This window comes from Balaenoptera ricei, chromosome X (assembly GCF_028023285.1).
Source record: "Balaenoptera ricei isolate mBalRic1 chromosome X, mBalRic1.hap2, whole genome shotgun sequence".
In the NCBI taxonomy this organism is placed as follows: domain Eukaryota; kingdom Metazoa; phylum Chordata; class Mammalia; order Artiodactyla; family Balaenopteridae; genus Balaenoptera; species Balaenoptera ricei.
Window position 1 is genome coordinate 49002710 of NC_082660.1, and position 288358 is coordinate 49291067.

At 40.9% G+C, this 288358-nt stretch overlaps 6 protein-coding genes and 1 non-coding gene across 11 annotated transcripts; 3 read left to right on the plus strand and 4 right to left on the minus strand.

Annotated features, from left to right (window-relative positions):
* Nucleotides 1-28268: 28268 nt before the first annotated feature.
* ALAS2 (5'-aminolevulinate synthase 2) lies at nucleotides 28269-51384 on the plus strand. The gene is made up of 11 exons (XM_059910179.1): nucleotides 28269-28289; nucleotides 33252-33447; nucleotides 34094-34216; nucleotides 35066-35176; nucleotides 37569-37791; nucleotides 38347-38531; nucleotides 41141-41320; nucleotides 43797-43961; nucleotides 44537-44805; nucleotides 47010-47172; nucleotides 51099-51384. Exons 2-11 carry the CDS (start codon nucleotides 33282-33284, stop codon nucleotides 51260-51262), a joined length of 1749 nt encoding a protein of 582 aa, XP_059766162.1. The 5' UTR covers nucleotides 28269-28289; nucleotides 33252-33281; the 3' UTR covers nucleotides 51263-51384.
* A 980-nt stretch (nucleotides 51385-52364) lies between these two features.
* On the minus strand, nucleotides 52365-59828 carry APEX2 (apurinic/apyrimidinic endodeoxyribonuclease 2). Its single transcript, XM_059911280.1, has 6 exons — nucleotides 59563-59828; nucleotides 58502-58585; nucleotides 57704-57884; nucleotides 57014-57160; nucleotides 56198-56267; nucleotides 52365-53640 (listed from the first exon to the last, which is right to left on the minus strand). The coding sequence occupies exons 1-6, from the start codon at nucleotides 59717-59719 to the stop codon at nucleotides 52732-52734; spliced, it is 1548 nt and encodes a 515-aa protein (XP_059767263.1). The 5' UTR covers nucleotides 59720-59828; the 3' UTR covers nucleotides 52365-52731.
* Nucleotides 59829-62669: 2841 nt separating this feature from the next.
* On the plus strand, nucleotides 62670-126799 carry PFKFB1 (6-phosphofructo-2-kinase/fructose-2,6-biphosphatase 1). 2 transcript variants are annotated; one of them, XM_059911573.1, is made up of 15 exons: nucleotides 62670-62862; nucleotides 66723-67298; nucleotides 99376-99501; nucleotides 103303-103411; nucleotides 104255-104321; nucleotides 105631-105705; nucleotides 106148-106204; nucleotides 108120-108241; nucleotides 111162-111369; nucleotides 114117-114263; nucleotides 117744-117848; nucleotides 122037-122166; nucleotides 124936-124998; nucleotides 126060-126124; nucleotides 126476-126799. In XM_059911573.1, the coding sequence occupies exons 2-15, from the start codon at nucleotides 67202-67204 to the stop codon at nucleotides 126533-126535; spliced, it is 1431 nt and encodes a 476-aa protein (XP_059767556.1). In that variant the 5' UTR covers nucleotides 62670-62862; nucleotides 66723-67201; the 3' UTR covers nucleotides 126536-126799. The 2 variants fall into 2 exon arrangements, with proteins under 2 accessions (XP_059767556.1, XP_059767557.1); XM_059911574.1 differs by having other exon boundaries at nucleotides 62671-62862; nucleotides 103318-103411.
* A 1409-nt stretch (nucleotides 126800-128208) lies between these two features.
* On the minus strand, nucleotides 128209-137941 carry LOC132357805 (trophinin-like). 4 transcript variants are annotated; one of them, XM_059911572.1, is made up of 13 exons: nucleotides 137907-137941; nucleotides 136519-136607; nucleotides 135076-136116; nucleotides 134323-134427; nucleotides 134144-134207; nucleotides 133804-133883; nucleotides 133286-133377; nucleotides 132516-132595; nucleotides 132380-132422; nucleotides 131901-131963; nucleotides 131238-131352; nucleotides 128609-130446; nucleotides 128209-128433 (listed from the first exon to the last, which is right to left on the minus strand). In XM_059911572.1, the coding sequence occupies exons 2-12, from the start codon at nucleotides 136561-136563 to the stop codon at nucleotides 128620-128622; spliced, it is 3555 nt and encodes a 1184-aa protein (XP_059767555.1). In that variant the 5' UTR covers nucleotides 136564-136607; nucleotides 137907-137941; the 3' UTR covers nucleotides 128209-128433; nucleotides 128609-128619. The 4 variants fall into 4 exon arrangements, with proteins under 4 accessions (XP_059767555.1, XP_059767552.1, XP_059767553.1 ...); XM_059911569.1 differs by having other exon boundaries at nucleotides 135076-136230; XM_059911570.1 differs by lacking the exon at nucleotides 137907-137941 and adding an exon at nucleotides 137189-137209 and having other exon boundaries at nucleotides 135076-136230.
* On the minus strand, nucleotides 131587-131715 carry LOC132358069 (small nucleolar RNA SNORA11). The gene has a single exon (XR_009500423.1). It is a non-coding gene; the product is annotated as a small nucleolar RNA SNORA11 (small nucleolar RNA).
* Nucleotides 137942-201144: 63203 nt separating the features above from the next.
* LOC132357072 (G2/mitotic-specific cyclin-B3-like) lies at nucleotides 201145-218701 on the minus strand. The gene is given in 9 exon segments (XM_059910383.1): nucleotides 201145-201255; nucleotides 202170-202575; nucleotides 202681-202907; nucleotides 202909-203757; nucleotides 203760-204885; nucleotides 205042-205356; nucleotides 210956-211053; nucleotides 215885-215968; nucleotides 218606-218701. Coding segments are annotated over 9 exon segments (3312 nt in total).
* Nucleotides 218702-237676: 18975 nt separating this feature from the next.
* On the plus strand, nucleotides 237677-251055 carry LOC132357696 (A-kinase anchor protein 4-like). The gene is made up of 5 exons (XM_059911377.1): nucleotides 237677-237775; nucleotides 238856-238906; nucleotides 239462-239563; nucleotides 247993-250128; nucleotides 250924-251055. Exons 1-5 carry the CDS (start codon nucleotides 237677-237679, stop codon nucleotides 251053-251055), a joined length of 2520 nt encoding a protein of 839 aa, XP_059767360.1.
* The last annotated feature ends 37303 nt before the right edge of the window (nucleotides 251056-288358 follow it).

Consider the following 288358-nt stretch of genomic DNA (forward strand, 5'->3'; position numbering starts at 1 on the left):
TTGCTTGTAGTAGTCTCTTAGGATGCTTTGTATTTCTGTGGTGTCTGTTGTAACTTCTCCTTTTTCATTTCTGATTTTAGTGATTTGAGTCCTCTCCCTCTTTTTCTTGATGAGTCTGGCTAATGGCTTATCAATTTTGTTTATCTTCTCAAAGAACCAGCTTTTAGTTTTATTGATCTTTGCTATTGTTTTCTTTGTTTCTATTTCATTTATTTCTGCTCTGATCTTTATGATTTATTTCCTTCTACTAACTTTGGGTTTTGTTTGTTCTTCTTTCTCTAGTTTCTTTAGGTGTAAGGTTAGATTGTTTACTTGAAATTTTTCTTGTTTATTTAGGTAGGCTTGGATAGCTATAAACTTCCCTCTTAGAACTGCTTTTGCTGCATCCCATAGGTTTTGGGTCATCGTGTTTTCATTGTCATTTGTCTCTAGGTATTTTTTGATTTCCTCTTTGATTTCTTCAGTGATCTCTTCGTTATTTAGTAACGTATTGTTTAGCCTCCATGTGTTTGTCTTTTTTACGTTTTTCTCCCTGTAATTCATTTCTAATCTCATAGCGTTGTGGTCAGAAAAGATGCTTGATATGATTTCAATTTTCTTAAATTTACTGAGGCTTGACTTGTGACCCAAGATGTGATCTATCCTGGAGAATGTTCCGTGTGCACTTGAGAAGAACGTGTAATCTGCTGTTTTTGGATGGAATGTCCTATAAATATCAATTAAATCTATCTGGTCTATTGTGTCATTTAAAGCTTCTGTTTCCTTATTTATTTTCATTTTGGATGATCTGTCCATTGGTGTAAGTGAGGTGTTAAAGTCCCCCACTATTATTGTGTTACTGTCAATTTCCTCTTTTATAGCTGTTAGCAGTTGCCTTATGTATTGAGATGCTCCTATGTTTGTGTATATATATTTATAATTGTTACATCTTCTTCCTGGATTGATCCCTTTATCATTATGTAGTGTCCTTCCTTGTCTCTTGTAACATTCTTTATTTTAAAGGCTATTTTATCTGATATGAGTATAGCTACTCCAGCTTTCTTTTGATTTCCATTTGCATGGAATAATTTTTTCCATCCCCTCACTTTCAGTCTGTATGTGTCCCTATGTCTAAAGTGGGTCTCTTGTAGACAGCATATATATGGGTCTTGTTTTCGTATCCATTCAGCAAGCCTGTGTCTTTTGGTTGGAGCATTTAATCCATTCACGTTTAAGGTAATTATTGATATGTATGTTCCTATGACCATTTTCTTAATTGTTTTGGGTTTCTTTTTGTAGATCCTTTTCTTCTCTTGTGTGTCCCACTTAGAGAAGTTCCTTTACCATTTGTTGTAGAGCTGGTTTGGTGGTGCTGAATTCTCTTAGCTTTTGCTTGTCTGTAAAGCTTTTTATTTCTCCAACAAATCTAAATGAGATCCTTGCTGGGTAGAGTAATCTTGGTTGTAGGTTCTTCCCTTTCATCACTTTAAGTATATCATGCCACTCCCTTCTGGCTTGTAGAGTTTCTGCTGAGAAATCAGCTGTTAACCTTATGGGCATTCCCTTGTATGTTATTTGTCGTTTTTCCCTTGCTGCTTTCAATAATTTTTCTTTGTCTTTAATTTTTGCCACTTTGATTACTATGTGTCTCGGCGTGTTTCTCCTTGGGTTTATCCTGTATGGGACTCTCTGTGCTTCCTGGACTTGGGTGGCTATTTCCTTTCTCATGTTAGGGAAGTTTTCGACTATAATCTCTTCAAATATTTTCTCTGGTCCTTTCTCTCTCTCTTCTCCTTCTGGGACCCCTATAATGTGAATGTTGTTGCGTTTACTGTTGTCCCAGAGGTCTCTTAAGCTGTCTTCATTTCTTTTCATTCTTTTTTCTTTATTCTGTTCTGCAGCAGTGAATTCCACCATTCTGTCTCCGAGGTCACTTATCCGTTCTTCTGCCTCAGTTATTCTGCTATTGATTCATTCTAGTGTAGTTTTCATTTCAGTTATTGTATTGGTCATCTCTGTTTGTTTGTTCTTTAATTCTTCTAGGTCTTTGTTAATCATTTCTTGCATCTTCTCAATTTTGCCTCCATTCTTATTCCGAGGTCCTGGATCATCTTCACTATCATTATTCTGAATTCTTTTTCTGGAAGGTTGCCTATCTCCACTTCATTTAGTTGTTTTTCTGGGGTTTTTTCTTGTTCCTTCATCTGGTATATAGCCCTCTGCCTTTTCATCTTGTGTATCTTTCTGTAACTGTGGTTTTTGGTCCACAGGCTGCAGGATTGTAGTTTTTCTTGCTTCTGCTGTCTGTCCTCTGGTGGTTGAGGCTATCTAAGAGGCTTGATGGGAGGCTCTGGTGGTGGGTAGAGCTGACTGTTGCTGTGGTGGTCAGAGCTCCGTAACACTTTAATCCACTTGACTGTTGATGGGTGGGGCTGGGTTCCCTCCCTGTTGGTTGTTTTGCCTGAGGCAACCCAACACTGGAGTCTACCTGGGCTCTTTGGTGGGGTTAAAGGCAGACTCTGGGAGGGCTCACGCCAAGGAGCACTTCCCAGAACCTCCGCTGCCAGTGTCCTTGTCCCCACGGTGAAACAGAGCCACCCCCCGCCTCTGCAGGAGACCCCCCAACACCAGCAGGTAGGTCTGGTTCAGTCTCCCCCAGGGTCACTGCTCCTTCCCCTGGGTCCCAATGTGCACACTACTTTGTGTGTGCCCTCCAAGAGTGGGGTCTCTGTTTCCTCCAGTCCTTTCGAAGTCCTGCAATCAATTCCCACTAGGCTTCAAAGTCTGATTCTCTAGGAATTCCTCCTCCCGTTGCCGGACCCCCAGGTTGGGAAGCCTGACGTGGGGCTCAGAACCTTCACTCCAGTGGGTGGACTTCTGTGGTATAAGTGTTGCCTGTCTGTGAGTCTCCCACCCAGCAGTTATGGGATTTGATTTTACTCTGATTGTGCCCCTCCTACCGTCTCACTGTGGCTTCTCCTCTGTCCTTGGACGTGGGGTATCCTCCTTGGTGAAGTCCAGTGTCTTCCTGTCGATGATTGTCCAGCAGCCAGTTGTGATTCTGGTGCTCTCGCAAGAGGGAGTGAGAGCACGTCCTTCTACTCCGCCATCTTGGTTAATCCCTGGGCCTGGAAATTTTTTTTGGAAATTTTTTTTAAATTAAAAATTCAAGTTCTTGAATAGTTTTAGTGCTATTCAGATGTCTATTTGTTTAATCTTATTTGAGTTTTGATACTTTTTGGTTTTCGAGGAATTGGTCCTTTTCTTCTAAATTGTTGAGTTTATGAGCGTATTCATAGTATTCCCATATTATACTTTGTAATAGCTGCAGACTCTGGAACCATATCCTCTGTTTAACTCCTGGCACTGGTGATTTGTGTCATCTCTCTGGTATTTTTGTCAGTCTTGCTAGAGGGTTGTCAATTTCAGTGACATTTTTGAAAAAATAACAATTTCTTTGATAGTCTCTGTTGTTTTCTTTTTTCAATTTGATTTCCATTCTGATGTTTATTATTTCCTTTTTTGTGATTTCTTTTGGTTTATTTTTCTCTTTTTTCCTAGTTTCTTGGGATAGAAACCTTTACTTGAGACCTTTTCTCTTTTCTAATATAAGCATTTAGTGCTATAAATTTCCCTGTTGGCACTGTTCCAGCAACTTCATTTTTATTCTGTTCCATGTATATTTTATTTCCTTTGTGATCTCCTTCTTGAGCCATGGACTATTTATAAATATGTTGTTTCATTTCAATGTGTTCAGAGATTTTTCCTGTTGTCTTTCCATTATTGATTTCCCGTTTTGTTCCATTATGGTCAGAGGACACACTCTGTATGAATGATATCATTTCTTTTCAACTTGTTAAGGTTTGTTTCATGGCCCAGGATAAATGTCTATGTTGGTGAATGTTCTGCGGGAACTTGAAAAAAATGTATCCTGCCTGTTATTGACTGGAGTGTTCTATATATGTCAATTAGATCATGTTTTAGTTGACTGTTTTTTCAGATCTACAATATTCCTTTTGATATTCTATTTATCAACAGTTGTTTTATCAGTTGCTCAGAGGACTTTGATTTGTCTAATTCTCCCTTGATGACTCTTCTCTCTTTTCTGCTCTTGGGGAAGCTGTTCAGGTAGACAGCAGGTCTGGATGGTACCAGGGCTGAGGGTCAATTTGCTAGGACAAATTAATTAATACCTACTTAGCTTCAATAGTGTACAAAATACAGCTCCTACACAGCTCTTTCCATTATTTCTTCAAATATTCTTTCTGCCACTTTCTCTCTCTCCTCCTTCTGGGATTTCTGTAATGCATGCATTGGTGCTAACGATGGTGCACCATAGTTCTCTTGGTCTCTTTTCATTTTGCTTCATTATTTTCTCCTTCTGCTAGTCAGAATGGATGATCTCAAGTGCCTGACCTTCAGATTTACTGATTCTTCTGCGATTTTAAATCTGCTATTGAAAACCTCTACTGAATTTTTTAAAAAAATTCTTTCACCTCTTTTTACTTAATGTGGCCACAAGAACATTTAAAATTACCTATGTGGCTCGTGTTATATGTTCCTCTGTGTGTGTGTGTGTGTGGTGTGCATGTTTATTTATTTTTAAGAGCAATTTTGGCTTCACAGCAAAATTAAGTGAAAGGTACAGAAATTTCCCAATTACTCCTTGCCTCTACATATGCATAGCTTCCCGCATTATCAACATCCCTAACCAGAGTGGTACATCTGTTACGGTTGGTGAACTCGCATTGTCACATCCATCATAAGCACCCAAAGTCCATAGTTTGTATGAGGGTTCACTTGGTACTGTGCATTCTATGGGTTTGGAAAAATGTATAAATGACATGTATCCATCATTATAGAACCATATAGAGTGTTTTCACTGCCCTAAAATTCCTCTGTGCTCCACCTATTCATGCCTCTCCACCTGAAACCTTGGCAACCACTGATCTTCTTATTGTCTCCATAGTTTTGCCTTTTCCAAAATATCATGAAGCTGGACTCTTACAGGTGTGTAGCTTTTTCAGATTGGTTTTTTTCACTTAGTAATATGCATTTAAGGTTCCTCATTGTCTTCTCATGGCTTGACAGTTCATTTCTTTTAAGCACTGAATAATATTCCATTGTCTGGATGTACCACAGTTTATGTTTCCATTATACCTACTGAAGGTTGAACTTGAAGGTTGCCTCCAAATTTTGGCAAACATGAATAAAGCTGCTATGAACATACATGATTTTTTTTGTGGACATAAGTTTTAAAATTCTTTGGGTAAATACCAAGGGGTGTGATTCCTGGATAATATGTTAGAGTGTGTTTAGTTTCATAAGAGATTGCCAAACTGTCTTCAAAAGTTGGCTATACAATTTGTATTTCCACCAGCAATGAATGAGAGGTCCCGTTGCTGTACATTCTCACCAGCATTTGTTCTTGTCAGTATTCCAGATTTTGCCCATTCTAATAGGTGTATAGTGGTATTTCATTGTTTTAATTGGAATTTTCCTGATAACATATGATGCGGAGCATCTCTTCCTACCTTTATTTTCCATCTGCATATCTTCTGAGATGAGATGTCTGTGAAGGTCTTTGGCCCATTTTTTTGATTGAGTTTTTTGGTTTTTTATTGTTGGGTTTTAAGTGTTTGTAAATTTTGGATAACAGTCCTTTATCAGATATGCTTTTGTAAATATATTCTCTCAGTCCATGGTTTGTGTTATCATTCTCCTGATAGTGTCTATTGCAGAGAAGATGTTTTAAATTTTAATTAGGTCCAACTTATCAATTGTTTGTAATGGATTGTGCCTTTGCTGTTGTATCTAAAAAGTCACTGCCATATCTAAAATCTTCTAGACTTTTTTTCTTACATTATTTTCTATGAGTTTTACAGTTTTACATTTTACATTTAGGCCTACAATCTATTTTAGTTAATTTCTGTGATGTAGTGAATTTTTCATTTGTTATCTGACATTCCAGCTCCAGAATTTTATTGGTTCCTTTTCACAGTTTCAATCTATTTATTACAATTTTCTATTTTGTGAGACATTGTTCTCCTGATTTCCTTTAATTCTTTATTCATAGTTTCCTTTATCTTTTTGAGCATATTTAAAGCACGTATTTAAATGCCTTTTCTAGTAATTCCAATATCTGTTCTTCCTCAGGGACCGTTTCCACTAATTATTTATTTTGTAAATGGTACTGTAGACAAAGAATGTCACCTGCCATATCAGTAAACAAAGGATGTTGCAGCCATCAAGCCATCAACCACTGCAGATGCCCCCCACCCTGAAGGTGTACCCTGAGGGGATTCAGGATGGAGAAAACAGGATACTGCTCCTAGACAGTTAAGGTGCACATCAAAGGAATGATTTCAATGAGCCCCAACTCTTGCATCTTCCCATACATAGAAAAGTGCCTAATTCATTAACTTGAGATGTCTGGTTTTTCCTTCCAACTACCTAGTGTTTTTTGGCAGAAACTCCTATATATCCTGGCTCCTTCCTTACCTCACTGGAGTAGTCCCTGAGAGCTGAGAGGCTGTCTCCCAGGCTTAAGTCCTCATTATGTCTGCTGAATAAAACATATTTCTCAACTGTTAGCTTGTGCAATTTTTTTCAGTTGACAGTACATAGGTTCTTATCTCTTCTCATGCTTTGAAATTTTTGTTGAAAACCACATTTGGAATGTTATAGAGAGGCAACTCTGGAGATGAGATTCTCCTCCCTTTCTTGAGTTTATTGTTGTTTGTATTTTTAGGAACTTTTAAAATTATTTTTGAGAGACTCTACCCTTTGCCATATGTGGTCATTGAAGACTCTATCTCATTACCTTTGTTCATTAGCTTTTATTAGTTCATTTATTTGTTCATTAGCTTTTATTTCATTAGCCAGTGTTTTCACATAGAACCCCTTAAATGTCTGGATAAAAAAAAAAAACTCAGTCTTTTCAGGTAGGCTATGTGTGTGTATTTGGGCACAACTTCAACATTTACCTAGGCAGATTACAACTCTGCGTTCACCTTCATTTCTTGTTTATACACACACACACACACACACACACACACACACACACACACTGCACATACATAAAAAGAGAGAAAGAGAGAGAGAAGAATTTAGTATAAGGAATTGAAGCATATAACTTGTAAGACAGAACAGCAGGCTGAAAATTCAGGTGAAAGATGATTTTACAGTCTTGAGTCTGAAATGTTCAGGGAAGGCCATCAGGTAGGAAACTCAGGCAGGATTTCTATGCAGCAGACTTGAGGAAGAAAAAAAGCTTGTTCAGGAAACCTTAGACTTTGCCCTTAGAGCTTCACTTTGGATGATACCCACCCAAATAATGAAGAGTAATCTGCTTTACTCCAAGTCTACTAACTGTAAATATTAATCACGTCTAAAAATATCTTCACAGCAACATCCAGACTGGTGTTTGGCCAAACAACTGGGCACCATAGCCAGGCATGTTGACAAAAAATATTAACTATCACAATTTGCATGTAAATGTTTTTGAGGAACACTGTCCCCAAAGTCACTTCTCTGACATGAGAGAGATCAGAATTAGGTGAAAAAAAGGTAAGTCCTTTGCATTAGACCTTCAGGGAGCCACCAGACATTTCCAAATGGACAATCACAATTCTTTGAGAACAAGGATCTGCTGCTTTCACCAGCACCAGGAAACCACACTGGGAACATGGGTTGACATCAAACCCGGGAGGTGGGGTGGGACAAAAGTAAGTTAAAATGTCACAATGCACTCCTACCAGGTTTTAGTCACCTTTTTCTTGTTTAAGCATTTGATTGGTTGCTATAAACCTTTGACTGTTTTCCAGACATCTGAAAAGTTGATTTTGACGTTCATTTTACCAGTGTTTTTGTAGAGGGATGGTCCTTTGGAACTCCCTACTCTGGCATTTTTGTTGATGTCACTACTATCAAGATGCATTTTAAGGAACATTTAAAAAAAAAAGAATGTTTTTAAAAGAAAGTTTATCCTCCATAGAATGCAGTGTATTTTTCACCATCAGTCGACCACAGTCTGGAAATTTTTACAGTAGTGGACTTACTCATAACCATAGTACTGACTAGAATTAATATGATTTGTTGAGCATTTTATTCTGTGCAATTGATGCCCAAATTGCCTCACATGTGTGATCTCCTTTGATCCACACAGACACTGAAGCACTATGTTCTATTTAACCTAAGAACAGAAGAGGCAGATCATATAGGAACGTTCCCTATTTTATTGAATAAGAAACTGAGGATTAGCCACTGACACAATATCAAAAGGAGAAAATCTAGCAAAATTAGGTTTGTCACTCAATTTGGGACAAGTCAACTTCTTGACCCTTCAGTTTCTTCCTTGTAAAATGGGAACAAGAATATCTACATTCTAGGAAAGTTCTGAAGGTATAGTGGTTTGACATATGTTCAATTGCTAGCAGACATGTGCTCAACTAATATTTAGACTAATATTTAAACTAACAATGATAATGAGGATTAGGGCTGCTATGTTCTCAGCCTCCACTATGAAAGTCCAGCACTAAATAGCTAATTTCATTAAATAAACTGCCAAGTTGCACTGACTGTACAGGAGAAATAACAAGTCATTTCATGTTGTCATTCATCAGAATATTGCAATATGGACCTAGCCTCAAAGGAAATTTATGTTTGAAAATTAATATTCAGGCATTGAGATGTAACACAAGGCCCAAAGAGTTGGAATATTGTTGCTTAATTTGGTGAAAAATCTAACCTTTCTAATTCTCAGTTTACAATTTACTGTAAAAAGACATCATAGGGCTTCCCTGGTGGCGCAGTGGTTGAGAGTCTGCCTGCCAATGCAGGAGACACGGGTTCGAGCCCTGGTCTGGGAAGATCCCACATGCCACGGAGCAACTGGGCCCGTGAGCCACAATTACTGAGTCTGCGCGTCTGGAGTCTGTGCTCCGCAACAAGAGATGCCGCGATGGTGAGAGGCCCGCGCACTGCGATGAAGAGTGGTCCCCACTTGCCGCAACTAGAGAAAGCCCTCGCACAGAGATGAAGACTCAACACAGTCATAAATAAATATAAATAAAAGAACGTGAATTTCTTAAAAAAAAAAAAAAGACATCATAAGAAATCATTGGAGAAAATCTGAAAACCAAAAGCAAATACTTTGAAAAGACCAATATAATTGACAAGCCTCTATCCAGGCTAGCTAAGAAAAAAAGAGGATATAAGTTGCTAATATAAGAAATGAAAGAGAGGAGATCACTACAGATCCCATAGGCACTGAAAGGGTAACAGTATATAATGAACAACTCTATGCCCACAAACTTGATAACCCTGACCAATTCCTAAAAAGACACAATTATCCACAAGAAGAAATAGACAATCTGAATAGGCTTCTATTTATTAAAGGAGTTAAATTAATTATTAATACTTTCCAAAGCAGAAAACCACAGGCCAAGATGGGTTGGCCATTGAATTCTAACAAATATTTGAAGAAGGAATTATACCAGTTCTGTAAAAGCTACTCCAGGAGATAGAACAAGGTAGAATACTTCCTAACTCATTCTATGAGGCCAGCCTTGTTCTAATACCAAGCCCAGGCAAAAACATTATAAAAAATATACACATCAATATCTTTCATTAACACAAATGCAAAATCCTCAATAAAATAGTAGTAAATCAAATACTATAATTTATAAGAACAGTGCATATATCATGAACATGTGAGATTTTGAATTTACCAAGAGAAAAGTGACTCATTCCCTACAAGAGAAACTCCATAAGACTGGGTTTCTCAGTAGAAACCTTACAGGTCAGGAGAGAGAATGATGTATGCAAAATGCTGAAAGAAAAAAAAATGTCTACCAAGAATACTTTACTCAGCAAAGCTGTCCTTTGCATATAAAGGAGAGATAAAACTTTGCTAGCCAAACAAAAAACGAGGTAATTAATCACCACTAAACCTGCCTTTACAAGAAATCCTAAAGGGAGTCTTCAAGCTGAACCAAAATGATGCTAATTAGTAACATGTAAACCTGTAAAAGTATAAAACTCACTGGTAAATGTAAGTATATAGTCAAACTCAAAATACTCCAAAACTGTAATGGCAGTGTGTAAATCACATTTAACTCGAGTGTAAAGGTTAAAAGACACACACACAAAAATAAATTAAAAATAACTTTAGCTAAATAATTTGATAATGGATACACTAAGTAAAACAATATAAATCGTGACATCAGAAACATAAACGTGATGGTAAAGTAAAAGTATAGAGTTTTTGTATGCAATCAAAATTAAATTGTTATTGCCACACAGCTCGCAGTGCCATGTTGGCAGGGGTGTCTGGAATGACTCTGTTTCAGAGGAGAGAAGACAAGATGGTGGAGTAGAAGGTCTTGAGCTCACCTCCTCCCACAAGAACATCAAAATCACAACAAACTGCTGAACAATCAACAATAAAGAAGACTGGAACCTACCGAAGACAAAGAAGAAATCACAATGAGATGGTAGGAGGGGTGCACTCACAATATAATCAAATCTCATACCCCCTGGTGGGTGACCCACAAACTGGAGAATAATTATATCACAGAAGTTCTCCCATGGGAGTGTGAGTTCTGAACCCCATGTCATGCTCCCCAGGCTGGAGGTCTGGCTACAGGAGGAGGAGCCCTAAAAGCATTTGGCTTTGAAGGTCACCAGGTCTTGTTCGCAGGAGCTCCAGAAGAGTGGGGGAAACAGAGACTCCAATATTGGAGGATGAACACAAGGTCTCATTTGCACTGGGACCCAGGGCAAAAGCAGTGACTTTGTAGGAGCCTGGACCAGACCTACATGCTGGTCTTGAATTTATTCAGGTATGCAAGAGTGGTTCAAAATTTGAAAATCAATTGATGTAATCTGTCCTATCAACAGTCTGAAGAAGATAATTGCATGAATATATATGAATATATATATATATATATGCAGTAATTGTATTGAACAAAATCCAATGCCCATTCAGCAAAGTAGGAACATGGGAACTTCCTCAATTTGACAAGTTCATCTACAAAAACCTACAGTTAATATCACATTCAGCAAGATGGTGGAATACCATCCTTTCTACCATTCTCTTCCCACAGAGGTATAGATTTTCATAATCACCCCAGCATAAGAGTACCTTTGTGGAAGTCCTGGAGTCCAGAGAAGTTCCAGCACACCAATGGAGCAAAAAAAATTCCAAGAATAGACACACTGAAGAGGGTAAGAAGCACAGTTTCACCTGACCCACATCACCCCTCCCCCAAGGCAACACAGCTCAGTGCCAAGAGAGATCCCGTCAACACAATTTCTCCCACAAGGGAGAGTGAAAACATAGTGAGTGAACTCATGGCTTCCCCAGCAAGAAGTCCACTTCTTTCTTACCCCACCCAGAATACTGAGGTAGGTGGAAGAGTTTGGGTGCAGGGAAAAGAAGTGGGGACTCACAACAACCAGCGCTCAGAATTCAATAATGGGCCATAGATCCTATTGTCAGCTTCACAGACTGCAACAGGAGGCATACCCATGAGTCACTTGGTATGCCTCACCTTCAGAGCACTCCCTCTCCCAACTGGCCCACAGGAATTCCCAAAACACAGCTCTATTCAGCCTCCCCTGTGTCCAGCTCCCATTGCTTGACTCCACAGATGGCAAGTGTGATCCTCTGCAGACAGCTTGAGAAAACATGTCAACGGCCATCTCAACTCTGCAGAATTGGGAGAAGGCACACAAACTTGAACATTTCAGGGCACTGCACTATAGAAAACAAACAGGAGGCTCTCAGCACCTTGCCTGGTATTGTGGGATCAAGAGAGGCATAAAATCTTAGGAATTCCCTCCTCCTAAGAGGGAACAAGAAGTGCAGAGTTGATGCATCCATAGAAATGGTCTGAAAGTGCCTCAAAATCCATAGCTGGGCTGACTGGTGAAGGTGTTTCTCTCCTATAGCCAGTCAGTAAGAACTGTAGGAGGTGACTGCATCTTCAAATGTGAAAACAGCAACACAGGACTTCAAGGTTAATGGAAAATCAAGAAAGCATGATACTACCGAAGGAACATAATAATATTCCAGTAACTGACCCCAAAGAAATGAAGAGCTATGAACTGTCTGACAAAAATTCAAAATAGTTGTTTTAAGGAAGCTGGTGAGCTACAAAAGAACACAGATAGATAACTCAGCAAAATCAGGAAAACCATACATGAACAAAATTAGAATTTCAATAAAGAAATAGAAATAATGAAAAAGAACCAAAGAGAAATTCTAGAGCTGAAGAAAACATCGAATAAAGAAAAATTCCATAGAGAACACCAAAAGCAGACTTCATCATGCAGAAGAAAAATCTGTGAACTCAAAGACAGGTCATTTGAAATTATCATGTCAGAGGACAACAAAGAGTGAAAGGATCAAAGATAGCCTACAGGATTCATCAGACACCACGAGGGAACTAATATACAGATTATGAGAGTCCCAGAAGCAGAAGAGAGCAAGAAAGAGATGTAAAGCTTACTTAAAGGAATAATGGCTGAAAATATTCCAAATCTTGAAAGAGCTATTTATGGATATCCAGGAACATGAAGGTCAAAGGTGCCCAAAGAGGTTCAACTCAAATTGAATTTCACCAAGACACATTACAATCAAACTGTAAATAATCAAAGACAAAGAGAATTTTGAATTCACCAACAGAAAAGTGATTCATTCCATACAAAAGAAACTCCATAAGAGTCTAGATTTCTCAGTAGAAACCTTGCAATCCAGGAGAGAGTGAGATGATACGTTCAAAATGCTGAAAGAAAAAAAAAAAGCCTACCAAGAATACTTTACCCAGTAAAGCTGTCCTGTGGAAATAAAGAAGAGATAAAACTGCCAGCCAAACAAAAAGTGAGGTAATTAATCACAACTAAACCTGCCTTTACAAGAAATTCTACAGGAAGTTCTTCAAGCTGAACCAAAATGATGCTAATTAGTAACATGTAAACCTATAAAAGTATAAAGCTAAAAGTATAAAACTCACTGGTAAATGTAAGTATGTAGTCAAACTCAAAATACTACAAAACTTTAATGGTGGTGTGTAAATCACATTTAACTCGAGTGTAAAGGTTATAAAAACAAAAGAATTAAAAATAACTATGCTGGGAGGACCTTCAAGATGGTGGAGGAGTAAGACGTGGAGATCACCTTCCTCCCCACAAATACATCAAAAGTACATCTACATGTGGAACAACTCCTACAGAACACCTCCTGAACACTGGCAGAAGATCTCAGACTTCCCAAAAGGCAAGAAACTCCTCCCGTACCTGGGTAGTGCAAAAGAAAAAAGAAAACACAGAGACAAAAGAATGCGGACTGGACCTGCCCCTCTAGGAGGGAGCTGTGAAGGAGGAAAAGTTTCCACAAACTAAGAAGCCACTTCACTGGCAGAGACGGGGGGATGGGCGTGGGGGGGAAGCTTCGGAGCCATGGAGGAGAGCACAGCAACAGGGGTGCAGGGGGCAAAGTGGAGAGATTCCTGCACAGAGGATCGGTGCCGAACAGCACTCACCAGCCTGAGAAGCTTGTCTGCTCAGCCACTGGGGTGGGTGGGGGCTGGGAGCTGAGGCTCGGGCTTCTGAGGTCAAATCCCAGGGAGAGGACTGGAGTTGGCTGTGTGAACACAGCCTGGAGGGGGCTAGTGCACCACAGCTAACTGGGAGGGAGTGCAGGAAAACGTTTGGAACTGCCTAAGAGTTAAGAGACCATTGTTTCGGGGTGCACGAGGAGAGGAGATTCAGAACACCACCTAAATGAGCTTCAGAGATGGGCTTGAGCCATGGCTATCAGTGTAAACACCAGAGACAGGCATGAAATGCTAAGGCTGCTGCTGCAGCCACCAAGAAGCCTGTGTGCGAGCACAGGTCACTATCCACACCTCCCTCCCTGGAGCCTGTGCAACCCACCACTGCCAGGGTCCCGTGATCCAGGGACAACTTCTCTGGGAGAACACGTGGCACGCCTCAGACTGTTGCAATGGCACACGGGCCTCTGCCCTCACAGGCTCGCTCCACATTCCGTACCCCTCCCTCCCCCCAGCCTGAGTGAGCCAGAGCCCACTAATCAGCCGCTTCTTTAACCCCTCCATTCTGGGTGAAAAACAGACGCCCTCAGGAGACCTACATGCAGAAGCGGGGCCAAATCCAATGCTGAACCCCAGGAGCTGTGCAAACAAAGAAGAGAAAGGGAACTTTCTCCATGCAGCCTCAGGAGCAGCGGATTAAATCCCCACAAGCAAGTTGATGTATCCTGCATCTGTGGAATAACTGAATAGACAATGAATCATGCCAAAATTGAGGTGGTGGACTTGGGGAGCAACTGTAGACTTGGGGTTTGCTGTATGCAACTGACTAGTTTCTGATTTTTATGTTTATCTTAGCATAGATTTAGCGCTTCTTATCATTGGTGGATTTGTTTATTGGTTTGGTTGCTCTCATTTTTATTTTTTACTTTTTAAAATTTTTAATAATACTTTTTTAGTTTTAATAACTTTATTTTTTTTCTTTCTTTTATTTCTCCCTTTTCTTCTGAGTCATGTGGCTGACAGGGTCTTGGTGCTCCATCTGGGTGTCAGGCCTGAGCCTCATAGGTGGGAGAGCTGAGTTCAGGACATTGGTCCACCAGAGATCTCCTGGCTCCACGTAATATCAAACAGTGAAAATCTCCCAGAGATCTCCATCTCAACGCTAAGACCCAGCTCCACTCAACAACCAGCAAGCTACAGTGCTGGACACCCTATGCCAAACAACTAGCAAGACAGGAACACAACCCCACCCACTAGCAGAAAGGCTGCCTAAAATCATAAGGTCACAGACACCCCAAAACACACTACCAGAAGCGGACCTGCCCACCAGAAAGACAAGATCCAGCCTTATCCACCAGAACACAGGCACTAGTCCCCTCCACCAGAAAGCCTACACAACCCACTGAACCAACCTTAGCCACTGGGGGCAGACACCAAAAACAACAGGAACTACCAACCTGCAGCCTGGGAAAAGGAGACCCCAAACACAGTAAGTTAAGCAAAATGAGAAGACAGACAAACACACAGCAGATGAAGGAGCAACGTAAAAACCCACCAGACCAAACAAATGAAGAGGAAATAGGTAGTCTACTTGAAAAAGAATTCAGAGTAATGATAGTAAAAATGATCCAAAATCTTGGATTTTTCTTTGTATTTATTTTTTGATAGTTTGATTAATATGTGTCTTAGTGTGTTTCTCCCTGAATTTTTCCTGTAGGAATGGGACTCTCTGTGCTTCCTGGACTTGGTTGACTGTTTCCTTTCCCATATTAGGGAAGTTTTCAACTATAATCTCTTCAAATATTTTTCAGTACCTTTCCTTTTCTCTTCTTCTTCTGGGACCCCTATAGTTCGAATATTGGTGCATTTAATGTTGTCCCAGAGGTCTCTGAGACTGTCCTCAATTCTTTTCCTTCTTATTTCTTTATTCTGCTCTGCAGTAGTTATTTCCACCATTCTATCTTCCATGTCACTTATTCGTTCTTCTGCCTCAGTTATTCTCCTATTGATTCCTTCTAGTGTATTTTCCATTTCAGTTTTGTGTTCTCCATCACTGATTGTTCTTTAGTCCTTCTAGGTCTTTGTTAAATATTTCTTGTATCTTCTCAATCTGTGCCTCCATTCTATTTTCGAGGTCTTGGTTCATCTTTACTATGATTACTCTGAATTCTTTTTCAGGTAGATTGCCTATTTCCTCTTCATTTATTTGGTCTTGTGGGGTTTTACCTTGCTCCTTCTTCTGTAATATATTTCTCTGTCATCTCATTTTGTCTAACCTACTGTTATGGTCTCCTTTCCTCAGGCTGCAGTGTCTGTAGTTCCTCTTGCTTTTGTTGTCTGCCCCCAGTCAGTGAGGTTGGTCCAGGGGCTTGTGTAGGCTTCCCAGTGGGAGGGACTGGTGTCTGTGCTTGGGGGTGTGGAGCTGAGTCTTTTCCCTCTGAAAGACAGGGCCACATCAGGTGGTGTGTTTTGGGGTGTCTGTGATCTTAGTATGACTTTAGGCAGCCTCTCTGATGATGGGTGAGGCTGCGTTCCTGTCTTGCTTGTTGCTTGGTGTGAGGTGTCCAGCACTGGAGCCTGCAGGCTGTTGTGTGGGGCTGTGTCTTGGTGTTGATATGGTTACCTCCGGAAGTACGCACACCGATTAATATTCCCTGGGCCCAGGTATTCTCTGGTGGTCCAGTGTCCTGGACTTGGCACTACCACCCCAGAGGCCCAGGCCTGACCCCTGGATGGGGAACCAAGTGCCCACAAGCTGCCCAATGTAGCCAGAGATAAAAGAAAGAACAGAAAAGAAACCCAAGGCAAAGAGCAAAAACAACAGCAAACAAACAGCAGCAACAACAACACAACACACACACACAGAATAAAATAAAATAAAAAAATTAAAAAAAACAAGAGAACAAACAAAATAATTCAAACATGAGAACAGTCAATAAGGCCTTAACCAACAAAAATAAAAAATGAAAAAGAAAACAAAAACAGATAGCAAACAAACATCAAGAAAAGTGAAGAAAACAAAATATACACATATAAACAATCAAAAAAATAAAGAAAAAATAAAATGAAAAAACAAAGAACAAAACAAGTAAAAACAGAAAATATATATATATTTAAAAAATAAAAATAAATGATAAAAAAATAATAAAAGGAACAACACCAACAACTGAACAAAATGAAACAAACAAAAAAAGAATAATAGAATTAAGAATATTTTCCTGGGCCCTCCTCTGTCAGTGTCCTTGCTCCCTCAGTGAGCCACAGCCAATCCCCACCTTCCCATGAGGACCTCCAATACCTCTAGGTAGGTCTCTGGACCTGCTGTGGGCACTGTGGGGCCAGCTCAGACTCTGACCTGGCTTGACTCCCACATGTATGTTCCCTCAAACTCCAGTGCTGTGAAGGCTAGATCAGTCTCAATTGTGGGAACACTCATTGTCTATTCAGGTATTCCACAGAGGCTGGATTTACCAAGCCAATCTTGGGGATTTAATCCATGGCTTGTGCAGCTGCGTGGAAAGATTTCCATTCCTCTTCTTTAGTCGCATGGCCCCTGGGGCTCAGTTCTCGTTTTGACCCCACCTCTGCATGTGTGCCACCCTCAGGCATCTGTTCCTTGCCCAGGTGTGAGTGAGTGAAACAGTAGCTGCTTGGGGCACACTTACTCAGGCCAGGGAGGGGTACGGCAGCCATAACTGGGGTGTTCATGAGTTGCCTGCAGCAGCAGGGACCAGCAGGCAGTTGCAACAGACTGGGGCATGCTCACTCTGGTGGGAGTGCCTGGCAGTGCCTGCAGAGGCAGGAGCTGGCATGTGGGGACAGTGGTGGCCCCGCCCCCCTCACGCCTCTCAGCAATGGTGCCCCACTTTCCAGGCAGTGCATGCTTCCTCTAGGGGCATTCCCAGCTGCACATCCCCTCACTCCTGTCCCCACTGCTATATATGTGCAGCTTACAGCACTCCTCTGCCCGGATCTGTTCTCCCAACCCCACGCTTTAGCACTCAGCCCCAGCCAGCATCGGCAGACTCTCATCCCAGGCAGGGGAGCCCAGGGCTGATTCCCAAGGAGGCTTTGGGATGGGCAGCACTCAGGCCCCTGGAGCCCACATGGGCAGAGGAGACCCTGGCCTGAGGGATGAGTGTGCCCGCTCAGATGGGAGCCCTTCCCAATGCCCATGGAGGCTGAAGAAGCTGGCAGGTGGGGAAAGGGGTTATAATGGCAGTTCTGCCCCTTGTACGCCACTCGAAAATGACGCCTTTCTTTTATGGTGTCCCAGGTTTTTTCTGCAGACTTTCCCGGTTGTGCAGCTCCTTACTCTTGTCCCTTCAGGCTATCTTTTCACAGCCAACAGCTGTCCCCTCCCTGGGTCCGTGCTCCAAACCCCAATTTCCAGCACCCAGCCTCCCTTCGCAACAGGTGACTCATGACTCAGGCTGGAATGTGCAGAGCTGCAGTGTAGACCATGCAGTTCTTACTTTTTCTTGCCTTCCACAGATTGTCCACTGCATTCTCCTTTGATTCCCTGAAGGTCCTTTTCTGTCCCAGCTGATTTCCCCACCATGAGAGAGTTTTTCTGAGTGTGAGGACCTCCCCTCACCTTCAGCTTCCCACCAGGGTTGTTGGTCCCTTTTTTGATTCCTCTTTTCTTTTTTTCTTCTTTCTTTCATCCTAGTCAGTTGTGAGGGGATGTTTCTTGTCCTTTTAGGTGTCCAAAGTCTTCCACTAATGTTCAGCAGGTGCTCTATGAGAACTGTTCCGTTTGTAGATGTATTCTTGATATACTTGAGGAGCGACGAATTCCGCATCCTCCTATTCCACCATCTTGACTCCTCCCGTCTCTTGTTTCTTGATGTAGGCATTTATCAGTATAAATTTCCCTCTTATAACAGTTTTCGTAGAAACACATGGGTTTTGATGTGCTTCAATTTTAGTTTCAAGATATTTCTTGATCTCGCTTTTAATTTCTTCTTTGACCCATCAATTGTTGCTGAGCATGTTGTTGTTTTTGTTGTTGTTTTTAACATCTTTATTAGAGTATAATTGCTTTACAATATTGTGTTTCTGCTGTATAACAAAGTGAATCAGTTATACATATACATATAACCCCATATCCCCTCCCTCTTGCATCTCCCTCCCACCCTCCCTATCCCACCCCTCTAGATGGTCACAAAGCACCGAGCTGATCTCCCTGTGCTATGCAGCTGCTTCCCACTAGCTATCTATTTTACATTTGGTAGTGTATATATGTCCACTGAGCATGTTGTTTAATTCCCAACTATCTGTTAATTTTCCAGTTTTCCTCCTGCCATTGATTTCTAATTTCATACCATTGTAGTCAGAAAATATACTAGCTATAATTTCAATCTTTTTAAAAATTTGGTAAGACTTGTTTTGTGACGTATTATATAATCTATCCTGGAGAATGTTCTGTGTGTGCTTAAGAAGAATATTCTGCTGCTCTTGGATGGAATATTCTGTACATGTCTGTTAGTTCCATTTATTCTGTAGTATGGTTCAAATCCAATGTTTCCTTATTTATTTTCTGTACAGATGTCCTATCTGTTGTTGAAAGTGGGGCATTGATGTCTCTTACTATTATTGTATTGCTCTCTATTTCTCTTTTCAGAACTGTTAGTATTTGCTTAATATATGTAGATGCATATATATTTACAATTGTTATATCTTATTTTTAATTTAATTTATTTTATTTTATTTTTTATTGGAGTATAGTTGCTTTACAATGTTGTGTTAATTTCTACTGTACAGCAAAGTGAATCAGTTATACATATACATATATCCACTCTTTTTAAGATTTCCTTCCCATTTAGGTCACCACAGATCATTGAGTAGAGTTCCTTGTGCTATATAGTAGGTTCTCATTAGTTATCTATTTTATACATAGTAGCATATATATGTCATTCCCAATCTCCCAATTTGTCCCACTCTCCCTTCCCACCTTGGTAACCATAAGCTTGTTCTCTACATCTGTGACTCTATTCCTGCATTGCAAATAAGTTCATCTGTAGTATTTTTCTAGATTCCACATATAAGCTATATTATACAATATTTGTTTTTCTCTTTCTGACTTACTTCATTCTGTATGACAATCTCTAGGTCCATCCACTTCTCTGCAAATGGCACTATTTCATTCCTTTTTATGTCTGAGTAATATTCCCTTGTATATATGTACCACATTTTCTTTATCCATTCCTCTGTCAATGGACATTTAGGTTGCTTCCATGTCCTGGCTATTGTAAATAGTGCTGCAATGAACATCAGGGTTCATGCATCCTTTACAATCGTTATATCTTCTTGATCCCTTTATCATTACATAATTACCATATTTGCCTTCTGTTACTATTTTTTGCTTAAAGACTATTTTGTCTGATATACATATAGCTACCCCTCCTCCCTTTTGGTCTCCACTTGCATGGAATAACTTTTGTCATCCCTTTACTTTGAGCCTATGTGTGTCCTTAAAGTTGAAGTGAGTCTCCATAGGCATCATATAGTTGGGTCCTATTTTTTCATCCATACAACCACACTTTGCCATTTTATTAGAGAATTCAATCCATTTACATTTAGAGTAATTCTTAATAGGTAAACGATAGGTAAAGACTGACTAATGCCATCCTATTAATTGTTTTCTGGCTGTTTTGTAGCTTGATTGTTCTTTTCTTCCTTTCTTGCTGTCTATCATTGAGGATTGATACTTTTCCAAAGTGATATTGTTTGATTCCCCTCTTTCTATCTTTTTTTGTAACTGCTTTGCAGTTAACAAGGAGGCTTACATAAATCTTCTTATATATATAACAGTCTATTTTATACTGATAACAATTTAACTTTGATTGCATGCAAAAACTATATACTTTAATCCCCTTTCCTTTTATACTTTTTATGTCACTATTTTAATCTTTTTTTATTGTGTATCCATTAACAAATTGTTGAAGCTATAGCTATTTTGGGTACTTTTGTTTTTTAACATTTATGCTAGAGTTAACTAGTTAACACATCACCATATTACAGTATCAAGCTGTTTCGAGTCTAATTATATGTTCACTTTTGCCAATGTGTTGCTTATTTTCTTATGTTTTCATGTTAGTAATTAGCATTCTTTTGTTTCAGCTTCAAGAACTCCTTTCAGCATTTCTTGTAAGGTAGCTTTAGTGGTGATGAAATCCCTCAGCTTTTGCCCGGGAAACTCTTTATCTCTCTTTCATTTCTGAAGGACAACTTTGCTGGTTAAAGTATTCTTGGTTGGCAGTTTCTTTTAGCACTTTGAGTATATCATCCCACTCTCTCCTAACCTGTAAGTTCACTGCTGAGAAATCCACTGATAGCCTTATGGGTGTTCCCTCATCGGAGAAATTTTTTTTTCCTGTTGCTTGTAAAATTCTCTCTTTGTCTTTGGTTTTAAACAATTTTATTATTATGTATCTTGGAGAACATTGTTTTGGACTGAAATTTTGAGGTGACCTATTAGCTTCATGAACCTGAATATCTATATCTCTTCCCAGGTTTGTGAAGTTCTCAGCCATTATTTCTTTAAATAAGCTTTCAGCCCTCTCTCCATCTCTTCTTCTGGGACTCCAGTTAAGTATAACATTTCTTTTGATGGTATTTCATAATTTCCATAGGCTTTCTTCATTCCTTTTCATTCATTTTTTTTTCTTCTCTGATTGGATAATTTCAATTGATCTGCCTTCTAGCTCACTGATTCTCTCTTCTGTTTGTTAAAGTGTGCTGTTGGAGTTCTCTATTGGATTCTTCCATTCAGCGATTGTATTTAGCTCCAAAATTTCTGTTTGTTTATTTTTTTATGTTTTCTATCTCTTTATTGAACTTCTCCTTTTTTTCTTGCACTGTTTCCCTGACATCATTAAATTGTTTATCTGTGTTCTCTTGTAGCTTTCTGAGCATCTGTAGAATAATTATTCTGAATTCTTTGTTGAACACTTCCTTGAGCTCTATTTCTCTGGAGGCAGTTGTTGGTGGTTTACTGTATTCCTTTGGTAGAGATGTATTTTCCTGATTCTTTTCATGATTCCTGTAACCTTGACTATGTATCTGCACATTTGAAGGAGTAGTCAACTCTTCTAGACTTTATGGACTGACTTCAGTAACAGAAGCATTTCACCTATGAATAGAGGCACACTGTATCATGCTGTGACTTGGGTCTAGTGGTCCAGGGCGCCAAGTATGGGGGTTTGTGGTGGCACTGCATCTGGGAAGCATGATGTCTCTTCAGTTTAGGCCAATTTGGTCCACAGCACTGACAACTATGTGGTCCTTGGTGAGCACAGAACAGTGTGTGGGGGGGTACACAGTGGATGCAAGGACTATTGGACTCCTTAGTGGCACCTCCAGATCTAGCAGCTAGGGACCAGGGCAGGCAGTGGTGCTGGTCAGAGCCAGTGGTGTGCACACACTCAGCTGCAGAGGCTAGCTGCAGACACCTGTGCCTGCACACTTTTTCCTTAAGCACGTGTGCTTCAGTGGAGGCTGATGGTGGGAGTTGGGCTAGGGACATGCAGGTACACAGCTAGAAGGGCTAGGTATGGGTAGGTGTGATGTTGCCAGCCAGTGATTAATCTAGGCCCACAAACAGCTGCAGGGGCTGTGGCGTTCCATGTGATCACCTGTGGCTCCAACTCTCCCTGCCCCTCTCACCCTGGGCATGTGTACTGCAGTGGAAGCTGATGGCTGATGACAGGATCCAGGCTGGAAGCATGCAGGCGCACAGCTGAAGAGGTTAGCTATGGGTGGGTGTGGTAGTGCTGGACAGTGACAGAAGACAGGGTCTGATCTGGGCTCAGAAGCTGCTCCACAAGCCCTGGTTTTTGGTGTGCCCACTGTGGCTGCACGCTCTTCCTCAGGGTATGAAAGCTACAGTGGAGGCATCAGGCTAGTTCCATGTAGATGCACAGCTGGAGGCCCCAAGCAGAAGCACAGTGGTGAAAGTCACCCAGGGTGCTTAGGCTGGCATTTTGCACTCATGCAGATGCAGAGGCTCAACACGGCTATGGGTGTGGCTCCTGGGCTCTGGCAGTAGCAGGGAGGGACTCAGGCAGCTGGCAACTTATACTTGCATAGCTTCAGGATCCTGGATGGCTGTTGGTATGGTTCCTGGGCTCTGGCAGGGGTGGGAGGAGGAAAGGAGTGGGAAGGAACTCAGATGGCTGGCATCAGCAAATGCAAATACCTGTGGAGTGAAAGCTGGTGAAATATGCAGGCAATCCACAGCAACTGTGCTGGCTGTTGGTTTCCTCAGTGGTGAAATTTGCTGAATTCGTCTGCAGAGTAGGTCTTTGTGAACTATGATTGCTCCTGCTGCATGTCTGCTAATAATAGCCTCTGCTTTTCTTCCTTGTTCTTAGCTGGCTCTATACATTTCAGCTTTTCTGGTCTAGGTGGGGTGAACCAAAGTGGGAACTTTCTGCAATGCCTCAAGAGGCTGGATAAGCTGTTTGCTCACCCCTACTCTTCATTTCCTAGAGAGAGGAACTCTTTCTTGATGGAAGTTCTTTCTTGGTGCTGAACAATGCTGCTTTGGGAGATGGGATGTTGCAGGTGGAATGAAGTTGTCTTCTATCTCTGCTTGTGTGGTTCTCAAAAACTCTCAGTTTTCTGTTCCACTGTGTTGCTAAAATTCCTAGGTGGACTCTAGAGGTTTTCCAGAGCTGTTTTTATTCATGGATAGCTGTTCAATCATTGAACTTTTTGGGGGGTGTGTTGGGGAAGCAGGGTTCTCCTGCATTTCAGTTTTCCCCAGAAACTAATGGCTGATTTTTCATCAAAAACCATGGAGGCCAGAAGGCATACTTAAAGTGTGAAAAGAAAAAAGTCGTCAACTAAGAATTCTGTATCTGCCAAAACTGTTCATCAGAACTGAAGGAGAAATCAAGACAGCCCCAAACAAACAAAATCAGAAGAATTTGTCACCAGTAGACTTGCCCTACAAGAAATGCAAAAGGGAGTCCTTCAGGCTGAAAGGGAAGGATGCTAGATAGCCATACACAGAAATAAAGAACACTGGTAAAGGTAATTAAATAGGTAAATATAAAATTCAGTATTATTTTATTATTGGTTTGTAACTTTTCTTTTTTACTACATGATTTGAAAGACAAATTCATAAAACAATAATTATAAGTCAATGCTAGTGGATACACATTGTATAAAGATGTAAGTTATGACAATAACATCATAAAGGGGAAAGGACAGAGGTCTCTAGGAGTATAAGAGCAGAGTTTTGCATGCTACTGAAGCTGTTAGTATTAATTCAAACTAAAATGTTATGAATTCAATATGTTACTTATAATCCCCAGGATAACCACGAAGAAAATAACTCAAAAATATACAAAAAGGAAAATGAGAAAGGAACCAAAATGGAACACAACAACAAAAAATCAATTAAACACAAATGAAGGCAGTAATGGAGGTAATGAGGAAGGAAAAGCTATAAGACATATAGAAAAAAATAGCAAAATGGCTGAAGCAAATTCTTCCTTATCAGTAATAAGTTTAAATGTAAATAGAGTAAACTCTGTAATCAAAAGGCATAGATTGACAGAATGGATGAAAAAATTATGATCAAACTATATGCTGCCTACAAGAGACTCATTTTAATCAAAAGAAACTGGCAGGTTGAAAGTGAAATTATGGAAAGAATACTCCATGCAAATAGTAACCAAAAGAGAACGGGGTAGTTATACAAATATCATACTAAACAGACTTTAATTCAAAATGTGTTTCAAGGTACAAAGAAGGACATTACATATTGATTAAAAGGTCAATTCACCAAGGAGCTGTAATTATAAACATACACACAACTAACAAGACCATCACAAAATATATGAAGCAAAAACAGGCAAAACAGAAGGGAGAAATAGTTCTACAATAATGGTTCTATACTTCAATACTCCACTGTCAGTAATGGGTAGAACAACAACCCATAAACAGAAGATCAATAATAGAGAACTTGCAAAACAGTATAAACCAACTAGAACAAATAACATATACAGAATGCTCTGCTGGCAATAGCAGAATACATATTTTTCTCAAGTGCACATGGAGCATTCTCCAGGATACACCATAAATTGAGCCTCAAGTCTCAGTTAATTTAAAAAGAATAAAATCATACAAAATATCTTCTGTGGTGACAAAGGAATGAAACTGAAAATCAATAACAAGTGAAACTGGAAAATTCACAAATATGTGGAAATGGAGCAACACACTATTAAACGATCAGTAGGTCTAAGAATACATCACAAGGGAAATTAGAAAATACTTAGAACTGGATTAAAATGAAAATACAACCTATCAAAACATATGGGATGCAGCAAGGCAGTGCTCAAACAGAGATTTATAGTTATAAAAACATATTTTTAAAAAGAAACAATATATCAAACCAATAACCTAACTTTACACCTTAAGGAAATAGGAAATTAAAATAGCAAACTAAATCCAAAGTTAGCAGAGGGAAGGAAATAATAAATATTAGTTATAATATTGTAAATTAAGTATACTTCAGTTAAGTAATTAATTAAATTTTTTAAATGGTGTTGGCAAGTTTATGAGAGAACAGACACACATACTCTTTTTTTTTAGTTTTACAATTTTTATTTAGTTTTATTGAAATACAGTAGATTTACAATGTTGTGTTAATTTCTGCTGTACAGCAAAGTGATTCAGTTATATATATAAGTTTTTTTTCATATTCTTTTCCATTATGGTTTATCATAGAATATTGATTATAGTTCCCTGTGCTGAATAGTAGGACCTAGTGGTTTACTGCATCTGCTAACCCCAAACTCCCACTCCATCTCTCTCCCACCCTCCCCCACTTGGCAGCCACAAGTCTGTTCTCTATGTCTGTATGTTTCTCTTTCAATAAAAGTTCATTTGTGTCATATTTTAGATTGTACATATAAGTGATATCATATGGTTTTGTCTTTCTGTGTCTGACTTACTTCACTTAGTATGATAATCTCTAGTTCCATCCACATGGCTGCAAATGGCATTATTTTGTTCTTTTTTTATGGCTGAGTTGTATGTCATTGTATATATGTACCACATCTTCTTTATCCATTCATCTGTCGATGGACATTTAGGTTGTTTCCATGTCTTGGCCATTGTGAATAGTGCTGCTATGAACACTGGAGTGTATGTATCTTCTTGAATTATATTTTTGTCCAGATGTATGCCCAGGAGTGGGATTGCTGGATCATATGGTAGTTCTATTTTTAGTTTTCTGAAGAACCTCCATACTGTTTTCCATAGTGGCTGTACCAACTTACATTCCCACCAGTAGTGTAGGAGGGTTCCCTTTTCTCCACCCCTCTCCAGCATTTGTAATTTGTAGATTTCTTTTTTTTTTTGAAGAGTTTTTTTTGATGTGGACCATTTTTTTTAAGTCTTTATTGAATTTTTTACAATATTGCTTCTGGTTTTTTTTTATGTTTTGTTTTTTTGGCCAAGAGGCATGTGGAATCCTAGCTCCCCAACCAGGGATTAAACCCATACTCCCTGCATTGGATGCACTGGACCACCAGGGAAGTCCCTGTAGACTTCTTTTTTTTTTTTTTTTAACATCTTTATTGGAGTATAATTGCTTTACAATGGTCTGTTAGTTTCTGCTTTATAACAAAGTGAATCAGTTATACATATACATATGTTCCCATATCTCTTCCCTCTTGCGTCTCCCTCCCTCCCACCCTCCCTATCCCACCCCTCTAGGTGGTCACAAAGCACCGAGCTGATCTCCCTGTGCTATGCGACTGCTTCCCACTAGCTATCTATTTTACATTTGGTAGTGTATATATGTCCATGCCACTCTCTCACCCTGTCACATCTTACCCCTCCCCCTCCCCATATCCTCAAGTCCATTCTCTAGTAGGTCTGTGTCTTTATTCCCATCTTGCCACTAGGTTCTTCATGACCTTTTTTTTTTTCCCTTAGATTCCATATATATGTGTTAGCATACTGTATTTGTTTTTCTCTTTCTGACGTACTTCACTCTGTATGACAGACTCTAACTCCATCCACCTCACTACAAATACCTCCATTTCGTTTCGTTTTATGGCTGAGTAATATTCCATTGTATATATGTGTCACATCTTCTTTATCCATTCATCCAATGATGGACACTTAGGTTGCTTCCATGTCCTGGCTATTGTAAATAGAGCTGCAATGAACATTTTGGTACATGACTCCTTTTGAATGATGGTTTTCTCAGGGTATATGCCCAGTAGTGGGATTGCTGGGTCGTATGGTAGTTCTATTTTTAGTTTTTTAAGGAACCTCCATACTGTTCTCCATAGTGGCTGTATCAATTTACATTCCCACCAACAGTGCAAGAGTGTTCCCTTTTCTCCACACCCTCTCCAGCATTTATTGTTTCTAGATTTTTTGATGATGGCCATTCTGACCGGTGCAGACACACATACTCTTATGCACCATTAATGGGGATGTATAGCAAATGTATAGGGCAAATTAGCAGTATCAAAAATTTTAATGTCTATATATCCTTTGACCCAGGAATTTTTTTTTGATGCTACTATATAAAAAAATCCTCACATAAGCCCAAAGATATTTATTGCAACATTATTCATAATGGAGGGGGGAAATCCCTGGAAGTAACTTAAATTTCCATTAATAAGTGAGTGTTTAAATAAATTATGTTAACATTCAGATTCTTGAATAGTATGACTCCACGAAAAATAAAGAATTTATATGGAAAGACCTACATGGCATATTGCCATGTGGTCAAATGGAAAAAAAGGAAATTGCAGATCATTATAGAGTATGATTCCATTTATGTTAATATACTATTAATGATGATAATCTGCTCCACAGATGAAATTGCCTGGTTACGACATAGTCCTACTGCCTTAGGATTGAGAAGGAAAAGAGAAGATAGTGAGGAGAAGAAAATTACAAAGGGATAAGGAGTTGGTAATAAAAAGAGGAAATAGAGAACTTCAAATTTTTAACTGTATATCCTGAAAGGGAGAATAGTGCTTAAAGAGTATAGGTTCTGGAACCAGACTGCCTGAGTTCATAGTTGGACTCTGAACTTACTATCTGGGTAATTATCAGTTAGTTGTCTCACTTCTCTGAGCCCTAGTTTCTTCATCTGTAACATGGGAATAATAGTACCTTTCTCATAAGGTCCTTATGAGGATGGGCTAAATTAATCCATGTAAAGCACTTAACAAAGGTGCATAGTAAGCACTCAATCAACATTAGCTGTTATTTCTTTGGACCAGGCACTGTGTTGTGTTTTCTGTACATGATGTTATTGAATTGTTACAATGACCTGGATGTCATCTATGGAAGCTAACTGTTACAGAGCCCTTCCCTCTTGTGCTACAGTTGCTTCTGACTTTTACTGCCCTCCTTTTATAGTTGAGGAAAATGAGGGTCAGAGAGATAGATGGTTTTGCTCAAGGTGCCATAGCCATATAGGGATGGTCTAATTCCAAAGCCCAGCAAACTCATTTTACTACTCCAGAGGGAGAAGGGAAAGAAAATAGAGAGGGGAGAGCCGGTGCTGGGTGAGGGGGGAGACAAGAGGGGACTACATTGGGTTTTATCTCTAGCAAGGGCCTGAGATACCATTGGGGCCAATGCAGGGCCAGGCCAGCAGAAGGCGGGGTGGGTGGAGCTAAGCCAAGGGAGAAGGGATAAAAACCAGGTCCTGACCCACAGCACTCAACCCGTCGTTCGTTCGTCCTCAGTGCAGGGCAACAGGTAAGTGTTGCTTTCAGCCTGGTGCCCTCTTTCTTGGTCTGCTTGCCCACCTCAAGGCTGTATACGCTGACTCTCTGGCTTGACTAGATCTGACTTTGTATGTTCCTTAGAATCTGTCACTCTGTCATTTTCTGTTCCCCCCCATGTCTCTTCCTGTCTTTCCCAGTTTTCAGCTTTCCTTTGTCTTTTTTCCTCCTTGTTTCCTCTCCTCTGTTAGTTTTCAAGATCACTCACTTTACTTCATCATTCTCTGACACTCTAGCTTTCTCTTATTTTTCCTTCGTCTGAGGTCTATATGTATCTTTTCCTCTAAATCTCTCTCTCCCTTTCCATCTCTTTCTTCTACTCTGTATCTCTCAGTCTCGCTGTTTTCTATCTCTTCCATTCCTTCTCTGTCTCCCAGGAAGAGGTCTTGGTATTTTTTTTTTTTTGGCAATTCTCCATTCCTCCCTCACTTTGACTCCTTCTCTCTCCTTGGCTGACAGCAGAGCTCAATGGGTCAGACCCCAGAGGGCCAGAGGTAGGGAGAGAAAACAAAGTGAATGTGGGGTGGTGGGAATGATGAATTGGGAAGGGAGAGATTTGAGGGAATTGAGAGATGAATAATTAGCAGAAATAAGGAGAGACGGTGGGAGAAGAATGGGGCCCTATGCTGAAAGTCAATTGATTTGTTTTTCTCATTCTAATTCACTGTGAGGCAAATCATTCACCCTTTGAAAAAAAGGGCTTGGCCTATGATTTCCACAACCTCTTCTAAGTTTGATTTCATGGTCTTCTAAATTTTTGTTTCTAAGAATTTCTGATTCTGATTCCAGGAATCTAAAATTCTTTATGATTCTTCCATGATGGGGAGAGGGTGCTAGGAAGGGAAGTAAATCCTGATGCTTCCAACTCCTGAAGAGAAGTGACCACATCCCCTCCAGACTTAACTGATTCTTTCAAAGCAGGCCACAAAGGGGAGAGAGGGATCGAGGAATGCTGCAATGAGTGGTTTCTGGCTCTCTGCTGGGGTAGAGTTGTGGTTGGCCCCTCTGATCTCTGGGACTGCAGATTGGCTGCTGACACGAGAGAGGATTTTAAGGTGTAGGAAAAATCTTCTAGTAATGTTCTATCACTTGGCTCAAAATTTCACAGTTTTCTCCTTGGGTAAAAGCATTGTTTTAAGAAGACCCTGGCAAAGATTGGTGCATAAGTTGTTAAATAATGGAATGAATGAATGTACGAATGAATGAATGTTCACCAGTGCCTGAAATTCCGCTTCAGTTAGAAATCTGTTCCTGTGGTAAAGGCATTGGTTACAACTCAAAATCAAGTGTCCCAGAAAGGGACCTGTTAGTGTAGGAGAGTAGATTTAGGCCTGGAGTCAGGCTCTCAATCAGGATAATGTGTAGTAATATTAGAATCATAGATCCACAGTGGTTAAGTTAGTAGGCTCTGGAACCAGATTGACTAGGTTCAAATCCTGGTTCTCCTACTTAGTAGCTCTGTGACCTGAACAGGTTACTTAATCTTTTGGGCCCTCAGTTTCCTCATCTTTGAAATAAAGTTGATATTAGTATATAACTCACAGGGTTGTCATGAAGATTAAATAAGTCAATGTATGTGAAGCATTTACAAAGGGGTATGGCACAGTGAGAACTCTGTGAGTGTTTGACTGTTAGAACCAGACGGAATCTATGGAGCTATCTAGTCCAATGTTTTTGGAGAAACTGAAGCCCAGAGAGGGAAAATACAGAGCCCAAGTTCATATAGTAAGTTGTAACAGAATCAGGGCAAGAATCAAGATTGAGACAAGAATCAGCTTTCCAGACCTGGTCTGGTGTATTCATGATGTTACTTCCCTTGGCTATACCTTCACTTTCCCTACATAGAAAATGTAGAATATAAAAAATAACAGATAACACTTTTTCAGCATTTACTCTAGGATAGGCACTCTTCTATATACTTTATATAGATTATCTTACTGAATCTTCACAACATCCCTGTGAAGTAGATTGTCCTTGTTATTATCCACATTTTAAAGATATAAGACATAGAGCAGAGACATGACTTTTCTAATGTCCCAGAGCTAGTGAGTGGTAGAGCCAGGATTCAAATGCAAGTAGTCTGGCTCCAGAAGCTGTGCTCTTAATACCCTAAATTGCCTAAAATACTCCTTTGATTCGATTTTACTCACTCCAGTCTCATGATAGGTAGTAAGATAGAATGGAAACAGAGCCCAAGATGGGCAGGCAGTGAGGCAGGGCAAATTCCAGGAAAGGAGTGTCAGAACAGAGAAACTGGAACTGAAGCTAGAAAGAACTTGATAATTCAACAAATTCCAAGAAGTAGCCTATATTTTCCCAGGTCCCTGAGAATATCATGGCTAAAAGCCCCTTAGAGATGATGTGTGTACTGAACTTCTGTTTTTATACCTGGGGGTGGGATTCACCATCATCCCAAGGCAGGACTGGACTTTGCTTCCAATCTTGGGGGTTTTTCTTCACATTACATACCCCAATGTTGTCATTATTGTTGTTAATGTTGGGGAAAGGAATTTGCAGGAGCCTGGAACCTGGCCATCTGCTTTGCCTCCTCTCCCTGGGCCATCCGCCCCCCTCACCACCAACAGCTAGGGTCAGCCCCAGCCAGATGCACAGACATGATTCTAGAAAGGAACTCCTCTCCTCTTCCACACCCTGGTCTCAGCTTGGGGAGTGGTCAGACCCTAAACGTGATAAACTCTGGGAGCCTTATCTGTGGTCTGCAGGCTCAGTCCCAAGCACTTTAGCTTTTGCAGGAAGGCAGGAGAAGGGAAACTCATATCTCCAGATATAAGGTAGGCATCAAATCCAATTCATTACCTATCATATGAGGTAGACATAAATACCTTACATTTGACAGTTGATGAAAGCTGAGACCCAAAGAGGGGAAGTGACTTTCCAAGAACGTCCAACAAGGAGCTGGGGAGCTGGAATTGAAATAAGAAAAGCTAAGATTTTCTTTTAGGCACTTTCCTAAAGTCTTAACATGAGTTTCATTAGTCCTTTCAACACCCCTTGGCCTTTTCCAATTTCAGGACCCACACACCCTACCCCACATACCAACCTATGCTCTTATGACAGCCTGTGAGAGTTGGAGGGAGGTTGCTCTGGGGTGGAACAAGGGGAAGAGGTTGCTTTGTGAGTTAGGAGGAGGGTGTTTGCTCTATGAGATCTAGAAGGGAGGGGTGTTGCTCTGTAAGAGGTGAAGGAGGTAGTCATATGATGACATGGCCACGAGCTCCTCCTGTTCACTTTTCCCCCCACAACATAAAGCCTTAAATACTAGAGGTGCTGTTAGGTTCTACTAAGTAGTTCTCCTGGTGGTGGGAGGGCCTTAGTCTTGCCACATTCCTCCATCTCTCTCCCATTATCCTGTCCCATATCTTGTCTCACCCTCTGATGCTGGATCTCTAGTTTGTCCTTTTTCTTTTAATCTATTTCTCCCTCTTGCTATCTCTAGCTCTCTTTGTCTTTATATGTCTCAGCCCTCCCTCATCCCAACCCCCAACCCACAATAGCCATCTCTCTGTCTCTATCCTTTGATCTTAGCTCTAACTCAGTCTCACTCTCATCTCCTTCAGTAGGGAGGGCCAAGATCCTCTTCCCCTAACTCTTCTTTGTTGTTCTCCCCCACCCACACAATCTCTGATAGAATTTCTCCTTTACCTTTGTGCCTGACTGACTCTCTGCCTCTGCTGGATTCTCTCCTCTCCTGCTCTCAGTATTCTGAGTCTTTGTATATTCCTCCATGCTCCTTGATTTCGCCTCATATCCCTTTTTTGTCCCTCTGTCTATCTGTCTCTAACTCTACCTCTGCTCTATTTCTCTCTCTCTCTTCTCTCATCTTCTCTCTTTCATTCTTTCTCTCATCTCAGTCTCTTTCCTTACCTTCTGTATTTCCCATAATCCTCTTGTCCTCTGCTTTTCTGGATCAGTCCTCTTCTCCCTGTTCTTATCTCTACCTGTCCCCTTTCCTCTGGCTTTGATCTTTTCTCTCCCGCAATTTCTGTTGTAACTCCACTACTACCATTGCACCTTTGTTCTCTATTACTTTCCTCCTTTTATCTTTCCTAATTTTTCTTTCTTTATGACTCTTCCTCTATTCTCTTTCCTCCATTTGAGTCCCTGCTCATTCATTAATTTACTCCCAAATTCAATAAATATTTATTGAATGCCTACTATGTGTATTTTTTTATTATATTCTCCCCACCCTGATTCTCTCCTCTGTCTTAGCCTCTGCCTCTTTCATTCACCCATAGACTTGTTTCCCAGATTCCTTGGGTCTTGCTTTCACCTACATCTCTATCTGCTTTTCCAAAATCCAGGAGAAAATCCAAAGGCAGTAAAATACCTGTCTGGTGGCACATGGTGCCCTTTTGTCCTATTCCCTGAATCTACTTAAGCTGGTACCTATGGCCTCAAGCTCCTTGTCTCTCTGACTGGGCCTGCTCAGGAAACACTCTGAGTGAAGCCTCATGAGCCCTGGTCAATGGCATCTGTCTGCATTAGCAAGTTGAATCTTCATTTGCCTGAGGCCAATATTCTTAGAGAGAGTCTTAGCCTTAAGTGTTGATCAAAGGGTTGGTGGGTTGTCAACTCTCATCCTGCCACACACAATCACACTTCAATGATCCTTACTATCACAGAGGGGGTCAGTGGCAGAGTCTGAATCAGAATTCAGGCTTTCTGACCTCCAGTGGGAACTCTTTTCTTCACCTCTTTTGTCTAATGATCAGTTTCCTGTTTCTTCCTCTCTGATGCCTTATTAGTACATTTTAATATTTGGAAAGTTCTTACCCTGAAATGACAATAAAGGCATCTCTGGGGAGGGAGGCAAGCTGGGTGAGAAGCTAAAGGCAAAGGATCAAACACAAGAATGACCCTTGGCTTTCAGCCAGGTCTTCATGGTGGAATCTCATCTCTTCCACATCTTATGCAGAACTTCGGGCTCAAGAGGGTGGCAGCAGCCATGTTGCTACAGCGTTGCCCAGTGCTTATCCGGAGCCCCACAGCCCTCCTGGGCAAGATGATTAAGACTCACCAGTTCCTGTTTGGTATTGGACGCTGTCCCATCCTGGCCACCCAAGGAGCAACCTGTTCTCAAATCCACCTTAAGGCAACCAAGGCTGGAGGGGGTAAGAAGTCACTGCTGGCAAATGGGGGAGAATGTCTGGGTCCTAGAGATAAGGTTCCAAGTCATACTGGTCATCATTACCTAATAATTGGAAGGGTTCATGTGAAAAGTATCAAGGAAGAATGAGCTTGCCTAAAAATACACTGGCCTCTGACTTCTGGCAGTATCTCTAAAAGGAGTTTCACTCTCATGCCCCTCACATTCTATATACTCCAGTCATGCTGAAACTACTTAAAGTTGTCTGGATTAACTCTGTTTTCTTAAGTTTCTGTGTCTTTGCACCTGTCAAATGACTCTCTCCCATTATCTTTACTAGAGTATCTCATACTTCTCATGCAACATTTAACTTGGGCATCATCTCCTCTATGAAGTCTAGCTAGACTTCCAGCCTGTCCAAATCCAATTCTGGGTCATGTCCCTTTCCTCTTCTAGCCCATGTCCTCCCTCCCATCCCAGCACTGTTCATAATGTGTCTTCAGTATGTGCCATTCCCAACAACTCAGGAACTCCCCTAGGGGCCAGATACATCCATCTCTGTGTCTCTACCATAGCCTGAGATAGAGCTTTGAGATATAGTACTTCTTAGTGACCACTGTTAAACTTACAGCTAGAAGCTCACTGCCACTTACTCTCTTAACTTTGCATAGACTCTCCATCTTGGGCCAAGAGCCACTGTCCCTTCATGCTGTTGGAACTCCAGGATGGGAAGAGTAAAATTGTGCAGAAGGCAGCCCCAGAAGTCCAGGAGGATGTGAAGACTTTCAAGACAGGTTGGAGTTAAGTTCCACCTCATGTAACCTCTACACCTAATGCTTGATTTCACTTTATTACGATCCTGAGCTAGGCAGCTCAGGGCAGCTAGTATACATTTCATGATGGAAGTCCAGTCTTTTCCAGGGGAACCATGGTACTCAATAGCATAGACTGTGCACTGAAATGCACCCTCCCCAACACACATACATGCTTCTGTAACTTTTAGCTATTAGTCTAAAATGAGCCTTCTAGAGTTCTGCCTCCTCTCTCCCAAGTGGCTAAATGGATTCCAACAGGCTGGGCTCCCACATTTAAGCAATACCACTCTATGACAATCTGGATTTGCATAAAAGAGTGAGTTTTGGAAGAGGTACATTCTTTAGAAGGGTATGGAGCCCAGGTGAACTCAATTGGTGCAGACCACTGAAGGCCACACTTGAGAGTTGGCCACACTTGAGAGTTGGCCATACAGTCAAGATCTTTCATAGACCCTTTTGGGATATAATTAAGAGTAAAAATTTCAAAATTGAATTTTAATGACTTTCAGAAACGAAGAGTAAGGTACACTGTCCTGCATCTACCTTCCATGTGCAAGACTCAGCATTGCTGCTCCAGTTATCTCACCCAAGGGAAAGTCCTAGTGAAGAGAAGTGTAATTCAGCCTATGGATGGTTTTCTGACATATAAGTCTCCACTTGGGGAGATGAGAAAGGGCTCACTTTGCAGAATATTTCTTCTCTCTGCACAAGGCTTCCCTACTTCCTAACCTTGAATTTTTATACGTTGTATTGCGTTTAAAGAAGATATCACATGCTTTCCTTTTCCCCCCTTTTTTCATGGCCAATGAATCCCATACTCCTTCTCAGACCTGCCCATCTTCCTGGCCTCAACCAGCCTGAGGAAGCCATTCTTCAGTCCCCAGGAATCAGAGAAAAATTCAGAGAAGGTCACGCACCTGATTCAGAACAACATGGCTGGTGAGTTTGCTGAGGAGGAAGTAAAAGGGGTAGGAATATGGAAGGAATGCTGAAAGGGCTTCTGACACAGTAGAGGCAATGGCAAGGAAGCACTTTAGAGCCAAAGGGAGTCTGAGTTTAAATTTTAATGCTGGCACTTGTTGTATCTGCATGCTTTAGAAAGTAAGTCACTTACCTCCAGTGAGATTTTAATAACTCAAGTTATTATGAGAAGGAAATAAAATTACACTTATGGAAGTGCTTCTAACTTGTTATGAAGCTTCATTAAATATTAGGTGTATTCCTATTATTTCTTCTCCATGTTTCCCTCAAAAACTCTCATCCTTCGCAGAGAGCCTTTTCCCCCTCTCTTATATGTGTTTATATTCATTTTTCATAATAGAATTTGTTTTATTTTCCCAATATAAAAAGAATATAAAAAGGGAAATTTAAAGCACTCAGAGTTCCACCATCCACCATTAGCTTTTTGTCATACTTTTTCCAGATATTTTCCTATGACTAAACACACACACACACACACACACACACACACACACACACACACAAAACTACACTTCCCTCCACACACATGTTTTTATTAGAAATGTGATCTTATTCCACCTGGAGTTTGTTATTACGCTTTGTTCACTTAACAATATGTCATGGGCATTATTCCATGTCCCTAAACATAGAGCTGCATAATAATTATTAATGGTTGAAATGTGTTCTGTAGCATGAATGCAACATCATTTAGTTAACCAAGCACCTATATTTCAGGTAATTGTTTCCAATTTTTTGTGTGTATTCTTCCACTCTATATTGTATGTTGGTTTTACATACATATAAATGTATCCAAAGATAATATATAGTATTATCTTAGACTTAGTGTGGCTGTACTAGAGAGTATTTAGCTATTCCTCTATTGGGTTGCTTCCAATTTTTCCTATTACAAACAGAGGTGCAACAAACATCCTTGAATGTACCTTTTCATGTACATAGGTAAGTGTTCCTCTAGAATAGACACTAAGAGGTGACAATTCTCAGGACATAGGGTTGTGTACATTTTCAATATTAATAAATATTGCCAATTAGTCCTCCAAAGTGGTGTACCAGTTATCAAAGAGAATCCATATTCTCACACGCTCTCCAGCACTTAGTATTATCACATTTTAAAATCTTTATCAATTTGATGAGTGAAAATTTGTTTTTGCAGTTTGATTTTCCCCGATTAAGCATATTTTTCTACATTTATTGAATTGTCTGTTTATATTCTTTGCCCACTTTTCTATTGGGTTAAAACTTTCCATAGTAATTGTTCAGAGTTTCTAAAAAATAAATTCTGGATATCAATTTTTCTGTTAAACATGCTGCAAATATTCCCCTAGGTATGTCAGCATGTGCATTTTAAAAACTTTTGGTACATATTTCCAAACATCCCCGCAGCAAAGATGTTTCCAATTTACACCCCTACCATATAAGTTGCCATTTGAAACAATCATGATTTTTGTCTCATGGATAGAGTTCTGGAGTTCAACAAGCCCACTGGCATACATTATTTCAATTTATCCTAAAAGTAGGGTTGCTCCATTTTGTAGTGGTAATGGTTAAAGAAGTAGACTCTAGGTCACTTATTTGTAGGCCACTTATGTGCTGTATGACCTTGGTCAAGTTACTTAACCTCCATAAGCCTCTGTTTCCGCACTTGTAAAATGGAGATACTAATAGAACTTTCCATATAGGGTTGTTATGAGGAATAAATAAAATAATATTTATACGTTCCTAAGAGAGGGTATTAGATGTAATAAGCACTTATTAAATGTTGGCTATAATAATATTATTTAAAATTATTATTATTATTATTACTACTACTACTATATTACAATAATCACAATACTACTACTATGTGCCAGACACTAGTTTGGGTGTACTACATTCTGTTTGTCATCAGATGGTCACAATTCTGCATGGAAGATATTATTAATCCCATTCTACAGATGAGGAAATTAAAACTAAGAGGATTCATGACTTGCTCAAGATCACACAACTAGGAAGTGCCAGAGCTATGACTAGAAACTAGACCTATCAATATTCTTCCACTGAAACTAGAAGTAGTGATTCTAGTAAGGAGGGTGCCATACTAACCTTGGGAAAAGAGATGAGGCCATGCCAAGTGTAGGAAGCCTGAGTGAATGTATAAATAAATTACTAAGTGAATGAGCCAATGAGTAAGCAAAGGGATGGTTGAATGAAATAGTAGAGAGTTAATGTGACCCAGTAAGTTAATGACTGATCAAATAAATGAATAAATGGAAAGAGAATTGGAGAACACCAAATCAACAGCATGAATAAAATATGGACTAGCCAGGAAGTCATTTAAAATGAATTCTTCTCATCCTCATTTCTACTCCTGCAGGAAACCATGTCTTTGGTTATGACCAGTTTTTTAGGAACAAGATCATGGAGAAGAAACAGGACCACACCTACCGTGTTTTCAAGACTGTGAACCGCTGGGCTGATGCATACCCCTTTGCTGAACACTTCTTTGAGGCATCTGTGGCTTCAAAGGATGTGTCTGTCTGGTGCAGTAATGACTACCTGGGCATGAGCCGGCACCCTCGGGTCTTGCAAGCCACACAGTGAGTAGTAGGGTCTGAGCCATGAGCTGTGGGGAGACATCCAGAGAAGAGCCAAAGCCACGCATGGAAGGAAAAGGCAGAGCTGACAGTGGAAACCTTGTTTCCACGCAACACCCCTTTTGTCCAAGGTCCTCCAGCAAATCTAATCCTCAGACATGGACTAAGTCAACAAGCCATGTTTTCCAAACTCTTTGGTGTCCAGTGCTACAAAGGAAAGGATGAGAAACCGAGCAAGGCCCACTCTCTATGAGTTCTTACTCTGGCTGCAGAATGAGTATTACCAGAGATGATGTGCGAACTCCTCTAGAAGGTCTTCCAAGCTAATCAAGCTCAACCTGGCTTCTCCCTCCATCCCTGAGTGCTTTCAGCCTGAGAAGGAAGGTCCATTTCTCCCCATTGTCCCCAGCCTCCCCTCTACTTGGTCATATAGGACACAGCTCATAGAGAATCACTAAGTCAATACTGACCCCCTTCAAGGAAGAGAAACCTCCCCAGTTCCTCAGAATCTGACAAGAGTTTCTTCTCCTTGTCCCCCCTGTGCTTTCTCCTGGTCAGAGAGACCCTGCAGCGTCATGGAGCTGGAGCTGGTGGCACCCGCAACATCTCGGGTACCAGCAGGTTTCATGTTGAGCTGGAGCAAGAGCTGGCTGAGCTGCACCAGAAGGACTCAGCCCTGCTCTTCTCTTCATGCTTTGTGGCCAATGACTCTACTCTCTTCACCTTGGCCAAGATCTTGCCAGGTAAGCCTGGGGCCTGAGCTTTGTTCAGTGGGTGGTATCCTGCACTACAGCATCCAGGTTTACTGCTTCCATCACTCCTTCCTTGTCTTCTGAGTTCACTTGCTCCCATTGCCCTTCCTTCTAACCAACCTTGCATCTCCTCAACACTGGATGACTATATCCCAACGTCACAGAAGGGTAACATCATAAATTTATCATTTCCCAACTCAACTGCACTCTTAACACTTATAAACAGTCCTTTTATGTCCCTACATCAACTTTTTCAAACTTTCTTCCCCCTTCTAAAACCTGTAGCTACCTCCTCCTTCACTCTTAGCTAATAACCTCACATCTTACAACACAAAGAAAACAGAAGCCACCAGACAGGAGCTCCTTTAACTTATAGCCATCAAATCCACAAATTCATCTGACTGTTCATGTACCCTTCTTTCATTCTTTCCTTCTACAAATTGAAAGCGCATCTCTCCTTCTGCCTAAAGCCAATCCCTTCACTTATACACTAGATTCCATCTGAATCCCATCTTCCCACTCCCCCATTCTCTAGCCAATAATGTCTTCAACTAATATGCCTGTCATCCTTCCATCATAGCCCAACCCTGGATGAATATAACTCTCTACCTTCTTTATGTCAATCCTGGTCTTATATAATTGCTCAGATGGGAGCCACTAAAAATTCATGATCCCCAACCTCTACCAGGTCCTCTATGCTGCCTGGCAATCCTGTTTTCATAGTCAGCTCTCCAAGTCTCCAAGGTAACTTTGCCAAACCCCGCTCTCCTCAGCCTTCTTACACCTCCACCTCACCTTCAACCACAGCAAATGACTTCACCTCCTACCACACGGAAAATAGAAGACCCCATGCAGTAATGTCCTCAACTTCTTGCCTCAAACTACTTATAGACTCATGAGCATTCCCCCATGTCCTCTCCTCTCTCCTTCTCTCCTGTCACAGTAGAAGAGGTGCCCTTTTTCTTGTTGACTAATTCTTACATTGGTGCTCTGTGTCCTCTACCTCTTCAGGAATCTTGATCTATGAGTTCTCTCTCTCCCTCCTGTATCTTTAGCCTCTCCCTCTCTTTAAAAATGTTGAAGTCTTTTGCATCTCAAAAAAAAAAATTTTCCCTCATCACTCTCTAGATACTGCCCTTCTCTCTCCTCCTTATAACAGGCAAACTGCTTGAGAGAAGTCTCCACACTTGTTATCCACTTCCTCACTTCCTGTCGATTTTTCAGCACACTGTAAACACCTCCACTGCTTCTCAGAAACTTTTTCCGAGATCACACATAAGCCCAGCTAAAGCCAACATCTTTGGGAATGTTTTCAGTGAACCCCCTCTTCAGCCATTAGAATTCAACTTCTTTCCATTTCCTCTGCAACCATCCTCACCTAGACCAACATCATTTTCTTGATTTCACCTTTGCCCTCCTACAATATATTCTTCACAACAATCAGATCATATTTTTAAAATGCAAACCTATCTTTGTTACTCTCCTGCCCCAAACCCTTTAATAGATCCCCACTGCCCTTAGGACCAAATCCAAACTCTTTATAATGCTTTTTAAAGCCCTCAAAATCTGGCCTCTACCTATCTCTTCAGGCTCATTTTTTGACACCCCTCCTCTCACTCTTTCATTCAGTAGTATATTAATTCATATATTCATTCACTCACTTAAAAATCAGGAATTTGGTTTTTTATCCATTCATTCAGGAAAGGTTTGCTTAGCATCTAAAGTACACTTAGCCTTAATCTGGGTACCAGAGACAGAAAGATAAAAAGATGTGGCTCCTGCTCCCTAGAAACTCCCAGTCTACTTATCTTTCACAGCAGGTCCTCCAGGAAGTCATGCCTGATTTCCACAGGTAGAAGTGATCCCTTACTCTAATGACAGGCCACAGTTCCTTGATGTCAGTGCAGTTTTTGGGGCCCAGGAATCAACTCCATCCACCAACGTCCCATCTCTACCTGTTCTCCCAGCATTGTCCAGTAAAAAGCCCTGCATTCCTCAGGTCCTAGAGAAAGGTCTTCCCCTCCCTGGACCTTAGCTTCCTCATTTGTACAGTAAAGGGATTAGATTCCATGGTCACCAATGGCCCTTCCAGCTCTGACTTGTCATGAGCTTATGATTCAAATTGTGAAAGTCTGATGAGTGTCTACCCTGTAACTATAAGCAGAGGGATGATACCTGGAAGAGGTGGGATTTCATCTAGATCAGGAAGAATCTAGCATCAGTCCAAATCAGCAAACATTCCCTGGGATAAACTCCTTTCCAAGGCTTAATCTTGGTGTCTAGGAGAAGGAACATAGGCCCTGTCCTCAGGAAACTCTGGAGCTTCTTGGGAAATTCAAAGTTCCTCCACCTCAAGATAGTCAAAGGCCAGACCAGAGTTAGAAATGCCTGGAGGGAAGAGTGTAGGGGTCAGAATTTCAGGGCAGAGGAGTTCTTCCAAGAGAGGAAGAGGTGTTACAAAGGCTTCCAGAGGATGGAGAAGCAGAGCAGAGTCTTTAAAGGGAGGAAAGGGTTGGCTCTCTGTCCCTGCCAGGTCAATCCTGAGGTTGAAGTGTGAACACTGGGACAGAAGCTTAAGCATTATGCATCTGGTTCTTCAGGGTGCGAGATTTACTCAGATGCAGGCAACCATGCTTCAATGATCCAAGGTATCCGCAATAGTGGAGCAGCGAAGTTTGTCTTCCGGCACAATGACCCTGACCACCTGAAGAAACTTCTAAAGAAGTCCAACCCTGAAACACCCAAAATTGTGGCCTTTGAGACTGTTCACTCCATGGATGGTATGTATATGTGTGAGTGTATGTTTACTAAAGTTGGTCTCACAAAAACTATGATGATAATGATAACAGCTAACATTTATAGAGTGCTTATTATGTGCCAAGCAAAATTATTAGTATTTTACATGTGTTAATTCACTTAATCTTCACCATGATTCTATGAGGTAGGTGCTATCATTATTTCTGTTTATTTATAAGAGGAAACTGAGACATAAACAAGTGAAGTGACTTGCCCTAGGTCACACAGCCAGTAAATGCCAAAGTATGGAGGCAGCTATTACACTGATCTCAAAGGTTAAGAAATTAAAGTGCAGAGACAGTACACAATTTGTCTTGGTTGGCTCAGTAAATTGGTGCCAAAGTGAGTACCTGAACCCTAGGATGTACGATTCCAATTCCTTCACATGACACTCCCTCCATTAGAAGTGCAAATCAGTCATCCCAGTGTCTGGTTTCTGCAACAGAAAATTTCACAAACCATTGCCTGGGAGATTTTTCAGGGTCCAATATCTTCTTACCTCTTTTCTTTCCCCAACTGAAACAATGCTCAAATCATTCTATTGTTGTCCCTTTTAAGCAGAAATCATGGGTTTTAGGCATAACCTTCTGGATTTATTAAAAGGAAGAGATCCTCACTTCATTTCAACTTGTCACTTTTCCAAGTGAAACAAAGGAGAGTCCACTGTATTCTCTGATTTAGCTAATGTAAGTGCCATCACATCAAGCAATGGTGATGCACAGGCTGTTGAACCAAACTATCCATGTTCAAGTCCCAGCATGACAACTTACTAGCTTGGGCAAGTTTCTTAATTGCTCTGTGTCTCAGTTGCCTTACCTTTAAAAATGGAGATGATAATAATAGAGTAGCTGCGAGAATTTAAGTAAGTTAATTTATATAATGAACTTATTGTCATGCCCTCTTTCACAGTTCTACAACTAACAATGATTACATTTCTACCACTGAGACTACTCTAATTCATTCTTTTTTTTTTTTTTTTTTTCGGCCACACTGCACGGCTTGTGGGATCTTAGCTCCCCGACCAGGGATCAAACCTGCGCCCTCAGCAGTGAGAGCACAGAGTCCTAACCACTGGACCAGTAGGGAATTCCCTCTAATTCATTATTTCTGTAGTGAAAGCCATGTTGGAACCATTCTACTTCCTTACATTTGCAAATGAATGGTTCCTTATTCTTTTGGTGGAAACCCTGCCTAAACTGTCAACCATAGGGCTGAATTCCTCCCACTGAAATGATGCTTGAGCCATCACACTGTCCTCTTTGTCTTGGGCTCCAACTCCTGTGGTTTTCTCCCCTCCTGTTGTCCCAGCTCATATACTTTAATCCAGGCCTGGAGTCCCTGTTCCCACCAGAAGAAGTTTCTTCTGTATTCCAACTCCCTGTACCATTAGTTTCCAGGGATGGGGAATGGCAGAAGTGTGGTTCCTGTATATGTAGACTGGCCAAAAAGTCTATACATGAGATTCACAGCCATTTGAAGACCTTATAAACGACTATCAGCATAGAAGATGTCTAGAATAACAGGGAAAAATGGTAAATCTGCATGGAAAATGTACAGGAACATACAGATTACTTCTAATTCACTTTCATTCAGTATACTGAGACTGAGTCTGTGGGTGGGGGCCCTCAGGTAACAACATTGACAGAGATGAGAAAGAAATATATTCCCACAGAGACACAGAAAAGACAGAAACAGAGGCACAAAGAAACTCAGAAAGAGACAAAGATATAGAGAAAAAAAATCTGAAGTCAGAAAGGTAGATAAAAAAGGGACACAAACAGTAAGAAAGAGAGAAGTGAGAGAGGAAGGTGAGGGAGGGAGTGAGAGAGACACTGACAAAGAGACAGAGGGAGGAAGGGGAGATGAGAGAGAAAAACAAAGGCAGAGATAGAAAAATAGAGACACAGAAACAAAGATGGAAATAGCCACAAAAAGAGAGATAGTGACAAAAAGCCAGAAAGACAGAAATAGGGAGGACCAGTGAAGAATAACAATATTGACAGGGCTGCCAACAGTACTTGGCTGAGGGGGTGAGCAGGATCTAAAATCAGGACTACATTAACTTGTAGCAAAAGGTTACTGTTTTTCAATTTATTTAAACAAAGGCATCATATAGGCTAGTGCCAATCCTAGATGGAAATACACAGACTTGTATGGAAAAAAAAAGAAGCAGAGAGAGGCTGGCAAATAGCATAAACAAGATGACAGATATCAGAATGAAGTAAAAATAGAAAGAGAGGCAAGCCTTAATCACAGGCTGGGGAAAACACACACACACACAGCTTGGGTGGGAGTGGGGTGAAATTAGTCAACACATATAAAGAGGTTTGGCATAGCCCCAACTGACAGTGCACACCCACCTCCTTTCCCAACCTAAAGTAGTCATAGGTCACAAATTCCGTGCTGGAGATGGAGTTGGGGAAGGGTTATGATCTACCTCTATTTGTTGGCTTTGCTCAGGTGCCATCTGTCCCCTTGAGGAGTTGTGTGATGTGGCCCACCAGTATGGGGCTCTGACCTTCGTGGATGAGGTTCATGCTGTAGGACTGTATGGGTCCCGGGGTGCTGGAATTGGGGAGCGTGATGGAATTATGCACAAGATTGACATCATCTCTGGAACTCTTGGTGAGTGAGTCCCTTGGGTTGGCCTTATATACAATCCAGAAAGGAAGCCCCTAGAAGACCCTTTTCTTCCTCCTCCCCACAACTGCAGGAGCTATTCAGGTAGAATTTACAGCCCCAGGCTATGGAACTCCTGGATTCTCTCCTCCCACTCCCACCCCACTGCAGAGTTGCTGAGAAAGTCTGGGAGGGTTTTCTGAGAAGACCCCTGAGCCAGGCCAAATAGCCAAGTTCAACTCAGTGAGTGGAGAGTTGTGGTTCTAAACTCCTCCCCCACCCCAGCCCTAAGCTTCATTTTAGCTCCACTTTTGGGCCTAACCAGTTGATGGTCCCCACCCAGCTCCTGCGTATCTAGTCATTGCATATGGCAGGCCTTGAAAGTCCTATCTCAAAGCAGCAGAATTATCAGCTCTGTCTGCCTTGTCATGGACAGGGGAGATGAACAGAGGCCTGTGAAGGGAGTCTGGAGCTCCAGCTTTTGGTATACCTCCTTGTGTTACCTGGTGCATGACTCTGTTCCTTGGGGGATTGATAATGGGGTCTGTGCATATCCTCCTCATTCTCCTCCTTGTCTCCAGGCAAAGCCTTTGGCTGTGTGGGCGGCTACATCGCCAGCACCCGTGACTTGGTGGACATGGTGCGCTCCTATGCTGCTGGCTTCATCTTCACCACTTCACTGCCTCCCATGGTGCTCTCTGGGGCTCTGGAATCCGTGCGGCTGCTCAAGGGAGAGGAGGGCCAAGCCCTGAGGCGGGCCCACCAGCGCAATGTCAAGCACATGCGTCAGCTACTAATGGACAGAGGCCTTCCTGTCATCCCATGCCCCAGTCACATCATCCCCATTCGGGTGAGAGCCCCACACTGCCCATTGCCTTCTTCACCTATCTCTTCTGGGAGCCTTCTCACACCCAGCAAACCGACACCTGTCCCTGTCAATTCTGCTTTCTTGTTAACCATCCTCCTTATTGCCAGTTTTGTTACCCTTTTTGAAAAATTATCAGTCATTCTGGATTAGCCAGTCTTTTTTTGTTTGCATTATCTCATGCTTATTTTGCATTAGCTATTATCTCATGCTTATTAGACTGTCCTGACCCTCAGTTTTTTAAACTGTGGATCAAGACCATTAATGGGTCACAAAGTCAGTTTGGTGGGTTATGATTAGCATTAAAAAATAGAAGAAATAGAATAGGAAATGTTGGAGCACATCACACATAGTAAGGGTATCGTTTTATAAGAAATTTGTTTCAGTTGCGTATATGCACGTTTATGTGTATGTGTGTATAGTACGGTCATGGTGTGAAATGTATTTCTTAACGGAGAACTGAAGTCAGAAAATAGAGAATCAAAAGCCATGGGGCTAGCTGCTACTTTGGATTCCCAACTATGTGTGTGTTTACTGCCTTTAAAAATGAACCACTATTGTATGTATGTGCCACATCTTCTTTATGCATTCATCTGTCGATGGACACTTAGGTTGCTTCCATGTCCTGGCAATTGTAAATACAGCTGCAATGAACATTGTGGTACATGACTCTTTTGATGGACCTAGAGACTGTCATACAGAGTGAAGTAAGTCAGAAAGAGAAAAACAAATGCCGTATGCTAACACATATATATGGAATCTAAAAAAAAAAAAAAAAGAAGGTTCTGAAGAACAGAGGGGCAGGACAGGAATAAAGACGCAGACGTTGAGAATGCACTTGAGGACATGGGGAGGGGGAAGGGTAAGCTGGGATGAAGTGAAAGAGTAGCATAGACATATATACACTACCAAACGTAAAATAGATAGCTAGTGGGAAGCAGCCGCATAGCACAGGGAGATCAGCTCGGTGCTTTGTGACCACCTAGAGGGGTGGGATAGGGAGGGTGGGAGGGAGATGCAAGAGGGAGGAGATATGGGGATGTATGTATATGTATAGCGGATTCACTTTGTTATACAGCAGAAACTAACACACCAGTGTAAAGCAATTATACTCCAATAAAAATGTTAACCAAAAAAATGGACCGCTAATTCTTTCTTAAATGACATCTATTTGTGTGTGTCGGTAAGCTGGGGTATGGTAAGGACAATTTTTTGTGACCTTTATGGATGAGAATGGTCACTGTTCTTGGGCTAACCCAATGTTCCCTTGAAAGACTGCTTTTGTAAATATGTTTCTTTAATTAACCCAGTGACAGCACCCCAGAGGTGGCTAGGGAGGGGGGTTTATCTTCTTACCCAGAACCACCCCAAATTAACATACTAGCTAAGTATGCTTGCTCTGCCAACAGCTTCAAGACAAGGTCCCTAGTGCCACCTCCACGTCCTTTCTTTTTTTTTTTTTAATTGCAGTATAGTTGACTTACAATATTGTGTTAGATTCAGGTGTACAGCAAAGTGATTCAGTTATATATATATATATTTCAGATTATTTTCCATTATAGGTTATTACAAGATAGTAATAGTTCCCTGTGTTATATATTTAATAGTTCCCTGTGACTATAGTTCCTTGTGTTATGTAGTAAATCCTTGTTGCTTATGTATTTTATGTATAGTAGTTTGTATCTGTTAATCCCATACTCCTAATTTATCCCTCCCCTCCTCCCTTTCCCCTTAGGCATCCATAAGTTTGTTTTCTGTGAGTCTGTTTTCTTTATAGATTCATTTGTATTATCTTTTAGACTCCACATATAAGTGATATCATACAATATTTGTCTTTCTCTGTCTTACTTCATTTAGTATAATATTCTCCAGGTCCATACATGTTGCTACAAATGGCAATATTTCACTCTTTTTTATGGCTGAGTAATATTCCACTGTGTGTGTGTGTGTGTGTGTGTGTGTGTGTGTGTGCTGCTATGAACATTGAGGTACATGTATCTCAAATTTGCTGCCTCTGAGCAACTCCTTGATGGAAATTCTAGACCTGCCACTGACTAAGCCTCTTATGAAAAAAATATGTCCCAAAATTCAGTGGTGTTCCTTGATCTGGCTCCCTCCACCTACTTTATGGAGCTAGTGATAGTGATGCCAGGGTGGCAGATACTGACAGCCTTTTCTCCTGAGCCCAGGTGGGTGATGCAGCGCTGAACAGCAGGATCTGTGATCTCCTGCTCTCCAAGCATGGCATCTATGTGCAAGCCATCAACTACCCAACTGTCCCCCGGGGTGAGGAGCTGCTGCGCTTGGCACCCTCCCCCCACCACAGCCCTCAGATGATGGAAGACTTTGTGGGTAAGTCCTCAACATGGGTGCCTACAGTACTCTCCTTCCCTTCAGCCCCAGTATGTGAAGAAGTTGAGAATGGATGCCATTCAGTTTAAAAATATATTCCTGGAACATCTATTATGTGCCAGACCCTATACTAGGGTCATAAATGAATGAGAAACAGTCCTTATACTCATAGGGCTTCAGTTTGGTTGAGGAGATCATAGCAGATCCAAACGATGACTTCAAGGGCTGATCAAAGTTCAACAAAGACAATGTATGGGGGAGTTGTGGGAGCAGAGAGGAGTGGCCTGACCCAACCTGTGGGATTCAAGACAGGCTTCCTAGTGGAGGTGACACCTGAGCTGAGTCTTACAAAGCTGTGTGGTATTGGACCAAGAGAAGAAAGAAGGTGTAGAAGGGGTATTCCTAGCAGAAGGAAGAGCATGAAGAAAGGCAAGGAGGAGGGTGAGAAGTAGCCTGGGACTTATCAAGAACAATAAGCAGGTGTTACTGGAATGTAGGGTAGTAAGAATGGAGTGGTGGAGGGGAGTGTTTATCTATGAACCTGCAAAGACAACACAAGATTTAGAGGCTTGTAGAGCTGAGTAGCTTGGGTTTTATCCTGAAAGATGCCAGTTTAGATGCTCCCTGGTGGTCTAGTGGTTAGGATTCGGTGCTCTCTGAAAGATGTCAGTTTAGTCAATTCACCTAAAGTTTACTGGATTCCTGTTGGGTGCAGGGCCTGGCATAGAGCAGGTTCTCATTCTAGGTCTGTTGGGTGAAAGACACATAGGCAGTTGATGGTATAGCAAAGGAGACAGACATAAACATGGATCGTACTGGTCCAGTGTGATGATTCCAGTACTCTGGGAACTGGAAGGAGAGTGCTCCTTTATGGCTAGAGAGGGTATAGGAAGGGTGAAATTAAAGAGGCTTTTTTGGTAAGGAAGTCCTGCTGCACCTTGAAGTACATGTGGTATGGTGTAAGGACATTCCAGAATAAGGGAATTCCACGAGCATGGACCTAGAGATAGGAAAACAGAGGGCATGCATGGGCAACAGTCATTCTGTTTGTCTGGAGCATAGGCAGAATGAGTCCCGGGAAGACAAGACAGGTAGGCGCCATTCATTCATTCATTTAAAAACATCAAATAATGCTAGCCAACATTTATTAAGTACTTACCATGTGCCAAGAACTGTTCTAAACACTTTACATGTATTAACTCATCTAATCCTCATGGGGTAGAGATGGTATTATTAGTATTTCCATTTTATACATGTAGAAATTGAGGCATAAAAATATATAATAACTGGTCCAAAGTCACACAGCTGTTAGATTTGAACTGGAGAGTCTGTTTCTACATCCATGCTCATACCACTAGATCTATATACTACCTCTGTGAGCTAATGATCTAGACTTCTGGACCTTTTGCTCAGTCCTCTCACTTGCTCCAGGCTTCAATGATAGACCTCTCAGTACTCTCAGTTCTCCAAGTGTCCATTTATGCTGGGCTTTTGCAGAAAAGAAATATGAGAGGCATCCACCATGACTCCACCAGTCAGTCCTTCAATGTCATAGCCAACCCATCATGAAATCTTGCACATGTTCTCTACAATCGCTCTCAAATGTCTTTTCTCCACTGCCACTTCTTTAAGCCATGTCAGTGTGATTTCTTCCTAACTAATTTTCCTGCTTCTCTCTTGCTTCCTTCTAATCCCTTATCCATATTGACCACTAGAGGGATTTTTCTAAAAATCTGACCATATAGCTCTCTTGCCTAAACCTCTTCATTTTTCCCTATTGTCTAGACTAGAGCAGTGGTCTCCAAGGTGAGGTATGCAAGATGATCCATAGGGTAAGGGGATTTATTAGAATTTTATGTTTATTTTTTATCTTAAAAAATAGGAAATTAAGCATGACTGATATTGATCTCTAATATATAGAGTGACAATGATATATGTATATAGTATATAAAAATACATACATTGGAGGTACATACTACAACTTTTATACTAATAGGATGTATAAGCCCCCAAATTGGAGACAACTGGCCTGGAGAACAGTCAAAGCTCCTTGGCATGGTATTCAGTGCCTTCAACATGGTGATCTCTATGCCCTCACTTCTTGCCCACATTCATTTTATTTCTCCAGCTACACTGAATGATTTATAGTTCCCTCATTTTGCTCTAGCCTCTTACCTCTGAGATTTTGCTAATGATGCTCCCTTCTGATTGGAATGCCCTCCCTCACCCTTTACTCTGGTTTACTTCTTTTCATCTTCTAGACTTAATCAGGCATCCTTTCATTCATTCTTTCGACACATATTTATTGAGTATCTACTGTGTGCTAGACACTGTTCTACGTGCTGGGGATCCAGTAGTAAACAAAACAGACACAAATTCCCTATCCTTCTGGAACTTACATTCTAGTGGAAGGAGATAGTCAAAAAACACTTTAAAAAGTAAGTGCAAATTAAATAGCATGGTAGTTCTAAGCACTATGAAAAAAATAGAGCAGGAAAAAGGGGATAGAATGTGCTGGTTGGGGGGGGGGGTACATGGGCTAGCTTGGAGGAGGGTTGTAGCATTAAATGGAGTGTTATGGGTAGAGACCACCAAAGTGACACTTGAGCAAAGATATGAAGGAGGTGAAGGAGTTAGCTGGGCAGAAATCTAAGAGAAGGGCATGCCAGGCAGAGAGAACAGCCTAAGACAAGGAAGACCCTAACACAGCAGTATTCCTTCTGTATTTGAAGAACAATAAGTAGATGAGTGTGGATGGAGTGGTGTGAGCAAGAGGGAAAGAGACAGAAAACTGAGGAGGGGCAATGTGGGCTAGACTGTGTAGGGTTTTATAGGCCACTGGAAGGGTTATGGCTTTAACTCCGAAATGGAGAGCCTTCTGAAGGATTTAAGCAGAGGAGTAACATATCTGATTCAGGTTTTAAAAGAATTTCTCTGACTTCTATGTCGAGAATAGACTGAAAGAAAGACTGGGAGCAGGGAGATCCATTAGGGGGCTACTGTAATATTCTGGGTTAAGAAATGATGGTGGCTCAGATCTGAAAATAGCACTGTAGGTGATGAGACGTGGTCAGATTTTGAAGGTAGAGCCAATGGTATTTGTTGATAGACTGGATGTATGGTAGGAGAGAAAGGGAAAAATAAAGGATGGCTCAAACATTTTTGTACTGAGCAACTGGAATTGCCATCAACTGAGATGGGTAAGGCTGAAAGTAGGGTAGACTTGGTGGAGAGTATGGAGATCAGTAGCTCAGTTGTGCTCATGTTAAGTTACAGATGCCTACTAGATATCCAGGTGGAGATATAGAAAGGCAATTGGATATACAAGTCTAGAATTCAGGATATAGCTTTGGGCTAGAGATGAAAATTTCAGAATCATTCAGCATACAGATGGTATTTAAAGCCATAAAACTAGATGAGATCACACAGGGAGTAGGCATGAAAAAAAGCCAGGGACGGAGACACAACTGAGGTACTTCTGACAGCAAGGTCAGGTTCTGTCCTCTGGGCTCCCACTCCCTCTAGGAAAAACCCTTGCCCCAGGCTCCCAGGTCACAATACTGATGACACTTTTGTGTTGTGGGTAGTGTCAGTGTCATCTTCCTCACCAGGCTAGGAGTTTCCAACTAGATGGATTCACTTCTTGAGCCACAGCATGTCCTGTACTTAGGGCTTGGTTCAGGCCAGGCCAGTATAGCTTCAAATTATGTCACATGAGTGCTTCTCAAACTTTTATACAACACAGAACCCATACACAAATGCTAACATTCATAGCACACAGTGGAGCAAACTGAGGAGGATACTTCTGGTTCCAAGACATCTCAAAGGGTTGAGGGGATCAATATCTTGGCACATCTGTAATGTGACACAGGTATTAAGACCTACTCTAACCAATTATTTCCCTCCCTTCCCCTCACTACCTTCAGAGAAGCTGCTGGCAGCCTGGACTGAGGTGGGGCTGCCCCTCCAGGATGTATCTATAGCTGCCTGCAACTTCTGTCGCCGTCCTGTGCACTTCGAGCTCATGAGTGAGTGGGAACGTTCCTACTTTGGGAACATGGGGCCCCAGTATGTCACCACCTATGCCTGAGAAACAAGCTGCCTTGGATCCCCACCACACCTGCACCTCTCTTGGGGCTGGGCCGCCTCCTGTCCTCTGCTTTGTTGTGTGCCTCTAGCTGACTTGAGCCTGAAAATAAAGAGCAAAGTGTAGCATTTGTAGCCCTTTGTTTGACAGAGAACAGACAACTACATTATACCTGACCCCTTCAGACAAGTGGCAGAGCCATGAGGAAACCACTGATCACCTGTTGGTCTGACCGTCCCATTTTACTGATAGCGAAACTGAGATCCAGAAAGAGGAAGAGGCCAAAAACTACACAGTGAGTTACACAAAGATCCAGGACATTTGGCAGGTTTATATCAAATGGCTCTTTCCCCATGGTTTCAACAAAAATCCAGGGATTGACTCTTCATGCGTAGGCCCAGAAACTCAGGCCCCAGGTAGCCTCTGAAGCCAGGAGGTGGAATCAGCCCAAACCAATCTGCCTGGAGGAAAGGACTGGTTCCCCAAAACTCTGGAGGTATTTTCCAACAGAGAGAATGGATGTCCTCCTCAATCCATTATCCTTTTTGCTTCTTACAGCACCTTACAGAACAAGACTTATCAGTTCTGTTTCCCAAGGTGAGAAAGAGGCTTGGCTATAGCAAGCAACTTGTTCAAGGCAATGCTCCCAAACTTTCTAGGTCATAACACACTGAAAACATTTGCATGGCACGCTTGGGTGAATTAATGGTATTACTTGTCTAGGAGGCAATCTTTCCTGACACTTGTGCAATTCCTGGTCCTGCCTGGCAACTCTAGGGTTGAGGGACCCATTTCTTTCCACCCTGTAACCCATTTGTGGCAGCTGTGAGACACATCAGTTGAGAAACATTGGTTTAAAGCTACACAGCCCACCTGAGCTTTCTGTCCCACCACACCCACCTCCCTTGCTGATCCAACCTCAGCAGTGCGGGGAACCCCAACAACTCAACAGAGCACCTTAATGGTGAGCACCACTCCTCCTTCCTCCCCTCTCCCTGGAAGTTATATAATCAGGTTACAGGCAGCTGGCAAACCCGGGACTGAGATAACGTCTCTGACTCAGCTTTATGGAGCACATCCAAAATGTCCACATAACATGGTGCACTACAACAAAGACACGGACTTTATTTAGGCACAGATACATTTCCCAGCAAGGAAGGAAGGGGTTTAAAATCACAACTTCCTGGGGCAACTGGTTCTTCTGTAATTCTGAGAGGAAGGTGGGAAGTGGGGTGGGGGACTGGGTCACAGCATTAAGGCAAAAGAAGCTCACCAGTGAGGAGGAGCTAGGCAGGAAGAAAAGAGAGGAAGGGAGGCCTTGGAGGAAGAAGAAAAAGAGGAAAGGGAAGGGTCCCTGAGGAGGTGGAGGAGGAAGAGGAGGTCTTGAGGAAGGAGGAGGTAGCTTAGGAGGAAGCTGGCCTCAGACCATGTACAAGGTTAACCATGCCAGACATCCCTAGGCCTGGGTTGGTTCAGTTGGGCCTGCTCCAGAGGAAGAAGCTGCAGCGGGAGGAGGGGTCAGTGGGAGGACCCTGGGGCCTGGCACACATGTAGAAGTGGCGGCCCAGGTTGGGTCCTGGCTTCTTCACAGTTCGCATTACACACGGCTCCCTGTGGCCCCCACACAGGGGCATGGGCAAGGGCCCCCCCAGCAGAGACTTCCAGAACGAGGTCCGTACCTCCTTTTCATTTTTGGCTTCTGAAGCCTTGGCCCGCCCCTCCACCACACTGGCCATCACGTCCTCTTCTGAGGTCTTTGGGGTCACGAGGGTGCCCAGGCTAGGAAGCTCCAAGTTAGGAGAAGCTTGTGGACGACTGGAGGATGGCTGGAAGTAGCTCATCAGGTTTTTTTGGCCTCTACTGGAACCAGCTTGACTTGGCCGAGACCTGGTCGAGCGCACACGGGCTTTGTTTTGGCGCATCTGTACCGGTGTTTGATTGCTGAGCTGCAGCGCTGACTGCCTGAACACAGGATCTTGTTCGAGACGAACTAGGAATCTAAGGATCTTGAGCTGGGTGCCTGCAAACTCAGGGAGGAAGCGGGTGCACAGAGGTGGGCACTGTTTTGCCGGCACAGAGGACACGCTTAAGACTGCACCCACGGGGCAGTGGTCAGAGCCCATCACCTCAGGCAGCAAGAAGGAGGCCTGAAAGGTGTCCATGACCAGGGTCCTGTCCCCCAGCACGTAGTCAAGCCGAGAGCCATAGTTCAGATGGCGGGCGCCACTGACTGTGGACCAGCAGGTGAAGGCCCCCTTCTGCTTTGGGTGGAAGTATCGGTAGCTATCAATGAAGGGTCCCGTATGGGAACCAGCCTGGCACCCCAGGTTACTGAGCAAGTGGTCCATCCACTTGCGACCTGGGTCCTCTTCAAAGCATTCCTGGGGAAAGGGGAAGGAGACAAAGAAAGAGGCAGAACTAGATGCCTAGAACTGGAAGGGACTCAGATTAACTGCTTCATTTTACAGACAAGAAAATGTGGTTGTTTCAAAGAAGAATGCTCAAGGTCATACAGTCCAGAACTGGCTGAGCTGAGATTCACTTTCCACCCTTACTGATTTAAAAGGCCATGCTTCTTTTTCCCCTCTGCATCAGGCTACCTCTACCTTGCACTGGGCCATAAATTCCAGATCTGAAAGCTTGCTGTTAATTAATCAAAGCAATTCTCAGAACTGCTCACCAAGAGAATGGAAAACAGCAAGTTAAAAGTGGTTACCTCCAGGAAGTAGGGCTGAGGTTAGGAGTTAAGAAGCCTGTTGCCTTTTCATGTAAACCCTCTGGTACTATTTGGCTTATCTTGTTGTGTGTGTCAAAGCCTTCACTGACCACCCCCCCTTCCTGAGCTGAGGGACTCCAGGGTTTCAGGTCTGAATACTTCCTTTGGCTCTGATCCCTAATTCATCATCCATGCAATCCACTCACCCACTCATTCAATGCAACAAATGTTCAAAGAACACTGATTATGTGCCAGGCATGATACTAGAGACAAAGTGGGACCATGATCTTATCTTGGGGACCAACAAGGCTTCCTTTCAGGAAGTGATCTGGAGCTGAGAAGTGAAGGCTGAGCAAGAGTAACCCAGGCAGAGGGTGTTACAAATTGAGAGAACTACTTCTGTGATGGGTCTGTGGAGGGAGGGGACAGTATACCCAAAAGACTTGAGGGGCAACCGGACTGACTATCAAGAGATGATGGTCACTTAGACTAGGGTGGTGCCAGAGGAGACAAAATGAAATTAAGAGATGATTTGGAGCTAGAATCAACAGTACTCACTGACCAATTGAATGGGAGAGGTGGGTAGAGAAGGAGAACACTAACACAATTCCCTAGCTTCTGGTTGGAGCAACCAAGAGGACGATGGTACTATTTAGGGAGATGAGACTAGAAGAGCCGGTCTTGTGGGAAGTAGACATATTCTGTTATTTTGGAAAGATTGTGTTTCTCATGTGATCTGGTATTATTAGTTCTCTTTCCTTGGGAAAAAAAGAATGTAGGAAGTGCACTCGAGATATCGAAGATATTTCTAAACTAAGAAGAGAATGCATAAAGGTACATAACACTATCACAGGAAGCAGCAAAAACAGACTAAGTAAACACGGATAAGGAATAAGGTAGGGAGGATTGAAGGCTTGCAGTCTGTAGTGTACACTCCCTTCCCCACCACCACCACCACCACCACCACCACGTCTCTCATTATCCCATTTCTGCTCATTTTCCCAGCTGGGAGACACATCTATGTTCCTGTGGCTCTTCTGCAAACTAATCAAGGAATCTTCCTACAGCCTCTTCTTTGAGCCAAGCCTACTGCTGAGTTGGACTGTGCCAGTATAAGTTACTTATCCCTCCCCTTATGAGGCAAGCTATGATGAGAACTGACTTGGAGATTCTAGGGCAGTGGTCCTCAAGCCTGAATATACAATAAATCAGCCTGGGAGCTTTTAAAACATACTGCTACCCTGGCCCCACACCCAATAGATTCTGATTTAATTGGTCTAGGGTTGTACCAAGGTATTGACATTTTTGTAAAAGCTCCTTGTACTAATGTACTTTCAGGGGTTGAGAACCATTGGCCTAGAGGAACTCAGAGATGAGAGGTTCATACAAGAAAAGAAAACAGAGGGAGGGGATGCCTACCAATTCAGGGGACAGTGAGAAAAGCCAAAATGAGAATAACTTTTGCAATGGGCAGAGGAGACGACCTGGCTGGAGTGGATGGAGTGTGTAGCGGCGCTGAGGATGGAAACAGAGACTGGGCACAGACAAGAAAGAGTTTTGAATGCCAGGCCTGTGTGTTTTCTCTGCATCACAAAGGTAATAGGGAGGTGTTGAAGGTCCATGAGCAGGAAACATAGTATATTAGGGAAATGATCAAGGCAATGTGGAGTTCCAGGCCCTTGAAATCTGACTGAAACTCTCCAGCCCCATCTCCTGCTACTCACCTTCCTTCTCTGTCACCCCCTAACAAGAATGGGACTTGTAGTTCCCAATGCACACCAGCCGAATTCTCACCTTGCAGCCTTTGCTCATCATGCTAGAATTCTTTGCTCCCCACCCCAAAGCTCTGTTCTACTCATCTTTTAAGATTCAGCCATTTTAAGATATCTCCCCCGATGTCCTGGCTGGCCCGAATCCTATTTCCGGGCTCTCCTAACCTCCTGGGCTGCTGTCTCTGCCTCAGCCCTGAAAACACCATTCTATAATTGACTGGTCATGTGTCCATACCCCACCACCATGCTGAAAGCTCTGAGGGGTTGAGCCAGAACTGACTACTAGCTGAGTCCACAGCACAATCCTCAGTGCTTTGAGAATAGAATTTCAAACTAAGCTCTGCTTTTCCATGAAGGAAGCTTACCCCTGGGCCAAAAAACCAGCATTGATTGGCTAGCTAAACAGAACCATAGTCAGGAGTGAGGTCAAAGGCCTAGAGGGAGCCTTACCAGGTTGACTGCATCCCAGTGGTCAATGGGGCGGTGAGCTGTATTCAGGTCCCCCAGAATGATAACATGGCTGAAAAACATAAAATGAATGTCCAGAAAGGGAAGCAGTATTCCTGGCCCATCTACTTTCTCCTGGGCCCAAGATCTCAGATAGGCCACCTGCCATATAGAGGTCAAGGTGGGATCCAACAGCAAGTCATAATAGCCTGCCTCTCCAATTTCAGTATAACCTTGACACCTTTTACAACTGACCAACCCAATTCTGATCTCCAAAGGTAACCCTGTTCCCTGTTTGACATGATTGTCTCACTTATCTCTACCTAATGGCATCTTTCTGGTCCTTCAAAGATGAGCTCAGATACCACTCCCTCTAGGAAGCATCCCTCGATTACGCCAACCTACCCTCACTTTCCTGTCCCTCCCTGGGATAAGACTTTTCATTTGTTCCCAAGTACGTTACCTTCCTCATCTCATTTCATCCTTAAAACTATACTCTGAGGTAGGGATTCATACACTTATTTTACAAAAGAGAAAATAGAGGCAACACTAGCCTTCGGGCTCACAGTGAGTAAAAGGAGGAGCTGGGATAGGTGCTCAGAGGTATCTGAGTACAAAACCCATATTTGTGTTACTTTACCTGGTCCCCACAGCTCTTATAGACAGCAGGGCCTATTCTGGTGGGCATGCTGGTGTCTACAACTAGGCTGTAAATGAACTCAAAAGACAAAGATCCCATATCCCTCTCAGTGGACCTTGACACGGGGCTGGGCACCCGGGACAAGCTCAAGGAAGCCTTGCTGCCCAGGTTTGCAGTACCTGCCAGCTGCCAGGAGGGCTTCTGCTCGGATCTGCAGCAAGCGATAGAAGCGCATCTTAAAGGCGAGTCGCTCAGGCTTCCCAGGGTCCGCATGGGGGCAGTACACGTTGATTAGGGTCAAGGTCTTCTCCTTCCCTTCCCATGTGCTGGGGAGAATAGAACCGGCCCCCAAAAAAGGGGTCACTTTCAAGCCACCCTTCCCCTCCCCACACCATGTGGCTTCCACTTAATGATTGTCTGTGGGATGGAAGTGAAAGAAAGGGATAGAGAGACATGAACAAGCTGGCATACACAGGACTTGAGGACTGACTACATCTAGGATGACACTCAGGTAAATCAGGTGATGGTCCTGCCATTCACAAAGATAGGACACAGAAAGAGAGCAACCTGGGGCAGTAAAGTTGGCTAACTTGCTTCTGAGGCACCTGTGGTAAAAAAGAGAGCTAGTCCTCCCGGCCAGGCTCCCTCTCCCCCCGCCCCGCCATAGAAATAGAGAACTCAAGGCTCAGAAGAGAATATGATTTGTTCAGGGTCACATAGCAGGTTGCCTTGCCAGGACTGAAGTCTAGGAAAGGCAAGTTTGGGAAGTTTTCCATGGTGAATGCATGTTTATAAGGCAAGCCTTAGAATCACCACATTCACAGAGTTGAACCAGCGATGCTTGGTGACAGGCGGATGTGGGCTATTACCAGATCTTGTGTTGTGTGAGGAGGGCCCGGCCCTCACTATCCAGAGCTCGAAGCTCCTCTTGGGTGAAGTCATCCATGTTTCCGTAGCAACCCACGTCCCCATTCTGAGTGGCAAGTAGGCCACTCAGGCCTTCTTCAGCAGCCACTGGGGTAGCACTGTCCTTACAGAAGGTGGCTACACCTGGAGACAGAGAGGGTACTCTGAGCAGGCCTGGCAGCCAACAGCCTATTGCCCCTGCACAGGTCACCCGACTCATCTTCATCAAGTGTGGCTCTCTTGATGACTCCCTCAACTCAAGGGCCATGGATGCCTGAGGCAACTCTACTCAAACCCTGGAGTTTCAGTTCCTTCATCTAGAAAAGCTGCAGATTAATAACAGCTAATATTCTAAGTGCTTTACATGGTAGGTGCTCAGAAAATGTTAGCTATTATTATTATCACATGGATTAATTAGTTTAGTCCTTGTAATAGCCCTAAGAAGTACACATTATCCCCATTTTCCAACTGAGGAATTTGAGGCATAAAGAGGTTAAGTAGCTTGCCAGAGGGTACGCAGCTAGGAAGTGAGTTAGGATCCAAACTCAGGCAGTCTGGCTCCAGAGCTCATACAACTAACCATCACACTACTGTGTTTCTGAGATCCAATATTATACATAAAAACTATCCTTCATATAACCTGATATGGCTTTAGCTCTGTGGATGAAAAGCCTACATTTCTTATTACCTTCTCATTAAATATTGAAAACCCTTTCCCACCTGTCTCCATCACTTTAAAGTCCCCAGAAAGTCCCATTTACCAGAATAGCCACTACGGTTGCGGCTGAAGCTGAAATAGGAGTTACAGCCCTCAATGATAGCCAGGGGCTCTGTCAGCACATCCCCTGGAAAAAAAAACATGTAAGATTACATCAGAGATAAAACTAGGACCCAGGACACAGAAAGGCTTGGAATTACAGCTATAGGCTAATTTCTTGCACACATCAGAGCCAGGGTAGAAGGGAATATCAAGTATCTATGATAAGAAGAGAAGCTAAAAGAGTGGGGACTAGAGAGGGAATTGTTATCAGAATTACGAGAAAGGGGAAGACTACTGAATGGGAGGTGAAGAATTACGTGGGAGGAGGCTAGGTGACTAGGTGGCTGGAGGAAGTTGGGGGTGGGAAATGGACATATGGGAGAGAGAACTGGGAATCTGAGCTGGGAGTAGGAGGTAGGAGAGGGAATTCAAGGATTTGAACTGAGGATGGAGGGAAAGTAGGTAATGGGTCTTAGAGGGAGATGGGTGGGAGAGGGAAGAAATCAGGGGATTGAGCTGTGGGGGAGAGGGAATTAGAGGGTCTAAGTTTGGGGTAGGACATGAGGTAGAAATGATGAGAAGCTCTCAGCTGGGGAGGAGAGATAAGGGGAACTGGGGATCTGAGACAGAAGTTTAAAAAGGAGGAAATTAGGGAGTCTAAACTGGGGGCAAAGATGGTGTGAGAATTAAAGGATATGAACTGGGGTCAGAAAAGGGGAATTGGGGGTGTCTGACTTGGGAGTGGGAGATGGAAAGTGTGTGGCGGGAGGAAATTTGGCGGACTGAGCTGTCAGGAGAATGAGCAGGAAATAGAGGATCTGAAAGAAGATGGAGATTGCAAGGGGGAGGGAATTATGGTTCTGCTGAGGCCAGGAGATGATGTCGGAATTAGGAGATCTAGCTGGAGTGCGAAATACAGAGGGGGGATCGGGATTCCAGACGGGCTCTAAGGGGAGGACTCTAAGGATAGAGAAATGGGAAAGTGAAATGATATGGAGCAGAGAGCAAAAGTTAGCGGAAAAGGGAAAGTGTGGTAGGGATCCTGAATTCTTGAGCGCTCACTGGTTACTTTGGTCTCCTGAAGACAGACGATGTCAGCATCCAGCTTGTCCAAAATGCGCCCCATGGCCATGGCTGTACAATTGCTGGGTTCCTCGTATCCCACCCCTTGCACGGGGCTCCGAATCCCATTGATGTTCCAGCTCACCACGCGCAACATGCTTACAGCTAACTGCAATGCCTTTAAGCCCGCGCCCCACGTAGGCGGGAGCAAAAAACCGAAAACGAAGTCCGCCAGGCCTGGCCTTCCGCGCGCGCACTTGCGCAGGCGTTCTTGTGCGTGCCGCAAAAGCGTCGGACACACATGGGGCGGGGATTCAAGCCCTTCAGTTTTCATTGGCGGGAGAAGCGGAAGCTGCAGTGGGCGGTGTGGTCGCTTAGGGGCAATGAATAGTGGGAGGAAGGCCAGTGGTTGGGTTCCTGTCCCTACCACCCAACAATGGATTACGTGCCTGAGTCTGAGTGCGTTTCTGCTCTGCTGAAAAGTCCCCTTGGTGCTTTCGATTACTTACAAACGAGATTTTACCACTTTTTAAGTGGCGGAACCTTAAGCGGAACCGCGCAGCGACCGAAGCCCCGCCCCCAGTGTTCAGACTGCAACCCTGAGTATGAGGAGGGCTGCGGCACCCAGCGACTAGGGAGTGGCTGGCGTAACCCCGCTTGTAAATGTGGGAGGGGGAATGCGTGAAGGGAACTTTGCGGCCGGAGGAGGGAGCAATAAGAAACGCACTCCATTTTGGAAATTAAGATCTTGCTGGTCGTCGGTCATCGTTTGCAAATACTTTCTCCCAGTCCTTAGGTCATCTTTTCGTTTTGTTTATGGTTTCCTTTGTTGTGCAAAAGCTTTTAAGTTTGATTAGGTCCCATTTGTTTATTTGCTTTATTGCTTTTGCCTTGGGAGACTGATCTAAGACGGTATTACCAGGAGTTATGTCTGAAAGTCTTTAAACCATTTTGAATTTATTTTCATGTATAGTGTGAGTCTTCTAACTTCATTGATTTACATAAGGCTGTCCAGCTTTCCCAGCACCACTTGCTGTAGAGACTGTCTTTTCTCCGTTGTAAGTTCTTGCCTCCTTTGTCCAAGATTAATTGAAAGTAGGTGTGTGGGTTTATATCCAGGCTTTCTATTCTGTTCCATTGATCTATATGCTTTTGTGCCAAAAGAATCTTAATTAAAAATGTTTAAAATGGTAAATTTTTATGTTATGTATATTTTACCATAATTAAAAATAATAATAATAAAAGGAATGAGGAACCATCACCTCTACCTAGTTCCAAAACATCACCCCAAAGGGAAACACATACCCATTACGCATTAAGCAGTTAGTCCCTATGCCCTCCACTGCCAGCACCTTTATGGCATCAATTTGCTTTCTGTTCCTGTGGGTTTACCTATTTTTGATATTTCATATAAATGAAATCTTTGCAAAATGTACTAAATACCACTTAATCGTACACTTTAAAATTGTTAATTTTATGTTCAAATTTACCTCAATTTTTTAATGCATATACACACTACAATATATAAAATAGAGAAACAACAAGGACCTACTATACAACACAGGGAACTTAATACTCTGTAATAACCTATATGGGAAAAATCTGAAAAAGAATAAACAGTATATGATGTATTTTGCTGTACACCTGAAACTAACACAACATTGTAGATCAACTATACTCCAATATAAAATATTTTTTTAAAAAGGGGGGGAATAATGAAATGTTCTATGTGTATTGATATGGAAAGATCCCAAAACATATTGGGCGGTGGCAGGCTGCAGAATAGTGAGTATTGAACCTTTTCAATAAACCACGGGGAAAATGAGGGAAAAAAAGAAGCACTCTAACGGAGTAAGATTTAGAAGAGGGCCTCTGGCTTTATTGGGCTGGGGGAGGGGGATGGGGAAGCTGTATCAAGCCCACCCTGTAGTCATTATTTGTCTTGGGCCTTATAGCATCCCTTAGGATGTGGCCTGACAGGTGCTTTCTCTTTGCTCCATTTCTCAGATGATTAAAGTCAAGGCCAAGAGAGTTTAAGTGGGCTACCCAAGTTCCAGAGCAGCACTGTCTTCCAATATAACCCATGGCTCTTCCATATGCATTATCTCATTTCATTATCAGGGCAACACTGTAAGGGGCATTGAGGCTAAGTAAGAGAGGTTCAGTGAATTCACCCCAGTATCACAGAAGCAGTAGAGCCAGGATTCAACCCCTGTCTTAATCAGCCCAAGGAATACTTTCCTGAGTAAGTTTTTTCTAACCATCCCAGTTAGATCTTTTCCTCTGGGCCCCCACACCACCCTATGGTCCATTCTGTCACAGCACTTACAATGCACAGCTACCACTGATTTCTATTTCTGTCACTAGACTGCTAACAGCTTGAGAGCAATGACCATATCTGATTCATCTTGTTAGCCCCATCCCCTAATATAGCGCATAACACATATTAGGAGTTAATAAATATTTGTTGAATGAATGAACAAATAAAGGGCAATAGCAAGAGCACCAACAGGTTAGTGACTTGTTTTTGATAACATAAAAATAGAAATAATAGACATGCCCAATGTCCAGGGAAAAGCATAACTTCGCATCCTTAGGTTCCTCACCCAGAACTGTGGCATAATTACTTTTCCCCCAGAATTCCATAGCCTTAAAACCATCATTCTCAGTGTCTGCAAAAAAGGCCCAAAGAGACGCTTTTCCTCCTGGAGGACTTAAAGGTTACATTCCAGTTGTTGCCATCAGAAAATAGCCCTGCAATTAAAATTAAGATGTTGGTGCTTTAAGCTTTTCCATGTTTTGGTGGTTATTGGCTTAGGATTGAGTCCCCAGAGTGGAATAATTAGGACAAAGGAAATGAACATTTTTATTGCTCTTGCTTCATATTGCCAAATCACTTTCCAGTAGGGGATCATGCTGATTTACACTGAAGACCAATCTGAACCAGCCCTAAGGAAATCCAGATCTTGCCTGTTTACATTGCTGGTTTTCATTTCCCCATTCTGCAGTAGCTTGTTAATATTAGTTATGACCTTTGGGGCAAGGCGAACACATGGTTGGCCTGAAGAGAAAAGGCTCTGGGTGACTCAGGAACTTCTTTGGCAGCTGATATTTCAACAGCGGGCACACACCCCCTCTTACCAAGGGTACTTCCCCAGCCTTCCCAGGGAAGCAACGAGTGCCTCCAGGCTCCCTGCTTGATGCCACTCTCTGGACCTGCTTTGGGGGTCTAAATGCAAGAGAGCCGTGTGTCGTGTGTTGGATAACTAGCGATGGAAGAAAAAATCTCTAGGAGAACAGGTAGGTGAAACAGAAGGAAAAATAGATAGGAGTTAACACAAGCCCAAATCCATTCTTTAGGCTCTCTGGAAAGTTTTCTTGGAATAGGTGGTCACTCAAACTGTTCACTAAAGTGTATGGGAAGTTGGGGATAACATGATTTCTATATCTCATTATCTATCATCCATTCTGACCTGTCTTTGTGGAACACTGGCCCAAAGGGCAGTTCCCTAGCACTTTAGAAGTCTCTCTAACATGGTCTAGTCCAGTTTTGAATGAACTGGATGATAGAGATTGTATCTCTTACCTCCCAACTGGTGTATAAAGTAGGGCTGGTTTGCTGTGGCACTTTGAACAAGGCTTTTAGCTCCTCTGGGCTTCAATAGCCTCCTCACCAAAATGAAATTGAAGTCCCTCCTATTTCCCTCAGAGGACTGTCACAAGGTGAAGAGGAGTGGGATGACAGGAACTAAAGCTCTTCTGAAATATTTCAGGACTTCCATGCTCTGTCTTAGTGATCCTACTTTTTCTGTAGCCTCCACAGGCAATACCACCCATAACCATCTAGCTGCTCTTCTCCCTGAGTGACTATGGTCTGTGGAGGGCTACTCCTAGGACTAGGATAGAGCAAACCTTCGGCCCCAGGCATGGGGCTGAAAGTAGTGGGGGGATGGTGGGCCAGGGCAGTGGCCAAGAAGGAAGTGGATCCTAGGCTGCTGCCGCAGAAGGCCTGATATTCACATATAGGCACTTGACCTGTAAGCATGCAATCTCCCCTCCTCACCCTAACACAAATGCATTCACACCCACACACTCCAAGAATTACCAATAAGAAGACCCCATTTGTGATTTTGATACCCATCAGTACTGTCTTGATACTGCTTTTAATGAGATTCTCCCATACACTCCATACTTTGGGAGGATGGTCAGGATCTGTGGGCCTCAGGTAGTCACACTTTATGCTTTTCCTCCATAGAGCTAACCCCAAATTAGAATTTGTGACTCAGCTCTTGGTCTTGAGTGAGTCTCTGATACTGAGTGAACAATTTTTTCTGTAACCAGTTAATTGGAACTTTTTATTGGGGGTGGGGACTTCATTCTTTTGTTCTTTCTGTTCTGCCCCGTTCAGGATTGAGAAACTTTCTAGATCCTACTACCACCTTCTACCTTCAGACCAAGTTAGTTCCCCCACCCAGTTCCCTGCATAGCTCTCTTTTATAAAATTTACCTTGTTGAATGGGGATTATTTGTACACATGTTCATCTCATCTAGGGCAGAGAGATGTAGATTGAGCAAGTCTCCTCTGTGCCAGGGCCTGAGCTGGACACCTGGAAACAGATCACAGATAACTGAGATCCAGTCCCCATCCTTAAGGAGCTCACAGTCTAGTAGGAAAGTAGACCGGTAAAAGATGGATACTTGCTCAGATAAGCAGAAGCATATAGGCAATGTGGGAACCAAAGCCAAGGCTTCTCAGAAGAGGTGAGCATTGAGCCTGGCCTTGAAGAGTGAGTCAGATTTCACTGAGAATGGAAGGGAAGAGAAGGCATTCCAGGCTGAGCAAAGGCCCAGAGGCAAAAAAGTACACAGTAAGTTTGGGGGCCTAGTGAGTCAGCTGGCACAATTTAACCACAGGGGTCTAAAGAGAGACATGACTGGAGAGACAGGTTTGATTGAGAAGAGCCAGGGCTGAGGCCTTTCCATAAAGCTTGTTTAGTTTTCCTACTTCTGGGGATCAGAATTGATAACAGTGGTTAAAACACACACATACACACACACACACACACACACACACACACACAGCTAGTTTCAGGTAGTTTTAAGTTGGATTTTCAAGCCTGGACCCCAAGTTTACCCTTTCAGACCTTGTCAAAAACCCGCTAAGCTCCTATCTCAGATTTCCTGCTGCTAAATTTATCTTTCTGCCTCTTGGCAGGGTCATGAGGACAAAACTGTAAACATAGAAGAGGGGTTCACGTGACTGGATTGATTACCTCGGACAAGCCACTTCCCCTCCCTAGACCTCAGTTTCCCTGTGAGTCTAGTGAGAATGTTTGGAAGGAGCAACTATGATAAGGAATATGTTTCTTTGTGGGCCATGGAAAACATACATGTAAAGGGTTATTATTCAGATTATTAGCCTTAGCAGAGTGATACCAGTTAGGAGACTTATTAGGATTAAGAGAGTTGCATCTCTTCCAAACTCTAGTTCTAAGACTCTAAATGTTCTGAGCTAATCTAGAAGACCACATTCTTAAATCAAGCTTGATTGATCAGTTAACCAAAGAAATACCCTGGACTGGAGAAATCAGATCCCCAGTGTTCTATTTCTGACTTGGTGACTTAATTTACTATAGGACCTTAGGAAAATACTTCCCTCTCTAGGCCTCCATCTTCTTACCTGAGAGGGTTGGATGCAATGATTTCTAGGGGACTTCTGTATCACAAAACCAAAAAAGTAAAAGTGAATTCATCTTTCTAATTGATTGGCATGAGCTCTTTATTTACTATAAATGTTAACCCTTTGTCATAATTTTGTAAGTTTCCTTTACTGAGAGTTTCCTGAATGCTCAGTGTTACACCAGAAGTTGCAGATTAGCCAAAGAGCTAACTGACCTTTTACTTCACAAAGGGAATCAGAGTGTTAGGTAATATATAATGAACATTTTCCAGGTTACTTTATATGTGTTAACACATTGAATCTTCAACAACCCTAAGGGAGTAGGTACTCTTATGAGATGAAAACACCACGGCACTGAAAAATAAAGTCTTCTACCCAGGGTCTCATAGCAAGGGGCAGAGGTGGGATTCCACTCCAGTAGTGTGACTCCAGAGCCCATTGCTTTTAACCACTGTGATCCACTGCCTCAGTAGATTCATTTAGAGGGGCAGGCTTTGAAATGTATTGAAAGTTTGGTATGATTTATACACAACAACTGGAGGGAATCTAACTCTTATGTAGACTAGAATTCTGAGAATGTATTTTAGGGAACTTCTTAAAAGGCAAAGTGGAGCTGAGAGCATTGGAGGTCAGGGATTGGAGATTGTTACCCCCATGAGATTGCCCCAGTGTTGCCCAGCTCAGTGGAAGAAATTGAGCTCCCTTGTAGCCAATCACTGGAGGTTCATCAAGGGGTGGGAAGGTTGCAAAAGAATGAAGTAAGAGCACACTTGGACGTCTTCCAGGTAAGCTATGCTGTTAGATGAGCACTACACATAAAAGCTTCAAAACAACCAGGGGGATGGGGGAGGGTAAAGCAGAGACATCTGGGTAGGATGGCTCTGGCCTATGGACTTGTCCTACTTTGAGGCCATTGCTCCCAACTCACCACACTCTGCCTGCTGCAGCCTCCCCCCTAAGCCTCCATCCCCATGACTTGGCATGAAGAACTTTAGTCTGGTTCTGGGTCAGATCACAATGCCTTTCTCCCTAGGGGACCTGATGGCAGTTGGCAGTCATGTGAACAGTGCTTATCATTTCTCCCCCTAGCAATGGCTGCATTCACTTCTCTTCCCAAGGTGTCCGATTTACTCTGATTTATTTAGCTTTGGCTGGAGAGAGCATAAAGATGATCAGATAGTGCCCATCTCTTCAAGAGTGTCCTGGGCAGCACATTTTAGGAGAGAGAGGCCCTTCGGTAGGAAAGGTAGCAGAATTCAGGGAAGACAAGGGTTGCAATGCCATTTGCGGGGGAGGGCATTGAGGCAGTAAACCTTCCACTTCCAGTTCAGACCTAGGATTGCTAGCTCAAAACATTGCGTTTTTCAGTAGGGACTTTGTGTTTGTGTGTTTGTACTTGGGAATCTTGCATTTCTGATGTGGATCTCTGTTTCTGGGTTGGAACTTGACATTCTACTTGGGCCTGTTTTTTATTTCGAAGCTATGAAAGCTGCTGAGATCTGCCTGCATCACCTTTGCCTCCCCATCCCACACAGGATATAAGCACATGATCTTCGGTCTTTTATTTGCATACTCTACTAGTCCTGTCTTCATTGGAGGGAAGTGACTGGCCAGACCTGGGCTGTCTTGCTGGCTGCCTTCCTTGCTGGGCTCCAACTTATCTCCTATGTACACAGCCCTTGGAGTTCAGAGGCCTCTGCTGACCTCTGTCCAACCTCTCCTCTGCACCCAAGCCCCCACTGGTACATACAGGAGCAGAGGCAGACAAGGCAGGCAATGACTAGGAGACAGGAGAGGGGCTGGAGACAGTCTGCTAGAGGGCTCAGAACCCCAGCACACCTCCCTGTCACAACTCTGTCCACCACCTGCTGTGACCACAGCAACAGAAGAGACAGCTAATAAGACAAAGTGAGGCCCGGTACCTTGTGGACAGTGGTGTCATTAGCTGCGACGCCTAAGATGTCTCGAGAGATGGGAGAACTCACCCAAACCAGATTGCAGAAGATCTGGATTCCACACAACGGTGGCAACAGCAGGCTGCAACGCAGGAGGGGCTGTAAGTGGGGTTTGCTTCCGTGGGCTTCAAGGTGGTGGTGGTAGAGTGGATGTAGAAGAGCAAAGGACATGCCCCCCAACCACCCCCTCCCCAACCTGAAAGTTGGAATAGATGAGCAGCTGGATGAAATAGCTGTAGGATAGATAACAAGAGGCTAATGTCAAAAAGGTAGAGAAAGAAAGACAGAAAGAGAGAGATGAAGACAGAGAAAGAATGAGGATTATATAAAGACCATCTTAATCAGAGGGATTTTTGACTAGTAATTTTTTCTTTCTTATCCAGAGCTTGTTTGGAATACTTCTTGTTTGAAATTTGACGTTTCTAGTTCAGTGTTAGCCTAAATGTTTTATTTTGGTGACCTCAGTGAAGTGTCTGAAAATTAGTACTGTCTGATAGTGCTTGGGTGAAATAAGGTGATGGTTCCTGGCATTGTTTCTCAGAGGACAGGTGCTGGGTACACAACAGTACCGTATCATTGGTCGGTTTTGCTCCTCCCCTTTCTCAGGCCTCTTCTAATAAGCCTCTGACTGGGTTGGGAAAGGCTGGGTGTCCTGTCTCCTTCATTGCCTTCTTGGCACATATGAACACTTCTGCTGCTCTGGGGATTTGAGGGAGAAAACATTCAGGGAAAGCCTGCTGGTGTAATGTTCACTTTGAAAATTTAAGAAAGAGCAGGTTCAAAGGGGAAGCAAACAAAACCTGTAAAATATATTTTTTAAGTAGAGTATACCATTTCCCATAGATAACAGGGTACAGTTGCGGATCAAGGTGCTGCCAGCCCAAGAATTTTGGCCTGAGGAGCCATAAGGTGTGCAGAGATAAGACAGCTGTGGAGTGTGGGACCCAGACATCTCAAGGACCAGCTGACCAAGCTTCCACTATGCTAATGCTAGAGGAGGTCCAGGCTCAGGGCTAGTGAGGGGAGGATCCAGGAAGATGTAGGATGTTAAATATACTATGTAGAATGGAGGGTGTGGATAGAGGGAGAGGGGTAAAAACCAACCTCCTGTTCTTCTTCCTCCTCCTCTCCCCCAGCAGTTTCAATCTCTCATCTGGTGATCTAGGAGCCTGGATGAGACTGAGAATTACACCCCACCCTCACTCACCAAGCCACTCTTTATCCTTTCTAAGGGGCTGTTGGGTTTAGCTGGCAAGCAGGCAAGCCACTCTCTGCATACCTGGGTCCTCCATTGTTAGGACCCTTATATTCCTGGGAACTCTGTCTTTCAGGTTGGAGAAATAATAGATATAAATCACCTATTATAGTGTTTGTCATATAGAGGGTGCAAAATAAATATGTGCTCACTTTATTTCTGAGCCCGTCTTTCCTCAGCTGTAAGACAGAATTAATACCTACTTCCCCATATTGTTGAGGTGATTCGGTGATTCAGACTGCCTAGCTTTGAGTCCCAGCTCTGCCACCTCCTGCCTCTGTGACCTTGGACAATTCTCTTAACTTACCTGTCCTTCCATTTCCTCATCTGTCAAAAGAAGTTAGTAATAGTGTTGTTGTGAAGATTAGAGAGCTAAAGCATATAAAATGCTTAGAAGAATGTCCAGTGCATAGTAAATACTCAATAAATATTATTATTATTATTATTATTTAAACAAGAAGGTGGGTGTGTGGTCTTTTTGCCCATCATATCCCCAGCATCAAGCCCGAAGTCTGGCACATAGCAGATACTCAGTAAATGGTCGCTCTGTGCTACTTCCACTCTACCCCTCACCATAGCCAAGCATGGGGCTCTGTGTATACAAGACAGTAACTCATTAGTGATTGACTGAATTATGTCAGACCGCAGATATAATAAACTTAGATAGTGCCCTGGGCAATGTCTGCCTCACCTCCCTTGCTGAGGAGGCCAGGCTATTTACCCCAGAAAGATCTGAATTACCTCCTGCTTGGAGCATCCTCTCTAGAAGACCTGCCCACCCCCACAGTGGGCAGTGGGGGAGGGAAGGCACACAATCACTTAATGAGGGTTTTGAGGATTAAATGCATTAACGTGTGTAAAGTGCTTGAACAGCTGTGTATATTCATCTGTGACTTGGATTTTTGCATTCAGTGTTATGTTTTTTTGTGCCATGTATAATATTGTTGCATGCAGTTGTAGTTTGTTTATTCTCCTTGCTGTGTAATATTACATTTTGTGAATATCCCATGATTTACTTATCCATCTTACTATTGATGTACCTTTAGGTAGTTTTGTTTTGGGTTATGAACAATTATGTAATGAGGATTTTTGTCTCCATAAATTTTGGAATCAGTTTTTCAAGTTACACACACACACGCACACACACACACACAACTTTTGGGATTTTGATTGGAATTACAGTCAATCTGTATATCAATTTAAGGAGAATTAACATTTCGTGATATCGAGTCTTCTGTAAACATGGTGTGCCTCTCTATTTAGACTTTTTTGATGTTATTTGAGTGAAGTTTTATAAGTTAAAAGGGCTTATACATCATTATAAGACTTTTTTTGCTTATTTTTGTTGCTATTGTATACCTTCTTAGAAAATTACATTTTATACCAATTTATTGCTAATGAGTACAAATATAATTGTAGGGTTTTTGTATATTGCATTTGCAACTAGCAAACCTGATAAACTTTCTTATTATTTTTGATAATTTATATGTAAATGACAGTTTTCTTTTTTCCCTTCCAATCCTTATTTTTTTAAATCTCTTTTTCTTATATTACTGCACTGCTGGGACCTCCTACCTTCGATACATGCACACCAACGTCGAATAGAAATGTTAGTACTGTGCATGTTTATGTTGAACCTAATTTTAAAGGTAATGCTTTTAAAGTTTCACCATTGAGTAAGTTTGCTATAATTTTTTTTTGTAGATACCATTAACAGGTTAAGAAAGTTCCAATTTGTTCTTAGTTTGCCAATAGGATTTTTTTTTCTCCTATCTACTTTATTTACTATTATTATTATCCAATAATAATTATTTAACAAAAGATTTACCTTCTTAGCAATTTTTAATGTGTACAATATTATTAACTATAGGCACTATGCTGTACAGTAGATTTCTAAGATGTATTTTTCTTGCATAACCAAAACTTTGTACCATTTGACTAATACCTTCTCATTTCCCCTGCCCCATCCCAGCCCCTAGCAACCACCATTCTATTTTTTGCTTTTATGAGTTTGACATTTTTAGATCCTTCACATATGTGGTATCAAGCAGTATTTGTCATTCTGTTCTTGGTTTATATCACTTAGTATAATATTCTCCAGTTTCATCCATGGTGTTGCAAATGGCAAGATTTCTTTCTTTTTAAGGCCCGAATAATATTCCATTACATATATGCATGTATATGTACATTTTCTTTATCCATTCATTCACCAGTGGGCACTTAGGTTACTTCCATATCTTGACCATTGTGAATAATGCTGCGGTGAATATGAGAGTGTAGGTATCTCTTTGAGATCCTGATTTCAATTTCTTTGGATATATACCCAGAAGGGAGATTGCTGGATCACATAATAGTTCTCTTTTTAACATTTGGAGGATTCACCATACTGCTTTCCATAGCAACACCGATTAACATTCCCACCAACAATGTATGAGGTTTTCCTTTATTTCCACATCCATGTCAACAGTTGTATTTCATTTTTTTAGGATAGCCATCCTAACTAGTGTAAGATGATATCTCACTGTGGTTTTGATTTGCATTTCCTTGATAATTGATGATGTTGAGCATCTTTTCATATACCTGTTGTCCATCTGTATGTCTTCCTTATAGATAGAAGAAATATCTATTCAGGCTCTTGCCCATTTTTAAAGTAGGTATTTGGTTTTTGGCTGTTGGGTTGTAGTAGTTCCCTATATATTTTGGATATTAACTCTTTATCAGATATAAGGTTTGCAAACATTTTCTACCATTCCACAGGTTGGCTTTCATTTTGTTGTTTCCTCTGCTATACAGAAGTTTTTAATTTGATGTAGTCCTACTTATCTATTAGGATTTTTTAAAGATGAGTAGATGTTGAATTTTATAAACATGTTTTCTGTATCCACTGAGATGACAGGTTGATTTTCTATTTTAATCTGTTAATGTGAATTACATTAGAGATTTTTCTTGTTTGGAACTTATCTTGCAATCCTAGGATAAATAAAAACTGCTGGATTTAGTTCATTAATATTTTGTTCAGGAATTTGGCATTTTGTTTATGAATGAGAGTGACCTGTACATTTTCCATTCTCATAGTTCCAGTTCCCTGTTTGACTTTTGTGTCATAAAATGAAGTGGGAATTATTTCCTTTCATTCTATTTTCTCACAGAGTTTATCCAAGGAACTATTTTTTCTTTAAATATTTAGCACAACTTCCAGGTAAAAACATCCGGGCTTGGTGTCTTCTTTGTAAGAAAAATTTTAATGGATACAGCCTTTTAAATAGCTATAGAATCATTCTAGTTTGTTATTTCTTCTTGTCAGTGTTGTTAAATTATGGTTTTCTAGGAATTTTTCTATTTCATGTCATTTTTCAAATTTATTTGCATAAACTTCTTATCTCCGTATTTTAAAAAAACCTCTGTTGCATTTGCCATTATATCCTCTTATCCTTGTTTATTTGTACCTTCTCTTTCTTCCTCTTGATCAATCTTGCCAAAAGTTTGTCACTTTTATAAGTTTTTTAAAATAGTCAACTTTTGGCTTTCTGATTCTTTCTGTGATGTCCTTTGTTTTTTATTTAGCTATTTTCCTTATCATTATTCTTTTCTTTTCACTTTACTTGGATTTATTCTGTTGTTCTTTTTTTAATTTCTGGAGTTGGATGCACAGCTTATTAATTTTCAGACTTTCTTCCTTTTGAATATAAGCATCTGATTCTATTATTGGCCTACTAAACAGGGCTGATATTCCACAGATGCACAATTGTATGGACATATGAATTTTAAAAATATTTCCTGACCATTTGGTAAATAGGCACTGCTCCAGGCTTTCTTAGTTTCTCCATCACTTACCCAGTTACCCTGGCCACCTCAGTCCCTTTCCTAGGACTGCTAAGACCTACAGATTATCATCTAGCAACTAAAGGGTTAATGCCTGACACAGAAGGAGGCCTCTACCAATTGGTGCCAAGCCCTTGGGCCAGCTTCTGTTTTGACAGATCAGTGCCCTTGCCATTTCCAGTTTAATTCCATTCTCCTTAGAGAACAAACTTTGTATGATTTCAATTGTTTGAAATCTATCGAGATTTGCTTTATGGACCAATGTGTGATAATTTTTGGTAAAAATTCCATGAGAACTTGAAAAAATGCACATTTTACAACTGGGTTCAGAGTACTATATACTTCAATTAAGTCATGTTTGTTAATCTGGCTCAAATGCTCTATATTCTTCCAGGATGTTTTCTGCTTGTTGATATGGAAAATTTGTTAATGTCTCCTTGTAACTATGTCAATTTTGAAGCTTTGTAAATAGTTCCAAATTTAGAATTGCTACATATTTCTGGTATATTGAATACTTATCAATGTGTAAGGAAATTATTTCTGGCAATCTAGTATCATTGGCATGTTGTCCTACAATTTTTTCCTGATATTAATATATATGTATATATATTTGCTTTATTTAGCTTTATATTTGCCTGGTATATCTTTCTTACACTTTTTAAAAATGTTTTTAACCATTTTTATTGAAGTAAGTTAATTTACAGTGTTGTGTTAGTTTTAGTTTCAACTGTACAGCAAAGTGATTCAGCATATGTATATATGTATTCTTTTTCAGATTCTTTTCCATTATAGGTTATTACAAGATATTGAATATAGTTCCCTGTGCTATACAGTAGGCCCTTGTTGTTTATCTATTTTATATATGTTTGTATATGTTAATCCCAAACTCCTAATTTATCTCTCCCCCTCACCCCTGCTATCCCCTTTGGTAACCATGTTTGTTTTCTATGTTTGTGAGTCTATTTCTGTTTTGTAAATAAGTTCATTTGTATCATTTTTTTAGATTCCACTTATAAGTGATATCATATGATATTTGTCTTTCTCTGTCTGACTTACTTCACTTAACATGATAATCTCTAAGTTCATCCATGTTGCTGCAAATGGCATTATTTCATTCTTTTTTATGGCAGAGTAATAGTCGATTGTATATATGTACCACATCTTCTTTATTCATTCATCTGCTGATGGACACTTAGGTTGCTTCCATGTCTTGGCTATTGTAAATAGTGTTGCTATGAACGTTGGAATGCATGTATATTTTCAAATTAGATTTTTCTCTGGATATATGCCCAAGAGTGGGATTACAGGATCATATGGTAACTCTATTTTTAACTTTGTAAAGAACCTCCATACTGTTCTCCACAGTAGTTGCACCAATTTACATTCCCACCAACAGTATAGGAGGTTTCCTTTTTCTCCACATCCTCTCCAGCATTTATTATTTGTAGACTCTTTAATGATGGCCATTCTGACTGGTATAAGAAAAATGTTTTTGATAGAGATATAATTCACATACCATAAAACTCACCATTTTAAAGTGTACAACTTAGTGGTTTTTAGTATATTTGCATGGTTGTATACCATCATTACTAATTCCAGAACATTTCATCACCCCCAAAAGAAACTCCATCCCCTTTAGTGTCGTTCCAGATTCCCCTGTCCTCTCAGCCACTGGCAACCACTAAAATCTACTTATTTTTTCCATAGTTTTGCCTATTCTGGACATTTCACATTAATGGAATCATACAATATGTGGCATTTTGTAACTGACTTCTTCCATTGGGCATAACATTTTCAAAGTTAACCTATGTTGTAGCATGTGTAGGTACTTCATTCCTTTTTATAGCTGAATAGTATTCCATTATCTAGATACACCACATTTTGTTTATCCATTCATGAATTGATGGAAATTTGGTTTGTTTCTGCTTTTGGCTATTATGAGTAATGCTGTCATGAACATTCTTGCACAAGTTTTTGTGTGCACATATGTTTTCATTTCTCTTGAATATATACCTAGGAGTGGAAATGTTGAGTCCTCTGGTAATTCTATCTATAATGTTTTGAGGAACTGCTAAACTGGTTTTCAAAGTGGCTTCACATTTTACATTCCCAAAAGCAACATATGAACATTCTAATTTCTCTATATCCTCACTAACATTTTAAAAATTATAGTCATCCTAAGTGTGTATGAAATGATATATCACTGTGAGTCCCATTTGCATTTTATTAATGCCTAATGATGTTGAGCATCTTTTCATGTACTTACTGGCCATTTGTATATCTTCTTTGGAGAAAAGTCTATTCAGATTCTTTGCTCGTTTTTAAACTGGGTTATTAGTCTTTTTATTTGGGTTGATTTTTCCTTTTTATATTCTTGGAACTAGACTCTTGTCAAATATATGGTTTGCAAATATTTATTCCCATTCTGCGAGCTATCTTTTCACTTTCTTGATAGTGTCTTTTGAAGCACAAAAGTTCTTAATTTTAATGAAGTCTAATTTACTTATTTTTTCTTTTGTTGTTTGTGCCTTAGGTGTCATGTCCCTGAAGCCATTGTCTAATCCAAGGTCACAAAAATTTATGCCTAGGTTTTCTTCTTCTAAGACTTTTATAGTTTTAGCTCTTACATTTAGGTCTTTAACCCATTTTGAGTTAATTTTTGCATATGGTGTGAGGTAGGAGTCCAACTGCATTCTCTGCATGTGGATTTTCAGTTGTTCCAGCACCATTTGTTGAAAAGACTTCTTTCTACCACTGACTTGTTTTGGCAGCCTTGATGAAAATCAATTGACCATAAATTAGAGAGTTTATGTCTGAGTTTTCAGTTCTGTTTCAATGGTTTATATATATATATCCTTATGCCAGTACAACACTGTCTTTATTACTATAGTTTTTAAAAATTAAGTTTGGAAATTGGGAAGTGTGAGTCCTCCAACTTTGTTCTTCTTTTTCAGGATGATTTTGGCTCTTCTAGGCCCCTTGAATTTCCATATGAACTTTAGGATCAACTTGTCAATTTCTGCAAAGAAGTCAGCTGAGATTTTGATAGGGCTGTGTTGAATCTGTAGACCAGTTAGAGAATACTGACATCTTAACATTAAGTCTTAGGTCCATGAACATGGGTTGTTGTTCCATTTATTTAGGTCCTCTTTAATTTCAACAGTGTAAGTTTTCAGAGTATAAGTTTTGCATTTCTTTTAAGTATTCCTAAGTATTTTTGATGCTATTGTAAATTGAATTGTTTTTATTAATTTCATTTTGCTTGTTCTTGCTTCTTTATGGAAATATAATTTTTTATATATTGATCATGTATCCTGCAACATCGCTGAACTCATTTATTAGTACTAATAGATTTTTAGTGGATTTCTTGGAATTTTCTACATGTAAAATCATGTCATCTGCAAATAAAGATAGTTTTATTTCTTTTCTTTTTAATTTAATTTATTTATTTATTTAGCATCTTTACATATACATATATCCCAATATCTCCTCCCTCTTGTGTCTCCCTCCGCAATCTGGGGGTCTTTTTTTTCTTTTTCTTGCCTAATTACCCTCACTAGAACTTCTAGTACAATTTTGAAAAGATGAAGTGGTAATAGACATCCTTCTCTTGTTTCTGATTTTAGTGGATTAACATAGAATCTTTCACCATTAAGTGCAATATTAGCCATGAGTTTTTCATAGATGTCCTTTATCTGACTGAGGAAATTCTCTTGTATTCTTAGTTTGTTGTGTGGTTTTATTATGAAGGAGTGTTTAATATTTCAATTGCCTTTTCTATGTGCACTGAGATGATCATGTGGTTTTGGTCCTTTATTCTAGCGATGTGGTGTATTACACTACTTGATTTTCAGAGGTCTAATTAACACTGCATTCCTATAATAAAGCTAACTTGGTGACAGTGTATAATCTTTTATATTTTTCTGGATTCAATTTGCTAATATCTTGTTGAAGATTTTTGCATCTATATTCATAAAATATAGGGCTATAATTTTATTTCTCTCTGATATCTTTGTCTGCCTTTGGTATCACAGAAATACTCAAGGAATGAGTTAGGAAATATTCCCTCCTATTTTATGAAACAGCTTTTGAAGAATTGGTGTTAATTCTTTAAATGTTTGGTAAAATTCTCCAGTAAAACCATCAAATCCTGGACTTTTCCTTGTGGCAAGTTATTTTGGTTACTTAATCAATCTCTTTACTTGCTACAGATCAATTAGATTTCTTCTTGAGTCAGTTTTGGGAGTTTGTTATTACTTTAATAATTTGTCCATTTCGTATAAGTCATCTACTGTGTTGGCATACCGTTGCTCATAGCACTCCATTATAATTATTTTTATTTCCATAAAGTCAGTAGTAATACCCATCTTTCATTCCTGAATTTATTTATTTATTTACTTTAACGTTTTTATTGGAGTATAATTGCTTCACAATGGTGTGTTAGTTTCTGCTTTATAACGAAGCGAATCAGCTATACATATACATGTATCCCCATATCTCTTCCCTCTTGCGTCTCCCTCCCTTCCACCCTCCCTATCCCACCCTTCTAGCTGGTCACAAAGCGCCGAGCTGATCTCCCTGTGCTATGCGACTGCTTCCCACTAGCTATCTATTTTACATTTGGAAATGTATATATGTCCATATATACACTACCACTCTCTCACTTCGTCCCAACTTACCCTTCCCCATCCCCATGTCCTCAAGTCCATTTTCTAGGAGGTCTGCGTCTTTATTCCCATCTTGCCCCTAGGTTCTTCATGACCATTTTTTATTTCTTTTAGATTCCATGTATATGTGTTAGCATACGGTATTTGTTTTTCTCTTTCTGACGTACTTCACTCTGTATGACTTTCTCAACTGTTCCATTGATCTATATTTCTGTTTTTGTGCCAGTACCATACTGTCTTGATTACTGTAGCTTTGTAGTATTGTCTGAAGTCCAGGAGCCTAAATTGTTCAGCTCCGTTTTTCTTTCTGAAGATTGCTTTGGCTATTCGGGGTCTTTTGTGTTTCCATACAAATTGTGAAATTTTTTGTTCTAGTTCTGTGAAAAATGCCAGTGGTAGTTTGATAGGGATTGCATTGAATCTGTAGATTGCTTTGGGTAGTAGAGTCATTTTCACAATGTTGATTCTTCCAATCAAAGAACATGGTATATCTCACCATCTATGTAGCATCTTTAATTTCTTTCACCAGTGTCTTATAGTTTTCTGCATACAGGTCTTTTGTGTCCTTAGGTAGGTTTATTCCTAGATATTTTATTCTCTTTGTTGCAATGGTAAATGGGAGTGTTTTCTTAATTCCACTTTCAGATTTTTCATCATTAGTGTATAGGAATGCAAGAGATTTCTGTACATTAATTTTGTATCCTGCTACTTTACCAGATTCATTGATTAGCTCTAGTAGTTTTCTGGTAATATCTTTAGGATTCTCTATGTATAGTACCATGACATCTGCAAACAGTGACAGCTTTACTTCTTCTTTTCCAATTTGGATTCCTTTTATTTCTTTGTCTTCTCTGATTGCTGTGGCTTAAACTTCCAAAACTATGTTGAATAATAGTGGTGAGAGTGGACAACCTTGTTTTGTTCCTGATCTTAGTGGAAATGGTTTCAGTTTTTCACTATTGAGGACGATGTTGGCCATGGGTTTGTCATATATGGTCTTTATTATGTTGAGGTAAGTCCCCCCTATGCCTACTCTGTGGAGGGTTTTTATCATAAATGGGTGTTGAATTTTGTTGAAAGCTTTCTCTGCATCTATTGAGATGATCATATGGTTTTAATTCTTCAATTTGTTAATATGGTGTATCACATTGATTGATTTGTGGCTATTGAAGAATCCTTGCATTCCTGGGATAAACCCCACTTGATCATGATGTCTGATCCTTTTAATGTGCTGTTGGATTCCGTTTGCTAGTACTTCGTTGAGGATTTTTGCATCTATGTTCATCAGTGATATTGTCCTGTACTTTTCTTTTTTGTGTGATCTTTGTCTGGTTTTGGTATCAGGGTGATGGTGGCCTTGTAGAATCAGTTTGGGAGTGTTCCTTCCTCTGTTATACTTTGGAAGAGTTTGAGAAGGATAGGTGTTAGCTCTTCTCCAAACGTTTGATAGAATTCGACTGTGAAGCCATCTGGTCCTGGGCTTTGTTGTTTGTTGGAAGATTTTTAATCACAGTTTCAATTTCAGTGCTTGTGATTGGTCTGTTCATATTTTCTAATTCTTCCTGGTTCAGTCTCGGAAGGTTGTGCATTTCTAAGAATTTATCCATTTCTTCCAGGTTGTCCATTTTATTGGCATATAGTTGCTTGTAGTAATCTCTCATGATCCTTTGTATTTCTGCAGTGTCAGCTGTTACTTCCACTTTTTCATTTCTAATTCTTTTGATTTGAGTCTCCTCCCTTTTCTTCTTGATGAGTCTGGATAATGGTTTATCAACTTTGTTTATCTTCTCAAAGAACAAGCTTTTGGTTTATTGATCTTTGCTATCGTTTCCTTCATTTCTTTTTCATTTATTTTTTATCTGATCGTTATGATTTGTTTCCTTCTGCTAACTTTGGGGTCTTTTTGTTCTTCTTTCTCTAATTGCTTTAAGTGTAAGGTTAGGTTGTTTATTTGAGATGTTTCTTGTTTCTTAAGGTAAGATTGTATTGCTATAAAATTCCCTCTTAGAACTGCTTTTGCTGCATCCCATAGTTCTTGGGTTGTCGTGTTTTCATTGTCATTTGTTTCTAGGTATTTTTTGATTTTCTCTTTGATTTCTTCAATGACCTCTTGGTTATTAAGCAGTGTATTGTTTAGCCTCCATGTGTTTGCATTTTTTACAGATTTTTTCCTGTAATTGATATCTAGTCTCATAGCATTGTGGTCAGAAAAGATACTTTCAATTTTCTTAAATTTACCAAGGCTTGATGTGTTACCCAAGATATGATCTATCCTGGAGAATGTTCCATGTGCACTTGAGAAGAAAGTGTATTCTGTTGTTTTTGGATGGAATGTCCTATAAATATCAATTAAGTCCATCTTGTTTAATGTGTCATTTAAAGCTTGTGTTTCCTTATTTATTTTCATTTTGGATGATCTGTCCATTGGTGAAAGCAGGGTGTTAAAGTCCCCTACTATGATTGTGTTACTCTCAATTTCCCCTTTTATGGCTGTTAGTATTTGCCTTATGTATTGAGGTACTCTTATTTTGGGTGCATAAATATTTAAAATTGTTATATGTTCTCTTGGATTGATCCCTTGATCATTATGTAGTGTCCTTCTTTCTATGTTGTAATAGTCTTTGTTTTAAAGTCTATTTTGTCTGATATGAGAATTGCTACTCCAGCTTTCTTTTGATTTCCATTTGCATGGAATATCTTTTTCCATCCCCTCTCTTTCAGTCTGTATGTGTCCCTAGGTCTGAAGTGGGTCTCTTGTAGACAGCATATGTACGGGTCTTGTTTTTGTATCCATTCAGCCAGTGTATGTCTTTTGATTGGAGCACTTAATCCATTTACATTTAAGGTAATTATCGATATGTATGTACCTATTACCATTTTCTTAATTGTTTTGGGTTTGTTATTGTAGGTCTTTTCCTTCTCTTCTGCTTCCTGCCTATAGAAGTTCCTTTAGCATTTTTTGTATAGCTGTTTTGGTGGTGTTGAATTCTCTTAGCTTTTGCTTGTCTGTAAATGTTTTAATTTCTCCATCAAATCTGAATGAGATCCTTGCTAGATAGAGTAATCTTGGTTGTAGGTTCTTCCCTTTCATCACTTTAAATATATCCTGCCAGTCCTTTCTGGCATGTAGAATTTCTGCTGAACGATCAGCTGTTAACCTTTTGGGGATTCCCTTGTATGCTATTTGTTGTTTTTCCCTTGTTGCTTTTAATATATTTTTTTTGTATTTAATTTTTGATAGTTTGATTAATATGTGTCTTGGCATGTTTCTCCTAGGATTTATCCTGTATGTGACTCTCTGTGCTTCCTGGACTTGATTAACTATTTCCTTTCCCATATTAGGCAAGTTTACAACTATAATCTCTTCAAATATTTTCTCAGTCCCTTTCTTTTTCACTTCTTCATCTGGGACCCCTATTATTCGCATGTTGGTGCGTTTAATATTGTCCCAGAAGTCTCTGAGACTGTCCTCAATTCTTTTCATTCTTTTTTTAAATTCTGCTCTGCAGTAGTTATTTCCACTATTTTATCTTCCAGGTCACTTACCCATTCTTCTGCCTCAGTTATTCTGCTATTGATCCCTTCTAGAGAATTTTAAATTTCATTTATTGTGTTGTTCATCATTGTTTGTTTGCTCTTTAGTTCTTCTAGGTCCTTTTTAAACGTTTCTTTTATTTTATCTTTTCTATTTCCAAGATTTTGGATCATCGTTACTATCATTATTCTGAATTCTTTTTCAGGTAGACTGCCTATTTCTTCTTCATTTGTTAGGTCTGGTGGGTATTTACCTTGCTCCTTCATCTGCTGTGTATTTCCATGTCTTCTCATTTTGCTTATGTTACTGTGTTTGGCGTCTCCTTTTCCCAGGCTGCAGGTTGGTAGTTCCTGTTGTTTTTGGTGTCTGCCCCCAGTGGCTAAGGTTGGTTCAGTGGGTTGTGTAGGCTTCCTGGTGGAGGGGACTAGTGCCTGTGTTCTGGTGGATGAGGCTGGATCTTGTCTTTCTGCTGGGCAGGTCCACGTCTGGTGGTGTGTTTTGGGGCGTTTGTAACCTTATGATTTCAGGAAGCCTCTCTGCTAATGGGTGGGGTTGTGTTCCTGTCTTGCTAGTTTTTTGGCATGGAGTGTCCAGCATTGTAGCTTGCTGGTCGTTGAGTGGAGCTGGGTCTTGGCATTGAGATGGAGATCTCTGGGAGATTTTCACCATTTGATATTACATGGAGCTGGGATGTCTCTGGTGGACCAATGTCCTGAACTTGGCTTTCCCCCCTGAGACGCACAGCCCTGACCCTTGGCTGGAGCACCAAGAGCTTGTCATCCACATGGCTCAAAATAAAAGGGAGAAAGAAAGAAAGAAAGAAAGAAAGAAAGAAAGAAAGAAAGAAAGAAAAAAAATAAGATAAGATAAAATAAAAGATAAAAAATAATTATTAAAAAAATTTTTAAGTAATTAGAAGAGAAAGAAATAAAGAAGAGAACAAGCAAACCAGAAAACAAATCCACCAATGATATCAACTGCTGAAAACTATACTAAAAAAAAACAAATGAAACAAACAAAAAAAACAAAAACAAACAAAAAAAACGGACAGACAGAACCCTAGGACAAATGGTAAAAGCAAAGCTATACAGACAAAATCACACACAGAAGCATACACATACGCACTCACAAAAAGAGAAAAAGAGAAATATATATATATTTATCGTTGCTCCCAAAGTCCACTTCCTCAATTTGGGATGATTCGTTGTCTATTCACGTATTCCACAGATGCAGGGTAAATCAAGTTGACTGTGGAGATTTAATCCACTTCTCCTGAGGCTGCTGGGAGAGATTTCCCTTTGTCTTCTTTGTTCGTACAGCTCCTGGGATTCAGCTTTGGATTTGGCCCTGCCTCTGCGTGTAGGTCACCTGAGGGCTTCTGTTCTTCGCTCAGACAGGATGCGGTTAAAGGAGCAGGTGATTAGGGGGCTCTGGCTCACTCAGGCCAGGGGGCTGGAGGGGTACGGAGTGCAGGACGAGCCTGTGGCGGCAGAGGCCAGAGTGACGTTGCAACAGCCTGAGGCACACTGTGTGTTCTCCTGGGGAAGTTGTTCCTGGATCATGCAACCCTGGCAGTGGCAGGCTGCACAGGCTCCCGGGAGGGGAGGTGTGGTTAGTGACCTGTGCTTGCACACAGGCTTCTTGGTGGCTGCAGCAGCAGCCTTAGCGTCTCATGCCCATCTCTGTGGTCTGTGCTGATAGCCGCGGCTCACGTCCGTCTCTGGAGCTCCTTTAAGCGGCGCTCTTAATCCCCTCTCCTCGTGCACCAGGAAACAAAGAGGCAAGAAAATGTCTCTTGCCTCTTTGGCAGTTCCAGACCTTTTCCCAGACTCCCTTTTGTCTAGCCGTGGTGCACTAACCCCCTTCAGGCTGTGTTTACGCAGCCAACCCCAGTCTTCTCCCTGGGATCTGACCGAAGCTGGAGCCTCAGCTCCCAGCCCCTGCCTGCCCCGGCGGGTGAGTAGACAAGCCTCTCGGGCTGGTAAGTGCTGTTTGGCACCGATCCTCTGTGCAGGAATCTCTCTGCTTTGCCCTCTGCACCCCTGTTGCTGTGCTCTCCTCCATGGCTCCGAAGCTTCCCCCCTCTGCCACCCGCAATCTCTGCCCGTGAAGTGGCTTCCTAGTGTGTGAAACCTTTCCTCCTTCACAGCTCCCTCCTACTGGTGCAGGTCCCGTCCCTATTCTTTTGTCTCTGTTTTTTCTTTTTTCTTTTGTCCTACCCAGGTACGTGGGGGGTTTCTTGCCTTTTAGGAGGTCTGAGGTTTTCTGCCAGCGTTCAGTAGGTGTTCTGTAGGAGCTGTTCCACATGTAAATGTATTTCTGATATATTTGTGGGAAGAAGGTGATTGCCGCGTCTTACTCTTCTGTCATCTTGCAGCTCCTCCCCATTCCTGAATTTATTCATTTGAGTTTTTTCTCTCTTTTTTTCTTGGTCAATCTAGCTAAAAGTTTGTTGAGTTTGTTAATCTTTTCAAAGAACCAATTTGGGGTTTGTTGATTTTCTTTAATGCTTTTCTATTCTGGATCAAATTATAATATCCCTCCTTATGGTTCACATACTTGTGAATTTCTCAAAGTTCTCTCTGATGTTAATTTCTAATTTCACTCCATTATGACTGGAGAACAAACTTTATATGATTTCAATACTTTTACGTTTACTGTAGCTTATTTTATGACTTAGACTATGATGTATCCTAGAGAATGTTTGATGTGCACTTGGGAAGAATGTATATTCTGCTGTTTTGAGGTGGAGTGTTTTATAGATGTCTGTTAGGACTGGTTTGTGTACAGTGTTGTTCAAGTCTTCTGTTTCTCTGTTCATCTTCTGTGTAGTTGTCCTATTCATTATTGAAAGTTCCGTCTTAATGTCTCCAAATATTGTCATCAAATTGTCTATTGCTTGCTTCAATTGTCAGTTTTTGCTCCACATATTGTGGGGCCCTCTTCTTAGACATAATTATAATATATTCCTTACGGATTGACCCTTTTGTCATTATATAATGTCCTTACATATCTCTAGCAATGTTTTTTAGCATCTGTTCTTAGTATAGCCACTCCAACTTTCTTCTGGTTGGTCTTTGCATGATATATTTTTTACATTCTTTTACTTTTCATCTATCTGCGTCTTTGAATCTAAAGTGTATTTTCTGTAGGCATCATATATTTGGATCTTGTTTTTAATCCAGTTAGACATTTTCCACCTTTTGATTGGATTGCTTGATCCATTAACATTTAATGTTATTATTGATGTAGTTGGATTTAAATGTGCCACTTTTAAATTTTCTATATAGATTATGTCTTTTTCCTTCTATTCCTCCTTTCTTTTGCATTAAGTTAATGTTATCTAGTTTAATATTTAATTCCTTTAATAATTTTTTCACTGTATATTTTTGAGATATTTCCTTAGTGGTTGCTCTAGGGCTTTCCATATACATCTTAACTATTAGAATCTACTTTAGATTTATACTAACTTAATTCCAATAAGATATAGAAATGTTACCACTATGTATCTCTATTCCATTTTCTTTTTTGTGCTATTATTTCATACATATCATATCTTTACATGCTAAAAACCCAACAATATATTTTTGTAATTCTTTATTTTATTTATTTTTATTTTTGGCTGTGTTGGGTCTTCGTTTCTGTGCGAGGGCTTTCTCCAGTTGTGGCAAGCGGGGGCCACTCTTCATCGCGGTGCACGGGCCTCTCACTATCGCGGCCTCTCTTGTTGCGGAGCACAGGCTCCAGATGCGCAGTCTCAGTAGTTGTGGCTCACGGGTCCAGCTGCTCCGTGGCATGTGGGATCTTCCCAGACCAGGGCTCGAACCCATGTTCCCTGCCTTGACAGGCAGATTCTCACCCACTGCGCCACCAGGGAAGCCCCCAACAATATATTTTTATAATTGTTATTTTATATAATTTTATGTTTTAAAGAAGCTGAGAAAATTAAGGAGAGCACATATATATTTATAAAGTTTTTTTTTTTATATTTACTGTCTGATTCTGTTCATTTTTTCTATGGGTTTGAATTAACTTCTTATGTCATTTCCTTACTCTAATATAACTCTTTGCTTTGTGACTTGGTTAGGCTATTTTAGTGAATTCTATTTCTCTGCAGTGTGAAGCCTTTGGTGTTACTTCTTGGAGGGCATAGACTTTGGGCTCACTTTGACTATCTCTTTCCCTGATTACTAAGCTGTCAGTCTCATCTGGTATTACACTCTGGGATCCACTAATTATTAGCTGATTGCTATTATTTTTTATATTGCCCCAAGGCGTACATTGCTCAGCAGTGTTATCTAATTAAACTCTGGCAAAAGTTGTCTTTGAGGTTAGCTCTGACCCGAGGAGGGCTCTTCTTAATTGGCTCTTTCTCTGGTTCTCTCTGGTGAACTAGCTGGTCTATGGTTTAGCTTGTTGCTCTTAATTAAGTGGACCTATTGTTTTCAAGAGCACCCTTAAGCTCTTGTCTTATGGATTGCTTCTCTCCATGGGCAAACCTTCTGATCCACTGCTGTGGGTGCTGGGTGGGGCAGTGGCCTCTGGTCTTCTCTGTTTGCCTATCTTGGTGTAGTACTTCTGGCCTCTGAGCAAGTTGGAGTAAGGGTGATCAGGAACTCAGTATTCTCAGCCTACTGCACCTGGGGTATAACCTTCATCCTCTGGGTAGGGACTGGATGAGGGAAGGGCATCTCCAACCTCTGAGCTACATTTGCTACTGCAACTTGGAGCTGGAAGGGATGTGAGGTGCTGACTATCTGCTCCTCCCACTGAGGTACCATATCATTTGATTGGGTGAACTCTCTGAGGGGGAAGGGAGCCCCATCTTTTTGGTCACACACACACCTGGAGTGGAGGTTCCATTAAACTAAACTTGGGGAGCAGGAGTGAGGATCATGGCAAAAATGCCACAGATTCTTACTGTTCTTACTGAATTTTGGTTGATTTTTTTGAATAAATGCTTCATGTGCTGTATCCCATTAGGATAATTTTCAGAGACTTTAAAAGGTTATTTTTTTAAATAATATTTGACAGTTTTGCTTTTTTCACTGAGGAGTGGGTTCTCAGAACTCCTAATGATAGAAGTAAAAGTCTCACAATTGATTTTTTTGTGTTGATCTTGTTCCTTCATCCTTGCTGAACTCACTTGTTAGTTCTAAGAATTTTTATACTTTTGGGGAATTTCTATATAGATAATCATGACATCTACAAATAGGAAATATTTTATTTATTCTTTTCTAAACCGTATGCCTTTTATTTCCTTTTACTGCCTTATTGCAGTGGTTAACACTTCCAGTACTATGTCAAAAGAGTAGAGAGAGTGAACATCTTTACATTGGTTCTGATCTTAGGGGGAAAGTATTGTCTTTTACTTTTTAAAAATTTATTTATTTTATTTTATTTATTTTTGGCTGCATTGGGTCTTCATTGCTGCATGCAGGCTTTCTCTAGTTGCAGAGAGCAGGGTATACTCTTCGTTGTGGTGCATGGGCTTCTCATTTCAGTGGCTTTTCTTCTTGTGGAGCACAGGCTCTGCACACGGGCTTCAGTAGTTGTGGCTTGTGGGCTCTAGAGTGCAGGCTCAGTAGTTGTGACACACGGGCTTAGTTACTCCGTGGCATGTGGGATCTTCCCAGACCAGGGATCGAACCCATGTCCCCTGAATTGGCAGGTGGATTCTTAACCACTGTGCCACCCGGGAAGTCCAAGTCTTTCACTTTTAAGGGTAATAATGACAATAGATTTTTGTTGTAAAGATTGCTTATCAAGTTTAAGTAATTCATTTCTATTCCTAACTTGCCAATAATTTTTATCACTAATTAGTGTTTAATATATGAAGTGTTTTTTCTACATGCATTGACATATTTTTCTTCTTTAGCTTATCAATATTGTGGGTTGCATTAATTGATTTTTTTGAATGTTCATCTAGCCTTACATACTTGCACTGAATCCCACTTAGTCATTGCATATAATTCTTTTTATGCAATGTTGGATTCTATTTGCCAACATTTTCTTGATGATTTTTATATTTAAGTTCATGAGAGACATTGACCTATAGGGGTTTTCTGGATACTCTATTCGTATTGTTTTGGTATCAGGGTAATTCTGACCTCATAAAATTAGCTGGGAATCCTCCCTTCTCTTTTTGTTTTCTTGAAGTTATTGTGTAAAATTTGTGTTAATTCTTCTTTAAATGGGTGGTAGATTTCTCACATGAATACATCTGAGCCTAGAGATTTCTATTTCTGGAGATTTTAATTTTAATTCAATTACTTTAATGATTATAGGACTATTCAGATTGCCTATTTCATCTTGGTTGAGTTGTGGGAGGTTGTGGTTTTCAAGGAATTGGTCTATATATTCTAAGTAGTCAAATTTATAAGAGTAAAATTGTTTGTAGTATTCCCTTACTGGCTTTTAAATGACTGCAGGATATGTAGTGATATAACCTATTTTATTTCTGATAATGGCCATTTGTGTCTTCTCTCTTTTTATATTTGTCAGTCTTGCTAAAGGTTGATCCATTTCCTTTATCTTTTTTAGGAATCAGCTTTTTATTTTATTCATTCTCTCTATTGTTTTTCTGTTTTCATTGATTTCTGCTCTTATCTAATATTTCTTTCCTTCTGCTTGCTTTTGTTTATTTTGGTCTTATTTTTCTAGTTTTTTTAAAGTGGTAACTTAGTTACTGATTTGAGACTTTTCCTTTTTCCAATGTAAGGATTGTAGTGCTATAAATGCCCCTATCAGTACTGCTTTAGCTGCACCCCTCATATTTTGAGAAGTTGTTTTTTAACTTTAAATCAGTTCTATATGTATTTTCAAAATTTCTTTTGAGACTTCTTTTTTCAGTCATGGATTATTTAGAAGTATGTTCTTTAATTTCCAAGTGTTTAGAGACTTTGCTGTCTTCCTTCTTCTGTGGATTTTTACTTTGATTCAATTAGGATCAGAGAATACACTATGTTTAATGTCAATCACTTTTGAATTACTGTATTGTTTAATGGCCCAGGACATGGAAATGTACCATGGGCACTAGAACAAAATATTTATTCTGTTGTTTCTGGGTGTAGTGCTTTATAAATGTCAATTAGATACTGCTGATTTATTGTGCTGTTTAATTCTTCTATACTGTTGCTGATTTTCTGTCTAATGATCCTATTAATTCCTGAGAGTGTATGTTGGAGTCCTCAGATATACTTGTGCATTTGTCTATTTCTCCTTTTAGTTTTTGCTTCATTTATTTTGAGGCTCTGTTGTCTGGTATGCATACACTTTGGATTATTATCTATTCCTAAGGGATTGATCTTTTATCATTATGTAATTCCCTTTTGTATGTAGTAATTTTCTGTGCACTGAAGTCTAAATAACTGAATAGTAACAGCTACTCTTTTTTTTTTTTTTAAGATTTATTTATTTATTGATTGATTGATTGTTATGTTGGGTCTTCGTTTCTGTGCTAGGGCTTTCTCTAGTTGCGGCAAGCGGGGGCCACTCTTCATCGCGGTGCGCGGGCCTCTCACTATCGTGGCCTCTCTTGTCGTGGAGCACAGGCTCCAGACGCGCAGGCTCAGTAGTTGTGGCTCACGGGCCTAGTTGCTCCGTGGCATGTGGGATCTTCCCAGACCAGGGCTCGAACCCGTGTCCCCTGCATTGGCAGGCAGATTCTCAACCACTGCGCCACCAGGGAAGCCCGTAACAGCTACTCTTGCTTTTTTAAATTTAATGATTTCATGGTATATTCTTTTTTCTTTATAATATATATTTATTAACCCACTTAAACATGAAAATAATAAACCTACTACATGATAACATAAATAGCACATTTTTCATAAAAATAACTTTATTTCCCCTCAAAGAAGGTAAAGAAAAATTGTTTTATGAATTTGCAAATCTCTTTTATGTCTGGCTTAATAGAAGATAGATGTATTTTCATACCTTCTGCATTCAATCTGTTGCAATGTGTTATCTTGGTTGAAATATATGAAGAAAATTTGTCCTCCTATACCATAGCTTGGGAAAACAGCAATATGCTAATAGCCTTTATTTTTAGATAATTGTATTTTTCTTTGATATTACATAAAAATTAGACAATTGGTAGTTGCTTTTTTATATTGTGGCAAGAACACAACATGAGATCTAACCTCTTAACAATGTTTTAAGTGCATAATAAAGTATTATTAATTATAGGCACTATTACAGTAGATCTCTAGAACTATTCACCTTGTATGACTCAAACTCTATACCCATTGAATAGCAACTCCTGATTTCCTGGCAACAACTATTCTACTCTCTGCTTTTGAGTTTGACTATTTTAGATATCTCATATAAGTGTAATCATGCAGTATTTGAACTTCTGGAACTGGCTTATTTCACTTAACCTAATGTACTCCAGGTTCATCCATGTTGTCACATATGACAGGATTTCCTTATTTTTTAAGGATGAATAATATTCAATTATATGTATATACCATATTTTCTTAATGCATTCACCAGTTGATGGATATTTAGGTTATTTCTATATCTTGGCTATTGTGAATAATGCTTCAATGAACATGGTAGTGCAGATAATTTCTTGATGATCCTGATTTCAAGGATAGTCTCTTAAACAAATGGTAGTGGGGAAACTGGATATCCACATGGAAAAGAATGAAATTGGACCCTTATCTTACAACATACACAAAAATCAAGTCAAAATTCATTAAATATTTAAATATAAGACCTGAAACTGTACAACTCTTAGAAGAAAACTTAAGGAGAAAGCTTCATGACATTAGTCTAGGCAGTGATTTCTTGGATATGACACAAAAAGCACTAGCAACAAAAGCAAAAATAGACAAGTGGGACTACATCAAACTAAAAAGCTTCTGCATGGCAAAAAAACTTAACTGTATTTGAGTGGATCTATTTCTGGTTTCTCTATTCCATTCTTTTGATCTATATGTCTATCCTTTGCCCATACTACACTGTACCTTTATAATAAATCTTAAAATCAAGTAGGAAGTTTCCTCCAAAATTGTTCTTATCTTGCAATTATTTTAGTCAATCTAGCTCCTTTTACTCTCCATATTTTCAGAGTACAGGTATTTTTCCTCTTTAGGTAGGTTTATTCCTAGGTATTTTATTATTTTTGATGCAATGGTAAATGGGATTGTTTCCTCAATTTCTCTTTCTGATCTTTTGCTGTTAGTGTACAGAAGCGCAACAGATTTTTGTATATTTATTTCATATCCTGCAACTTTACTGAATTCATTAATGAGCTCTAGTAGTTTTCAGGTAGCATCTTTAGGATTTTCTATGTATAGTATCAAGTCTGCAAACAGTGACAGTTTTACTTCTTGTCCGATTTGGATTCCTTTTATTTCTTTTTCTTCTCTGATAGCCATGGCTAGGACTTCCAAAACTATGTTGAATAAAAGTGGTGAGAGTAGACATCCTTGTCTTGTTCCTGATCTTAAAGGAAATGCTTTCAGCTTTTCACTGTTGAGTATGATGTTAGCTGAAAGTTTGTCATATATGGCCTATATTATGTTGAGGTAGGTTCCCTCTATGCCCAATTTCTGGAGAATTTTTATCATAAATTGTTGTTGAATTTTGTCAAAAGCTTTTTTTGCATCTATTGTGGTGATCATATGGTTTTTATTCTTCAGTTTGCTGATGTCATGTATCCCACTGATTGATTTGCAGATATTGAAAAATCCTTACATCCCTTGGATAAATCTCACTCGATCATGGTGTATGATCCTTTTAATGTGTTGTTGGATTTGGTTTGCTAGTATTTTGTTGAGAATTTTTGTGTCAGTGTTCATCAGTGACATTGGCCTGTAATTTTCTTTCCTGTGGTATTTTTGTCTGGTTTTATTATCAGAGTGATGGTGGCCTCATAGAATGAGTTTGGGAGTGTTCTTTCTTCTGCAATTTTTTGGAATAGTTTCAGAAGGATAGGTATTAATTCTTCTCTAAATGTTTGATAGAATTCGCCTGTGAAGCCATCTGGTCCTGGGCTTTTGTTTGTTGGGAGTTTTAAAATCACAGTTTCAATTTCATTATTTGTGATTGCTCTGTTCATATTTTCTATTTCTTCCTGGTTCAGTCTTGGGAGATTGTACCTTTCTAAGAATTTGTCCATTTCTTCCGGGTTGTCCATTTTACTGGCATATAGTTGCTAGTAGTAGTCTCTTATGATCCTTTGTATTTCTGTGGTGCTAGTTGTACCTTCTCCTTTTTCATTTCTAATTTTATTGATTTGAGCCCTCTCTCTGCTTTTCTTGAGTCTCGCTAAATGTTTATCACTTTGTTTATCTTTTCAAAGAAGCAGCTTTTAGTTTCATTGACTTTTTCTATTGTTTTTTTTGTCCCTATGTCATTTATTTCTACTCTGATCTTTATGATTTCTTTTCTCCTACTGACTATGGGTTTTGTTTGTTCTTCTTTATCTAGTTGCTTTAAGTATAAGATTACATTGTTTATTTGAGATTTTTCATGTTTCCTGAGGGAAGATTGTATTGCCGTAAACTTCCCTTTTAGAACTGCTTTTGCTGTGTCCCATAGGTTTCGGATCTTCTTGATTTCATTTTGATTTGTCTCTAGGTATTTATTGATTTCCTCTTCAATTTCTTCAGTGATCCATCGGTTGTTTAGTAACATATTGTTTAACCTCCATGTGTTTGTGTTTTTTACAGCTTTTTTAAAAATTGTAGTTAATTTCTAATCTCATAGAGTTGTGTCGGAAAAGTTGCTTGATATGATTTCAATTTTCTTAAATTTACCAAGGTTTGCTTTGTGGCCCAGCATGTGATCAATCCTGGAGAATGTTCCATGTGCACTTGAAAAGAATGTGTATTCTGCTGCTTGTGGATGGAATGCTCTATAAATATCAATTAAGCCCATCTGGTCTAATGTGTCATTTAAGACCTCTGTTTCCTTATTGATTTTCTGTCTGGATGATCTGTCCATTGATGAAAGTGGGGTGTTAAATTCCCCCACTATTATTGTGTTACTTTCAATTTCTCCTTTTATGGCTGTTAGTGTTTGCCTTATAAATTGAGGTACTCCTATTTTGGGTGCATATATATTTACAATTGTTATATCGTCTTCTTGGATTGATCCCTTGATCATTATGTAGTTTCCTTCTTTGTCTCTTGTAACAGTCTTTATTTTAAAGTCTATTTTGTCTGGTATGAGTATTGCTACTCCAGCTTTCTTTTGATTTCCATTTGCATGGAATATCTTTTTCCATCCTCTCACTTTCAGTCTGTGTGTCCCCCCAGATCTGAAGTGGGTCTCTTGTAGACAGCATATATAGGGGTCTGTTTTTTTGGTATCCATTCAGCCAGTCTATGTCTTTTGGTTGGAGCATTTAATCTGTTTAAATTCAAGGTAATTATCAATATGTACATTCTTATTACCACTTTGTTAATTGTTTTGGATTTGTTTTATTAGTGTTTTTCTTCCCTTCCTCTTTTGTTCTCTTCTCTCTGGTTTGATAATTATCCTTAGTGTTGTGTTTGTATTCCTTTTTCTTTTTTGTGTATGTATCTATTGTAGACTTTTGTTTTGTGGTTATCATGAGGTTTTGATGTAGCAGTCTCTATATATACTATATACAAGATTGTTTTAAGTTGCTGGTCTCTTATTAATTTCAAATGCATTTCCAATATCCTGCATTTGTAGTCTCCTCACAATTTCTGGTTTTGATATCATTTGTGTGCAGATGATTTCCTACCTTTACTGTATGTTTGCCTTTACTGTTGAGCTTTTCCATTTGTAATTTTCTTGTTTCTAGTTGTGGCCTTTTCTTTTCCACCTAGAGAATTTCATTTAGCATTTGTGTTAAAGCTTGGATTGGTTGTGTTGAATTCTCTTAGCTTTTGCTTTACACTTTTGATTTCTCTGATGAATCTGAATGAGAGCCTTGCTGGGTAGAATATACTTGGTTGTAGGTTTTTCCCTTTTATCACTTTAAATATATCCTGCCACTCCTTTCTGGCCTGCATGATTTCTGCTGAAAAATCAGCTGATAAGTTTATGGAGATTCCCTTGCATATTATTTTTTGCTTTTAATGTTTTTTTATTGTCTTTAATTTTTGTCAGTTTGATTAATATGTGTCTTGGTGTGTTCTTCCTTGGGTTTATCCTGTATGGGACTCTGTGCTTCCTGGACTTCGGTGACTGTTTCCTTTCCCATGTTAGGGAAGTTTTCAGCTATTATCTCTTCCAATATTTTCCCAGGCCTTTCTCTCCCTTCTCCTTCTGGGACTCTTATAATGTGAATGTTGTGCATTTAATGTTATCCCAGAGGTTTCTGTGACTGTCCTCATTTCTTTTCATGCTTTTTTCTTTATTCTGTTCCACAGCAATGATTTCCACCATTCTGTCTTCCAGCTCACTTATGTGTTCTTCTGCCTCATTTATTCTGCTATTGATTCCTTTTAGTGTATTTTTTATTTCAGTTATTGTATTGTTCAACTCTGTTTGTTCTTTATATCTTCTAGTTCTCTGTTAAACATTTCTTCTACTTCTCAGTCTGTGCCTCCATTCTTTTTCCAACATCTTGGATTATCTTTACTATTATTACTCTGAATTCTTGTTTGGGTATTTTGCCTATCTCCACTTCACTTAGTTGTTCTTCTGGGGTTTTATCTTGTTCTTTCGTCAGGAACATATTCCTCTGCTGTCTCATTTTGTCTAACTTTCTGTGTTTGTGATCTCTGTTCTGCAGGCTGCAGGATTGTCATTTCTTTTGCTTCTTGTGTCTGCCTCCTGCTGGGTGAGGCTTGTCTAGAGGCTTGTGCAGGCTTCCTGGTGGGAGGGACTAGTGCCTGACCACTGTTGGTTGGAGCTGGATCTTGTCCCTCAGGTGGGCAGGGCTGTGGCAAGTGGTGTGTTTAGAGGTGGCTGTGGGCTCAGGAAGACTTTAGGCGGCCTGTCTGCTGATGGGTGGAGCTGTGTTACTGCCCTGTTGGTTGTTTGGCCTGGGGCCTCCCAGCTCTGTAGCCTACAGGATGTTGGGTAGAGCCAGGTCTTGCTGCGAAAATGGCAGCTTCCAGGAGAGCTCATGCCAATGAATACTCCCCAGAGTCTCTGCCTCCACTGTCCTTGTTCCCACAGTGAGCCTCAGCCACCCCCTGACTCCCCAGGAGACCTTCAAAGACCAGCATGTATGTCTGAACCAGGCTCCCCTCTGAAGTCACTGCTTTTTCCTGGGTCCTGGGGCACATGAGAACTTGTGTGCACCCTCTAAGAGTAGAGTTTCTGTTTCCACCAGTCCTGTGGAGTTCTTGTGATCAAGCCCCACTGGCCTTCACAGCCAAATGTTCTGGGGGCTCCTCCTCCTAAGGCCAGACCCCCAGACTTGTAAGCTTTATGTAGGGCTCAGAACTCTCACTCCTGTGGGAGAACCTCTGCAATATAATTATTCTCCAGTTTGTGGGTCACCCACCTGGTGGATATGGGGTTTGACTGAATTGCGAATGTGCCTCTCCTACCATCTTTTTGTGGCTTCTTCTTTGTCTTTGGATGTAGAATATCTTTTTTGGTAGGTTCCTATCTTTTTTTTTTAATGGTTGTTCAGCAGTTAGTGGTGATTTTGGTGTTTCTGTGAGAGGTGGTGAGCTCAAGTCCTTCTACTCCACCATCTTGTCTCCAACCCCCATAACCAATCTTCTTTTATGGAGGAACCCTGAAGTATGAACAGGTGGTTTCACGCAATTCTATGGTACAGCTTTCTGGAGGGACAGGAACAGACCAGCAGTTCACTGAGTTCTCATTACCAGGTTCAGTGACACCCCTTGCTCTTCACCACTTCTTTTGGTTCTCCACAGCATACCTTTTCTGGCCCATTTCATGAAAAGGAAAGGTATCATGGAAAATATCCTAGAGGGTAGTTGAAGGCACTAGTGAATGCAGGTCAATGAATACCTGCAGTTGAACCATCCAATTCTGCCTGGCTCATACCTGTTTGGGTTCCCAATGGGCAGTGTTCCCTCTGTTGTCTCTGCACCCTGGAATAATGTGACAAGGTAGCTCCGATACCATCTGTGCAGGTTTCTCTCTGTTCTGGCTGCTGCAAACTAGCTGCTGCACTCTCCTCCAAGGCTCTGAAGCTCTCCCCCTGTCCTGGCTGATCTCCCTGCAGGTGAGGGGACTTTCCAGGGTGTGGGACCTTTTCCTCTTTCACAGCTCCCTCCCAGGTGTGCAGGTCCTGCCCCAATTTCTTTCCCTCTTTCTTTTTTTCTTTTTTCTTTTGTCCTACCCTGTTACATGGAGATTTTCTTGCCCTTTCAGGAGTCTGAGGTCTGAGTCTGCCAGCGTTCGGTAGATATTCTGTGAGAATCATTCCACATGAAGGTGTATTTTTGATGTATTTGTGGGAGGAGGTGAGATTCATATTCTACTGCTCTGCCATCTTGATCTGCTCTCTCATTCAAGAATTTTTATAATAGATAATTTTAGACAATTCCATCGTCTGTGTCATCTCATCGTTCATGTCTTTTGATGGTCTTTTTTCATGTGAGTTGATATTTCATAGTTATTTGTATCTTGATTGATTTTAGTTTGTATTGTGGACATTGTTAATATCATTTGAGAACAAGAGTATTGTTTTTATCCTATGGAGGTTGATATTTTTGTTTTACCCTTCTGTGTATTGGGGTTCCAACATCAGTTAAGTTTTTGAAACTTTCATAGTACTATTTAGACCAGTACGGTGTGTGCACCACCTAGTGGTCAGTGTGGGACTTGGGATGATTCACTTTCCAAATCTTTGGTAGGCTAATTAGGGTCACATCAAAGCACTCACAGATCAAACGTGAACCCAGCGGTTCAAAACCACTTTTTGCAATTTCTTTTCTAAACTGCTCCCTCTCCCATAGTTTTTCAGTACTTTCCATTTCTCTAGGCTCCCATTTTCTGTCCTCTGTTCAGAAACCACCCACTTTCTTGTTAGTATCACTTCCAGAAACAAGTTGCAGGAGAGAGAGAGGAAAAATTAGTATGAAGTTTAGTTTTGTCCCCTTGATGACATGGCTCCACCTAGAGAAAGGACCTTATTCCTGAGATTTTTGATTCCTGGAAGTTCCCTTTATGGACCCCACTCTTGCTTCTGGACTACTTTTGCTGTCACTACTCCCACTGTGGGACCAAAACAGAAGTAGAGTAAATAAAAACCTGAGGAATTTCTCACATTCTCACATTCTCACATTCTCACATTTAGGAGTTCTCTTTTCCACTCCTTAGGCCATAACATCAAGGCTTCTCCTGTATTGCACTCTGTCTGTTAAACAATGCTCACCTCTGGGTTTCATATCATGTCCAATTCAGGCTTAGGATGCTGGAGGGAAAAAAATAATGTTGAACTCATAACTGTTTAGGTGGTATTTCAAACTCTATTTTTTTCCCAATCCATCTACCTATATTTACTTTTCAGTTTTCAAATAGGTGTCCATGAATTCTATCAAGGTTTTATATTCGAGTTAGTTAGTGAGAGATAAAAGAAGGTCCCAGAACTGCACCCAGCTGCATGTGTTTTGTAGATGGCTTTTAGTTGATTCTTGCTTTTTTGTCCACTCTGACAATATCTGTCTTTTAACTGGTGTGTTTAGAAAATTCACATTCAAAGTGATTATTAATACAGTTGGATTAAAATCTACCATCTTGCTGTTTTTCTATTCATTGCATTTGTTCTTTGTTTGTTCTCTCTCTCTCTTTCGACTTTTCTTATTTTATTTGAGTATTTTTATGATCCCACTTTGTCTCCTCTATTTACTTATCATTTATATATCTTTTTTAAAAAAAATTTAGTGGTTCCTTAGGGTTTACAATGTACAGTTTAAAATAGTTGGGTTCATCTTCAAATAACACTATATTGTTTTGCATGTAGTCCAAGTACCTTACAATAGAATATTCCCAATCTTACTCCCTTCCCTTGTGTCACTATTGTAATCATTTAATTTTTACATTTGCTATAAATACCCAATACACTGTTACTATTATTGCTTTAAACAGTCAGGTTGTTTTAATTGGAAATATAGTTGACATACAATATTATGTTTCAGGTTTACTACATAATGACTTAACATTTGCATATATTATGAAATGATCACCATGATAAGTCTAGTAACCATCTGTCCCCATACAAAATTATTATTATTACAATATTATCAACCATATTCCTTATGCTGCATATTACATCCCTGTGGCTTATTTATTTTATAACTGGAGGTTTGTACCTCTCAATCCTCTTTACCTATTCACCCCCCACCTCCCCTCTGACAACCATCCATTTGTTCTCTGCATCTATGGGTCTGTTTTCATTTTGTTTTGTTTGCTTTTTTTATTTTTTGGATTTTGCATATAAGTGAGATCATATGGTATTTGTCTTTCTCTGTCTGACTTATTTCACTTCACATAATACCTTGTAGATCCATCCATGTGGTCGCAAAGGTCAAGATTTCATTTTTTATGGCTGAATAATATTCCATTGTGTGTGTATACATATAATATAAATTATATATATATGTATATATATATATATATATATATATATATATATATATATGACAGACCTTCTTTATCCATTCATCTATTGATGGACACTTAGACTGCTTCCATATCTTGGCTATTTTAAATAATGCTGCAATGAACAGGGGGGTACATATATCTTTTGTGATTAGTGTTTTTTGTTTTCTTCAGATAAATACCAAAAAGTGGAATTGCTGGATCATATGGTAGTTCTAGTTTTAAGTTTTTGAGGAAACCCTCACTGTTTCCATAGTGGCTGAACCAGTTTACAATCCCACCAACAGCACACGAGGGTTCCCTTTTCTCCACATCAGTCAGTTATTTTTAGAACAATTAAAAATATGGAAAATAAAAAGATATATTTTGCCTTCAAGTATTCCTTTTCCAATGCTCTTACTTTAATTATGTAGATCCAATTTCTGACCTATATCATATCCCTTCTGCCTAAATAATGTCCTTTAATATTTCTTATAAGACACGTCTGCTGATGATGAATTTCCCATTTTTGTTTGAAAAAAAGTCTCTATTTTGTCTTTATTTTTGAAGGACATTTTTGCTGAATTTAGAATTGGATTGGCAGGGTTTTTACTTTCAATATTTTAAAGGTTTCATTCCACTATTTTTGGCTTATTGACTCTGATACGAAGTCTCATGTAATTCTTCTTGTTCCTCTGTAAGTAAGGTGTTCCCTCCACCCTTTTTCCCTGACTGCCTTCAATATTTTATTTTGCCTGATTTTCTGCAGTTTGAATTTGATATGTCTGGGTGTGGTGTGGCTCTTTTAAAACTTTTATTTACCCTGCTTTGTGTTCTCTAAGATACTTGGATCTGGGGTTTATATCAATTGCTAATTTTGAAAATTTTCAGCAATTATTTCTTCAAATATTTTTTTCTCCATTCTCTCTCTCTTCTCCTTCTAGTATTCTAACTTGATAGTGTCCCAAAGCTCTTGGATGTTTTGTTCTGTTTTCTTTTTTTACCCTATATTTTTTCTCTGCATTTCAGTTTATGTAATTTCTATTGTTCTAGCTTCAATTTCACTTATTCCTCAGCTGTGTCTAGTTCACTAATAAGCACACTGAAGGCATTCTTCAGATCTGTTAATGTGTGTTTTCTCTTGTATTTACATATGATTCTTTCTTATACATTTTATCCCCTGCTGCTATCTTATCTGATCTTGCATGTTGTCTAACTTTTCCAATATAGAAGAGTATTTAACATATTAATCACAGCTATTTTAAATTGCCTGTCGGAAATTCCAACACGTGTCATAACTGAGTCTTGTCCTTATGATTTTTTTGTCTCTTCAGACTACGTTTTTTTCTTTCCTTGATTCTTCCCTTTGTGCTGCTCTCTGGAGGCAACTTACCTCTTGCATTCTTTAAAAATAAAGTCTGCTATTATTTTACTTGATTTATTTTAGCCTTGTAGTGGAGAATAGGGGACTAGGGACATACTATGTTATTTTGATTAAGGCTCAGTCTTAGGCAGGCTTATCCTGAGTCATAGAGGTGTGACTTTCCCAAATGTTCCTGCCCCTCCTCTAAATATAACTGTGGGCCTAGCACATATTCCTATCCCTCCTGGGTTAGAGCATTTTTTCAAATTTTCTCCTTCACCTGTGGTGAGTTTCCACCTGTGCCCTCAGTTCCTATTGCCATTCCTTCTGCAGAGCAAGGCTTGTTTTCCCTAGGGGAGATAGAGTAGATTGGTCTGGGCAGAGTTTTAGTGGCGTTGGGTATTCCTCTCTGCTAGCTGCAGTGAATTTCCACCAGTGCGCTCAGACTACAGTTTTATTGCCTTTCCCTGTGAAGGTTAAGGCCTTTGTTCCGCAGTGTATGAAGGCAGAATGCTTTGGGCACAATTTCAGCAATGGATGCTGTTCTGTTTCCCTCCCCAAACCAGAGCTATAGGATATCTTTCTGTGGGTTCTTCTCATTCTTCCCTGCCAGCACCTGGTGGAGTTCCTAGGGGGAAAGTCTGCAAGAGGATTCAAAACCACCTATGTCTGCAGCCCACAGGGGTTTCACAATCTCACACTAACACACAACCAACTTTTAGCAATTCATTAACAAATTTTAGCTGTATCTTCTTATGACTTTACATATTATTCAGTAGTGTCTGCAAAAGATAAGCAAGTACCTGGGCCCTGTTGCTCCCTGTAGATGCCTGTGTCTACAGATTTTGGGTTAGCTTTTTGCACTGCAATCTCAGTTTGCTCATGAATTCAAGAGAGGACAATTTGCAATTTTCCAGGTTTTTTTTTTTCCTTGTTATAATGGTGGGCGAGATGCTCATTCCAATTCTACATCTCTGAGTTGATACCAGAATATCATGTGAACCTGGGGATAAGATTTGAGGCTCTGTTTGTCTTCCAGCATCCATACCCCAGTTTACAAATTCCCCCACGATGGTGATAATGGTGGGTTTACCAGCTCGAGGAAAGACCTACATCTCCACGAAGCTCACACGATATCTCAACTGGATAGGAACACCAACTAAAGGTATGTCCCTGAAACCCTTTGTTCTACAGCCCTCTATAGGCCAATGATGGAAAATACAGTAAGGTAGCTGACCTCAAAAGGGCAAAACCACGAGTACAGGAATGTCTCAAACCATTATTACCAGTATTAGGACTAATACTATTACTGCTGCTGCTGCTGCTTTACTACTACTACTACTAGCACCACCATCACCACCACCACCACCACCACCACCACCACCACTAACCTCATACATTTTTACAATTTCTTAAGTACGTAATCTGTGCCCAATACGGTGATAGGTGCTAAGCATAAGAAAACTAAAAAGATTAAATATCTGTTTTCAAGGAGCTCTATTTTTGTAAGACTTCAAAGAAACCCTATGAGTAACATACTACTTTTATTACCTTTATTATTACTTCTACACCAATAATACGATTCTTATTAGCATTACCATTTCTTCACAACGTTAAGGTTTTCTTTAAACTTGAGGGGTGTGTGGAGTCAAGCACGTCAAAGCCCCAGCCTGGAGTCCCCCACAAGGTCTTCAGTAAAGCAGGGCACTTTAGCTCACCTCTCCTGTCCAGAAGGCGTCCGCTCTCTCCAAGCCTCTCCTTAGGTCTGAGCCTATCTGCTCCCCCTCCCCAGCCGGAAGTGATCCTGCCTCTTTCCGCCTCCAGAGGGGTCTCCTTCCCTGCCTGTCAGCCTCCTCCCTCACTCCTTACGTCCAGCTTTCCTTTCTCCCCAATGTGATCTCTTTTCTGCTTACTACCTCTTATTCAGCAATCATTCTTTTCTATTCTCCATTTGATTTCTCTATCCCCCACCCTGTATCCCCATTCCTATTTGATTCCTCTGTTCCCCGTAGGAGGACTGTGTTTCTCTGGGCTCCCACACCAATGCTTCCTACAGACCCCTCTATGCCAACCTTAGTTACGTAGTGTGTTGTGTGTCTGGGTCTCTCTCCCCAGGAGCTGCTCTGGGGTAGGGGACTAAATCATATTAATTTCTATTGCTTAAGTAGGACCAAATTAAGACATTTAGAGTCTCTAAACTCTAAAAGTTAGGGTGCCTCCTGCATCATATGTAATTCAGAATAAAATCAGTAAATGTAAGAAAGTCTACCAAAAGTTCTTATTTATCCCCCAATGACTATATTGATGCTTTTAACGTATATCAACTTAGCTGAAAATTTTTACTGGGACTGTGTTCCTCCTTTACTGGTACACTGGTACACAGGTGCTTAGCCTCTCTCTCTTGTGGAATGGAGCACTGCTCCGCAGTGTGGAAAACAGTTCTTCTTGGGCAGTCACTTACTCACTCAGTCAGTAATTATTTGTTGAGCACACAGTTGTGCCAAGGCCCTTGTTGGATGTTGGATCCCTGCCCTCAAAGAACTCACATCTATTTTTTTTAACTTTATTGGAGTATAATTGCTTTACAATGTTGTGTTAGTTTCTGCTGTAAAACAAAGTGAATCAGCTATAAGTATACATATATCCCCATATCCCCTCCCTCTTGCATCTCCTTCCCACCCTCCCTATCCCACCCCTCTAGGTGGTCACAAAGCACAGAGCTGATCCCCCTGTGCTATGCGGCGGCTTCCCACTAGCTATCTATTTTATATTTGGTAGTGTATATATGTCAATGCCACTCTCTCACTTCGTCCCAGCTTACCCTTCCCCCTCCCCGTGTCCTCAAGTCCATTCTATACGTCTGCGTCTTTATTCCTGTCCTGCCCCTAGGTTCTTCAGAACCTTTTTTTGTTTGTTTTTTAGATTCCATATATATGTGTTAGCATACGGTATTTGTTTTTCTCTTTCTGACTTACTTCACTCTGTATGACAGACTCTATTCTTAAGTTCTAAAACACCCATGTAGGAAGGACTAGTATTATCATCATTCCACAGTTGATGAAATTAATGCCCAAGAGGTGACGTGTCTTGTCTAAAGGCACATGGTCACTAAGTGATGGAACCAGAATAAGAACCCACATCTGGTAGATTCCAAAGCCTGACACTCACTGTGGCAGGTCTGATACTTGGTGCTACTGATGGGAAGAAGAAAGAACCCACATTGGCCCTGTACTCTCCTCCACGCTCTTCCTCTTATTTCCCTTGACCATACCAACACCCTATCTCTCTGCCCCCTTCCTTCCCTCTCTCCAAGTATTCTCCTCCCCTTCTCCCATTTCTTCTTTCTCTTCATGTACTTTCTCTTTCTCTAATTCACTGGTGAAGAGTTCCCCAGTGGTTTTCCATGTGCCAAAACCCTTACTATGTATGCACTGGAGATGCAAAACTGGATGAGATTCACAATGTGTCCTTGAAGATTTCTCCATCTGGCTGGGATGCATAAGAATACAACATGTCACTGAAGAATCCCAGAGCAGGGTACTGAGGGGCCTCACAGAGGAAATCACCTTCTAGAAGGCAGTGAAAGCTTCCAGATAGGGTGTATTTGAGCTGGGTGTGTCCTGTGGGAGGAGTAGAACATTGGCAGAAGAGAAGGGAAGAAGGAGTAGTTCTTGTAGGACTGCAGGCTCTGAGGAGCCTCTGCTGAGCATAGGGGCACATGGGACGGTGGCAGATGGGTCTCTGCTCTAATGCACCTGCTTCCCACCTGCTCCACTTGCACAGAGGCCCTCAGAGCCATGTTTCAAATGCAAAGCTGACCATATCTATAGCCACCAAGGGTTCCCTTGGCCTGCAGGTTTAAATCCAAGCTCCTTAGCCTATCATTCAAGGCCCTCCACAGTCAGCCCCTGACAGCCTCACAGGCCTCAGTCACAGTGGATGACTCATGTTCTGCCTCCTGCCAATGCCATACCTTTGTTCAAACTCTTCCTCTACCTGGAATGTCTTTGTTCCCCTCTCCCACACCCCATGCCTGCTAATAAAAGGCCTGCCTTCCTATAAAGACTGGCACAAATGCTGCTTTTCCCAAGAAACCATCTTAGATCACCCCAAGCTTAGTTAGTCTTTCCTTCCTCCTTGCTCTTTTGCATGGCTCTGTCAGAGCACTTAACAAACTGGGTGAGAGCTCTCTGTTTACTGGCTTACTGTTTACTCTCTTTCCTACATGCTAGATTGTGAGCTCCTTGGGGTCCCATCATGCAGATCTGGTTCATCTCTGACACCCCAGAACTCATGTCCTGATTCACAGAATAGACATGAGAAACTATTTATTGGATGAGTGAAGAAAATATTACATTACCTCTTTGCCTATTATCCCCTCTTTCCCCCTTTCCTTCCTTCCTCTCTGATTTTTCACCATTACAAATGAGAAAGTGTGGCCTAAAGAAGGCAATAAATCTAGATTCTCTGTCTTGATACAGAAAATTAATAACATTGGACTAGGTTTCAGGAGGCCCAGTCTAGTTATGTCCCCAGCTGACTCAATGTTTGCCCCTTGATGACTGATTTTACTCCCTGGGTCCCAATTTTTTTATCTTTCCAATGCAGTAATGTACAGAACACAGTAATTATGTATAGTAATACTATGGGCATTAAAAGTTTTGGAGTTTATGATAAAATTGAATAGTGGAAATATCACCAGCTTTGGAAGCAAACAGTCCTGGGTTTGAATTCCAGCTCTCCACTTATTAACTATGAGAGTTACTCCCTTGATTTCCTCATTTATAAATGGGAATGATGATTCCTACTTTTCAGGGTTGTTGTAAGGAGTAAATGAGCTGGTAGCCATAATATGAAGCTTTGTAAACATATTATATAGCTACAAACTATACCTTCTTTTACCTCTGAGCTACCTCCCAGAAAGGACATTATTTTGCCATTGGGATCTTCCCAACCTCTTCACCAGGGCTCCTGCTTTCAGTGTTTAATTTAGGCCAGTATCGACGAGAGGCAGTGAGCTACAAGAACTACGAATTCTTTCTCCCAGACAACATGGAGGCCCTACTTATCAGGAAGTGAGTACCTAATATTTTAAAGACCTGTGCTGCCCCCTGGCTGAGGGAGGCCTTTGTTCAAATGATGGGGGAGTAAGACAGAGCGACTTGGGTTAACAAAGAGTTCATCTAGACTCTCAAAGGGTGGTTAGGACAGCCCTTCTACTATCTTAACCGAAGCTTATTTCTGGTCATATCCATTCCCTGCTTAAGAACTTTTAACAGTTTCCTACTTCTGACAAGAGAGAGTGGAAACTTAGCCTAGAATTTAAAATAAGAGTCTCAGTAGCTTGGCCCACTCCAGTCTCATCCATTCAACCTCAAGTTGTCTCTCCTCTACAAGACTCTGGGCACTTCCAGAACAGAGCCTGGGTCTCATTTTTTGATCCATATCCTCTTAATAGAATTCAGCAAAGAGTAATCACTAAACAGATTTTTGCCAAAAGCATAAATACATTCCCACATTCTTACCTGTGCTTGCCCTGTTACATATGCCAGGAATGCCTTCTCCTTCACAGACCATATATTCAGGCTCTTCTTGGGTTCAAGAACCAATTCAGCTTGAGAGCTATTAGTTCAAGGTTTGGAGCCCTTAATATTATGGCTCTGTCATTAGTCAACTTTTCCTGGGTATGTTACTTTATACCTGCAGCTATGATGTCTACACAGAGCCATTTTCAACTGTGTGACCTCTCTGTGCTTGTCATAGTACCTACAATATAGGACACCCTTTGTAGATATTCAACAGATGAATAATTTAATGTAGGACATCTGAGAGATAGTGCAAAAGATAATGCAGAAAAATAGAGAGGAACCCATCTTGGGTATAATGGTTGTTTCTGTTCCTTTCTTCATCTTTTTCAGGCAATGTGCCCTAGCAGCCCTGAAAGATGTCCATAACTATCTCAGCTGTGAGGAAGGTCATGTTGCGGTAAAGAAATTTGCACTTTCTCTTAGGTTTCTGCTGGGATGGAGAAGAGCTAATATATATTGAGCATTTACTATGTTCTAAACATTGTTCTAAGCACTGTGCACATATTTATTTAATTCCACCCTCCCCCACGAGATAGGTATTGTTATTATACTCCGTTTTATAGCCCAGAAGAATGTCGTGCAGAGAGATTAAATAATTAAATATTTTACCAAGGCGGCAGGCCAGAACTGGAATACAGGTTGTATAGCTCCAGAATCTACACTCCTTTTTTCTTTCTTTTTTAAAAAAAAAATATTTATTTGTTTGTTTGTTTGTTTGTTTATTGGCTGTGTCAGGTCTTAGTTGCGGCACATGAGATCTTCGTTGAGGCATGCAGGATCTTTTGTTGCAGTACGCGGGATCTTTCATTGCGGTGCATGAACTATTCACTGCGGTGCACAGGCTTCTCTCTCATTGTGGCATGGGGGTTTTCTCTTCTCTAGTTGTGGCACACAGGCTCCAGGGTGCATGGGCTCTGTAGTTGTGGCACGCGGGTTCCAGAGAGTGTGGGCTCTGTAGTTTGTGACACGCAGTCTCTCTAGTTGAGGCACGCGAGCTCAGTAGTTGTGACACATGGGCTTAGTTGCCCCGCGGCATGTGGGATCTTAGTTCCCTGACCAGGGATCGAATCTTCATCCCCTGCATTGGAAGGCTGATTCTTTACCACTGGACCACCAGGGAAGTCCCCAGAATCTACACTCTTAACCAGTATACACTACCACTCCATCCCCAAGAATTCAGCAGGACTACACTAGAATTTGACTGCAATACAAACGTTTTTAAGTTCTAGAGATTTAGCTAAACATTTAATCAATTTAATCTCATAGACCTTTGGGATTTGCAAATTCTAAAAGGGCTTCAAAGAGCTCCAAAGTGATAGGGAAGGAGGAAGCTTCACCTAGGAGTTGAGAGAATCAGTTCCAGCTCTGCTTTGTCAGAGTTTGTGACAGTTTTTCTCTCTGTGACGTTGGTTAAGGCAAACCCTTCCTCTAAGCCTCAGCTACTTTACCTGTAAAATAACCCTAATAAAACCCCACCATTTTCCTCTTGCTTTATTATGTCTACAGAGTCTGCTACATTTCTGGGCAGGCAGTGAGGGCTCAATGAGTGCTTGAGAAATTGATATAAGCCATTTCCAAATCCTTCAAAACCCTGTTCAAGTTTTATCCCCTTCTGGAAGCCCTCCACTTAGCACAGGGATGGTCAAAGAGTAGGCATTCCATCAGAGCCAGATTCAGAGCAAACCAATCTCATCGTATGCCTCTAGGTTTTTGACGCCACCAACACTACCAGAGAACGACGGTCACTGATTCTGCAGTTTGCTAAAGAACATGGTTACAAGGTAGAGTAACTCTCCAACTCTTACCTAGAGCCTACTCATTTAACAAACACCAAAGAAAGGCAAACCAGGGGATGCAGAGATGTCAAATCAGCGATCATAGGGTCAGCATTTTAATTTAGTTGTAGGGCTTTCCAGATCACAGTTAGAAGCAGCAAAACAGAACAGAACAGGAAAGAAGAGGTGCCACATTAGGCAATGGAAGATAATTGCTGACAAGCTGATACTGTGGGGGTGGGTATGAGGAAGGAGGAGAGAGAACCACTACAATTCAGGGCCAATCTGCCTCATAAAACTCAGAATCCTGAAAGCACCACTGTATAAAATTATGTTGTCAGAGATACCTCTAAAGATGACTCAGAGCCATTGAGAAGGGGTCAAGCTATGTTTGACTCCTACCAAACATAATTCCTTGCTGGAAATCTTTCCTCTGTTTCTTTTATAGGTCTTTTTCATCGAGTCCATTTGTAATGACCCTGACGTCATTGCAGAGAACATCAGGGTAAGGAGCACCAGTCACCTTTCCTTCTTATTTTGTCTCAGATTTGGATCATACCTAGAAACACCTCTGTGCAGTTAAAGGAGGTATTCTTCCCTGAGCTTCTCCTCCCACTTCCTATAGGAAGTATTCCCTGACCACCCTGGCATACAATGATTCTGTGAAATTTCTTTAAGTATTGGAGAGGAAACTAAGGTTCCAAGAGGAGAGGTAAGTTGTCAAGGGTTCATACAGCCAGGAAGAGGTGGAACTGGGACTGGACCTCAAGCCTGGATGTCTGCCTTGAAAGCTCTTTTTCCTGCCCCACAATTCATATCAGAGCTATCACTGCTCTTTTCTACAGTTTCTAGGCATATGGTCTAGATTTAGATCACTCACTACATTTTATTGTTCCCTATTTCATTAAATTACTGTATCTTAGGGACAGAGGAGACCTTAAAGGTCACATCCTTCAACACTTCATCAGAAACTTGAAATCTTAGCTAATTGTTTGTGCAGATTTTCTCTTTGTACCTCCAGTGTGGAAGCTCATTCCCTTCATTAAGTGCAGTCCAATCAAGCTGAAATCTGCCTCCCTGTAATTTCCACTCATTGGTCCTAATTTTGCCTCTTGAGGCATAGAATATGTCCAAGTCCTCTCTTTCCTTTTCATCCATCCACCTATCCATCCATTTGTTGATTAAACATAAATTGAATACATACACCTGGGCTGAAACATTCTGGGTACTAGAGACAGAAATAGATAGAGAAGAGCCTGGCCCTTGAGCTCACAATCTAGTGAGGGAGACTGACAATTTTATAGACATAATTCTGTGAGATCAGTGCTGAGATGAAGAAACAAAGGAGGCTGTGGCAGCACAGTGTTGAGGACCTAACCTTGCATGGGAAGGCTTCTCAATGAAGGTAATAGCTGACCTGCATCTTGAAGAATGCATAGGAATTTGGCAAGTAAAGAATGGAAAATAGGGGAATAGCATATACTAATTATGGCATCTATGGGGAACTAGAAATAGCTTAGGTTGTCTAAAGCAAAGTGTGTGGAGGTCTAGAGGAGCAATGGGAGAGGAGGATGAAGAAATCATTTGGGGCCCAATCATAACAAGCCATGAGTCACCTGCTAAAATATTTCATACTTTGTCCTAAAAGATGTGAGGAAATGGTGAAGGGTTTCAAGCAGAGGAATTCCGTATTCAGATGTGCATGTTAGAAATATCCTTCTGGCTGCTAGTATGGGAAAGTAACTAGACTATACACAGAGTAACCAGTCACAAAGCTAGAGTGAGCATCCAGGAAAGAGAGAATGGAGGCCAGTTGGAGAGATATTTAGAAGATACAGTGGGGAAGATTTGGTACCTTCTAAGAGGTAGGGGATGATAGAAAGAGACACATCTAGGATGACTCCCAGATTCATTTTAGGCTCAGGTGACTTGAGTAGATGATAGTGACATTCACTGAGATGGGGAATGTGGGTGGAGAAGGTAGATATATTAAGGGATTAGGAGTTGCCAGCCCCTCAGAAATCTAAAGCCAATATATGCCATGTTATCCCAGTAAACACTCAATACATGTAAGCCATTATGACCCCCGGCCAAGATCCCCTGTTCCTCTTCTTCAACCATTTCTCACACCACAATTTGCAGGCCACTTATAAATGTTTCTCTTAAACAGTGTGTGAACTGAATATAATGTAACAGACCTTGTTTGAGCACACACGGATAAGGAATGAGGAGTTAACACAGTTCAGATTCTCTTCAAATGACTGATTTTGTAAACTTGGGCAAGACCCTTTCTCCAAGTCTCAACTTCCTCATCTTTATGATGAGGAATGTTGTACTCAGTGATCTCTAAGGGCTCTTCCCAAGGGCACTGTCAGAGTCTCTGTCTCCCGTGGTTCTTCTGTCTTTCTCCCTTCTTCCAGCAAGTGAAACTTGGCAGCCCTGATTACATAGACTGTGACCATGAAAAGGTTCTGGAAGACTTTCTAAAGAGAATCGAGTGCTATGAGGTCAACTACCAACCCTTGGATGATGAACTAGACAGGTAAGAACCCAGAACCCCAAAGTAAAGGTCAGGATCCTTAGCCCGGTTTTGATGTCCTGTAGGACCTGGAGGAATTCCTTCCTTCTCTGGGCCTCAACTTTATTTGTAACATCAGGAAACTGTACTTGATTTGTCTTCAAGGGCCCTCCCAGCTCTAATTATCCATGAGGTGGTGATTCCTTGATGTGTAAGCTGTTCATAAGAGGCTTGAAGTAGTGTTTTCCTGAACAATATGGACATATTAGGACCCTGATCTCAGGGGGGGAAATGCCTCTCTCCTGTGGTTGTTGCTATTATGTTTTCAAAAGTATTCTTCACACATGGATGACATTTCAGTTTCCAAACATGTTCACCTTTTTTGTTTCATTGAATCCCCTCAGCATCCCTGTTAAGGAGGCTGAAATAGGTTTTATGATCATAAATTTTCAAGAAGAGGAAATTGCATCTTAGAGAGCTGAAACCGCTTGCTCAAGCTTCCACCACAAGTCAGAGGGTAGAGCTAGGATTCTAACCACATATTCTGTCTCTTAATCATGTCTGTTTTCACAACATGCATGCACCTTCAATCAATAAGTATTTGGATTCTTTGGGCTATGGTGTACATTGGGGGTGTAAATAAGGGAAAGAGAGGTAGGTTCTATCCTCAGGTAGCTTCCATAGTGCTTTGACATATGGGAAGATACATGAAAAATATGAAACTTTCATTCATAATACCAACTAAAGATTGGAGAGGTGTTAGCTGGCAGTACAGGGAAGATGTGAGTTTTAGACGTAGGGTATACCCAGAACCTCACTTTCTTTCAAAATGGATTGTGATGAGAAGAGACCCTGGTCACTCAGACCCTTTGGGCTCCAAGTAACAAGTATAAGGAAGCTGCTAACAGTCATCACCACCCTAAGACGTTTAAAGAGCATCATTCCAACTTTGTCCAACCAAAGTCCCCAGAGGTGAGCATTGTTACTGCCTCACTTCTTAGATGGGGAAACAGACCCAGGGCAGGGCAAGGGCTTACCTGAGGCCACACAATGAGTGAGTAGCAGAATATATACTCAAATTCTTGTCTTCAAACTTCCATCATGGTTATCCTCCTCCCACATCCCTATATCATAAAAAGTGTCACATGAGGCTTAGACACTCAGGGCAAGGGGCAGGACCTTGTGTACAATTGTGAATATTGTTCACCGTGCCAGGTCATGGGTACACTTACTTTTCTCACCAAGACACGTGTACTGGAGTGGGGGAAACTTTTTCAAATTTCCACAAAGATACTGTATGAATAGTAGCATATGGTGGAAGAAGTTTGAAGGAGGGGAGCTAAAATGAAAGAACAACATTGAGAAAGCCCCTAGCCTTTGGCCTAGACTGCTGCAGGTACTCGGTGTTTGATGAATCAGTTTGGGTCTGAAGACAACTGATTCTGAAAGTTGGTTTTATCTAATCGTTTTTCCATCAACAGACATTTACAATCCATGCATCAAGGCCCACCCCTAAGCTGTGCCCTAGGAACCCAAAGAGGGAAGGGCTATCTATCTCTGTTCTGATAGAATGCCCACTTGGTTGAGGAAGACAATGAGTATGCAGTTGACCAGAATTGTGGGGATGGTAAAGCAAGTGGGGTGGGGGAACACAGAAGAGGGGACCGAGTCCAACTTGGAGGAAAAGGTCTGGAAGAGCATGTTTACCCAGTAGGTAGACTAGACATGCATTTAGGGCACCAGCAAGGTAGAGTCCACCAAAAATAAGAAAAAATATTCTTGAAAGCTTTTAATAGTTTGTATTTCAAAAACAGCATCAAGGTAGTCAAAACAGAAAAAAATATAACCAGAACTCAGTAGAACTTCTTCATGTTATAATATAGCTTATAATTTTTATTTTAAATTACACATGATGGGGGTAAGCATTAGCTACTATAATACTTTTGATGTGAAGTACATTTAAATGACTTCACATAATCCTGGGCTCAAAGAAAACTGTCTAAAGAGAGTGAATGTACTGGTTCTTGAAGGATGGATGCATAAGAGCTCAACTTTGGAAATCAGGCAAATAACATCTTTTCAAGGAAAGAGAACAGTACCTTGTAATGGCCTAGTTAAATCTGAATAAAAGTAGAGGAGTACAGAGAATATTTAAGCAAAAATATTAAGGCTAGGATGAATCAGAGAAGTTATGAGCATGGACATGGAACATTGAGGTGAGGCAAAGCAGGACTAGTGTGTGAAGGCACCTAGAATGTCAGACTAAGCTACGGAATTTGGAAGTTCTCCTAGAGCCACTCAGGACCTAGTGCCAGGAACAAGACAACAAGGCTACATCAGATACTTCCTACTTAGGTTCTGAGAGTCATAGATGAGATGGTTGGAGAGTTTGACATTAGGCAAATCAATTCCTCTCTCTGTGTTTCAGTTTCCTCACCTATCAGAGATAATAATCTCTGCTTCCTAGGATGGTTATGAGGATTTATGCACTTTGAAGCCCCCACCCCTGCCAGATGCACACACACACACAAAATGGTCAGCAAATGCAAGTGGCCTGTGAGATGTTGGAGACAGTCAGGGACACAAAGGATTACTGTTTCTCTCTGAGTATGTCAGCAGTGTGAACCACAAAAGAGGGAACCCTAGATGACTGAAGTGTGAGGAGTGAAAGTAAAAAGACAGTCTGGCTCAAACTGAGATTGAGGAAAGGAGACAAAAGGAGATGGTAGCAGGCAGTGAGCTCCTCAGAGTGGCCAGGAACCAAGTCTCTAGAACAGGTACCCAGAACAGGGCAAGGCATAGCACCTTGTTAGAGGAAATGTAGGTGAGAGCTGGGTTATGGAGGAGGCTTGAAGGCAGGGTGTGTGGTTGGGGCTTTCTCTTGGGATCAGCCTCTCCACCATCAGCCCCTGAGCTGCCCTTGCTCCTGCTTGGGCTGGCCCAGCCACCTGTCCTACATCAAGATCTTCGACGTGGGCACACGCTACATGGTGAACCGAGTGCAGGACCACATCCAGAGCCGCACAGTCTACTATCTCATGAACATCCACGTCACACCCCGCTCCATCTACCTATGCCGGCACGGTGAGAGTGAACTCAACCTCAGAGGCCGCATCGGAGGTGACTCTGGCCTATCAGCTCGGGGCAAGCAGGTAGGGATGGCCCCATGCACTCAGAGGTGTTGGCTGAGCTGGTCCAGGTGGGCTGTGGGTTGGCGGGGTGGCTGCTGCCTGGGTCCTGAGGATGGGGGTACTCAGTGGCAGGATAAAGGCAGGTTCTGGTCACTCTTGCTCTTCCACCCCATCAGCCACTCAGTTTTGACCCATTGAATAGCTCCCAAGTGCCAACAGCATCTGCAAGTCCGATGGCTTGGTCCTGGTGCTCCAGGCCTTTCCAGATCTGGCTGCTCCTCCAGCCCCATTACAATAAGCACCCTCTCTCTTGCCTGACTGGTCCCCTCATCTTTCTCACAACTCTGTGCTTTTGCTTGTGCAGATTCCCCACCGAGGCTGTCCTCCTCTGTCCCCTCTGTCAGCTGGTAACCATCATTTGCACAGATAGCTGCCTTAAAGTGCCCCACCTTTGAATCCGTCTTCTCCTCCATTACTCAGGGCTGATGCTACTCCCCCAATCCCCCACTACAGGTCATCACAGGGTCAGCACTTGTCCCCCACCAGTTACCGCTTCTTTTCTGCCCTCCCTCCTCCACCCCTTCCAGGACCCATCTCCTGCTCCATGAGCTGGTCCAGGAAGCCCTCCCCCTGTCCTTTCCTGCCCTCCTAGGCAGGTCACCTGGGCTCCATCCCCCCCCAGTTCTGGCCCATCTCTGACCCTCACGGTGGGAGTCTCTTCTTTGTAGCTGAGAATAGTGAGCTGCACATTATGGGTGCTGGCCAATTAAAGAGACACATTTTCCCATGTTTGGCCCTGTCCCTGGGCTTATTAACACAGTTATTGTTCTTGCTGGGAGGATGGCTTGGGGTGGAACAAGTGGGAAAATAAGGTGCAGGAGGGAAGGTGTGTCCTCTTTTATTGGACACCTCTGCACATTCATGGCACCATCTGCTTCCACATGTGTGGCCTCATTTAATCTTCACAACAGCTCTGTGGGGTGGCCATTACCGTCACTGATTTATGGATGAGGAGGCTGAGGCCCACACAGGAACAGAGAGTGGCCCCTGGTCACACAACCAGTAAAGGACAGAGCCAGGACTGAAAACCAGGCCTTCATGCTTGCTCCTCAGCCTCCCCCACTGCAGAGCTGGCAGTGTCACAGGCAAGGCATTGCACTGGAAGGCCTGGTCCTCCTGGATCATTTTTTCTTACCTTCAGACTGGTAGCCTCCCCTCGAGGTAGACTCTGACCTCTGACTCTCGCCTCTCTCGCAGAGTCAGAGACCACTGGAGGAGCCACCTTAGCCCGTGGCACCACCTACAGCCAGGGGTCTCTTGGTTAGGGCTGTCCATGGCTTTGCCTGCACAATTTAGCACCCAGTTTGGACACATGGCCATCTCCACCCAACATGCCTCCTTGAACACAAGTGTGCGCATGTACATGCACACGCCTGGCCCCAACCTTCATGATAAAGGGCACAGTGCACCATGCATTGTTTACAAAGCACTTTCCCATCAACTGTCACCCACCACCAATCACAGTAGCTCTCACTTACTATGTGCCAGGGAGCGCTCTGGGTTCTCCCCGTCCACTATCCAACGTGACACTCACAGAGACCAGGCTGAGTGAGCTAATGCTGTTTGCATTTTATAGGCAGGAGATATGAGGCCAGAGACGGCCAGGGACATGTCCCAGGCCACACAGGCATAACCCCCATTGCCTGTCTCCCAGTCAGCACTCCTTCCACCAGAGCACACTGACTGCTGACTCATAATCCATAATTAGAATGTGTGTACACAATGCCTATATTTGTACATAAAAATGTGTGCCTGTATCTGTACATTTGTGCAGATGTTCCTCACACACCATCTGTGATGAATAACATGCCTATATGCAGAAGAAAAGCGAACCACTTGCTCATCTGTGCTCCCACAAACCTAAAAGTGGTTCCTTTTGGTGCTGTCACTGTTTCCCTCACTGGACTGGCCATGTCTTAATAACAGGACACCCCAGTACCCAGCACATGGCCACACACACTCAGTAAATGTTTGAATGCCCTTAGAACCTGGGTACCAGGTCCCCTGCTCAAACAATGAGAATTCACAGGGTCAAAGAGAAATGTACCCCACATCCCACCCCCATACACTTCCAGACCACACTCAGAGTACCCAGAACACTAGAATTTCCTGCCCAGGGTCTGCTTCCATTACTTACACGGGCACATCCCAGAGTCTGTTCACCTGAGAAAAGGCCACGTCACAGAAGTGTTCATCCCTAGGCAAAGGGGTGGCCAAGGGGTTACTGTTTGTGTGTCATGGAGATTGGTGGAGATATGGTATGGACAGAACATGTTCCTGTGACTGGATTATCCATAAACGTGTACTCGAGGCACCTAGGAGTGCAGGATGGAGCAGAAATGGGAAAAGGAGGGAAGTAGACTATGAGTGGAGTGCTTCCATTTGTACTTTTGTCCCAGGCTCCACAAATGTTAGAGGTGGGTTGTTTGAATGAATGAACAATCAAGTAGGGGGTTCTGTGAGCACACACACACACACATATGCACATATACACACATAAATACACATAGTCTTCTCTATTCCCTTGGTCCTTAGTCACATGGACAAGAGTATGACTTTTTATAAATTGGGAATATTTAAACTCTACTTTTGCTTGTTCATCATCACTCCATTATTTGTGGCAGATCTGAAATTCTTCTCATGGTCACCCTGTCTTCTTTCATCTCTCTTTCTCCCCTGCTCTCCTCCTTTGCACCCCTACTCCCCAGTATGCCTATGCCCTGGCCAACTTCATTCAGTCCCAGGGCATCAGCTCCCTGAAGGTGTGGACCAGCCACATGAAGAGGACCATCCAGACAGCTGAAGCCCTGGGTGTTCCTTATGAGCAGTGGAAGGCCCTGAATGAGATTGATGCGGTGAGATGGAGGGGGATGGATTTCCTGGTGGGTGGTGAGGTTTGACTCTAGGCTTATCCCCTGGATTGCCTCTACTCTGGCTCATATGGGGAACCTAATTAATTCAACAAACATTTCTTACGCTAAACACTGTTCTGTGACTTGGGGATCCAGTGAAGGCCAGAACAGACAAGGTATTTACTCTCATGGAGCCCAAAGGCAGACTGTGAATAAGACATTGCATTGCATGTGACAAAAGTTTGTGAGAGGGGAAGTACAAGGGACTATAGAGTCTCAGAAGGTGAGGGTACTCTTGACAAGACAGTGGTGGAAGATTTAGAAGGAAAGCTTCCTAGAGGAAGCTGGAGATGAGACAAGAAGCAGGCAAAATGGGCTGGGGTGAGGGAATAATTTTAATTCGAGAAATAGGGAACAGTTCATGTGAAAACCCAGAGGTGAGAAGAGAGCATGACATGTTTAGGGAACTGAGGAAAAATAGCAGAGAGTCTGGGACAATGAGTGTGAGGTCTGGAGAGAAGGGAGATGAGGTTGGAAAGGAAGACAGCTTATAGGGCTTTATAGTCCATGTTGAGGGATTTGGGTGCTGCCCTAAAAATGGGAAGCCATTGATGTGGTCTAAGTCAAGGAAGAGTGGCCTGAATGTGATTCACATTTTCTTAAAAAAAAAGACCACTCTGGTCATGTGTGGAGACTAGGTGAGAAGAAGGCCAGAATGAGAATGCATACCAGTATGGAGATGGCTGCATTAGTCTAGGCAAGAGGTGAGGGTGTGATGGCCAATATGTATATTGGAGATGAAATGAAGAAGAAAAATTTGGTAAATATTTCACCTGACCCTCGTGACATGGCAGTCTCTCTTTAGAGTCAGGTTTTTCCATGAGCTTTTTGAGAAGGTGTTTCCTCTCCATTGTCTCACCTGCACTATAGGTACACTGATCTCAGGTTAGACACTAAAGTAAAAGCTTCACCACAGATGTAGATAACTTGTGTGTAGGTAGGTTAACCTGATTGCCTGCTAGATAAATACAGAGAAGTATGTTTGTGTATACATAATACATATATGCTTAACTGTAGATGTACAGAGACACACATATTTAGAAAAAGGATATACAACATTGTTATACATATCACATATATTTGTTATAAAATACATGCAAGCAACAGTTCATCATAATTGTTCAGTTATTGTTTGTTTCTGGCCCACATGTGGTGTAAACATTTATTGGATACCTACTCCATTTCAGGCTCTGGAGTAGTGCTGGAGACAGATATTGGTTCCTGTCTTCACTGGGTTTTCAGAAAAAAACAGGGTAGACAGAGGAATGCAAAATAGCGTGTGTGATACAGTCTCTGATGAGTTAGAATGTGGGCACACAGATGTTGGGGCAAGGCATCTGACCCAGCCATGATCTGCCTAGGGGAAGTGATGCCTAGCTAAAACCTAAGGGGTGAGTAACAGTGAGCCAGATAGAGAGGATCAGGGATAGTATGTCACGCAGAGAAAGCAACATAAGCAAAGAGGGAATTCTGGGTGTGTGTGTGTGTGTGTATAGAACTACTAAGGTCATAGCAGTGGAGATGGAGAGGGAAGAAAAAGGAATAGATCTGAGAGAAATTTAGGAGGTAGAATCTCAGAAATTAGCTATGAGGGGATGGGTAAGGAAGAAGGAAGAATTTAGAATGATGTCTAATTTTCTGGTTGCTTTTCCATTCAGTAATATATTAATAATTAGATATATTAATCTAATAATATTAGATTAAATTAATCTATTTAAATTGCTATATAGTCAAAATAATATTAATTAATATAATAATATATTCCATTGATTGAGTTTTCAAAATGTGCCTTGTACATTCTGTACTAGTCTCTTTTACATATATTGTCTCTAATATTCAAACTACTGTTGTGAGGTAGTTATAATTATCCTTATTTTGCAGATGAGGAAAATAAAATTCAGAGAAGTTAAGCAATTTTCCTTAAGTCAATAAAGAGTCAGTGGCCACTTCCACAGGCAACAGGCTCCCAGCATGCCTCAGAATAGAAAGTCAAAGCCAATCTGGAAGGACCTTGTGTATATACAGGGTGTACTTTCTCCTATGGACAGTGTCAGTTGCAGGTTTGACACTGCCTGTCTTCTTGTAGGTTGGGGCAGGGGTGAACCTAAACCCTAAGGGAAGCTTGGTTGACGGCTCAAAAGACAACAACCAGAGCACATTGCTCCCCTACAGGAAGGTCTACTTGGAATCTACACAACCAGAAGGAAATCTTACAAACCCAATATCACTTCCCACCTCTACCAGCAGCCACCTCACTTCTGTGGATTTCTCAGTGGGAACTCATTCTCTGAGCCCTTGATTCCTTCTTTGGGTGTGGAGAGTGTATCTCCCCAAGGACCACTCTGAAACTGTTAGGAATTTACTAATTCTTGCCTTCTGAGAAGTCTGTGGATACCTGTTTCTTTATCTGCCAGAGGTCCTGGAGCAGAGGTGTGGGCAGGAGGGATGGGAAATGCTATAACACAAGAAAGCACTGCTGTGGATGTGTGCACATACGTGCGCCTGCCTACACAGTCACAGACATCCACCATAGGTATGTTTACACTCACAGACCTGCACTTCACAGACACATGGACCCAGTAGTCAAACACAGGTTCCCTCTCAGATGCATCTACCAATCATATTTGCACCACTCATGCACACACATACACACTTACAGAGAGACACACCTAGAGATACATATCACACTCACCGTAGACACACATGTAGTCTTTGCATATATCTACATCACATAGACACAGAGGCATACCGGGGACATATAAACAGTACAGACACATAACCTCAATCATATTACCACAGATTCACGCAGACCTCAGACATAGGTACACAGATACTCACACATATAATCAGGGACATACACACTCACAGATACACATACCACAGACACACTGAGACCCACATGGAGAGACAGACCACAGAGACACCCATGCAGGCACATTCTTAGATGATCAGACAGTCTGTATACACACACACTCACACCAATACACTATACATATGCTGAGACAAATACACAACCAACAGCATAGGACCTTAAACATACCACAACTACACACCATAAGCATGCTGCACACACACAGATAAACACAGTCACAAATCCCCACAAATTTATAAAAATACACACTCATATATACAATGTACACCTATAAACCTATTGGGACAACCATAGAGAAACACCACAGATACCCACCATACACTCAGCCTGAACACACCTATACACATGCACTCATTCTCACATCCACACAGCTACACACCTTGTGCATACATACACACATACATTGACAACAGACGCAGACCTAGAGCTGTGTTCACAGAAACCCAGGTGCTTGTGTGCTAACGTTCCACAATCATTGGCTTCAGAACTATGGTAAAGGCTGTGGGGATTTCAACTTGTGAATACTTTTGTTCCCAAATAATTTTTCTCAGGGTGTCTGTGAGGAGATGACCTACGAAGAAATCCAAGAACACTACCCTGAAGAATTTGCACTACGAGACCAAGATAAATATCGCTACCGCTATCCCAAGGGAGAGGTAAGGTTTGGAGGGGTGGCCAGACTCTTAGGACTCCTCCCCAGTATCTCTATTCCAACTACCAGGATTCCATATTTTCCCAGACAGCTTTAAAAACAGGGTAAAGCAAATTTTGCAGCATCTTCCATCCCACAAGGCACATGATTATCTGGCCCTTGGCTGTCTCATTCTTAGCTATAGGCAACAGATTCCTCTTTTTTTAAAAGCTACACATTTGCCTGATTATTTTCCTGTCTTCTTTCAGGAGGGCTCACTTTGTCCTAGACTTTGTCTTTGATATCCTTACACTAAAGGTATTTGAAATAGTTCAATATACTCTAATTTCCTGAAAATTTTATTGCCAAGTTGCCTAAAGCTACAGCCTCTCTGGACTGTGGGTTGGAGTCCCAAGGGACAATGGCTAACGGTTTATCCAACTTCTTTGCCACCACATGAACCAGACTATCAATTCCCTATTCCCATGTGAGGTAAATCCTCGTTGTTTTCAACCCAGTCTCCATTTAGCCAGTTCCACATGTTAGAATATTTATTAGTCATACTCCATTTCTGATACAGATCCCAGGGAACAATTATCAGAAAGCAGGATATCAGAGAAGAAGAAACAATAGATATCCTGTGTTACAAAGCACTTTCACATTTGTATTTTCATCCTCAAAAATGACATTATGAAGTCAGTCTGACTTTGCCCTCATTTTCCTTTATATATTTTGAAGCTATGTTGTTAGAGGCATACAAATTTAAAGCAATTATATCTCCTTAGTGAATTGTATATTTTATTATTACATAGTGAGCAAGCCTCTTTCCCGCTAATAATGCTTTTTGCCTAAAAGTGTATTTTATATGATATTTATATAGCTATATAAGATTTCTTCTGGTCAGTATTTGCCTAGTTCATCTTTAGTCATTTACTTTCAACTTCTCTGTGTATTTTTGTTTTGTTTCTTATAGACAGCGTATAGTTGGCTTTTATTGGTTTTAATAAAAACTGAAAACGTATGTCTTTTGAATGGTAAATTTGGTACACTTACTTTTATTGTAATTACTGATTTATTTGAACTTCTTTCTATTCTCTTATTTTGAGCTCTCTAGGCTTAGTTTATCTTTTCTCTTTTCCTCCCTTCTTTAGAATTGATAGAGTTTTTACATCTATATTTGACTTACACAATCTCTTTCCATTCTTTTACAGTTACTCTTAACATTTTAATATGTGTGATTGACAAAATCTAAAAAGCAATATCTCCACCCACCCCCTAAAACGATATAAAAATGTTACAACTCTGGTCACTCCCTCTCTTAACTTACATGTTAATTGTTGTTTTGTATTTTACTTCAAACTTGTGTCTTATCCCCCAAATGAATTATTATTGTTATTAATAAATTTATTATTGTAAGCACAACTTACTAAGTAGATGTTGACTGAATTCATGCTTACTAAAGCACTTCAATTTACAACAATCTATCAGAATATATCACTATTTGTTCCTATAATATCAACATATTATATTTTTTTAAGTTAAATCAATATTACCAGAGTAGAATTATTATAAATGCTAGACAAAATAGAGCTACTTCCAAACGAGTAATAAACTTTGTACCCACATAGATGGATTTTTTTTCTTTTTTAAAAATTTTGTTGGATTATAGTTGATTTACAATGTTGTATTACTTTCAGGTATACAGCAAAGTGATTCAGTTATACATATACATATATTCATTCTTTTTCAGATTCTTTTCTCATAAAGGTTATCACATAATATTGAGTAGAGTTCCCTGTGTTATACAGTTGGTCCTTGTTGGTTATCTATCTTATATATAGTAGTGTGTGTCTGTTAATCCCAAGCTCCTGATTTATTCTCCCCCCCCCCCCAATTTTCCCCTTTGGTAACCATAAGTTTGTTTTTGATATCTGTAGGTCTGTTTCTGTTTTGTAAATAAGTTCATTTGTATCATTTTTTAAAAATGAGATTCCACATATGTGTGATATCATATGATATTTGTCTTTCTCTGACTTACTTCACTTAATATGGTAAGTGAAGTGAAGCATCCATGTTGCTGCAAATGACATTATTTCATTCTTTTTTATGGCTGAGTAATAGTTCATCATATATGTATACCACATCTTCTTTATCCATTCATCTGTTGATGGACATTTAGCTTGCTTCCATGTCTTGGCTATTATAAATAGTGCCGCAGTGAACATTAGGTGCATATATCTTTTAGAATTATGGTTTTCTCTGGATATATGCCTACGAGTGGGATTGCTGGATCATATGACTGTTCTATCTTTAGTTTTTAAGGAACCTCCATACTGTTCTAGATGGATTTTATATAGTGGAAAAGGGGTAAAATCACTTATCCAATTAAAATATAATTCTTATTAGCTAAAAAATAATATTGTATGCAGTCAGTGTTTATTTAGATTTAACCACATATTTACCAATTCCCTTGATCATTCTTTCTCCTTACAGCTCAAGTTTTCCTTCTGGGTTCAATGTCTATCTTCCTTTAGAAGTTTCTTTAGGAGGATCTGTTGGTAGTAGACTCACCTTTCTTTTTGTCTAAAAATGTCTTTGGGAGGGATGGTCCTTAATCCTAGATGGTATTTTGACAAGGTATAAAACTCTAGGATGACAGTTTTCTCTCGGCACTTTGGAGAAATTATCCCCACTGTCTTCTGGCTTCTAACATGGTTAAGAAGTCTCCTGCAAGTCTAATTGTCATTTCTTTTCTCTCTGGCTGCTTTTAGGGTCTTTGGGTCTCTATTGCTTTTAAGTTCCACTCTGATATGTCTAAATATTAATTTCTTTTCATTTATCTTGCTTGGGGTTAATTGGACTTCCTGAATCTGAGGACTAGGATTCTTCATTGATTCTAGAAAATTCCCAGACATTATATCTTTAACTATTCCTCGCTCATATTTTCTCTATTATCTCCTTGAAATGCAATTAGATGTGTGCTAGTCCTGTCTCTATCCTTTATGTCTCCTAACTTCTTCTTATTTTCAATCTCTTTGCTACATTCTGAGTAATTTCTTCAGCTCTATCTTCCAGAACAGTATTTCTTAAATTGTATCTAATCTGCTGTTTACTCTATGCATTGAGTTTTCCATTTTAATGACTATACCTTTCATTTATAGAAATTCTACTTAGTTCTTTTTCAAATCTAGATCATATATTCAATAGCAACTTATTTCTTCCTTACATTTTTGATTCAATCTTTTATTTCTTTCAAAATCTCAAGCATATTCATTTTATATTGTGGATCCTTTATCTTAAGTTGTTAGGGTTCTTGTTGTTTCTGCTTATTTTTACTCATGATAGCTTATTTTCCTTGCATGTTATGTGAGCTTCAGTTTGATGAAAATTTATCCGTGGGAATCTCATGCAGTCTGAGTTGAGAGAATCCAGAGAGAATTTCCATTTGCTTCTTCCAGACACTCTTGGCAGCTAATGACTTGAAATCACTTTTTATTAAACTCTCAGCTTAGCATTTTCTAAAACACATAGGTAGTATAATTCTGAACCACATATCTACCTGAGGATAGGCTTGTGGTTATACATTCTTACAGGAGGCTTTTCCTAATTTTTTCCACCAAGAGTCAGGCAGAGACAGATATATTTTCTTACTGTTTCCCTTTGCCTGTGGATATATTTTTTAGTTTATACTTTTGCTGAGGATGTAGTCCTTTGAAGGTCTCAGATTTTTGTGAGAATCTCAGTCCCAAATCCCCACCTAAGGCCTTGTCTCGTGTTTTAAAAGGTTTTAAAAGCTCAGAGCTCTTGGATACTGTGATTGGCAAATGCCCTCATGGGAGTTGTGGCTTCTATATCCATTTATCACTCTTTTTTCCAGTTTTTCTTCATTTTGGAACCATATATTCATAATGTTTCCTTCATTTTCTTGAAAGATCAGCAGTGCAGACATTTATTTTATCCAGATTTTCTAGGGAATTTCAGTGGAAATTTTATTATTGTTATTGTTATTTACTCCACTATATTGGTTGCCCCATTTAATAGATGAGAAACTAAGGCTCTGAGAAGGAAGTGAGTTGCCTAAGGTCATACTGCTGGACCAACAACTGAACTGGCACCACAACCAAGTTTTCCTGATTCCTAGTGTAGAGTTCTTCTCCTCTGGGCAAATGTGCCTCATCTCCTCTTCTTATCCAAGTGTTTCTCTCCCTTTTAGTCCTATGAGGATCTGGTCCAGCGTCTGGAGCCAGTTATAATGGAGCTAGAACGGCAGGAAAATGTATTGGTGATCTGCCACCAGGCTGTCATGCGGTGCCTCCTGGCCTACTTCCTGGACAAGAGCTCAGGTACCACTGTTCTCTCTGTTCCTGGCACGGGAGCTGCATGTGAGTTGAGACCTTAACACCAGAAATTGGTGGTTTATATCTTAATAGTTAAGAGCACAGGATCTAGAACGAGGGTGCATGTGTTCAAGTTCTTGCTCTGTCACATAATACCTTTGGCAAATTACTTTAACCTCTCTGTTCTCAGTTTCCTTATCTGTAAAATGGGGAGAATAATGATGAAGTTTAAATAAATGAACATATGTAACATAAATAGCTTAGAACAGTTCATGACACAAAGTATGGGCCATATAAGTGTTAGCTGCTATTATTAATATCAGTGTTATTCTGAGATAACATTTTCAAAGACAACCTTAACAGTCTGCCTCAACCTGAAAAAGCTGAGCCAGTATTTGTCTGCGGCATGCTGTTCTCAGGTGGAATGGGACCTCTTGTGGCCGCTTGATTTTGATTATAGGTTTCTGTCTTTGCTATAGGGATGATTTCCCCAAGATATTGATGTTTTCATTTACAATTTTTAAATGATAATTTCTTTTTATAAAAAACATCTAGGTATTTTAATTTACCGAGTATCTACACTGACTACAAATACTGAAATGCAAACTAAGGCAGCTGGCCTGGCAAGGGACTGTTGTGTCACCTTCAGGTGGGAGAAAAACATCTAGGTATTTTAATTTACCGAGTATCTACACTGACTACAAATACTGAAATGCAAACTAAGGCAGCTGGCCTGGCAAGGGACTGTTGTGTCACCTTCAGGTGGGAGAGTCCATTTCTGACATGGATGCTGAAGCATTGACATCTCCAGGATACTGGAGGGAGGGAGTGTGAGGACAATGCAAAGTCATATTTGAAGTGTACAATATCCTGCAGACTTGGATCTTCTCTATGACGCTAGCTTCCAAACAAAGGGCACTTGTAATATGGAGTCATCTAGAATTGGAACACTTGGGACTTGAAAACTTGACATTGGACAAGTAATTTCCTCTGCTTGGTCCTCAATCTCTTCAATGGAAAAAAGATGACAGGGGTTGGGGTGGTGCTGCTAGATTTCTGATACTGTCCACATCTCTACTGCTCAGTACTAGTTTTGAGACTGTGAGGCCAGCCCTGTAACCCCAACTGTGCAGAAGAGGAAATGGAAGCTCTGAGGGATGGAGGAATTGCCCAAGATCACAGGGCTCAGTGGGGGCAGGGAGAGGTACCAATCTCAGGTGCATTCCAGAGGCCCCTCACTTCAGACACATGTGAGGTGCATGGGAAACACATGCATCTCTCGTTTGCACACTGCTTTACCCACTTACTACCCAGTTTCATGCACAGGTCATGCCAGCTTCTCACAGCTGTCCTAAGAGCTGGGCCAGGCAGGGCTGGGCACATGCTCTTGCCCCTATCACTCAGGTGAGGAAACTGAGACCCAGAGAGATGGTGTGACTGAGAACTCAGACCCATAAGACCTCAGAGCTGGGTCCAATCCTGTGCTATGAAAGATAGGAACTTCGGGGACCAGAAAGAGAAAAGACAAGGCTGAGGTCACTTGTCCAGGCAGTGGCAGAGCTGGGTCAGAGACCTCAGGCAAGTCGCTTCCCTTCTCTGAGTCTATTTTGTCATGTGTGCAGTGAGGAACAGTAACTCCCGCAGAGTATCAGTGAGGGTGGAATGAGATAGTGCACCAAAAGCACTGGGCCCAGCACCTGAAGATGATGGTGACAAAAGCAAGGAGGAGGAGCAGACTGGTTGCCCAGGAAATTGCCAAATCTTATGTGTCAGGAGGCTGAGTGGGCAGTGGCAGGCCTTAAAAGCCTAGGGTGAACCTCAGGGGCAGGGAGGCCGTGAGGGGTGGGGTTCTGGCTCAATGAAGGGAGATGGGGAGCTGTATAGGTTGCCTGAGTGGTCAGGAGGGTGGGTGTCTGCAGAGAGGAGTGAGGTGGGGGTGTCACCCCACAACACTGTGAGCCCCTCGAAGGCAGTGGCAGCAGACTGCAGTGGGCAGAGCACACATTTGGCCTCAAAACATCCTGGGCTCGAGTCCCAGCACTGCCACTTCCTGGCTGTGGGACGTGGGGCAAGTGTCCTCCCTCTCAGAGCCTCAGTGTCCTCATCCATGGAATGGGCCTGATCATCACCTCCCATCAGGGCTGTCTGGTGAATGTCATCAAGGCCATACGAGTAGTGGCATGCGAATATTCAGAACGACTTTATACATAATCCTCAGTAACTGGAAACAAGTGAATTGGTGAATGCTTGTCCATCGACAAGTGTCCCAGGAGTCAAAGGGCACAGGCCTGGGCTGGGGAGAAAGCTGTGGGAGTTGCCAAGGTGCACGCACACCTCAGCCAAGGCCCCGGCGCATAGTAGGGCCTCAGAAAACACTTGCTGAGACCTGTTGTGGGCCTTTGTGGTGGGGGAGCCCGTGGAAGGGCTGAGGTTGGGGCCGGGAGGGAGGCCTGCCTTGGTCTTATGTTTGCCCTGTGGGTGAGGAGGTCGGCCACCTCCGAGGTGACCATCCTCAGCTTCTGGGGGACCCAGGGTCTGTCCGCGATCCCCAGGGCCCTCTTTCCTCCCTGCTCCTGAGGCCGCCTCTCTGCTCTCTTCCTCCCTCCCCACCCTGCTCTCAGCACTGTCTCTGCAGAGTGTGGGGGAGTAGGGCCCAGGTGAAGAAAACCATGGGGAAGGGGGTGGAAGGGGAGAGTGCTGCAAGCCTGGAGGCCTGGGGAGGTGGTGCCTTCCCCAGCACCCTGTCTCTGAGGGCTGCTCTCTCCTCCTTTCTAGATGAGCTGCCGTATCTCAGGTGCCCTCTGCACACAGTGCTCAAACTTACACCTGTGGCTTACGGTGAGTGCCCCACCTTCATCTGGGGAAAAGCACATAGACACCATGAGCATGCCTGCAGTGCCTAGCATTTGCCCAGCAGAGTCCTGAGAGAGATTTCCTGGGTGGGTAGTTGGATGTCTTGGTAGAGGCAGGACTGGTGGTAGCAAGATGAGAATGGGGAAGGACTGAGGTGGCCTCTAAATCTGGGACCTGGCCCCAGCTTTCTCTGTCTCTACCAGAGGGCCAATCATACAGCACAAAACTGTAGAAGAGGGGGTCCCCAAAATGGACCAGATGAATAAGCGTACGTTGGGGCCAGAACTGAAGAAAGGGTTCAAAGATCAGCCCGGGCAGTTGAGACTCTCTTTGGGGGCATTAATCAGCTCTGGAATGTTCATGAGCAGTGAAGGGAAAGAATTAAATCTCTTCTGGGGTATGAACAGGGCAGATGGTGTACTGAAGCCTGGATTAGGGTTCAATCCACAGGGATGGAGCTAAGGGGGCTTCCATAGGCATTGGGCCTCCTCTGCCAGCTCCAGGCCCCAATGATACCACCCTCCTCTTTCTTCAGGCTCCCTAGAACTCCCTTGTGACCTTCCACACCTCTGATGTTGCCATAACCGCATAGCTCTAGAAATAAACTTTACCTGGGACTGGTCACCGCAAGGCAGAGGCCCCAGGACTCTTCCACCACTTTAGCACCTAACACAGCTGGGAGGATGCACGGAGCTCCATTGTTATTATTAGGTTTCTGTCTCACAGACAAGAGCTGAGGAGGGGTGCAGAAATCATCTCTTGCCATCTCTCATTCCCACTGACAACTGGGCAAGGGAGGCTCAGAGAAATCTGAGACTATTAGGGGCAGAGCTGGGGGGATGCCCCGTTCCTGTCTCTTAGGCCTAGTGTCTTCCCCTGACATCACACACGTGGTCTAAATTCCCCTCCCTAAAGGGCAGTCACAGTCTGCACACAGCGTGGAGCTGGGGGTGTGGGTGGTGACGGGTGGGGGAGGGAATGACACCTCAGGGAAGACCTGTGCTTACCCGGGTGACTTATGGATGAACGGGTTGTTCTTTTCTGAGGCTGCAAAGTGGAGTCCATCTACCTGAACGTGGAGGCTGTAAACACACATCGGGAGAAGCCTGAGGTAGGTGAGGGACTCTGTGGCCTAAGCTGGCACGTGGTGAAAGCACCCTCCCCTGCAGAAAGGCAGCCCCAGTCCCACAGAGCTTGGGTGTTTCCACCAACAGGTAGAATAACCAGCACCCAGAAATGCAGGAACCGCAGCCCAGACCCGAGGCACCATAGACACGCACAGCTAGAGCAACCCTGCCTAAAAGGCCTCTGGCTGAGGTTCCCCCAGGCTTGCCTGAGAAGAGGGTCAGAATCCAGGCCTAGCTGAAAGAGGGGAGCCTGACAGTGAGGACAAGAGGCAGGGAGGGGCGGGGGCTCCACACTGATGGCTGCTTCCTGCTAATACTGGGTTCTCTCCTCTCAGAATGTGGACGTCAGCCGGGAACCTGAGGAAGCCCTGGACACTGTCCCTGCCCACTACTGAGCCCTTTCTAAGACATAAAACTGCCTCTGTCCTCGCTATCTTTCACGTTTAGGAGCTACTATTGTTGCTTTTCTCTTACACTGAGAACACTCTGGAGTTGGCCTCACTGGAAGAGACCTGCTTCCAGTGAAGAAACCCTCATCAGCTCCAAAACAGGTCTTGATTTCTAGCTACAACCAAGGAGCTATCTAGGTCAGGATGAAACTTTTTCCTTCTTAATTCCTATTCCCTGATCAATAAAGACTTCTCTTACTGCCTACAAAAGGGGAAAGGAGGTCATTGTGAGGATTTTCGCACAAGATCCTCTTAAGATCCTGACCCTATGAAATGGCTCTGGTGCTGTCGGGGTATGGACTGGGTGAGAACTTCCTAGAGAGAAGCGCTTTGGAGTAGTACCTCCAAATGTGAGGGTGGAGATAGGTCCATGTGAGTGCTTATGGCCTTGTTCCTTCGTGGGCAACATGGCTGGGAACATGACACCTTCATCCCTACATTCAAAGAAGAATCTGCACTCAGACCACAGTTCTCCTTCCTTCTCCAACTCTTGTTCCCATCCTGAGTGATTTCACTGTCCATATAAATGATTCAGACAATACCCTGGTCTCCTAGTGCCCTGCCCCCTCAACTTCAGTGATCATCTTCCCTTCAGCCACTCACTCCTTGGTTGGCATCATCTAGACTTCTCTCCAGTCTGACTTCTTAAATACAAGCATCCCACTATCTGACCGCTGGCCCCCCAGTCCTCACAACTCTCTGTGTCATCCACAGGATCCCTAGCAGCATGCCTCCCACACAGCAGGCATGTATGTAGTATATCTTGAATGAACAATATTTGTTCTTGTACTGCATCAAGAGTATAGTTCTTTGATTCCTCCATTATCTCCCAATCCACCAGTCCTCTTCCTCTTCAATGTTCTTCCATACCTGGCCAGCTTGGATCCTACATTCTATCTCTTCAGCCAATCTCCATGCAGCTACTGTGGGCAGATAGCAGCAACCCAGTTGTGAAGAGACAGACTCATACACCCCCTGCCTTTGTTTGTCCTTCCATCACAACCGCCAGCAAGACCCAAACCTTGTATAATCCATATCGCCTTTTTTATTGGGATCACTGCTTGAAGCAAATCTACATTTATCTCCTTCTAGAGCCACCCTTAAATCCTGTTCAAAGTCAAGGTCACCCTCTATTCTCTGGTATTCTATCCATCCCACCTCCCCAAGGATGGGTTGATTCAGTCAGTTCCTGACTATTCCATATCTATATCCTGTCCTTCTCTATTGGCTTTTGCCCCCACAGTCTATGCAACATGTCCAGGTCTCTCTCCTATCCCAAGAAAATCCTCCCTTGTTCCCATGTCCACCTTTAGTTACGTCCCTCTATATCCCTCGCATTCTTACACAAATATCTCAAAATGAATCTATACTTACTCTCCAGAACCCTCTCCCTTTGCCTTCTGTTCCAGGCTTTCCCCTTCTAGATCCTGACTTAAGGTATTATCCCCTTGCCTGCTCTGCTTTCCCCACGTCTCTACCCCACTGAAGTCATACTTGCCTTTTAGCCTAAAGCTGGAGCCCACCTTCCCCAAAGAGCTATGCTGATCTCTAGCTATTCTATGAACCCAAAATGTCACTCACAACAACTTAGGCACATTAAAAGACAGAACAAACTGCAATTCATTTTTCAAATTTAATGTAACTCATATCAAATATGACAGGACACAGAAAGCAAACAACAAAGCAGGATTGGCAAACAGATTTTTTTCATAGCGTGTCACCCTCAGCTGATTGGTATATCTGCTTAGATTGCTGTGTGGACAAAGATTCCAAGGATGTACCTTGGCTCCATGGGAAGGACTGCTGCAATTCATTAGCGGTATCTGTAAACATGCGAAATAAATCTGAAAACAAAACACCAAACAGAAACACATTTTAGCACCAAGTATACTATTTTCTCATACTTCCTTCATTGTACTCATCTCCCCACCCTGCCCTCCCACCTGGGGGTTTCTTATAACATCTCCCAGCTCTTATACCCATCCCCATCGGCCTTGGCTGTGGAAGTGTTGTAATTACCTGAAACCTCACTAGCCATAGGAGAAGCTACAGGCACCAAGGCTGGTGGCTCCACCACCAAAGCCAGCAGCATTGCTCGGTCCACCGCTATAGCCAACACTACTGCTTGGTCCACCGTTGAAGTCAGCATCGGTGCTCAGTCCACTGCCAAAGCCAACAATAGAAGTGGGTCCACCAATAAAGCTGGTGCTGGTGCGGGGTTCACCAGTAAAGCCAGTGCTGGTGTTGGAACCACTGCCAAAGCCAATGATGGTGCTCAGTCTTCCGTCGAAGCTGGTATTAGGCCCACCGCCAAAGCCATCACTGATGCTGAGGCCACTACTAAAGTCAGCACTGGTGCCAAGTGTGCTGCCAAAACCAGCATTGGTGCCCAGCCCACCACCAAAGATATCACTGGAGATCAGTCCACCACCAAAGCCAGAGTTGGTGCTCAGTCCACCACCAAATCCAGGGCTGGTGCTTAACCCATCACAAAAGCTGAAACCAGCACTGGTGCTGAGTCCATCACCAAAACTGGCACTGGTAGGACCACTAAAGCAGGTGCTGGTACTAGGAGGGCCACCAAAGCATAGGTTGGTGTTAGACACACTGCCAAAGCAGAAGCTGGTGCTGGGGGCTCCACCAAAGCCAATGCTGGTGCTGGGAGCACTGCCAAGGTCAGTAGTGGTTTTAGGTGCCCCACTGAAGTCAGTACTGGTGCTGAACACACTGCCAAAGCCAGAGTTGGTGCTGGGTGCACTGCTGAAGCCAGTGCTAATGCTGACAGCACTGCTAAAACCAGCACTGGTGTTGAGTGCACCACCTAAGCCAAGACTGGTGCTGAGTGTACCACCAAAGCTGGCACTAGTGCTGGGAGAATCACCAAAGCAGAAGCTTGTGCTTAGTGTACCACCAAAGTCAGTGCTATTGCTGAAAGAGCTACCAAAGGAGACACTGGTACTGAGTACACCATCAAAACCAGTGCTGGTGCTAGGAAAGCCACCAAAGCAGATACTGGTACTGAGTGTGCCACCAAAGCTGGCACTGGAACTGGGAGAGCCACCAAAGTAGACACTAGTGCTGAGTGTGCCACCAAAGCCAGGGCTGGTGCTAAGTGCACCACTAAAGACTGCACTGGTGCCGAGTGTACTGCCAAAGCTGGTGCTCATACTGAGTGCATCACTGAAGCCAGCAGGGGTACTGAGCATGCCTCCAAAACCAGAGCTGGCTCCACCACTGAAACTTGTACTGGTGTTGAGTGGGCCACTGAAACTAGAGCTGACCCCACCACTGAAGTTGGTACTGGTGCAAGGTGTGCCACCAAAGCTAATGCTGGCTTCACTGCTGAAACTAGAGCTGGTGCTGGCTGCACCACCAAAGCTAATGCTGGCTCCACCACTGAAAGTGGAGCAAGTGCTGGGTGTGCCACCAAAGCAAACGCTGGCTACGCTGCTGAAGCTGGCACTGGTGCTGCATGTGCCACCAAAGCCATTACTGGGGCTGGGTACACCACTGAAGCTAATACTAGCACCATCGCTATAGCTAGCCCTGGTGCTAGCTCCTCTGCTGAAGTCAATGTTGGTGCTGGCATTTGCATTTTCTTGGGCTCTGGCCTCAATTTCAAGTGAAAATCTGCCCCAGGCCTGAGCATCATCGCCTAGCTCTTCCCTTGTTAGGCAGTCGATATCCATGTCATCCCAATTCCAGGGCCCAGCCACAGCTTCCTCTCCAATCCCCATTTGGGCTCTTGCCTCAGCCCTGGCCTCAGCCTCAGCTACAGCCACAGCTGCAGCTTGGACTTCCATCTCCACTGCCTCCCGATACTGCACGGCCCAGTCCTTGGGGTCTTTCTTCTGCACCTGAAATGAGAATTACAATCATTATACGAAAAATAACATTTGTAATTATGTATTAAATATCTACCATGGGCTTTGTATAAAACTAATAGTAGCATTAAAAAAAAAGTCTTAGCTGTTGGGACTCTATCATGGGTCAGTCCTGAGATCCAATTTCAGTTCGATAACTTAGGTGCTGTGTGACCTTGGACAAGCTACTTAATCTCACTGAGCCTAAGTGTCTTCATCTGTAATATGGGAAACGATAAGAGAGTATGTTGTGGATTGAATGTTTGTGTCCCCCAAAATTCATATTTTGAAGTACCAACCTCGAATGTGACCATATTTGGAGGTAGGCCTTTATGGAAGTGAAGTTTAATGAGGTCATAATGGTGGGTCCTTGATCCAATAGGATTAGTGTCCTTATAAGAAGAGACCCTCTCTCCACCATGAACACAGCAAGAAGGTATTCATCTGCAAGCCAGGAGGAGAGGCTTCACTAGAAACTAACCCTGCTGGACCTTGATCCAGGACTTCCAGCCTTCAGGACTATGATAAAATAAATTTCTGTTGTTTAAGCCACCCAGTCTATAGTATTTTGTTATGGTAATTGAGGAGACTAATACGAAGTATGAACAATGAATGAAACAATGTAAACTTTATGCCAAGCAGCATTCGGGGACATAAATGAAGTTCCATATGCTTATATATGAACTGCAGACTGCCCTATACCTGCCCATCCCTGTACACTGCCTACCCCAGCCAGGGACATCCTGTACCCTTAATATGCCAAGTCAGGGCAGCTCTCCTATTACCTTGCATGCAAACTTGAGAACTTTCATCTTGCTAGTCTCATGGTAGGAGCGCAAGCCCCAGAAGAACTCATATTCAGGTGGTCTGCTGTTGGGGACCCTCTTGTATTCCAGGTACCTTGAAGAAAGGAAATGAAACTTGCTTCTAACCAAGCAAACCTGTTGTCTAACCACTTGGGACCAGGTGGCAACGTCCTCCAAAGAAAAACTAAACTCAGCTCCTGGAGAAGGATTTCCAAGGCCCTCCTTCCCTAGACTCACTCCAAAACACAGTTCATGGTCTTGACCTCCAATACTGAGCCATTTCCCATTGGCCCTGTGCAAAGTAGTCACTTGGTGTTGCAGGGGACGCATGTATAGGGCATGGTGTCACAGGGAGGCCAAAGTATCCTGCCACCTGTGAGGAGTAAACCCAAGTTTCTATCGGGTGTGTTGTAAACAGAGGAGCCATTCTTTGGGCATTCTGCTCTGAGCACACCCCATAGCAAGGGCCTTGTGTTTGGTCTGGCCCAGCCCTGGTATGGTCCACCATGGACTCAGTTCTAGGGAACAGGATGCCCATACCTCTAAAGGTAGTGTAAGAAAAGGGCAATCGAGCACTTTCTGGACCAGACCGGCACGCTCAGAACACTTCATGGCCTGACAAAGCCCCAAAACACCACTTACTTCTGCTTCACAAACTCGTCTGTGATGAGCTTCCTCACTTCCCCAAAGAGCGAATGCCTTACCCTGACAATGGGAAAAATAACCCATGAACCAAGATCAGAACTTCCCACATGAGGGCAGAGGCATTTCCCAACATGGAAGAGACCTCTCTAGCACATGAGGCCATCTCAATGAACTCAGGAAAGTAATGAACACATGGTCACTAGAAGCAGGCAGTTGAGGCTAGATGGTTCTTTATCAGGGGTGCCCTGAAGGTCTATCTTATATATCAGCTTAGAACAGAAAAAGGACATAGGAGAAAGGGGAAGCAGAGGGTTCAGGACCATTTCCCCATCCACTCAGGTCAGAACACTGGACCCTCTACCCAGTCCAGCAACCCCGCCCACTCCACCAGACCACCAGGCTGATGCAATCCTGGGACCATCCTCTCTTCCCAAAGGACAACACAGACAGCAAGTGCTGACAGAGCCCAATCATACCCAGGGTGCAGCCCCAACTTGCGCAGCACCTCCCAGATGACAGCTGCAAGGGGAGGCAAAAGGAAACAGGGATAGAAAATGAACATGTGGAATTCCGACCATGACCCCCCATTCAGCTGCCAGCCCAGCAACTCACCCTCATTGGCCTTGTTGCCATTCATAAAAATGACACTCAGAATAACCATGAGAAGACCTAGTTTGGGTGTGTCCTTGGTCCTAGGGGAATAATGGGACAGAGAGAAGGTTTACATCCAGCAGCCATCTGCAAAAAAATACACACCAGCCAGCCTACTAGGCTAGCTTCTCCCAGATTCTTCAGATATGAGAGAATTCTGCCCAGTCTATGCTTCAAGCTCTATGTGACCCTGGGCAAGGCACTTAGACTCTCCTATTCATAAAATGGGAAAATCACATTCTCCTCTCCCCAGGTTGCTGAGAGGATAGAATTGTACTTGTATTTGTCAACCCAGTACAACCCGGACACCCAGCCAATGTGAGTCCCTTCTTTCTCTTCCAGACCCCTCAGCTCCAAAAGAATTCTAGGCACGGCCCCACTGATGTTCCTGCCCTTCAACCCTCATGATTCACCCATACCAGGAAGCCCTCCCTTGAGAACCACTCTACCAAGGTCAATAGGAAGAGACAAGCAACAACAGGGAAGCTTCTGGAGATACAGAAAACTTGACAGTAGGAATGACCTGCCTCAGGCTTCTACAACCTCCAGTCAATCATAATCAGGCACCACTACTATGTGTAGGGCTCCAACTACGTGTGGGATATGGAAAAGGGGTTTTTAGGCTCTGTCTTTCCTGACTTCCTAGGGGATGTGGGGAGAGGACAGGGATGGAGTAGTACCATGGACAAAAGTAGAAGCCTCCCTCCCATCCCAGCCCTTTCCCAGCTTACGTTCCCAGGATGCCTGCAGAGGATTCCTGAATGCTGATGAGAATATACAAGCTACTTTGTTTATCAATTTCCTTCAGATTGACTCGAAACATCTGCCAAGTAAAAGAATAGCCTGTGAGGTCACAAAATTCAGCCTAGGCAGTGAAATAATGCATGTAAAGCACTTAACTAACACAGCAAACAGGTAACAAATGTACTATTGTTATCAAAATAGTCTTTATGCTTAGTGAGACTCTAGGGAGACAGAGAATGGGGGATGGAAGGGAGAGGTGAGCATCTGAAATATACTACAGGACATATCCAGCAGTAGACAGAAGCCAGGACTAAGCTGGGTGGCTTGGGTCCTAGTTGTACTTGCTGTGTGACCCGAGGCTAGTCTACGTCCCTCCCTAGGCCATCATCTGCTCATATGCACAGTGATAGGGCTGGATTAGGGAGTCTCTGTGGTCCCCCCAAAGGGACGTGTACACCTTTGTTCCATTCAAGACTTCCCCATCCCACAGAGGATGTCCCTTCACCTTCTCCAGAGCATAGCTTGCTCGTTCAATGATCTCTGGGAAGTATTCATCATATTCTTGGATGACATCCTTCAGCATGTCTGCAGGAAGGGAGAGGTGGGAGCAGCTGGGCTGAGAAGGGGCCACAGAGCTGCAGCCCTTTTGCCAGCCCTATGGGGTTAGTGTGGTCTGAGTCCTGAACTGTGTTAATGGGAGATGCCAGCCATGACAGAGTGTGAAAAGGGCAGGGGAGGATAGATGAGAGAATGAAGAGGCCATAAAGCTAAATGGTTACCCCCAGGGCAGGGAGGAGAGGGGAGTAGAAAGGAGAGCTCAGGGAGGAGGGTTGGTATGACTCTACCTGAGCGCTTGATGGGGATCTTTGTCTGGTCCTTAACCAACAGGTATTTCACCAACTTATTTGCCTGGGAGAAGAGGAATACATGGGGACATCTCAATATGTTTTCATAAAACTTGGAAGAATGACAGAGAAGAGGGCAGGTGAAGAAGAGAAGAGACTGGGCAGCATTGGATTCTTACCCTTTCTTGCAAAATGGCCACATCTCGGGATAGCGGAGGCCTCTGGCCCCATGGAATCCACCTATAATTACCACCACCTCTCTCATCCCCGTTCAGATGCTTGGACTGCATCATCAGAAAGAAGGAAGGTCCAAAATCACCAGGTGAAAGAGATGGCTCTGTCTCCTCACGCTGACTGTTCCTGAAAGTCCCCTAAACCCTCCCTGTAGGGGTCCTTACCTTACCATTAGCCACACTGAGTTCTAGATTTGTCTTTCACTGCCTTCCGGGCAGGAGTTTCATTTCCCTGCCAAGACAGGAGCAACCCAAGGGCAGGGTCTGGTTCTTCTTCTTCTTTTGGCCACCACTGGCTCTACTAGCTGTACCCCTTCAACAAGTCACTTCACCTCTCTGGGACTTGGTTTTCTTATCTGTAACACTGGGACCTAGCTGGTAAGAGTTACCTTAAAACATAAAAGCATAACCTGTGTGACTATACCCAACACAAAGCCTGGTGCATGTTAACTACTATGTATTGATAAATACAAGTTGATTTATATCCAGTTTGTAGCTAAGTGTATGGATGTCTTATTTCCCCACCAATCTGTGAACTGCCAAGCAGCAGGAACTATATCACATTCTTCTCAGCATCTCTCACAGACAATGTGAATGCGGGGACTGGCTCAGTAAACTTAAAAGAACAAGTGAACAAACCAGGAGGATAGGAATGGAAAAGAAGTACAGAGTTAAGGATGGTGATGTCAGAGATCTCACCTTTCGGTTCCTCTTGTCCCGGGTCCTGGTTGTGGGCTCCAGACTCAACTGAGCCAGGTAGTCATCTGCCAGGGCCTGGACAGCAGCAACAACCTGAGTCTCAAGGACACTTATGTTGATCTGAGGGGTAGACATCTTGGCCTGGGCCCCTTCGTCAATTTGAGTCTGGCTTTCAGTTGTCCGGGCTTTAGTGTCAACCTTCCAAGCCCTGTACCCTCTCTTGACCCGGACAGTGGCTGCTAGGGCTTGTTTTGTGACCATTTGACTGGCAGGTGGGGCCTCAGATATCTCACAGGCAGAATTTGGGCCCTTATAGGCAGCCTTCTTGCCCTTGGATTTTTTGGGCCAGATAGCTGCTGCTGAGGCCTCAATCTGCCTGGTAGCTGTCTCAGTGGCATCTGGGGCCTCTAGGAGTTCAGTGTCAGTATTTGTGCGCTTAACAGTTGCTTTCTTGGCTTTGGAGGCTTTCTTAGTTCGGATGGAGGTAATTTGGCCTTGGGTGGTAGCTGTGTAGGTGGTGGATGGAGCCAGTGAGATCTCAGTGGCACTAGCTATGGCCTTATTGTTAGCCTTCTTAGCCTTGGGAGCTTTCTTAGGCTTGATGGAGGCTAACAAGGCTTGAGAATTGGCTGACTCAGTGGCAACTGGAGCCTGGATAGTCTGTGGGATGACTGGCACGTTTAGGGCCTGCAAGGGTAACTTGATCTGTGTAGTAACACTCTCACTGCCAGTTGGAAATTGGGAGCCTTGGGCTGCCTTAGCAGTAACTCTCTTTGTCTTGTTGGCTTTCTTAGGCTGAGCGGTGAATGAAGAAGCCTGAGTATTGGCTGCCTCAGTGGTAGCTGAAGCCTGGTTGATCTGGGGGATGATTGGAAGGTTTAAAGCCGGAAAAGTTATTTTAGGCTTGTTGGTGGTAATCACATTGGCAGATGGAACTGGAGGGGCAGCGCGTACTGTCTTAGTGATAGCCTTAATAGGGGCCTTCTTGGTCTTGCTTTTCTTAGGCCGGTTGGCAACTGGTGGGTCCATAGCCAGGGGGTCCTTGGTTGATGACAAGAGGGTATGCATCAGCAAGACACTGTCTTCTTCTGTTGTCTCAGCCTGTACATCTGGAGGGAAGTGAAGCCCCAGGCTCCCAGGGGGAGGCAGAGGGCCCTACACACTTAAGATTATAACATGCTGAGCCATCTGGCCTCCCTACAACCCACCCTTTCTATAAAACCTCCCCCTCCTCTGAATGGTGACTGATTGAAGGGGACGGTGAAGGAAGAGGAAGGGAGCAAGAAATAGGCAGGTTTTCTTCACCTCCTCCTCCACCATGCAGGGGAGGACTGAAACAGGTTAGGCAGGAAATTATGTGACTACAGAGTGGTAAGGGCTCAACAGCCTTAAATGAACTCAGAATAGGGCAGATGGCCTGCCAAGAATGCAGAGGGGCCTCACCTGGAACGGGGTCATCTTATAATCGGAGTCATTTCTCCTATCCATTTTTCTGGAAGGCCGAGAAACAGCTGAGACTGATGGGAAGGGGCCTGAGTCAGGAAAGAATAAGAGGGAGGTGGACATTCATCAGGTCTCCTGCCAATCCTGAAGGAGGGGGTTCTGATCAATCCTTGGGCCCCAAACCCTTCAACTACTGGGTTCTCATACCTAGAAGCCCAGACCATCTGGCTTCCAAATCCTAGCTCCTTTTACCTCCAAGAAACCGCAAGTCAGCTCTCGACCCCACCCCTTTACCCTACAAACACCCTTACCGCAACTCGCAACTCGGTAGTGTGCATGCACATCAACCAGAGGCGTGAGGGCAACCGCAGGCGCTCAGCGCGCATGTGCTTTGGTGGACTGGACAGCCTGGCCACCTCAATCTCACATAAGCCCTATGCCCTCAGAGCAGCAGAACATCTTGACGCCACCCCTGACCCACTCTTTCTAACTGCATCTCGTCTCATTCCAACCCTTCCCCCAACACCGGTCCCTCTCCGTCCGCTCTGCAGCACCTCTTCGTTCCGCCCCTTCCCCAACACCATACACCTCTCCTCTGCAGTACAGCCACGCAGCGCACCGCCCCTTCCCGAAACACCCCCTCCCTCCGCTCTGCAGTACTTCTCCGCACCTCCTCTTCCCTTTATATGCCCCCTCCCTCCGCTCTGCAGTAAGTGCCTGCACCGCCCCTTCCGCAACACCGCACCCCTACTTCCATGTCTGCAAGTGACCATCCCGCCCTTACTGCAACATGGTTACCCCACCCACAAATCCTATGGTATTAGGCTTTTGTGTAATCCTTCACAAACGCTACCAGGTTCTGTCCTTTTCTTTTCAAACCGGTATCAACCGGGTCCTAGCCCCTCTTTTCTCCCCTCTGAGCCAGGTCATTTCAGATGTATAATAAGGATTCTGCCCCTTACTTTTTCTAGCTCCCAATCTCTACTTTCTGTGGCCCAAACCAGGTCCTGCGACCTCTCTCCAGTTTAAACGAAGCCTCCTATCGCCTATCACCCTGCCTAATTGGATGGTGTTCCATTCTTCCTACGGCCTGAACTATTTCTCCATCTCTCTTTTCTGTAGTCCCAACCGGGTCTGCATCCCTCCTTTCTGCAGCCCGAACAGAGTCCAGATCTCTCTTTCCGTTGCCCAAAGGGGATTCTGCCCCCTCCTTTCTCCCTTGCAAACCGAGTCCAGGCACCTCTAAATCCGACCACTTCTATGCGGTTAGCTCCTGAACCTCTAGCAGGTTTCCTTCAAACCCTAGGGGTGTGTGGAGTCAAGCACGTCAAAGCCCCAGCCTGGAGTCCCCCACAAGGTCTTCAGTAAAGCAGGGCACTTTAGCTCACCTCTCCTGTCCAGAAGGCGTCCGCTCTCTCCAAGCCTCTCCTTAGGTCTGAGCCTATCTGCTCCCCCTCCCCAGCCGGAAGTGATCCTGCCTCTTTCCGCCTCCAGAGGGGTCTCCTTCCCTGCCTGTCAGCCTCCTCCCTCACTCCCTACGTCCAGCTTTCCTTTCTCCCCAATGTGATCTCTTTTCTGCTTACTACCTCTTATTCAGCAATCATTCTTTTCTATTCTCCATTTGATTTCTCTATCCCCCACCCTGTATCCCCATTCCTATTTGATTCCTCTGTTCCCCGTAGGAGGACTGTGTTTCTCTGGGCTCCCACACCAATGCTTCCTACAGACCCCTCTATGCCAACCTTAGTTACGTAGTGTGTTGTGTGTCTGGGTCTCTCTCCCCAGGAGCTGCTCTGGGGTAGGGGACTAAATCATATTAATTTCTATTGCTTAAGTAGGACCAAATTAAGACATTTAGTCTCTAAACTCTAAAAGTTAGGGTGCCTCCTGCATCATATGTAATTCAGAATAAAATCAGTAAATGTAAGAAAGTCTACCAAAAGTTCTTATTTATCCCCCAATGACTATATTGATGCTTTTAACGTATATCAACTTAGCTGAAAATTTTTACTGGGACTGTGTTCCTCCTTTACTGGTACACTGGTACACAGGTGCTTAGCCTCTCTCTCTTGTGGAATGGAGCACTGCTCCGCAGTGTGGAAAACAGTTCTTCTTGGGCAGTCACTTACTCACTCAGTCAGTAATTATTTGTTGAGCACACAGTTGTGCCAAGGCCTTTGTTGGATGTTGGATCCCTGCCCTCAAAGAACTCACATCTATTTTTTTTTAACTTTATTGGAGTATAATTGCTTTACAATGTTGTGTTAGTTTCTGCTGTAAAACAAAGTGAATCAGCTATAAGTATACATATATCCCCATATCCCCTCCCTCTTGCATCTCCTTCTCACCCTCCCTATCCCACCCCTCTAGGTGGTCACAAAGCACAGAGCTGATCCCCCTGTGCTATGCGGCGGCTTCCCACTAGCTATCTATTTTATATTTGGTAGTGTATATATGTCAATGCCACTCTCTCACTTCGTCCCAGCTTACCCTTCCCCCTCCCCGTGTCCTCAAGTCCATTCTATACGTCTGCGTCTTTATTCCTGTCCTGCCCCTAGGTTCTTCAGAACCTTTTTTTGTTTGTTTTTTAGATTCCATATATATGTGTTAGCATACGGTATTTGTTTTTCTCTTTCTGACTTACTTCACTCTGTATGACAGACTCTATTCTTAAGTTCTAAAACACCCATGTAGGAAGGACTAGTATTATCATCATTCCACAGTTGATGAAATTAATGCCCAAGAGGTGACGTGTCTTGTCTAAAGGCACATGGTCACTAAGTGATGGAACCAGAATATGAACCCACATCTGGTAGATTCCAAAGCCTGACACTCACTGTGGCAGGTCTGATACTTGGTGCTACTGATGGGAAGAAGAAAGAACCCACATTGGCCCTGTACTCTCCTCCACGCTCTTCCTCTTATTTCCCTTGACCATACCAACACCCTATCTCTCTGCCCCCTTCCTTCCCTCTCTCCAGGTATTCTCCTCCCCTTCTCCCATTTCTTCTTTCTCTTCATGTACTTTCTCTTTCTCTAATTCACTGGTGAAGAGTTCCCCAGTGGTTTTCCATGTGCCAAAACCCATACTATGTATGCACTGGAGATGCAAAACTGGATGAGATTCACAATGTGTCCTTGAAGATTTCTCCATCTGGCTGGGATGCATAAGAATACAACATGTCACTGAAGAATCCCAGAGCAGGGTACTGAGGGGCCTCACAGAGGAAATCACCTTCTAGAAGGCAGTGAAAGCTTCCAGATAGGGTGTATTTGAGCTGGGTGTGTCCTGTGGGAGGAGTAGAACATTGGCAGAAGAGAAGGGAAGAAGGAGTAGTTCTTGTAGGACTGCAGGCTCTGAGGAGCCTCTGCTGAGCATAGGGGCACATGGGACGGTGGCAGATGGGTCTCTGCTCTAATGCACCTGCTTCCCACCTGCTCCACTTGCACAGAGGCCCTCAGAGCCATGTTTCAAATGCAAAGCTGACCATATCTATAGCCACCAAGGGTTCCCTTGGCCTGCAGGTTTAAATCCAAGCTCCTTAGCCTATCATTCAAGGCCCTCCACAGTCAGCCCCTGACAGCCTCACAGGCCTCAGTCACAGTGGATGACTCATGTTCTGCCTCCTGCCAATGCCATACCTTTGTTCAAACTCTTCCTCTGCCTGGAATGTCTTTGTTCCCCTCTTCCACACCCCATGCCTGCCAATAAAAGGCCTGCCTTCCTATAAAGACTGGTACAAATGCTGCTTTTCCCAAGAAACCATCTTAGATCACCCCAAGCTTAGTTAGTCTTTCCTTCCTCCTTGCTCTTTCGCATGGCTCTGTCAGAGCACTTAACAAACTGGGTGAGAGCTCTCTGTTTACTGGCTTACTGTTTACTCTCTTTCCTACATGCTAGATTGTGAGCTCCTTGGGGCCCCATCATGCAGATCTGGTTCATCTCTGACACCCCAGAACTCATATCCTGATTCCCAGAATAGACATCTGAATGAAATATTACATTACCTCTTCTTTTTTAAAAAAAAATCTTCTTGGAGTATAGTTGCTTTACAATGTTGTGTTAGTTTCTACTATATAGCAAAGTGAATAAGCTATACATATACATATATCCCCTCTTTTCTGGATTTCCTTCCCATTTAGGTCACCACTGAGAATTGAGTAGAGTTCCCTGTGCCATACAGTAGGTTCTCATTAGTTATCTATTTTATACATAGTATCAAAAGTGTATATATGTCAATCCCAATCTCCCAGTTCATCCCCCCCGTTCCCCTTGGTATCCATGTTTGTTCTCTACGTCCGTGTCTCTATTTCTGCTTTACAAATAAGATCATCTGTACCATTTTTCTAGATTCCACATATATGCATTAATATACAATATTTGTTTTTCTCTTTCTGACTTACTTCACTCTGTATGACAGTCTCTAGGTCCATGCACATCTCTACAAATGACCCAATTTCGTTCCTTTTTATGGCTGAGTAATATTCCATCATATATATATGTACCACATCTTCTTTACCCATTCCTCTGTTGATGGACATTTAGGTTGATTCCATATCCTCGCTACTTTAAATAGTGCTGCTATGAACATTGGGGTGCATGTATCTTTTTGAATTAGAGGTTTCCCCAAATATATGCACAGGAGTGGGATTGCTGGATCATATGGTAACTCTATTTTTAGTTTTTTAAGGAACATCCATCCCAATCCATTACCACCAACAGTGCAAGAGGGTTCCCTTTTCTCCACAACCTCTCCAGCATTTATTGTTTGTAGAATTTTTGATGATGGTCATTCTGACCGGTGTGAGGTGATACTCCATTGTAGTTTTGATTTGCATTTCTCTAATAATTACTGACACTGAGCATCTTTTCATGTGTTTGTTTCCCATCTGTATGTCTTCTTTGGAGAAATGTCTATTTAGGTCTTCTGCCCATTTTTTTGATTGGGTTGTTTGATTTTTGATATTGAGCTTCATGAGCTGTTTGTATATTTTGTAGATTAATCCTTTGTCAGTTGCTTCGTTTGCAAATATTTTCTCCCATTATGAGGGTTGTTTTTTCATCTTGTGTATGATATCCTTTGCTGTGCAAAAGCTTTCAAGTTTAATTAGGTCCCACTTGTTTATTTTTGTTTTTAATCTAGGAGGTGGATGAAAAAAAGGTCTTGCTACAACTCATGTGAAAGTGTGTTCTGCCTATGTTTTCCTCCAAGAGTTTTATAGTATCCAGTCTTACATTTAGATCTTTCATCCATTTTGGGTTTATTTTTCAGTATGGTGTTAAAGAATGTTCTAATTTCAGTTTTTTATATGTAGCTGTCCAGTTTTCCCAGCACCATTTACTGAAGAGACTTCCTTTACTCGATTGTACAGTCTTGCCTCCTTTGTCATAGATCGACTGTATCTGCATGGGTTTATTTCTGGGCTTTCTATCCTGTTCCATTTATCTATATTTATGATTTTGTGCCAGTCCCATACTGTTTTGATGACAGTAGCTCTGTAGTAATGTCTGAAGTCAGGGAGCCTGATTCCTCCAGCTCCACTTTTCTTTGTCAAGATTGCTTTGGCTATTCGGGGTCTTTTGTGTCTCCATACAAATTTTAAGATTTTTTTTGTTCTAATTCTGTGAAAGATGCCATTGGTAATTTGCTAGCGATTGCACTGAATCTGTAGATTGCCTTGTGTAGTAGAGTCATTTTCACAATATTGATTCTTCCAATCTAAGAGCAAGGTATGTCTTTCCATCTGTTTGTGTCAAGTTTGATTTCTTTCATGAACATCTTATAGTTTTAGGAGTACAGGTCTTTTGTCTCCTTAGTTAAGTTTATTCCTAGGTATTTTATTCTTTTTGATGCAATGGTAAATGTGATTGTTTCTTTAATTTCTCTTTCTGATCTTTCATTGTTAGTCTATAGAAATGCAAAGGTTTCTGTATATTAATTTTGTAACCTGCAACTTTATTGAATTCATCGATGAGCTCTAGTAGTTTTCTGGTAAGGTCTTTAGGATTTTCTGTGTAGCATCATGTCATCTGCAAACAGTGATAGTTTAATTTCTTTTCCTATTTGGATTCCTCTTATTTCTTTTTCTTCTCTGATTGTCATGGCTAGGACTTCCAAAACTATGTTGAATAAAAGTGGTGAGAGTGGGCATCTTTGTCTTGTTCCTGATCTTAGAGGGAATGCTTTCAGCTTTTCAACCTTGAGTGTGATGTTACCGGTAGCTTTGTCACATATTGCCCTTATTTTGGTGAGGATTGTTCCCTCTATGTCCACTTTCTGGAGAGTTTTTTTTTTATCACAAATGGTAGTGAATTTTGTCAAAAGTATTTTCTGTATCTACTGAGATGATCATATGGTTTTTATTCAATTGGTTGATGTGGTGTATCACACAGATTGATTTGTGGATATTGAAAAATCCTTGCATCCTGGGATAAATCCCACTTGATCATGTTGTCTGATCCTTTTAATGTATTGTTGGATTCACACTGCTAGTATTTTGTTGAGGATTTTTACATCTATGTTCATCAGTGATATTGGCCTGTAATTTTTTTTGTGTGGTATCTTTGTCTGGTTTTGGTATCTGGGTGATGGTGGCCTTGTAGAATGAGCTTGGGAGTGTTCCTTCCGCTGCAATTTTTTGGGAAGAGTTTCAGAAGAATAGGTTTTAACTCTTCTCTAAACGTCTGACAGACTTCAACTGTGAAGCCATCTGGTCCTGGATTTTTGTTTGTTGGAAGATTTTTAATCACAGTTTCAATTTCATTACTTGTGATTGGGCTGTTCATATTTTCTATTTCTTCCTGATTCAGGCTTGGAAGGTTGTACCTTTCTAAGAACTTGTCCATTTCTTCCAGGTTGTCCATTTTGGGGCATATAGTTGCTTGTAGTACTTTCTTATGATCCTCTATTTCTGTGGTGTCAGTTGTAACTTCTTTTTCATTTCTAATTTTATACCCCAAACACAGTAAGATAAGCAAAATGAGAAGATAGAAAAACACACAGCAAATGAAGGAGCAAGGTAAAACACATCAGACCTAACAAATGAAGAGGAAATAGGCAGTCTACCTGAAAAAGAATTCAGAATAATGATAGTAAAGATTATCCAAAATCTTGGAAATAGAATAGACAAAATGCAAGAAACATTTAACAAGGATCTAGAACAACTAAAGAGGAACCAAGCAACGATGAAAAACACAATAAATGAAATTAAAAATATTCTAGAAGGGATCAATAGCAGAATAACTGAGGCAGAAGAACGGATAAGTGACCTGGAAGATAAAATAGTGGAAATAACTACTGCAGAGCAGAATAAAGAAAAAAGAATGAAAAGAACTGAGGACAGTCTCAGAGACCTCTGGGACAACATTAAACACACCAACATTCGAATTATAGGGGTCCCAGAAGAAGAAGAGAAAAAGAAAGGGACTGAGAAAATATTTGAAGAGATTATAGTTGAAAACTTCCCTAAAATGGGAAAGGAAATAGTTAATCAAGTCCTGGAAGCACAGAGAGTCCCATACAGGATAAATCCAAGGAGAAACACGCCAAGACACATATTAATCAAACTATCAAAAATTAAATATAAAGAAAACATATTAAAAGCAGCAAGGGAAAAACAACAAATAACACACAAGGTTTGAGTGTGTGATTTGAGTCCTCTCCCTTTTTTCCTGATGAATCTGGCTAAAGGTTTATGAATTTTATCTTCTCAAAGAACCAGCTTTTAGTTTTATTAGTCTTTGCTATTGTTTCTTCATTTCTATTTCATTTATTTCTGCTCTGATCTTTATGATTTCTTTCTTTCTACTAACTTTGGGTTTCATTCTTTCTCCTTTCTCTAGTTGCTTTAGGTTGCTTTCTCTAGTTGCTTTAAGCTGTTTATCTGAGATTTTTCTTGTTTCTTGAGGTAGGATTGTATTGCTATAAACTTCTCTCTTAGAACTGCTTTTGCTTAATCCCATAGGTTTTGTATCTTCGCGTTTTGATTGGCATTTGTTTCTAGGTATTTTTTGATTTACTCCTTCATTTCTTCAGTGATCTCTTGGTTATTTAGTAGCATATTGTTTAGCCTCCATGTGTTTGTGTTTTTATAGGTTTTTTTTCCTGTAATTGATTTGTAATCTCATAACATTGTGGTCAGAAAAGATGCTTGATACGATTTCAACTTTCTTAAATTTACTGAGGCTTGATTTGTGACCAAAGATGTGATCTATTCTGGAGAATATTCTGTGTGCACTTGAGAAGAAAGTGTATTCTGCTGCTTTCTGATGGGATGCCCTATAAATATCAATTGTCTATCTGGACTAATGTGTCATTTAAGGCTTGTGTTTCCTTATTAATTTTCTGTCTGGATGATCTATCCATTGCTGTAAGTGGAGTGTTAAAATCCCCCACTATTACTGTGTTACTGTCAATTTTCCCTTTTATGGCTGTTAGCATTTGCCTTATATATTGAGGTGCTCCTATATTGGGTGTATAAATATTTACAATTGTTATATCTTCTTAGATTGATCCCTTGATCATTATGTAGTGTCTTTCCTTGTCTCTTGTAACATTGTTTATGTTAAAGTCTATTTTATCTGATATGAGTATTGCTACTCCAGCTTTCTTTTGATTTCCATTTGCATGCAATATCTTTTTCCATCCCCTCACTTTCACTGTGTATGTGTCCATAGGTCTGAAGTAGGTCTCTTGTAGATAGCATATATACAGGCATTTTTTTTTGTTTCCATTCAACGAGTCTATGTCTTCCGGTTGGAGCATTTAATCCATTACATTTAAGGTAATTATCAATTGGTATGTTCCTATTACCATTATCTTAATTGTTTTGTGTTTGTTTTTGTAGGTCTCTTTCTTCTCTTGTGTTTCCTGCCTAGAGAATTTCCTTTAGCATTTTTTGTAAAACTGGTTTGGTGGTGCTGAATTCTCTTAGGTTTTGCTTGTTGGTAAGTCTTTTGATTTCTCCTCTGAATCTGAATGAGATCCTTGTTAGGTAGAGTAATCATGTCTTTATGCTTTTCACTTTCATCACTTTAAATATGTCCTGCCACTCCCTTCGGGCCTGCAGAGTTTCTGCTGAAAAAATCAGCTGATAACCTTTTGGGGATTCTTTGTATGTTATTTGTTGCTTTCCCCTTGTTGCTTTTAATATTTTTTCTTTGTATTTTATTTTTGTTTGTTTGATTAACATGTGTCTTTGTGTGTTTCTCCTTGGGTTTATCCTGTATGTGACTGTCTGTACTTCCTGGACTTGGGTCACTATTTCCTGTCCCATGTTAGGGAAGTTTTTGACTATAATCTATTGAAATATTTTCTCAGACACTTTCTCTTTCCCTTCTTCTTCTGGGACTCCTATAATTCAAATGTTGGTGCATTTAATGTTGTCCCAGAGTCTCTGATACTGTCCTCATTTCTTTTCATTCTTTTTTCTTTTTTCTGCTCCATGGCGGTTATTGGCACCATTCTATCTTCCAGCTCACTTATCCTTTCTTCTGCCTCAGTTATTCTGCTATTGATTCCTTCTAGTGTATTTTTCATTTCAGTTATTATGTTGTTCATCACTGATTGTTTGTTATTTAGTTCTTCTAGGTCCTTGTTAAACATTTCTTGCATCTTCTCAATCCATGCCCCCATTCTATTTCCAAGATCTAGATCATCTTTTTTTTTTTAACATCTTTATTGGAGTATAATTGCTTTACACTGGTGTGTTAGTTTCTGCTTTATAACAAAGTGAATCAGTTATACATATACATATATCCCCATATCACTTCCCTCTTGTGTCTGCCTCCCTCTGACCCTCCCTATCCCACCCCTCTAGGTGGTCACAAAACACTGAGCTGATCTCCCTGATCAGCTGATATCTCATGTGCTATGCGGTTTCTTCCCGTTAGCTATCTATTTTACATTTAGTAGTGTATATATGTCCATGCCACTTTCTCACTTTGTCACAGCTTACCCTTCGCCCTCCCCATATCCTCAAGTCCATTCTCTAGTAGGTCTGTGTCTTTATTCCCGTCTTTCCCCTATGTTCTTCATGACCCTTTTTTTCCCTTAGATTCCATATATATGTGTTAGCATACGGTATTTGTTTTTCTCTTTCTGATTTACTTCACTCTGTATGACAGACTCTAGGTCCATCCACCTCACTACAAATAACTCAATTTCGTTTCTTTTATGGCTGAGTAATATTCCATTGTATATATGTGCCACATCTTCTTTATCCATTCATCTGTTGATGGACTCTTGGTTGCTTCCATGTCGTGGCTATTGTAAATAGAGCTGCAATGAACATTTTGGTACATGACTCTTTTTGAATTATGGTTTTCTCAGGGTATATGCCCAGTAGTGGGATTGCTGAGTCATATGGTAGTTCTATTTGTAGTTTTTTGAGGAACCTCCATACTGTTCTCCACAGTGGCTGCATCAATTTACATTCCCACCAACAGTGCAAGAGTGTGCCCTTTTCTCCACACCCTCTCCAGCATTTATTGTTTCTAGATTTTTTGAAGATAACCATTCTGACCGGTGTGAGATTATATCTCATTGTAGATTTGATTTGCATTTCTCTAATGATTAATGATGTTGAGCATTCTTTCATGTGTCTGTTGGCAATCTGTATATCTTCTTTGGAGAAATGTCTATTTAGGTCTTCTGCCCATTTTTGGATTGGGTTCTTTGTTTTTTTGTTATTGAGCTGCATGAGCTGCTTGTAAATTTTGGAGACTAATCCTTTGTCAGTTGCTTCATTTGCAAAAATTTTCTCCCATCCTGAGGGTTGTCTTTTGGTCTTGTTTATGGTTTCCTTTGCTGTGCAAAAGCTTTTAAGTTTCATTAGGTCCCATTTGTTTATTTTTGTTTTTCTTTCCATTCCTCTAGTAGGTGGGTCAAAAAGGACCTTGCTGTGATTTATGTCATAGAGTGTTCTGCCTATGTTTTCCTCTAAGAGTTTTATAGTGTCTGGCCTTATATATAGGTCTTTAATCCATTTTGAGCTTACTTTTGTGTATGGTGTTAAGGAGTGTTCTAATTTTATACTTTTACATGTACCTGTCCAGTTTTCCCAGCACCACTTATTGAAGAGGCTGTCTTTTCTCCACTGTATAGTCTTGCCTCCTTTATGAAACATAAGGTGACCATATGTGCATGGGTTTATCTCTGGGCTTTCTATCCTGTTCCATTGATCTATATTTTTGTTTTTGTGCCAGAACCATACTGTCTTGATTACTGTAGCTTTGTAGTTTACTCTGAAGTCAGCAAGCCTGATTTTTCCAGCTCCATTTTTCGCTCTCAAGATTACTTTGGCTATTCGGGGTCTTTTGTGCTTCCATACAAAGTGTGAAATGTTTTGTTCTAGTTCTGTGAAAAATGCCAGTGGCAATTTGAGCAGGGATTTCATTGAATGTGTAGATTGCTTTGGGTAGTAGAGTCATTTTCACAATGTTGATTCTTCCAATCCAAGAACATGGCATATCTCTCCATCTATTTGTATCATCTTTAATTTCTTTCATCAGTGTCTTATAATTTTCTGCCTACAGGACTTTTGTCTCCTTAGGTACGTTTATTCCTAGATATTTTATTCTTTTTGTTGCAATGGTAAATGGGAGTGTTTTCTTAATTTCACTTTCAGATTTTTCATCATTAGTATATAGGTATGCCAGAGATTTCTGTGCATTAATTTTGTATCCTGCTATTTTACCAAATTCATTGATTAGCTCTAGTAGTTTTCTGGTAGCATCTTTAGGATTCTCTATGTAGAGTATCATGTCACCTGCAAACAGTGACAGCTTTACTTCTTCTTTTCCTATTTGGATTCTTATTATTTCTTTTTCTTCTCTGATTGCTGTGTCTAAAACTTCCAAAACTATGTTGAATAATAGTGGTGAGAGTGGGCAACCTTGTCTTGTTTCTGATCTTAGTGGAAATGCTTTCAGTTTTTCACCATTGAGGATGATGTTGGCTGTGGGTTTGTCATATATGGCCTTTATTATGTTGAGGAAAGTTCCCTCTATGCCTACTTTCTGCAGGGTTTTTATCATAAATGGTGTTGAATTTTGTTGAAAGCTTTCTCTGCATCGATTGAGATGATCATATGGTTTCTCTCCTTCAGTTTGTTAATATGGTGTATCACATTGATTGGTTTGCGTATATTGAAGAATCCTTGCATTCTTGGGATAAACCCCACTTGATCATGGTGTATGATCCTTTTAATGTGCTGTTGGATTCTGTTTGCTAGTATTCTGTTGAGGATTTTTGCATCTATGCTCATCAGTGATATTGGCCTGTAGTTTTCTTTCTTTGTGACATCTTTGTCTGGTTTTGGTATCAGGGTCATGGTTGCCTCGTAGAATGAGTTTGGGAGAGTTCCTCCCTCTGCTATATTTCAGAAGAGTTTGTCAAGGATAGGTGTTAGCTCTTCTCTAAATGTTTGATAGAATTCGCCTGTGATGCCATCTGGTCCTGGGCTTTTGTTTATTGGAAGATTCTTAATCACAGTTTCAATTTCAGTGCTTGTGATTGGTCTGTTCATATTTTCTGTTTCTTCTTGGTTCAGTCTCGGAAGGTTGTGCATTTCTAAGAATTTGTCCATTTTTTCCAGGTTGTTCATTTTATTGGCATATATTTGATTGTAGTAATCTCTCATGATCCTTTGTATTTCTCCAGTGCCATTTGTTACTTCTCCTTTTTCATTTGTAATTGTATTGATTTGACTCTTCTCCCTCTTTTTCTTGATGAGTCTGGCTAATGGTTTATCAATTTTGTTTATCTTCTCAAAGAACCAGCTTTTATTTTTACTGATCTTTGCTATTGCTTCCTTCATTTCTTTTTCATTTCTTTCTGATCTGATCTTTATGATTTCTTTCCTTCTGCTAACTTTAGGGTTTTTTTGTTCTTCTTCCTCTATTTGCTTTAGGTGTAAGGTTAGGTTGTTTATTTGAGGTGTTCCTTGTTTCTTAAGGTAGGATTGTATTCCTAAAATCTTCCCTCTTATAACGTCTTTTGCTGCATCCCATAGGTTTTGTGTCATCATGTTCTTATTGTCATTTGTTTCTAGGTATTTTTTCATTACCCCTTTGATTTCTTCAGTGATCTCTTGGTTATTAAGGAGTGTATTTTTTGGCCTCCATGTGTTTGTATTTTTTACAGATTTTTTCCAGTAATTGATATTGAGTCTCACAGTGCTGTTCTCAGAAAAGATACTTGATATGATTTCAATTTTCCTAAAATTACCAAGGCTTGATTAGTGACACAAGATATGATCTATCCTGGAGAATGTTCCATGAGCACTTGAGAAGAAAGTGTATTCTGTTGTTTTTGGATGGAATTTCTTATAAATATCAATTAAGTCCATCTTGTTTAATGTATCACTTAAAGCTTGTGTTTCCTTAATGATTTTCAGTTTGGATGATGTGTCCATTGGTGAATGTGGGGTGTTAAAGTCCCCTACTATGATTGTGTTACTCTCAATTTCACCTTTGATCGCTCTTAGCATTTGCTTTATGTATTGAGGTGCTCCTATGTTGGGTGCATATATATTTACAATTGTTATATCTTCTTCTTGGATTGATCCCTTGATCATTATGTAGTGTCATTCTTTGTCTCTTGTAATAGTCTTTGTTTTAAAGTTTATTTTTCTGATATGAGAATTGCTACTCCAGCTTTCTTTTGATTTCCATTTGCATGGAATATTTTTTTCCATCCCCTCACTTTCAGTCTGTATGTGTCCCTAGGTCTGAAGTGGGTCTCTTGTAGACAGCATATATACGGGTCTTGTTTTGGTATCCACTCAGCCAGTCTACATCTTTTTGTTGGAGCATTTAATCCATTTACATTTAAGGTAATTATCAATATGTATATTCCTATTACCATCTTCTTAATTGGGTTTGTTATAGTAGGTCTTTTCCTTCTCTTGTGCTTCCTGCCTAGAGAAGTTCCTTTAGCATTTGTTGTAAAGCTGGTTTGGTGGTGTTGAATTCTCTTACATTTTGCTTAACTGTAAATGTTTTAATTTCTCTGTCAAATCTGAATGAGATCCTTGCTGGGTAGAGTAATCTTGGTTGTAGGTTTTTCCACTTCATCACTTTAAATATGTCCTGCCACTCCCTTCTGGCTTGCAGAGTTTCTGCTGAAAGATCAGCTGCTAACCTTATGGAAATTCCCTTGTGAGTTATTTGTTGTTTTTCCCTTGTTGCTTTTATTATTTTTTCTTTGTATTTAATTTTTGATAGTTTGATTAATATGTGTCTTGGTGTGTTTCTCCTTGGATTCATCCTCTATGGAACTTTCTGTGCTTCCTGGACTTGATTAACTATTTCTTTTCCCGTATTATGGAAGTTTTCAACTATAATATCTTCAAATATTTTCTCAGACACTTTCTCTCTCTCTTCTTCTTCTGGGACCCCTATAATTCGAATGTTGGTGCATTTAATGTTGTTCCAGAGGTCTCTGAGTCTGTCCTCTATTCTTTTCATTCTTTTTTCTTTATTCTGCTCTGCAGTAGTTATTTCCACTCTTTTATCTTCCAGGTCACTTATCCGTTCTTCTGCCTCAGTTTTTCTGCTCTTGATCCCTTCTAGAGAATTTTTAATTTCATTTATTGTGTTGTTCATCACTGTTTGTTTGCTCTTTAGTTCTTTTAGGTCCTTTTTAAACGTTTCTTGAATATTCTCCATTCTATTTCCAAGATTTTGTATCATCTTTACTATCATAATTCTGAATTCTTTTTCAGGTAGAGTGCCTATTTCCTCTTCACTTGTTTGGTCTGGTGTGTTTTTACCTTGTTCCTTCATTTGCTGTGTGTTTCTCTGTCTTCTCCTTTTGCTTAACTTACTGTGTTTGGGGTCTCCTTTTCACAGGCTGCAGGTTGGCATTTCCCGTTTTTTTTTGGTGTCTGCCCCCAGTGGCTAAGGTTGGTTCAGTGAGTTTTGTAGGCTTTCTGGTGAAGGGGACTAGTGCCTGTGTTCTGGTGGATGAGGCTGGATCTTGTCTTTCTGGTAGGCAGGTCCACGTCTGGTGGTGTGTTTTGGTGTGTCTGTGGCCTTATTATGATCTTAGGCCTCTCTGCTATGGGTGTACCTCTGTTCCTGTCTTGCTAGTTGTTTGGCATAGGGTGTCCAGCATTGGAGCTTGCTGGTCATTGAGTAGATCTGGGTCTTGGCGTTGAGATGGAGATCTCTGGGAGATTTTCACCATTTGATATGACGTGCAGCTGGGAGGAATCTTGTGCACCAATGTCCTGAACTTGGCTCTCTCACCTCAGAGGCACAGCGCTGACTCCTGGCTGGAGCACCAAGAGCCTGTCATCCACACGGCTCAGAATAAAAGTTAGAAAAAAAAAGGAAAGAAAGAAGGAAGAAGATAAAATAAAATAAAATAAAGTAAAATAATAATTATTTAAAATAAAATAAAGTTATTAAAATGAAATTAATAAAGAATTATTTTAAAAAATTTAAAAATAAAAGAAAGAAAGAAGACCGCAACCAAACCAAAATACCATTACACCAATGATAACAAGTGCTAAAAACTATACCAAAAAAACCCACTAAAAAAGCGGACAGACAGAACCCTAGGACAAATGGTAAAATCAAAGCTATACAGACAATATCACACACAGAAGCATACACACACACACTCAGAAAAAAGCGGGAAAAAAAAAAATATACCTTTGCTCCCAAAGTCCACCTACTCAATTTGGTATGATTCGTTGTCTATTCAGGTATTCCACAGATGCAGGGTACATCATGTTGATTGTGGAGATTTACTCCACTGCTCCTGAGGCTGCTGGGAGAAATTTCCCTTTCTCTTCTTTGTTCACACAGCTCCCGGGGTTCAGCTTTGGATTTGGACCCACCTCTGTGTGTAGGTCGCCTGAGGGCGTCTGTTCTTTGCTCAGACAGGACGGGGTTAACGGAGCAGCTGATTTGGGGGCTCTGCTCACTCAGGCCGGGGGGAGGGAAGGGTACGGATACAGGGCGAGCCTGCGGCAGCAGAGGCCACCATGACGTAGCACCAGCCTGAGGCACGTCATGCATTCTCCTGGGGAAGTTGTCCCTGGATCACGGGACACTGGCAGTGGCGGGCTGCACAGGGTCCTGGGAGGGCAGGTGTGGATAGTGACCTGTGCTTGCTCACAGGCTTCTTGGTGGCTGCAGCAGCAGCCTTAGCGTCTCATGCCCACCTGTGGGGTCCGCGCTGATAGCTGCACTTCGCGCCCATCTCTGGAGCTCCTTTAAGTGGTGCTCTTAATCCCCTATCCTCGTGCACCAGGAAACAAAGAGGCAAGAAAAAGTCTCTTGCCTCTTCGGCAGCTCCAGACTTTTTCCCGGACTCCCTCCCAGCTAGCCGTGATGCACTAGCCCCCTTCAGGCTGTGTTCACGCAGCAAACCCCAGTCCTCTCCCTGGGATCCAACTGAAGCCCGAGCCTCAGCTCCCAGCAGCTGTCTGCCCCAGTGAGTTTGCAGACAAGCCTCTTGGGCTGGTGAGTGCTGGTCGGCACCGATCCTCTGTGCCAGAATCTCTCTGCTTTGCCCTTTGCACCCGTGTTGCTGCACTTTCCTTTGTGGCTCTGATCATTCTCCTGCAACCACCCACTGCCCCCACCAGTGAAGCGGCTCCCTAGTGTTTGGAAACTTCTTCTCCTTCACAGCTCCCTCCCAGAGGTGTGGGTCACATCCCTATTCTTTTGACCCTGTTTTTTCTTTTGCCCTACCCAGGTATGTGGGGATTTTCTTGCCTTTGGGAAGTCTGAGGACTTCTGCCAGGGTTCAGTAGGTATTCTGTAGGAGTTGTTCCACATGTAGATATATTTTTGATGTATTTATGGGGAGTAAGGTGATCTTCACATCTTACTCCTCCACTGTCTTGAAGGTCTCTTCCTATCTGGTTTTCTTCTCATTTAGTTTGCCTTTTTTTTCTTCCTTCATAAGATTAAATCATAGATAATTAATATGAGATCTTTTTAATCTTCTTATATAAAAGCATTTATGGTACAAATTTCCCTTGATGCACTGGTTTAGGTGAATTCCATAAGTTTTGATATATATGCTTTTTAAATTCAATTCAAAATGTATTTATATTTCTTTGTGATTTCCTCTTTCAAATATGGGTGTTGTTTAATTATCAAATATTTGGCTGTTTTTCAGATACTTTTCAGTCATTGTTTTCCAGCTCAATTCCATTATACTATAGGACACACTTTACATGCTGCCAACTGGTTTAGATTTGTTAAGTTTATTTTATGGCTCAGAATATGGTTTATCCTGGTGCACATTCCCTGTGCACTTGAAGAAAAGCATATATTCTGCTGGTGCAGGTTAGAGTGTTCTAAAAATGTCAATTAGATCCAGTTAGTTGATAGTGTTATTCAGTACTTCTCTATTCTTATTGATTTTCTCTTTATTTGTTCTATAAATTGAGAGAGCAGTGTTGAGGTCTCCAACTATAATTGTGGATTTGTCTACTTCTTATAGTTCTATCAATTTTGTTTCATGTATTTGGAAGTTCTTTTGTTAAGGGCATATACATTTAGTATTGTTAGGTCTTCTTGTAGAATTGATCTCTTCATCATTATATAATGTGTCTCTTTATCTCTGAGAATATTTCTAGTGTTGATGTTGATACAGACTGAATGTTTGTGTCTTCCCCATCCCCTGCCAAATTTGTATGTTGAAATCTAATCCCCAACATGATAGTATTTGGAGGTGGGGACCTTTAGGAAGTGATTAAATCATGAAGGAAGAAACCATATGAATGGAATTAGTGCCCTTATTAAAGGGACCCCAGAGAGATCTTTCACCCCTTCTACTATGAAAGGATACAGAGAGAAGGTGGCTATCTATAAAACAGGAAGCAGACCCTCACCACACAGTAAATCTGCCAGCACCTTGATCCTGGACTTTTCAGCCTCCAGGACTGTGAGAAATTATGGTTTGTCGTTTAAGCCACATAGTCTATGGTATTTTTGTTATGGCAGCCAGAATAGATTAAGACAGAAACTAATATTGAGAATTGGGGTGCTATCGTAACATATACCTACAAATGTGGAAGCTTCTTTGCAGCTGTGTACTGGGTAGAGGATGAAAGAGTTTTGAGGCGCATGCTAGAAAAAGCCTACATTTTCGTGAAGGGAACTTTCAAGGCATTCTGGTGAGGGTTCAGAAAAAAACAGGAGAGCTCTAGAAAAAGCCTCAGTCTTCTTAGAGAATACCAAAGTAGTCTTAAACAGAATGTTAGTAGAAATATGGATGGTAAAGACCATTCTGATGAAGTCTCAGTTGTAAATGAGGAACATGTTACTGGACAATGGAGGAAAGGTAATCATTGTTATAAAGTGGCAAAGCACTTGGCTAAACTGCGTTTGTGTTCTAGTGTTTTTTGGAAGATACAACTCATAGGAAATAAAATTGGATATTTAGCTGAGACAATTTCTAAGCAAAGTGCTGAAAGAGTGGCTTGGCTCCTTCTGGCTATAATAAAATGTGAGAAGAGAAACATGCCTTAAAGACAGAATTGTTACTGACACCACAGGAATACAAAGGATCATAAGAGACTACTACAATCAACTATATGACAATAAAATGGCCAACGTATAAGAAATGAACAAATTCTTAGAAAAGTACAACTTTCCAAGACTGAACCAAGAAGAAATAGAAAATATGAACAGACTAATCACAAATACCGAAACGGAAACTCTGATTAAAAGATATCCAACAAACAAAAGTCCAGCAACATATGACTTCACAGGTGAATTCTATCAAACATTTAGAGAAGAGTTAACACCCATACTTCTGAAAGTCTCCCAAAAATTGCAGAAAGTGGAATACTCCCAAGCTCATTCTACAAGGCCACCATCACCATGATACCAAAATGAGACAAAGATATCATAAAAAAAGCAAATTACAGGCCAATATCACTGATGAACATAGATGAAAATATCCTCAACAAAATATTAGCAAACCAAGTCCAACAACACATTAAAAGGATCATACACACTGATCACGTGGGATTTATCCCAGGGATGCAAGGATTCCTCAATATATGCAAATCAATCAATGTGCAACACCACACTAACAAACTGAAGAATAAAAACTGTATGATCATCTCAATATATGCAGAAATATCTTTTGACAAAATTAAACCCCATTTAAGATAAAAATTCTCCAGAAAGTGGGCATAGAAGGAACATACCTCAACATACTAAAGGCCATATATGACAAACCCACAGAAGATATCATTCTCAAAGGTGAAACACTGAAAGCATTTCCTCTAAGATCAGAAACAAGACAAGGATGCCCATTCTCTCCACTTTTACTCAACATAGATTTAGAAGTCCTAGCCATGGCTATCAGAGAAGAAAAAGAAAGAAAAGAATCCAAATTGGAAAAGAAGTAAAATTGTCACTGTTTGCACATGACATGATACTATACATAGAAAATCCTAAATATGCTACCATAAAACTCTTAGAGCTCATCAATGAATTTGGTAAAGTTTCAGGATACAAAATTAATGCACAGAAATCTCTTGCATTCCTATACACTAACAATGAAAGATCAGAAAGAGAAATCAAGGAACCAATCCCATTTACCATTGCATCAAAAAGAATAAAATACGTAGGAACAAACCTACCTAAGGAGGCAAAAGACCTGTACTAAGAAAAGTATAAGATACTGATGAAAGAAATCAAAGATGGAGGACCTTCAAGATGGCAGAGGTGTAAGAAGTGGAGATCACCTTCCTCCCCACAAATACATCAAAAATACATCTACATGTGTAACAACTCCTACAGAACAGCTACTGAACACTGGCAGAAGACCTCAGACTTCCCAAAGGGCAGGAAACTCCCCATGTACCTGGCCGTGTGGCTGTCAGGGTCTTGGTGCTCTTCCCGGGTGTCAGGCCTGAGCCTCTAAGGTGGGAGAGCAGAGTTCAGGACACTGGACCACCAGAGACCTCCTGGCCCCATGAAATATCAATTGGCCAGAGATCTCCATCAGCTAAGGCCCAGCTCCACTCAATGATCAGCAAAATCCAGTGCTGTACACCCCATGCCAAACAACTAGCTAGACAGGAACATAATGCTACACATTAGCAGTGGCTGCCTAAAATCATAATTAGGTCACAGACACCCTAAAACACACTACCAGATGTGGTCCTGACCTCCAGAAAGAAAAGACCAGCCTCATCCACCAGAAAACAGGCACTAGTCCTCTCAAAAAGGAAGACTATACAACCCACTGCACCAACTTAACCCACTTGGGGCAGACACCAAAAACAATGAGAACTACGAACCTGCAGCCTGCGAAAAAGGAACCCCAAACACAGTAAGTTAAGCAAAATGAGAAGACAGAGAAATACACAACAGATGAAGGAGAAGGTTAAAAACCCACCAGACTAAACAAATGAAGACAAAATAGACAGTATACCTAAAAAGAATTCAGAGTAAATAATAAAGATGATCCCAAATCCTGGAAATAGAATGGAGAAAATACAAGAAACGTTTAAGAAGGATTTAGACGAACTAAAGAGCAAACAAATAATGATGAACAATGCTATAAATGAAAATAAAAATTCTCTAGAAGGAATCAATAGCAGAATAACTGAGGCAGAGGAACAGACAAATGACCTGGAAGATAGAAGAGTGGAAATAACTACCGCAGATCAGAATAAAGAAAAAAGAATAAAAAGAAATGAGGACAGTCTCAGAGAATTCTGGGACAACATTAAATGCACCAACATTCGAATTATAGGGGTCCCAGAAGAAGAAGAGAAAAAGAAAGGGACTGAGAAAATACTTGAAGAGATTATAGTTGAAAACTTTCCTAATATGGGAAAAGAAATAGTCAGTCAAGTCCAGGAAGAACAGAGAGAGCCATAGAGGATAAATCCAAGGTGAAACACACCAAGATATATATAATCAAACTATCAAAAATTAAATACAATAACAAATATTAAAAGGAACAAGGGAAGAGCAACAAATGACGTACAAGGGAATCCCCATAAAGTTAACAGTTGATCTGTCAGCAGAAATTCTGCAAGCCAGAAGGGAGTGGCAGGATATATTTAAAGTGATGAAAGGGAAAAACCTACAACCAAGATTACTCTACCCAGCAAGGATCTCATTCAGCTTCGATGGAGAATTTAAAAATTTTACAGACAAGCAAAAGCTAAGAGAATGAAGCACCAGCAAACCAGCTTTACAACAAATGCTAAAGGAACTTTTCTAGGCAGGTAACACAAGAGAAGGAAAAAACCTACAAAAACAAACCCAAAACAATTAACAAAATGGTAACAGGAACATACATATCGATAATTACCTTAAATGTAAAAGGATTAGATGCTCCAACCAAAAGACACAGACTGGCTTAATGGATACTAAAACAAGACCCATATATATGCTGTCTACAAGAGACCCACTTCAGACCTAGGGACACAAACAGACTGAAAGTGAGGGGATGGAAAAAGATATTGCAAGAAAATGGAAATCGAAATAAAGCTGGAGTAGCAATTCTAATATAAGACAAAAGAGACTTTAAAATAAAGAATATTACAAGAGACAAAGAAGAACACTTCATAATGATCAAATGATCAATCCAAGAAGAAGATGTAACAATTGTAAATATTTATGCACTGAACATTGGAGCGCCTCAATACATAAGGCAAATGCTAACAGCCACAAAAGGGGAAAGCAACAGTATCACAATAATAGTAACGGATTTTAACACCCCAGTTTCACAAATGGACAGATCATCCAAAATGAAAATAAATAAGGAAACAGAAGCATTAATGGACACATTAAACAAGATGGACTTAATTGATATTTATAGGACATTCCATCCATAAACAACAGAATACACTTTCTTCTCAAATCCTCATGGAATATTCTTCAGGATATCTCATATCCTGGGTCACAAATCAAGCCTTGGTAAATTAAAGAAAATTGAAATTGTATCAAGTATCTTTTCCGACCACAGCAATATGAGAGTAGATATCAATTACAGGGAAAAAAATGTAAAAAATACAAACACGTCATGGCTGAACAATATGCTACTAAGTAACAAAGAGGTCACTGAAGAAATAAAAAAGTACCTAGAAATAAATGACAATGAAAACACAACTACCCCAAAACTATGGGATGCAGCAAAAGCTGTTATAAGAGGGAAGTTTATATCAATACAATCCTACCCCAAGAAACAAGAAAAGTCTCAAATAAACAGCCTAACCTTAAACCTAAAGCAATTAGAGAAATAAGAACAAAAAACCCCCAAAATTAGCAGAAGGAAAGAAATCATAAAAATCAGAGGAGAAAAAATGAAAAACAAATGAAGGAAACAATAGCAAAGATCAATAAAATTAAAGCTGGTTCTTGGAGAAGGTAGACAAAATTGATAAACCATTAGCAAGACTCATCAAGAAAAAAAGGGAAAAGAATCAAATCAACAGAATTAGAAATGAAAAAGAAGTAAAAGCTGACACTGCCGAAATACAAAAGATCATGAGAGATTACTATAAGCAACTATATGCCAATAATAAGGACATTCTGGAAGAAATGGACAAATTCTTAGAAAAGCACAACCTTCTGTGACTGAACCAGGAAGAAATAGAAAATATAAACAGACCAAACACAAGTGCTGAAATTGAGACTGTGATTAAAAATCTTTCAACACTCAAAAGCCCAGGACCAGATGGCTGCTCAGGCGAATTGTATCAAACATTTAGAGAAGAGCTAAAATCTATCCTTCTCAAACTCTTCCAAAATATAGCAGAGTGAGGAACACCCCCAAACTCATTCTAAAAGTCCACCATAACCCTGATACCAAAAGCAGAAAAAGATGTCACAAAAAAAGAAAACTACAGGCCAATATCATTGATGAACATAGATGTCAAAATCCTCAACATAATACTAGTAAACAGCATCCAACAGCACATTTAAAGGATCAAACACCATGATCAAGGGGGTTTTATCCCAGGAATGCAAGGATTCTTCAAAATGCGCAAATCAATCAATGTGATACACCATATTAACAAATTGAAGGATAAAAATCATATGATAATCTCAATAGATGCAGAAAAAGCTTTTGACAAAATTCAACGCCCATTTATGATAAAAACCCTCCAGAAAGTAGGCATAGAGGGAACTTGCCTCAACATAATAAAGGCCATATATGACAAACCCACAGCCAACATTGTTCTCAATGGTGAAAAACTGAAAACATTTCCTCTAAGACAGGAACAAGACAAGGTTGTCCACTCGCAGCAGTATTATTCAACATAGTTTTGGAAGTTTTAGCCACAGCAATCAGAGAAGAAATAGAAATAAAAGGAATACAAATTTGAAAAGAAGAAGTAAAACTGTCCCTGTTTGCAGATGATATGATACTACACATAGAGAATCCTAAAATGCTACCAGAAAACTACTAGAGCTAATCAATGAATTTGGTAAAGTAGCAGGATACAAAATTAATGCACAGAAATCTCTTGCATTCCTATACACTAATGATGAAAAATCTGAAAGAGAAATTAAGGAAACACTCCCATTTACCATTGCAACAAAAAGAATAAAATTCCTAGGAATAAACCAACTTAAGGAGACAAAAAACCTCTATGCAGAAAACTATAAGACACTGATGAGGAGGAGATGGAAGATGGCAGAAGAGTAAGATGCGGAGATCACCTTCCTCCCCACAGATACATCAGAAATACCTCTACACGTGGAACTGCTCCTATAGAACACCCACTGAACGCTGGCAGAAGACCTCAGACATCCCAAAAGGCAAGAAACTCCCCAGGTACCTGGGTAGGGCAAAAGAAAAAAGAAACAACAGGGACAAAAGAATAGGGACAGGACCTGCACCAGTGGGAGGGAGCTGTGAAGGAGGAAAGGTTTCCACACAATGGAAGCCCCTTCCCAGGCAGAGACTGCGGGTGGAGGAGGGGGGAAGCTTCGGAGCCACGGAGGACAGCGCAGCAACAGGGGTGCGGAGGGCAAAGCGGAGAGATTCCCGCATAAAGGATCAGTGCCGACCAGCACTCACCAGCCAGAGAGGCTTGTCTGCTCACCCGCCGGGAGGTGTGGGGGCTGGGAGCTGAGGCTCGGGCTTCGGTCGGATCGCAGGGAGAGGACTGGGGTTGGCGGCGTGTACACAGCCTGAAGGGGGCTAGTGCGCCACGGCTAGCTGGGAGGGAGTCCGAGAAAAAGTCTCGAGCTGCCGAAGAGGCAAGAGACTTTTTCTTGCCTATTTGTTTCCTGGTGCGCGAGGAGAGGGGATTCAGAGCGCTGCTTAAAGGAGCTACAGAGACAGGCGCGAGCCGCGGCTACCAGCGCGGACCACAGAGACGGGCATAGGACGCTAAGGCTGCTGCTGCAGCCACCAAGAATACTGTGTGCAAGCACAGGTCACTATCCACACCTCCCCTCCCGGGAGCCTGAGCAGCATGCCACTGCCAGGGTCCCGTGATCCAGGGACAATGTCCCCGGGAGAACGCACGGCGCGTATCAGGCTGCTGCAACATCACGCCGGCCTCTGGCACCGCAGGTTCGCCCCGCATCACTACCCCTCCCTCCCCCCGGCCTGAGAGAGCCAGAGTCCCCGAATCAGCTGCTCCTTTAACCCCGTCCTGTCTGAGCAAAGAACAGACGCCCTCAGGCCACCTACAAGCAGAGGCGGGTCCAATCCAAAGCTGAATCCCAGGAACTGTGCAAACAAAGAAGCGAAAGGTAATTCTCTCCCAGCAGCCTCAGGAGCAGCAGATTAAATCTCCACAATCAATCTGATGTACCCTGCATCTGTGGAATACCTGAATAGACAACGAATCAACCCAAATTGAGGAGGTGGAATTTGGGAGCAAGATATATTAATTTTTCCCCTTTTCCTCTTTTTGTGAGTGTGTTATGTGTATGCTTCTGTGTCATATTTTGTCCGTAAAGCTTTGCTTTCACCATTTGTCCTAGGGTTCTGTGCATCTGTTTTCTTTTTCTTTTTTTTTTTTTGGTTTTTACTTTTAAAAATTTTTTCTTAATAATTATTTTTACTTTTTATTATAACTTTATTTTATTTTATCTTACTTTATATTATTTTATCTTCTTTCTTTGTTTCTTTTTTTTCTCTCTTTCTTTCCCTTTCTTTCTTTCTTTCATTTTTTCTCCATTTTATTCTGAGGCATGTGGATGAAAGGCTCTTGGTGCTCCAGCCAGGAGTCAGTGCTGTGCCTCTGAGGTGGGAGAGCCAACTTCAGGACACTGGTCCACAAGACACCTCTTAGCTTCATGTAATATCAAATGGCGAAAATCTCCCAGAGATCTCCATCTCAACACCAAGACCCAGCTTCATTCAACGACCAGCAAGCTACAGTGCTGGACACATTATGCCAAACAACTAGCAAGACAGGAACAGAGCCCCATCCATTAGCAGAGAGGCTGCCTAAAATATTAATAAGGCCACAGACACCCCAAAACACACCACAAGATGTAGACTTGCCCACCAAAAAGACAAGATCCAGCTGCATCCACCAGAACACAGGCACCAGTCCCCTCCACCAGGAAGCCTACACAACCCACTGAACCAACCTTAGCCACTGGGGACAGACACCAAAAACAATGGGAACTACGAACCTGCAGCCTGCGAAAAGGAGACCCCAAACACAGTAAGATAAGCAAAATGAGAAGACAGAAAAACACACAGCAGATGAAGGAGCAAGGGAAAAACCCAGCAGACCTAACAAATGAAGAGGAAATAGGCAGTTTACCTGAAAAATAATTCAGAATAATGAGAGTAAAGATGATCCAAAATCTTGGAAATAGAATAGAGAAAATGCAAGAAACATTTAACAAGGACCTAGAAGAACTAAAGAGGAAACAAGCAATGATGAACAACACAATAAATGAAATTTAAAATACTCTAGAAGGGATCAATAGCAGAATAACTGAGGCAGAAGAACGGATAAGTGACCTGGAAGATAAAATAGTGGAAATAACCACTGCAGAGCAGAATAAAGAAAAAAGAATGAAAAGAACTGAGGACAGTTTCAGAGACCTCTGGGACAACATTAAATGCACCAACATTCGAATTATAGGGGTCTCAGAAGAAGAAGAGAAAAAGAAAGGGACTGAGAAAATATTTGAAGAGATTATTGATGAAAACTTCCCTAATATGGGAAAGGAAATAGTTAATAAAGTCCAGGAAGCACAGAGAGTCCCATACAGGATAAATCCAAGGAGAAACACAACAAGACACATATTAATCAGACTATCAAAAATTAAACACAAAGAAAACGTATTAAAAGCAGCAAGGGAAAAACAAAAAATAAAACACAAGGAAACCCCATAAGGTTAACAGCTGATCTTTCAGCAGAAACTCTGCAAGCCAGAAGGGAGTGGCAGTACATATTTAAAGTGATGAAGGACAAAAACATACAACCAAGATTACTCTACCCAGCAAGGATCTCATTCAAATTTGATGGAGAAATTAAAACCTTTACAAACAAGCAAAAGCTGAGAGAGTTCAGCACCACCACACCAGCTTTACAACAAATGCTAAAAGAACTTCTCTAGGCAAGAAACACAAGAGAAGGAAAAGACCTACAATAACAAACCCAAAACATTTAAGAAAACGGGAATAGGAAAATACATATCAATAATTACCTTAAATGTAAATGGATTAAATACTCCCACCAAAAGACACAGACTGGCTGAATGGATACAAAAACTAGACCCATATATATGCTGTCTACAAGAGACCCACTTCAGACCTAGGGACACATACAGACTGGAAGTGAGGGGATGGAAAAAGATATTCCATGCAAATGGAAATCAAAAGAAAGCTGGAGTAGCAATTCTCATATCAGACAAAATAGACTTTAAAATAAAGACTATTACAAGAGACAAAGAAGGACACTACATAATGACCAAGGGATCAATCCAAGAAGAATATATAACAATTGTAAATATTTATGCACCCAACATAGGAGCACCTCAATACATAAGGCAAATAGTAACAGCCAAAAAAGGGGAAATCGACAGCAACATAATCATAGTAGGGGACTTTAACACCCCACTTTCACCAATGGACAGATCATCCAAAATAAAAATCATTAAGGAAACACAAGCTTTAAGTGATACATTAAACAAGATGGACTTAATTGATATTTATCGGACATTCCACCCAAAAACAACAGAATACACATTTTTCTCAAGTGCTCATGGAACATTCTCCAGGATAGGTCATATCTTGGGTCACAAATCAAGCCTTGGTAAATTTAAGAAAATTGAAATCGTATCAAGTATCTTTTCCGACCACAACGCTATGAGACTAGATATCAATTAGAGGAAAAGATCTGTAAAAAATAGAAACACATGGAGGCTACACAATACACTGCTTAATAACCAAGTGATCACTGAAGAAATCAAAGGGGAAATCAAAAAATACCTAGAAACAAATGACAATGGAGACACAATGACCCAAAACCTATGGGATGCAGCAAAAGCAGTTCTAAGAGGAAAGTTTATAGCAATACAAGCCTACCTCAAGAAACAGGAAACATCTCAAATAAACAACCTAACCTTGCAACTAAAGCAATTAGAGAAAGAAGAAAAAAAATCACAAAGTTAGCAGAAGGAAAGAAATCATAAATATCAGATCAGAAATAAATGAAAAAGAAATGAAGGAAACGATAGCAAAGATCAATAAAACTAAAAGCTGGTTCTTTGAGAATATAAACAAAATTGATAAACCATTAGCCAGACTCATCAAGAGAAAAAGGGAGAAGACTCAAATTAATAGAATTAGAAATGAAAAAGGAGAAGTAACAACTAACACTGCAGAAACACAAAGGATCATGAGAGATTACTATAAAGAACTCTATGCCAATAAAATGGACAACCTGGAAGAAATGGACAAATTCTTAGAAAAGCACAACCTTTCAAGACTGAACCCGGAAGAAATAGAAAATATGAACAGACCAATCACAAGCACTGAAATTGAAACTGTGATTAAGAATCTTCCAGCAAACAAAAGCCAAGGACCAGATGGCTTCACAGGCGAATTCTGTGAAACATTTAGAGAAGAGCTAACGGCTATCCTTCTCAAACTCTTCCAAAATATAGCAGACGGAAGAACACTCCCAAACTCATTCTATGAGGCTACAATCACCCTGATACCAAAACCAGACAAAGATGTCACAAAGAAAGAAAACTACAGGCCAATATCACGGATGAAAATAGATGCAAAAATCCTCAACAAAATACTAGCAAACAGAACCCAACAGCACATTAAAAGGATCATACACCATGATAAAGTGGGGTTTATCCCATGAATGCAAGGATTCTTCAATATATGCAAAACAATCAACGTGATACACCATATTAACAAATTGAAGGAGAAGAACCATATTATCATATCAATAGATGCAGAAAAAGCTCTTGACAAAATTCAACACCCAGTTATGATAAAATCCCTGCAGAAAGTAGGCATACAGGGAACTTTCCTCAACATAATAAAGGCCATATAGGATAAACGCACAGCCAACATCGTCCACAATGGTGAAAAACTGAAAACATTTCCACTAAGATCAGGAACAAGAAAAGGTTGCCCACTCTCCCCACTATTATTCAACATACTTTTGGAGGTTTTAGCCACAGCAGTCAGAGAAGAAAAAGAAATAAAAGGAATCCAAATCGGAAAAGAAGAAGTAAAGATGTCACTGTTTGCAGATGAAATGACACTATACATAGAGAATCCTAAAGATGCTACCAGAAAACTACTAGAGCTAATCAATGAATTTGGTAAAGTAGCAGGATACAAAATTAATGCACAGAAATCTCTGGCATTACTATACACTAATGATGAAAAATCTGAAAGTGAAATTAAGAAAACACTCCCATTTACCATTGCAACAAAGAGAATAAAATATCTAGGAATAAACCTACCTAATGACACAAAAGACCTGTGTACAGAAAATTATAACACACTGATGAAGGAGATTAAAGATGATACAAATAGATGGAGAGATATACCATGTTCTTGGATTGGAAGAATCAACATTGTGAAAATGACTCTACTACCCAAAGCAATATACAGATTCAAAGCAATACCTATCAAACTACCAGTGGCATTTTTCACAGAACTAGAACCAAAAATTTCACACTTTTTATGGAAACACAAAAGACCCCGAATAGCCAAAGCAATCTTGAGAACGAAAAATGGAGCTGGAGGAATCAGGCTCCCTGACTTCAGACTATACTACAAAGCTACAGTAATCAAGACAATATGGTACTTGCACAAAAACAGAAATATAGATCAATGCAACAGGATAGAAAGACCAGAAATAAACCCACGCACATATGGTCACCTTATCTTTGATAAAGGAGGCACGCATATACAGTGGAGAAATGACAGCCTCTTCAATAAGTGGTGCTGGGAAAACTGGACAGGTACATGTAAAAGTATGAAATTAGAACACTCCTTAACACCATACACAAAAATAAGCTCAAAATGGATTAAAGACCTAAATGTAAGGCCAGACACTATCAAACTCTTAGAGGAAAACATAGGCAGAACACTCTATGACATAGATCACAGCAAGATCCTTTTTGACCCCATTCCTAGAGAAATGGAAATAAAAACAAAAATAAACAAATGGGACCTAATGAAACTTAAAAGCTTTTGCACAGCAAAGGAAACCATAAACAAGACCAAAAGACAACCCTCAGAATGGGAGAAAATATTTGCAAATGAAGCAACTCACAAAGGATTAATCTCCAAGATTTACAAGCAACTCATGCAGCTCAATAACAAAAAAAACAAAAAACCCAATCCAAAAATGGGCAGAAGACCTAAATAGACATTTCTCCAAAGAAGATATACAGATTCCCCAAAAAAAATATGTAAGAATGCTCAACATCATTAATCATTAGAGAAAGGCAAATCAAAACTGCAATGAGATATCATCTCACACCAGTCAGAATGGCCATCATCAAAAAATCTAGAAACAATAAATCCTGGAGAGGGTGTGGAGAAAAGGGAACCATCTTGCACTGTTGGTGGGAATGTAAATTGGTACAGCCACTATGGAGAACAGTATGGAAGTTTCTTAAAAAACTAAAAATAGAACTACGATACGACCCATCTATCCCACTGCTGGGCATATACCCTGCGAAAACCATAATTCAAAAAGAGTCATGTACCAAAATGTTCACTGCAGCTCTATTTACAATATCCAGGACATGGAAGCAACCTAAGTGTCCATCAACAGATGAATGGATAAAGAAGATGTGGCACATATATAAAATGGAATATTACTCAGCCATAAAAAGGAATGAAACTGAGTTATTTGTAGTGAGGTGGATGGACCTATGGACTGTTATACAGAATGAAGTATGTCAGAAAGAGAAAAACAAATACCGTATGCTAACACATATATATGGATTCTAAGAAAAAAAAAAAGAAGAAAAAATGATCAGAAGAACCTAGGGGCAAGACAGGAATAAAGATGCAGACCTACTAGAGAATGAACTTGAGGATATGGGGAAGGGGAAGCTGTGACAAAGTGAGAGAGTGGCATGGACATATATACACTACCAAACTCAAAATAGATAGCTAGTGGGAAGGAGCCGCATAGCACAGGGAGATCAGCCCGGTGGTTTGTGACCACCTAGAGGCGTGAGATAGGGAAGTTGGGAGGGAGGGAGACGCAAGAGGGAAGACTTATGGGAACATATGTATATGTATAACTGATTCACTTTGTTATTAAGCAGAAACTAACACACCATTGTAAAGAAATTATACTCCAATAAAGATGGTAAAAAAAAAAGACACTGATGAAAGATATTAAAGATGATACAAACTGATGGAGAGATATACTGTGTTACTGGATTGGAAGAATCAACATTGTGAAAATGACTATACTATCCAAAGCAATACACAGATTCAATGCAATCCCTATCAAAGTACCAATGGCATTTTTCACAGAAGTAGAAAAAAATTTCAGAATTTATATGGAAACACAAAAGACTCTGAATAACCAAAACAATCTTGAGAAAGGAAATCGGAGCTGGAGGAATCAGGCTCCCTGACTTCAAACTATACCACAAAGCTACATTAATCCCGACAGTATGGCACTGGCAAAAAACGGAAATATAGATCAATGGAACAGGATAGAAAGCCCAGAGATAAACCCACGCACATATGGTCACCTTATTTTTGATAAAGGAGGCAAGAATATACAATGGAGAAAAGACAGCCTCTTCAATAAGTGGTGCTTGGGAAACTGGACAGCTACATATAAAATAATGAAATTACAGCAGTCTGTAACACCATACACAAAAATAACCTCAAAATGGATTAAAGACCTAAATGTAAGGCCAGACACTATACAACTCTTATTGGAAAACATAGGCAGAACACTGTATGACATACATCACAGCAAGATCCTTTTTGACCCACCTCCTAGAGAAATGGAAATAAAAACGAAAATAAACAAGTGGGACCTAATGAACCTTAAAAGCTTAAAAGCTTTTGCACAGCAAAGGAAACCATAAACAAGACAAAGAGACAACCCTCAGAATCGGAGAAAATTGTTGCAAAGGAAGCAACTGACCAAGGATTAATCTCCAAAATATACAGGCAGCTCATGCACCTCAATATCAAAAAAACAAACCCAATCCAAAAATGCGCAGAAGACCTAAATAAACATTTCTCCAAAGAAGATATACAGATGGCCAACAAACACATGAAAGGATGCTCAGCATCACTAATCATTAGAGAAATGGAAATCAAAACTACAATGATGTATCACCTCACACCTGTCAGAATGGCCATCATCAAAATTTCTACAAACAGTAAATGCTGGAGAGGGTGTGGAGAAAAGGGAACCATCTTGCACTGTTGGTGGGAATATAAACTGATATAGTCACTATGGAGAACAGTATGGAGGTTCCTTAAAAAACTTAAAATAGAACTACCATACAACCCAGCAATCACACTACTGGACATATACCGTGAGAAAACCATAATTCAAAAAGAGTCATGTACCAAAATGTTCATTGCAGCTGCATCTACAATAGCCAGGACATGGAAGCAACCTAAGTGTCCACTGACAGATGAATGTATAAAGAAGATGTGGCACTTATATACAATGGAATATTACTCAGTCCTAAAAAGAAACGAAATTGAGTTATTTGTAGTGAGGTGGATGGATGTAGAATCTGTCATATGAGTGAAATAAATCAGAAAGAGAAAAACAAATACCATATGCTAACACATATATATGGAATCTAAAAAAAAAAGGGTTCTGAAGAACCTAGGGGCAGGACAGGAATAAAGACACAGACATAGAGAATGGACTTGAAGACACAGGGAGGGGCAAGGGTAAGCTGAGACGAAGTGAGAGAGTGGCATGAACATATATACACTACCAAATGTAAAATAGATAGCTAGTGGGAAGCACCTGCATTGCATTGGGAGATCAGCTCGGTGCTGTGTGACCACCTAGAAGGGTGGGATATGTAGGGTGGGAGGGAGTCGCAAGAGGGAGGGGATATGTGGATATATGTATACGTATAGCTGACTCACTTTGTTATTCAGCAGCAACAAACACAACAATGTAAAGCAATTATACTCCAATAAAGATGTTTAAAAAAATACATCTGTAACAAAAACCATCTCAGATACAAAAATGATTATTGAAAGGGAGAAAAAAAATCACATTTTTTCCTTAGAACCAATAAATGCTTTTCAATTAATCATTAAAAAAAAGTGGAAATAGCCTAAATATCCATCAGTTGATGAATGGATAAACAGAATGTCGTATATCATTATATTATTCAGCCATAATGAAGAATGAAGTACTAATACATGGCACAACATGGGTGAACCTTGAAAACATTATGCAAAGTGAAAGAAGCCAGGCACAAAGGACTACATATTTTATGATTCCATTTATATGAAATGGCCAAAATAAACAAATCCTTAGAGACAGAAGATAGATTAGTGATTGCCAGGACCTGGGAGGAGGGGAGAAGGGGAAATAACTGTTAATGGGTACTGGGTTTCTTTAGAGGTGGATGAAAATATTCTACAATTAGGTAGTAGTGATGGTAGTACAACTTTGTGAATATACTAAAAAAAAAACCCACTAAATTGTACAGTTTTTAAAAATCCTATAATTCCCTTTAGGGGCACATTTTCTAGTTACCTCTTGTGATGAGTGAAGTATATCTTTTAACTTTTGAAGCCTTCCTGAATGTATATGCTTCTGGACACCTGTACAAAATGGACCTTCTTCGTGTTTCTTGTCTTTGTCCCATGTTCTTCTGCAGACACAGCTTCAATGTTTCCTATCTTGGTATCTTAGTCCATTAATTATGACTGCCAAATGGTGATGGAGGCCCAAATAGAGGAGTTGAGAATGTATCATGGGCCACTTTGTATAATAACTTATTTGAGGTCATATTGTAATGACTACAAAATACCCTAAATTTAGGAATTATGTTTTCTTCTTTCCTTCTCTTCTGCTTTCCTCTATGGACTGAGAAAATGTAATTGTCATAGCCTCTGGTTAGTTTTAATCACGTGAAGTAAACCCAGAAGGCCCAAAATTGAATTCCTAATGCCCTTTAGCTCTCTCTGCTTCACCATCTACAAATATGTAGCTTGTGTTTGATTTCTCTCAAGCAAGGCTTCCCAAAAGTGTCTGATCTACCAATCTCCAATAAATGGGTTGACTTGAAGATGGTAAGAGCTTCATGTTTTACCTTTCTCACTGCCGCTAACATTTTACCAAAGGTCTACTGTTAATATATGTTCTAAACCAGCCATCCTCAACCCTAGATACACATTCAAATAACCTGGGAAATAATTTTTGAATATTGATGCCTGAACCCCAGACCCAATTAATTGGTATAGGTTGGGGCCTGAAAATTGATATTTTTTAAAAGTTCCCCTGGGCAACTCCAGTGGGCAGTCAGGGTTGATGAAAACTGCACTAAGAAAGACTTCAGTATTTCTTAAATTTAGATTTACTAATTATATTTTTAACAAGCAATATAAAGTTCTAAAAGACAAATGGTACTTACTACAAAGCTTTTTAAGAAAGCAATTTCTTGCTCTACCCCTTCCCATCCCTGATCCCCATTCCCCAGAGGCAACCACATTCAACTCTTCTTTTAAAAAATAAATTTATTTATTTATTTATTTTTGGCTGCATTGGGTCTTTGTTGCTGCACACGGGCTTTCTCTAGTTGAGGCGAGCCGGGGCTGCTCTTCATTGCGGTGCGCGGGCTTCTCATTGTGGTGGCTTCTCTTGTTGTGGAGCATGGGTTCTAGGCACGTGGTCCTCAGTAGTTGTGGCACACAGGCTCAGGAGTTGTTGGGCACGGGTTTAGTTGCTCCACAGCATGTGGGATCTTCCCGGACCAGGGCTTGAACCTGTGTCCCCTGCATTGGCAGGCAGATTCTTAACTACTGTGCCACCGTGGATGCCCCATATTCAACCCTTTTAACTATTCCCTTAAATTATTTACATCTTTTATCATTATACTGATATTTCTTATTTATTTTCAATTTTATTTATTGTGAGTTGACTTCCTACTACAGAAGACGATGATCTACCTCTCCTCTTCCAGCATTCTGCACACAAAAGTTTCCCTTCCACCTTCCCAGCATAGTTATAACATGGTTTGGGGTTAAAGCAATATTCAGTGTTGACATATTTATGACTATGTAAATATAATAAAATGGCAGACTTAAGCCCTAACCTATCAGTAATTACCTTAAATATAGACAGTTTAAGTTCACCAATTGAAAGACAGAGATTAGCAAAGTGGATTAAAAAATTTAATCAAACCATATCCTGTCTACAAGAAACTCACTTCGAATACAACCACAGAAAAGTAAAAGAATGGAAAAATATGTACAACACATTATGTCTTTTTAAAAAGCAGAACTGACTATATTAACATTAGACTCCAGAGCAAAGAAAATTACTAGAAACAAAGAGGGACATTATATAATGATAAAAGGATCAGTTCACCAAGAAGAGATATTGAGGCAGAAAAAGCATCTGCAAAATCCAACATTCATTCATGATTTAAAAAAAAAAAAAAACCTCAGAAAACTAGAAATAGAAGGAAATTTCCTCAACTTGGTAAACAGTACTTACAAAAACTTACAGTTAATATTGTATTTAATTGTGAAAGACTGAATGCTTCCCCTCTAAGATCGGGAACAAGGCAAGGATGTATGCATCTCACCACTCTCATTCAACATTCTACTGGAAGTTCTAGCCAGTGAAATAAGACCCAAAAAACAGAATAAATAAGAGATACATATTTTTTAAAAGAAAAAATAAAACTGTCCCTATTTGCAGATGTCTATACTGTATGAAATCCCAAGGAATCTAAAACAAAACAAAACCCTCCTAGAACTTATGAGTTCAGCAAGGTTTCAGAATACAAGATTAACACTTAAAAATCAATCACATTTCTATATGTTAACAACATACTTGTGGAAAGAAAAATTAAAAACACAATACCAGGGACTTCCCTGGTGGCACAGTGGTTAAGAATCTGCCTGCCAATGCAGGGGACATGGGTTCAATCCCTGGTCCGGGAAGATCCCACATGCCGTGGAGCAACTAAGCCCGCATGCCACAACTACTGAAGGCCGCGTGCCTAGAGCCCGAGCTCCGCAACAAGAGAAGCCACCACAATGGGAAGCCCGTGCACCACAACGAAGAGTATCCCCTGATCGCCTCAATTAGAGAAAGCCTGTGGGCAGCAACGAAGACCCAATGCAGCCATAAATAAATAAATTTATATATATATTAAAAAATATACCATTTATGGTGTGTGCTAAAGAAAATTAAATAGATATAAACCTAAAAGCATGTACAGGATCTGTATGCTGAAAATTACAAAACGCTGATGAGAGAAATCAAAGACCTAAATAAATGGAGAAACATATGTTCATAGATTGGAAGACTGAGAATATTGTAGATGTCAATTCTCTCCAAATAGATCTATAGGTTTAATGCAATTCCTACTGAAGTTTTTTTGGAGACACAAACAAGCTTATTCTAAAATGTATATGGAAAGGTACAAGCCCTAGAATAGCAATATTAAAATAAAATTTTAAATAAGACATACCTAATTTTTAATTTTTAAAATATTAAACTAAAATAATCTTTAAAAAGAAGAGTAAATTGGGAGGGATCTTACCTGATGGCTTACTATATAGCTGCAGTAATCAAGGTTATTATTGTCTTAGCAGGGAGATGGGCATAGATCAATGGAACAAAATCAAAATCTCATATAGACTCACACAAATACAGCCAGCTGAGTTTTGACAAAGATGCAAAAGCAATCCAATGGAGGAAGGATAGCCTTTTCAACAAATGGTGCTGGAGCAATTGGATATTCATAAGCAAAAAAATGAACCTTGACCTAAACCTCAAACCTTACAAAAATCAACTCAAAATGGATCAAGGAGTGAATGTAAAATGTAAAACTCTAAAACTTTTAGAAACAAAATATAGGAAAAACTCTTTGGGACCTAGGACTAGGTGAAGAGTTCTTAGACTTGACATGAAAAGCACAGTCCTTAAAAGGAAAAATTGATGAATTGGACTTTATCAAAATTAAAGACATTTGTTTCATTGAAAGACTGTTAAGAAGATGAAATGACAAGTTACAGACTGTGAGAAAATATTTGCCAGCCACATACCCAGTGAAGGCCTTATATCTAGAATATATAAAGAACTCTCAGAACTCAACAATAAAAAAAAGAGGAAACAATCCAACTAGAAACTTGGCAAAAGACATGAACATTCATTTCACCAAAGAGGAGATACGGATGGCAAATAAGTGTCTGAAAAGATATTCAACACCACTAGCCATTAGGGAAATGTAAATTAAGACTGCAATGAGATATCAGTTGAAATAAAAAATAGTGATAAATAACACATGCTGGTGAGGACACAGACAAATTGGATCTCTATACATTGCTAGTGGGAATGTAAAATGGTGCAGCCAGTCTGGAGAAGAGTTGGGGGTAGAGTGAATATGTACAAAGAGGTAATATTAGGGGGTTCTTTTGTGGTGATGGGAACCACTTCTGTATCTTGCTTGTGGTAGTGGCATAGAACCACACACACACACACAGGGTTTTTTTAATGGTGAAAACTGAATGTGGTCCGTAGTCTAATTAAGAGTAATGTACCAATGTCAGTTTCCTAATTTTGATATTACTCTACAGCTGTGATATTGGAGGAAGCTGGGTGAAGGATGAACTTGTACTATTTTTGCAATTTCCTCTAAGTATATAATTATTTCAAAATAACTTTTTTTAACTTTAAGAAATACATCCCCGGGGGAGGAGAGAAGATGGCGGAAGAGTAAGACGCGGAGATCACCTTCCTTCCCACAGATACAGTAGAAATACATCTACACGTGGAACTGCTCCTACAGAACACCCACTGAACGCTGGCAGAAAACGTCAGACCTCCCAAAAGGCAAGAAACTCCCCCCGTACTTGGGTAGGGCAAAAGAAAAAAGAAATAACAGAGACAAAAGAATAGGGACGGCACCTGCACCAGTGGGAGGGAGCTGTGAAGGAGGAAAGATTTCCACGCACTAGGAGCCCCTTCGCGGGCAGAGACTGCGGGTGGCAGAGGGGGGAAGCTTCGGAGCCACGGAGGAGAGCGCAGCCACAGAGGTGCGGAGGGCAAAGCGGAGAGATTCCCGCACTTCCCGCACGGAGGCTCGGCGCCGAGCAGCACTCACCAGCCCGAGAGGCTTGTCTGCTCCCCCGCCGGGGCGGGCGGGGCTGGGAGCGGAGGCTCGGGCTTCAGTCGGATCGCAGGGAGAGGACTGGGGTTGGCGGCGTGAACACAGCCTGAAGGGGTTAGTGCACCACAGCTAGCCGGGAAGGAGTCCGGGAAAAAGTCTGCAGCTGCCGAAGAGGCAAGAGACTTTTTCTTCCCTGTTTCCTGGTGCGCGAGGAGAGGGGATTCAGAGCGCCGCCTAAACGAACTCCAGAGACGGGTGCGAGCCGCAGCTAACAGCGCGGATCCCATAGCAACAGGGGCGCAGAGGGAAAAACGGAGAGACTCCCGCACAGAGGCTCGGCGCCGAGCAGCGCTCACCAGCCCGAGAGGCTTGTCTGCTCCCCCGCCGGGGCGGGCGGGGCTGGGAGCGGAGGCTCGGGCTTCGGTCGGATCGCAGGGAGAGGACTGGGGTAGGCGGCGTGAACACAGCCTGAAGGGGTTAGCGCACCACAGCTGGCTGGGAGGGAGACCGGGAAAAAGTCTGCAGCTGCCGAAGAGGCAAGAGACTTTTTCTTCCCTGTTTCCTGGTGCGCGAGGAGAGGGGATTCAGAGCGCCGCCTAAACGAACTTCAGAGACGGGCGCGAGCCGCGGCTATCAGCGCGGACCCCAGAGACGGGCGTGAGACGCTGGGGCTGCTGCTGCCGCCTCCAAGAAGCCTGTGTGCGAGCACAGGTCACTCTCCACACCGCCCCTCCCAGGAGCCCGTGCAGCCCACCACTGCCAGGGTCCCGTGATCCAGGGACAACATCCCCCGGGAGAACGCACTGTGCGCCTCAGGCTGCTGCAACGTCACGCCAGCCTCTGACGCCTCAGGCTCGCCCCGCCTCCTCTGTACCCCTCCCTCCCCGTGGCCTGGGTGAGCCAGAGTCCCCGAAGCAGCTGCTCCTTTAACCCCGTCCTGTCTGGGCGGGGAACAGACGCCCTCAGGCGACCTACACGCAGAGGCGGGTCCAAATCCAAAGCTGATCCCCAGGAGCTGTGCGAACAGAGAAGAGGAGGGGAAATCTGTCCCAGTAGCCTCAGAAGAAGCGGATTAAAACTCCACAAACAACTTGATGTGCCTGCATCTGTTGAATACCTGAATAGACAACGAATCATCCCAAATTCAGGAGGTGGACTTTGGGAGCAGGATATATTAATTTTTCCCCTTTTCCTTTTTTTTTTGTGAGTGTATATGTATATGCTTCTGGGGGAGATTTTGTCTGTATAGCTTTGCTTTACAATAGCTTTATTTTACTTCACTATATTATAGCTTCTTTCTTTCTTTTCTTTCTTTCTTTCTTTCTTTCCTTCCTTCCTTCCTTCCTTCCTTCCTCCTTCCTCCTTCCTTCCTTCCTTCCTTCCTTCCTTCCTTCCTTCCTTCCTTCCTTTCTTTCTTTCTTTCTATTTTTTCTCCCTTTTACTCTGAGCCGTGTGGACGAAAGGCTCTTGGTGCTTCAGCCAGGCATCAGGGCCGTACCTCGGAGGTGGGAGAGCCAACTTCAGGACACTGGTCCACAAGAGACCTCCCAGCTCCACGTAATACCAAACGGCAAAAATCTCTCAGAGATCTCCATCTCAACATCAAGACCCAGCATCACTCAATGACCAGCAAGCTACAGTGCTGAACACCCTATGCCAAACAACTAGCAAGACAGGAACACAGCCTCATCCATTAGCAGAGAGGCTGCCTAAAATCATAATAAGGCCACAGACACCCCAAAATACACCACCAGACGTGGACCTGCCCACCAGAAAGACAAGATCCAGCCTCATCCACCAGAGCTCAGGCACTAGTTCCCTCCACCAGGAAGCCTACACAACCCACTGAACCAACCTTAGCCACTGGGGACAGATACCAAAAACAACGGGAACTACAAACCTGCAACCTGTGATAAGGAGACCCCAAACACAGTAAGATAAGCAAAATGAGACGACAGAAAAACACACAGCAGATGAAGGAGCAGGGTCAAAACACACTAGACTTAACAAATGAAGAGGAAATAGGTAGTCTACCTGAAAAAGAATTCAGAATAATGATAGTAAGGATGATCCAAAATCTTGGAAATAGAATAGACAAAATGCAAGAAGCATTTAACAAGGACGTAGAAGAACTAAAGAGGAATCAAGCAATGATGAAAAACACAATAAATGAAATTAAAAATACTCTAGATGGGATCAATAGCAGAATAACTGAGGCAGAAGAAAGGATAAGTGACCTGGAAGATAAAATGGTGGAAATAACTACTGCAGAGCAGGATAAAGAAAAAAGAATGAAAAGAACTGAGGACAGTCTCAGAGACCTCTGGGACAGCATTAAACGCACCAACATTCGAATTATAGGGGTCCCAGAAGAAGAAGAGAAAAAGAAAGGGACTGAGAAAATATTTGAAGAGATTATAGTTGAAAACTTCCCTAATATGGGAAAGGAAATAGTTAATCAAGTCCAGGAAGCACAGAGAGTCCCATACAGGATAAACCCAAGGAGAAACACGCCAAGACACATATTAATCAAACTGTCAAAAATTAAATATAAGGAAAACATATTAAAGGCAGCAAGGGAAAAAAAACAAATAACACACAAGGGAATCCCCATAAGGTTAACATCTGATCTTTCAGCAGAAACTCTGCAAGCCAGAAGGGAGTGGCAGGATATACTTAAAGTGATGAAGGAGAAGAACCTACAACCAAGATTACTCTACCCAGCAAGGATCTCATTCAAATGTGATGGAGAAATTAAAACCTTTACAGACAAGCAAAAGCTGAGAGAGTTCAGCACTACCAAACCAGCTTTACAACAAATGCTAAAGGAACTTCTCTAGGCAAGAAACACAAGAGAAGGAAAACACCTACAATAACAAACCCAAAACATTTAAGAAAATGGGAATAGGAACATACATATCGATAATTACCTTGAATGTAAATGGATTAAATGCTCCCACCAAAAGACACAGGCTGGCTGAATGGATACAAAAACAAGACCCATATATATGCTGTCTACAAGAGACCCACTTCAGACCTAGAGACACATACAGACTGAAAGTGAGGGGATGGAAAAAGATATTCCATGCGAATGGAAATCAAAAGAAAGCTGGAGTAGCAATTCTCATATCAGACAAAATAGACTTTAAAATAAAGACTATCACAAGAGACAAAGAAGGACACTATATAATGATCAAGGGATCGATCCAAGAGGAAGGTATAACAATTGTAAATATTTATGCACCCAACATAGGAGCACCTCAATACATAAGGCAAGTACTAACAGCCATAAAAGGGGAAATCGACAGCAACACAATCATAGTAGGGGACTTTAACACCCCACTTTCACCAATGGACAGATCATCCAAAATGAAAATAAATAAGGAAACACAAGCTTTAAATGATACATTAAACAAGATGGACTTAATTGATATTTATAGGACATTCCACCCAAAAACAACAGAATACACATTTTTATCAAGTGCTCATGGAACATTCTCCAGGATAGATCATATCTTGGGTCACAAATCAAACCTTGGTAAATTTAAGAAAATTGAAATCGTATCAAGTATCTTTTCCGACCACAACGCTATGAGACTAGATATCAATTACAGGAAAAGATCTGTAAAAAATACAAACACATGGAGGCTACACAATACATTACTTAATAATGAAGTGATTACTGAAGAAATCAAAGGGGAAATCAAAAAATACCTAGAAATAAATGACAATGGAGATACGACGACCCAAAACCTATGGGACGCAGCAAAAGCAGTGCTAAGAGGGAAGTTTATAGCAATACAAGCCTACCTCAAGAAACAGGAAACATCTCGAATAAACAACCTAACCTTGCACCTAAAGCAATTAGAGAAAGAAGAACAAAAAAACCCCAAAGCCAGCAGAAGGAAAGAAATTATAAAGATCAGGTCAGAAATAAATGAAAAAGAAATGAAGGAAACAATAGCAAAAATCAATGAAACTAAAAGCTGGTTCTTTGAGAAGATAAACAAAATTGATAAACCATTAGCCAGACTCATCAAGAGAAAAAGGGAGAAGACTCAGATCAATAGAATTAGAAATGAAAAAGGAGAAATAACCACTGACACTGCAGAAATACAAAAGATCATGAGAGATTACTACAAGCAACTCTATGCCAATAAAATGGACAACCTGGAAGAAATGGACAGATTCTTAGAAATGCACAAACTGCCGAGACTGAACCAGGAAGAAATAGAAAATATGAACAGACCAATCACAAGCACTGAAATTGAAACTGTGATTAAAAACCTTCCAACAAACAAAAGCCCAGGACCAGATGGCTTCACAGGTGAATTCTATCAAACATTTAGAGAAGAGCTAACACCTATCCTTCTCAAACTCTTCCACAATATTGCAGAGGGAGGAACACTCCCAAACTCATTCTACGAGGCCACCATCACCCTGATACCAAAACCAGACAAAGATGTCACAAAGAAAGAAAACTACAGGCCAATATCACTGATGAACATAGATGCAAAAATCCTCAACAAAATACTCGCAAACAGAATCCAACAGCACATTAAAAGGATCATACACCATGATCAAGTGGGGTTTATCCCAGGAATGCAAGGATTCTTCAATATACGCAAATCAATCAATGTGATACACCATATTAACAAAGTGAAGGAGAAAAAACATATGATCATCTCAATAGATGCAGAGAAAGCTTTCGACAAAATTCAACACCCATTTATGATAAAAGCCCTGCAGAAAGTAGGCATAGAGGGAACTTTCCTCAACATAATAAAGGCCATATATGACAAACCCACAGCCAACATTGTCCTCAATGGTGAAAAACTGAAACCATTTCCACTAAGATCAGGAACAAGACAAGGTTGCCCACTCTCACCACTATTATTCAACATAGTTTTGGAAGTGTTAGCCACAGCAATCAGAGAAGACAAAGAAATAAAAGGAATCCAAATCGGAAAAGAAGAAGTAAAGCTGTCACTATTTGCAGATGACATGATACTATACATAGAGAATCCTAAAGAGGCTACCAGAAAACTCCTAGAGCTAATCAATGAATTTGGTAAAGTAGCAGGATACAAAATTAATGCACAGAAATCTCTTGCATTTCTATACACTAATGACGAAAAATCTGAAAGTGAAATTAAGAAAACACTCCCGTTTACCATTGCAACAAAAAGAATAAGATATCTAGGAATAAACCTACCTAAGGAGACAAAAGACCTGTATGCAGAAAATTATAAGACACTGATGAAAGAAATTAAAGATGATACAAATAGATGGAGAGATATACCATGTTCCTGGATTGGAAGAATCAACATTGTGAAAATGACTCTACTACCCAAAGCAATCTACAGATTCAATGCAATCCCTATCAAACTACCACTGGCATTTTTCACAGAACTAGAACAAAAAATTTCACAATTTGTATGGAAACACAAAAGACCCCGAATAGCCAAAGCAATCTTGAGAACGAAAAATGGAGCTGGGGGAATCAGGCTCCCTGACTTCAGACTATATTACAAAGCTTCAGTAATCAAGACAGTTTGGTACTGGCACAAAAACAGAAATATAGATCAATGGAACAGGATAGAAAGCCCAGAGATAAACCCACACACATATGGTCACCTTATCTTTGATAAAGGAGGCAAGCATATACAGTGGAGAAAAGACAGCCTCTTCAATAAGTGGTGCTGGGAAAATTGGACAGGTACATGTAAAAGTATGAAATTAGAACACTCCCTGACACCATGCACAAAAATAAACTCAAAATGGATTAAAGACCTAAGTGTAAGGCCAGACACTATCAAACTCTTAGAGGAAAACATAGGCAGAACACTCTATGACATACATCACAGCAAGATTCTTTTTGACCCAGCTCCCAGAGAAATGGAAATAAGAACACAAATAAACAAATGGGACCTAATGAAACTTAAAAGCTTTTGCACAGCAAAGGAAACCATAAACAAGACCAAAAGACAACCCTTAGAATGGGAGAAAATATTTGCAAATGAAGCAACTGACAAAGGATTAATCTCCAAGATTTACAAGCAGCTCATGCAGCTCAATAACAAAAAAACGAACAACCCAATCCAAAAATGGGCAGAAGACCTAAATAGACATTTCTCCAAAGAAGATATACAGATGGCCTACAGACACATGAAAGAATGCTCAACATCATTAATCATTAGAGAAATGCAAATCAAAACTACAATGAGATATCATCTCACACCGGTCAGAATGGCCATCATCAAAAAATCTAGAAACAATAAATGCTGGAGAGGGTGTGGAGGAAAGGGAACACTCTTGCACTGTTGGTGGGAATGTAAATTGATACAGCCACTATGGAGAACAGTATGGAGGTTCCTTAAAAAACTACAAATAGAACTACCATACGACCCAGCAATCCCACTACTGGGCATATACCCTGAGAAAACCATAGGTCAAAAAGTGTCATGTACCACAATGTTCATTGCAGCTCTATTTACAATAGCCAGGACATGGAAGCAACCTAAATGTCCATCGACAGATGAATGGATAAAGAAGATGTGGCACATATATACAATGGAATATTACTCAGCCGTAAAAAGAAATGAAATGGAGGTATTTGTAATGAGGTGGATGGAGTTAGAGTCTGTCATACAGAGTGAAGTAAGTCAGAAAGAGAAAAACAAATACAGTATGCTAACACATATATACGGAATCTAAGGAAAAAAAAAAAAAAAGGCCATGAAGAACCTAGTGGCAAGACGGCAATAAAGACACAGACCTACTAGAGAATGGACTTGAGGATATGGGGAGGGGGTGGGGGGAGATGTGACAGGGTAAGAGAGTGTCATGGACATATATACACTACCAAATGTAAAATAGATAGCTAGTGGGAAGCAGCCGCATAGCACAGGGAGATCAGCTCGGTGCTTTGTGACCACCTAGAGGGGTGGGATGGGGAGGGTGGGAGGGAGGGAGATGCAAGAGGGAAGAGAAATGGGAACATATTGTATATGTATAACTGATTCACTTTGTTATAAAGCAGAAGCTAACACACTATTGTAAGGCAATTATACTTCAATAAAGATGTTTAAAAAAAAAAAAAAAAAAAAAAAAAGAAATACATCCCCAAAAAAGTCTTTTTGGTCTTGTAAATATCCCTCAGTGGGGAAAATCCTTAAGCAATTGCTTTCCAGCTATAGCTTTATCCAGCTCATTTTGTTAGGTCATTTCCTGCCCTGAGGGCATGTTGGATTGTATCAGGGGTGCTTCAGGAGACAGAAGGAGGGAGTCCCAGGAAAATGGGGGAGGACCTCACAAGGAGGGGTGCATGTACCAACCACCACCTTCTCTTCAAATGCTTGTCCAACATTAGCCAGCCCTGTCTCAATATCTCTGCTGAGGTCCATTGGCCTAATCCACACACAGAGGTGGCAAGACAGAAGTTAGCCTGCAATTCACAAAGTTTGCTCTGTTCCCACATCTGCCTGATGCTTGCTGGGTGCCTAAATTTCTCCTATGAAGAACAAGAGTCATGCCATTGTGCTGTAGTAGCTGGGAATAAATGGACTAAAGAAGAATTCAAAAGTATCATAATTGTAATGATGCCAAAAGGGGAAATCTTCTCACTGTGTGTGTCCCCCCATCCTATCCTTCCCCAGATTCAGTTCCTAGGAGACCCTCACAATTTTAACAAGTGCTTTACATAGTTATGAATACCTGAATTGTAACTATATCAAAACATTATATGAAATGCTTTATGCATAATATAACATTCCTTATTCACAGTTGGAAGGAGGTATGGTAGTTGGCATATGGAGGTTTGAAACACAGCTCATTTTCATTGCCAGAATTTATTTTTGTTATACTATCCCATGAAGTCTAAAAATAAAGATATGATTGTAAAATTATAATAACCTAGAATAAAGAGGATAAAATACTATTTGTGAGTCTGTGCCTTGTAAATATTTATCAGTGCTTAATTTGTACAATACATCCACAAAAACAAAAAAAATAATAAAAAGTATCATAATTGCAAGCTTGGATGATTAGAGCAGCTTGGGATTGCTGAAGGATTTAGGGTCTGAGCTTTTTTTTTTTTAATTTTATTGAAGTATAGTTGATTTACAATGCTGTGTTAATTTCTCCTGTACAGCAAAGTGATTCAGTTATACATATATATATATATTCTTTTTCATATTCTTTTCCATTATGGTTTATCACAGGATATTGAATATCATTCCCTGTGCTATACAACAGGACCTTGTTGTTTATCCATTCTATGTATAATAGTTTGCATCTGCTAATCCCAAACTCCCACTCCATCTCTCCGCCCTCCCCCATCCCCCTTGGCAACCACAAGTCTCTTCTCTATGTCTGTGAGTCTGTTTCTGTTTCATGGACAAGTTCGTGTCATATTTTAGATTCCACATAAAAGTGATATCATATGGTATTTGTATTTCTCTTTCTGACTTACTTCACTTAGTGTGATAATCTCTACTTGCATCCATGTTGCTGCAAATGGCATTATTTCATTCTTTTTTATGGCTGAGTGATATTCCATTGTGTATATGTGTATGTACGTGTATGTGTGTGTACACACACACACACACACACACACACACAGGGTCTGAGCTTTTCACAGAAAGGCACCTGAATCGGAGACAGGAGTCTCCAAATTCTTTAGCACTCAGCAGGCTCCTCCTGTCAGTCTAGACTTTTGCTTCTAAGACACCAGGCTTTAAGAGTCACTGAGAAGCTGTTCCCCTGCCGAACAGACAGAAACACATAGCAAACATCATCCCATTTTTCTTGAGGGGTACTTGTGAATGTCCCAACATCAAGGCAGGAGAAACCCCACCGTTCAGAAGGATTCTGGTTCCGACAACAGCAGGCCATTAATTTGGAGACAGAGATCACTGTTACAACTGAATGCCAGAGGCGGGGAAAATGTCTGTCTAACTGCTGACACAGTCTCAGCTACTGGTGGCTAAAACCAGGCCACACAGAGTTTGAGGAGGGAACAAGAGTTTGTCTGGGGAGACTAAGGGTGAGGGGCTGAGGAAAGGGAAATATGTGCATTGTGACCAGCAAGAACTTTCTGGTGAGCAGTATTTCTTACACTCAAATTGCTGTTTTATAGAGCCTGGCCATGAATGGAGCTGGTACATGAAAAAGCAGAGAAGCACCTGTGAAATAAAGCAAGAAGCTCTTTGACAGAAGGTGTTAAAGGAGCCTGGGGAGACATACTCGCTGACAGCTTGATGGATGCATAGGTGTGATGGTCCCTTCCTTCAACACTAATTGCAAAGTCATGGGCATTAAGGAACGCACACAAGATGGGTAATTATCACAAACATGATTTTCAAAGACTAGGAAGGATACGATCAGAGGAAAACCCTGAAGTGATCACAGCCACTGAGGATCATTATTCGTTTGCTGAAGCTAATGACAGGTTGGCTCTTAGAAACTAGTGGGGACGGGGCTTCTGGTGGGAAGAGAAGAGAGTATTCAGTTTCTTGTTAAGCAAAACCTGTCCCCCAGAAACAGCTAAAACGTCCTACTGCAGCTGAATTTAAGCTACAATACACAAATGTTTTATGATACGGTCCTTTTTCATGATACTACTGACTTGGAATGCGCTTGTGTTGGTTTAGAGTTTCATTTCTGCCCTTAGGTTGGCATACAGATTGTGCTTTTCAGTAAAATGGCAGCATTTGTCAAGGCGTGATTGTGAATTCTGTCCAGATGTGTTAAGCACAACTGTCCTTGGAGAGCCTACTCTGCGGGGTCAAGGGGACAAAGCCACCTTGCCCGAGGAGAGAGGAGACTTCTGAGGAAAGCGCTGTGGATAGCTATTCGAGTGGAAAGGCACTCAGGAGAGAGGAAGCAGATCAACAGGGAAGGAAAGACCCCCACACATGCTCGGCTGCTCGGAGATGAGTGCCAGAACCTAGCGTCCATTGGCATGCAGACATGGCAATCCTCAGGCTGGCCCTTGGCCTAGGGTCATGCTGTAGAGCAGGCTGGGAGTATCTCCCTGGCTCTTGATACTCCTCTCTGCCCTATTTTGAGACTCTCCCATTTTAGGCTTTCTGACTTGCTCTCCAAAGTGTTCTATGACCTGGGTCAAGAGGAGCACAAGGGGAACATTTGGAACAAACTCTTTCACACGGAGATGTGACCCAGCATGATTCCTTACCCCCACTCCTGCCCCCACTCTTACCTTTAAATTCTCACTGAAGTGAGCAAAAATGTGTTGGGGATCTAGGCAAATATGCAATACAGCCCCTTTATTCACCTGATCCCTAAAATGGATATCTGACTGTGATTGTTCTAGCTCAGACTCTCTTTGCCCTGCTCTGGTAAGAGAACCCCTTTATCTTGCAGAGAACCTATCATCCTTGCAGTTTGGTTGGAGCTGAAACCATCTGCCCCTCCTGACCACAGGGCTGGGCCTCCTGTGACCTAAACTGGCCAGTCAGCATCCACCTCCCTCTTAGGCATAGTGCTTGAACGAAGGGAGGGCACAACAGAGAGCAAGACTTCAGGTACTAAACTAGCTATGGAAGCCAAAACTTGACCCCATGGGTAATCAGATTGGGAAGAGACGTTAGGATATACTGGAAAGAGACAAACACAGAGTTCTAATCTGAGAGCATCCAGGGGAGAAGACATATCGTCATGGTAGATATCCAGGCTGAAGAAATGAGACAAAAGTCTAGTTCTGTGAAATGGACTAGAAAGATCCAGAACCAATTTAGAAGCCAGCAGAGCCCAACGCTGAGCCCAGAATGTTAAAGCGGGGCTCCAGAAGTTTTCACTGCGAAGAGACAGTGTTTGTTATAGAGAATGAGGCAAGATTTAGCCTTGAGGTGGGAATTGAGGGGTCCTTTTAGGAGAAAATGATAATAGTGACTAGAAAGCCAGCTGGAAATGTCACTGCTACAATCCTGACACCTCCTTCAGATCTATGTATGCCACTATTAGAACTGGATTTTGTTTTTAGTAAAGGGCTATTTCATTCCTTATAAGAAAATTTCCTATTAGTATATGGGCCATCATTTAAATGGTTATCAGCCATTTATACCTTAGTATGAATTTGCTTACATATTTCCTTCTTGAGAGTGGATTTTGATGGAGGCTGGAAGAAATTATTCATATAGCAGAGTCTTACTGAGAGGCTAAGGGCCAGGCACTGTGCTACACCCTAGGGATACAAATATGAAGCAAAGCACATGTGCTTCATCCCTGAAGAATTTTATAGCCCTCTAGATTGAAGGTTGAAAGGAAGCCACTAAAAAGAAAAAGATGTGCAACAGGGAACCTGGATATAGTATAGAGAAAGGTTTTATTTTCTAGTGTTTCCAAAGGACTCATTTCTCCATGGAAATCCCACAGATGATCCTCGCCATCTTCCCACAGCCGTTAGCCTCAACTCTTCAAGTAGCATCAGGGCTTCTTTTTCCATGCTTACTGACAGGAGTAGAGATGCTGGGAAGATCATTTTGTCCAATAGCCTTTGACTTATTAACAAGGAAAACCAGGACCAAAGAGATAAAGCAACTGGAAGAAATTATGATGGGAGTTCATGACAAAAGTTCATGGGTTTCTCCAAACTTCTTGTCAACACCTTTTCACTGAACCTGCTGTATAAAAATAAATAAATAAATAAAATTTAAAAAAAAAGGGTGGTGATGGTGGGATGAATTGGGAGATTACGATTGACATATATACACTGATATGTATAGAGTAGATAACTGATAAGAACCTGTTGTATAAAATAAATAAATAAATAAAATTTAAGATTGGAACCAATATGGTGGAGTAGAAGGACGTGCTCTCACTTCCTCTTGTGAGAACACCAGAATCACAACTAGCTGCTGGACAGTCATCGACAGGAAGACACTGGAACTCACCAAAAAAGATACCCACATCAAAAGACAAAGGAGAAGTCAAAATGAGATGGTAGGAGGGGCGCAATCACAGTAGAATCAAATGCCATAACTGCTGGGTAGGTGACTCACAGGCTGGAGAACACTTATACCACAGAAGTCCACCCACTGGAGTTAAGGTTCTGAGCCCCATGTCAGGCTTCCCAACCTGGGGGTCCGGCAAGGGGAGGAAAAATTCCTAGAGAATCAGACTTTGAAGGCTACTGGGATTTTATTGCAGGACTTTGACAGAACTGGAGGAAACAGAGACTCCACTCTTGCATGGCACACACAAAGTAGTGTGCACATTAAGACCCAGGGGAAAGAGCAGTGACCACAGGGGAGATTGAACCAGGGAGACCTACCTGCTAGTGTTGGGGGGGTTCCTGCAGAGGCGGGGTGTGGCTATCGCTCACCATGGGGACAAGGACACTGACAGCAGAAGTTCTGGGAAGTACTCCTTGGCGTGTGCCCTCCCAGAGTCCGCCATTAGCCCCAACAAAGAGCCCAGGTAGGCTCCAGTGTTGGGTTGCCTCAGGCCCAACAAACAACAGGGAGGGAACCCAGCCCCACCCATCAGCAGTCAATCGGATTAAAGCATTACTGAGCTCTGCCCACCAGAGCAACAGTCAGCTTTACCCCCCACCAGACCTTCCCATCAGGAAACTTGCATAAGCCTCTTAGATAGCCTCATCCACCAGAGGGCAGACAGCAGAAGGAAGAAGAACTACAATCCTGCAGCCTGTGGAACAAAAACCACATTCACAGAAAGAGAGACAAGATGAAAAGACAGAGGGCTATGTACCAGATGAAGGAATAAGATAAAACCCCAGAAAGGCAACTAAATGAAGTGGAGATAGGCAACCTTCCAGAAAAAGAATTCAGAATAATGATAGTGAAGATGATCCAGGAACTCGGAAAAAGAATGCAGGCAAAGATCGAGAAGATGCAAGAAATGTTTAACAAAGACTGAGAAGGATTAAAGAACAAACAAACAGAGATGAACAATACAATAACTGAAACGAAAACTACACTACAAGGAATCAATAACAGAATAACTGAGGCAGAAGAATGGATAAGTGACCTGGAAGACAGAATGGTGGAATTCACTGCTGCAGAACAGAATAAAGAAAAAAGAATGAAAAGAAATGAAGACAGCCTAAGAGACCTCTGGGACCACATTAAACGCAACAACATTCACATTATAGGGGTCCCAGAAGGAGAAGAGAGAGAGAAAGGACCCGAGAAAATATGTGAAGGGATTATAGTCGAAAACTTCCCTAACACGGGAAAGGAAAGAGCCACCCAAGTCCAGCAAGCACAGAGAGTCCCATAAGGATAACCCAAGGAGAAACATGCTGAGACACATAGTAATCAAACTAGCAAAAATTAAAGACAAAGAAAAATTATTAAAAGCAGCAAGGGAAAAACGAGAAATAACATACAAGGGAACTCCCATAAGGTTAACAGCTGATTTCTCAGCAGAAACTCTACAACCCAGAAGGGAATGGCATGATATATTTAAAGTGATGAAAGGGAAGAACCTACAACCAAGATTACTCTACCCAGCAAGGATCTCATTCAGATTCAATGGAGAAATCAAAAGCTTTACAGACAAGAAAAACTGAGAGAATTCAGCACCACCAAACCAGCTGTACAACAAATGCTAAAGGAACTTCCCTAAGTGGGAAACACAAGGGAAGAAAAGGACTTACAAAAACAAACCGAAAACAATAAGAAAATGGTCATAGGAACATACATATCAATAATTACCTTAAACGTGAATGGATTAAATCCTGCAACCAAAAGACAGAGAGTGGCTGAATGGATCAAAACACAAGAGCCATATATATGCTGTCTACAAGAGACCCACTTCAGACCTAGGGACACATACAGACTGAAAGTGAGGGGATGGAAAAAGATATTGCATGCAAATGGAAATCAAAAGAAAGCTGGAGTAGCTATACTCATATCAGATAAAATAGACTTTAAAATAAAGAATGTTACAAGAGACAAGGAAGGACACTACATAATGATCAAGGGATCAATCCAAGAAGAAGATATAACAATTATAAATATATATGCACCCAACATAGGAGCACCTCAATACATAAGGCAACTGCTAACAGCTATAAAAGAGGAAATCAACAGTAACACAATAATAGTGGGGGACTTTAACACCTCACCTACACCAATGGACAGATCATCCAAAATGAAAATAAATAAGGAAACAGAATCTTTAAGTGACACAATAGACCAGATAGATTTAAATGATATTTATAGGACATTCCATCCAAAAACAGCAGATTACACTCTCTTCTCAAGTGCGCACAGAACATTCTCCAGGATAGATCACATCTTGGGTCACAAATCAAGCCTCAGTAAATTTAAGAAAATTGAAATCATATCATGCATCTTTTCTGACCACGACGCTATGAGATTAGAAATGAATTACAGGGGAAAAAACGTAGAAAACACAAACACATGGAAGCTAAACAATACGTTACTAAATAACCAAGAGATCACTGAATAAATCAAAGAGGAAATCAAAAAATACCTAGAGACAAATGACAATGAAAACACAATGATCCAAAACCTATGGGATGCAGCAAAAGCAGTTCTAAGAGGGAAGTTTATAGCTATAGAAGCCTACCTCAAGAAACAAGAAAAATCTCAAGTAAACAAACTAACCTTACACCTAAAGGAACTAGAGGAAGAAGAACAAAAAAACCCCAAAGTTAGCAGAAGGAAAGAAATCATAAAGATCAGAGCAGAAATGAATGAAATAGAAACAAAGAAAACAATAGCAAAGATCAATAAAACTAAAAGCTGGTTCTTTGAGAAGATAAACAAAATTGATAAACCATTAGCCAGATTCATCAAGAAAAAGGGTGAGAGGAGGCAAATCAATAAAATTAGAAATGAAAAAGGAGAAGTTACAACAGATACCGCAGAAATACAAAGCATCCTAAGAGACTACTACAAGCAACTCTATGCCAATAAAATGACAACCTGGAAGAAATGGATAAATTCTTAGAAAGGCATAACCTTCCAAGACTGAACCAGGAAGAAACAGAAAATATGGACAAACCAATCACAACTAATGTGAAGACAGTAAAGATTAAAAATCTTCCAAAAAACAAAAGTCCAGGACCAGATGGCTCCACAGGTGAATTCTATCAAACATTTAGAGAAGAGTTAACAACCATCCTTCTCAAACACTTCCAAAAAATTGCAGAGGAAGGAACACTCCCAAGCTCATTCTATGAGGCCATCATCACCCTGATACCAAAACCAGAGAAAGATACTACAAAAAAAGAAAATTACAGATCAATGCCACTGATGAATATAGATGCAAAAATCCTCGACAAAATAGTAGCAAACAGAATCCAACAACACATTAAAAGGATCATACACCATGATCAAGTGGGATTTATCCCAGGGATGCAAGGATTCTTCAATATACGCAAATCAATCAATGTGATACACCGTATTAACAAATTGAAGAATGAAAAGCATATGATCATCTCAATAGATGCAGAAAAAGCTTTTGACAAAATTCAACACCCATTTATGATAAAAACTCTCCAGAAAGTGGGCATAGAGGGAACCTACCTCAACATAATAAAGGCCATATATGACAAACCCACAGCAAACATCATTCTCAGTGGTGAAAAATTGAAAGCACTTCCCCTAAGATCAGTTATGAGACAAGGATGTACACTCTCACCACTATTATTCAACATAGTTCTGGAAGTCCTAGCCATGGCAATCAGAGAAGAAAAAGAAATAAAAGGAATACAAATTGGAAAAAAAGAAGTAAAACTGTCACTGTTTGCAGATGACATGATACTATACATAGAGAATCCTAAAGATGCCACCAGAAAACTACTAGAGCTAATCAATGAATTTGGTAAAGTTGCAGGATACAAAATTAATGCACAGAAATCTCTTGCATTCCTATACACCAATGATGAAACATCTGAAACAGAAATTATGGAAACACTCCCATTTACCATTGCAACAAAAAGAATAAAATACCTAGGAATAAACCTACCTAGGGAGACAAAAGACCTGTATGCAGAAAACTATAAGAAACTGATGAAAGAAATTAAAGATGGTATCAACAGATGGAGAGATATACCATGTTCTTGGATTGGAAGAATCAATATTGTGCAAGTGACTATATTCCCAAAGGAAATTACAGATTCATTGTAATCCCTTTCAAATTACCAATGACATTTTTTAAGGAACGAGAACAAATCATCTTAAAATTTGTATGGAGACACAGAAGACCCTGAATAGCCAAAGCAGTCTTGAGGGAAAAAAACGGAGCTGGAGGAATCAGACTCCCTGACTTCAGACTATACTATAAAGTTACAGTAATCAAGACAAGATGGTACTGGCACAAAAACAGAAACATAGATCAATGGAACAAGATAGAAAGCCCAGAGATTAACCCATGCTCGTATCGTCAACTAATCTATGACAAAGGAGGCAAAGATATACAATGGAGAAAAGACAGTCTCTTCAATAAGTGGTGCTGGGAAAACTGGATAGCTACATGTAAAAGAATGAAATTAGAACACTCCATAACACCATACACAAAAGTAAACTCAAAACAGATTCGAGACCTAAATGTAAGACCAGACACTATAAAACTCTTAGAGGAAAACATAGGAAGAACACTCTTTGACATAAATCACAGCAAGATCTTTTTTGATCCACCTCCTAGAGTAATGGAAATAAAAACAAAAATAAACAAATGGGACCTAATGAAACTTCAAAGCTTTTGCACAGCAAAGGAAACAATAAAGAAGACGAAAAGACAACCCTCAGAATGGGAGAAAATATCTGCAAATGAATCAATGGACAAAGGATTAATCTCCAAAATATATAAACAGCTCATTCAGCTCAATATTAAAAAAAGAAACAACCCAATCCAAAAATGGGCAGAAGACCTAAACAGACATTTCTCCAAAGCAGACATACAGATGGCCAAGGAGCCCATGAAAAGCTGCTCAACATCACCAATTATTAGAGAAACACAAATCAAAACTACACTGAGGTATCACCTCACACCAGTTAGAATGGGCATCATCAGAAAATCTACAAACAACAAATGCTGGAGAGGGTGTGGAGAAAAGGGAACCCTCTTGCACTGTTGGTGGGAATGTAAATTGATACAGCCACTATGGAGAACAGTATGGAAGTTCCTTAAAAAACTAAAAATAGAATTACCATATGATCCAACAATCCCACTACTGGGCATATACCCAGAGAAAACCGTAATTCAAAAAGACACATGCACCCCAATGTTCATTGCAGCACTATTTACAATAGCCAGGTCACGGAAGCAACCTAAATGCCCATAGACAGACGAATGGATAAAGAAGTTGTGGTACATATATACAATGGAATATTACTCAGCCATAAAAATGAACGAAATTGAGTCATTTGTTGAAACGTGGATGGATCTAGAGACTGTCATACAGAGTGAAGTCAGAAAGAGAAAAACAAATACCATATATTAACGCATGTATGTGGAACCTAGAAAAATGGTACAGATGAACCGGTTTTCAGGGCAGAAGTTGAGACACAGATGTAGAGAACAAACGTATGGACACCAAGGGGGGAAAACTGCGGTGGGTTGGGGATGGTGGAGTGCTGAATTGGGCGACTGGGATTGACATGTATACACTGATGTGTATAAAATTGATCACTAATAAGAACTTGCACTATAAAAAATCAAACAAACAAAAAAACAACTAATACCAAACTTTCTTTGGGTTATTTGTATGGAAATATGGTAATATAAATATTTCAGACATTACATGAAATTTCTAAAAATCTTATATGTTATGGTATAATGTTATAAGTCATAATTCTAGTTATTACTTTAAAATGTATATCTCAGAAATAACTAAATTTCCTTGTCAATTCCATTATTATGAACTTTCATCAAATCTTTAACCATGGTCATTTTTAAGTCTTTTGTCATTTACAGACAGTTCTGGGTGTACTCTGACGCTTTTGCAAAAATGTTCCTATAAAAGGGTTTCATCTTCAAGGAATTCATGGAAAAGACTCTGACAATTACAGGTTTCTGGTAACTGACTATACTGCTGAAATGAATGAATAAGCATTTTCAGAACTCTAATGGAAAACTGATGAATTCATAAAAGTACTAAGAAAAGACCAAGATGAAAAAAAATTAATTACATGGGACTGAGTGAAGTGATGCAGATGATTATAATTTTTGTGACTTTCTCTTTGAATAAAAAAAAAATCCCACAAGGACTCAGAGGCAAAGAATATACAAATCAATTTTCACTGCAAAGTAAAGGAGCTGTTACAGTGGAGGATTACTGTACTGAATGTCAATATTATGACATAGTATGAGTGTGTTTCGTGTTTGGTAATTGCAATCATTGTTGCTTTTGTTGTGGTCATCCATTTACAATGCTTGGTGTCAGTTTATTTATCTCTTGTAAAAAATAAAATACAGTGTGTGTGTGTGTGTGTGTGTGTGTGTGTGTGTGTGTATGTAAAAATAAAAAAAATTAAAAATTTAAAAAAAAAAGGAAAGAAGAAAAGTCTGAAGTCAATAATCTAATCTTCAACCTCAAACTACGAAAAGAAGAGCAAATTAAACCCAAAGCAAGAAAAGGGAAATGATAAAAATTAGAGTAGATATCAATAAAACTGAAAACAGAAAAACAGAGAAAACAAATTAAAGGAAAATCTGGTTCTTTGCAAATATCAATAAAAATGATAAACTCCTAGAAAGACTGATAAACAAAAAGAGAGAAGACACAGATTACCAAATATCAAGAATGAAAGACAGCATAATGAGGAAATGCTATGAACATAAATACAACAACTTAAATGAAAGGACCAATTCTTTGAAAACCACAAACTTCCAAATGTCATCTGACATGAATAGATAACTTGAATAATCTCATAACTATTAAAGAAATTATATTCTTAGATATAATTCTTCAGACAAAAGAAAAAACTTCAGGCCCAGATGGTTTCACTTGCGAATTCTACCAAACATTTAAAGAATAAATAACATCAATTCTACACATCTCTTCCAGAAAAAAGAAGAGAAGGGAATACTTCCCAAATTATATTTTTCACATCTTTATTGGAGTATAATTGCTTTACAATGTTGTGTTGCTTTCTGCTGTATAACAAAGTGAATCAGCTATATGTATAGATATATCCCCATATCCCCTCCCTCTTACATCTCCCTCCCACTCTCCCTATCCTACCCATCTAGGTGGTCACAAGGCACCAAGCTGATCTCCCTCTGGAATGCAGCTGCTTCCCACTAGCTATCTATTTTACATTTGGTAGTGTATATATGTCAATGCTATTCTCTCACTGCATCCCAGCTTACCTTCCTGCTTCCCGTGTCCTCAAGTCCATTCTCTACGTCTGCATCTTTATTCCTGTCCTGCCCCTAGGTTCTTCAGAAGCTTTTTTTTTTTTTTTAGGTTCCATATATATGTTTTAGCATACTGTATTTGTTTTTCTCTTTCTGACTTACTTCACTCTGTATGACAGACTCTAGGTCCATCCACCTCACTACAAACAACTCAATTTCATTTCTTTTTATGGCTGAGTAATATTCCACTGTATATAAGTGCCACAACTTCTTTATCCATTCATCTGTCAATGGACACTTAGTTGCTTCCATGTCCTGGCTATTGTAAATAGAGCTGCAATGAACACTGTGGTACATGACTTTTTTTTTTTTAACATCTTTATTGGAGTATAATTGCTTTACAATGGTGTGTCAGTTTCCGCTTTACAACAAAGTGAATCAGCTATACATATACATATGTTCCCATATCTCTTCCCTCTTGCGTCTCCCTCCCTCCCACCCTCCCTATCACACCCCTCTAGGTGGTCACAAACCACCGAGCTGATCTCCCTGTGCTATGTGGCTGCCTCCCACTAGCTATCTATTTTACGTTTGGTAGTGTATATATGTCCATGCCACTCTCTCACTTTGTCACAGCTTACCTTCCCCCTCCCCATATCCTCAAGTCCATTCTCTAGTAGGTCTGTGTCTTTATTCCCGTCTTACTCCTAGGTTCTTCATGACCTTTTTTTTTTTTTTCTTAGATTCCATATATACGTGTTAGCATACGGTATTTGTTTTTCTATTTCTGACTTACTTCACTCTGTATGACAGACCCTAGGTCCATCCACCTCACTACAAATATCTCAATTTCGTTTCTTTTTATGGCTCTTTTTGAATTATGGTTTCCTCGGGGTATATGCCCAGTAGTGCGGTTGCTGGGTCATATGGAGTTCTATTTTTAGTTTTTTAAGGAACCTCCATACTATTCTCCATAGTGGCTGTATCAATTTACATTCCCACCAACAGTGCAAGAGTGTTCCCTTTTCTCCACACCCTCTCCAGCATTTACTGTTTGTAGATTTCTTGATGATAGCCATTCTCACCGGTGTGAGGTGATACCTCATTGTACTTTTGATTTGTATTTCTCTAATGATTAGTGATGTTGAGCATCCTTTCATGTGTTTGTTCACAATCTGTATATCTTCTTTGGAGAAATGTCTATTTAGGTCTTCTGCGCATTTTTGGATTGGGTTGTTCGATTTTTTGATATTGAGATGCATGAGCTGCTTGTATATTTTGGAGATTAATCCTTTGTCAGTTGCTTCATTTACAAATATTTTCTCCCATTCTGATGGTCGTCTTTTCGTCTTCTTTATTATTTCGTTTGCTGTTCAAAAGCTTTTAAGTTTCATTAGGTCCCATTTGTTTATTTTTGTTTTTATTTCCATTTCTCTAGGGGGTGGGTCAAAAAGAATCTTGCTGTGATTTATGTCATAGAGTGTTCTGTCTATGTTTTCCATTAAGAGTTTTATAGTGTCTGGCCTTACATTTAGGTCTTTAATACCTTTTGAGTTTATTTTTTTATACAGTGTTAGGGAGTGTTCTAATTTCATTCTTTCACATGTAGCTGTCCAGTTTTCCCAGCACCATTTGTTGAAGAGACTGTCTTTCCACCATTGTATAGTTTGGATCTATCCTGGAGAATGTTCCATGAGCACCTGAGAAGAAAGAGAATTCTGTTGTTTTTGGATGGAATGTCCTGTAAATATCAAGTAAGTCCATCTTCTTTAATGCATAATTTAAAGCTTGTGTTTCCTTATTTATTTTCATTTTGGATGATCTGTCCATTGGTGAAACTGGAGTGTTAAAATCCCCTACTATCATTGTGTTACTGTCAATTTCCCCTTTTATGGTTGTTGGCATCTGCCTTATGTATTGAGGTGCTCCTATGCTGGGTGAACAAATATTTACAATTCTTCTTCTTGGATTGATCCCTTGATCATTATGTAGTGTCCTTCTTTGTCTCTTGTAATAGTCTTTGTTTTAAAGTCTATTTTGTCTGATATGAGAACTGCTACTCAAGCTTTCTTTTGATTTCCAGTTGCATGGAATATCTTTTTCCGTCCCCTCACTTTCAGTCTGTATATATCCCTAGGTCTGAAGTGGGTCTCTTGTAGACAGCCTATATATGGGTCTTGTTTTTGTATCCATTCAGCCAGTCTATGTCTTTTGGTTGGAGCATTTAATCCATTTACCTTTAAGGTAGTTATCAATATGTATGTTCCTATTACTGTTTTCTTAATTGTTTCAGGTTTGTTATTGTAGGTCTTTTCCTTCTCTTGTGTTTCTTGCCTACAGAAGTTCCTTTAGCATTTGCTGTAAAGCTGGTTTGGTGGTGCTGAATTCTCTTAGCTTTTGCTTGTCTGAAAAGGTTTTAATTTCTCTGTCGAATCTGAATGAGATCCTTGCTGGGTAGAGTAATCTTGGTTGTAGGTTTTTCCCTTTCATCACTTTAAATATGTCCTGCCACTCCTTTCTGGCTTGCAGAGTTTCTGCTGAAAGATCAGCTGTTAACCTTATGGGGATTCCCTTGTATATTATTTTTTGATTTTCCCTTGCTGCTTTTAATATTTTTATTTTGTATTTAATTTTTGATAGTTTTATTAATATGTGTCTTGGCATGTCTCTCCTTGGATTTATCCTGTATGGGACTCTCTGCGCTTTCTAGACGTGATTGACTATTTCTTTTCCCATGTTAGGGAAGTTTTCAACTATAATCTCTTCAAATATTTTCTCAGTCCCTTTCTTTTTCTCTTCTTCTTCTGGGACCCCTATAATTCAAATGTTGGTGTGTTTAATGTTGTTCCAGAGGTCTCTGAGACTGTCCTCAATTCTTTTCATTCTTTTTTCTTTATTCTGCTCTGCTGTAGTTATTTCCTCTATTTTATCTTCCAGGTCACTTATCCGTTCTTCTGCCTCAGTTATTCTGCTATTGATTCCTTCTAGAGAATTTTTAATTTCATTTATTTTGTTGTTCATCATTGTTTGCTCTTTAGTTCTTCTAGGTCCTTGTTAAATGTTTCTTGTATTTTCTCCATTCTATTGCCAAGATTTTGGATCCTCTTTACTATCATTACTCTGAATTCTTTTTCAGGTAGACTGTCTATTTCCTCTTCATTTCTTTGGTCTGGTGGGTTTTTACCTTGCTCCTTCATCTGCTGCATATTTCTCTGTCTTCTCATTTTGTTTAACTTACTGTGTTTGGGGTCTCCTTTTTGCAGGCTGCAGGTTCGTAGTTCCCGTTGTTTTTGGTGTCTGCCCCCAGTGGCTAAGGTTGTTTCAGTGGGTTGTGTAGGCTTCCTGGTGGAGGGGACTGGTGCCTGTGTTCTGGTGGATGATGCTGGATCTTGTCTTTCTGGCAGGCTGGGCCACGTCTAGTGGTGTGTTTTGGGGTGTCTGTGAACTTAGTATGATTTTAGGCAGCTTCTCTGCTAATGGGTGGGGTTGTGTTCCTGTCTTGCTAGTTGTTTGGCATGGGGCGTCCAGTACTGGAGCTTGCTGGCCATTGGGTGGTGCACGCTTTGAGACAGAGATCTCTGGGAGAGCTCTTGCCGACTGATATTATGTGGGGCCAGGAGGTCTCTGGTGGTCCAGTGTCCTGAACTCGGCTCTCCCGCCTCAGAGGCTCAGGCCTGACACCAGGCTGGAGTACCAAGACCCTGTCAGCCACACAGCTAGTTCAGAGAACCAGCCAGTGAAATGGAGTGGACAGTCGTACTGGAAGGAGAAGGCGCCCCCCGGGAGGAGGATGGTGTGGCAGGTGCCCCTGTTTCCCCAAATTATTTTAAAAAGCCACTATCATTCTCATACCAAAACCAGAAAAAGATAGTACAAAAATATTTTATAAAAGAACACTACAGACCAACATCCATCATAAACATAGATGCAAAAATCCTCAACAAAATATTAGCAAATAAGCTTTGCAATATATAAGGATAATATGCCAGAATGAAGTGGAGTTTATCCCAGGAATATGAGCCTGCTTCAGTATTTAAAAATCAATGTAATCCACCACATCAACAGGCTAAAGCCAAAAAAAAATCTTATCAATAGATGCAGGAAAAAAGCATTTGACAAGTTTAACATTGTCATGATAAATATATATCACCAAACTAAGAATGGAAAGTAAATTTCTCAACATGATAAAAGGTAGCGACAAAAACTCTACAGTTAAGATCATACTAATGGTGAAAGATTAACTGCTTTATTCCGAAGATCGGGGACAAGGCAAGGCTGTCCACTCTTACTGATCCTATCAACATCATAACGAAGTCCTGCACAGTGCAATAAAACACATAAATGAAGTTAAAAGTATACAGACTGGAAAGGGGTCAAACTATCTCCATTTGCAAATGACATAATTGTCTATGTAGATAACTTCAAGAAATCTACCAAAAAAAGAACTCCTAAGAATTAATAAGTGAGTTTTAGCAAGATCATAGAATACAAGGTCAACACACAAATATCAATATTTCATATTGGCACTGTACAAATGGAAACCAAAAAAATTTTTAAATACCATTTACAATAGCTACAAAAAAAGAAAATATTTTGGTATAAATCTAACAAAACATGTACAGGATCTGTATGGTTCTTTTAAAAAAATCAAAGAAAATCTAAATACATGAACTACATTCATGGTTCATGGGTTGGAAGATTCAACATAGAAAAAAATGTTGATTCTATTCAAATTCACCTATAGATGTGTATTGGGGGTCCCCAAGGCCACCCCCAGGTACAATGATTCCTAGGATGACTCACAGGACTCAGCACATAGTCACACTCATGGCTATGATTTATTATAGCAAAATATACAAAGCAAAGAGAAAAGGAGCATGGGCAAAAATTGGTGAAAACCAGAAGCCAGCTTCCAAGAGTCCTATTCCCACAGAGTCTCTCAGGATGCAGTTAATTCCTCCAGCAATAAGATGGAACAATACGTGTAAAGTGTTGTGTAACAGGGAAGCTCATTAATGACTCAGTGCTTAACATTTTACTGGGAGCTGGTCACATAAACACTCTGCCTAACATGGACCAAAATTCCAGACTCGCAGAAGGAAAGCAGGTGTTCAGAATAAACCATATTGTTTGCACAAAGAGTTTAGGCACAGTTATCATTAGGGGGGAATTTTACAGCAGTGTAGGGAACTGCTTACCAATCAAGTTCCCAGATGCCAGCCAAAGGGCAACCTTGCAAACAGGCCTTTCTAAGGCTAGCAGCATCATGCCTGTTATGTTAACTCTTTTCTGCACAAGATGTAATTCAATTCCAATGAAACCCTCAGCAGGATTTTTTAGTAGATATAGACAAACTGATTCTAAAATTTGTCTAGAAAGGCTAAGACACTAGAATAGCTAAAACAATTTTGAAAAAAAAGACAGAATAGAGTTGGAAGAATCATGTCACCTCGTTTTAAGACTTACTATAAAACTATAGAAATAAAGGCTGCGATACTGGCAAAGGGATAGACACAGATCAATGAAACAGCATATAAAAATAAGTATAGAAATAGACCCACACAAATAAGGCAAACAGATTTTTGGCAAAGGTGCAAAAGCAATTTAGTGGAGAAAGTATATTTTTCCACAAATGGTATTAGAACAATTAAACATCCATATGCAAAACAATGAAACTTGACTTCAAAACCTGTATACCTTATACAAAAATTAACTCAAAATGGATTATAGATTTAATGTTAAAGCTATAAAACTTTTAGATAAAATATGGGAGAAAATATTCATGACCTAGGTTTAAGCAGAGTTCTTAGACATGACACAAAAATTGCAATCCATAAAGAAAACATTGAAAAACTGGACTATCAAAATTAGAAATTTTTGCTCTGTGAAAGACACAGATAATAGAATCAAAAGACTACAGACTGGTAGGATATATTTGTAAATCACACATCCAACAAAGGATTTGTATCCAGAACATGTAAAGAACTCTCATAACTTGACACAAAGAAAATAAACTACCCAATTTAAAACTGGGCAAAAGACACAGACACTTCATCAAAGAGGATATACAGATGACAAGTATGATGTTCAACATCATTGGCAAATGCAAATTAGAACTATGGTGAGATTCCTCTACACATCTATATGGCTAAAGTTTAAAAAAAAAAAAAAAAAAACCCAGTGCTGACCAGGAATGCAGAGCAACTAGAACTCTCATACATTGCAGGTGAGAGTGCAAGATGATACGGTCACTCTGTAGCACTTTCTCATTAAGTTAAACATACATTTATCATATGACACAGCAATCCCACTCCTGGGTATTGATGTTAGGAATGAAAACTTATACTCACATAAAACTCTGTAAATTAATGTTTATAGATGTTCTTTTCACAGTCTCAGAAACTGGAAACAACCCAAATGGCCTTCAATGGGTGAAGGGTTAAACAAACCTTGGTACATCCATACCATGGAATACTACTCAGCAATAAAAAGGAATGAACTATTGATACACACAACTTGGACAGATCTCAAGGGAATTATGGTGAGTGATAAAAGTCAATCCCAAAATGTTACAAAGGACAAAAAGAGAAAAAAAAATACCATATGCTAAAACATATATATGGAATCTTAAAAAAAAATGGTTCTGAAGAACCTAGGGGCAGGACAGGAATAAAGATGCAGACGTAGAGAATGGACTTGAGGACACGGGGAGGGGGAAGGGTAAGCTGAGACGAAGTGAGAGAGCGGCATTGACATATATACACTACCATATGTAAAACAGATAACTAGTGGGAAGCAGCTGCATTGCACAGGGAGATCAGCTCAATGCTTTGTGACCACCTAGAGGGGTGGGATAGGGAGGGTGGGAGGGAGATGCAAGAGGGAGGGGATATGGGGATATATGTATACATATAGCTGATTCACTTTGTTATACAGCAGCAACTAACAAAACAATGTAAAGCAATTATACTCCAATAAAGATGTTAAAAAAAAAAAGCGGGAGATAATAAACACACACAAATGTTAACACTGTTTGTAGGTTGTGGGATCATAAGTAATTATAATTTCTTACTTTGCTATAATAAATGGGAATTTTGTGCAATAAAAATAATAACAAAAGTTCTTTTAAAAAAAGATTCAGTTCATCATTCCAGCTGCTAGAGATATTTTATCTGTTATCCATTTATTTCCTATCCCTACTCCCAGTTTCATGCCATCTGTGAATTTGATGAGATGATCTTCTCTGTTCTCATCTACATCACTTATAGAAATATTGATCAGAACAAAGTCCACTGGCAGTCTACTAGAAATCTCTTTCTTGCTTGGTAATGATCAGCAATCTTTGTGATCAATTTTACTTATTTAAGATTTACTCAAATTCTACTCTTATCTAATTTACTATTTTGCATCATTTCCATAAGATGACATTTTCATGCTTTGCTGATGTTCAAATATTACCTCCCCTTTAAACGTGCATTTGAAGGATGTGTGATGAGAAAATGAGAACTGGAAATCATTGCCCCTCACCCTCACCACCTACACACCTCTCTCTCCTTCATGTAACTGAAGATATCCTTAATATATATTGAGTTGAAAAATGGATCACTGTGGTCCTTGTCAACATCCTCCAGTGGGGTCATCTGCTTGGAAATCACCAGAAAGACATATTAAGAGAAAGATTCCAAGAAAAGCTTAGCACACATACATAAAAAATGACTCCTTTCTTCCCACTGTCATCTTCTCCTAAGGTTCCTCAAGCCTTATATGTCCTGGGCCATAACAGAGCACCCCTTGGTCCTGTAATCCTCATACTGTTGAGTAACCAAGAAATGCTTAGTCCTCCTGTACACACCTGCTCTGCCCTAAGAACCAGACACTATTTTTACAGGTAAGCTCAAGATTCTCCAAGAAAGACATTCTTGTCTTACTCTTTCAAATTGTGTCACCTGTCTTCTTAGGTCCCTTGTTATGTCTCAGTGCTTTGATCTGGCCCAGTTCATCTTCCTGTTAGCCTTTTCCTCCCTTCTACACCTTTAACCAGGTTGTTCTGCCTACAAGAGGGGTCTTTCTTCTCCTGCTTGCCAAATCTCATCCCTTAGTCCTTCCAATTTACAACTTAAAAACCATCTTCCTTGGAAGATGCCTCTGTGAACTTAACCCATCTTTGGCTAAGGTCCAATGTAATGCAGATTGCAATCACTAAGAAAGGCAATTTCCTGAAAGAAATTGTCTAACCACTACTGAAAAGCGTATATATACATACATACATACATACATACATACATATATATATATATATATATATATATGTATGTATATTTACACACACACACACACACACAGTATTCCAGACCCTTGGGGGTATTCCTGGAATAAGTACTTTCTAATTGCTCAGGTACATCACTACGCCAATCACGAAGTCAAGAGATTCTACAAGGCCAACTTGATTTAATACCAATTGCTTAGGAAGGCAAAAAAAATCTCTTTGCTAGCAGCCACCTCCAGGACAACAAAGAACACTTCATCTAATTTAAGAAGAAAGAAAGCAGAATACCTCCTTCTCTGATCTCTTGTCCTGAGATGAGAAAGGTTTATGGGAACTGGATTCACAAGTACTGGACTGGCTTGTGGTACTGAACTTGCCCACACTGGACACGGTGACAGTGCTGGACAAGCCTGTTCTAGAGTCAGGGGCAGTGGTGGACACATGTGGGCTGGTTTCAACTTGGAGGTTGATGAAATCTTTGAGAAATGTGTCTTCTTTGTGAGTGAGATTCTTTTGCAAGGCCAATGGCTCCTTGGAAGACAAGTCTTTCTCACTGCTGGGCTTCTCCTGCAAGGCCAAGGGCTCCTTCAGGATAGCCTCCTCCTCAATTGTGGGATTCTCCTGCAAGGCCAAGGGCTCCTCGAAGAGGGTCTCTTTCTCACTCGTGGGCTTCTCCTGCAAGGCCAAGGACTCCCTCAAGATGATTTCCTTCTCAATGCTGGGATTCTCCTGCAAGGCCAGGGGCTCCTTCAGGATAGCCTCCTCCTCAGTTGTGAGATTCTCCTGCAAGGTCAAGGACTCCCTCAGGATGGTCTCCTTTTCAATGCTGGGCTTCTCCTGCAAGGCCTGTGGCTGCTTAATAAGGGACTCCTCTTCACTGGTGATGTTTTCTTGCAAGGCCAACTGCTTTTTCAAGAGGAACACCTCCCCCTGAGCAGTGGGCTTCTTCTTTAAAGATAATTGCCCCTCTATGCTCACTGTCACCTCAGTGGAGAGCTCTTCCTTCAGAACCAATGGTTTCTTGAAAAAGGAATTCCTCTTCAGTGGTGGTTTTCTCCTGCAAAGCCAACAGTGCCTTCAAGGAGTCCTCTTTGTTATCAGTCTTATTCTGCAAGGCAAAAGACTTCCTGAAGAGGGACTCATCTTTGTTGGTAGGTTTAACATGCAATGAAAATGGCTCCTGAAAGGGGAATTCCTCCTCAGTGGTAGACCTCTCCTCCAAGGTCAATTGCTCCTTAATATATGATTCTTCTTCAGTGGTGATATTCTCCTGCAAGGCCAATGGCTTCTTTGAGAGGGACACCTCTTGCAGAGTGGTGTGTCTCTCTTTCAGTACCGATGGATCCTGGAAGAGGAACTCCTCTTCAGTTGTAGACTTCTTTTTAAAGGGCAACAGCTCCTTAAAGAGTGACTCCTCTTCAGAGGTAGTCTTCTCTATGACCAGTGACTTCTTTAAGAGGAACGTCTTCCCCTGAGTGATTTGCCTCTTTTTTAAAGATACCGGTGTCTTGGTAAGAATTGCCTCATCAGTTGAAGACTTCTTCCTAAATGACATTGGCTCCATAAAGGAGGAGTCCTTACCTTCACCAATCATATTCTGCAAGTCCAACTGTTCTTGGAAGATAGGCATCATCATTTGAGTGGTACACTTTTTCTTCTTTATAGATAATGACTCCTTGGTAGAGACTGCCACATCTGTGGTATGTTTCTTCCTAAATGACACTGGCTCCATAAGAAATTCATCTTTACTGTCTATATTCTCCTGCAGTGCCCATAGCTTCTTCAAGAGGGCCAAATCCCCCTGAATGGTGTGCTTCTCTTGCAGTGCAGATGGTTTCTTCAAGAGGGACTCCTCCTCAGTGGCAGGCTTTTTTTTTTAAAGGATAATGGCTCCTTAATGAGTGACTTCTCTTCAGAAATGATCTGCAATACTAGTGGCTTGGTCAAACAGGACATCTTACCCTGACTGGTACACTTTTTCTTTAAAGATAACAGCTTATTAGAGGAGGTTGCCTCCTCAATGGTATGCTTCTTGTTAAAAGCCAAAGCCTCCTTTAAAAGGGACTCCTCAGTTGGAGTCTTTTGCAAGACCAACGGCTTCTCCAAGATGGACACCTCCTCCTGAGTGGTGTGCTTCTCCTGCAATGCTGATGGCTCTTGGAAAAGGGACTCCTTAGGGGTAGGTTTCTTCTTAAGGGATAACGGCTCCTTAATGAGTGACTTCTCTTCAGAGGTGGTCTTCTGTAATACTAGTGGCTTCTTCAAGCGGTACCTCTTCCCCTGAGTGGTACGCTTCTTCTTTAAAGGTAATGGCTTCTTGGAAAGGGTTGCCTCCTTAGTAGTATGCTTCTTCTTCAAGGAAATTGGGTCCATAAGAAATTCATCTTCACCATCCTTTTTCTCCTGCAACGCCCCTGGCTTCTTCAAAAGGGTAACCACCCCATCAGTGGTGTGCTTCTCTTGTGACACAGATAGCTCCTGGAAGAGGGACTCCTCCTTAGTGGTAGGCTTCTTTTTAAAGGACAATGACTCCTTAATGAGTGCCTTCTCTCCAGAGATGGTCTTCTGCAATACTAATGGCTTCTTCAAGTGGGCTATCTTCCCCTGAGTAGTGCACTTCTTCTTTAAAGATAATGGCCTTGTGGTGAGGGTTGTCTCTGTTGTGGTAGGTTGTTTCTTAAAAGCCAATGATTCCTTAAAGATGGAATCCTCTTCAGTGTTGATCTTCTCCTGCAAGGCCAATGATTTCTTCAAGATGGACACCTCTTGTTCAGTGGTGTGCTTCTTTGGCAATGCAGATAGTTCCTGGAAAAGGCACTCCTTCTCAGTGGTAGGCTTTCTCTTAAAAGACAACAGCTCCTTAGCGAGTGACTTCTCTTCAGAGGTGATCTTCTGCAATACTAGTGGCTTCTTCATACAGGACACCTTCCCCTGAGTGGTACACTTTTTCTTTAAAGATAACAGCTTCTTGGTGGGGGTTGCCTCCTCAGTTTTAGGCTTCTTCCTAAAGTTCGTGGGCTCCATAAAGAAAGAATCCTCTTCAACATTGATGTCCTGCAAGGCCAACTCCTCCCTCGTGTAGGACTGCTTCCCCTGATGTGTGCACATATTCTTTAAAGATAATGTACCCTTGTTGATGGCTGCCTTCTCAGTTTTATGCTTCTTCCCAAAAGTCATTGGCTCTACAACATCACTGTCAGTCTCCTCCTGCAAGGATAGTGGCTTCTCCAAGAGGGACACCTTCCCCTGATTTGTGCTCTTCTTTAATGACCTCTTGATGAGGATTGTATCCTCAGTAGTGGGTTCCTCTTTTAAAATGAATGGCTTTTTGAAAAGAGATGCCTCCTCAGTAGTGGGTGTCTTGGAGCTGGTAGGTATCTCCAGAATGAGCGGTTTATCTATAATATTTGGTACGATGGTGGTTGAGACTACTACTGGTGAGAGTTCCAGCTTATACCTGTAAAGGAAACAATGTCTGGGTAAGAAGAATGTAGTTCCTAGAATCCTCACTTACCATCTTGTTTTGTCACTATACTTACTAAATGTATGGAAGTGGAAAGGGCTTCAACCCCAAGAGACAGACTAGAGGGTAAAAATCAATGGGTACCATAGTAAATCAACTAAGTAGCACACAGTATAGTTTCTATGACCTAGGTCCCTATACTTTTCTAAAAAATTTTCCCTGAAATCATGTTATTTATGCTTTCTCATATATGATTTATTAACTTTATTTATATACAAAGGCTTTTATTATAATACTTACCACATTGTATGAGTGATTGGCTTATATATGTCTCCCTCACTAGCTGCATTTATTTGTCTTTGTCTATCAGTACCAGGTATCTGATAAAATTCAGGTTGAAATTAATATTGTTTGAAGGCTTATGAGAGAGGATTATAAGAGAGAGGCTTATAAAAGGCTTATAAGAGAGAGTTGGGCTGGTACTTAACGTTCATGGTATCTAACCATATTCCTTTCACTCTAGGCTATTTACAAGATGTTTTCCTAGTGGAGATAATAAAAAAGACCAAACTAAACATTTGTTCACATGTGTCAGATGCAAAGCTTTGTTTTGAATAGGACTGCATATCCAATCAGAGTGACTAACCTGGTGTGACCAAATCTCTGGATAACTAGAAATCAGAATAAGAAAAGGGAGAGAATTAAAGGTAAATACGATCAGTCTGAACAAGAGTAAGTACCTTCAAAAGACTAGATATTATATGATTCCTTTTATATGAAACATCCAGAGGAGACATATCCACAGAGATATATCCATAACAGAAAATAGGTTGGTGGTTACCTGAAGCTGGGAAGGGGTAGGGAGGAGGGTAGAAAGGGACTGGGAAAGAGAAGGGACTATGGGTATGAGTTTCTTGGCAAGGGGGTGCTGAAAAAGTTCTAAAATTAGATGGTGGTGATGGCTATACAACTCTATAAATATAATTTTTTTTTTAATTACTGAATTGTTAAAAAAAGAAAAGAAAGTGCCTCAAAAGGTTCCATCTGACCAGATAGGTTCCAGGTGCCTCCTGATGAGAACTTTTAGAAGTAGTCTTCAGATAGTCTAGTTATGATAGAGCATGCATTCTGAGTCTAGACTGCCTGGATCCAAACCCTGGCTCCTCCATTTACTGGCTGGGTGACCTTGGGCAAGTTAATGCTCTATGCTTCACTTTTTTCACCTGTAAAATGAGGGTCATAATATTACCTCCTCTATAGAATTATTGTAAAGATTTGAGCAATTGATATGCATAAAAACACTTAAATCATTGTGAGAACAATTACATGCCAATAAATCAGATAATTTAGACAAAATGGACAAATTCTTAGGGAGATACAAACTACCAAAACAGACTCAAAAACAGAAAATCTGAACAGAGCTATAACAAGTAAAGACACTGAATTAATAATCAAAAACTACCCACAAAGAAAAATCTAAGCCCAGATGCCTTCACTGATGAATTCTACCAAACATTTAAAGAAGAACTAATACCAACATTTCATGAACTCAGGAAGAGGTAAGAATAGTTCCCAAGTCATTCTATGAGGCCAATATTATTCTGATACCAAAAACAAAGACATCAGAAGAAAACTCAAGTCTGATACATCTTATGAACACAGATGCAAAAATCCTCCACAAAACACTTGCAAACCAAATCCAGCAGTATATAAAAGGATTATACACTGTGACCAACTAGGATTTATCCCAGGAATGCAAAATTAGTTTAACATCTGAAAATCAATTCATGTTATCACACCATATTAATGGAATAAAAACGAAAGCTACATGACCATCTCAATAGATCTAGAAAAATCATTTGACAAAATTCAATACCTTTTCATGATAAAAGCACTCAACAAACTAGGACTAGAAAGGAGATTCCTTAACTATGAAAGAACATCTATGAAAAACCCAAAGCTAGTATCATAGCTAATTGTAAAAGACTGATGTTTTCCTCCTAAGATCAAGGAGAACACAAGGATGTCCAACTCTCTTTTTGGGGGGTGGAGGATTTGTCATGTAGTAGTGAATAACTAATATAGCATTGCTGATGCTTTAGAACTGAACCCCTCTGTTCTTTGAATAAAGTACAAACTCTTTGCCATGGTCCATAAGGCCCTGGTGATCTTGCTCCTGCCTGCTTCTCCAAATCCATCTCTTAAAAAACACTGGTATAGGAAGTAGGTATTTAGTGTCTATGATATCTAAAGCCTGGGGTGATCAGAGTAGGCTTCCTCAATAGAGTGACCAACTGTTCTTGTTTGTCTAGGACTGAGAGGGTTCCTGGGATGCAAGACTTTCAATGTTAAAACTGGGAAAGTCCTAGGAAAACCAGAATAAGTCGGTCATTCAACTCTTGGATGGTAAGGATGTTCAACTCTGAACACTTCTATTCAACACAGTACTAAAGGTTCTAGCCAGGGCAATTAGGCAAGAAAATAAAATAAAAGGGATCCAAATTGGAAAGGAAGAAGTAAAACTACTTATGTCAGCAGATGACATAGCCTTATACATAGAAAATCCTAAGGAACCCACACACAAATACTATTAGAACTAATATACAAGTTCAGCAAAGTTCTATGATTCAAGATCAATATACAGAAATCACATGTATTTCTATATCCTTGCAATGAACAACATGAAAATGAAATTATGAAAACAATTTCATTTACAATAGAATCAAGAAGAATAAAATGCTTAGAAATAAATTTAACAAAAGAGGTAAGAAATTTATACTCTGAAAACTACAAAAAAATGTTAAAAGAAATTAAAGATCTAAATAAATGAAAAGACATCCCATGTTCCTGGATTGGAAGACTTAGTATTAAGATGGTAATACTCCCCAAATTGACTTACAGGTTCAAGGCAACTTCTATAAGAATCCCAGCTGGCTTATTAGTAGAAATTGACAAGCTGATTCTAAAATTTATATGGAATTGCAGGGAACCCAGAAGAGCCAAAACAATCTTGAAAAAGAGGAACAAAGTTGGAGGAATCACACTTCCCAATTTCAAAACACACTACAGAACAACAATAATCAAGATAGCATAGTACTGGCATAATGAAAGACATGTAGGTCAATGGAATAAAATTGAGAGTTCAGAAATAAACACATTTACAGTCAGCTGATTTTCAACAAGGGTGCCAAGACAATTAAGTGGAGAAAGATTAGTCTTTTCAATAAATGGTGCCGCGGCAACTGGATATCTATCAATACATGCAAAACAATGAAGTTAGACCCCTAACATACACCAACAATAAAAATTAACTCAAAATGGATCAACAATCTAAGTTAAGAGCTAAAACTTTAAAACTCTAAAAAGAAAAAAATCTTAAAAGTAAATGTTCATAACCTTGGATTTGGCAATGGTTTCTTAGATTATGATACCAAAAGCATAAGCAACAACAAAAAAAAATAAATTGGATTTCATTACAATTAAAAACATTTATGCCTCAAGGAACACCAAGAAGAAAATGAAAAGACCTACAGAATGGAGGAAAAATACTTGCTAATCATATATCTGATCAGGGACTTGTATCTAAACTATATAAAGAATTCTTACAACTCAATAATAAAAAGATCAATAACCAAATATTTTAAATCAGCAAAGGATCTGAATAGACATTCCTCCAAAGAAGATATGCAAGTGGCCAATAAGCACATGAAAGATTCCCAAATCATTAGTCATCAGAGAACTGCAAATCTAAACCACAATGAGATACCATCCCACACTCACTAGAATGGCCGTTAAAAAAACAAAAAACAAACAAACAAAAAAACCTCCCAGAAAATGGCAAGGATGTGGAAAATTCAAAACCCTCATCCACTGCTGGTAGGAATGTAAGATAGTGTAACCACTATGGAATACAGTTTGGCAGTTCCTCAATGAGTTCAACATAGAATTACCATATGACCCAGCAATTACATTTCTAGTTACATATGCAAAAGAATTAAAAACAGGTGTTCAAACAAAAACTTGTACACAGGTGTTCATAGCAGCACTATTCACAATAACCAAAAGGTGGAAACAATTCAAACATTCATCAACTGATGAATGGATAGACAAAATATGGTACATCCATACAATGGAATATTATTTGGCAATAAAAGAGGATGAAGTACTGATACCTGCTACAACATGGATGAACCCTTAAACATTATGCTGAGTGAAAGAAGCCAGATACAAAAGACGATACATTGTACAATTCCATTTCTGGGAAACGTCCAGTATGGATAAATCTATAGAGACAGAGAGTAGACTAGTGGTTGCCTACAGGTAGGGAGGACTGAGAGGTGGCAGCTAAAGGTAGAGTTCCTTTTGGGATTGATGAAAATATGCTAAAATTCACTGTGGTGATGGCTGCATAACTCTGTGAATATACTAAAAACCACTGAATTGTACATTTTAAGAGGGTGAATTGTGTATGTGAATTATATCCTAATAAAGCTGTTACCAAAAAAAAAAACCACTTAGAATAATGTGTGATTACAGTAAACTCTCAATAGATGTTAGCTATTAGCTCTAGCACTATTATTAGGGTCCATTTCACTGAACTCTGAATGAGGACAAGAATGTTTATGGCATTTTGTGAGGATTTCCCTGCTAAAGTCAGAATGGTGAAAGAAATTCAAAAGAAAATAACACAGGGAATTAAGGTCAAAATACACACGCAAATCCCAGGAATTTCATTTCAGCAAGAAACTGAGTAGGGCTAAATGCTAATCTTCTTGTATGATTTCTTTCTGCTGGGTAATTAGCAAAGTGTCCTGTGGACCTGGCATGTTAATTTTTTGGAGTTCCCCAAACTTTTCCCCTTACCATTTGGAACCCATGCTTAGCCAGGTTATAGCTATCTAGCTGATCTATTCTAGTCTTCCAGAAAGAAGTAATTCCCACTGGAATGAGGAGAGGATATAAAAAGGTCTCACTCCACTTTATAACTCTTCTTCTAATAGAAATTTTCCTAGGAGTAAATCCTTTTCCCGATCCTAGATGAGAATACTCCTATCTACTTGCAGAACCTGTGATCAGTTCCCTATAACAGCTGGAAAACACACATTTTTGGCCTAAGGAGATAGTAATTTCTCTACAGTAGCAAGGAACAAACCTCCCCCTAAGGGTTCTAATGGGATAAGCAGACTGGCAAGCTATCAGCCAGCTGCTGAGAATCCCCTGAAAAGTTAAGTTGCCTCCACACTCTCAACCACAGAGTAGCTCAGTCAAGGACTGAAGTACTAAAATAGAGAAAAGATGAGCACAAGACCTTTTGGCAAATTCCTCAATGACAACAGCTCTTTCAATATGAACACACCATGTAGGTGGGTGACAGAGGGGGAGAGGGAGGGAGGGGGGCAGAGAGAGGGAGAGAGAAAGATTGGGGGTGGTGGTGAGATGAGGCCTGTAATTCTTCAGCAATTTAGTCCATCTAAGCACCCAGAGTTAATGTAGTACTCACCACTGTAGCTCACTAAAAATGTTCTCAATGGGGACAAAAGGCAGTCAAAAGGATGTCACACCCTCTCCTTTACCATATAAAACAATGACATCTGAGTCCCCTCGTACTCACCCATGAGCAGGTGTGTTCCTGTTTATCTTCTTGGAAACATCTTTAACAAACTCATTACTGGCTTCCTTCTTGGGCTTGGCAGGTTGACTTTGAGAAGCCTGCAAGAAAAAAAAAAAGGTGGGGGGGCTGGTCTGGAGGAGGAAGCAAGGAAATGGAGAGAGAGAGAGAACCTCAAATTACCCAATAGGTGGTTCTCATAGGAAGGTCCTGACACACATCCACACCCTGGACACCTTGTTTGGGTGTTCCCAGGAACATTGATCAAAACATCTTACAACCAGTATGGTACTGGTGCCAACTAGTCATGATGGAAGCTGGCAGTACAGTAGTCCTGGTGCATATTAGCTAAATAGCAGCCCTAAGTGATTTCAAGATACATATGATGTAGTTCTGATCTCCAATGTCAGGTATACTGGCTGGCAAATTCTCAAAAAGATGTTTTGTAAACATCACATTCCATTTTGACCCCATAAGATATTTAGAGGGGGGAAAAGGCAATATAACTGGCTTTGCTGCCTGAGTATACCAAGATCAACTAGCTTTTCAGGATAGACCTCTAATACAACACTACCTGTGATACATCTATCCCATCTCACTGAGGGGATATTTATTTAACATGGGGCTCTGGGGAGCTCCACCAGAAACTCTAATCATGACTAATTCTATTAAACAGTAGAAGAGATCATGGGACTGTGAATAATGTCAATAAAAATAATCTTAAAGGTTATGCCTTTAAAATGAAACAAACTGAATCTAATTATATTCCAAATAAATACCATAACCACACTGAAGGACAAAAGAAAGAAAACAGAAGGAAATACAAGATAATAAACAACTAATCCAAGTAAAATACAAGATAATAAACAACTAATCCAAGTAAACACAGACTATACACCCTCACCATATACATCCTCAGTCAGGATGCGTTTGTGGGATGGTGGAGAATATTGCAAATAAATCTGGAACTCTTTTTAGTAGGTGTATTTATTATGGTGGTGTGAAAGAAGTAATTCTGAAACTCTTTTAGATGTATTATAGTATTGAGTAAATGTGTTGATGATCTTGGGAACCATGGTTCTCATTGTAGAGAAGGAACATATAAACACGGATTGAGGAATACAAGAAAGAACCCTGTACGTTTTGGAATGGGAGCTGTGTGGACTCATGATTTCTTAAATAGGTATATGTGTATATACATCTGAGTATACAGGAGTGTATGTATTTGTATATATAGATATATGTGTATATATAGATATGTTTAAGTACAGATATGTGTGTATCTATATGTATATATAGATGCAGACATTTCCTAACTCTGTCTGCAGAAAGGGCAGAAAAGGCAGACACCCCAGTAGCACACCTAGCACTGAGATCTTGGTCTCTAATACCATTCCCCACTAAAAGGAACAGGAATTCTTCACAGAAATGGTTGACTCCACGGCAATAAAATAGGTACAAGAACATCCTGGAACCTCCTGTTATGCTGGAAAGAAAATGCTCAAAACAATGATGATAGTATGTCACAAAGACACAGTAGTCAGATTAAAGGGGACCCTAGTGACCAAATCTGGGACAATTTGAGCACCAAAATAATAAAATACAATACTGAACAACAAACCACTGAAAAAATAGGAATTCATAAGTCTATACCAATAATAAATAAACAGGGAAGAAGGGAGGCCTCTGCTTGTAGACTGGTAAATGGGGAACAAGTGCTAGAGTTGGAAAAATCATCATAAAGATTGTGTTAGGCAAAAATCATCAATGAATGCTAAATCTAGGGGACATTTTGATGAAGAGTGGCTATTTGGAGGCTCTTAAGAGTGTGTCCCACAGATTATTAGTTGCAAGAGGAAAAAAAATAAACAGTAATTATACAGCGGAGAAGCCAGACAACATCTTGACTGGGTGATCAAAATTAACCTCACCAATGAGGGACAGATGGATGTCGTGTGCCTCCAGATGTGATACTCTAAGGACAGAACATCACCTACACAATACTCCAGCCAAGCGTATATAACATCAATCTAATCACATGGAAACATCAGACAAACACAAAATGAGGAATGTTCTATTTTTAAAATGGGGGGTTGGGTCGGACTGTATTCTTCAAAAATATCATAAAAAACAAAGAAAGGCTATGGAAGTGTTCCAGATTAAAAGAAGCTAGAGACATGACAAGTAAACGACCCTAGACTGGATCCTTTACTGGAGGGGGAAAAATGCTTATAACATTGACTTTACAAAGTCAACGGAAAAAAATTGGAATATGGACAACAGATTACATAAAAACACTATATCAGTGTAAATTTATAAAGTTGTTGACTGCACTGTGTTTATATAAGACTATTTCTCTGAGGAGAAATAGTATATAGAGACTCTTTCTCTATATACGCTGAAATACCCTAAGTATTTCATGGTAAAGGACCATGATGTATGTAAGCAGATAGGATAAAATGTTAGTAATACGTGAATCTAGGTAAACAGCATATGTGTGTTCTTTGTACTGTTTTTTATTTTTGCAACTTTTTATAAATTTGAAATTATTTCCAAATGAAGTATAAAAGAATTATGCCTTTGTATCATCGTATCATAATAAGCAACTACAATCCAACAGGGAATTCTTTCTTAGTTGTTGTCCACTTCTGCTCTTCAAAGAGCTTGACACAGTTTGCATTTTAATTTCACCTAAAGTTTTACAGACTCCTTGTGTGTCCAGCTGAGATCCAGAATTGGAAAAGATGTGCATTCTTGGCAGGAGAGAGGTGGAGACCCTAATCCCCAGGGTGAAACTTTCAACTTGCCATGTGTGAAGGTTCAAAGCACTAATATTTTCAGATCTAAGCTCAAGGGGACCTTTACCAGTATCTCCCCATAATTCTTTCACCAAAAAATAGGAAAATAGAGATGACAATCCTACTGACAAAAAATAATTTAGGAAATAGACTTTATCTCCTCATCCACTGGCTTTGGACCAGCTCTAACAAATCAAAAGTCCTTCCCATGCTGAAAGGATAAAGGAGAGGGGGAAAAAGAACACTCACAGCAGACTAACTAATTAAAACAGATCAGCTCTTTTGGCAAGCCAGGACCTCACTGTGGTGAATGTTGAGGAGAAGACAGATATGGGGACATGTAAATGAAGTAATACTGACAGGAAGAAGCAAATCGTCATAAAGGGAATCCCCAAAGTTCAGAGAGAAAGGAGTCCTCAACCCTCAAAGAAATGAGCTCAGACGTCTGCAGAAATGCCCAACCCTGGAATGGCTTAGGTACACTGTAATGATGGAACTTTGTCTGGAAAGCACCAAAGACCATTCAAGGTGACCAGAACTTGAACGCAAAAGGGATACGGGCTTTCTGAGCTTCTGAAAAGCTAGAGGCAGAGATACTGCTCAGGGATGCCTTGCTTCCCCAACCCTGGACAGGTATGTGGCCTAACAGATGTTGAATTCAGTTGGAGAATCAGGAGGGTCCTAGCATGTGTTTCCTATTAATTTATTTGTGTTTGTTCTCTATGAATGATGATATAAACTTCACGACAAAAAAAGGACTGAGACATGGCAGGAAAGTTTTTCATATGTGGTTAGACTTTGCTTTGCACAGTGTCACTGGACTCCCATCAGGGACTCTGGAGGCCAAGGGAAGCTACATTAAGATGGGCTGCATCTGCTCCTGATTTGTGTGGCTACCTTATTTCAACCAAGTTTCTAGAGCCATGGTTAAATAAGTCAGGAAATGAATCTAACCTTACAGGTCTGTGTGGGAGGTAGCTCTTTCAACCAATCTAGAGTAAATCTGATTATGCAGGAAGCTGTAACACAATCATACATGTTGTAATCTGCATGGGGAAAAGACTGTTTTAGCACAAAGGTGGTCACATAGCATCTAAAGAACAGAGATACAAAGGGGAGAACTTTGCCAATGCTTATCCAATCCTGCCCAAGGGGGTAAAATATTATCTAGCAGATGTAAGAATTCTGGTAGCCACAGAAGGACACTATTATAGAGGGCAGGATAGGGTTCACTAGGGTTCTCTGTATCCTAGATGAAACAGACTTCAAAACCAACACTGGGCAAGTCTTTATCTGTGAAGTGGAGATAATTATAGTATCTGCCTCAAAGGATTTTATGAGGATTAAGTGAGTGGATACAGGGAAAAATGCTTAGAATAGTGCCTGACACGTGGTAAACACTCAGGAGACATCAGTTACTATTATTTTCTAAGACCAAAGATTACCTCTGACTCAATTCTATATTCAGTTAGTAACTTTCTAACTAGTAAATTTGATTTTCTTAGCTGGCGCCTTAATAACACCAGAAGGGAGGTAACTTGGAAGTGAACTCAAGAATTCTAACCAAAACTGAGTTTCTAGATCTCCATAGTTGAAAACCAGATCATGGAACTGTGGTCATCAATGGTTCTGTACATCAGAGGACATTTTTGATTGTCACTATGACTGGGGTGCTGCTGGAACTTAATGCTAGGGACCAGGAATGCTGGCTGAAGTCAGTCGTACACAATAGAAAAACTTTCCTGTTCAAAATGCCCACAGTGCTTGAATTGATGAACACTGCCCTAGACTACAATGAATCTACCAGAGTACTTGCCTCCAAGGCCTACGCAACCAGCTGAGCCACCTCTGGACTTTATCTAAATGCAAGATCCCAAAGTTCTCATATTTGTCTACAATGTCGTATCTCATAATCACTCTGCTGCTTCCAGAGAGCTCCATCAATTAATCCAGATGGTATGTGCCAGCAGAAGAGCCACTGCAGTTTCTGAAATTGGGTCATTGATTCCAAATAAAATTGGCTCTCAACATTCTAGAGAGGGTCAGAGTTTGGTAAACTGGAAAGGTCCCTCAAGGAAGAGGTTGTCTAAACCTTATGCGACACCATGGCAGAGGATTGGACTGGCATACTCACGTTGGTGAGATCTTCAAAAGCTGACCTCTTTTTCAGTGGTCCCTGAGGTGAAGATGGAGATATCTTTGCTTGGTAATTCTCTCTCTAAAAAAGTAAAAGAGGTAAATGCGTATATCCAATTGTGAGCAGTCTTTTCAGGGACTTCAGGTCATCTTTGGGGCTCAGGCGGGGAATGGCTGAATCTCCAAGCAACTGCAGACGCCTATAATAAACCCCAATAAACTACAACAAAAGGAAATTTTGGCACCCACTGCTTAGAGAGTCCCTGAAGGAGATAATCATTGATGATAGGGACAAGGCTGGGAGGAGAAAAGATGACTGTCAGTGTAACTCTCAGAATGAGCAAACTAGCTTGGTGAAGCTAATTTTCTCTCTTACTCCTCTCATATTTATGGCTATACTAGCCAAGATTAACCATCACCACGCCCACCACCCTGCAACTCCCACTCATTCCTTTAATATGGATGTTCCCAGGTAAATTAGTTCAATAATTTAACAAAACTTAAGTGTCTCTTATGTTAAGTAGTTGATTTAAGACATTCTCAATAAGGACAATAACACACGTACGTAGATACTGACCCAGGATCAGCTCTTTATTAGCTATTGACCTCGCACAAGTCACTTAGTTTCTGAGACTCAATTTCCTCATCAGTAAAATTGGGATAATGACCTACCTCATTTGAGGATCAAATAAGAGAAAACATGTTTTTTTTTTTTTTTAAATAAATTTATTTATTTTATTTATTTATTTTTGGCTGCATTGGGTCTTCATTGCTGTGCCGCGGGCTTTCTCTAGTTGTGGCGAGCGGGGGCTACTCTTTGTTGCAGTGCGCGGGCTTCTCATTGCGGTGGCTTCTCTTGTTGCGGAGCACGGGCTGTAGGCACGCGGGCTTCAGTAGTTGTGGCACGTGGGCTCAGTAGTTGTGGCTCGCGGACTCTAGAGCGCAGGCTCAGAAGTTGTGGCGCACGGGCTTAGTTGCTCCGCGGCATGTGGGATCTTCCCAGACCAGGGCTCGAACCCGTGTCCCCTGCATTGGCAGGCGGATTCTTAACCACTGCGCCACCAAGGAAGCCCGAGAAAACATGTTTTTAAAAAATCTATATAAACTGTAAACGGGCAGAAATAGTATTTTAAAAGTATATAGTCCAATATGTTTTTAAACCTCATAGGGAAAATTCTGTACTTTAAGAAAGGAGTTTGGTAATTCATATTAATCCCTTTTAGTGTATACAAGGGAGAGATGGGGGAAAGGAGGAAGGGTGAATATTTTGGATCAAAGGGAGTTTCCTTTCTAGGTAGTGTTTATCTACACATGCCTTACCCCACTCCCAAATGAGCAAGACTATCTCTGTGGGGTTAGAGGTTAAGGTAAATCACGCTGTAGGGCTTTTCTGTTCCCTAACAGTTTTTATTTGGTGAAAGTCTCCTAAGTATCAGATTTCCTTTATGAAGTGAGAACCCTGCCCTACCTATGTCAGAGAGTTGTTAATAATATGAAGCAGAACATTGAGGTCCGACCATTTATTTTCCCTGTTCTCTATTTACATCATGGACAGTTAGTACATGACACAGTAAGTGATTAGAAATTTAGAGAACTGGATTCATATTACAATAGAACAATCTAGCACAGTGGAGCAATCCTGAAAGAGCTGAGAAGAATTACTTCTGTTTTTTAATTGATTAAGCTAAGAAATAAGTAAACTATTAGTCTCTTATCTAGTTCATGATAAATAATCCTAGTGGAAATAATTAGCAAAAATAAATTAGTATTTTCTCTCAAATTGGCTACGAAATTAACTGTTGGCCTGTTATCCAATTCCTACTTAATATTACTGGTAGAAATAACCAGCCCCAAATAAAATCAATGGGTAAAACTGAACTCAATAAAATTTATATTTGCAAAATGTGCCCTGAGAGAGTTGGATTTGGAAAAATAACGGCCACAAAAGAAAACTTACAGTGGCAGAACTCTAATCAGAAAATTTGATATGGACAAAAATCTGATCAATGTATCAAATCTTTCTTGCCAAATTTACATAGGAAAAACACATTTGGCCCCTCTAAGAAAATCATTTCAGTGAGACAAAAATGAAAATGATTAGAAAGTGTTTATCTGTGCTGAGAGAAAACCAATCAAGGAAAATAAATTGGCCTAATGATGTTTGCTCCAGGAAATACTCTCTTAATGACAATTCATCAGGTTAGTAAAATTCTGATTAAAATATGAATGATAAGGAACATAGAACATCGCAGGGTCCAGGGTCGGAATGACAAACTATCCACAAGGTCAAAACAGCAGGCTCAAAATGGGCCCATTCTTCAAATTTAATAGCTGTAAAAAGCATTATAATACGTTTGTTGACCTAATCTTCATACTCTCCCCAGGATGTACCAAGCAGCCACCTGGCAAGGTGCTTTGAGCATCTCAGAGAAAGTAAGAGTATAGATGTGATCACTAATGAGAACTGAGTATTTTTTGCTTTTGAAGGTTATGGAGAACGGCCTTCATCTTAGCCATGCATTTACGGGAAAGAAGAGTTGACACTTTCTCCCTAAGTCCTAATTTGCTGGTCTTCTCCAACTACAAGGTCTGCCACCCTTTCCCACTTTCTCAGATTAAACCACACATAGTTCAAAAGATGTAGGGATGAGGATAGGGACTGAACAAACGCAGGAAGAGCTTATTTGAAACACTGTTGGGAGGGACAGCTTGCTCTAACCTTTTCAGATGGGCCATGATCACTGGGCACAATTTTGCTGGACTGAGATTTCTTAGTCTCACGTCTGGAGCGCTGGGGTGGTAGTGGCAGTGGCATTTCTTATGGATTCAGCAGCATCTATCCAAGGCAGGGCTGCAATCAGAAAAGGACTCTTTAAAACACCATTCACCAGAAATATCAGAATTCTCTGGAGATCCTTGAGAAAACCCAGTCTCTCTATAGCATCCCTAGGAGAAAACATACTTTGATTTAAGCAGATCTGGGCTCAAATCTTGGTTCTACCACACTTAACCATGGGCAAGTGACTTAAACTCCCTAGGCTTCAGTTATCTCATCTGTAAAATGGAGATAAGTATACGTACCTCTGCAGGGCACTGTTCAAATTAAATGAGATACTCTATGTAAAAAGCTCAGTACAGTGCCTGCCACCCCCTGTGGGCACTGGGACTGTGGCCTAGCCCCTAGTTTAGCCTAGGAACACTGGGGACAAATTAACAGTTTTGCATTGAAAATAATCAAGAACATGACAGATCATATAGTATGGAGGCTCGCTGGTAGGGTTAATGTTCTTTAAAAGGCATGGGGTCCTGGCCACAGCAATTATAATGATGCTACAGAGAAGGCAAAAGAATACACTGCACACACACACACACACACACACACACACACACACACACGTATGCACAATAGGCCAGAGGGTATTCAAAGGCTGCATTCAATCAAGAAACTGTAATCCAGTTCCAGACACCCAGTAAGAAAAAAATAAAATAAAATCAAAAGATAACAGCAGAAGGAACTAACTTGTTGAAAATCACTTGACATAAAAATTTAACAGTCATTACAGACCTTGGGAGAGTCCTACCTTCACCCCATCTCAGTGTGGGATCCCATTCTACATTCCTTAAATTTCTTTTAGTTTGTGAGTTCCCAATAGTATGATATACTTATGTATCTTACAAGCAAATACATAATTAGGAGGAATCAGCTCTTGGATATCCAAGAGACCCTTCCCACTCAAATACAACTGCCCTTCCAACCACACCCATATTCAGTGTCCAAGATCAACTGCATTTGACAAAGAACAGGCTTCCATAAGAGAGACCCTAAAGGCAATGCACCAGATACTTCAGGCAATGGAGATACAAACACAAATAAATCATGTATCTTACCCTAGAAGTATTCACAGGCACAGCTCTAACAGTAACATAAAAATATGACAAATGATTTAAAAATGGTAGATAAAAAGTACTTTAGAAACATAATGGAAAGTCAGTAATCTTGTGGGAGATTCCATCTGGACTTAAACGACAAAAAGGTTCCCAAGTAGACAGGGGAGCTTTCCAGGCAAAGAAAGCCTGAGCCTAGGCGGAGGCTTGAACATGCAGAGCACAGCAAGTCTGGGAACATCCAAACTTGCCTGGAGTGTGGAGTATAAAGAATGCGTTGGGGAGGAGTTAGAAAGAGGCTGCAAGCTAGGCTGGGGCCACGCTGGTAAGACTGCAGAGGAGACTGCAGTTTGAGGGGAAGGTTTAAGAAAGAAGAAAGGCTAACTTGGGCTTTGCTTTGGATGGAGAATATTAAACATTTTGTTGGCAAGGAAAAGTCAGTACAAGTATGTGCCTTCACATTTACTATGTCAGTTAATCCTCCCAACAAAACTGTGAGGGTAAGCAGGGCAAGTACAATTCTTTCCATTTTATAGTCCCAGATGAGTTAAGTGACTTACTACACAGGACAAATTATTAAGCAGCATAGAATACCCAGCTCTTTCCAGGGCTCTTTTCTAAAATACCATGAAGTCTCTCTGATTGTATGCAAAAAAGACTCCAAAATAGCCCACAGCCCAAATTGAAAGGCCATAGTGTGGTAGTATGAGGAGTAATGAGGAGTTAGAACACAGACTTTTTTTTAAGAAGCAACTGGGCTCCTAAATCAGCCAACTTAGCATCTTAGAGCCTCCGTTTCCTCATTTGCAAAAGAACTATACCACCTCTTACTTGCAGAGGTATTGTGTGGCTCAAATGTAAATTTGTATGTGCAAAGCTTAACCTGGTAAGTACTCAGAATAAATGGTGCATCTTATTCTCCTTCTCTTCCTCCAAATCCAAACCTATTTTCCATCTCATCCCTCAAAACTCAGCCAAGCAGCAATAAAGCTAAATTGAGTGAACCCACCCTTAACTGCACTGTATGAAAACCACTCACTCCACTATTATTATTCACATCTCATACAATTTTTTATGGATGACCAAAGACTCATGTTCTGAAATCTTTATCTTTCAAGCGGAAAGAAAAAATCAAACTGGAGTCAACAGGCCAGAAAACTTTCAGCTGATGACATCACAGGTTGACTAAACCTCAGAGAAAATAAGGTTTTTCAGATGATGGTCATGTATCACCTTCATTATCCTGAACAATAATCACTTGCTTTGGGGGACACAGACACCGACTTAAGCAACTAATTTCCCCGCCACTAGGTATGGGGAGGGGATTGACACCACCTGAAACATGCTTTCATAAAAGGACACTCTGCAGAACACTCTCAACTTCTACCACCTACAGAACCCTTAGCCTTACTTGGACAAAAAAATTAAAATCCTTTCTACTTTCCATCTCCCCTACATACACACTGATGAGTGTTGAAGACTCTATTGGGCATCCCAGGGCTGGTGCTGAAACCCACACAGGGGCAAGTTGGCTTGTTTAGAAGCCCAATTGCTCAGAGTCCAAAACTGTAGATCAAGACAATCTCAGGAAACAGTAGCGACTTCTTTTCATATATAAAGGCAGGTTACAGACAGCAAGACACTGGGGAGAGAAAGCAGCATGGTGTCAATGGAAGCAGCACTGAGCTGGGAAGGATGCCTAGGCTCTAGTTCTAATGCCGCCCTAGCTGGCTGAGTGACACTGGACAGGTCCCTTTTCCCTCTCCAGGCCTCCTTCCCCCACCTAATAAAATGAGATCGTGGGACCAGAGTCTCCTCGACATTTAGACCATGGTCAATGGATCAGCAATATCAGCATCACCTGGGAGCTTGTTAGCAATTTAAAATCTCAGGCCCCGAGGTAGGCCTTACCAAATCAGGAAGTGCAAGTTAATAACCCCAGGTGATCTGTAGGCACTTTAAAGTTTAAGAAGCCCTGTTCTAGGATCCCTTCAACTTCTGACATTCTAGGATTCCAAGAGGACCATAGCAGAGAGCAGTGGAAAGCCAGAGCTGGAGAGGTTTGAGGTGGTGATGACAGAAGAGAGCCAGTGGAGACAACAAGGGAGGAAGGACACATGTTTCCATCTTCCTTCATATCCTTCAACCTGTAGTTCAAAAGACATCCCTCAAGTAGCATTCTCTAGCTTAAATATGTCTTGTGGATGAAATTGATCCCGCACAGTTTCGCTTGTGAAAAGACGTTATGTAAATGTACTCTGATTCAGGCATGTGTACTGGTAGCTCCATTTAAAAGCTGAGACCCAGTTTTGGTTTTTTGTTGTTTTTGTTTGTTGGTTTTTTTGGTTTGTTTGTTTTTTTGCTTTGCCATCTCACCCACTAATACACACTCCCTCCCCAACCTCGTACAGGGCTCTCTCCGCAGACTGCTGACTGACGGGAAAAAGCAGAGGTTGCGTGTCAGGGATCCCATGCATCCCGGCAAAAGAAGACAGTGAGTTAGTTACAAGGGACTGCAGTGAGGCTCAAGGACCCACCCGCGTGCGACACAACCGGACATTCAAGCGGGCAGTACAAGTTCTAAGGTGCCTACCTCATATCGAGATTGAGGGCAGAAGAGGAAAGACCACGGACGCAGTCCTAACCCAGGAGAGGCCCGGGAAATGACCGGAGCTCCGCGTCGCAGCAACCGGCGTCCGTCTCAACTTACCCCGTGCTCTCTCCAATCAGCCCAGCAGAGAATTTTGAAAATTACAGCCCAGGAGGCAGAGCAGTGGTGATTGGCCAGCAGGGGCAAATCAGCGTGCAGTTGAGACTTGAGCTCGCCTAGCAAGGAGGGGCGGGGCTGGGTATTTTTAAACCGAACTCTGCAGCTAATTGACTTCACAACGGGGCGTGGTTTCCTGTACCCCTGGTTGCACTGGGCTGGGCTGAGAAGCGGGAGTACTGGGTCTCTTTAAAGACTCGTTTTCATTTAAATAATCCTGCTGGAGGATGGCGAGAGCCGCTGCATTATGTAGTGAATTAAAACATTAATATTAATAAGCTTTTGGGAATTCCCTGGCGTTCCAGTGGTTAGGACTCGCCGCTTTCACTGCCCTGGCCCAGGTTCAATCCCTGGTCGGGCAACTAAGACCCACAAGCCCGCGCGGCGCGGCCAAAAGGGGCCTTTGTGAGGGAAGCAGAGCAGAAATTATTGCCCTTATTTTACGGATAGCCCCCAAAGTTCAGAGAGCTAATAGTAGCTAACATTAACTGAGTGCTAGCTCTGTGCTAATTGCTACAAATTGTTTAATTGTTTTCAACACTGTCCAAAAAGGTAGGTACTTTTATTATTGCCGTTTTACAGACAACAAAACTGTAGCTTGCTAACTGCCCAAAGTCACAGTGCTACATTGTGGCAAAGCAAGTAATACAACCGATATGCTCATTCATTTCATTCCTACATTAATTCATTCATTCAACAAATAATTATTGAGCACCTGCTTTGTTCCAGGAGCTAAAAATTATATATATGAGTAACTGACAAAAGACTTGAAGAGTGTATAGCCCTGCCCTGTCTTCTGAGGAGGGAAAGAGAGAATGGAGATGCCAGGAATAAAACCTAGGAAGTCCTGCATATACAACAGATACTCTACCACTAAACTACATCTTTACACTTATTATTAGTCCATTCTCCTTTTAGTATCTCATAGCTTCTACATTAAATGGAAAATAGTCACATGATCCCAGGCCCTCTTCTCTTTTTAATATCCCTAGGTTATCACATCCAGATCCATGACTTTAAGTAGCATCTAAAAGCTGGCCCTGAACTCCAGACTCATAAATCCAAATGACTACTCCACATCTCCACTTGGATGTCTAATAGACACCTCAAACTTAACGTGTTCACAACCTTCACCAAACCTGATCCTTCCTCCAATGTCCCCCATTTCAGAAACTGGTACCACATCAGGCCTGTTAATCAAGCCAGAAACCTGGGTATCATCCTTGATTCAAACTCTTTTCCACCACCTTAGCCTACCAAATCCAATCCTTCAGCAAATCCTGTTGATTCTACCTCAAAAATATATTTTATATCCATCCACTTCCCTCCATCTCCACTACAACCATAGTCTCTCGATTGGACCACAGTCAAAAGCCTCCAAGCTGCTCTCCCCCTTTCCAATCTGGCTCTTCTCTAATGCAAATACAATACAATATGATCAGTCTTTAAAAAAAAAATATGTATCATGTCCCTCTCCTGCTTTTGTGGTTTCCCACAGAACTTAAAATAAAATCCAGACTCCTTACCCTGGCCTACAAGTCCCACCTATCTCACTAACCTTGTCTCATACCACTCTCTTTCTCATTTACTCCATTCCAGCCATAATGATCTTCTTCCCAAACTTTGAATATACAGAAAATCCCTCTTCTCGGGAACTTTGCACATGACGTTCCCACTGTCAGAAACATTCTTCCCTCTCTTCTTTAAATTACTTTTTTTTTTTATCATGCTTTAAGTCTCACCTTAAATATCCACTCTTCAGAGAGGCCTTCCTTGACCATGTTATATAGAGTAGGATTCTTCTCCCACTCCCTAATATTTTACCTCAGCCCCTTGCATTTCCTTTTTCTTTTAATTTTTATTGGAGTATAGTTGCTTTACAATGTTGTGTTAGTTTCTTGCTGTACAGCAAAGTGAATCAGTCATATGTATACATATATCCACTCTTTTTTAGATTTCCTTCCCACTTAGGTCCTTACGTTTCTTTTAGAGTAATTATTGCTATTTGTAATTTTTTTTTTTTTTTTTATTTGTAATTTTTTAACCTACCTCCTCACTCAAGAATGGAAGGTCCACAACTGCAAGGACTGCACCTATTGTGCTCTATCTCCAGTGATTAGCATTAAGAAGAGTTCACATTTATCAATTGCTTACAATATGTTTGACACTGTTCTGACACTCACAACAATACAATGAGTTGCTAATGTCCCTGTTTTGCAGAAGAGGAACTTGAAGTACAGAGAAGTTCAGTAACTTGCCCAAGATCACACAGCTAGTAAGCTATTGGATTGGGATTCAAACCCAAGCAGTCTGATTCCAGAGACCAAACACATAAGCACTACCCCATACCTGCCTCCTTGAAAGATGGCTGAAAAATATTAACATTTGTTAACCAAGTAAAGGAGTATCTTCCTTTAAGGGGCATCGCTGTGGACAAGTGTCCCACCGGGATGCACTATAAAGGAAATATAGTATTAACACAAGTCACAACAAGTCTTCTTTAGTCAAAAGAGGAAAAGGTCCATCCACCAAAACAACAGCAACACAAAAATCACAAAACAAGCAATTTTATTTTTCCTGTTTCTTTCCACTTCTTCACAAAAACAAAAAAGTTACTGAGTAAACATTATAATTTTCCAAAAATTAAAAAAAAAATTTTCTCACAACTTTCAAACCTCCAGTGGACTTAACCTTTCCTTTGAGTAGCACTCAGAGGGAACACTAAGAAAAGAGGAGACAGCCCTTTGACTCTACCATTTTCCAATATTTCCCTCCACCCAGGCATACAACTCTTTCATGAACTCTCCTTTCCCCTCCCCACTGCATTCCTGTATTAAAACCTGATAGGAAAGATCTGCTCTTATCTACCTCACTTTTACATGAAAATATATTTCACATGGATCCAAGATTTAATTGTGAAAAATGAAACCATGGAAATACTAGACAAAATATTTTTAAAATTTTTACAATCTTGCAGAAAGAAAAACCTTTCTAAACAGGACAAAAATCTAGAGATAGCAACAGGCTCAATAAATATTAGTAGCTAAAAATTTTTAATTTTTGTTTGGCAAAACAAGTAAACAAAAACAAAAACAGGGTTAAAAAACTTAACAACAAACTGGCCAAAAACATTGTCAACACGAATGACAAAGGAATAATTTCCAAAATGTACAAAGAGAATTGCATGATCAGCAAGAAAAAGATGAACCACCCATCAAAAAATTTGACAACAAAATGAACAATTAGAGAAGAAATACAAATGGTCAATAAACATAAAAATATGCTCAATTTCACTAAAAATAAACGTAGATTAAAACAACAATGCATTGTTTTGTTTAGGACATTGGCAAAGGTTTAATAGATTAATCATAATTTCTGTTGGTAAAGGGGTGCATAAACAGGCATTTTTATTCATTGCCAGCACCAGCAGAAATAAAAACTTCCACTAACTTTGGGAGGGTTATTTGAAAATATCTAGTGAATTTTTTTTTCTTTTTTTGGCTGCATTGGGTCTTCATTGCTGCATGTGGGCTTTCTCTAGTTGCGGTGAGCGGGGGCTACTCTTCGTTGCAGTGCGCAGGCTTCTCATTGCAGTGGCTTCTCTTGTCGTGGAGCACGGGCTCTAGGCGCACAGGCTCTAGAGCGCAGGCTCAGTAGTTGTGGCACACGGGCTTAGTTGCTCCGCGGCATGTGGGATCTTCCCGGACCAGGGCTCGAACCCGTGTCCCCTGCATTGGCAGGCAGATTCTTAACCACTGCACCACCAGGGAAGCCCTCTAGTGAATTTTTAAAGTTTGAACCCTTTTACCCAGAGATTCTACTTCTGGTAATCTTTCCTACAAAAATACTTAGGCAAGTTTTCCAAATTTGAGAGAGACATAAACCTACAGATTCAAGAAGCTAGGTGAACCCCAAACAGGGTAAACCCAAAGAAATTCAAACAAAGACACATCATAATCAAACTTCTGAAAACTAAAGAAAAAACAAAACAAAAACCTTGAAAGCAGCAAGAGAGAAATCACACCTTTCTAACAGAGCAAAATTTTGTTGAATGACAATAGATTTCTTATCAGAAACCATGCAGGCCAGAAGAAGGTGACAATATTTTCCCAGTACTAAAAAAAAAAGAGCTGTCAGCTCAGAATTCTATATCCAAGTAAAATATCCTTCAGGAGTGAAGGGGAAATCAAGTCATTCTCGGATGCCCCCCTTAAAAGAATAGAAAGTTTAGGGCTTCCCTGGTGGCGCAGTGGTTGAGAATCTGCCTGCCAATGCAGGGGACACGGGTTCGAGCCCTGGTCTGGGAAGATCCCACATGCCGCGGAGCAACTGGGCCCGTGAGCCACAATTACTGAGCCTGCGCTCTGGAGCCTGTGCTCCGCAACAAGAGAGGCCGTGATAGTGAGAGGCCCGCGCACCACGATGAAGAGTGGCCCCCGCTTGCCACAACTAGAGAAAGCCCTCACACAGAAACGAAGACCCAACACAGCCATAAATAAATAAATAAATTTTTTAAAAAAAATTTAAAAAAATAAAAAAAATTTAAGAAAAAGAATAGAAAGTTTACAAAGTAGGAAAAATAGTAATAGAAGGAATCTTGTAACATCAGGGAGAAAGAACAGTGGAAAGAGTAAAAATACAGGTAGATACAATAGACTCCTTCTGACGCTGCTTTCTCAATTATGTCTGACAGTTATAGCAAAATGTATAACTGTCTGATATGGTTCTCAATGTATGTAGAGGAAATGTTTAAAACAATAATATAGATGTAGGAGAGTAAAGGGAGGAAAAGTTTCTAGACTTCCTCAAACTGATAATGTCAACTCCAGTAGATTGTGATATGTTGTGTATATATAATGTAATACCTAGAACATGCACTAAAAAAGCTATATACAACTCAACATCAAAAACACAAACACTCTGATTAAAAAAGGGACAGAAGACCTGAATGGACATTTTTCCAAAGGGGAAATGCAGATGGCCAAGAGGTACATGAAAAGATGCTCAACACTGCTAATCATCAGGGAAATGCATAATAAATCAAAACTACAATGAGATACCACCTCACGCCTGTCAGAATGGCTATCATCAAAAAGACAACACATAACAAGTGTTTGTGAGGATGTTGAGAAAAGGGAACCCTAGTACACTGTTAGTGGGAATGTAAATTGGTGCAGCCACTGTGGAAAACAATATAAAGGTTTCTCGAAAAACTAAAAATAGAACTAACATATGACCCAGCAATTCCACTCCTGGGTATATATCTATTAAAAAAAAAAAAAAAAACAGTAACTCAAAAAGATACATGCAAATCCGAATTGGAAAAGAAGAAGTAAAGCTGTCACTGTTTGCAGATGACATGATACTATACAGAGAGAATCCTAAAGATGCCACCAAAAAACTACTAGAGCTAATCAATGAATTTGGTAAAGTGGCAGGATACAAAATTAATGTACAGAAATCTCTTGTATTCCTATACACTAATGATGAAAAATCTGAAAGAGAAATTCAGGAAACACTCCCATTTACCATTGGAGCAAAAAGAATAAAATACATAGGAATAAACCTACCTAAGGAGACAAAAGACCTGTATGCAGAAAACTATAAGACACTGATGAAAGAAATTAAAGATGATACAAACAGATGGAGAGATATACCATGTTCTTGGATTGGAAGTATCAACATTGTGAAAATGACTATACTACCAAAAGCAATCTACAGATTCAGTGCAATCCCTATCAAACTACCAATGGCATTTTTCACAGAACTAGAACAAAAAGGTACACAATTTGTATGGAAACACAAAAGACCCTGAATAGCCAAAGCAATCTTGAGAAAGAAAAATGGAGCTGGAGGAATCAGGCTCCCTGACTTCAGACTCTACTACAAAGCTACAGTAATCAAGACAGTATGGTACTGGCACAAAAACAGAAATATAGATCAATGGAACAGGATAGAAAGCCCAGAGATAAACCCACACACGTATGGTCACCTTATCTTTGATAAAGGAGGCAAGGATATACAATGGAGAAAAGACAGCCTCTTCAATAAGTGGTGCTGGGAAAACTGGACAGCTACATGTAAAAGAATGAAATTAGAACACTCCCTAACACCATACACAAAAATAAACTCCAAATGGATGAAAGACCTAAATGTAAGGCCAGACCCTATCAAACTCTTAGAGGAAAACATAGACAGAACACGCTATGACATACATCACAGCAAGATCCTTTTTGACCCACCTCCTAGAGAAATGGAAATAAAAACAAAAATTAACAAATGGGATCTAATGAAACTTAAATGCTTAAATGCACAGCAAAGGAAATCATAAACAAGATGAAAAGACAACCCTCAAAATGGGAGAAAATATTTGCAAATGAAGCAACTGACAAAGGATTAATCTCCAAAATTTACAAGCAGCTCATGCAGCTCAATATGAAAAAAAAAGCCAACCCAATCCAAAAATGGGCAGAAGACCTAAATAGACATTTCTCCAAAGAAGATATACAGATTGCCAACAAACACATGAAAGGATGCTCAACAGCACTGATCATTAGAAATGCAAATCAAAGCTACAATGAGGTATCACCTCACACCAGTCAGAATGGCCATCATCGAAAAATCTACAAACAATAAATGCTGGAGAAGGTGTGGAGAAAAGGGAACCCTCTTGCACTGTTGGTGGGAATGTAAATTGATACAGCCACTATGGAGAACAGTATGGAGGTTCATTAAAAAACTAAAAATAGAACTACCATATGACCCAGCAATCCCAGTAGTACTGGGCATATACCCTGAGAAAACCATAATTCAAAAAGAGTCATGTACCAAAATGTTCCTTGCAGCTCTATTTACAATAGCCAGGACATGGAAGCAACCTAAGTGTCCATAGACAGATGAATGGATAAAGAAGATATGGCACATATATACAATGGAATATTACTCAGCCATAAAAAGAAACGAAATTGAGTTATTTGTAGTGAGGTGGATGGACCTAGAGTCTGTCATACAGAGTGAAGTAAGTCAGAAAGAGAAAAACAAATACCGTATGCTAACACATATATATGGAATCTAAGGGGAAAAAAAGGTTATAAAGAACCTAGGGGCAGGACGGGAATAAAGACGCAGACCTACTAGAAAATGGACCTGAGGATATGGGGAGGGGGAAGGGTAAGCTGGGACGAAGTGAGAGAGTGGCACGGACATATATACACTACCAAACGTAAAATAGATAGCTAGTGGGAAGCAACCGCATACCACAGGCAGATCAGCTCGGTGCCTTGTGACCATCTAGAGGGTTGGGATAGGGAGAGTGGGAGGGAGGGAGACACAAGAGGGAAGAGATATGGGAACATATGTATATGTATAACTGATTCACTTTGTTATAAAGCATAAACTAACACACCATTGTAAAGCAATTATACTCTAATAAAGATGTTAAAAACAAAGATTTGCATACTGAAAACCACAAAACATCACTGAGAGAAATTAAAGGCCTAAATAAATGTAAAGACATCCCATGTTCATTGGTTGAAATACTTAATAGTGTTAAGATGGCAATTCTCCTCAAATTGATCTACAGAATCAATGCAATCCCTATCAAAATCTGTATAGAAAAGAGTTAACATAGCAGGCCTGAGAATGCTATCAATTGAAAATCCTGCTGGCAAGTTTGGCCCTTGGCTAGGATCTGGGAACTTGAATTTGGGGAGGGTTCCCACCACCCTAACTGATAAGAATAGCTCACTGTACTTAACTGTTTGTGCAAACAACATGGTTTCTGATGAACACCAGCTTTCCTCCTGGGACTCTGGACTTTGGGTATGTGCTATAGCAGGAACTCATTACCCCCATTGCCATCTTGATTTGAAAGCGACAGGCACGGAAGGTCTAACCCTGATAGCCCCACGGGGCCACACTACACCGCAAAGCTGAAGACTAGGGCAGTCTTTATCCTATTTTAGGGTAGTCTTCATCCTATTTTAATGATCCTTAAGTGTGCTATGTTGGGGGAGGTGGGGACCCGCTACAAGGGCTGTGAGGGAACCTGAGAGGCTTCGTGCTCCCAGATCCCCTTCCTCTCCTCCACGGTCTTTGTTTAAAACATTCACTCGCTGGTAATGATACAATCTGGAGGGAAGGGTAAAAACTCTGTCACCAGTTAATAATTTAAGTATTTAAATATTTAAGTATTTAAGTATCTTTTTGTCAGATGTTCGAGACAAGTTTGTGGGTTTGACAGGAAATAAAAAATCCGATTAACAGCCGAGTTCCCTCAGCAACATCTCCAGCTCTGACACGGGATATAATTATATATTTATATGTTTATATATATAAGGCAAAAGGCTCTTTTAATACCTAGAAAAATATGTTGTACCTTTAACAAGCCACAGAGGGATTGGAATAAATGCTATACATTGGATAGGAGCTCCCCACCGATCAGAAACGGAAAAAAAAACAAAACAAAGAAAACAAGCACACACGGAAGAGGGGCTGGGGGGTTGGGTGGGGGAGGTACTAACCGCCTCAGAATAATCTCCTCAGTATAACCGCCTTCAGAAAAAAACGCCTCAGGAAAAGCGATCTCCGAGGCCGCTGGTTGGACCCCACCATTCTCACCAGCAGGGGGAGATAACGGAGCAGCACTTGGTTCAGTCAGACCTGAAGCCACCAGATGGGGCCAAAAGATCAGAGTAGGTACCCTCGATACTCTTCTTCTCAGGGAATTTCTCTTCTGCATCTTCGGACCCGAGAAGAAAGAAAAGGCCTACTAGTCTCTGCTCACACACACAGACACCCACCTCCAAGATGATGGTAGTGGCCAGTGCCAGACCACCAACCAAATGGCCTCTCTGCTCCAGCTACCCATCCATAAAATCGGAATCGAAATAGTACCCATTTCAGAAGATTGTGTGAGAATTAAATGAGATAATTGCATACAAAACACAGTACCAAACAAATTTTCAGGCCCCATTCCAGACCTGCAGAATTAGAAACTGTGGGTTGGGGCCCAACTATCTGTTTTTAGTTTTTGTTTTTTTTAACGCTTTACTTAACATTTACTGGTTTGTAACTCCGGAACAACCAAAAAGAAGGGATGCACAGGGCAAAGTATGGGGTGGGGATAGGCGTACGCAGAACTTTCATACCCCTTTCAGGTACATTACCCTCTTGATCCTGGGAGCTCCCCAACTGTTTTAACAAGCCCTTCAGGTGATTCTGATGCACGCTGAAGTGTGAAGAATTATTGCTCGAAGAAGAAGGCTGCCCCCTCAAATAGCTAACCAAGTTTTTTGTCATTATTACAGATTCCATGATTATGTGGCTTCTGACTTGTTTCCTGCCTGAAATTCCAAAGCCATCATTTGTTTCTTGAGCCCAGCTGTGTGCCCAGTAGTGTGGCAGATACAGTGAAGGAGACAGAAAACCTGCCCTCCAGCCTTTCAATGTAGGTGATCCAGGGATAGGGAAAGTTAATTAACTCTAGGAGGCCAGATCTAGCCGATATTAGATGAATTATACAGATGATAAACAAGTGTTCTAGGAAATCACAGGAGGGAAATTTCACAATTATAAGAGGGAGGGGCCTGACTAGAAATGGCCACTGCCAAGCCAAGCCCATCCCTCGAAAATAGCTGTAAGTCATTTTCTACAAGGCAATAGAACAGATCTTAGCTGCCTAATTTAGTCCCTACCTAAAAGGAAATCCCAACATATCTGAGTCTGCTTTCCTTTAACAGCTGCCCTCTGAAATTTAAAAAATGAGAATGTTTATAGCTTTTAAAGAGTCTTTTATTTTCTCCCTCCACTGCTTCAATCACTCATAGGAAAGGACAGACAGATACGCACAGTACAGACATAACATAAATACTTGACAGAAGTAATTATGCAGCACCATTGCCGAGATGTTCAGAATAGCTATCTAATTTTTCACTTTAGTGTGGTTGCACGAAGCTACTCTAAATGACATTGTGTATTCTCATGGCTGGAAAACAATTCAGGAGAAAAAGAAGTGGAGTTCCCATTTGCATTGGTCCACAATAAATCATGTCTGATAATCATCAGCATCACGGCCCATTTTCCAAATGGTCACTGTGTCATCACATAAACTAAATTAGGTAGGCTAAATCTGAGTCTGGAAGATCCTTAGTGGGACTAACAGGCAGAAAGTGATTTCATGTAGGCTGATCATTCAACTCATTTAAATTTCATTTTGCCATTATTCATAATAATTACATTACAGATACAGGTCCCATTTTTATTATCTTAATAGCTCTTCCAAACCAAATGCAAACTGAAAGCATATTTAAAGTCTTGACTTGTATAATTATTCACAAGTTTGTGTGGAAGAGATGTTTGGGTAGAATAAACAAGGTTAGGAAATGGCTGATGATTAGGGGAAAAAACCAAAGTTTCTGTGTTTAACATCTCTGTGTTTGGCTCTTAAAGGTTAACCTAAGTGCATACTACTTCACACATACTCGCACACTAACATAGCATATTCCTTCTTTTTATTTATTTGTTTATCTGTTTGTTTGTTTGTTTTTGGCTGCGTTGGGTCTTTATTGCGGCACACGGGCTTTCTCTGGTTGCAGCAAGCAGGGGCTACTCTTCATCGTGGTGCACGGGCTTCTCATTACGGTGGCTTATCTTGTTGCGGAGCACGGGCTCCAGGCGCGCGGGCTTCAGTAGTCGTGGCATGTGGGCTCAGTAGTTGTGGCTCACAGGCTCTAGAGCGCAGGCTCAGTAGTTGTGGCGCACGGGCTTACTTGCTCCGTGGCATGTGGGATCTTCCCAGACCAGGGCTCGAACCCATGTCCCCGGCATTGGCAGGTGGATTTTTGACCACTGCGCCACCAGGGAAGCCCCCATATTCCTTCTTTTAACTCTTTGGATATCCCTTCTCCCCCATCTATCCCCATCTCTAGTCAGTACAGGCCAGTCTGAGAGCTTCAGCAGCGAGAAAGAAGAGGCAGTGGATACACTGTAACCTATGACTAAACCTCCTTACATTTCATTATTGGTTTGCCATCCAATTCAAATGCTGCTCTTGTTTGCTCCTGGTTAGCCTCCAAGATGACAGGATTGGGGTGCCCAGGGACAGGCCTCTAATCATCCATAATAGTCCCCCCTTTGTCAGTTAGGGGATATGGTAAGACATCTTCCAGGCCAGGGTCACAGTTGTTCCCTTCTGGGCTGAGAGACAGAGGTTTTTTGGTTTTTTGGTGGCTGTTGTCTATTTGTTTTTATCTTAGGGGTATAAATTCTTGTGATTGAAGAATAAATAAACATTTTCTTTCTTTGCTTCTTATTCCACAGACATGAGCCAGTCACAGGAGCTCCAACTTTTTCTTTAATCATCAAAAGTTCCCCTTGACAAATGGGTTGTATAGGAAAAGCTGGTCCTGTATTATATATTCTAACTCATCACCATTGACAAAGCCTCCCTCCTTGACCCAAACTTTTTTTTAAAATAAAAATTGTATATATTTAAGGTGTACAACATGATGATTTGATATAGTCAGGCTCCTCTGAGCTGCCTTCTCAACTAGACCTCAACCTTGGCCTTATAAGAACTACAACTTTCAGCACAATTCCATCCACTCCCTGCATTAAGAGACTTGAACAAACACCAGCATAGTTTCTGTCACCTCAAAGCCATGTCCCTAGGATGATGACTCCAGCCTCTTTAAAATGCCTGCCTGAGAAAGTTCAAAAGTGCCAAAAGAATTTACTGTTTATTCCAGCCAAAACCTGACTATAGCCCCATGACCTCCCTTTTCTCAGAACATTTACTTTAGAAAACTTGTGATTGTAAATCCTTTCCCTGTCCTTTTGAGATGTTTCTTCTACAACCCAGGAAAAGCTTTCTCAGAGACCTGGGAGTCATCCCTTTGAAATGTAATCATCAAGAAAGATAGGGCCCCTATCTCTCAGTCTCTATGAAAGGGTAGGAACCTAACTTTGTTAAGTACCAGTTAGCAAACACAGATGCCCTGATCACATTGATCAACCTCCCACCCCAAAAACTTCCCTCAGCACTTTTCCTTTAGCACTCCCCAGCATTTACAAAGCCTTTTGTTTCAGTGGAGTTCAGCTCTGTTCATCTGAAGTCTCTCCCTTACTTCAGTAGCCTGAATAAAATAGGTCTTGCCACCTTTAACAAAGGTCCAGCTCTGTTTGTCTCTGATGCCATGAATTGACAAGGTCAAAATTGTACAGGAGGGTTAAGACATGTAATTTTAGGGTAACAGATAAAAGACGAAATGGAAGTAGAACCAAGGATATGAAACTCTATGATTTAGGTGGTCATCTCTACTGATTTTTAATTCAGATACAGTTATTCACACGAGGTTAACATGAAGGCAGGTGAAGAAAGGACAAGGAGAAAACAAGATGAGACTTGGGCACAATGAGAGCATTTGTTTATGGGCTAATGTTTCCAAACTGGGGCTAAACTGAAGGCATCTCAAAGTGTAATGGATAATGCTTTAAGGAATACTGTAACCAGCCATCTAGCACTGACCATAATGTAAAAGTATAAGTGGGGCTCAGGTCTCTTCATGGCTTGAGGAGTCTGTGACAGGCTGACCCTGACCTAAGTGGATTGGCTTTTGCGGGGGCTAATTATGTCTCATGATAAAGGTCAAAGCTTGCTGGACCACTTAGACATCCAGAATCCTAAGGATAGAACCCTTGTCTTTGTGCTGTCACTGTTCTCTATAGAAAGAATGATGTCATGAAGTAGAAGTTCTGGTACCAACTGGCAGTCAAGTCTTTAGGATAGTTTGGAGGGTTGAGGAAAGCAGCAACATCTTGAGTCAGACTGGGTCATCACAGCATCCAAATTTACAAGAAAAAATCATTCCAAGTTCCTACGAAATAGCCTACTCTGATACTACAAAGGTAGGGGCATCTTCTGACTTCTTTTTGACTAGCCAAGGGGGTGTCTTGATGATGAGGTGAAACTACAGAAGCTGCTAAGGCAGCCTCAAACTTTCTACTTTAATATTTTTATTCAGGATACCCAGAAAGGACTTTAACATTTCTCTGTTTCTACATAAATCCAAAGATCTCTTGCCACATAACTCTAAATATCTAGAGGGAAACCCAAAGAGAAATAAGCTAAGATGTGAAAATTAATACTGTTTTATTCACAGAGGCTGGTGGTCATCCTGTATATGAAAAATACAGACCTCCACTGGTAACTAATATGACTAGATTGTTCTGGAAGTCTAGCCTGAAGAGTAATGAGAAGGGAGGTCTTAAGGAGTTGTGAGCTGGACAAAATGTAAACGAAATATGTGTACCCTTCTAGACAGAACAGAAAAAATGTACAGCAGACAGCCTGATGTGCTTTTGATGAGAAGGGCTACTGAGTTTGCCAGCCTGCCCCCCCTTTGCTGAGGTTGCTACGGTTTCAGGCATTATGACCCAACAAACCCTGTTGTCATGTGCCAGGGTCAGAAGCAGTGAGGAGAGCCTGGCTCCCTCAGTCTCATCCAACAGCTGATGGGGTGGCAGTCAGCAGCAGGTGCCCAAGAACTTGGTATTGCCCACTTCCATCTCAAGGGGCACATCTCCCTTCTAGGTGGCACATTTTCAGCCAAAGTCTAAAATAACTTCATTATCAAGGTAATAAGTTCATAAATTTTATTTTTTACAGTTTTTTTTAGGATTTGGACTGAGGCTATATCCAAATCACATGAGGGACCTCTATGCCTCCCCCTCTTTTTCTCTAGGCTAGTGATCTCTAGCTCTTGAAAAAAAGAAACTCCCTCTTCTGAGGATGTGGAAAACCTCTTCCTAAAACTTTTTTCAGGGATTTCTAGAGATTTTTGAAGGGAGAGTCCAAGAAGATCTGGGGGAATGAGATGGAGAGGGGTAGGGGGAATAGTAAAGTGTCTAAATGTAGTAGTATCCTGTGAAAGGCTAGCCATCAGAGGATAGTTGTTATTAAAATGTTGAGAGTGAGAGAGGAAGAGAGAGGCAGCAAGAGGGAGGGAGAGAGGAAGGGAGGGAGAGAGGGGGAAGGAGGGAGAATGGAGGGAGGGAGGGAGGAAGAGAGAGGGAAGGAAGGGCTGAGGGAGAGAAGGGGAGAGAAGGCAGAAAGAAGGGGGAGGGAGGGAGGGAGCTAGAGGTTAAAGGGGTCTAAATTTTGAAGGAAGTGAAGGGAAAGGAATTCAACTGCCCTCTAATACTTGGCCCAAAAGGTTTCTCTTGTTAAATTTTAAAGATAAATCAAATTCAACCCCAGATACCAAAACAATTCTACTGAGCTCTTAACTGTATCTTCCCAAACGTGTCTTACATAGGGAAAAATCAGTCAGTGGCTTCTGCCATTTCCTTTTTACTTTTAGTTCCAGGCTGGGGTGGGAGGTGGTGGGGGGTTGAAGGAAGTTGGCAGAGATTATTCTCTCTTTCAAATAAACTTTGTCCTATGGGATCAGGGTCTGGTCTTCCCGCAGACATTTGTCTCTTAGTTATATTTATGGCTATTAGACTGAGTGTTCCCAGTATTCAGAAACTCGTTCTATATGTTGTTTTAATAAAAAGAATTATTCACTTTACTGGTATTGACCTTAGTCTTTTCTAGTGGCCCTATGTGGTAAGTAATTTCACTTTCTTTAATGTAATGAGAAAGACTCAGATTAGACTAGGTTTAGCTAAAATTCAGTTAAAGGGGATGAGGTGAGCTTGACTCTTTGAAGGTACCCAAGAGTGGATAAAGAAAAGAGGATACAGGTGAGATTTAGTTAATGGGGTTGGGGAGAAGTAAATCACTAAATTTAACCCCACAGTCTCTAGACCTCCTTTTAAATTTACTTCCCAGCCTGTCATTTTTCCTGACTGGCATTTTCCCAAGTCAATATGATACTCCCATGGTTCCAAATACCTGGTGTGGGGAATCTAAATTAAAGACGACTATGGATTGAGCTAAAAGATAATGATCTTGATCATCAGATTCAAACATTTCAGAGTGTCCTTCCCTCATGGCTTACCCAACCAGTTCCTAGCCTAAACCTATATGAAACAGAGATGGGTTTCAGAAACCCCTTCAGGGATTCTTATTCAAACTGATTCAGTTTCTAAAAGTCACATATAAGACTTTCAGATTTATTTTCTTTCTCTTTCCAGATGTCTGATAATAATATTGACTGGTTACATAGCCACAAGAGCATGTGCAAGGTAGATCTCTACAGCCCAACAGGACAGCAAGATCAGGACCAGAAAGTGGTAATATACAAAATGACTCCTACCAAGAAAGGTTTGGCATTTGGGTATAGATATCCTGGAGCCCAGGATAGACTAATGGATAGTGATACTGTGATTTCTCTAAGGAATCAAGCTCAGTAAGGTCTGTGGGGGACCAATATGCTCATACATCACACAGGGACAATTCAAGGGAGGGACAAGATGAGGAGTGATGTGAAGGAGCTGAGGAGGGGAGGCTGGTGGGGGAGACTGAGGGGAGCCAGGGGTGGTGGTTGCCTAGTTACCAGACTCTATTATCTCACACCTCTGAAGTCATAATAATGTTGCCTAGCTACCAGTAAGCTACCCTAAAGCTGGACTCCTTCAGGAGGGCAAAATATGTATTTTTCCTAATGAATAACAATATAAAGCACCTATTAAACACAGAAATGTTTATCCATGTACCACTTAAAATCTTCTATGTCATCAATAGTAAAACCACCACATTTTGGCAACATTAATGTAGTAGAAAGTGCTCCAGACTGGGAGCCAGGGGAATCGAGTTCTAATACAAGTTCCAGTTTTGAGTCTGTGTCAGTTGGGCAAGCCATCTCTCTTCTCAGTTTTCTCAATAAATGTGGATATTGTATTTTGGGCCTCTTTCTCTCTCACAGGTAGGTGTTCTCATTTAGGAAGCATAGTAACATTAAGATTCTGTCTGCCTAGAAGTTGAGACACAGATGTAGAGAACAAACATATGGACACCAAGGGGGGAAAGCCGCGGTGGGGTGGGGATGGTGGTGTGCTGAATTGGGCGATTGGAATTGACATGTATACACTGATGTGTATAAAATTGATGACTAATAAGAACCTGCTGTATAAAAAAAATAAATAAAATAAAATTCAAAAATTAAAAAAAGGTTCTGTCTGCCTAATAAAAATCATTTGTCTATGGTTTATTGAGTACTTAATTATGTCTAGGCACTCTACTAAAGCTTTACACGCACTATCTCAATCAATCCTCACAAGAACCCGATAAGGTAGGTGCTACTGTCATGTCACAGAGAAATTAAGGTCTTTTCTCTAGAATTTTTCTAAATTCACCATCTTAATTTGATGCAGATATGCTTTGTTGATGTGTCCACCCTCAACAGGGAAGATAAAGATTCTAAGGTGGGTACTCTCTGCTTCCCTCAGAGTTGGAATGGGTGGGAAGATGCTGAGAAGGGTTATCAGTTTCAGCATGAGGAAAGGGAAAGGTTGTGGTAGAGGGTGGAAAGGTGACGGGGACTCAGGTGGGAAGCCATCATTCTCATGAGCCCATGATCCCTGGTTCGGAATTTACTGTCATTCTTGATACCAAATCTCATTTTATAAGCCACTTAGGCTGCTGGTAGGGCTAAAAGAGTGAAAGCATGGAAGACAGCATGTCAGAAAAGTTGGGGGGGGGAACCCTTTCCAAAAGGTTGATGTTTAATGGAATATGGTTCCTGAGACTGATGGCTTTGTGAATACCTTCAGTGGGGTGGGAGGGAGTAGTAATTTGTAGAGGGAGCTTTATCTCATTCTTCAAAGACTAGCTAGCCTTACAAGCCTACTTTTCCTTCAGAAAGAAAGGGGATAATAGGAGACATGACATTCATGCTTTGAAGTAGTAGCCTAGCGGGTCAGCTTGGAGAAGTCTCAAAAAGCAACTTCTCACAAGAATCTTGCCCTTTAATTCCATAGGATGCTACTGGTTCCAATTCAAGAGGTGACTTAAACCTGGAGAGCCTGGAAGAAGAAGAAATTATTGTGATCAAGGATACTGAGAAGCAAGACTCACCTAAGGTATAGACTTAGCCTCTGAGCCTACCCTTTCTCATTCCCAGAGCCCAATGCTGAATCTGAGGACTCTGGTTCAGAGATAGTAAGAGAACTATTGTCAAACAGACCCAAAATTTAAATATTATGATATTCTAGAGAACACAGACCTAAGCTCACAGTCACAGTAAGTTCAATGCTCAGGTAGCTCACAATGACACTATCACAGAGGCTCAGAATGCCCTCTCCTAATTTCAGGTACCTACTGCAAAAAATCTTGCTATGCTTATCTTAACAAAGATATGGGCTTATAAGCAAGATCCTTTGCAATGTTCTTTGCTGGCTTGTAATGGACTTGTGTGCCCCACATTGCCCAGTGTCCAACAATGAAGAAAGAGGATATGAAGAAGAGTGAATCCACAGCAACCAAAAACTGTAGTTGCCCTACCCTGTTGTCTAAGAGATTACCCAGGCTGTTGGGTAGCATAAAGTTCAAAGCAATTACGCTTGCACACCACTGTCAGATATGGAATCCTTTTGTTTTTGTGTAAATATCCCAAATTACACCTGGCAGGCTGGTTTGGAGTAGGCATTAGAGCACATGACAAGTCACTCTCACAGTCCTAGAAGCCTGGAGTAGCTGATATTGGAACAGGATATTTGGCTTCAGTGCAAAGGAGTCAAATATTTCTTGTTCTGTGTTCCTAAGCTCATATTATAACCAGAAACATCATTTCTGACACCAGATGCCTTTGGAGTCAAGAGAGTGGCCCCTGAGGAAGGGAAAACCAGTTACAAAATATTCTCCAAAGAGTCTTGGGTTCAGTTGGGGGTGGCCAACTCCATTTTGGGGTCTTAATAAAAGGATATACCTGGTGTTTGGGGTTTTTTTTGGTTTTTGTTTTTTGAATTTTTTGAATTTTATTTTATTTACTTTTTTATACAGCAGGTTCTTATTAGTCATCCATTTTATACACATCAGTGTATACAGGTCAATCCCAATCTCCCAATTCATCACACCACCACCCCCATCCCCCACCGCTTTCCCCCGTTGGTGTCCATACATTTGTTCTCTACATCTGTGTCTCACTTTCTGCCCTGCAAACCAGTTCATCTGTACCATTTTTCTAGGTTCCACATATATGCTTTAATACAGGATATTTGTTTTTCTCTTTCTGACTTACTTCACTCTGTATGTCAGTCTCTAGATCCATCCACGTCTCTACAAATGACCCAATTTCGTTCCTTTTTATGGTTGAGTAATATTCCATTGTATATATGTACCACATCTTCTTTATCCATTCGTCTGTTGATGGGCATTTAGGTTGCTTCCATGACCTGGCTATTGTAAATAGTGCTGCAATGAACATTGGGGTGCATGTGTCTTTTTGAATTATGGTTTTCTCTGGGTATATGCCCAGTAGTGGGATTGCTGGGTCATATGGTAATTCTATTCTTAGTTTTTGAAAGAACCTCCATACTGTTCTCCATAGTGGCTGTATCAATTTATATTCCCACCAACAGTGCAAGAGGGTTCCCTTTTCTCCACACCCTCTCCAGCATTTGTTCTTTGTAGATTTTCTGATGATGCCTATTCTAACTGGTCTGAGGTGATACCTCATTGTAGTTTTGATTTGCATTTCTCTAATAATTAGTGATGTTGAGCAGCTTTTCATGTGCTTCTTGGCCACCTCTATGTCTTCTTTGGAGAAATATCTATTTAGCTCTTCTGCCCATTTTTTGATTGGGCTGTTTGTTTTTTAAACATTGAGCTGCATGAGCTGTTTATATACTTTGGAGATTAATCCTTTGTCTGTTGATTCGTTTGCAAATATTTTCTCCCATTCTGAGGGTTGTCTTTTGGTCTTGTTTATGGTTTCCTTTGCTGTGCAAAAGCTTTGAAGTTTCATTAGGTCCCATTTGTTTATTTTTGTTTTTATTTCCATTACTCTAAGAGGAGGATCAAAAAAGGTCTTGCTGTGATTTATGTCAAAGAGTGTTCTTCCTATGTTTTCCTTTAAGAGTTTTATAGTGTCCAGTCTTACATTTAGGTCTCTAATCCATTTTGGGTTTATTTTTGTATATGGTGTTAGGGAGTGTTCTAATTTCATTCTTTTACATGTAGCTGTCCAGTTTTCCCAGCACCACTTATTGAAGAGACTGTCTTTTCTCCATTGTATATCCTTGCCTCCTTTGTCATAGATAAGTTGACCATAGGTGCGTGGGTTTATCTCTGAGCTTTCTATCTTGTTCCATTGATCTGTGTTTCTGTTTTTGTGCCAGTACCATGTTGTCTTGATTACTGTAGCTTTGTAGTATAGTCTGAAGCCAGAGAGTCTGATTCCTCCAGCTCCACTTTTTTCCCTCAAGACTGCTTTGGCTATTCGGGGTCCTTTGTGTCTCCATACAAATTTTAAAATTTTTTGTTCTAGTTCTGTCAAAAAATGTCATTGGTAATTTGACAGGGATTGCACTGAATCTGTAGATTGCTTCGCGTAGTAGAGTCATGTTCACAATATTGATTCTTCCAATCCAAGAACATGGTATATCTTTCCATCTGTTGGTATCATCTTTGATTTCTTTCATCAGTGTCTTATAGTTTTCTGCATACAGGTCTTTTGTCTCCCTAGGTAGGTTTATTCCTAGGCATTTTATTCTTTTTGTTGCAATGGTAAATGGGAGTGTTTCCTTAAATTCTCTTTCAGATTTTACATCATTAGTATATAGGAATGCAAAAGATTTCTGTGCATTAATTTTGTATCCTGCAACTTTACCAAATTCACTGATTAGCTCTAGCAGTTTTCTGGTGGCATCTTTAGGATTCTCTATGTATAGTATCATGTCATCTGCAAACAGTGACAGTCTTACTTCTTCTTTTCCAACTTGTATTACTTTTATTTCTTTTTCATCTCTGATTGCTGTGGCTAGGACTTCCAAAACTATGTTGAATAATAGAGGTGAGAGTGGACATCCTTGTCTTGTTCCTGATCTTAGAGGAAATGCAGTTTTTCACCAGTGAGAATGATGTTTGCTGTGGGTTTGTCATACATGGCCTTTATTATGTTGAGGTAGGTTCCCTCTGTGCCCACTTTCTGGAAAGTTTTCATCGTAAATGGGTGTTGAATTTTGTCAAAAGCTTTTTCTGCATCTATTGAGATAATCATATGGTTTTTATTCTTCAACTTGTTAATATGGTTTATCACATTGATTGATTTGCATATGTTGAAGAATCCTTGCATCCCTGGGATAAATCCCACTTGATCATGGTGTATGATCCTTTAGTATGCTGTTGGATTCTGTTTGCTAGTATTTTGGTGAGGATTTTTGCATCTACATTCATCAGTGACATTGGTCTGTAATTTTCTTTTTTTGTAGTATCTTTGTCTGGTTTTGGTATCAGGGTGATGGTGGCCTCATAAAATGAGTTCGGGAGTGTTCCTTCATCTGCAATTTTTTGGAAGAGTTTGAGAAGGATGGGTGTTAACTCTTCTCTAAATGTTTGATAGAATTCACCTGTGAAGCCATCTGGTCCTGGACTTCTGTTTGTTGGAAGATTTTCAATCACACTTTCAATTTCATCAATTGTGATTGGTCTGTTCATATTTTCTATTTCTTCGTGGTTCAGTTTTGGAAGGTTATAACTTTCTAAGAATTTGTCCATTTCTTCCAGGTTGTCCATTTTATTGGCATAGAGTTGCTTGTAGTAGTCTCTCAGGATGCTTTGTATTTCTGCAGTGTCTGTTGTAACTTCTCCTTTTTCATTTCTAATTTTATTGATTTGAATCCTCTCCCTCTTTTTCTTGATGAGTCTTGCTAATGGTTTATCAATTTTGTTTATCTTCTCAAAGAACCAGCTTTTAGTTTTATTGATCTTTGTTATTGTTTTCTTTGTTTCTATTTCACTAATTTCTGCTCTGATCTTTATGATTTCTTTCCTTCTGCTAACTTTGGGTTTGGTTTGTTCTTCTTTCTCTAGTTCCTTTAGGTGTAAGGTTAGATTGTTTATTTGAGATTTTTCTTAATTGTTTAGGTAGGCTTGTATAGCTATAAATTTCCCTCTTAGAACTGCTTTTGCTGCATCCCATAGGTTTTAGATTGTCGTGTTTTCTTTGTCATTTGTCTCTCGGTATTTTTTAATTTCCTCTTTGATTTCTTCAGTGATCCCTTGGTTATTTAGTAACATATTGTTTAGCCTCCATGTATTTGTGTTTTTTATGTTTTTTTTCCCCCTGTAATTCATTTCTAATCTCATAGCGTTGTGGTCAGAAAAGGTGCTTGATGTGAGTTCAATTTTCTTAAATTTATTGAGGCTTGATTTGTGACCCAAGATGTGATCTATCCTGGAAAATGTTCCATGAGCACTTGAGAAGAAAGTGTAATCTGCTGTTTCTGGATGGAATGTCCTATAAATATCAATTAAATCTATCTGGTCTATTGTGTCATTTAAAGCTTCTGTTTCCTTATTAATTTTCTGTTTGGAAGATCTGTCTATTGGTGTAAGTGAGGTGTTAAAGTCCCCCACTATTATTGTGTTACTGTCGATTTCCTCTTTTATAGCTGCTAGCAGTTGCCTTATGTATTGAGGTGCTCCTATGTTGGGTGCAAAAATATTTATAATTGGTATATCTTCTTCTTGGATTGATCCCTTGATCATTATGTAGTGTCCTTCCTTGTCTCTTGTAACATTACTTTAAAGTCTATTTTATCTGATACGAGTACTGCTACTACAGCTTTCTTTTGATTTCCATTTGCATGGAATATCTTTTTCCATCCCCTCACTTTCAGTCTGTATGTGTCCCTAGGTCTGAAGTGGGTCTCTTGTAGACAGCATATATATGGGTCTTGTTTTCGTATCCATTCAGCAAGCCTGTGTCTTTTGGTTGGAGCATTTAATCCATTCACGTTTAAGGTAATTATCGATATGTATGTTCCTATTGCCATTTTCTTAATTGTTTTGAGTTTATTTTTGTAGGTCCTTTTCTTCTCTTGTGTTTCCCACTTAGAGCAGTTCCTTTAGCATTTGTTGTAGAGCTGGTTTGGTGGTGCTGAATTCTCTTAGCTTTTGCTTGTCTGTAAAGCTTTTGATTTCTCCATCATATCTGAGTGAGATCCTTGCCGGGTAGAGTAATCTTGGTTGTAGGTTCTTCCCTTTCATCACTTTAAGTATATCATGCCACTCCCTTCTGGCTTGTAGTGTTTCTGCTGAGAAATCAGCTGTTAACCTTATGGGAGTCCCCTTGTCTGTTTTCGCTTTTCCCTTGTTGCCTTCAACAATTTTTCTTTGTTTTTAATTTTTCTAATTTGATTACTATGTGTCTCGGCATGTTTCTCCTTGGGTTTATCCTGTATGGGACTCTCTGTGCTTCCTGGACTTGGGTGGCTTTTTCCTTTCCCACGTTAGGGAAGTTTTCGACTATAATCTCTTCAAATATTTTCTCGGGTCCTTTCTCTCTCTCTCCTCTTTCTGGGACCCCTGTAATGTGAATGTTGTTGCATTTAATGTTGTCCCAGAGGTCTCTTAGGCTGTCTTCATTTCTTTTCATTCTTTTTTCTTTATTCTGTTCCTCAGCAGTGAATTCCACCATTCTGTCTTCCAGGTCACTTATCCGTTCTTTTGTCTCAGTTATTCTGCTATTGATTCCTTCTAGTGTATTTTTCATTTCAGTTATTGTATTGTTCACCTCTGTTTGTTTGTTCTTTAATTCTTCTAGGTTTGTTAGACATTTCTTGCATTTTCTTGATCTTTGCCTCCATTCTTTTTCCGAGGTCCTGGATCATCTTCACTATCATTATTCTGAATTCTTTTTCTGGAAGGTTGCCTATCTGCACTTCATTTAGTTGTTTTTCTGGGATTTTATCTTGTTCCTTCATCTGGTACATAGCCCTCTGCCTTTTCATCTTGTCTCTCTTTCTGTGAATGTGGTTTTTGTTCCACAGGCTGCAGGATTGTAGTTCTTCTTGCTTCTGCTGTCTGCCCTCTGGTGGATGAGGCTATCTAAGGGGCTTGTGCAAGTTTCCTGATGGGAGGGACTGGTGGTGGGTAGACCTGGCTGTTGCTCTGGTGGGCAGAGCTCAGTAAAACTCTAATCTGCTTGAATGCTGATGGGTGGGGCTGGGTTCCCTCCCTGTTGGTTGTTTGGCCTGAGGCGACCCAACACTGGAGCCTACCCGGGCTCTTTGTTGGGGCTAATGGCGGACTCTGGGAGGGCTCACGCCAAGGAGTACTTCCCAGAACTTTTGCTGCCAGTGTCCTTGTCCTCACGGTGAGACAGAGCCACCCCCCGCCTCTGCAGGAAACCCTCCAACACTAGCAGGTAGGTCTGGTTCAGTCTCCCATGGGGTCACTGCTCCTTCCTTGTTCCCTATGCGCACACTACTTTGTGTGTGCCCTCCAAGAGTGGGGTCTCTGTTTCCCCCAGTCCGGTCGAAGTCCTGCAATCAAATCCCACTAGCCTTCAAAGTCTGATTCTCTAGGAATTCCTCCTCCCATTGCGGACCTGCAGGTTCGGGAGGCTGACATGGGGCTCAGAACCTTCACTCCAGTGGGTGGACTTCTGTGGTATAAGTGTTCTCCAGTTTGTGAGTCACCCACCCAGCAGTTATGGGATTTGATTTTATTGTGATTGTGCCACTCCTACCATCTCATTGTGGCTTCTCCTTTGTCTTTGGATGTGGGGTATCTTTTTGGTGAGTTCCAGTGTCTTCCTGTCGATGATTGTTCAGCAGTTAGTTGTGATTCTGGTGTTCTCGCAAGAGAGATTGAGAGCACGTCCTTCTACTCTGCCATCTTGAACCAGTCTCTGGTGTTTGTTTTTAAAAGAGGAGCCCATATTTACTACACACAATGCAGGTCTCCTTGATTTTAACTTAAGCCCATTTGCAAAAAGTGGACCTTATTATGACCTCACGTTTCCAGGAATTCATGGTGATGAAGCAATGAATGGAGCAAAGAGGGCAATGGTACTTAGTGCTGTGTGGATGTGTACACAATATGTATACACATATCCAAACATGGGCATACACAGTCACAAGTATAGATATACACATATACGTTTACACAAAGTGACACACACATAGATATATACATGTATATACATTAACAAAAAATAATTTATAAAATAATTTATAATAATTTGTAGCCAGGCCACACACATGCCTGGCTACATGTGACACTGACAAACACACACAAGCATTGAAATAACAAACTTACATATAGTGATCTAGTCATAACAATGACTTACACACATATGCAAAGATATACAGTTATACAGAGTCAGACACACTAATGTGCCCACATGTGATACACATAAACATTTATATATACATCCAAGCACACTATGCATAAACACACACTCACATTGATACACACAAGCCTTGATCAAAACAGACCATGCAGACTCAGGTACAGGCATACTCACTTATAAATATACCTCATGTTGATACACACACATACAAACTTAAACAAAGTGACACATTAACTAACGCACATGTTTGTGTACACTGATACACATATTGACACAAATGCAGTGACATCCCCACTCATGTACTCACAGACACACTCAAATGCCAGTGTGTATTCAACACTGACATACATCAATCATTGAGATAGTATATAAATATAACATAAACTGATACCTAATATATCGATATACACAGTCATTATACAATCACCTATTTATACATATTCATTTTTAACATACATATTTATTAATATATTATACATTAATTATATATTAATATATTGATGAGTATGTATGCTAATACCTGAATGTATGCTTCAACATAAATACATTTATAGCTGCATGATACATGCTACTGGATTTATATCATAAACACATATGCAGCTCTCTCAACTCGACACTTGCTTATTTTCATATTCAGAGACACACTGATATACACACTCATATTTTTACATTCACACACATGTACAAAATATACATACTAACATGCACATGCTGGCCTATACAGTTGACATATACAATGGGTATGATGTCAGCACATTATGACACATGCTTACACACGGTGACATCACACATGTGCATTGACATACACATATGCACACACATACACACAGGCACATTTTCACACACTAACAGTACAGACTGACACATGTTCACACTCATGAATTGATATATTGATGTGCATATACACACACGACAGAGACACTGACATATTTTTGACATGTATTGAAATAAGCACACATACTCAGATGAAGTTGACAAACATATTGATAACACTTGTATATAGTTAAGTGTACAAATGTATCTACTCTGAGCTTTTGTTGCTGCCACTTGTGCTTGAACGTGTATTAATGGATATAATTGTGTGTTACGCGCCCATGCAAATACTAAAGGCCAAATCCCTAATCTGTGCAACTTAGAAGATATATCTTCTAAATACAATAGGGGAAAGAAGTAGCCTACCTAAAGTCTTATGGATAGGTCTTCTTTTTTTAGATGGAGATGTCAGTGTGCCTTTTCAAAAAAGCTCCTTCTAATCCTGGACGTGTCCTCAATCGTCTACTCAGTGATCTTCAGAAGTACACCTTGTGTTTCCAACATGCACTTAGCCCCTCATCCTCCAGCTGTAGACATAAACTAGGAGACACAGAGGGCAAATGTCACAAACTGCCCTCTGGGAACTGCTACAGACTCTATGCCGATCAACTGAAAATGGATTATGTGGCCAAAGGACCTCAAGGCCAACATCTGGAAATGACAGCGTCCAAAAACACCAGCAATAACCAGAGTCCTTCCACCTCACCAGCCAAGTCTCCTAGCAATCAGAGGGCAGTTATCTCCCCTGCTGGAGAATGTTCTACGGATGACCTTTCCTTCTATGTCAACCGACTATCTCCTCTGGTGATCCAGATGGCCCATAAGAAAATCAAGGAGAAGTTGGAAGGCGGAAGCAAATGTCTTCATCATTCAATCTATCCACCCAGTGGGGACAAAGGGAAAAACAGCCCTCGTAGTGCTGTGAGCAAGATCACTTCTGAAATGGCCCATGATGCTGTGGAAGTGACCTCTGCAGAAAGGCGGGGCACTGGGGAGGAGTGTAGGAAAGGTGGCCAAAAAACCTTTCTGTATAGTGAATTAGCCAACAAGAGCAAAGGTGGAGACAAACAGATGTGCCAAAGAGACAACAAGGAATTTGCAGATTCGACCAGCAAAATGTTCATGGTTTACACAAATCAAGTGGCATCTGACACGATGGTCTCTGTTATGCAGAACTTGAAAGTTCATAGCTCTGGGAAGCCAATTCCAGCTTGTGTGGTCCTGAGGAGGATGCTGTTAAAACACACCAAGGAAATTGTGTCCAATTTGATTGAGTCCTGCATGAAGAACCTATATAATAACACCAGGGTCCTGATGGCCAACTCAGACTTTGTCTCAACTGTCAAGAGGAATCTGCTCAACCATGGGAAACAAAACACTGCTGATATCATAGAGGCCATGCTGAAGCGTCTTGTCTGTGCTCTTCTTGGGGAAAAAAAGGAAACTAAGTCTCGGAGTTCGTCACATGCATCTTTGAAAGCTGGGTGCCATGATCCCAAATGCAAGAACCAAAGTCTCAAATTCTCAGCTATGAAGGCCGAGATGAAGGGGAAGGACAAAGGCAAAATGAAACCAGAGGAGTGCAAGTCATTGACCAGTGGTGAGAAAGTCAGCAAACATACCCTCAAGGAGAGCCCAACAATGTGGAACCAAAATCATGGCAATCAAGGCAAGATGGCTGGCAAAGCATGCGCCAATAAGGAGGAAAAGAGAGAGAAGATCAGCCTTTCCATGGATTCACTGGCAAAGAACTTGATTGTCTCTGCCCTTAGGCTGATCCAATACTATCTGACCCAGCAGGCCAAGGGCAAAGATGCATTTAAAGACTGTCTTGGTTCTACCACCGGCTATATGACTCAGAGTGCCCAATACAAAAAGCGCAGAGGTAGCCAAAGTGCCAAGGCACTTTCAGTGAAACATCTAGAATCTCGTGGAGCACCTGAATCATCCACCTCTCTAAAGGAGAATCAACACCTGGACTCCCAGAGGCTGGTTATGTCAAACATCATTCTGTCACTGATTCAAACACTGCTTAGTGAGAGCTCCTTCAACTGTGGAGATCTATGTGAAGGTGAGAACAAACGTTCTGAGCCCAGGACAGACAAAGGAGCCACCATGTCCAAGAGGCCTGACAAAGGGGAAGAACAATGCCAGGACAATCAAGAACTTGACTTTATCAGTGGGATGAAGCAAGTGAACCGACAATTTATAGATCAACTGGTAGAATCTGTGATGAAGCTGTGCCTTATCATGGCTAAGTATAGCAAAAATGGGGCAGCCCTTGCTGAGTTGGAAGAACAAGCAGCCTTGGCCAACAACCCCAACTACCAGGCCGGTGGCCCCAGATGTAGTCACGATGCTGCGATGTCACAGAACTATCAAGACTCTCCTGGACCTGAAATCATTGTCAATAATCAGTGCTCAACAAGTAGCTTGCAAAAGCAGCTCCAGGCTGTCCTGCAGTGGATTGCGGCCTCACAATTTAACATACCCGTGCTCTACTTCGCGGGAGATGATGCTGGACAACTGAAGAAGGTAAGCAATGCAACAAGGAACAAGAAGAAAGAGGGTTGGAATGGGTAGGGGCAGGGAGGAGGTATTGTACTTAGAGCCCAAAAAGCAGTCCATTTTTTTGAGTCTGTTCTTTATCATGTGACTCATGAATTACTCTCACCTCATAAAGACACAAAAGTGATGAACCATTAATTACGTGGGGCTCTGGACACCTCAAGGCCTGTGTACTTCCAAGAGGAGGAGAGTGAGATTAGCTCATTTTACCAGTGATCCTTTCAACAAACTATTTGGTAAAACATCAGGGAGCAATTTTTAAGTCTTATGTTTTGCACACATGCACGCACACACACACACACACACACACACACACACACACACCCCACGGCTGTGTTTCCTACATTAGATGGATTCCAGAGAAATAAAATACTAAACCAAATTATCCTCCCTATTTCCAATCTCATGTACTTTTTTTTAGGGAGGCAGGGGAATGGCAACCCCTAACCTTGACCTAGAAATCAGTACAGATTAACTGAAGGATCCCAGTACCTGATGAGAAGTATTAGTGAACACAACTGATTCCAGAGTTTGTTTTTTGAAGCTCAAAAAGAAAGGACCTTTGGCATTTTAATCTATGCCATTAGAGGAGGGTCCAGAAAAAAGGAAAGCCATGTCAGCAGCCTCCAGTCCTGGACCTGTGGCAGCCTTTAATCCTAGAATCATAGGCAGGGAGGTGGGTGGGGTGTAGTTGACTTTCTCCGTCTGGGCCCTGGCTCGAAAAGCATCACGTGACTCAAGCTATCTCTGCTCTCTCCACAGCTTCCCGAAGTTTCAGCTAAAGCAGCAGAGAAGGGGTACAGTGTAGGAGATCTTCCTCAAGAGGTCATGAAGTTCACCAAGGAACAACCACGGGATGAAGCCGTGGGAAGCGGGCTAGAAAACAACTGCTAGACTGGCTGCTCACTAACCTGCGAGCCAACAATTCCTTCTCCTCCTCTCCGTTTACTCCCCACCCTCAGCAGCATTCTATCCCAGCTGGAGCACCCTCTACCATCAGGCCAGTGAACGGCACGCTGCACGACTGTATTTTCCAATACATCTGAGCAGTTGGACTGTGCAAATACAGGGTGTCCAACAAACTGGGCAAGAACGTGAATAAAAACCCTTCTTTTTAATTGTGTCATTGTTTTCTTGGTCAGATATATCCGAGGCAAGGGAGGGGAATGCGTCCAATTTCAAGGACTGGTGATACAGTGTTGGACTTGTGTCCGGATCTCACCCTGGGTTATTTTCTAAGCACCCAAGACACAGGGATATAACCCATGTCCAAGTTCCTAAGTCATCCGGTTTATCCAAATCTCAGTTCACAAGCTATTTAGAGTTTTGCCACCTGTGGTCTCCCTGTTTCTCCCAGAATTGTACAGTTAATTTGATAATCTCCCTTCTAATCCCAAGGATGCAGCTTTCTTGGTCACTTTTAAGAGTTTGTAGATGGGCTAGCTTAGATTAAAAACAAACCGAAGAAAGTATATTACCCACGGACACACATACACTCCCAGTGTTCATTGCACATGGCTAAACACTATCCAAAACTACAATGGGATCTGATCCTCCCCCACACATAATAAAGCTTCCTTATAGGTCATTTCCTTCAATTGATGAGATTTCCTTGTTTTCCAGCAGTCTGAGAGAAAAATTTGCAGAGAACAGAGCTACAGAATGGTAAATTCTTCACAGCCACCTTATGTGAATCCCAATGTCTCCTTTGAGACTAGCACTGAATTCCTAGATTTGTTATATGCTTTTCAGAAGTCTATCACAATGCTATAATTCATTACAAATCAGATCAAGACAGTGGTTTCAGCCCTGTGGTCCTCTGTTAGCTAGTTTGCTGTGGCATACCTTGGCACCTTTGAGGTGCTTGTGGCTCAGTAGAACAAGCACAGGATGTGGCTTCCTTCTCGACTCAAAAGTTAAAGCTTTGGCCTCTTACTAGTTGCATGGCCTTAGAGTCACCTAGGTAGACTCTGAGCCTTTTCCTTTATCTGTAAAATGTAGACAAAAATTACCCTCCCTGTTTAGAGGTTAAACTAGAGGAATAGATGTAATGATGCTTTGCAAGGAGAATCTTGTTACAAATTAGATGTGGGATTGAAGTTGTATCTCTCAAAGCCCATCCTAACACAGTTGCAAGTGCCCTTGATATATTTCCAAACTGAAAGCAAGATTCTCTGAGTGTGGGACCCAGAAAGGCACATTTTGGGGGAGGTAAGAAGCATAGAGACAAACTTTGACAACTTCTCCACAATGCCTGGACCAGTCAGATAGAAGTAAAGGTAGGCTCCTTCAAAGCCAGGATTTTAAAACTCCCCAGCCCTGATAAAGCTAATCAAACCTTTTCTAGTCGCACCCCGACCGCATGAAAAGCTTTGGAGTTAAGCCGCCACAGAACCTTCTCTTTGTCCTTGAAGAAAATCCTTAATAAACAAATCCCGGGACCAGGTCTGCATTTCTGATGACTCAGGACTCCCTGAGCACAGCTGGGTCCCATAGTAGTTTACTTCCTTGATTAACCCGGCTCTTGACTTACTCCTGATTTTTATTATGAGGTGGCCTTGGGGATTCTTTGGAACGTGGAAATAGAGCAAAGGAAGTTATATGTTCTGTTAAATGAGGGCCATTGGGGAAAAATGGTCTCTAAGGGCCCTTCCAGCTCTGACATTTGAGGATTCTAAGAGTTTCTCTTCCATAATTTCTCAGGGAAACTTGTGTGGATGAGGTACGATCAGGGTGAGGAAACTTGATTTTTGCCAGAGCTAACTGACAGACTCCAGCAGAGAAAGGAATGCTTTGGGCCAGACAGGGCCCTGACAAGGGTCTGGAGGAGCTCAACAGTCCTTGGGGTTTATTCCTGGAGGGCGAGACCCTGACCTTTCACCCCTCTAAATGGGGAAGTGATCCCAGGCATCCTATTAGCAATGTGGCCATGCTCACTGCCAGCAGCTAGGAATGGACAAGGGCTTCTGCCGAGCTGAAAGCTCCACATACAGTAGGAAAGGGACGACAGGAGCAGAAGGAGAAGGAAAACAGGATTATCTCCTGGCAGGCAGTGTCACTGGTTTGATATCGCTGACAATTTTAGTCTTTCTGAGCATCAGGCCTCCATTTCACAAGAAAGTTGTGAGCAAAACTCATCTGGGAGGTTACCACAGGGCCCGGTCTAGGCTGAGGTGAGGCAAGAGAGACAGTTTCCTCAGGGGCAAAATTTAAGGGGGCAGCAGAAAAAACTTGGTAATCAAAATCAATAGTTTTTTTTTTTTAATTGAAGTATAGTTGATTGTGTTAGATGTTGTGTTAACTTTTGCTGTACGTCAAAGTGACTCTGTTATACATATATACTTTTTCATATTCTTTTCCATTATGGTTTATCACAGGATAATGAATATAGTTCCCTGTGCTGTACAATAGGACCTTGTTGTTTATTCATCCTATATCTATAATAGTTTGCATCTGCTAATCCCAAACTCCCCAAATCAATAGCTTTAATGTACCATTTAAGAAATCAAAATTAATGCAGGGTATCAAAATGTCAAATATTGTGATACAGAGGATTAGTAATAGTGCCAGGCCAAAACATAATGGAGCATGAGGTAAAAGGAAAAATTGGTAAGACATTTTATGGGAGGACCATTTTATGGGAGATTGCCAAGGCAGTACTTAGAGAATGTATTGCCCTGAAAGCCTTCATCAGTACAAAAACGCAACAGTGAATTAAATCCCTGCCTAGAGAACTTCGGGAGGGAACAAATAACAAATCAAACAAGTTTAGGAAAGGGGAAATAAAATTTGGAGCAAGGAAACAAAAGACAGAGAAAGCAAAGTTTCACTTAAACCTTAAAAAACAATCAGGGGTGAGGAGAGGGGTACTGCAGTGTTCTCTCTCTTGCTTAACTTAAGAGTATATCTTTCCAAAGAAAGCTCAGATTAATTCTGGTTGAAGATAGGAACCACACAAGGTTGCCCCGGTTAAAATTCTACTTTACAACAGTTCTAATAATGGAAGAAGAAAAGTAAAAAGTAGAAATATAGGAGTAGTAAAAATAAAAATGCCACCTTTGCAAATGATATATTTGTACATCCATGAAAATCAAATCCCCAAGTATGAGAGGTAGTGAATGAGCTTTGCAAAGGTATAGGATAGAATTTACTTGTGAGCTGTAAGAATTTGCCATCAACTATAAAACAATTGCAGCTGCTCTCTCCTCACTGACTCAGAGGCATGTAAAAAGTCCAGCAGTTCCACTGCACTAAGGTCTCTGTGGTATCAGAACATGAAAAAAATCTGGAAGAATTGATTGAATTTCTGTATCCTAGAGCCACCCAGCCAGAAAGAGGAGAGTCTAATTACCACAGTGACAATAATATTAAACACCTAGGTATTAAGGAAGGCAAGAAATGACATTTACAGAGAACTTACTGAGTGCCAGACACTACCAGGTGCTTTAGTTCTTTTAAAAACCTTGTGAGGTGGTTTGTTATTAGCTGCTTTTTACAGCTGTGAAATTAGAGGGTCAGGTTTAAAGGCCTTTTTTAAAAGTTATATATCAGTAAGTGGGAGAGTTGGGATTCAAATCCAGGTTTGCCTCATGCCAAACAGTATGCTTTTTCCATTCTATCACACTGTCTTCCCATTAATTCAGAATCCGTGTTTATTAAACAACTATAATACATGAATGAGAAAAAGAAAAACAGGTAAATAGAAAAATAGACCATGCTCCTAACTAGTAAAACTAAGTAAAATAAAACACTTTCTAATTCAACATATAGGTTTCATATAAAGCCAATTTAAATCTTTGTGGGGTAGTCTCAAAGTATCTCCCCCAAGATAGTAATTACTTACCAAGGGGAAAGAGTAACTTTACAATGGATGAGCCCACCAGTAACACCTTAATTATGTGATCAAGGTTAACACCATCAGTAAAGACACATTGGTATCATGTACCTCCTGATATAATGTCAACAGAAGGGCATTCTTGCCAAAAACCCATAATCCCAGTCTAATCATGAGAAACTACCAGATAAACCTAAATTGAGGGACATTCTACAAAATAGCTGACCAGAATTGATTCCAAAGGGTCATGAAGGGAACATTTTAGAGTTGTGGAACTGTGAACTATGTATCTTGATAGGGGATATGTACACATTTAACATAGGTGTATACATTTCTCAAGACTGATCAAACTGTACACTTAAAATTAGTTAACATTATTCTATCTAAATTAGATCAATAAAGTTTACTTTTAAATGTATTTAAACTTAATACCTGTAGGAAAAAAAAAATCCCCTTCCACTGTTCACAAGTTTCTTTGCTCCTCTGCCTCTTTCCAGAAAGTCTCCAATTCAGCAAGTCTTTCTGACTTCAGGCTCTCGGCCACCTTTAACTTGCAGCCCTCCCTCCTGCCCCTTCCACTTGTTTGTGGTGGCCCAGAGCAGGCCCTTGGGAGCTCCTTCTTTATGAGAACTTCCCTCCCAGATCCCGGCTACGTATCCGAGGGGAAAAGGTTTTCAGCTCACCCCCCTTCCTGTCATAAAAGTCTCCTTCTCAGAAAAAACTTCCTTCATCACCCTATCTGCCACACTTACTCTTTATTACATGACCCTGCTTTATTTTCATCACACTAACTGATACATCCTCTTTATCATAATTTACTTGCCTATTGACCGTCTCTTCCCTCTAGAATGGTAACTCCAGGAGCACAGGGACCTGCCTGTCTTGTTCACTACTGTATCCTCAGTGCCCAGCACTGTGCCTGGTACATGGTAGCCATTCAATAAACATTTATTGAATGAATAACTATCCACCTATTTCAGTGTTCCCTGACGGGGACAAATAACACTAAATGGGGAATCAGAAAATTTGTCTTTAACCATGGCCACTTAATATCACTTCATCACTTGATATAGTAGCCAAGTATGTTTCCTCACCTCAAAAATCAGGATGCTAATCAATATCTTTCAATATCTACCTCTCTGGAGGTGTTGTGCAAAGAGGCAACAAGCAAGGTGAAAATGTTTAAAAATATACCTAAATGTGCCCATTAAAGCTTCAATGCAAAATAATAGTAATAAATCTCTAACATTTACTGAGCTTTTACTATATGCCAGACATTCATCTAAGTGCTTTCCACTATTTTGCCCTTTAATCCTCCCAACAACTCTATGAGGTAGGTACTCCTATTGTCCCACTTTGCAGATGAAGCAACTGAGGCCCAGAGAAGCTGAGGAACTTGCACAGTTAGAAGTGGTAGAGTTGGTATTCAAACCCAGATAATCCTGGCTCCAAAGCTCCCACTCTGTACTGCTTCATAGAATACCGGGGCCTTGTCCATAAAGTCACTTGTCAGGATAAGTCCTGGTGTAGTGCAGAATGGAGTAGACACATCTAGGAGGCGACAGGAACCTCTGGAGTGGGATGGATGGTTGGCTGGAAGGAATCCAGGCTGGTGGAAAAGCAGAGATTTCCAAAGGGTACTGCAGGCGTAGGCCAGGGCCCAGAAGAAGGCCAAAAGCTACCCCCAAAGCAGCAGTCATCTCAACAAACAAGCGGACACAGCTCCTGGGACTCATGGAACAGGGAGTATCCCCGAGTTCAAGTAGAGGTGATGCTCAGAATGCATCCTCAGGGGACAAACTGGTAATTCACATTTGCTCACAGTCCCCAGGGCCACGACTGATGGAGGGTGGGTCCTGGGGGTTAGGGGGGAGGGGAACCAGCATGAAAAAAAACCTCCAGACAAGCTGGCAGGCATGTGCCCTGGGGGGAATAAGGGTGGTCCCTGATGGTGTCCATTCAGTGTTCCCCAGAGCCAGGCTGCACGAGGCAGAGGGGAGGGAGGCATTATGGAACACTTGGGGTGCTTAGGGCCTTTGTCAATGAGTATGAAAGCTATTTCAATATTTTAACAGCCAGTAGGGTTGTACTGGTGCCTAAAGTCTGAATGCCAGCCCTAGGTTGGAAATTCTTTACTTTCTCCTATCTTTCTCAAGCCTCAGGGCCTGGCTGAAAACTGAATTTGAGGTGTCATCTGAGGTGAATCCAGCTGAGGAAAGGGTGGAAGGGAGGGAACCCACAAGTTGCTCCTTCTGGCTCACACAGCTCCATCCTCACTTTGATCACGCTGTATTATAACGTCCTGTTTACATGTCTGCCTTTCCTCTAGACTGGAAGTAGCATGTAATAAATGGATGCGACGTATCTATGGAATCTAAAACAAAAAAATGGTTCTGATGAACCTAGGGGCAGGACAGGAATAAAGACGCAGATGTAGAGAATGGACTTAAGGACACGGGGAGGGGGAAGTGTAAGCTGGGACGAAGTGAGAGAGTGGCATGGACATATATACACTACCAAATGCAAAATAGATAGCTAGTGGGAAGCAGCCTCATAGCACAGGGAGATCAGCTAGGTGTTTTGTGACCACCTAGAGGGGTGGGATAGGGAGGGTGGGAGGGAGGCGCAAGAGGGAGGAGATATGGGGATATATGAATACATATAGCTGATTCACTTTGTTATACAGCAGAAATTAACACACCATTGTAAAGCAATTATACTCCAATAAAGATGTTAAATAAATAAATAAATATTTATTTATTTATTTGGATGGATGGATGGATGGATGGATGGATGGATGGATGGATGCGAAAGGCCTCCCACCTACTGGGCAGCCAGCCAACCGATGTTTGTTGAGCAACAGCTAACGTGGATTGTGTGCTGATTCTGTGCCATGTCTCTCATCTGATCCTCACAGCACCCCTCTTGGTAGCCCCACTTTGCAACTGAAAAAAATGAAAGCAAAAAAGGTCAGAAATTTGCCCACAACTGGGATTAAGCCCAAGCAGCCTGATTCTGGAGTCTGTACTCTTAACTACTGTGCTTGATTTAAGTGGCTGGTGGGTGGCCATACGTGTGCAAAAGTTCAGAGATGAATAAAGCGTGGCTTGCTTAGGAAGTGGGGAGACATATGTAGCTGGAATGCAGAGTGTGTGAAGGGGAGGTGATGGGCGACAAAGCTAGAAAAGTCAGCTGGCATCCGATTGCAAAGGGCCTTGTATATCATGTTTAAAATTTTGGACTCACTTCTAAGGTCAATGAAAAACCATTTGAAAGGTTGGAAGCCCGGCAGTTTCAGGGTGAGATTTACGTTCTGGAATGTTCACTCGATCTGCTGTGAGACGGATAGATTGGAGGGAGTGCTGCTCAACTGTTATTTACTTCCTTTGTTTATTTCTGGTTTTTTCCTCCCTTTCATTTTTAAAATGCCAACCTCACTGGACTTTACTGACAGGTAAAAGGATTTATCCACATCAGGGCCAGCACATCTCTTGGAGGGCAGGTGGGGGAGGTAAAGGATGACTGTCAGGAAAACCCCAGCTGTGATGGAGCCAACTGGTAAAGGGGAGAGTGGTAGGTTTCCTCTTGCCTTCCCTATGGCTGCACTTTGTCTCACCGCCTGTATTTCACACTCTCACTCACCAGATGCTAAGATCAGTCGACTCCAGATTCCATGCTCCCCCCAACCCCCAAATGACAAATGGGTGTATTTTTTCTGACCCTGAAGGGGTTTCACACAACACCTCCCAGGAAATATAAATCCTTTTCCAGAACCCGGCAGGAGGCAGAAGCAAAGTCAAACAGCCTGACCTGCTAACCTTCCTCTTGGGGTTTGATAGCATCTGTCTCCCAGAAACCTTGCTTTTGAAAAAGAGGTTTCTCCTGTCTGAGATTTCAGGTGCCTGTCAGCCAGCCCTGTGGCACATACTGTCTGCTGGAGGGAAGAGGGGGCTTGCCAGGGAAATCTCCTCTGGCAACGAAGGGCCCACTTCTGAACTGATATAGCAACTTACTTCTCATCGTGATGCAGCTTCTAGACCAGGCACACCTAGAATGATTTGTCATATGTCTCTATCTGCCTTAGAGTATACTCTTGGGGTTTCCATCCTACTTCCCTGGCCCTTCCTTCTCAGTCCCTCGTGGAATCCTCTTTCTCTGCCCATCTGATAAATGTTGGAGTACCCCCAGATTCACCCTCACCTCATCTTCTCACCACTCCCACTCCCTAGCTGCACCTGCTTTACGAAGGAAGGCCTAGCTGCAACATTGCCAAAGAGAACTAGTGCCGAGGTTTGGGTCCTGAAGGAAACCAAGAACCAGAGGAGGTAGAGCTGGGTCTGAGATGAAGTTCCACAGTGGTGCTTCTTTACTGGGGAGGGGGGTGGCCCAGAACTTTTAAAATGCAGATCCCTAGGTCCTGCCCAGGGAAGGTCTTCGTTCGTTAGTTTGAGGGAGCAACACAGGCATGTGTATTTTGAAAAATCTTCAAGAGACGGTCTATCACTCCTTTTTATTTTGAAAATAATTAAAACCTACAGAAAGTTATAAGGTTAGCACAATGAGTACCCATATACCCTTTATCCAGTTTCACCGACTATTAATATTTTGCAATCTTGCTTTATCTATCTATCTAGCACACAACTGACTAAAATGGTGAAACATGTGGGGATATATGTTTATGTATTTTTTAAAAATGGTGAAAGTATAATTATTATTCTATAACATAATAATTATTATTTTGCTGAACCATTTGAAAGTTAGCTGCAGACATCAGGATATTCAAGTACCTCAGTGTGTATCTCCTAGGATCAAGGACATTCTTCCACATATAATTCATACTCATTTTCCTTACATATCCCAATAATGACTTCTGTAGACATTCCCCTCCATCCCATCCAAAAGCCACTTATTGCATGGAGTTATCCTTTAGTCTCCTGTCATCTAGAACAGTTCCCCGGCCTTTTTGCTGGTTTTTTATGACACTGACATTTTTCTAGTCCAGGCCAATAGTTCTGAAGAATGTCTGAGAGATTCTGATCTACAGCCAAGGTAGAGAACAACTTAGAGAATACTTTAGTTTGGAGAGATCATAACCAGTCAATGAACTGAAGGGCAGGCCTAGGGCCAAAAATAGAGACTCAGGAGCTGTGTGAAAACTGAAAGGAGGTCAGGAGGGAAGTGAAGAAGTGTGGTGGCTGGGCAGATTGGGTGGCTTAAAAGTAAAAGGTCACAGCAGCTATTCTTCCCAGGGTTACAAATACTGAAATACACCCATCAGTGATTCACCTGGTGATTTCTTCAGTCCTCTCACCTGTCTCCTGTGCCCCAAGCCCTTATGATGATCTCTCATGTCATTTATTGAACATATACTCTGTGTCAGGCACTGTTCTAAACACATTATATGTATTACCTCATTGGACCTTTACCACCACAATCTCTCTAGGAGGCAAGAACCGTGATTGTCCTTATTTTTTTTAAATTTTTAAAATGAAGTATAGTTGATTTACAATATTGTGTTAGTTTCAGGTGTACAGCAAAGTGATTCAGATATATATAGATATATCTATCTATCTAGATAGATAGATAGATAGATATATCAGATCCTTTTTTCCCTGACCAGGGATTGAACCCAGGCCCTCTGCAGTGAAAGAGTGGAGTCCTAACCACTGAGCCACCAGGGAATTCCCGCAGATCCTTTTCTGTTATAGGTTATTACAAGATATTGAATATAGTTCCCCGTGCTGTACAGTAAATCTGTTGTTTATCTACTTTATATATAGTGGTGTGGATCTGTTAATCCCAAACTCCTAATTTATTAAATTAGGAGTGATTGTCCCTATTTAATGGATGAGGGAACTGAAGCCCAGCGGGGTGGTAACTTGTTCAGGGTCACACAGCTAGTAAGTAGGGTCCCAGAATTTGAATCCAGGCAGTCCTGTCTCTAGAGCCTTCACTTTTTTTTTTTTCATTTTATTTTTAAAACTATTATTCAATAAAATTGACTTTTTCTTCGTTTGATTTTCAGTTCTAGGATACAGAACAGTTCCATCATGCCCCAAAACCGCCCTGGCGCTATCCCTTTATAGTCACCCCTCACCCTCTCCTATGAAGAATGTTGTCATTTTTTGTTTTGTTCCTTCTGGAGGCTGTGTTGCCAATGTCAGGGTCTTTTAAATTGTGCACCGTTAAGCAGGTCTTTCCTATGCATTCGCCAACCAGTAGTCAGTTGGGTCCTGACGAAGAACCGTTAGTTCAGTTTTCCATCTGCGTTATGCTAATTAGGAGCAGTTTCATGCGCCCAGGGGTCAAGAGGAAACAGCTCTATCGGGCGGCTTTCCTGAGCTCCTCATACTGCGTTATCTTTCCAGTACTTCCTCGTTCCCCAGGCTTCCATGTTTGGTTCTCTGGGCTAGAAAGAACCCATGTCCAGGATTGCACTGGGACTGGGAGGGGACAAGTGGGAGGGGACAAGGAAGGGGGTGACAGAGACAAAAAGAAAGCCCCGGGTTTGGGCCTCTCCCTCTTAGAGCTTCAGGCGCATTGAAGAGAGAGGAAGGGTCTTCTCCTTCAGAGTTTTTGGCTTCTGCCATTTCCCATACCCGGCCGTGGGACTACCTGGTGACCGGGGCGTGAGGGAACAGAAAAAAGAGGAGGGAGAAGAAAGCACCCGTGTATTTTCTGCACTCTATCTGGGGCTTAGGACTTCCCTTTGCTGCTCCTCCATCCAGAACTAGAGGCTTCCTCCTGGATCTCCTTTCGCACCACTCTGCTCACTTGCAGTTTTCAGAATGTGTTGAGTTTGTGGTGGGAGATGCTGGAGGAACAAAAGTGGTAAACTTACCACCAGTTCGGTGTTACTTTTATTTCTAGTGTTCTCTGATTTGTCTGCTGATATATGCCGAGTTCTTAAAGAGTTGCTCATGCTTTCTGTACAAGTTTTAGAGTCAAGTTCCGTAGTTGATAAAGAGAGGTGTGTGTTTGCTCGATCATATCCAGAATCAAAAATCAACCCTCACTTTTAAACCCCATGCCACACTGCCTCTCCACATAAATGTCCCATAGACACTATGAGCTCATCATGTGCCAGCCGGATTTCATTACCCATTCATTCACCTAGTCTTACCTCTTCCAATGATCCCTATCTCAACCATCACACCATCATTTGCCCAGTTGTTCAAGCCCAAATCCCAGGCATTGTCTTTGACCCCTCCCCCTCTATACTGTCCACATCCAATCATTCATTGATCCTTGCTTCTCCCTCCTTACTTCCACGATCTTAAATTACTCAGGTCTTTATTCTTTACCACCTGGATTATTGCTACAGTCAGCTAATTGGTGTGACAGGCTGATATTTTTATTTTTTTATTCAACTTTCTACTTTGTATTGGCTATATACACAAAAACACACAAAATTATAAGCCCAATATATTATTATTTTTATGCATTTTTATGGGAAGTATAGTTAATTTACAATGTGTTCGTTTCGAGTGTACAGCAAAGTTATATATATATATATATATATATATATATATATATATATATATTCTTTTTCAGGTTCTTTTCCATTATAGTTTATTACAAGATATTGACTATAGTTCCCTATGCTATATAGTAGGTCTTTATTGTTTAACTATTTTATATATAGTAGTGTGTATATGTTAATCTCAAACTCCTGATTTATCTCTCCCCCTCCCTGCTATCCCCTTTGGTAACCATAAGTTTGTTTTCTATGCCTGTGAATCTATTTCTGTTTTGTAACTAAGTTCATTTGTATCATTTTTTTTAGATTCCACATATAAGTGATATCATATGATATTTGTCTTCTCTGTCTGACTTACTTCACTTAATATATGATAATCTCTAGGTCCACCAATGTTGCTGCAAATGGCATTATTTCATTCTTTTTTATGGCTGAGTAACATTCCATTGTATATATGTACCACATCTTTATCCATTCATCTGTTGATGGACATTTAGGTTGCTTCCATGTCTTAAGCCCAATATATTATTGATAAATTACCACAAGCTGAACTTACCCTGGTCAAGAAACAGAACATTACCAGCATCCAAAAGGCCCTCTTTCGTGCTTCTTCTCAAATACTACCCCTTCCCTTCTCCCTGTAGGTGACCGCTATACTGGCTCTCAACACCACAGCTAGGCTCTGCCATTTTAAAAACTTTATGTATAAATAGAATCATACTGTATGATTTTCTTGTGCCTAATTTCCTTAGCTCAACATTATGTTTGTGAGAATCAATCATGTTGTTGTGTGTTGTTTTATTCTCACTGCTGTATAATATTCCATTGTATGTTAAATCATACATTTTATGGTTGATGGATATTTGGGTTATTTCCAGTTTGGGCCTATTAAGAATAGTGCTGCTACGAATACTCTTGTACATGTCTTTTGGTGGCCATAAGCACTCATTTGTACTTGATGTATACCTATAGATTATATTTCTGACATGCATATGTTCATCTTTAACAGATACTGCTAAATTATTTTCCAGAGAGGTTGTACCAATTTAGACCTCCGCTAGTGGTGTACGAGAGTTCCTGTTGCTCTATAGTTGGATAATATTTTAGGAGATTAATATGCTTATATATATATTTTTTCACCCCATATATTCCTCCTTTTATTTCCTTCCATTAAGCAGGTTCTGGCCCTCTTGGTCACCAGGAGGTTTGTAGAAGGGCAGAAGACTGACATTTCCCACAGTACTGGCTGGCTTTTGTTCACAAGAGCCTTGAGCCCCAGAGGGAGGAAAAAATCTGCAGTAAAGAAAAAACATCTTGGAATAAATAGAAAGGGAAGAGGATTTTCCCAGATTAAAAAAGAGATTTCTCCAATATAAAGGAAGGAGAGAAAGAGCTCTGCGGATTCCAGAGTGGCAGAGCCTGGCCTGGCTTCTGGGCAGCGTATGGGGAAGGCCCTAGTGAGAAGTGGTGAGGTACGGAATCTAGGAAGTTGGGACCGGAAGCAAAAGTTTTTCACAAAAGCATCACAGTGCTGCCGGACCCGAAGGGCCCTGCACAGGGGTCAATGTGTACGTCAACATTTACCAGTGTGAGCAGACGGCTTGATGACTAGAGGGCCATACTGCCATGCGCTGGTGCATATAGACTTCCAGAACCTAGGCACAAATCAGAGTCAGGGGTCCCGAGAATAACTTAGGCTGAGTTTCCCTCCGGACTTATGGGATCGGGAGCTCAAAATGGAATTAACTCTGATTTATAAAGAGCAGTGATACTTCTTATCCATTGGAGTTGTGGAATGAGGTTTGTACCTCCAACACTGGTCTGGTATTCCCCAGGGCTACTGCTAGCACATATAGCATCTTTGTGAAAGTTAGGAAACAGGCATTGCCTCTGGGCTAACCAGTTAAGGAAAGGCTCACTTTCCTCTGAGCTGGCAGTGTTGGGCCAGTACTTGGCATGATAAGTGGAATGTGGACTAGATTTCAGCCCCCTTTCATGCTTCTTGTACCATACAACCTGCGCAATTATACATAGCAATCCTGAGGAGTCCCCGTCGCGATCCACCCTTCCCATCATCACCAGAGTTCTTGCTCTGAAGCGCACGTCAGACCATGGCACTCCCTAGCTTGAAACCTTTCAGTGGCTCCCCATCACTTAGATCTGAACTGACAAATACACTAGCCACTAGTCACATGTGGCTCTTAAGCATTTGAAGTGTGGCTAGTTCAAATTGAGATGCACTATAAATGTAAAATACATGCCAGATTTCAATGATTCAGTACTAAAAAAGAATTTAAAATATGTCATTAATAATTGTTTATATTGATTACATGTTGAAATGATATTTTTATATATTTGCTTAAATAAAATATAATATTAAAGTTGATATTGTCTGTTGCTTTTTTCTTTTTTTAATGTGGTTAACAGACAATTTAAAACTGCATATGTGGCTCACATTATTTTTTTTCCTTCTAGTTTTATTGAGATATATTGGCATACAGCACTGTATAAGTTTAAGGTGACAGCATAGTGATTTGACTTACATACAGCATGAAATGATTACCACGATAAGTTTAGTGAACGCCCATCATCTCATATAGATGCAAAATAAAAGAAAGAGAAAAAATTTTCCCTTGTGGTGAGAACTCTTAGGATTTACTCTCTTAACATACAGCAGTGTGAATTATCTTTACCATGTTGTACATTACATCCCTAGTACTTACTCATCTTATAACTGAAAGTTCGTACATTTGACCACCTTCATCCAATTCCCCCTACCCCCACCTCCCTCCTCTGGTAACCACAAATCTGATCTCTTTTTCTCTGAGTTTGTTTGCTTGTTTGTTTTTGAAATATAATTGACCTACAACACTGTGTTAGTTCCTGGTACACAACATAGTGATTTGGTATTTCTATACATTTGAAAAGGATCACCACTCACATTATATTTTTAATAGACAGTACTGGTCTAGGTAAAGTCCAAACTCCTGACTTTGACACAAAAGCACATCATATTCTTGTCTTTGCTTCTTCTATAGCCTTATATACCCTCCAGTCTTCCTCCTTTCTCCCCACCCCTCCAACACATGCATACACACACTCATTCGTCTGGCTTACAGCCACTTTAAATCCGTTTTCATTCCTTTTCCTACCTTTTGCTTTTGCACAAGCTTTTTCCTTTTCCTCAGATGCACTTGTCTCCCCTGGGTCTTAGGTTCCTCGTGTCTCAACTTTTAAAAGAGCAATAGATAATCTCTAGCATTCCTTCCAGGCCAGTGGTTCTGTAACTTGGCCTCAAAGTAGTACACAGTGGTATAGATCATTCAATAGTCATTGACATTTGCATTCAATGTAAGAAATAATAATATATACTGTGCACTAGTGGCCCACTGTGTTCCAGGCTCAGTTCCAATTGCTTTCCATACCACTTAACCTCATTAGCAATCCTATGAGATGAGTACCATCATTATTCCTGTTTTACACATGGGGAAAACCAGGTTCAGAGAAGTTAAGAGATTTGCCAAGGATACTGGAGACTTCAGAGTTTCTGCTCTTAACATCTATACTGTGTTCGAGAAGCTGGGAATCGATAGCAATTTCAGTTGAAGGAATCCACACAGTGAAAGAATGGATCAGGAAAAGATGACAAGCTGCCCAGATCTCTCATTCTGTTCTTGCTCTTTCAGCATTCAGCTGCCTCGTCCTTCTCTGACACTGGAAGACTGGTGTCTCTACCTCTGTCACTGTCTGACTTTCCTTCCAGGTTTATATTCCCATAGAACCTCAATCATGAAGGCCCAGCCTACAGCTCAGGATGGCTGCCCATGGACACCATTGGACGCTTCCTCTCTGCCCTTGCTCAGCTGTCCCAAGAGTCCAAACGGTCGGGTCAGAAGGGGATTCTCAATATTTTTCAGGCCCCTCTCTTCAGGTTCAGGGATTTCCCCGAATTCTCTGGAATTAGGTTGCCTCATCAGCAAGAAATGCATTTATCGAATAATCCCACGAAGTCATAGGTAAACACAGAGGAAATGTGCAAATAAAAGAGCAGAAGCACATTCATCTAATCGGGTCTCTCTTCAACACACACTCACACTCTTCTCACCCACACACACTTTTTTAAAAAAATCATTCTAAAAACAACCTAACAGCAACATTAAAGAGGAGTTGTGGGAGAAATCATCTGAAGTGATTTAATAGAAAAGCTGTGGAATGTGTCAGACCTGGGTTCTGCTCCTGGCTTTGCTATGTGACCTTCAGCAAGATAACCTCTGTCTGAGTCTTCTGATAAACTGTTGAGCCCCCTCCATCCCTTCAATCCCCCACCATGTATCCAACCATCTAGCCCTCCTGCTTTGGATTCTTCCACAAAACACAGGCATTCAGCTTGCTTTTCTCTCCTTCAGGAGCTGTCAGCCTTTGCCCTTTGTCTTGAGGTTCAGCTTTCGCAGGATTGACTGAGATGTGGAATCCAGGCCTGCAGTCCCCCCTTTTTTGCTGCCCCCCAGAGACAAGGGGCCATGGCCTGGCACCCGGGAAGCTTTTACTAATCTGATACTCATGATTTTCATTCAAAGGTTTTGCTGTCAGCCCCTTCAGGGAAACAGAGAGGGGTTAACAAAAATCACTAAAACTGGAATATTGACAAAATTTCCAGAATCTTAGAAAGTACTCCGGGTCCCTGTCCCTGTTGTTTTGTCCCTAGGTCTCTTGCTAGATGCTTCCTGGAAGCCCCAGAAGCCTTCTGTTCAGTTTTATCTCTCAGGATAGAGCTCAGCGATCCTCTCATTTGTCGCTGACTAGCTGTGTGATATTGAGCAGGTCATTTACCCTGAGCCTCAGGGGATGTACTATCTCCTACTAATATTTCCCCTTATGCTTTCTTCTTCTTTTTAATCTTCCTCTCTCTCATTGCTCCCCTCACCTGGAGCACTCTCCCCAACTCCCACCCAGGCTCTGTACTGGTGGCAGCTTAATCCTTAGGTCTCAGCTGAGGTAATGCCTGCTGAGAGAGGCCTTCTCTGTATACCAAATCTAAAGCAGGCCCTCTGCTCATTACTTTCTCTTGATATTTCTTCTTCCTGTTAGCTATCACAATTTGAAATTATGTATTTACTTTTCTGCTTATTTATTATCTGTCTCATCCCTAGACTGGGAGCCTTAGGAAGGCTGGCACCGTGTGCCTTGTTCCCTGTCTGGGTACCTCTATAGAGATGGTAGTTATTCACGCAAAACTACTGTGGCTGAACTCTGGGAGGGCACTTTCACTTTGTATTGCCTGTGCTTTCCCTGGTTCTCACAAGCAATCCAGTTGCATCAAGGCTTTTATTTTTAAAAAATTAGAGGCGGAGAACAGAATCTACTGAAGACGCGGAGAGACTAAGGGAAGGGTCATATTTTCCTATCTCTCCCCTGCTTCTCTCCCAAGCCCTGTCCTCTGTTTTCCCCACACTCCAAATTCCTCTCTGTCTCCTATCAGAATTGCCCTCTCTCCTCCACCTTTGCCTCAGTTTGATGCCCTCAGGAGACTTTCTTTTTCTGCAGGTAATTAAATTATGTATAAAAGGACATTACTGAGAAGGTTAAACAAAGCCTCCTTTGTTGCTTCCCCCGCCCCCCATCCCATTTTTCCCAACACCCACCAGAAGCTAATGGTATTATGAATTTAACGTGTAAAGTTTTGATTCAAGATTGTGGCCTTCCTGAGGACAATGACCACTCTTTCATCCTCCAGATCCTCTGCCCCAAGCACAGGGCTCAGTAAGTATTTGAGGAATGAAAGGAGGAGTGGACTTTCTGTTCTGTCTTGAACACTAATTATTGACTGACTTCCCAAGGAGGGGGAAGCTGTCCTGTGAGGGACACAAGGGCAGTGCCTACCCTTCAGGTACTTATGATCTGAATGAGGAGAGAAAAGAATGCATAAGATAGCATATTCTCCAGGTCAAATGAAGGAACCAACTAGCATTGTTGGAGTTCAGAGAAAAGACTACCCTGGAGGCCTCAGAGCTAAGGTAGGATTTAAGTTGGGTGTTAAAGAAAAGAAGGTCTTAATTAATCAGAGAGTGAGTGGGTAGAACATTGGGAGAAGAAAGCAACCCAAGTGAATCTGTGGGGTAAGGAATATAAATACCTCCCTGGGCACACCAGTGTCTAGTAGGTTTCTTCCTGACATACCATCATCTACCATTAGCTGCCAGTCTGCAGCTGAAGTCCCCAAGGCAGCCTGTTATTCTAAAGCAGCTTCTCTGGTCACCTTTTGGGGATTTGTGAATGCCATCTTACAGGTTACTAGTTTCATAAACAGCCCTAAATTATATTCTGGATATGTTATATGAATCCAATGGGTGTGCACTGAGGTATAAGATGGGCTGCTGCACTGGTAGGGCCTATACAGAAGTTTTCGTAAGTATTACTTTATATTTTATTTAACAAACATTTATATAGCATTTACTAGTGCTAGGCATTGTGCTAAGCACTAAAATATTAACTCATTAACAGATACCAACCTCATATTGACCTATGAGCTAAGTACTATTATTATCCTCATTTCAGAGATGAGTAAACTGAGGCACAGAGAGGTTAAGTCACTTACTCATGGTCACACAGCTGATAAGCAGCAGAGCTTGGATTCAATCCTTTCTTTTTTTGGGGGGGGGTTTATAACAGCTTTTTTGAGATATAACTCATGTGACATACAATTCACCCCTTTCCAGTGAATAATTCAGTGGTTTTCAGTTCATTCACCAGGTTGTACAACCACCACCTAACTTCTTCACCACCTCAAAAGGAGACCCTGTCCCCGTTAGCAATCACTCCCCATTCCCCCACCCCAGCCCCTGGCAACTGCTGATCTCTTTCTACCTCTTCTGGACATTTCACATAAATGGAACCACCCACTATTGTGGACTTTTGTGTCTGGCTTCTTTCACTCAGCATAAAGTTGTTTTTTTTTTTTAATTGAAGTACAGTTGATTTGCAATGTTTCAGGTGTACAGCAAAGTGATTCGGTTATATATGTATGTATTCTTTTTTCAGATTCTTTTCCATTATAGGTTATTACAAGATATTGAATATAGTTCCCTGACAGTAGGGCCTTGTTGTTAGCATAAAGTTTTTAAGGTTCATCCATATTGTAGCTTGTGCCATACAACTTCATCCCTTTTTATGGCTGAACAACAGTCCATTGTACATAGGGACCACATTTTGTTTCTCTAGTCATCATGGACATTAGATTTTTTTCATAATCCTTGATTTGTCTATTTTTCTATACTAATCCACCTGTCTGTCCAATAGAACTTTCCAATGATGGAACGTTCTAGATCTGCACTGTCTAATGTGGGAGCCACCGGCTACATGTGGCTACTGAGCACTTGAGATGTGGCTAGTGTGGCTGAAAAGCGCCTTATTTAATTATACTTGAGTTTAATTACTTCAAATGTAAATCGCTCCTGTGGGACGGACCACAGTCTATAGCTGCAGAGGAGCTATGATAGGTTGATCAGAATCAGAGGCTCGATTCACGAGTCACTCTGAGACTGTGCGGCCAAGAAAGGACACTCCAAGCAACCTGAAAAATAACCACCCCCACCCCCAGCCCTAGGAGATCTGCTCCCTGCACGGTCACGATGAAATACTGCACAGGGGTCTCGGCCCCTGGTCCAGCCAATCACAAAAGGGATCCAAATTCTGGAAGAAGTCACACATTGGCCCTAACCAGAAGGCTGAAGCTACCTATCATGGTGTTGCAATTGCTACAGACCCGAGTGGCTGAGGAGGAAGGGAAACAGAGGTAAAAAACTGCTGGATTACTTATGCCTGACTCCCGGCCAGGCCCAGGAACAGGGGTGAGGAAGTAGGAGGGCGTTCCCTTGTGTGATGAGTAATTTACATCCACTCCCCCAGCAGCAGCTGCCTGGGCTCCCACAGCACAGCAAGGGCTCCTTGGCCTGAGAACAAGGTTGGTGGAGCTGGGACTTCTTGTTCCTCAGAGACAAAGCGAACCCAGAACTGACCAAAGTGAGGCACAGATGTGCACCTGAGGCCGGCACAGGGGACAGTCACGGCTCAGAGAAGACAGAACAAGCCCCTCGGTATGAAGTGCCCAGGGAGCCTGGCAGCTCTTCAAGGGGATACCCATCTGCAATCTAAGATCCAAAGGTTTTTACGCAAGTTGGCACTCAAGTTCATTTGGAGGCAAACCTGACCCACACCAGCGTGTGTGACTGTTACCGCTCTGACGCTAAAAGTCACTGAACGCAGGCTCTGCCTCAGCCCTTGTCAACACCACATACCTAAAACCCACAGTTCTGAGTTCTGTAATGCACCCAGCCCCAAGGTTTTCAGGAAAGGGACTAGGCCAGTATCGGGTCCTCCCAGCTACATGCAAAGCTCTCCAAAAAGGGTTTATGTGTTTTCCTCAGGATAGCTCCTCCAGATACCAAGAAGGACTGCTGTTTCAATGGAAGGATTCGGGAAGGGGGTGTACTCCTAGTGTATCCTTGGCCTTCAGGGACGGCTGCAGGCAGACACCGCAGAGAAGAACACAGGTGGAGTGCCTGCGTACCAACCCTGGAAGATGCACCTGCGTGCCTCCCACAGGCCGGAGGAGGCATGGGAAGGCAATTCTTGGAACTCATAGGGTAGTGCTTCCAGGAACGTCCGCCAACGCTAGGTTTACATGCAGGGTGGCTTTCTTTTCAGGATGATATGAATGATAAGCCTTGTGTTCTAAGTCAGGCCCCAGACGCTCAATCTTCCTGAACTCCCGTAAGGTGTACAGGATAAAAAGGATTTCACCTAAACGGTATCAGTCACTAGAAACAGTTCTTCATTCAACAAAAATATAAGGTGTGTACACTGTGCGCCAGGTACCAGGGCAGTCCTAGGACACGGTGAGCCCTAGACCCTGCACTCACAGGGAGAGACAGATGGCAGAGGCCAGGAGCCATCACGGATGCAGTGAGAGCAGCAGACGCACAGGCAGTGCCGGCCCGGGGCCTGGGGCTGCAGGGTTTCCTCCCTGAGCCAGGACAGGGTGTGGAGGGGCAGCGTGGAGGCTGGCTGTGGGTTACTGGCTAGCAGTCCGCTCTCTCCGGAGCTTTACTCTGCTCACCTGTCTTTTCCTTGATCTCACAGGGCACACTGAAGAGAGCAGGCTTCATCCCATGGCAATTCAGAGCGTGCTTTCTGGCCCGCGCCTCCTCCAGGCTCCGGTCGGTGATGGCCATGATCTGCTGCAGGACGTCGCCCGCATCGGGGCGCGGCGGGGTCCCGGGCGCGCGGCGCGGGGCGCGGCGGGCGCTTAACCAGGAGCCGCCGAGCCTGGAGAGCTCGAGCGGACGTCACAGCCAACTGCCGCCATCTGTGCGGCGCGAGCGCTCGCGCGCGCACGCGGCGCGCCCTCAATCAATTCTTAACCATTATGCTCTAGTGCCTCTCTCTACAAAAATCCTGGACGGATGGTTGAATTAAGATCCTTTAAATCTTGTTAAAGGAATCTTGAGACTATTCCTTTTGTTTCTTTTTAATAAACTGTATTTTAGAATAATTTTAGATTTACACAGAAGCTGCAAAGATAGTACCGAAAATTCACCCTGTTTCCCCTTATATTAGCATGTTACATAACTGTGGCCCTTGTGTCAAAATTAAGAAACCAACATTGTTACATTACTGTAAACTAAACTACAGAATTTATTTGTATTATACCAGTTTTTCCACTTATGTTCTTTTCTGTTCCAGGCTTCAATCCAGGCTACCATTTTGTATTTAGTTATCATGTCCCCTTAGTCCCCTCTGGTCTGTCAGTTTGTCATTCTCCTTGGTTCTCATGACCTTGACAGTTTTGAAGAGTACTGGACAGGTATTTTTGTAGAATGTCCCTCAATTTGGGTTTGCCTGATGTTTTCCTTATAACTAGACTGGGGGTGACTGGTTTGGGGGAAGAACACACTGAGGTGAAGTGCCCTTCTCATCTCATGGTATCAGGGAGGGCATGACATCTTCATGACATCACTGGTGGTGTGAACTTTCATCACCTTTCTAAGTTAGTGTCTACCAGACTTCTCCATCAGAAAGTTACTATGTTTCCATTTCTATACACATCTCTATTCTGTACACATACTGGTTAGAAGTGAGTTATTAAGTCCAGCCCATACTCGAGGGGGAGGGTGTTAAGCTCCACCACCTAGAGGAAGGGAATACATATATTATTTGGAATCATTCTGTATGAAAGATTTTTTCCCTTCTCTATTTATTTATTTGTTCAATCATTTATTTTTATCAGTATGGACTCGTGTGTTTCATACTTTGGGTTATTATTTGGATTATTATTGACTATTTTAAAAATATATATCCTTCCTGTACCTTTAAAAAGTTATTGGCTTGGAAATCCAGAATTCCTTATTGTGGATTTGTTTGAAGTAGGGACTATCTGAATTAAGTTTGAGGGAGTGTATGTGTACATGCAGATGAGGAAATTGAAATTAAGTGATGTTATGTAAATTGACCATGCTTATATAGTATGTGATGGAATCTCATACACGAATGGTGTCTACAGAATCCTAATAGTAGGTCTCCATCCTCTGCTTAAGCACCTCTTGTGACATGAAGCTCATTACCTCATAAGACAGCTCTTTTGATGTTGAGTCTGCTCTACTCCTAGTGGGATTGCAGTCATCCAGGTAGTGGGATTGCAAGAGAGGAACGGAAATGGTGGCCATGGAAAGGGCAGAATATGATAGAGCAGTTGGCAAGAAAAAGGATTTGATTAGAGGAAGTGATGACTGAGTCTAGGCTGAAGCAGCTAAAAACTGATGTGTCTCGGGACTTCCCTGGTGGCACAGTGGTTAAGAATCCGCCTGCCAATGCAGGGGACACGGGTTTGATCCCTGGGCCAGGAGGATCCCACATGCTGCGGAGCAACTAAGCCCGTGCATCACAGCTACTGAGCCTGCGCTCTAGAGCCTGTGAGCCACAACTACTGAGCCTGCATGCCACAACTACTGAAGCCTGTGCGCCTAGAGCCCGTGCTCTGCAACAAGAGAAGCCACCTCAATGAGAAGCCCACGCACTGCAACGAGAGTAGCCCCCACTTGCTGCAACTAGAGAAAGCCTGCATGCAGCAACGAAGACCCAATGCAGCCAAAAATTAATTAATTAATTAATTAATTAATTAATTTTAAAAAATACTGATGTGTTTCCCTGGATTTCAGGGGAGTATTGGGTTTGGCAAAAAAGTTCGTTCTGGTTTTTCCATAATATCTTACTTTTTGGCCAACCAATAGCTGTCTACCAGGCTGACAAAATATATACAGAGAGAACTTGTAGTGACTACTCCCCCACACCCCATGCCCATCTAGACCCTATTCTTCTCCCCCAGTGGACAACCTTCAGTTATTGTATTACTCCTTTGCCCATCCCCAATACATCCATTCTTAGATATAAACTATATTCGTTATATATATATATATTTCTTGAGCACCTACTATATATGCCAGGAACTATTCTAGGTACCACAGATGAGTTGGAATGATTTCACAGACCTCACATCATCACAGTTCTGGAAGCTAGATGTCTGGCCTCTTTTACAAGAGCACTAATTCCACTTGAGGGTTCCACATTCATGACCCATTTACCTCCCACAGGCTCACTTCCAAATACCATCACATCGAGATTAGGGTTTCAATACATGAATATGGGTGGGGGGACACAAACATTCAATCCACTGCAGTAAGTAATGCTCATCAGAATGTCTTGTGTTGGGTGGAGCTGGCTGGGCCTTCATCCCTCCTGTCTCCCTCAGTCACTGCTTGTGTGCTGTCCTGGGAAGGCTATTATATTAGCCTTGACCCTCTTAGGGTCCTTGGCTGCATCTGAAAAAAAGTAAAATGACAAAGACAGATTAACAGGAGAAAAGTATGCAAATTCATTTAATATAAATTTTACATGACACAGGAACCTTCATAAGGAAATGAAGACCTGAGGAAACAGACCTGAGTAGTTTTATTCTAGGTCTGATGAAGCCTAGACAGTCATAGAGAAATATGATAGGGTCAGAGAGCATGTGGTAAGTGTAGTAAACTGGGGGAAAGTTAGCAAGGCCTGTTTGTTCAGATTCTTATTAGGGTTCCTTTGTCTTCAGAGATAAGAATGCTCCTTTCCTCTGGGTATATGGAGGGCACCTCTCACATGAGGGTATATGAACTGTTTCAGGGGAGAGGGCAGGAGGGTCAAAGTGACCTCCCTGCTTCTGCTGTTTTCTCCACTTCCTTCAGCTTAAAGTTTTCAATATGCCAAGGTGCCATATTTGGGAGCAGTATGTCCTGAACTCCATCAAGTCCTCCTATCAATGATCTAAGCTTCCACCTCATGAAATTAGAAAAAGACAAACAAACTTAAGCCAAGCTGAAGGAAGGAAATAACACAGAAAAGAAATCAAGAAAACAGAATAACAAGAGGAAAAAAAAAATCAATGAAACTAAAAACTAGTTCCTTGGAAAGATCAATGAAACAGATAAAACTCTAGCCAGACTGACCAAAAACACAAACAAACAAAAATCAAAGAGGAGACAAATTACCAATATCAGGAGTGAAAGAGAGACAGGGGGAAATGGGGAGGTCATGTGTAATGGGTACAGGGTTTCAGTTTTGCAAAATGAAGAGTTTTGGAGATGGATGATAGTGATCATTCACAGAAATGTAAATGTACTTAATGCCACAGAACTGTACACTTAAAAATGGTTTAAAAGGTAAAACTTGTGTTATGTATCTTTAACCGCAATTTTTAAGTAAATAAATAATTGTTTGAATGAAACAATGGTTGTTACCAGGACCCCAAAGCAGAATGTTTCGTGCAGGAGGGGGAGGCTGCTTACCCGCAACTGCTGCAAATGCTTGTCCTGCAAGTATTGGAATTCCAGGTGCCCAAGACCCTGACCGACCTGAGCTGAGCAGCCTGGAGGGGCTGGTGCCTCTTTGGGGAATTCATCACCGGATTCTCAGCCTCATGATTCCCAGCAGACACATCTGGTGGTCTCTGGTCATCCTGAGGCCTTTGTCCCTATGACATAGACCAATTTGTGCAACTATAAGCCTTACCTGGGGCCTAGATAATTATCTTTTCTCTAAGGAGCCCTGGCTGAGGGGGGCTGACACCAGTCTTCAGCATGACTTCTGACCCAGCCACACAGTTCCTGACAAAGGTCTGTGATCCAAAGCCTGAGCAATAAAAAGAGATTTCCAAACACCTTTAATGCGTAAACTTGAGTCTAAACTGACCAGATGTCAGGGATTTATCTTCTTCCATAAGAAAAAAAACAAAACAAAAAACAACTCCCTACATTCCCTCATTCCCTGTATTTTCTGTCATCCTTTGAGTGCCTCTTCACCTATATTTCTGAATCAAAGACAGTCATCAGGTGACTTGGGGGAAAGAGCAAACATCAGCCAGTTTTCCCTGGCTTTCAGCTCATTGAAAACACTCCAAAGTTGATACAACCTAAGAATTTCTGCTCCCATGGGCCATCTTTTGTCCTTTACAAAAGGTTATTGTCAAGGCTAGGGGACACCAGGGTTTGTAAGTCTATGGGCAACACACAACTTCAGTGCTCTGTAAACTCTTCCGTTGGGAAGGGAAAAAAATGAATTTCCAAGATTTTGTAGGAATTTGCCATAATATTGGTTTCAGAACTCAATAAAGAGACCTTAATTGGATTAAGTGTATGTTTATATTTTAATCACCCATTAATTAAGAAAAAGTAGAAAAGTACATTTTTTTTTGGCCACACTGTGAGGCTTGCAGGATCTTAGTTCCCCAACCAGGGATGGAACCCATGGCCCCTGCAGTGGAAGCGTGGAGTCCTAACAACTGCACCACCAGGGAATTCCCAAAAAGTAGATTTTTTTTTTTGTTTTTTGTGTTTTAAAATTTTTTACTGAAGTGAAAAAAATAGATTTCCAAAAAATCTCCTGGAAATCAGGTAGCTAATATGAAACATTCAATGGAAGACTTGAAAAAACAAGCTGAGCAAATCTTTCAGAAAGTTGAATAAACAGACAAAAGGAGTGAAACAATTTTTTCAAGTCTTAATAAAGGTGATCTAGAATTAGATTTTAAAACTTTCCAGATACTTAGATACTGAGAACAGAGGAAAAGGCAGAGAAAAGTATCAAAGAAATAATGCAAGAATGTGCCTTAGAAATGAAGGTCATGTGTATCCAACACAAATGAATAACGACTTAGACAAAGGGATATTATTGTAAAATTTCAGAATACCAAGTAAAAATAAAAATAAATAGTAGATCCAAAAAAAAAAAGAGAAGACAACCCAGGGACTTCCCTGGTGGCACAGTGGTTAAGAATCCGCCTGCCAAGGCAGGGGACACGGGTTTGATCCCTGGTTCAGGAAGATCCCACATGCTACAGAGCAACTAAGCCCGTGTGCCCACAACTACTGAGCCTGTGCTCTAGAGCCCATGTGCCACAACTACTGAAGCCCATGTGCCCTAGAGCCCGTGTACCGCAACTACTGAGCCCGCGTGCTACAACTACTGAAGCCCACTCACCTAGAGCCCATGCTCCACGACAAGAGAAGCCACCGCAATGAGAAGCCCACGCACTGCAACGAAGAGTAGCCCCCACTCACCACAACTAGAGAAAGCCTGCACACAGCAATGAAGATCAATGCAGCCAAAAAAAAGACAACCCAATAAAACATGTACAAGAAATGTGAACAGACAAGAATAAATGTGGATGAAAAATTAGCACATGAAGATAGGCTCAACATGTTGAAATGCAAATTCAAACCACAAGGAGATGCCACGCACTCCTTTTAGAATGGCTAAAATTAAAAAGACTGACCATCCCAAGAGTTAATGAGGATGTGAAGCAACCCTCATACACCGCTGGTGAGAATGCAAAATTTTACAGCCAGTTTGAAAAATATTTTGGTGGTTTGGCACTAAAGCTGTAAAAATAAATAAATAAATAAACTCCAGATGAATTAAAGAGAAAGAATTCATGGGACAAGCAGAGCAAAGAAACATATGTATGGTGAATGTGAATTAAGACAGAAGACAATACTGAAAGCAAATAGATGGTTATAATGAGAAGCACATAGGGGTTCTAAGAGTCCTGGGTTGAAAACTAGCTGCACTGGGGGCTAGTGATTTGACCTTGAACAAGATACTTATCTTCTCTTATCTTCCATTACTTGACCTATAAAATGAGGGTAACAGAGCAGTGAGGTGTTTTTTTTTTTTTAAAAGGGTAGTAACAGAGAGATTGAAATGTACTTATAGTGAAGCAGTACCTAGAGCACTCACATCACCCCCTGGGAGAAGCCATTCCTGACCACCTGGCTTACAGGGCTCTCCTCTGTATTCTGAGCATCCCCTGGCTCTCCCCTGCCATGGCTCTCATCATACTTGTTCTATCAATCATTATCTTCTGGATGGTTCTCTACTCATTAACTCTGAGCTCTTTGAGAACTTATATCCTGCCTGAATCAATCACTCCTATGTCCTCAGAGCCTGCCTAGCCCAGAGCAAGGAGTTTGATTCCCAGCAGGGGCTCAGACAAGACTGTTTTTTGTCTTTGGTTTTGGGTTTGGTTTGGTTCGGTTTGGCTTGGTTGATTGGGGGGTTTTGTCTGAGTGATGACGACACTAGATAATCAAGTTTAGAGGATGATGAAGTTCAGGACACGCTACCCCAAAATATGGCACCTTGACATGTTGAATATTTCCAGCTGAAGGAATTTAAGAAACAGCAGGTACAGGCAGGATTTTCTGACCTTTCTCTGAAACACGTCATAAGACCCTCATGTGAGAGGTGCCCTCCCTCTACCCAGAGGAAAGGAGCATCCTTATCTCCAAAGACACAGGGACACTGACAAGAATCTGAACAGACAGGCCTTGATGTTTCCCCTAGTTTATTACACTCAGCTCACATTCTTTTTTATCTTATCACATTTTTCCAGGACTTCCCACTCTTCATCAAATCTAGCATAAAACGCTCAGGTTTAACCACTTCTTCGGGTCTTGTAAAACTTATATTAAACAAATTAATATGCTTTTCTCTTGTTATCTGTCTTTTGTTACAGCAGCCCCAGCCAAGAACTTCGAAGGGTAGAGAAAAAAGATATTTTTCCTCCCTACACCATTATTAAACCAGCATTTGGTTATTGGAAATAATACATTATAAACAAGAGATCATAGGAAGTATCTCTTTGCAAACTTCTGTTTTCTTAGAGGGGGATGTGCAGGAAAGGGTTACCTCAGTGGCCTGGGTTGCTCAAATCCTGCACATACCAAAGAAGAGCCTGCCTCCGGGATTGGCCCTTGGATGGCTCCTGAAAGATAACTTCTGAGCCCTTCGAATATTTTGCCTGATAAGAGTTTCTGCATGTTTGAGACCTTGGGCCATGCTGTACCAGCAGGATCAAATAAGTTTATCCTAACAATGTGATTTATGATGAATGTCTGGTTTTGCTCTGGGGAGATATGGTCTGAGTAACTGAGATCAGTCACATGAACTCTGCATGCCTATGTGACTGACTCCCCCAAAAAAACATGGACACCAAGGCTCAGATGACCGTCCCTGGTTGACAACATTTCACATGTATTGTCCCACACCATTGCTAGGAGAATATACAAGCATGTCCCCATGCAACTCTACTGGGAAGGGACCCCTGGGAAAGGAATCTTGCACCTGTTTTCTCCTGGACTCCATCCCATACACATTTTCCCTTTGCTGATTCTAATCTGTATCCTTTCACTGTAATAAACCAAACCAGGAGTATAACAGCTTCTGAGTCCTGTGAGTCCTTCTAGCAGATCATCAAGCCTGAGGGTGATCTTGAGAATCTCTGGCACAGGGAGCTTTTGCCCTTTACCCACACTCTTGCCAGAATCATCTAGTACCAGTGTATTGCCCACTTTTATATTTATAATGAACCTTGGTCACTGCTACTTTCTCAGATCAGCCCCCAGGGACTGCATTGGCTAATTCGCTAAAGCCTTCCCATACACAAAGGGGCTAAGGAAGAGACTAGGCTCTCAGTAAATACTTCTTGAATAAACACAACACTGCCAATCTGGTTATTTTAGTTTTAAGTGTAAGGCATAGATGTCACTCAGCCTTATATCAACAGAATCAAGTATGTGAACCCAGGGATCAGTGGGTGTGGGAAGTCCAGTTGGCCTCTTTCACCCTCACGAGTCTCCTCTCCTTGTTTTCCTCCTGCTTTGCGGCCACCCCACTCATCACTTTTCTTCTAGGTTCCTTCCCTGTGTTCCTCCTTTGCACTTCAACTGCTCTTCTGTTTATGTGTCTTCTCTGCCCCACCAGTGTAATATCCCCAATGGCAAACATCATATGTATCCATATGCTACCTCACTTATTTCACCACAGCAATCATTTAGTGTAAATATTTTAATTCCTATTTTAGAAATGGAGAAACAGACCCAAAGGATATAGATACCTTTCCCACCATCACACAGTGCGTGTCAGAGGCAGGATCGAAACCAATGGCTATTTCATGCCATGGCCTATAAGCAGACAGATTAGGTAGGACCCAAGTCGTTTGGCCTCAGCCAGTTGCCCTGCTCCCTTTCCCTCTTCTACTTACATTCTAATCCTTTCATCCAACTCTACAGCCTAGGGACTTCTCACATATTTTGTAGCAAATTGGGATACCCTACGTTTAGTCTTTTTATTTGAACCATAGATTTTCAGTCCTTTTGGGTCAGGAAGTATCTTTAAACCTGTATTAAGAGGGAGAAATAATTGCATTTATTATTCCTTAAGCAGGATGGATTCTGAGCAGGGTCTTTTCTTCAGAACTGTTTTTTGGGGTGTTAAGGTAAAAATGCGAGCTCAGAGATGTAACTTGCTCTCGTATATATTAATAGGGGTATAAGGCTGGAATCAGGCAGTTGGGGGCTTCTGAGTGTGATCTGTGACTGTCAGGCCAGTGGAGGATTTTGCAGAGGAAATAAGAGATTTGTGGCTGCTCCCTCCCCACCTCTGAATAACTTGGAAGGATAGGTGTGTTTGCAGGGGATGTTGTGGCATTTTGCCATGAGGCTTGTGGCGTAAGTTTTTTTCTCTGTCTCTCCACAAACTGTCCCCAAAAGGTTTAGTGTTCTAGTTATATTTTTCTGTAGCACTATAAGATAAGCATGTTATTATTTTTAAATGTTTGTTTTTAATATCAATGATTTCGTCTGGAATACCATCTGGGGCAACGCTTCATCTGCAGTATGTGGTCTGTGTTTCACATATTGGGAAACCCTTCCTTCAAGAGAAGAACAAAGCCTTTTAAGTCAAACAATTTTATATATTTTTAAAATTTATATTAAATCTGTTAAAAACATCAGATTATAACTGAAGTCATTATATACACCATCAGTTCTGTACTCAACACTTCAGGAGCTTCTACTCTGAGAAAAGAGCAAGGGTTTTGAACTTAGAACTTGAACCCCCAATCTGCTTTTTACTGGAGTCAGAGATTCTCAATTTTGTGAAAACTCTGACTTCCTTTGTGAGGATCTGATGAGGTCATACATGTACAGAATCTAGCACACAAAAATGGCTAACAGTACATACTCTATAAATGTGAGTTTTTATAGTAAATCCTATCATTATTAGATAAAAGAACTCAATAAATGAAGCTATGGTCATAATTTTACATAGCTCCAGGGTTGGTCAGCCATTCGTGACCATACAGGACAGATCAAAATCATCTAGGCAAGTTAACAGAGCCGTGACTTTTAACTTTCTGTGTAGAGGAGATTGGTATCAGCATAGAAACAGGAGCAGGTAGCTTTCAGAGTGACAGCATCATTAGAGGTATCTTGCAGGGAAGATGGGCACCTCACAAAGTTTGAAGGGATGGCAACCTGGAGCTGCCCCTTCTGTCTCTACCTTTCAAGTAAAGTCCTATCTTCAAAGAGAAAGGCAATTCAGAAACAGCTGATCACAGGAGAGCCTGGCCCTACATTACTCACAGCCTTGAAGCTCTAGAGAATAGAAGAAGAGGTTTTACATCCCAGCTCATTGCATGAAGCTAGCATAACCTTGATACCAAAGTCAAAGAAAGAAAGTACATGAAATAAAAGTATAGGCTAGTGTCACTCATGAGGACACACATAATCCTAAACAAATTATTAGGACATAGATTACTCATGACCAAACTGTGTTTATTTTAGGAATATAAAGTTGGCTTAAACATAGAAACTTATCCATTTAATTCAACCCATTAACATATTAATAGAGGGAAAAATCTTATGATCATCTCAATAAATGCACTTTAAGTGTCTGGTGAAATTCAACATGTAATCAAGATGAACACTCTAAGCAAACTAATAATAGAATAGAATGACTTTGATAAAGTATATCTACCAAAAGAATAGCACAGTAAACACCATGGTGAAATATTGAAAATTTTCCATTTCTCATCAGGGAAAAACAAGGATGTCCACTATCACCAGTTCTGTTCAACATTATTTTCCTGGGTGGATCTACCTAATGCTGTAAAATGAGAAAAGGAAATAAAAGCTATAATATTTAAAATGGCAGGAACCAAACTGTTATTATTATTCAAAGATGATATGATTATGTATGTTGAACACTGAAAAGGATCTAAAGATAAACTTTAGGACTTAATAAGCATATTTTAGCAAGGTTGCTGGGTAGTAAAAAGAATACACAAAAATTAGGTCTCTACATACCAGATTAAACAAAATATAAAATTTCCATAAAAAGGTACAATTTTCAATGGCATCAAATACCTAGGAATAAATTTAACAAAAGACACACAAGACTTCTTTGGACAAAACTGCGAAACTTTACTGAGAGAATTTGAACAAGTCATGTTTCCAACACAAGAGCAGCCTGCATGGTTACAGTTTGTCTTCATTTAAACCTGTGGTTGCCCTTCACCTGTAAGATAACATAACATTTGGGAATATTAGTTAGAACTTTATTCAGATGACGCTAAAGGGATACAGAGGGCACTACAGTCTTAGTTTTATAAATGGACTAAACCCAGAACCCTAAGGGTGACCTTTCGCTTATATACAGTTAAACCTCTGTAGAGACTTTGAAGGTAGACTTTCAGGCACATTAACAATATTTGTAAACACACCACTCTTTCTAGTGGTACAGAGACACAAAGAGACTGTTCAAGTTCAGAACTGATTAAACCCAATGCTTCCATTCAGAGGTAGTTTTAAGTAGGAAGCAACATTTTTTTATACTTTTAGTAAAAATCCAACCAAACAACAAATAAAAAACCTAAGAAACAAAAGAAACTTTTAAAAAGTTCATTTAAATGTTTTGACTTGAAAAAAATATTCTTAATATAGGATATCTAAAACAGTAATGTCACTCTTAGACTTGCTTAAATGAAAAACAGAAAGGCTAGTATTGCATTTGTTTTGGCTCTACTGTGGAAAAGTACAAAACTTTCTATGAGCCAGTTTAGCCCTTACATAGTAGTAGGTTAACCACTTGTCCTTGTTTTCATCCATACTCCTGCTATAATTATGAGTAGTGACTCTCTACACACCTAAAAGCATTCCAGTTTGTATAATAAATTATATGGTTACACTAGTTTTAAGCCATTACCATCAAAAGTAACATCATATTGTGAAGGAAAATAGTGCCATGTCTCACAGTCTGGAAGAAAAAAAAGGACAGAAGCGGGGTGGAGAGAAAGGAAAAAAACCTGGAAAGCCAAATATCTAGATAGACAGATAGATAATATAGTCAATATCTGTTAGTGTCTTTTTTTTTTTTCACTGTATATTTATTTATTTATTAACATTTGTATTGACTTGCTTTACAATGTTGTGTTAGTTTCTGCTTTATAACAAAGTGAATCAGTTATACATATACATATATCCCCATATCTCTTCCCTCTTGTGTCTCCCTCCCTCCCACGCTCCCTATCCCACCCTTCTAGCTGGTCACAAAGCACCGAGCTGATCTCCTGTGCTATGCGGCTGCTTCCCACTAGCTATCTATTTTACATTTGGAAATGTATATATGTCCATATATACACTACCACTCTTTCACTTTGTCCCAGCTTACCCGTCCCCCTCCCCGTGTCCTCAAGTCCATTCTCTAGTAGGTCTGTGTCTTTATTCCCGTCTTGCCCCTAGGTTCTTCTGATGATTTTCTTTCTTTTTTTTTTTTTTTTTTTTAGATTCCATATATATGTGTTAGCATACTGTATTTGTTTTTCTCTTTCTGACTTACTTCACTCTGTATGACAGACTCTAGGTCCATCCACCTCACTACAAATAACTCAATTTCGTTTCTTTTTATGGCTGAGTAATATTCCATTGTATTGTGTATACTTAGCCTTTTGTCTGTTTTCTGCACGATTATTTAAACTAGTGGATCTTCCACTCACAAATATTTTCTATAAGAGCAATCTCATTGATTTATTAGTTGTATTATTTTTCCTTTTCCTAATGATTCATACCTGTCTTTTATTATGAATCCCCTTCCTTTTCCCTTAGATTTATTTTGTTGCCTTTTTATTATTTTTTTATATTGGATACTCATGTACTTTTATTATTTTTTTAAATAGCATATATATTTAAGGCTATGATCTTCCTATGAGTATATTTTAGCCATGTTCAATAGGTTCCTGAAAGTAGCCTGAAGACTATCTTTTAACATAAAGAGTCTGGAATGGGCCAGGAATGTAAAGTGAAAATATTTAGAAGACTAATGCAGGGTAATTCCTTCTCTAAACATCAAGTGCTTCCTTTAAATTCAGAAGCTGTGTGATTAATGGTCAGTAATTTGGAAAACACACATGTAAAACACATTTAAATTGATTACTCAGGAAGTACTTCAGTTATGGCCTTTGAAATTCAATCTTACCAATTTGATGCCTCAAGGTGCAAAATTTTCATGCATTTGACATGGTTAGAGGTGACTGTATCATGCTGTCCACATGTTATTAGGAACAGTAGCTCACTAAGACTGACTGTGGGGACAGGGAGCGTGCTCAGCACAGGTATCTTACTAACAGTCACCTTGAGCATCACTGACTACATGCACTCTCTACTTGATCAGCCACAGAGAACAGAAACGAGACTGTCTCTTGATATTTTATTATTCAGTCATCTGAGGCTTCATTCGGGGAAGGATTTAAAATGCAATTGTTCACATTTTTGTCAATTATACACCAATGAAGCTGGAAGAAAAAATAAAATGGAATTGTTCTTTAAGAGCCAGAGAATTCAGAATTCAACAGAATCTGAGGACAGACATTCAGAACTCCAACAGAAAAACAAACATCAAGCAAAATGTTAGTTCATTTTCTTAGTAGTGATGAAACCTCAATTCAAATGTAATTTGACTCATGTCAGGATTTGATGATTTATGATAAACAAAATCACATAAAACAGCTTATCTTTGTATTCTATGCAACAGAACCAGAGTAAGTAAAAATGAGAATTGAAAATAATTTTTAAATATCTGACTTGAAGTCACTATTTTTTTTAACATCTTTATTGGAGTATAATTGCTTTACAATGGTCTGTTAGTTTCTGCTTTATAACAAAGTGAATCAGTTATACATATACATATATCCCCATATCTCTTCCCTCTTGCATCTCTCTCCCTCCCACCCCTCTAGGTGGTCACAAAACACCGAAATGATCTCCCTGTGCTATGCGGCTGCTTCCCACTAGCTAGCTATTTTACATTTGGTAGTGTATATATGTCCATGCCACTCTCTGACTTTGTCCCAGCTTACCCTTCCCCCTCCCCGTATCCTCAAGTCCATTTTCTAGTAGGTTTGCGTCTTTATTCCCGTCTTGACCCTAGGTTCCTCATGACCATTTTCCTTGTTTGTTTTTTAGATTCCATATATATGTGTTAGCATACAGTATTTGTTTTTCTCTTTCTGACTTACTTCACCCTGTATGACCGACTCTAGGTCCATCCACCTCACTACAAATAACTCAATTTCGTTTCTTTTTATGGCTGAGTAATATTCCATTGTATATATGTGCCACATATTCTTTATCCATTCATCTGTTGATGGACACTTAGGTTGCTTCCATGTCCTGGCTCTTGTAAATAGAGCTGCAATGAACACTGTGGTACATGACTCTTTTTGAATTATGGTTTTCTCAGGGTATATGCCCAGTAGTGGGGTGAAGCAACTGACAAAGGATTAATCTCCAGAATATACAAGCAGCTCATGCAGCTCAATATTAAAAAAAAAAAAAAACAACCCAAACCAAAAATGGGCAGAAGACCTAAATAGACATTTCTCCAAAGAAGATATACAGTTTGCCAACAAACACATGAAAGAATGCTCAACATCATTAATCATTAGAGAGATGCAAATCAAAACTACAATGAGATATCATCTCACACAGGTCAGAATGGCCATCATCAAAAAATCTACAAACAATAAATGCTGGAGAGGGTGTGGAGAAAAGGGAACCCTCTTGCACTGTTGGTGGGAATGTAAATTGATACAGCCACTATGGAGAACAGTGTGGAGGTTCCTTAAAAAACTAAAAATAGAACTGCCATATGACCCAGCAATCCCACTACTGGCCATATACCCTGAGAAAACCATAATTCAAAGAGTCATGTACCAAAATGTTCATTGCAGCTCTATTTAAAATAGCCAGGACATGGAAGCAACCTAAGTGTCCATCAACACATGAATGGACCAAGAAGATGTGGCACATATATACAATGGAATATTACTCAGCTATCAAAAGGAACGAAAGTGAGTTATTTGTAGTGAGGTGGATGGACCTAGAGACTGTCATACAGAGTGCAGTAAGTCAGAAAGAGAAAAACAAATACCTTATGCTAACACATATATATGGAATCTAAAAAAAAAAAAAGAAAAAAAATGATCAGAAGAACCTAGGGGCAAGACGGGAATAAAGATGCAGACCTACTAGAGAATGGACTTGAGGATACGGGGAGGGGGAAGGGTAAGCTGGGACAAAGTGAGAGAGTGGCATGGATATATATACACTACCAAACGTAAAATAGCTACTTGTGGGAAGCAGCTGCATAGCACAGGGAGATCAGCTCAGTGCTTTGTGACCACCTAGAGGGGTGGGATACGGAGGGTGGGAGGGAGAGAGATTCAAGAGGGAAGAGATACGGGGACATATGTATATGTATAACTGATTCACTTTGTTATAAAGCAGAAACTAACAGACCATTGTAAAGCAATTATACTCCAATTAAGATGTTAAAAAATAAATAAATAAAAAAATAAAAATAAAAAAATAAAACTTACCATCTTAACCATTTTTAAGTGTACAGTTCAGTAAGGGGTTATTTTTGCATCATTAGCAGGAACTAGGAATGGACTTTACATATTTGTTTTCCTGTATTATGAAACCTTTATTTTAAATGGTCTACGCATAAACCATAATAAATGTATAATTTCTGTATTTTGCTATAGTGTACTATAAGCAGTGAGCATCAGCTATTTACAAAGCCTGAAGTCTACACCATGTATAGGATTTCAATTACAATTAAAATGTAATTTTCTGAAGGGTTAGCTCAGTGGATTTGCAGGCCCATGACAAATCTTATAGTTGTGACACCCACCCTCTATTGGGGTAGCCAGAAACTTATTTTGTTAAAATAAACAAAAGTTATATTTAGGTCCAAAGGTCCTATATGTAATTTTCCATAAATACATCCCATATAGAACAAAGTACCAAAAATAACAGCAAAATTATTTATGAATAACAGTCAAATATACAATGAGAATAAAGGAAATGGGGTAGAAAGAAATGAAAGGGCATTGTTACCAGTCATATTCTACAAACGTTTAATAGTGGCCTGAGTTATGTAAATTTTTTGCTTCAAAATACTATATATATCCAGGAGAAATAATGTCTGTCTCATGTTAATCTTAGAATAATTAATCTTTTGATTTTCCTAACCATAGAAGGATTTAACCACCTTTTAAAAACCACTTTAAAAAAATCATACTAAACCAGCTACCTGTATGCCAGTATCCTGAACTACCCAGCTTTTATCAAACTTACCATGTAAAAATATCAATTACAGAAACAATGGCCATCATGCATGACTCATTTCTGGAGCCTCTATCCTACTACATTGAACTGGGGCAATACTGAGCTACATTACAGTACAGACATTTGAGTTTTGAGCAAAATCATTCACCTTTTTTACAGCAACATTCATGGTAGGAAGACACAAACTTTGGAGTGAAATACAGATTTTGTATTCAAAAGTCAAGTGCTCTTTGATACACCCAATCCTTTAGCCTCAATTTTCTCATTCATAAAATGGGGAAAATTTATTATAGTGAGGGATTGCCCTAAGCTGCAAATTATACTCTCTTCACTTCTCCAGCCAATTTTCAGGCCATGTTTGAGATCCCTTTCTATTGTTTTCTTTCCTTCTCTTACTGGTATATCATAATGCGTGAGACATCACATACACACACACACATACACACACCCAACAGGCATTCTTCTTCCTTTTCCCTTCACCTTGAACTGAAGATGCTCCTTCATCCTTTTTCTCTTGACCAGGTGTAATGTCCTCACTTTTAGTTAGTGGCTTCTCTCGTTGAGGCTGCTTATCACGGGGCTGCTGGAACTATGGGTGTGTGTGTGCAAATGAAAAGTTTTGTTACTAACACACGTCAACAATATAAATATACAAAATACAAAGATACATTTGATCATAAATAAATCTAAAGACATTTTTCCAATACTATTCAGTACACTTATTCTTTTTTTTTTTTTTGGAGCAGAGAATGTTGTATTGCAGGGCCATGCAAGGAGATGAGGTGGCTCATGCCCTAAAAAGCCTCGAGCTCCCAGCATACTTATTCT

Excerpts from the sequence above, each read along its gene's own strand:
- PFKFB1 (XM_059911573.1), top strand. The coding sequence starts at position 67,202 with ATGTCTCGAGAGATGGGAGAACTCACCCAAACCAGATTGCAGAAGATC. Across the intron at positions 108,242-111,161 it reads TTGGATGATGAACTAGACAG|CCACCTGTCCTACATCAAGA; the intron begins GTAAGAACCCAG and ends GGGCTGGCCCAG. Across the intron at positions 124,999-126,059 it reads ACTTACACCTGTGGCTTACG|GCTGCAAAGTGGAGTCCATC; the intron begins GTGAGTGCCCCA and ends TTCTTTTCTGAG.
- APEX2 (XM_059911280.1), bottom strand. The coding sequence starts at position 59,719 with ATGTTGCGCGTGGTGAGCTGGAACATCAATGGGATTCGGAGCCCCGTG. Across the intron at positions 57,885-58,501 it reads CAACCGTAGTGGCTATTCTG|GTGTAGCCACCTTCTGTAAG; the intron begins GTAAATGGGACT and ends CTCTGTCTCCAG. Across the intron at positions 53,641-56,197 it reads ACTGGGATGCAGTCAACCTG|GAATGCTTTGAAGAGGACCC; the intron begins GTAAGGCTCCCT and ends CCCTTTCCCCAG.
- LOC132357805 (XM_059911569.1), bottom strand. The coding sequence starts at position 136,563 with ATGGATAGGAGAAATGACTCCGATTATAAGATGACCCCGTTCCAG. Across the intron at positions 134,428-135,075 it reads GGGACAAGAGGAACCGAAAG|TCCAAGCATCTGAACGGGGA; the intron begins GTGAGATCTCTG and ends CTGATGATGCAG. Across the intron at positions 133,378-133,803 it reads CAAGCTATGCTCTGGAGAAG|ATGTTTCGAGTCAATCTGAA; the intron begins GTGAAGGGACAT and ends TTTACTTGGCAG.
- LOC132357696 (XM_059911377.1), top strand. The coding sequence starts at position 237,677 with ATGTCTGATAATAATATTGACTGGTTACATAGCCACAAGAGCATGTGC. Across the intron at positions 238,907-239,461 it reads GGGAAGATAAAGATTCTAAG|GATGCTACTGGTTCCAATTC; the intron begins GTGGGTACTCTC and ends TTAATTCCATAG. Across the intron at positions 239,564-247,992 it reads AGAAGCAAGACTCACCTAAG|ATGGAGATGTCAGTGTGCCT; the intron begins GTATAGACTTAG and ends TTCTTTTTTTAG.
- ALAS2 (XM_059910179.1), top strand. The coding sequence starts at position 33,282 with ATGTTGCTACAGCGTTGCCCAGTGCTTATCCGGAGCCCCACAGCCCTC. Across the intron at positions 35,177-37,568 it reads GATTCAGAACAACATGGCTG|GAAACCATGTCTTTGGTTAT; the intron begins GTGAGTTTGCTG and ends CTACTCCTGCAG. Across the intron at positions 43,962-44,536 it reads CATCATCTCTGGAACTCTTG|GCAAAGCCTTTGGCTGTGTG; the intron begins GTGAGTGAGTCC and ends CCTTGTCTCCAG.